Below are 288,358 nucleotides of genomic sequence, written 5' to 3'. Positions count from 1 at the left end.
AGACATGCCACTGCATACTGAAAGGCCTGACAGAAACTCAGCTAATGCTTCCAGCACACCCAGACCCATTCATCTTCCTGCTCCCAACCATCCTCCCGAAACTTCACACATGCTGCTTGTTGACCTGCAAAATGAGGAAAACCTGCAATGCTGCTGCTTGCCTCACTGCTAGTCACACAGGGGCAGATGGTTGGGATGATAAGCATTCGACACTGTCCCGCATGACATCCTTGTCTCTAAATTGGACAGACATCAATTTGCTAGGTGGCCCACTCTGTGGATAAAGAATTGGCTGGATGGCCACATGCAAAGAGTTGTGGTCAACGCCTCAGTGTCCGGCTGGAGACCACTAACAAGTGGTGTACCTCAAGGATTGGTATTGGGACCAGTCTTGTTTAACATCTTCGTTGCTGACATGGACAGTGGGATTGAGTGCGCCCTCAGCAAGTTTGTCGATGACACCAAGCTGTGTGGTTCGGTTGATACGCTGGAGGAAAGGGATGCCATCCAGAGGGACCTTGACACGCTTGTGAGGTGGGCTGATGCCAACCTTATGAAGTTCAACCATGACAAGTGCAAGGTCCTACACCTGGGTCGGAGCAATCCCAGGCACAGCTACAGACTGGGCAGAGAAGAGATTCAGAGCGGCTCTGCGGAGAAGGACTTGGGGTTGTTGGTCGATGAGAAATGAACATCAGCCGGCTTCAGTGTGCGCTCGCAGCCCAGAAAGCCAACCGTATCCTGGGCTGCATCAAAAGGAGCGTGACCAGCAGGTCGAAGGAGGTGATCCTGCCCCTCTGCTCTGCTCTTGTGAGACCGCACTTGGAGTATTGTGTGGTTTGGCCAGCAGCATCCAACAGGATGCCGGGTGCAGGCTGCTCCACGCAGTGACCTGAGCCTGGGCACGCTGTGATTCTGTGATTCCATGACTGATTCCTTGTACATGGCCATGTTTCCCCCAGCTTTAGGAGCAGCCCAAGAAGCTTTGGTCATCGCTGGCACAGGCTGTGCCCGATGGCAGCACCAGACTAGGTGCCCTGCAGCCACCAAGGGGTCAGAGTGAGTGCCCAGACCTCTGGTCCCTCGCCCGTGCCCACCCCGGCCTACAGCTGCAGAGAGCCTGAAAGAGCCACTCTGCCAGGGCAGGGAGCCCACATGAGGACAGTTCAGGTGCTCCAGCACCCAGCGCCAGCCCCCATGGCTCCTCCAGCCCTGGTTGCTCAGAGCAAGTGGAAACCACTTGTCTGCCAAAGCCACGTGTTATCGCAGTGAATACAAAGAGAGACTGGGTCAGAAAAACGTCAAGAAATGTATTTACAAAACAACAAAAAATAACAAAGAACAACTGTTCTTCTCAAACATACAGCTCTTCTACCTAAAACTACACCTATTCTACCTAAAAGTACAACTCCTATGGGAAAATGGACAATCTTCTTAAGAAACAACAATCTTCAATGAAAACAGGAACTCTTCTAATGAAAACTTCTTTAAACACCTTGAAAACTTCCCCCTCCAGCAGCCCTGGAAACAAGCAGCACAAGGTCATTTGTCATTGTGTTTGCCACATGCTGGGGAGAGTGGGACTCTGCAGCGGGGCTCAGCCCTGGCTGGGGCTGGGAGCCAGGCTCTATACAATCAGACTCAGCTCGTGTGTCCCAAAGGCAGCACAGGGCAGCGCGGTGGTGGCGCTTGTGCCACCAGGATGAGGCCACCGGGCACCGTGTCCCTGCAGCGGGGCCATCACACACAGCCCCAGCCCCAGCGAGGCAGCAGCCAACCCACCCTGACTGCCAGCAGTGGATGGGGGGCACGTGCTGCCTTACCCCTCATCAGTCCATATCCATCGCATCATCCTCCTCCACGTCCACATCCACCACCATTGGTTCCTTACGCAGCCCCACTTGGGTCCTGCTGGTGGCCTCTTCCTCCAGCTCCCGCATGTGTTGGAAAAGCCTAAGGCAAAAGCCAAGCAGAAGAGTGCATTGGTGCTGCCCAGAGCAGCGGAGCACAGCTGTGGGACAGGGGTCTGGGCACCCCGATCCCCTCTCACTGCCCAGGGAGAGCTGTGGGGCACTGGGGACCCAGGCACATCCCCAAGCAGGAGCAGGCAGGCAGCCGGGGGCTCGTTGTCCGGCAGCACCCACCAGCTCTGACAGGCTGGCGCCTGCAGCTGGAGGATCCTGTGCCTGCTTCGCTTCAGCACCTTGCAGGGCGGTAACGGCTTCAGGACCTGCCAGAGCAGAGAGGGCAGGGGTGAGCGGCCGTGCTCCCTGCCTGTAGGGCCAGGGCACAGATCCGGCCCCACACCTGCCTCGGCACCCACCGGCTCCTTACTCTGCGAAGGCAGCCCTTTGCATCCTCGCCTCCGCAAGGGCTCAGCTCGGCCACCAGCAGGACAAAGGTGGACTTCTTTGGAGGCTGCATTTGTTGGTACTAAGATTGGGTCCAAGCAGCAGGGAACAAGGCAGTAGAGACGGGAACAAATGTAAAGGACTGGGAGTAGGGCAGAAGCGCAGAGCAGGAACAGGGCAGAAGGGAGGGAGCACACAGGTGGGAGCAGAGGAAAAGTGTGGGTTCAGGGGTGAAGGTCTGCGTTGTTGTCTGGGCACAGGCACTTGCCGCTGTAACATGGGCTGTGACACCACCCCAGAGTTCCAGAACTGCTGCAAGCAGGGGATGGGAACAAGCCCTGAAGGGGCTGCAGCTTCATGGGGTACACTGGGCAATCGTTACGTGACCCCCTGAGATCACAGAGACACACTTTGGTGCTTAAATAATCAATAAAATGGGTGAGTGCTGCGCTGGCTAACTCCACGGGGCCAGGACCATCTCCTTTGCTCCTTCCCTGTCCCACAAGCAGTCAGTGATCGACATGAGCAGTGCTCATGTGCTGTACTTGGGATGTGTCCATGGGGTTGGAATTCAGCCCTGCCCAGCCACGTCCTCCAGCCGTGCCCATCACGGGTGAGCCCGTGCAAGAACCTGCGCCCCACGCGCAGCAAAGGCTGCGAGGGCAGCACAAGATGTGGTGCCAGCAGCATGTGTCGAGGGCTGCCTGCCTCAGGAGGGGTCTGCAACAGCTCCGGACCTTGAACTCGCTCCAGGGCAGCCTTGGTTGCAGCAATCAAGAGATGGTCGAATTCAAGATCCTCAGGAGAGTGAGAAGAGCGTGCAGCAAGCTCACTGCCCTGGACTGCAACAGAGCAGACTTTGGCCTCTTCAGGAGCCTGCTTAGTTAAGGTTCATGGGATATAGGCCTTGAGGGCAGGGGGGCCCAAGACTCTTGGTTGATATTCAAGGATCTCCTACTACAAGCCCAGGAGTACTGCATCCCAACTAGAAGGAAGTGCGGCAGAAGGGCCAGGAGACCTCCGCAGATGGATAAGGAGCTGCTGAGGAAAATTAGAAGGAAAAAAGAGGCTTATAAAAGGTGGAAGCAAGGACAGGTGGCCTGGGAAGAGTACAGGGATGTTGTCCGGGAAGCTAGGGACCAGGTTAGGAAAGCTAAGGCCCAGTTAGAATTAAACTTGGCTAGGGATGTTAAGGATAACAGGAAGGGATTCTATAGGTACATAGCGAATAAAAGACAGACTAGGGACAACGTAGGCCCCCTTGGAAGCTATCAGGAGAAGTGGCTACCCTGGATCGGGAGAAGGCTGAGGATCTGAATGACTTCTTTGCCTCGGTCTTTACTGGCAAATGCTCTGACCACACCACCCAAGTCTTGGAAGGCAAACACAGGGACTGTGAGAATGAAGACCTTGGGCCCACTGTAGGAGAAGATCTGGCTCGAGACCATCTTAAGAACCTGAACGTACACAAGTCTGAGCGGTGTGTGCGCTCGCAGCCCAGAAAGCCAACCATATCCTGGGCTGCACCAAAAGGAGCGTGACCAGCAGGTCGAAGGAGATGATCCTTCCCCTCTACTCTGCTCTCGTGAAACCTCACTTGAGGTATTGTGTGCAGTTCTGGTGTCCTCAACATAAAAAGGACATGGAACTGCTGGAACAAGTCCAGAGGAGGGCCACGAGGATGATCAGGGGACTGGAGCACCTCCCGTATGAAGACAGGCTGAGGAAGTTGGGGCTGTTGAGCCTGGAGAAGGAAACTTAAACAGGGGAAGTTTAGATTGGATATAAGGAAGAAGTTCTTTACCGTAAGGGTGGTGAGGCACAGGAATGAGTTGCCCAGGGAGGTTGTGAATGCTCCATCCCTGGCGGTGTTCAAGGCCAGGTTGGATGAAGCTTTGGGTAACATGGTTTAGTGGGAGGTAGCCCTGCCCATGGCAGGGAGGTTGGAACTAGATGATCTTGAGGTCCTTTCCAACCCTAACTATTCTATGATTCTATGATAGGTTTCTTCTTAGCACCCATAGACATCCACTTTATGCAAGGTTGGGAAGTACAGGAGGCTATGGAAAATGAGTGCAAACTCTCTGATCTTTGAAGAAGACAGGCAGTGTGAGAAAAGTGTCTACACCCCACTCAAGCATTGTGGACCCTCTCACCATCCCCCAAATATACACTGGAGAATGATTTTTTGAGCACAAAACCATCCCTACATGCTCCACAACATTCAGGCAGTGGTATAAGGGGCCACTGCCTCAACCTTCCTTCCTCCCATCCAGTCCTGCAGTACAGGCAGAGTAGCAAGGATACGTCTGGTGCAGCCAAAGGAGCATGGGATTGCACACTAACAGTTAAATCAATTAATCTCTCAGATGGTTGGAAAAAACCCCCTGTGGATATATTTCCTGAGTCATCAGTAAATGATCTGCTGCCAAACTGCCCCAGATAAGAAACCCAAACAGCACTGTCTCCTTAATTATGAAAGATCCTTATCAGCTTACCTGAATGCGTTTTGGACTTCCTCCTTGTGCCCTAATTTAAGTTTTTAATTATGAGGAATTAAGAGCCAGTATTTTCCATAAATGCTGAGAGGCTTTGCTGTTCCCTCGCATATACCCAGTGTTATATTATGGATTTAGCTAAGGTGTGCTGTGATTGCAGCAAAGTTTTGAACTTTTAGCCCGTATTTCCAACAGGCATTCATACTGCAAGACTCTTAACATACCAATGTCTTTTTCATACACAAAACTACAAAATGCCTACAAAGACATAAAGTGTGAAATTAAAAAATAATCGCCGCTTAGTGTCAACTGTGCATGCTTTGCTTACAAATATAAGAATTCAAATGAGAAAAGTCAGCAAAAACAACATTTAATTATAAAAGAGCTTTTTAAATTAAAAAAGATAATGGCACTAAACCAGAAACAAAGTTATTTAAGAGATCATAGCCACAGGGTGGTTGTAATTTCATACTGAAACTGTACAGCTGTTCCTATCATCTGCACTTTGCTCCTGATTAAAATAACATCTAGAGTTCCGGTAACAAGTAATCTTTTACAGAACTATATTATGAAAACACACATAATTTTTGTATTACATGACAAAAAAATTTAGATTACATTAGATTCATAAATATTTTCCTAAACATTGTACTGGTTTTCTACTCCTTACATGTAAAGAACAGGGAGTGTAGTTTGTTCTACCGACAAAAGTGATTTGTACTACAGGGTTCACCCACAGTGGGACATATTGTGCTAACACCACGTTGGGGTACTCAACTAGATGGAGCATCGATGGCAATACAGTTCCATTAGACCAACTTTCTATTTTACTCATCCTGCTTTTGAGAATCCTACCACGCTTCTTTTTCATATGAAGACAGCCTCTCACTTTAAAAAACAATAAATACCTATGCCCCCCAAATTGTTCGTATGCTGTGGATAACTAATAGTAGCTGTTTAATTTTTCTATGACCTTTCAGAGTTCTGTTTTACTGCTTATATATAAAAGGGAGAGTTCCAGCTGTTACTTTGGGAACAACACAGTCAGGGCCTGTGTCCAAAGCTCAGCAGAAAGGCCCTTTATTCCTTTAATCAGCTTTGATCACATTAAAAACAAACAAACAAAAAAAGCAATTCAGTCCTTGATTGTATGTAGAATATTCCCTATGAGGTCAATATAATTCTGTGTGCGCACTGAAAGAAAATATTTCATTCCAAGGATATAATTTCACAGTAGTTATTTCAGGTAGTCTGCACACAGCTGTGAGCACTTAAGCACAGCTGAGTTAGTTTACAAATAAGTTGTAAAACAGTACACAAGTTACTGAACCCAGGGTTGCTGTGGGACTGGGGCTCTGGAGCTACAGTCAACAGGTCTTTGTGCTGCAAAAAGCCACATCAGTCTACACATTCATTATCAGTGAATTCCACAGGGAGCTTTCAGCCCTCCTCTGCAAAGAGAAGGATTTGCAATAGTTCGCCATTGGATTACTCACTTTTTAAGTGGTTTAGAGAGGATCTATCAGCATCAGGCAAATCAGAACTTGATTTCTAGCCTCATCCAGGATAGATGAGACATAAAGCTGATGGTAGATAACCTCCAAAAAGCCTTATGTGAACTCCATAGCAGACCCAGACCTTGATTACACAGTAGACTTTTACCAGATTTTGAGTGAAAGGTTTGGTGGTTTGCTACCTACGAAATTCAAACTACAGTTTCCCTCCACAGTTATTTTATTCTTCTGGAAAGTTTTTGTGCTAGCAATTGGCAGGTTTTGGCAGGTCACAAAACGCAATCAATCAGATGTCCAAAAAACCTGAAACCAGCGTATATAACATAGCTGCATATCATTGCTGGAAAACCTCAACATCCTTCTAGCACATGACAATATTGCAGAAAGGACACTGCCAAGAGTGGCGAGCTTTAAAAATGACTCACCTTGTCACATGGTCCTTTTAAAAATAACCTCAAGAATACAATCAACTGGAATAAGAATTACAAAAAATATTCAAAAGATCTAGCAAAAAAGCTGCATAGAAAGCATTGTCACAGTTGTTTTGAAATAGTTTTCATCAAACTTTACCTAGAGAATGAACAAAATTAGGACTTTCAAAGACAAAATCTATTGCATTGCAGTTTTTTTCCTGTGAATTTCACACTTACTTGGGAAATTCATATGACTGGGTTTAGGTATTTTTAATACTGTACCATTCAGAAGTGCTGAGCAGGATTTGGTTCTTTAGTGCATTAGCACTGTAAAAACCTATATGAACACACAATTCTACACAAAAAGATTGTAGATCTCTAATATAAAGAGGTTAAACATCTGTTTGAAAAATTAATTCTTCTGATACAAGACCTACCAGATGGGAGGTAGACGAGTGCCATTAAAATATTTAAGGTACTTATTTCAAACATGAGTGGGGAAACTGCTATCTCCAAATTTTTCTGCAAGTAAAACTGAAAATTTACTGGTAATCACTGTTGGGTTTCTGTCACTTTTTTTTTCCACAGGATAGTTGAATGTTGAAAGGACACACTATCCCTTTGAAACATTCAGCCTTACAAAGTAAGTCCACAGGTTGTTCTTTTACCATTAGTTGCGAGCTTAGCCCTGCTTAGATTTTATAACCCACTCAGCATTTGGGTTGAGCTGGTATAGGTCCTTCATGTAGGTATCATCATCAAGGCAGCGTTCTCCTAGAAACAGAAGAGTCATGTGGTTACAACAGTAACGAAAAAGAAAGGAAAACACTTTTGAACTTCCTGTCACTGTTCTATTCCACTTAGATTTCCAAGCCCTCTTTATGGTATCAAGCAAACTTCAGTGCAGCTAAAACCCAGAAATGTGCTTACCCTTCCTTATCTGACTTGGAGAGGAAAGGGGGGCAGAGGAGGAAGGAAAGGGCTCTGCCACCTCTGTGGCACATTCTAGGTCAGACTCTTCACATAGACCATGCACATGGGAGCTCCCCTGTGCAAAGGTTTAGGAAAAAAGGAACAATGCTCTGGCCATTTTGTGGTTAAATCCAAACACTAGTTGCACAGTTGCATAGAAGTCAATTAAAATTTCAGGTTATTTTCCCCTTCTTAAATGGAAAGTTTGAGCAAGGTTTGTTCTCCTGCTAAGCAGGTGTTACTCCCTATCTGGCTCCTCTTAGTCAGCAGTTCTGCATAGCACTTGTAATGGTTACTGTCTTAAGAGAGAAAAGTAGTTTAGTGGTTTTGGCACATTACAAGCAATTAATTTATTTCTGGTAGCTATGATAAAAATAGCACACACTGATGCATCAAGATCTGTGTACTCTTCCCATTCTCCTCCAGGCAAAGCATTACCTCATGCATTTGCAGCTGTACATCACAGCTCTTCTCCAACTCCACCATGCAAATGGTTGGGGTAGATGGTTTGCATGCTAGACAGATATTTCCAGCACATGTGCTCCTGAAGCAGGAGACAGGGAGAGGTGTGATGCTGCAGCTGAGTTTGTCTGACAGCTCTTTGGATTCCTTACACAGAGCAGGCAAGAAGGCAAGACTCCATGCTCAACCAGGCTCAGTCTCCATCTTCTCCCTCTCCATCCGCTCTCCTTGCCAGGTGGCAGGCTGTATTACTTCTGGGAATTTTGTCCCAACCTACAAGACCTGTACCCACACTGCTGAATCAGGCCCTCTCCTCCTCACATGCCTGAACTGCATGTTCACAGGGACAGTGGTTTGCCATGTCCCTATCTAGTCCCAGACAGGAAGCAATGACAGAAGTCCCGTTCAGTGCCCTAAAGCACTATAGTGAGTACTCAAAAAATGTCTGGAGACTTCAGCAGCTCCATTTGCTAGGGGACAGGATTGCAGCATTGCACATGTTACAATTATGAACCTAAGTATAAGCATATGAGACTTAAGTATCATGAGACTGTCAGGTCTTCTCACTTTTTGGCTACCTCCATATTAGTTGGTTGCATTGGGCAGAGAGAAAGGGCAAAGATCAGGAATGCTGGTTTACTTAAACCTGAAGAGCAGGTTAAAGTCAGGAAGTTTCTCCTCTCTCAACTGAGACCAATTGTAAGAGCTGAATAAAGTTGAAATTGTCTGGAAGTAAACTATTCAGAGGAAATGTCTAAGCTTTCTATCCCATATAATTTCATAACGAACCAAACCAGCAACATGCAACTAGCCACGTATTTTCTCTAAAAGACACAAGTTCCATCACATGTTTAAAGTGACAGTAGGTTGTTCCATTTTCACTGGAATTCTGTTACAAAAACCTTTTTTTTATGCAATGATTACACCTCTGTACAATAAACAAGATATGCCCCTCCTGCAAAAAAGTTTTACATCTGGGATCACAACCTGGGATCGCAACTACTGCATATTAAACATGGATACACTCTGGATATGAGAACATGGAACACATTAATGTGGCATCCAGTTTAATAACTTCTTTTTTGCCATCAGACTTAGTAAAACCCCTAAAACATATCTTTTGTAGGGAATATAGGAAAGTTTTATTTCTAATTCAATTTTTTTGGTTTAGACACACACACAAGAAGATTTAGAAATGCATTTAATATATTTGGAAGTACTGGGTATTCACAGAATTTTATGACTTCAAATAAAGTTTAATAGGTCACAGTTAATAAAAAAAGTAAATGTAAGCCCAGTCCAACAGTATTTTCTACTTAGGTGTTTTTTCCAAGCATATGAAAAATACTGTGATTAGAAACTGATTCCCAATGCAAAAATATTTTTGCATTTATTTAAGAAAATTTCAGAATTGTGTTCAAAATTATCCTTTGGCATTAACCTTGCTGATCTGCTATTTGCCTTAATCAAGAGGGTCTGAAAGACACAGAGCAGGACAGACTAACTGTTGGAAAATTTTATCACTAGGTCATGTTTCTGGTTGAGCGTTTTTTATCCCAAAGGAACCTGCAAGCAATGCTCAAACTGCAGAGTGTGAAGGACTGTAAGCATTCTTATTATGCTTTAGTACAAACTGATGAATAAGATGAACTTCAAGCACCTTCCTAGCCAACCCTTCTGTGCTTCTTTACTGTACATACATATCAGGAACATCTGTTAGAGTTGCTGTCTTCCTCTGGGAGAAATAATAAGAGACTACTAAATATGATGATCACACCAACATCTTTGCTTCCCTCTTTCCAAGGTTAACTGTCTGATTTATTGTCAGGGAGAACTAGGAACACGAATAAAAATGCAACCACAGTGCCCATAGACCATATGCCAAGGGATCCTATTCTAGCAAAAGAAGTTGTACAGAAGCCATTCTTACCAATATTTCCTCCTATTTCATAAAGAAAGACCTCTTCTTTCTTGAGTGTTTGGACATTTCCACTGTTGGGAACAAACCACAATGAATTACTATATTTTGAAAGAGCTCATACATCAGCCACTTAGACATGTCTGGGAGAAATTTTGCTAATTAAGATCAGAATTGTACCTGTCATAAACCTTTTGTGTTTATACTCATTTACTGATACAGTAAGTGAATAAGAATATCCTTGCTTGCTAGTGCAATTAAGTTCTCCTGCAAGTGAGCAATACACTACTGAAAACGTAAAGTAAGAGATATGAAGAAGCTGTGAGGTTTAGAAAAGAATTATCATAGAATCATAGAATAGTTAGAGTTGGAAAGGACTTTAAGATCATCTAGTTACAACCCCCCTGCCATGGGCAAGAACACCTCACACTAGGCCATGTCACCCAAGGCTCTGTCCAACCTGGCCTTGAACACCACCAGGGATGGAACATTCACAACTTCATTAGGCAACCGATTCCAGTGCCTCACCACCCTTACAGTAAAGAACTTCCTCCTCATATCTAATTTGAACTTCCCCTGTTTAAGTTTGAACTCATTACCCCTCGTCCTATCACTACAGTCCCTAATGAAGAGTCCCTCCCCAGCATCCTTGTAGGCCCCCTTCAGATACTGGAAGGCTGCTAAGAGGTCTCCACGCAGCCTTCTCTACTAATTATTCTATTGTTATTAGCAAGTAGACTGGTATTTTGGTTGACAAGAAACTGAACATGAGCCGGCAGTGTACGCACACTGCCCAGAAAGCCATCCGTGTCCTGGGCTGCATCAAAAGGAGCGTGACCAGCAGGTTGAAGGAGGTGATCCTGCCCCTCTGCTCTGCTCTGGTGAGACCTCACCTGGAGTATTGTGTGCAGTTCTGGTGTCCTCAACATAAAAAGGACATGGAACTGCTGGAACAAGTCCAGAGGAGGGCCACAAGGATGATCAGGGGACTGGAGCACCTCCTGTATGAAGACAGGCTGAGGAAGTTGGGGCTGTTCAGCCTGGAGAAGAGAAGGCTGCGTGGAGACCTCATAGCAGCCTTCCAGTATCTGAAGGAGGCCTATAGGGATGCTGAGGATGGTCTCTTCATTAGGGACTGCAGTGATAAGACAAGGGGTAATGGGTTCAAACTTAAACAGGGGAAGTTCAGATTAGATATGAGGAGGAAGTTCTTTACTGTAAGGGTGGTGAGGCACTGGAATGGGTTGCCCAGGGAAGTTGTGAATGCTCCATCCCTGGTGGTGTTCAAGGCCAGGCTGGATAGAGCCTTGGGTGACATGGTCTAGTGTGAGGTGTCCCTGCCCATGGCAGGGGGGTTGTAACTAGATGATTAGATGATCTTAAGATCCTTTTCAACCCTAACTATTCTGTGACTGTATGATTTACCCTCTGATTTTTCTTTCACTGCTGTTGCAAAAGTAAGTATTCTCCTCAAACACTTCATATTTCTGAAAAAGCCTTATGGTTGGGTTGGAGAAATGGCATTCTTGCTGGTTTCAATTTTCTTGCAACTAGAAGAAATAAAACGCAGACAGTGAAATAATAAAGTCCCCGCATTACAAAGGGGTTCTATTATTGTCACTGCTTAACTGTAATAATATATGCTAAGGCATAGCCTGTAAATAACTTTCTGTCAAAAGTATAAACCTCTGAAACCAAGATTTAGCAAAAAGCAGCTTCTTAATGTCAACTAGCGTACAATTATTGTTTTAGCATCTATGATGCACAAATGTTACCTTTGTTTTTCTTTAATCTGATTTTTTACTTTGCTCATATACATAAAAATAGATGTAAAAAACTGATTAAAATTTCACCCTTTCTAAATTGATTTGTATGACTTATGTGTAGCTTTCCTGCTGCCTTGTCCCCAGAAAATTACAAAACTATTCATGACCCATCAGATTAAACAGCTTTTAAGTTTTACGAAGGGCATTCGTGTATTTGTGAAGGCTTTGTGAGCTTTAATGACATAAGGAGCATTAAGTCAGTTCCTCAAGCATGTATTTTAATAGCTAATTCGGACAAAATGTTCATGAACTCACCTGGACTTAAACTATTTTAAAACTTTTCTCTTGATGCAGTGTATGAAAAAACACTTCTCCTGAAATGGTAACAAAGCAAAAATGTGTTTGTACCTTTTCTGGCTGAGAAACCTGGCTACTATATCACCGGCTTTCAGTTCTTCTGTCAGCTGTATTGCCATGGAAACTCTCGAAAGATGAGGTGCTTGCACCCGTATCACTCCCTGAGGAACATCAGCCTGCAAAGCAGTAACAGTGTTGGAACAGTGCTGCTAGAAGCTGGCTTTGATGAGCTTCTCAAAATACAATACGGAACAAGTAACTCAGCACACTTTTCTGCACTTTACTATCTACTACACCTCACTGCACTGCAGAAATAACTACACAGTAATTCAGTAGATTACATCAGACCTTCAAATCTTTTTTTTAACAACAGGGAGAACTTTAGAAAAAAAGAACGGTAGTGTTTTAATTGTTTTTCAAAGATGTTACGAATAATAATAACAATTGCTGCTGTATTAAGAACACACTTTGGTATGATAAGAAGCATATGAGATTGATATGAAAAGACTTGCTTGCAGGCCTGAAAGCCAGGCAACCCCCTTTGCTCCAACTCCCCCTGCCCTGCTAAAACTTCCAGAAGTAACCTTTCCAGTTTCATCTAATCTGAAAATCATGACAAAAAAAAAAAAAAAAAAAATTAAAAAAATCACAAAGTATTCAGAGGTCAGTCTATCTACTTTGAGTGATTCCTCTTTTCAAATATCATTTCTTTTTAAAACAGATATTCACTACTGCAACTTTCTCTCCCTATTTTTTACTCTCCAGAATATATTCAACTAGTCAACCTGCAGGCCTGACTACATAATGGATTCATATTTTATTTCAACCCAAAAGGCCTTGATGATGAATATCAATCATATTAGTTACAGAGAAGGAGGGCTCCAAAGGATAGTTTTTCTGTTCAGCTTGCAGTATGTGACATTAAAAGTTACAAAAGGCATAATTTATTTGTGAATAAGATCCTAATTTCTGTTCCTGGAAATCCTGAGGTAATTTTTCTGTTCATATTATACTACCATTTACCCAAATGTACTCATTCTGATAGGAAAAGAAGTATGAGAGTCTCAGTAGTCAAGGTTGATTATAACAGTTCATTTTCTTCTCCCCCGTGCCCCTCCTTGGCCTATTTACTGCAATTGTAAGGCTGAACATTTCTTCTTCCATAATCAATGAACAAATGTGGGCACCTGTGAATCTAGAATAGCTTCTCTGAAACCATCAGTTAAACGAATATAGAACAAGCATAAACGTGAGCAGAATCAGAAGCACAGCTTCCTGAAAAGGCTAAAGGCTCATTACTATACAAGTGATGAGCTGTGGTCAGTAATTTTAACTAAACAATTCTTCTATATCCAGTCTTACTATTTACTGACTTAAAAATACTAGGTATAATAACTGTTTATGTCTAAAGCATTAAGAATCATCAAACTGAGAATGTTCTTTGTAGTAATTAAGGAATCAAAATTTGTAAGACTGCAATGGAGAGCAAGCTCAAAAAGCAACTTCCTACAGTTTTCCTTAATTTTCTCAAATCTGTTCTTTAAGACCTCCAGCTATGGAAACAGTGGCTGTAGCCATCTGCTAGGAAGCTAACTCCTGCTTATAAACCTTCTACCTCTTTCCAAGCTGTAGGGAACCTGGCAAAAGGAAAGGGAACTTTTAAGGATGAAATGGTTATTTACAAATATTTCTAACTGGTCTCTCATCAAATTCAGCATGGTAAATTTAAACTGGTTTTCATTTTTGTATACAATTCTGTACCATTTTGTCTCAAATATTTTAATGGAGTTTTTTCAGCCTTCAGCTGGATAACAGGTTTGTTGGGTTTCTTTTTTTCTTATACAAGAGGCATGTGATAAATGATGGAAACACCTGTTTGCTTTGAGTAGATGAGAGAAAAAACAAGAAATGTCCACAGAGCTGTAACATTATGGTCACAGACCAAACAGAATAATTACTTTGTATATTCAGACAGAATCACTATTAGCTCAGCTAATGAATGCATTTTGCCACTTTCACCACCTGCATTTACAGAAGAACTCATGCTCAGCTATACAATATGTTCACAGTGCTGAACTACAGACAGAACAGATACTGAGCATCCCCTAGCCCATTCACTGTGTAAGTTGATAGGAAAGAAAACATGGCTATAAAACATCTAAGGGCAGAGTCCAGAAGGACCTGGTCTCGCACAGCACAATTCAAGATACACAAGTTAGGGCTCCACATCACAACATATAAGCCAAGCACCTATAAGGTAACTGACAATGCTGAAGGATGGGTCACCTATACTATTTAATTTGTGAGTCCTCTCTCCTGCATCACAGGCTCTCTCAGGTTTACAACACTGAAACCTCTGGATGAGTTAGGTACTTGCACGCTTTAAAAACCTGAAGAGAGATAACATCCTTACTTGATAGAAAATACGCTGTTCTACAGCATTTAGTCTGTAGCAGTCACAGCATCACCTGTGGGGCAGTCATCTTCTTTCAAACCCTTTCTTTTCAGAGGGACTTGAATCTAAATTAAGCACAAAAACCCAACGCAGCTGCTTGGCTATAGGATCTGGGGTGGGTTTCTTCCAGATTTCTCCTGTTTCATTTTGCATGACACAAATATTCACCTGGCTAGATTAAAAGAGGAATGAAGTGACTATGCAGTATTTTCACTAACAACTCAGAGGACAGAATATAATATATACTTATTAAATGTAGAATGCTACCAAGCAGGAATGGGGCACAAACAGTATGAAAAACAAAACTGGGATTCAAAAGAATCTTGTTACATGGGAGACAAAGTCTGAAAGAAATGTGATACAGCTGTTCACTTTGAACTACAAGTGTTGCACTGAGTCTGGGACAAAGAACTATATAAAGCGAAATGATTTAGCATACAGCAATGTTTTTGGTAAATAATCTGGCACTGCAGTACATAACAAATTCAGCAAGTCAGTAACATTATATTGTGAAAATTCAAATAGGTTATGCAAACAGAATGACTATAGGATACAATGGTTATTCTAACCTGTGTTAGATAAGCCCAGTAGCATTGTGTTGTGCTGCTAACATGACTGCTCCTTGTATTGCAACACTAGCAATATACAGAGGAATACAATGACAGATGGTATAAATCTGCTGAATGCTAGTAGTTAAATTTCCAGTCCTGAGGGCACCTCTCTTTGCCTGACTAGAGCATTATGCACCCCCAAAGCAACATAATGACTTAATCCCTGACACTGACTTGAGGCCATAGGTATACATAGGTATCCTGAAAAACAATTAACCCTCATAAGCCCTATAACATTAAGCACTCTCTTGTACAGAGATCTTGCCCAAAGCTTGCTGTGAATGCTGTTTAACCTCTATCTTAAATGGGGAAATGTGATTGATAGAGAGGGCTCATCAGAGATAAAATGAAAATTTATCCTAATGAGCTAACTGCATTAACAATAAAGATACTGAGGTATTTCTGGAGAGTATGGAAGTGACTTAAGCTCTGTCCATCTATGTTTAATCTCATGGGGTGCCACAGCATGTGGTAGAACACAGCAACTTTCACTTATTTTTTCATTCCGTTGCAGACAAGATAATAAGTTCTCAGGAGTTTCAAACAGTTTTCATTGGAGTGAGGATTCATCACAAGTTTGGGTACCTCACTTGCCATAAAATAGTGAAATGCAGAAACTCCACAGGAAAACCATCTCAATTTCAAATTAAAATAGTATAAATTGAAAATTCAGAAAAATAACAATAATTTAAAAAAAATCCTTAAGGAATGAAGCAATTTTTGACTTGGAAAAATTTACAAAGCTGTCATTCACAATGAAGCCATTTGTGAATATGATTTTAAGAGTAATATATTCTCGGGCACCCAATTTACTGAATGCTTCAAATAAAAATTGTAGCATTTAATTTTGAAGAACCCCCCCACAGATTAAAGAAAATCACTGAACAGTAACTTTACATTTACATTTGAGTAAGAATGTACTACATGAGACTTCAGCCCCAGCTCCCTTGTGGATCAAACAGGCATATTTTACTCTAAAAGACCAAAGGAATTGACTTATAAAAAAAATGCCAATAACTGAAAATGCAACAGCAGTTGCCCATTTCAGCTTATTTCCTGTTATTTCTACGTTGAACAGCGGATGGCAGCATTAAGCCTCATCTCATCGTAACTCAACTGAATTATATTCAAGTAATTCTTATTAGTGTAAAACAAATGTCAGTGTTTAATTAGCTTTATTTTTAAATCATAAGTCCTCATTCTGTGTACAGATTCCTTCATATAAATAGGTATGAAACTAAGGCAAAGCGATGCCCGAGAAATTAATTAATTTTGGACATTAGGAGATGTGTCAAATATTGCATACAAAATGAGGTAGGAACACTGAAATACAAGTCTACAACAGATCCTGGATGCAGTTGTCCAAAGGAACCAGCTATCTGCACATTTAAAAAATAAAACAGAAGGCATACTTGCAAGATCAAACCAGACAGATTTGAAGGACATTATAGCCTATTGATTTGCCATATTCTATTTTTCACTTAATAGCTCAGAAGAGGTCTTTATTAGAATGTAAGAATCTTTTTTGTAACAGTTTGCCATACACATACTTGGTAAGAAAAACACAGACCATACAGATCAATGCATTTTTACAAGCTACCACAAGATGTCTCTAATTCACCAGAATCTTCACTCTGACTTCAAGCCCACAAGGTATTTTCAATACCAGCTAAATCAGATATGCATTCATTAGGTTACTAGGACACACACATTTGGTGTTACCTGTTCATGTATTGAAACAACTTTGGAATTATGTATTTCAAATGCATTATAATTAAGATTCCATACTGAATAGGGTAATGAGCTCCAAAAAATTGTAATTACTAAGTTCATCAGAATCGTAAATAATAAACAATTTAAAGGTACACAAGATATATTTTTGAAAAGTTTTTTATGTCAGTAGGAACAGTTCCATTAAAATATTTCTAAAGTATGGGAAAAATTAACACTCATGCCACAGGACTTATGGGGTTTTCTCATTGTAAAAAAATGCATGAAGAGTGTTACGCTGAAATTCATGCCTTGACATCACTGATGGGTCTGGCAGAACCCATCAGTAGGTCAGTTACCTAGTGGGGTGTAATATACCTGAGTATATACTCTACTGAACTGTAGCATATATACTCAGGGGTAAGCTGGGAGCTGACACTTGGACAACAGTTGCAAAAGAAACAGTTTATCAAGTTTTTTTATATTTTTTAATTTTTCTGTGGTTTCTTGGGTGGGTAGGTTTGTATGTTCTAGCATGCTTCACTTTACAAAGAATAGTTGAAAGATTCAGTGAGGCAGAAGGTTCAGTGATTTTGGAACTCCTTTAGGAAGACAAAGGATTAAATGCTAGCTTTGTTTCCAAACACTACTAAATATCAAATAGTGAAATCTAGATATTTATTTTTAAGTAAGCACATGGTCTGCTGTGACTTTCACTGGGCTGCAATGCATCTAAACGTGGGTACAGTCATACTGAGTGTTGTCACAGCACTTCCTCCCTCTACGCATACAGACATAATGCACTTTCATCGAATCATAGAATCATAGAATGGTTAGGGTTGGAAAGGACCTCAAGATCATCTAGTTCCAACCCCCCTGCCATGGACAGGGACACTTTAGCTTCATATGCCCAAATCAACACACAACCTGTGGGATATCATTTTTCAGATTAGAAGTGTTTTGAAAAATCTGGGAAATCAAACAAACTAACAGCCCAACCGTCTAAATGTGTCATGCTGGTAACCAATAAACTATGAAACGCATATTAACTTGCCATCTATTGAAATTCACAGTTAAATAAATGTAGATATCCACTCTGCTATGTTCACTTTTTCACTAGAAATTATAGTCTTACTAATAATATTTGAAATGTATGTTTCCTTACATCATTAGGGGTCTTTTCCTGTTTCTCGTGCTTTTCCCGGTCATATGCCATCTTTTTCAGAAGCTTCTTCATAGCTTTGTCCTTTTTCTCCTTCTTCTGGCTTTCAGTGTTTTGTTTTCTCACTTGGTTAACAATAAACTTAGGAATCTAGATGTATATAGATAGTAAGTATGAATATGTATGTAAGTGCCTTAAGTAACTAATGTATCAAAATTTTGTAAGTTGACAGTCAGGTAGAACTTGAAAAAAATAGTATTTCTTTCCAGTCATAATTAAAGATTCAGGTAATATAAAGCTGTGAAACAATTTAAAACCCACTCTATTTGTGATGCTATATTCCATGCAGTACGCTCTCAGGGGAAGAGAGGTGGAATCATGCAGTGTTTTTACTTTCCTCAGCCAAAGAAATTCCCTAAACACTTCTGTACAATGGTGATAATAATTTTTCTTCACATTCAGCAAAGGTCAAAATTGTTTAAAGTTGTTGATGGGCAACAAAGCCTGAACTTCTCCAATCTATCTAAGCTAGAGCTTTGTTTGAGATGACACAACTTCATGTTTTATCAAAACATGTTTTATATAATACGAAGTTTGGCCCAAAAGGGAAATGGACTAAACATTGTTTCTTGTTAATAACTCTAAGCAGAAAAGAATAAATTCCTCATAACAATGTATACTGATAGGCCAAATACAAAGATCCCCCAAGGACTTATTTTTGAGTTCACATACGGTACGTACAATATTAAAACTCAGAACATCAGAGCTTAACTCGACCATAAGATGTAATGATTCTGTTCCACTCCCGTAAAAGTTACCCATAAGCCAGAACTCAGCTGGATGGGACTGATACGTCTCTAAATCATGGAAATAAGTTCACATTACTTCTTTGTTCAGATGCTTTGTTTGTAAAATGTATTATTTCCCTAACCCCCACCCATTACTAATAAACTTACTGTCCAGAGTAGTTTTTGGTATTGAATCATAAAGCGCATGACATTTGCTGTTCCAGCTGCCATAACAAACTCGCTTTGTTCAATAGTCTTTGAGCTAAACCCATGAAACGTGAAAAGGTTTGGGGCCATCACCATCGCAACATTCTTTAACGTCATTTTATTTCTCTCTCGATGATCAATTACCCTTTGGAGGAATTCAAGCAGTACCTGAAAGAACAACAGCACTTACAGCTCAACTCTGCACATGAAAAAGTTACAAGTGAAACATGATGTTACATACTTTTGGAAAAAGCTCTTCATTCCTTGTAAAACCATATTAGAAGCAATCAATAATAGGAAGTGTGGATATGTTTGTTCAGAGGACTGTAATGCAAGTTTTGTTTCCTTTAAGTAACAAAGTACCTCATTCTTGTTATTTTTGCGGATAACATTTTCAGAAACACGCAAGTGACTTCAAAGCCCTGCACAGTAAGGTTTTTTTTCAATATCCTTCTTATGTAGGTGCATAAGTAGCATCCCACAGATGCTCGTGGAAACATTACTGTTGGCTTTTCTTCAATTGAAAGTGAACACAATACTGCCAGTTGTCATGATTATGGAAGCACGGAGTAGCTAGTTCTGTAAGGCAGGCAATTCATGAATAAACCACTGCACTGCAAATGACAGGTAGCCAGTTAGAAACTGACAATCTTCAATTAATTCAGTTCCTGATATTTGTAACTCAACTTAGGAGCTGTCCTGACCGCTTCCACACAGTAAATAAACTCAAAACCAAAGTTGTGTTTGAAAAATAAGTCTTAATAGGATTTTTTGCTTGTAATAGATGTTGTTCTGCATCCTACACAAATCCTGCAAATTCATTTTTGATTGTAGCAATTTCAGTAGTAAGCATGTTCTAAAAAAGATGAATAGCTTTGCTGCAAAAGGACAAGCCCAAATTGGAAGACTCTGTGTAATGTACTGCAAATACCAATAGGAGGTGTAAATTTCTAGCTTATTAAGAAGAGAAACAACCAACACAGAGAAAAGCAGGGAATAAGAATTAAGAGCTAAACCCATTTCATAACAGCAAACTCTCATCCACAGTATTCCAACATTGTTTATTTTTTGCGGTGGAAATAATGACTGCTGCTGAAAAAAAAAAAAAAAGGAACAGAACTTGTAAGAGAAAAAGGTTGCTCATTGGGAGATTATTATTGCAATCTCCTGCAGGAATTTCAAGTCACATTCTGAAAAGTCATTAGGGAGGAATTAGGGTCCTGAGGGGGTCTTTCCTGAAGTTCAGAAAAGAAAAAAAAAAAAGAATCACTAGTTTCAGCATTGACTTTGAACTGGAAAAAAAGAATGTGAAGAGACAACAGCATTCATTAGAGTGGATTCACAGAAACAGACAAAATATTTGTGCAGGAAAATAGTATTAGCAAATCTAACCTTCAGAGTGTCTCTGTTTGCTTCAGGTAGAAGGAGAACCAAAAGATTCAGAGCTTGCAGTTGCTGTTTCTTCGTTGGAAGTTCTGGAAGTGAAGCACATGAACCTCACTATTTTAGTGTCAGCTGTCCTCTTCAAAAAGCACGATTTCTAAGGGGAACCTCTTGCAAAATGCTGAATGCATACAAACAGCTAATTGTCACAGTATGACAACAGACTGGCAGTTCTTTGTTTTCTGATACTCATTTCCAAACGTTCTTTTAGGATTCAGTTGCTGTATGACTCAGCAGTCTTCTGGCAATATTTTCTAGATGCCTTGTGATTCTTTATTTTGCAATGTTACAAGAAGAAAGAGTCAGCTAACAGTTCCTCCCTTTTTGAGCCTGTGCCCTAACATATGAAAGAGTATATTCAAAACTGCTTTCACAGTTTCTCTGATCCGCTTAACAGTTGCATGGTCTCCCAAGTCACCTACACAGAACGAATACCATGTCTTGCTAAGTAAGGCAGGTCTCCAGCAACATAAGCAGCAGCAACTGCAATGGCAAACCAGTGGAGATAAAGCCAAGAACAGACAAGCTTAACACGTATCTAGAGCAGTGAGTGCTGTACCAAATGTAGCGAGCTATAATTAAAGTGATGTTGGTTCTGCCTTTTCCCAATTGCGCAGTGGTATGCCATTCACCCAAGATGCAGGATGGGCACATCGCTACATTCCTCCACTTCCTAGAAAAGCTCCTACGTTCTGTCAGTGCTGATCAGCAAAAAGTCCCAGCTTTCTCACGTTTGTCACTTGTGAAAACTTCCTCCCGTCATGCTTTAGAGGACACGCTCTGGCAAGTCTCAAGCAGATTCCTAATGAATCATGCCACACGTAAAACAAGTGAAGATAGAAGTACTTGCATTTGACATAGTTTTACCACACTATTTCAAAATTCAGCAGGGCTGTTCCTGTGCATCCTGCTGGGATTCTAACTGAACTGCTTTTTCAAATGCATTTCATCCAAATCGGTTTGGGAGATATCACCAAACAAAAGGATCATCGATGAAATAAAAAAACAAAACCCCACCAAACCAACCACCTTGCTGATTACTTTCTGCAATAATAAAAATTAAGGATCTGCTTAAATAACCAACAAATTACATTGCCATTTAAAACATGCAAGTAGTGATAACTGAGTGTCTAGCTGCCCTAGAAGTACCTGAAGGGGGCCTGTAGGGATGCTGGGGAGGGACTCTTCATCAGGGACTGTAGTGACAGGACAAGGGGTAATGGGTTAAAACTTAAACAGGGGAAGTTTAGATTGGATATAAGGAGGAAATTCTTTCCTGTTAGGGTGGTGAGACACTGGAATCGGTTGCCGAGGGAGGTTGTGAGTGCTCCATCCCTGGCGGTGTTCAAGGCCAGGTTGGATGAAGCCATGGGTGGGATGGTTTAGTGTGAGGTGTCCCTGCCCATGGCAGGGGGGTTGGAACTAGATGATCTTAAGGTCCTTTCCAACCCTAACTATTCTATGATTCTATGATTCTATGACATACATTAAAAATAAGGCTTAAATTTAGTCCCAAAACACCAGATCACAATGCTCAAAAAGCAGTGAGAGTCAACCTTTCCCTAGGAAGGTAAGCAAAAATGGAACTGCAAAACAATTAAAAGTTGTTACATACATCAAGGTTTTCTGTCTGTTCACCTAAATAATGGTTGAATTTTAGTTGTTTGAACTACCTAAATAAAATTGTTTAAATTCTGTTGTTTAAATATTAAATTCTAACCACACCACCTGGAATATCATGGAAAACACTGATTACTGTCAGAAAGATGTCCTTTTTTCTCTACCACCTGATCTTATTACATGTAACCACCAAGAAGGGCAGACAATTTATACAATAGGAGGCTATAAAGTGCTGTATCTGGTTTGCATTAAATCCTTTAGCTCAATGTAGAAAGTGTTTTGGATCCTGGCACCTGAGTATTTTCTAAGTAAAACCACATAAGCCTTCAGAAAGCTCAGAAGGGGCAAGAAACCCTCCTGGCTCCAATCAGTGTCATGGAAGTGGAACAACCTTGAGGAGCTGTTTGCTGCCAACATCATTTGAAAGCACTCTGGCCAGCTTTAACTTCCTGCTCAGTACTGCAAAGTCAACGATACTATGGAGCAGGCTTAAGCACCAACTTCCACAAACTCAGTGGCCTGAAAGGCAGCTCACAATTCGGAGACTGACGCAGCTCCCTGTTTTTTAAGAATATTCATCTATCTGCCCACCCATGGGAATACCCTGAAAGTGTCCATTAGAAATGAGCCATTGCTCTGCCTTGCAGACAAGGGGAACAGATTTTTCTGAAACTTGTACCCCTGTGTTGAATGGGGAGTTTATGTTTGTGGGTTCTCACTCCTGATTCATTATCACAAAGCCACCCTCTTTCAGTTACAGCTGGTATGTTTGCTGCCTTGGTGACCAGTTGGCAAGGAGGACATTTTCACAGGTACTTGCTGATCTCAAGGGTCCAGGGATGATCAGCAGTTCTGAATATTCCGATCTAACTTTTCCAGTTATAAGTGGATGAAATACTCTAAACAGTATAAATTACCACTTTTTAGATTTTCTACAGAACTATTGTACCTTTGCTGTTTGCTTTTGAGGCAAATATTGTTTATAAACTGATGCCACAATATACCATTTCTTTATAATCCATGCTTTTTATATGTAAAATGTTAACCTTGATATTATATGAAAAATGTTATTTGTACATTAGCAAAAATAAGCTCAGTCTTTTCTCAGAAGCCATATTGTTGTTATTCAATTTTTGTTTCTATTTCACTTATCATTAGCGAAAATACTGCTATGGCAAAGAAGCAATTCACTGCACTGCAATTCTTCTCAGCTGAGACAGAAAGGACACTACTCACTTTGTACATCTTGGAAAGCTTTGAGATATTCTACAGTGAGGAGTGGCTGAGGCAGTTCACGGATGAAGAGTTTTAAAAGACTTGCTGCATCATGCTGCTTTACATTTTCCCAGTTGAAAGTCCCTTCATAAAATTTTGCTTCCAGTTCTTGGCATAGACTCTGAAAGGCAGTACAGAGAGCACCAATAACACTTGGCTGCTGGAAGTCATGCATTATACACACAGCAATACTTTCCACACTTCGAAAGAGGGGAAAAAGGAACATCTGAAATATCACTTAACTCCAGCTGCCGCTGATCTTTTGCTACAAAAAGATAAATTTGGGATCAGAAGCACTGCAAGCAAACACTTACTAACAGGCGGCAGACTGGCAAATCCTACAGGAAGAAATCCCTTGGGTCTGCCTCAAGGCCAAATGGAATATATTCTAAGAACCAAATATCACACCCATGCACATAAAGGTTATGACTTCCCTTCCCCCAAAATACTGAGATGTGGCCGATACAGATAGCAATGCTGAAACTGCTATCAAATGGTCTTGCTGTAACGCATGCATGGCCATTTTCATATACAAATATGACCATTGGGCATGTTGACACAGTTTCCTGTCAAAATATACAATAAGGTGAGGCTGGTTCTTTTTTTAAAACACAGAGAAAAGATTTGTGTGACTGGATAGCTGGATGTTTGGCCATCTACAGGGAAACACTTCATGCCACCTGGCACATACAGCTTTGCCTAGCAGTGGATGTCAAACGTGCTCTTTGCAGAAGGGGACTGTACTGCATAACATGAGGTTATGCAACAGAATAAACAGCATGCAAAGTCTCAGTGATACCTCATAACTCTAAGATTGGGAAAGGGCGTGATACTGTTTACAGTGGACATTACCCTGTACCTGCCCTGCCCCCACAGCAGGACTATTACAGGGCTTCAGAGCTGTATAACTGGGAACACACTGCAAAGACTAAGTCCTCCTTAGACCCTCATTAAGCATCAGTACCAGCCTTGCATCCACTCCCAGTCTAGCAGAGTAGGAAGTGGCCTGAGTACAGGGGCAGTGGCCCTGAGACACCTCTCACAAGTCCCTCACTTCTTGCCTCAGCTCTTTGAGGCAGAAAAGGAGGACAGAGGCACTGGTCCACATTCAGACCAAATCACTGTGGCAAATGCAGTATTAGACATCTAGATAAAATTAATTGTTATATCTGAGAGGCAAGGGCAGAAATGTCAACTATGCATCCTAATGCACCAACGCTTAGATTTTAAAGTAAAGGTACTTCATTAAGGGGTATATGCAGTGCTTTATTTTAATAATATCTCTAAAATCTATAGAATAAGATGGCAAAATATTTTTCTTGAGATTATCTGTGCCTTTCTATAAAACTACTTAATGAGGAAAATATTTCATTATTCTATAGGAGAAAAAGAAAATAAGAAAATTAAGAAAAAACATCAATCCTTTGCTATGTTAAATTCTTTGCTTTTCTATAAAATTTTCTATTTGAATAAGTTAGGGAACTTAATATCTTTGCTAACAAAACAATTGCTTAATCCAAAGAAGCATCTGCAAATAAAGAGGTAAAAAAATAATGAAAATCAAATAGCAAATGATCCCCTGCCTGGGAAATCATTGATAAAAATCAAAGAATAAGCAAATAAACAAAATCCCTCTGAAATCATTCCAGTTTGCAGAACTGATGAAAAGTGGAAAATAAAGAATGGAGGAAAATCATAAAAAAAAAAAATAAATCTTGTAGTTACGGGTAAAAAGCCAATTTCCATAATATTGCCTTCTGTTCAGTTGTTTCTAATGAACCAGCTGCTGGACCAAGTTCTACATGACAGAGACTGGCAGACATCTCTGGACAGCTGAATCCACTTAAATGGTCTTTTCCGTTTAGAATTTAATGCCAGTTCAGACCATCTTTTTAACACATTGACTCTTGGCGTGAATCATGCCGTGTATTTAGTTTCCTGCATTAAGGCAAATACTGGGGAAGACTGCATGTAATTGGCACTCACTCTGCAAAGTGGTGGTGTGCGCGGATGTGCCTAACAAGATTGCGCTTAGTGAGTTGTGATATTGCTGTTCATAAAAATAAATGTGAGAGGTTCTTCAGTACATGCTGGCTGCCTTGCCCTGTAACATAGGTGAAGTCTACCTATTAAAATAGGCTCACAATGCCAGAAAAAAAGCTCCCTCCTGGGGTAAAAAGACTGTATTAACTGTTCAGATGATTAAGCTTGATCAGGGAAAAAGCAAAAGGCTGGAAAGCTCATGCCGAGAATTAATGAGATTTTGGCACAACTTAATTTGAAACATAGCCTTCACTCTCTTTCAAAGTTGAACTCTAGTCTTGTCCCCAGAGCTACGCTGGATGAAACCATCAGCTTTCTGGCTAATATAACAATTTTCTTTGTAAAGAGATTTTGCTTTCTGTTTTTCATAACAACCCAGTGTTAAAATAGATCTGTATGACAAAACGAAATCAGCAAACACAGGTAAGTTTTGGGAGATGTTAAGAATCTGTGCAATGTCTTACCTTTATTCTTGTTGCAACTCCTGGTATTCTAAGAAGTCCTTCTGTTTCCAGAGTTGCCTCTTCTATCTGGGCAATCAACTGCCAAACACAAACCAAATTGCATGAATGAAGATGCCAATTAAAAATCACTGGTAGATAGTTCTGATATATTGGAGCTTCTATGCATGTATCTGTGGGTGTGTATATGCGTACACATGCATCTGTGCAGACACATGTAACAAGTAGATGAAGACACATATGGATTACAGGTGTTGCAGAACAAAATCTTTAATATGGCTCTTACCTGTTTTATGAACACTGTTAAAGAAGAGTTTGTCTATTTTATTAAAAGAGAAAACTGTATTTTTAGGCCTCCTTAAAGTCTCTTCCAAAGACTGAAGCAGGGTGTTTTGGGTTTTTTCCCAAAATTACTGTGGTATCAAAACTAAATCCTAACTAGTACTCTCGTTGAAATATCTCAGAATCAAAATAATTAAGATAACATTAGTGATACTAAATTCCTCACATATGCTCTTCTTCACAACTTTAACAGAGTAAATACTTTCAGGATTAGAAAAAGCCTCAGTTTTGCAAATACTGGCATTCTCCTAACAAACCCAACAGTCTGCAATCCTACTCACGGCTCAGATAAATTAGTAGAAATTCTGTAGAAGTACTTAAAATATGTATCACCAATTCTGTGTCTCTAAAAGATGCACCTAAAAGTATTCACTGAAGGATGGATCAAAGAGTATTCAAACTACATTTGTAAACACCACAAGCTGATTACATCATTTTAGCACAAATGGTTCTCACAGTGTTTAGCTAGGGCAGTGCCTTTGTTTCATACCTTCCTGTGCCAGCTCCTGAGTAAGAAGAATTATGCAACATAGTTGTGTTTTCTCCAGTAACAGAAATTAAAGGGGGTTTACCAACTACAATATTCCCAGGCATAGCTGCAGATTGGGCAAAGAAGAGATTCAGAGCGGCCCTGTGGAGAAGGACTTCGGGGTGCTGGTCAATGAGAGAATGAACATGAGCCGGCAGCGTGCGCTCGCAGCTCAGAAAGCCAACCGTATCCTGGGCTGCATCAAAAGGAGCGTGACCAGCAGGTCAAAGGAGGTGATCCTGCCCCTCTACTCTGCTCTTGTGAGACCTCACCTGGAGTATTGTGTGCAGTTCTGGTGTCCTCAACATAAAAAGGACATGGAACTGCTGGAACAAGTCCAGAGGAGGGCCACGAGGATGATCAGGGGACTGGAGCACCTCCCGTATGAAGACAGGCTGAGGAAGTTGGGGCTGTTGAGCCTGGAGAAGAGAAGGCTGTGTGGGGACCTCATAGCAGCCTTCCAGTACCTGAAGGGGCCTATAGGGATGCTGGGAAGGGACTCTTCATCAGGGACTGTAGTGACAGGACAAGGGGTAACGGGGTAAAACTTAAACAGGGGAAGTTTAGATTGGATATAAGGAGCAAATTATTTCCTGTTAGGGTGGTGAGGCACTGGAATGGGTTGCCCAGGGGGGTTGTGAGTGCTCCATCCCTGGCAGTGTTCAAGGCCAGGTTGGATGAAGCCTTGTGTGGGATGGTTTAGTGTGAGGTGTCCCTGCCCATGGCAGGGGGGCTGGAACTAGATGATCTTGAGGTCCTTTCCAACCCTAACTATTCTATGATTCTATGATAAATGCTATAAAGATGTTCAGACATAAAAAAAAAATAACAAAACAAAAAACACAAAGTTATAAAACAGCATTAAAGGTGTCAGCGCAGTATATTTTCCTTGGTTAATAAGTAAATAAATAGATAAAAGGCACTAACTGGCTGCATCCAACTCTCAGTGTACCTGGCTTATACCAGAGCAGCAGCTGCCAGTTTCAAGCATCACACACGAAGTCACTGTAGGCATGTTATGTGATTTGCCACCACAGAATCATAGAATAGTTAGGGTTGGAAAGGACCTTAGGTCTGATGGCACCACTGGTGGCCACAACTCCTTCGCACACACTCACAAGTGCTCCCTTGGCAGGCAGTTAAGAGGTGGCCACTGGCCACCACCAGCCTCCTGCCTACAGGAAATCCCCCCTTCATCTCTATCAGGGCTGCTTTGCATGGCTTCATTAGCAGGCCAGAGACCTGAATTATTATCAGCAGAAACTTCTGGTGGAGACACATGGATTGGTATTACCCTCAGATTTTCCAGTCGGCAAACCCCCAGACTAAATTAGGTTGTTATTTTTAACTTCAATTCCTCAATGAAATAAAAACTAGGTGTATTTTTCATGAAAAGATTTTTTACTTTTTTTTAATTAAGCAACCTTCCTATTACCTTGGCTTGTTTCATTTCAGTGATAACCAAAGTACATTTAAAAAGCAGCATGCACAAAAATGTTCCTTCTTGCAATTTATATAAATCACCTATTCTTGGAAAGCACACGCTGTAGAGAACAGGCAGAAGAAATGGAAAATTTTATTTTCATATTCTCATTTAAAGAAAAACTGTATTCCAAGTGACGCCTGCACCTTGCAAAACAAATCGCATCTATAGGCTAGAAATGTTTATGTAGAATTTTCTTCCTGAAGAACTATGCTTACTATGTGAGTAGGATAGCACAGTGATCAATCACTTTTTGTCATTTGAGTTCTTTCTTTCTAGATAGCATCTTTCCCAGAAATACATTTTTAGGATCTTGAGGAAGTAATTTCTGGCATGAATGACGCAGCAATAGTTTTAAGAGAGTGAGGCAAAACTGATTTGAGTTTTCTGTTTCTCAAAAAAATAACTTCAGAAGCAGGTCCCCAAGCCTACTGAAATGGTGATGACACAGCACTGAGTTTCTGTCAGTGTTACGCTGTGTTCTCTCCCTTCTCATCCAGTGAGACTTGCTATGCATGGGCAGTAAATTCAGACTCCATCATCTTTTCCATTCCTTTCCCCATTATCATGGCATCATATAGGCCAAAGCATCCCCCTGTGTACTAAGGCAAAAAAATCTTGAAGAGGGCCACTGCCACCAACACAGGCAGTTATCCAGGCTGATTCTCATCTCCTAGCCACCTGCCCTGTGGCCCAGCTCACTTCCTAGAAAGGTAGGATCAGCCTGTGGGACAGGAATTGAGAACTTCTACAGAATTTCAAGCATTTGTTCTGAAAAAAAATAAAGGGCAGTCCAACTCATGATGGAAGTTACACCACCTTTATGAAATGGAATTTGGCTGCAGTAGGTTCTTACACAGATTGTCAAGTTTCACAGGCTTATTAGTAAACTTGCCTAAATCATGGGGACCAGTTGTAACAAAAACCAAATTTTATTCCTTTAACTCAAAATATGTCTGATACAAAGCAAAGTATCCCATTTACTGAATTAATAAGTAAAGCTGCAAGTAAAAGTTACAATAACTATGATTGATTAGTCATATACTGAAAACTGTGCTACAAGAAGCAAATAAATCCAGGACAAAATGTAATTTGTTTGTCATTTGCAGTATGTAACAAGTTGACTTGTTCATGCCTATTCACCTTTTGAAAAATCAGTGGGATCTTGGTTCCTGGTACCTTCTTCTGATCCTGTTCCAGTAAAACTGACAGTGGGACACCAAACAAGCCACAGTCTGAAGAATAATGCAAAAGAAACAGAGATATTATCCACATCTGTTCCAGTACATGTGGTAATGGCATAAACCCACATTTTTGAAGCAATAAATCTATTCAATACATTCAGAGCTATTGGCCTTCTGTTCAAAGTGTTTGAATGTCTTTGTCAATGAAGTTAATACACAAAGCATTCTGGTTAAAAGGATTCATTCATCTCTTCCTTCAAACATAAATCAGGAGTCTTCTGTTTTGACTTCAAATTGTCATCCACATATTCTGCAGCATAGTGAAGCAAACTGCATAAATTAACCACCTGCATGGTTCTCATATGCAGAATGTATGTGATGATGACCCTGCAGTGCCGATCTTCATCATTCAATGCAAGTTATTATAGTTAAGATGCAAATGGCATGAGTAAAACATCAAAAATTTGGCTACTAAAATGAGACAGATGTAATTATAACAGAGAGCTACTCTGAACACTTCTCTCTATGAGAGTTTTGAAAGAAGAGCTTGACAAACCCTGTGCTTTTGCATTATACAGTACCTGCAGAATAGCAAGATCACCATCACGCCAAAAGGTGTTTTGCTTTTGAATTTTCTTTTTTTAATAAAAGCAAAAGTACAGTTAATTCTTGGTTAAAAAATAGCCTTTACAATAGTGCTAAGACAATGCAAGTTAAAAAAAAAAAAAAAAAAGAAAAATTAATATAGTCTCAGTTAACCTAGCCCTAATGCAAAACTAGCCTTAGTCTTCAAGTAAATGGGACTCCCATGCATTTATGGCCCAGCTGAATAAAAGTGAACGACCATTAAGAGAGAACCATACTGATAACAACTAACCCAAAGTTTGCTGACACAGAGCTTCTCTGTCAGAACTACTGTCAATTGCTGTATGTGCAATTTTTCTGAAACAGCATATAATACTACATACAGCTAAAAACTCCTGCTTGGTATGTTGCCATGTCAATATTGAGCACAGAACAGCTGTAATTGCTAAAAAGGTGTCAGTCCTTCAGGGAATGTGATATATGTCAAAGAAACAGCTTCAATGCCAAACCAGGGAATTCTTGTATCTCTATCAGCATAAAAAGTCTACCTATAAAATAGGTAGAGACTCATACAGTCAATATCTATATCCCATAGTTTTATCATCTTGAAGTTCTTGTCAATAATTAAAGTTTCTACTGAGATGAAGTTGGAAAACCAAACTGAGTCTAGCCCATAATTTTTAACTTCAAAAAAGGCTTTTCATCAATTCAATGTTTTTCATGACTGCCTGTCATTCAGATAATAATGCTATGAGTGAAATTCAATTAACAATAAATTTGGTAAGAAGAATCAATTAAAACTAAAGCCCAAAATACAAGAGAAGAAAGCGTTTTCTCTGTATATTGGTGAAAGCACAAGCACTACTACTGCAAAGCAAACAGCATATTCTGAAGAATCTATTGTTCCTTGCTGTATATCTCTCAACCCTCTCTGTTGCTTTTAATTATTTAAAGTGAGCTATTGCTCTGTCACATTCACTGAACCTCAACAACAGGGTTTTGGCCAAAGCTGCCTTGTGATTAACTGGTAACATATTTCAAGTTCTTGTAAAGCATTTAGCAGAAGCCAGAAATACAGAAAACAAACAAAGCACTGAAAACCTTGAAAAAAAGCACTGTGATTATACATACATATGCTCCAATAGCTTACAGAGCAAAAGGACACATTGCAGCTGTCTTGATATCCTCTGTAACAGTCCAAATCTTCCACTTAATGTGATGCCATTCAGCATAAAAACTGCATTATGGCTTGAGTAAATACTGAATGGCCAAGGCCTATGTGACACAGGAAAGTTTGTACCACACAGAAGAGGAAAGCAGGTGGCAAAGGCTCCCAGCATCTCCAGCCAAGGGCAAGAAAAGCAAAGACAAAGAGCACGGTCCCATAGCTAGAGTGACCATGAACTTGCTTGAAGTATGCCTTGAGTTAAGGCATATAATTGAATGCTCCTCAGGACCTATGTTAGTATTTATAGATTAATATACATTTTCTGCTGGAAAATCATTAAGAAATTGATGCATTTGTTTACTGGATTAAAACAGACCCATTTTGTTCAGAATATGAAACACTGACTCACCTTTGGTTTTGATTTTTACAGCTTTTTGCTGCTTGAATTCTGTCCCAAGTATGTCATAGAGAGCAGTTAATTCAATCAGTGCTAAAGAATAGACTTTCTTCATGTCCTGAGGGGCCAGGTCACCAATTTTTGTGGTACCTGTTTTGTCCTTCGGCACCCTGAAATTCTAAAAGCAAAGATTTGTAGCAAAGTGAATAATCCAAGTCATAGCAAATTACTTAGCTTCCTTCAGGGCACACCCTAGCATCATGAATCCTGCTGGTACTGATTAAATCACAGGAGAATCTCCCAAACAGATTGAAAAGCAGGTGATCTTAAAATCGTACAAGGATTTAGGTTCCTAGTGATTTCTGGAGGTCATCTAATTCAACTACCTGCTAAAAGCAAGGCTAAATTCAAGGTCTGATTAGACTGCCTGTTGCACTGTCCAGCTGAATTTTGAAGTCCCCATAACCTCTCTGGGCACCCATTCCAGTGCTTAATTCTCTGATAGGGACTCCTTTTAATTTGCAAAACAGAATTTCTCTTGTAGTCTTTTGCGTTCACCATCTTTTGTCCTTTCACTGTGAACCTCTAAGAGTCGGGCTTTGTTCTGCTTGTAATCAACCACCTTCACCCCCATACCATCACCTTCAGTGTCCTTTTGCAATCTACAGTGGTGGAAATGGCTATCAGTGACCAATTCTATACAATTGGGGTAGAAATCCCTCTGCAGTTATGCACACAAAATAACATATTTGGCTGCCTTTAATAATAAAGGGGTTCCCTTCTTAGAGAAGGGGGATTCTTCATTTCTACCGCACTAAATGCTCAGACACTGCAGAGACCAGTATAAGGAACTCGGCTGAGAGGGTGAGCAAAAGCAACTTCCTAGCTCATAGAGCTTTTTAACTCTGTCAGCAGGCTTCTAAGCAAGACTCTTGCCTGCGCCTGACATTAGTGGTTTGCATGACTCAAAGCAGGAAGGCTGACAAGACTTTCTTCCATTTGAAAAGATATATTATACTCCAGAATTATCTTCTCATCCTGTAGAAACGCAGCGACAGCAAGGATGAATGGGTGGTTATGGTACCTGACTACAAGAGCGCATACTGAAACATAAACATAATTTAAATATAGTAGATATACAGTCAGTTTCCCACCTCGAGGTTTCACTGACTTGCACAAACACATATTTAAAAATAGCTGCCAATGATGAAGGTGCAACAAATACAAATTGTGGATTTGAACAGGTTACTCCCTTGCTTTCCCTATCATTTTGCAACAACTTCCATCACTGAAGAAATCCCATAGCCATGCCTTTGAGCAATCCTTCATAAGCCTAGCTAAAAGTCTAGCTAATATATGTTTTATACAATTTATTATGCATATATATGCGTATATACAGAAGTTGAAGTATAGCTATCATTTCCTTGTTACAGCCTGCATTAGAGAAACATGACTCAAACACCCTTAGTGTCTGGTTTATAATGTTTAAACTAGGATACACGGGATAATTGCTTTTTGAAGAACTGCACGTGTCCTTATCTAGATGAAGTGGTTGAAGAACTGTGAAACATTACTACTTCAGACACTATGTTTACTCAGACATGTTTGCATACACTGTTAGGGGAAAGAAAATAGAGATGTTTTTCACGCCAGTCATTAGTTTACAGGTCATACATAACTGCGAGTTCATGAACTGTCAGATAGAGAGAGATCCTCAGAGAGATGCCTGAGGATCAACAATAAAATGCCTGGGAGGATTTTCTTTTCTATTTGGATTCATTCAGAATGAGCCTTTTTAAATTAGCTGTTGGAAAGAAAAACTGAGCACAAAGTAATCCTTAATTCCCTGCCATTTGACTCTAGACCTCTACAGACCATTCAGTTCTTCATTCTCATCCCTCACCTAGCTGCACTGGATAACTGTACAAGGTTTATACATGCATCCACCAACCTTTTTAAATGACAACATAGCTTTTTATTACAGAGGTAAAGCATCTCACCTCAGAAAACAGGAAAAATAGCTGTAAACAAATGACATAAGAACAGTTTGTGTACAACTACCAAGCCACTATTCCACCTTAATATTACCAGTGCATTATTGCTTACACATAGAGTGCATTTTGCCATTCAGACAATGACATAAATAGGTATAAAAGTAGTTACTTCCATGTTACTGAAAATACCATTCCCAAAAATTAGTTTTCTTGAGAAGGTCTATCTCCCATGAAGCTGGATCCGACAACATTCTTCTAAATCTAATTTACCCACCATCAGATAAATATCAAGCAAACAGCACCACTAGCAAAAACAAAGAATGAGAGCAATAAACAGGAAACACTTACTGGGAGAAGAGTGTCACCCCCTCCACCCTTGCACATTTTGCCTACTGAGCTGTCTTTGAAATTAGCTGCCTGTTCTGAAAAAGATATCTCCAAATTGATGTCAGTGTCCGAAGACGGCATGTCTTCAAGCGGGCTCTTCTGCTTGTCAGTTCCAAGACTGAACTTTGGACCTGAAAACAGAGTGAAAAAACCTACTAATCAACAGCAGTACAACTGAGGACCACTCAGTGAACGACAGTAAGCTTAAAACCAAGTAGAAGTCAATCCTGTGCAAGGGATGGACCTTCTGGTTGCAAATTCACTGATTTCTTAATTTTTTTATGTCTGTTAAAAAATCAGCTTTGTACAAAGGTCCATCTTTTGTAGTTTTTCTTGACTAATTCTGCTGAGTCATGGGGTTCTCTCCCATGTTATGGAAAGATAAAGCAATCCACCCCAAACTCCCAGAATCTTCCAGAGCCAAACAGCTCTGGCATCAGGAGCTTCTTGCCATCAAATGCTTTCCAGCCTCTAAGACTGTAACATCCTGCAACCAAATCAGCAATTATTTCTGTTGATAAATTTTCAAAAGCAAACCAGAATGCTTCCTCTATTATCCAAAGCACTAATATCTGAGAGTAACATGGAGTACACAGATCATGTCTTTGTCCCAACATTTCTGTCCTCACCTCAGCCTGAAGAGTCTAGACTTCTCAAAACTGTTTGGACATGTTTCCATGATACAGGGAAAGACTAAGTACACAAAAAAGGCCCTACTTCTCTTTCTTTGTTCTTTGTTCCTTAAAGGAATCGAACACTAGACAAATTTAGAACATTTTTTTTTTGTTAAACCAGCCAACCAGAAAAAAACCAACCCAAACCAAACCAAATACAAAAAAAACCCAATCAAAAAACACCATAGGAAAAAAAAAAAGGAGAGGCAGTTCTGCTTTTAGAAAAGTCCAATTTCATAGTACATCAACCATTGCTCTTCAGTCGGAAGTCAGAAAAAATTACAGTGTAAATAACACTATTGAATACAAAGCATCAAAGCCAATTTAGTCACAGAAAGGTTCTGATCTCTCTTCCATCTCTCTTGTGATACGGTACTCCTTAAAGGATACATCCAGGACTAGGTTTCTTGTGCAAGACATTACAAATATCTTGCAAGTATATGTGATGAAACTCAGACTTTCTTAAAAGCAGGGCAAACAAACAATCCTGTTCATTTCAGTGGGACCATGATTCTGCACTGACTCCTACCCACAGGAGGTGAAAGCCTGGTCAAAGCTAGCATACAGAAGTGCAGGAAAACATGGGATAGAAATGGACATGAGCTGAGGAGGAAAACCATGAGCAGTGCATATTCTTTGTCATAGGAGTATTGTGTAGCGTAACAGATTCTTTTCTTTAGACCACTGTGGAAAATGTTTGTATGGCCTGCAATAACTATGCTACCTCAACCCAGAGAAAAATCCCTAGAAAACAGGTACAGGTACAGCAACATTTGACCTTGAAAGGTCAAAGGGGAAAGGCTGCAGGCAGGCTGATGTAAGAGAGAAGGCCTCAGTGAAGTGCTGCTCCACACTGATACTTTCAGCAGCCTGCAAAAGAGCTGACCTGCAAGGACGCAACCCAAACAACATATGAAGCACCGAGTTTAAAAAACAAAATGACACCAACCTCATTTTTTTTCTGAATCATACCTATGTCTAACTGAAAGAGACAAAACCCAGACTAGGCTTTGATACTCTTTAGAGTGAATCCTGAAAATAACCTCAGTCTGCTGGAACCAAACTCAGGGGACCTGGTAGGCAAGTGGCTGCAGCCACCACAGCCACTCTCCAGTAGGACGTAACGCTTTACCCAACCACTCCCACGCCAATGTAATTGATTTAGCACTGAGACACTTCATGACAGGGAAGGTGGATTTGAGTCAATACTTTGACTCTACTTGCAACCAAACAACGCTATGAGAAGTAGAATAAAACATGTCTAGATTTTGCCTACTGTGTGTGTTACTCACCACTTGCTCTTCCAGAGTGGCTTCTGCTCACTTTCCATAGACCCTGAAAGACATCTGAGGCATATGCTAAAGATTAAGCTGATCCTGAAACTAGAGCTGCTCCTTTTGGCAGAGAGACATATGAAACCTCAGTAACCAAACATATCCAAGGTCAAATTCATCCCTGGCTTCGATCTTTGGCTTCCCTGTGTGTATATTTGTATATATCACATAAATTGTTTAATGAATCCAAAATTGAAGGAAAACAGTTCCAGTCTCCCCAAGTCTTTTGTCATGCTAATGTAGCCTATATGCGACCTACATGCTTCCTATCAGCCCGGGACAGATCTGATGTTAACAAACAAAAAAGCAGTATCTCCTGTTTCAGTCCTCTGGTCCTAAGAAGGTGCTGTGTATAGCAGATGTATTGGTAATGCTGTGGTTTTGAAGGTCTGGAAATGCTGCTGTTGTGAGGAGTTTCTGTGTGGTTGTATACAGCCTTGGTCCTATTGTTGTGCATTCATTAACAAGGAAGCAGCTGTAAGAGGAAGCAGCTTTGGTATTCTGCCAACCTGCCAGCTACAATGCAGTATTTCATGAAAGAAACGCAAGTGTGATACAGAAAAACGTAAACATTGTCCATAAGGATGTGGAAACCACATTTTGCATTAGCTAGTCCTGTACCCCTTCTTTGGTTCACAGTGCTTTTTAAAGATCACATAAAATGATGGAAATTCTTCAGGAGTGGGGTAGGGGTTACATTTTGGGTTTCTTTTTAATAAGACGTAGACATATCAGAAGCGTAAACCTTGCTATTTCCTAGTTTTGCTAGAGAATCTACAGTATACCCCAATGGAGCTGTGCTGATAGATCTTAATGTATAATTGGAAAAGTAGAACAGCCGATTTATCTTATCTTTTTTTACTAACAAAGCATTTCTCTAAAATGTTAATTCATGGATAATTTTAAATAGAAAATAAACTTTGCAAACTTTTCACTAACACCTTATCACTCTGGCCACAGATTCCTCATTTATCATGTAAAATGAAAAGCAGAAATAAATTCTTTAACTACATGAACATGAGCACATTTTGGTCTTCTTTTCCTATCAAGAAGCAAATGTTACAGTTCTTTCCCCTTATGTTATACATAGTACACACAATTCTTTCATTCATTTGCCAGATCATTATGTTTGAGGTTGCCTCCATACAGAAGTTTTATTTAACATTCTTCCGTGTGTTCAGGACAACTGTAGTCCCACAGTAAATTGACTTTTGCTGTTTCTCTATTTAAGCTAATGAGTACTTAGCTTTTCATCTGCTTATTCTTTCCTTCTTATTTCTTGGAATACCTCAACCAACACAGTTATTTACTCCTTTTCACAGGCATCAAAAAAGACTTACTATTTCTCTTTGGTAGCTGTTGAACATATTGCTAGCTTTGCAGGAGTTTAGTGAGTGTTATGGATTGTTAAGATGATAATGTCTTTTGACAGCTTAATACATGATTCTGAATTTTCTTTTAATTTCCTGTAGACACGTTCTGTACCTATATGAAACCAATAAGCACTTAAAGCCAGTAAGTGAGGGTCCTTCCACAAAATCTCAAATACGCATCTACCAACAAACAAACGAAAATAAAATCTTAGGAACTCAAACTATTTTGCTTAAGCAGGATCAGGCAGAAAAAGAATAAAAATATAATGGTTTCATATTATTCCTTGCATTTGCTTACATCATTTAGGCAAGAAAAAAGGTGTCTGAGATTGGCAAGAAAGGAGCTGTGAGCACAGGTTCACATAACCCATGTACGCTCTAAGGGCAAACCATTATCATCCCCAGTCTGGAGGGAGCAGTTGGGAATGAAGCATTCAAATACCGAATTAGGAACAGAGCCATCACCTTTGGAGAAGGGCCAGAGTAATTCACTCTGTTTTAAGACATCTCAGTTTAAGCTTTGGATTTTTTTTTATAATGCCTGAGACATTTTTCAGGTAAAACCAGTACTATTTCTCTGTCAAAGAGGGTTTCCATTTCAAAATAATGTATTTGGATTTCATAAATATTTAGTATCTCTGCAATATCAGGCATTGGTTACTTTTTGCCTTAAATTCATTCACTGTTTGTATAACTCTAATATGCCCATCATTCTGGAGGAAAGATCACAGTACAGCACTGAAACAGGTGCGGTGCTTTTAACACAACCAAATTTCCATGGTCTGACTGCAAATTGAAGTGATTTTTTCCTTCTGTGGGAGCAGAGCCCACTTTAGCATGTTGACAAGAGCAGAAGTGTACCAGGACAGGCTGCATTTGCCATCCACATTGCAATCCATGCTGAGCAGAGCTAACATATGGGATTTGCCTTTCACAACTTCCCATTTCTAAAAGGTTCATCAGGGCCACTGGAGAAAAGAAGCAGATGTGATAAAAACTCTGTAATAATTGTTTGGTAATTTTCCAGCTCTGAATCCTACAGCGCAGTTTATTGACACAAGCACCAGGCATCTCTTCCTTCCCTTGTGCTGAACCAGCAGTCTGGCAGGCCTCCCAGTTTTTTTATTCTTCTTACTGGAGTGAGGTTTGCTGAGAGGGAAGGATTAACAGCACTTCTGGAGACACAGATCTGGTAATATTCTGAGCTGGTTTATATTCATCTCTCCACTTTAACTACCATGCACATCTGGTATTGTCTGGTGCTGTTTTCTAAGTCTAATCCTAAAGTAACAATTTTTCCAGAATACTACTGGTCAGTATTCTAGAAGTGGAGCAGAATTTTATTCGATGGCTTAATTACAGGTAAGTAGCTTGCAGAGGGGAACCTGATCTGCCTGTTTGCCTATTTAAGTGACTATAAGCTTCAGTGTAACACCTATGTGCTATCCAGTCCCCTGGAAGAATTAGAAAAAAAACACCCCAAAAACCACAAAAAAAAAAAAAGCCAAACAAAAACCCCAATCAAATAAAAAAATAATTAAAACCAAAAAAAAAAAAAAACAAAACCCCCAACATACAAACAATGCAGAATTTTAAAAAAGAAACTCTTGAATCAGAAGGACTTCTGTGATGCTCTGATCTACCTGACAGTGAGAGGGTCTTACATGGGTACTGCAACCCTTTTGTGTAATCACATGCTGCTGAAGCACAACCCCATCCTACACGTGCGAATGCTATTTCGTTTCAATTTTCCTTAAAAAGACAAATATTTTTCTTCCATCCCTGTTTTCCTTTCATTTTGAGCTAAAGATATATAGCCAGTTCTCAGTTTGGGGTTGGGTTTTTTTTTGGATGTTTACAGTCCATTTGTCTTTGAACAGCTTACGTATGCTGTTCATTTCCTGTACTGTACAGCTGAGATAAACCAGAAGGGATAAATTAAGGATCAGGAAAGACCTAAGCATAAGCTGTGACAGGAGACTTCTCCCAGATGACTCAATTATAAGATGATCACTGCTAACAAACAAGATTTCCCAAATGGCTCAAAGGACACTTTCTACAGCCACACTTAAAACTTCTACACTACAATGCAGGCCAGAACAGGTTTCTCATAAGAATTACATTTTCTTTTGCTGAAAAGCTACTTGAAAATTGGACAGGCCAAAAGGAAGGGGAAAACCACATAAACATAGATAACCAAAAAAAAAAACCCACCAAGAAAAAAAACCCACCAAAAAAAAAATTGTTTGGCATTACCTTTTGTTCCATCTTGCGTTTCATTTTTGGTTTCACTTGTTCTCATGGTTGAGGGTTCATTTCCATCACACACCTAAGAAAGGAACAATAAATAGGCATGCCTACAAAAAACAAATGCATGGTTGTAGAAACTCCTTTGAACTCTGTGCAGGATTCAAACACATACTCCTGCAATTCAGGTGTATACAGAAGCACACCTGTGTGTTTCAGTAGAAAACCCTTTGCCAACCAAATTCTAAGGGGATCAGAAATCTAGGTAATTTAAAAAAGCCCCTCTTCAAAAAGAGTTAAATGGGCATAATATTTAATTTTCCAGAGCTGCAAATAAGAAAATGTAGTCTTTGAGCTGAAGCCACAGCTTGCGCTGGGAAGATATGGAAAAGGAATCTGGAGGAGACATTTTGACTGCCTGTCCAAATCCCTTCCTCTTGCAAAATCTTCCATGGTTGCCTCCCCTACAGGACAACTCCACCCCTTTGGCAGGGTGGCCTGCTGTTAATATCTGTGCTTACAGCTTAGCTTCCCAACAGCAAAACCAGGGCACTTCAAAGAAACAACAGAACAGGAAAGGTTTTGAACCATCTTCTTCTTTCTACATTGTGCTACCTAGTCTCAAGATTTTTGCACATGCTATGAACTGGATGACACCTGCTATAGAAAAAACTATTTCACAACATGCATAAAATCTATACCCATATACAAATGGGTACACATATACCCATATATGTTTTTAACCACATACTGTTTTTATTATATTTTGGCAACTCAAGTCAACAATAATTGTTTAGCATCCTGGATTTTTGATTGTATTTTACTCAAGTACTTTAAAACTCCACACTTACTAAGAAAAAAAAAATAAAATCAAGTTTTAAAGATTTCTCCTACCAACACAAATCTGTATACTTATTATTTGGTTTTTAATCAAGAAAATCAAGAGGTGGAAGAAGACAGCATGACTACCCAAAAAATTATTACTGTTTCACAGAGCAGAAGAATGGAAAGCTGCCAAGGTACCTAAAGTCTAGCTTCTCCCTGGGAATATGGCAGGAAATTTAGGAGAAACATCAACACAATTGCTGCATTGATGGAAAACATCAACACTATTGTTATACCTTTCCTCCTGCTTTCCTCCAGGTGAAGGAGGTTACATGATTTTCAGAGGCTATTATTTAACTGGAATGACTTCATAAAGCTGCAGATGGCTTCAGTCCTCTTTTGTTGCATAAAGAGCTTTCTAATGATGGGACAGTAACAAAGCACTGAGAAAAGTTACCTAGGGAGGTTGTAGAAGCTACTTCACTACAGGATTTCTGTCAGAGATTAGCTGAATAACCACAAGCAATGCTTTCTGAATAATTATCATGCTTTGAAGATAAGAATGCAGTTTGAGGGCCTACACTTGTATTTATTTCAGTCAAGAAGACAGGTTTAGAAGGCTCCCGCCTCGCCCCCCCCCCCCAGTTATTTCTATGCCTAATAAATATTCTGTTTTATACATCTTAAATAGTTACAAACATTTGTCTGTTTGCATTACTTCTCGCTGATGTCATCAATATCAAAACAGTTTAAGAGACATATAAGTCTACTGAACTCTTGTGACATGATTTTCAAATCTTACAATGTGTAAATGCAGGAACATGAGAATTTCTTGTGCTTTACTGAAACAACATACTTGAAAGGGAAATTATACTGCTTTAAACTATGTAATATTTTACTTATATTGCTTTGCTGTTAGTTCTTGTAATTTTTAGGTGTAGTTAATTCAAAATCAGATCCCAGAAAGCTTTTATGCAGTTAATATCCCTTCTGTAACCACATGCAAAGCAGAACAGTAAAAGGAAAGTTGTGCCTCCGGAACATACATTTCAGCTTCCAAACTACCCCCACTACATTTCACCTCTATTGAATTTGAAAGGAGTTGCTTAAGGAGAGGAAGCTTTCAGGGAAAGGAGAAAGTTAAACCTCAAAATTTCCCACTGCTGCCACTGCACTGAACAGCAGCAGCAAGAATGAGGGATGGGGCTGAGGCCAGGTAAGCTAGCTATACACTTCCATCTGGTCAGGGTCTTCCTACAGCTGAAGATATCATCGCTTTGGGAAGAGCAGACAGGACACAACACTTCTCCACAGAAGAGGAATTCTAATCTTAGGCTCAATTTCCCTTCCTTCCCCTTTCCTGTGTATGGGAGAGGAACTCTTCCATTCGATACCGCATGCGAGGAAACCAGGACCCTTCTCAAGACCTGTCAAAGCAACTTCCAACATAAACTTTAATGACACAGACAGGCCCTGGGAGTTAGCATGGGGTCTAAGTCCCCAGATGACTGGCACAATAGACCTACCCAAAATAGAGGAGGTCAGGCTGATGTCCCTTTTTGCTTTTATCTTTGGAGAAAAAAAAAGGGGGGGGGGGGAAGAAAAAAGAACACCAGTAAGAAGTACTGGCCCCTTTCCAGCAGACCCATAAGGAGGGCTGTGCAGCACTACCACCCAAAGACGAAAGTGACCTTTTGGTAGCTTTTTGGGTGATTGTTGTCAGGAGTTTTGCTTCTGCATTAAAATGAACTCATATTAATAACTTTACCACGGAGTGGTTGTTTTATTCATCCGCACCTTTAATTAATTCAAAGCCAATGTATGCAATTCTTTCTACACACTAAGAGCGCTTAATGCAATGTCAAGTTTGAACCAAAGCTGTTCCCATAAATCAGTAAAAAATTCACTTGGAAATCAGGAAGAAGTTAGACAGAAATCTTCTGGAAATACATCTTTTGTGCCTGTGCATCCCCCTCCTCTCTCTGCACCCATACATGTCCCTCCCTTCTTTCCGCCAGCATCAAACAAAATGATGATCAGGAACCTACTTTTCCCTTTGAGTCATTCTGGAGCCTGAAGATATCTCTGACATCAGGAATCTGGTGATGTTTGTTTTTTTTCCTCATGGTTTGTGTGACAGTTTCTACTCGCTTCTCTACCGCTGCCCTCTGGGTTCGGGTCAGCGTGGACAGAAACACCATGCTTTCCAGGGAGTCGCCAGAGCTCTCACCAAACAGATTTGAAAGACCTGCTTCCTTCAGCCATTCTTCTTCCAGTTCTCCCTCTGAGCAAGGCCAAGAGAAAAAGGCATAAACATTGGGGTTTGAGTCCTGTTAGTGCACTGGATGTTAATGACATGATAAAGTCAATGCAGTTCACAGGGCAAGTACTACAGGATTCACAATTAAGAACTATCATGACTCTCATGACTTGGAAAAAGCCTATTGTTTCTAAAGAGCTTCAAAAGGGTTAACATGATATCAAAGCTTTTAAATACTTAATCCAATACAGACTGCTATGGGACAATCTTTATAATAATCTAAATCACTTTTATTAAATCATATACCATTTTATAAATGTATCTAGATATAAATGTGCATTGGGAAGCCTGAAAGCCTTTGATCGTTGCTGCTTTGTTGATTTTCAGTCCAGTGCTCAATCTCTTAGCTCCCTTACTGACAGAGTTCTGCCCACTTTTCTCATTAATCCTACAAGCCTTCACTAGCTCACTTTAATGAAGGACAAACTAGACTACAGGAGTCACCTTAATGCTATTTTTTAATCAGTTCTTATAACATGGTCTCCAGCCTACTGACAGCCCGCAAAACAATTGTTGCTTTAGTCTTATAGCTGATACAGTATCCTTTAGTGACAGATCACTGCACATGAAGAGGAGAAAGCTATTAAATACCATCATTGATGGCAAAACTTCTGCTTCTGAAATCAGTATCTCTAATGATATTTAAAGCAGTAAGGTCTGTCTGTAGCAGCCAAGCTTGAGCTGAATGCCAACAACCCTCTCTGCCAACGTTCAAGCAACATTTCCATTTATCAGCTATCTAAAAGTACTCCAAAACTGACACGTCAACTGTATTATTGACTGCAGTTTCCCACAGTGCCCAGTGCACATGCAAGTGGGTCCCTGAGTATCAACAGCATTCACAAAACAGACACAACGTTTTAAGTATTAATTTTACTATGGCTGTGCAGCCAAATACTGAGCCTCTCACAAAACTCTCTCAGGTTTTGTTATTAGGGCTGGAAAGAAAGGTCACACTCATTCTCCCAAGCAGATGTAAGCAAGATGTTTCTCATCTGTCCCCTGCCTTGTGTCTGCATGGCCGTATCTCAAGCAACCCCCACCTAGGCAGGCCCATCAGCCACATGCAGTGTCACACAACTCCCAGGGAGGAGAGGTGCTGCACATTAGGCAAAATGCAGGGCAGAGCAACATCTGCTCAAGCTGATCAACTTAACTATGCTGACTCACTTAGGCTTCATGCCAGAATCAGCAGCTCAAGCTAGAGCGGTAACTAGGGGGAAGAAGGCTATATATAAATAAAAAAGGAAATGGTGGGGTTTGGAGTGCAGAGCCTGAAAGCATAGCAGCATCAGTGAGCTGGGGGCTCAAGTGCTGCAGAACAATGAACATTGCTTCACGGGAGAAAGCCTCACCGCTCTGTCAGATGTCCTGCTTCCCAGGCACGCGGGCTCAGAGCTTTGAGGCCAGGCTGCTACCCCCTTCAGAGCACTTGTAAATAGCAGTGATGTTTCAAAATGCTTGGGGACTGAGAAGTGCAAATCCCTTTGAAACCTAATGAAGCACGTTCTTCTCGCTTATGTAGAGGCCATGCCAAAATGCCAAACTCACCATTTTAATTTTGCAATCATTTACAAGAGACTGTGGGCCTCCTGTAAGAATAGAAGAGAGGCAGATACTACACTGCTAAAAAATAATCTTTGAGAGAAGGGTGGAATTAAGGATGTTAACTCCTCTTTTTTTCTGATAGGACAAGAAAAACAAAGAAATTGCCCAATTTCTTTGAAGATCATTCCCTCAGGAGTGGCCCATAATTGACGCTTCTGAGAAACAAAAATAATACAACTGAACAGTTACAGTAGTTACAAGCGTAGAAAGTTACTCACTAAACTTAAAACCGGTTAATCATTGGCTTGTCTTCTAAAGCGTGAGGTTTCTGTCCACAATAGCTACAATAACGAACAACGCACACAAAGAATGAAAGGGTTAAGTTAGTATAACAGTAAACTACAAATAAAGCTTCAATTGTTGTGATTTGCAAGTACAGGTGCCTTTCTGATGTTCTGCAAATACCATTTAAAGGAAAAACAGCTTTCTATTTATATCTGATAACATGCTCTTGCAGGCCACTGCCTGTTTCTGGTGATACGCATTAGAGACAACAGAATTTTCAAAGTGGAAGTTCAGCAGAGTAGCAGAATGACCTCCTTTTTGATTAAAGTGTGTTTGGTGGGTGCCATCTCTTGAAATAAGACTTAAAGAAAAATCCCTAAAATCAGCAAACTGATGATCATTCACAAGAACTGATTTAATTACCATCTGGCTCTTTCACTACAAGTGCTACTCGTTCTTCATGATTATTTCCTCTGGTTTCATGGATGTTTTCAAGTTCTTTCCAGTAGTCATCCATAGACAATTCATCCAAGGAGTCCTGGGATCCTGAGCGGTCAAATGATGCTCCATCAGGGGTCTTGGAATGGTCATGGTTCATTGTATACTGGCCAGACCGACGGCTACAAGCATAAACCAAAGAGCAATTCCTGATTAGCATTTTAAGATACAGGATATATTAATATATCTGTGATGGCAGTTAGTGATTGTGTCAAAGCACAATACTGTCAACAAACAAACCAACATACCAGAAATTACTTTTAAAATCTGGAATGTATTTTTAATTTATTATTCCTGTTATACATATCTCCCAACTTGGAACAGCACAGGGGTCTGTATTAAACAGGAAATCATGAACCCAAGTTCTAGTAATCCTAGTTACACCAAACGTCTAATTCAACTCACAACAGTCAGTTCCATAAACTTCATGGTATGTGTCTTCCTAGCATAACCCAGCCTCATACAGAATTTTTCAAAGTGCCCTTTTGCCTGCATAAATACTTATAGCTTGACAGTACCCTTACTTTTTTCCTTTGCTATTCTGCTTTTATTTTTTATGTTTAGTGTCTATGACCTTAACTACAGCTGAGAAAGGACAAAGTAGAATTACTGAAGTTACAGTTTGTGAAGTAAACTGGTGAGTCCAAATGTTTGATAAAGGCCACTATTTGTTTCTATTTTACTTTCTCTTTGACTGAAAGCTTATCATTTTTGTAGTTTGATGTTACCAGGTTTTGGTTCACCCTGCCAAACATTATGTTGCTAAGGCTTTCAAACAGGATCTTTCATTTTAAGTATATCTGCAGCTAGAATAAAAGAACTCAACAAGCTGAAACCTCTAGGTCTCTTCTTGACCTCATTAAATCACTGAAAAAGAAAACAAAAACCAAAAACCACTGACCTAACAAAGAATTCCTCTTTAACAGCAAAGGTTGTAATGATGCCATTGAAGTTGCAGGTCATCCTAACAGTCAAATATATCAAATCAAAAGCCACAAACTGATTCAGAGTATCAGTGGATTACATGAGTAGCAACCTGATCTAGGTTCAGAACTGGCCCTACTTTGGGTGGGGACAGATCAGACAAGATGATCTCCAGTGGTCCTTTCTAAATTAGGTTATTCTATTGTTATGGCAGTATATCAAAAATTTGTATGAAAAAATAGTAAGTTCTTAACATTTCAGAAACTTCTTCAGATGCCTTTTATGTCTGAATTTGTCTCCATATTCTAAAAAAGAAGGCGTGGTTTGGGGTTAAGTAATAAATATCACTTATTCCAAAAGAAAAACATAAAGATCAAGCATTGTGGATTTATCATAATGTAAACGCAGCAAAGTAAGTCCTACCTTCCCATTTGGCTGACTTCGCAAGTTTATCTAGAATTAAAACAAAAGCACCTCGTCCTTACATTTTATCTTGGGAAAACTGACGTTTGTTAGCTGCCCCTAAGTAAAAAAGCCATACCTTTCTCTCTGAAGATAAGCCCCTTGTGGCCAAGTCACAAATCCTTTCACAGCATATGTGCTTGATTCTCTGATAAGAAATACTAACTATATGGACTTTGCCTTTAAAAGTAAAGAGCCTTATGGAAGGACTATGAGTTTCCACCCACCCTGCCTTTTAGCCCCAGGTACAAGTTAATAAATAACAATGAATTACCAAGCTGATATGCACCCCAACACCATTGCTTAACTTGTCCTTACTAGAAAGACCAAGAAAATAAAAACATGTAAAGAAATGCTTAGCTTCTGTATCAATGGCAATAACAACATCTTGTTAGTAGTGCATGTTACCCAATAAACACAATTTCTCCATGGGGCTATCTCAGTTCTTAAACTCTTCCTGACAGGTGTGTCTCACAAGTGACCTGTGCTGCTTGTGAATCACACCAATCACTGCAGAAAGACGCTACTGGAGCCACACCAGAAGCATCCCCAGCAGCCCACATAGGTGCCAAGTGTGACTGAAGCAGGTCAGGCTTCCCAGCCTGTGCCCAGGCTTCCCTACTCTTGCAGCTAAAGGTGCTCGGAGCAGACTGGATCCCTCTCACGGGCTCTGTGCACTTGAACTTCAGCCTGAGTGAGGTCCGATTTCAGCTTATCGTTCCTTGGTTTAACCCTGTAGAGCTGCTCAGCAGCTCTTTGGTGGCCTTTCACCTTTGGAACAACCTGCGGCTGAAATTTAACTGCCACAGCGCACGATGTAAAAGATAAAACTAACAGACTGAATACATTAAAAGCGTGCACTTTGGCAGGCTCTGGCAGGCTGAGGTGGGATACGCTGCCACAGGCCTGCTCTACTTGACCAAACATAAGGCTCTTCCCAGCCTGACCTTTCCATCTCTCATTAATGAACCAATACAGCAACTCCCAACTTTGAGCTGACTGTACTGCCACATCTCGTCATGAAAGCCCTCAGAGAGAGAAAGGCACAAATGACCAGGAGAACATTCCAAGAAATATTCACACAAAAACCTCACTGCTCTGCTCTGAATCTCTCCTTCAAAAAAGTCCATATTGCTTTAGGCCATTCCCAGCTGGCAGCCCCAGCATTAGAAGTGCCTGGGCTCTTCCACACTACTCCCACTCCATTCACTGATTACTTGTCTTCCCTCATCTGACTCAATCAATCCCCCATCCCCCATCCGACTCAATCAATCCCCCATCCTGTTTCTGTTTGGACTGCAAACCCTTTCAAAGCCATATGCATTTGTCCACATCCAAAATTCACATTTATCTGCACTAGGACAGAGAGAGGCTCAGGCTGGGAGAGAACAATTGCTAAAACTTTAGCTAAAAGAGAAGGTCAGATTTTACTTTCAGTTCATTTGGTTCAGTGTTTCTTGCTTTGCATATCCTACCAGAGGAAGACACCAGTGTAGCAGTACTTGGTGCTTAATCTGCACAGCAGTTGCTACAGGCATCCTTATATCGCTATCCCTCCTGTGAACCCCTGTGCACAGAGGCACAGACAAGAAAGACTCTGAAGATAATGAGGACAGTTGGTGTAGATGAGAGAGGAAAAATAATTTTTAAAAAAATCACAGCATAAGGAAAAAGAGATTGCCAAGTAGGATTTTCATTTTCAGGTACCTGTTGACAAGATGAAGGACATGGGATTTCTGCTGTGACCTTCCACTAAATTCAATCCTTCTCCAAACATACGCTTAGTAAGCACTACTGCATATCACACAATGAAAATGCACAGGTGGGAACAAGTTAACGCCAAGAAAAAAAAGAAAGAACAAGGGGAAAAGGAATCAATCTCAGTAATAATATTGCAAGGATTGTGGAAGCAAGGTATATTTTTAAAAATAATTGATTCCACATTCATAGAAGGGCTCATAAAAAAAAAAAATCTTATAAAAGTATTTCAAATGCCCCATGTTGCAAGGTTTAAAATTTTGTAGAAGGCTCCTTTTCAAAAATCTGTTAGTTGGAAATAAGTAGAATTCATTGCAAAAAAAGACATTACTGCAGTTGCAGAAAAGAATCACTTCTCAAGAACATTCTTAGGTTTTTAGATGTTCATTTTTGTATTTAAAATGTGAAAAATGCAGCTGCTTTTCAGAAGTATCTTCAAGGAGATCTCTCTTCTTCTTTCCCCAGAAAATGTAAACTACCGCTAAAACACAATCTCTTAATTTCCAAACACTACTAATTTTTCATTTCCAATTACTAAATAGCAAGTTAACTCCCCAGCAATTCCTCCCTCCACTCCCCCCTAGAAAAACTCGTATTTCCATTAAGGTCTTCACTAACAATACTCTCAAACTCTATTCAAATCTTATTAACATCCATTTCCAATCATTAGTAAATAGGTTATTCTGCAAACAGCTTTACAGGGAGCAGTACAATACTTTAATTTCCAAATTACACAGTCAGTTCTGACCTCTGATACTCAGACACATGCCCTTTCCAGCCAACAAGATATTTACCTGTGTATCTCAGTACAAAACTAAGCCTTCAGGTAAAAAACCTTCAGTATAGTCACTGCAGTCTCTTACCAGAGTCAATTTTCTTGTCCAATCCACTGGAGACACATTTATTTATTAGAAACATCAGGGATGTGAGACAAAGCACTCCCAGCCCTTCCAGAGGGGAGCCATTAAAAACAATTCCGGTAATGAACACCATTCATTACATTTACAAGGAAAGAAATCAGATTTGGGTTATTTCGCTAAGCACTGATGAACATCACATTGTGGCAAGTACTTAAGGGCGAAGAACTGCGTGCAAATATTTTCTTCAGCCTTTTTTATTTTCCCTGAGAAAGGACCAACTGTATCCTTTCTTAGACTGTAGGAAAATATGACTCTTCACATTAATCACTGTTTTACACCATAATAAAAATGTGGGGTTTTTTTCAGGTTCCATCAGCCTGACTTTGATTTCATTACTAGTCACTTTATACTATAGTATACGCTATATATATGCTATTATATACACTTTAACTACTATAATCTATACTACTGCAGTTGTCTTTATTCCTTATTTTGTTTCTGTATCTCCCTGTCGGCTCCAGTGCCATTTTAGCAGTTCACAGCTGATACTTGTCATGTGTAAACTACAGCAGCTAGAGATTAACCACTTAGTAAGGTAGACTTTCACTGGCATTTCAGATAAATTCAGTTCACAGAAAGCTAGTTTTGTCTTTTCACTTTACTTGCTCAAGAGTTAAGGACTATGTTGCATTTTAAACCAGTGAGAGATGAGAAAAATATAATCCCTGCCATTTCTATAGTGCTAGCCTCTAATTTTGGATCTGAACATGACCCTTCTACATTGCTATTTAAACATCGTAATTGTACGGTATCCTTATGTATATATATGGGTAGGCAAACACTAAATGTGTAAATATACTGAAAAGCAGAAATACTAAATGCAACTATGTTGATTATAAAATGAGGGAATATAAATACACTGCTGAACCAAACGATAGTTTAACACTGCTGAAAGAGAACTGGAGTTCCTTTAAAAGGATTATTACAGTAGAGCTCGCTGACTCCAGGAAAGGACAAAGTCGAACTACTCAATACTGTATGAACATAAAGCAAAAAGATACCAGTCTCTATAATATGTTACCTTCTTCCTCAAAATAAAAAAAGTTAAAAAAAATAAAATAAAATGAAACAATGTATGAAGTCCAAGTGAAAGGGAGGAATAGAAACTGTTCTGCCTACAACTTAGGAATTTCTGTACAGGGCCCTTTTTCCACCCAGTTTTGCCAAATTTTGGAATTAAAAATTCAGACCTGAATAAAAATTGTCACAAATCTAATAAGTGGGACAAGGGAAGAGGCCATCTGATTAATGGGTTTAGCCTCAGCTAGGATTCAACTCTTTGGGGTTAAATAGCTGCCTAACAAAAGCCTATGGGAGTCTTAAAACACCGTCTTTAAACAGCTCCCAAACTGAAGGCAAATTCAGTGTTCTACAGGACAAAAAGTTTCACAAGCATCCGAGAGAGGTCACTGAGAACAATGCAAAAAAAAAAAGCACTGCATTATCAAGTGACACCATTACTTGTCAAACTGGAAGATTATACCTCTTTAAGTTGTACACTGAAAATATCAATCTTCACATGCTTGGCCTTAAAAGCTCCTTTAAGTAATCCTGGCTGCTAACCATTGCTATTGGGGTTCTTGTATAGGCAGTGTTTTGAGCACTGCAGCTCAAATACAATGCCTAGCACCCCAGTAAACTAGCAGTTTACTTCCAGAGTGAAGTAAATGACAAAAGCATATTTGACTACAGCTACGTTAAAGCAGCAGCTTCTGAAATGCCTGTACAAGGGGAGTCATCCCTCCCAAAGCCAAGAGCCTTTGAACACAGAGGATTCGAGACGCAGCCTCACCAGTGCCAAATACAGGGAGAACAATCACTTTCCTAGTCTTGCTGGCCACACTATTTCTGACACAGGCCAGGATGCCATTGGCATTCTTGACTGCCTGGGCACAAGCTGCTCATGTTCAACAGCTGTCAGTCAGCACCCCCAGGTCCTTTTCTGCTGAGCAGCTTTCCAGCCACTCATCCCCAAGCCTGGGACTTCGCTTTGCTGAGCCTCATACAACTTGGCCACAGCCCACTGATCCCTCTGCAGAGCCTTCCTACCCTCCAGGACATCCACACTCCCAGCCAGCTTAGTGTTGTCTGCAAGTTTACTGAGGGTGTACTCAATCCCCTCATCCAGATCATCAATGAAGATCACTGGCCCTAATACTGAGCTCTGTGGCATCTGGAGCACTGAGTGTTAAAGATCAAGATCTGACCCATAGCAAACTGCAAGGCAGATAAAAGGAAGCTCTGCTGTTGTGGGTTTGTGATAGACTCCAGCACTGTGGCTATAAATAGAGTGGCACACTCAAAACAGAATTATCTTGTTGACACAGGAGTTACAAAGTTAAGCAGTAATTTGACTAAGTGATTTTAAGTTTAGTGCTAGTACAAAGGCTAACTACATTTAAACAACAACAACAAAAAAATACCTATGGGTACAGTGGCCCATTTTGAAAATTATTTACTGAGTAATTACATCCATGAGATGCTGTGATCTTAAATATAAATACAGAACTTCCCATATCCTTTCAAATCTAAACAACTAAAAAGATAAGGAGAGGGAAACAATGTGATCTCCTGTTGCTTCTCGAAAGGCTTAGCTACAGAAGCGTGGGAATAAATAAAGCTCCTAAACCCAAAGTTCCCCCCATCCCTCCCCTCCTTATAAGAAGCCAAGCAGCACCGCAAGGTGCAAAGACTTCTTAACTGAATTAACCAAGCAAGCTCTAATCTAATGGTTGCAGCAGCCGCCTGGATTGAGCTCCTTTTCTTGGCTGGGACACTGGTCTGGGAAGCGATCAATAGACCTTCCTATAGCCATGGCACCTACCAGAAGGGCATCCTGATCTTTCACAGTTTCTAAGCATTCCAAACTGCATTCAAAAATCAGATGTGAAGGTAACACAAGGCCTTGATTCCAAGGATGTTTTACATCAAGAATTTTTGTTACCAAATCACTTATTTTAGTGGTTTCAACCTAACGTTTAAGAAACTTACCTCTGTCACACCCCCCCCTTTGCACAATCTCCAGTATTTTGCAGTGCAGCTTTAAGCACCTTTCAAAATCTTCTGTTAAAAAGATCCAGTTGTAATCTATGTGCCATCAAAGCAGATTGTCCTAAAATAACTGAATTTTGCATAAAACCACACAGTACTGTCATTACCTAAATGAAGTTAATTTTTTTTTAACAGTAAATGTCTTCATCTTTTTATATGGCTTAACATATTAAAATGATTCAATTTCACTGACAGCTAAAATCTCCTGTCAAACAAAAGCCAGCATCTCTAGGTTTCACAAGCAGCACATAATCCTTGAGCAGTACCGACCAAGACCCAAGTCTGTACATACAGTGTCCAGAACAATACAAAGATATTTCTCACCCCCTTAAAAGGGCTTCATAACTTTTAGAAGGTATTAGAGAAACCTTAGCCTGGGCTTGCACTCCTGCTTTTCATTCTAGCTCCTAAATCTTGTCATCTGTTGCAACAACTGCACCCTTTCCTTTCTACCTTTCCTATTATTTACTTTATCCATGACTGCAAACTTTCCTGCAACTCAGTCTCTCCAACAGAGTCATACAGGACATGCAAAGATAACAGCAATGAATCAACATAATTTCCAGTATTTCTGGTGAACTGACACTTCATGCCTCCTCTCCCAACTTAAAAGAGTTTTATTTTGGCTGCTCTGTGACCTTATGGGACATTCTGAATGTCAACTGCAATCAAACTTGCACAAATCCCCCTTAAGCTCTAAAGAAAGCCAGAGAAGTAGGAACTAAGGCAAAGGTCTGTTCTCCTTCCAAAGACAGAGAACAAAGTGACTGCAAAGAGGGTACGGAACAGTACTCATTTTCTAAATGAGCATAAAAAAGGCTGAGTAAAGAGAATGGGGTCTCAGGATTTTTTTGTAATAACCATCAGCTGCTGTTAATACCTGCTCAAAACTGCTCTGCAGATTCACAACATGAAAAAAAAAGATAATAAATGCAAAAGGTAACAAAACAAACCCCCCAAAAAAGCTGCAAAACAGAACCCCAGAAAACCCCAGAAACCGGCATTTTAAACCCCTCCATAAATAATAAATGCAAAACAGGCCAAAGTTAAGGCTGCCAGACTGCAAGTCTAAAAAGTATATACACACACTGTACTGCTTCCAGCCACATCCTCTATTACCCCAAGCTGTTACTGAAGAAAACAGGAAGGAAACTGGCAATGACACAGACTGTTAGACTTAATATTCTAATCCACTGCACCAGAAAGGGGAGATTCCAGACACGATGCCAAAACTTAATCTGTCTGAAATGTATGCAGCGCTTCTAAGAAGTTTAAGTATTCCTTGACATTTCCTTCAGCCATTTAAACTCTACCTATTTTCTACTTCCAAACAGATAAATTATAATTATGGTAAGCTGATACACATACACACCCTACCTAAAATGATGGCGCAAATCACTGGCCCCTGTGTATGACTGACGATGTGAGAAGTTTTATTATCAAAAAAGGTGTTAGAACCATAACAGACATACTTTTGAACATCTGCAAAAGAACAGATATTTGATATGCCATCCCAGATCGGTTTAGAATAAATGTGATCTTGTTCTACTCCGCACAAAGCAAGAAAGAATTCTGGATTGACAGCTGCAGCCATGGAGTCTGTCTCCAACAAAATGACTGCACCAGTTGTGTTTCCTTGTTTTTTCAGGGACTGCTGCATTCCAGTGTCTCAGCTGTTCAACTCAGTGCATGCTTTCAGTTTTATTCTCCAACCGTAAAATACAGAACCCTGCTTACTTACTTTAGTGAAAGGTAAGAGTCACAGACTCAGATTTGGAGCTTTAAATAGAACATTAGATTTTTCTATTATCAGACTTGCAATAAAATTATCACAATTGGATAAACTGAGAGGCAGTATCAGAATAAATCAGCTTTGGTTTTACTTCTGCATTGACAAAATGAAGTAGACTAAATTGTCTCAAGTCCTGCCATTCTGACATTTTAATTCTCGTACCACTTGAATAAAAACTCTCAAAGGCTTTGAAAATACATTCTTTTTCTTTTTCCCATACCCAGACATTCTGGCTGAAAAGCATACATTTTAGAAAGAGAAACAGCTATTCCTGGGAGCGCAAAATCCACCAGAGGAGAAAAAGAGGGGACAAGGGAACCTGCGTGGCCTGTGTAAGTACAATCCCACAATTGGCACCACATCAGAAGTAGGCTTGCAACTCATGCTGACTCTTGAAAGAGCTGGAAGTGTTTACAGAGCCTCAAGACCCGCTGAATTAAAATAGAAGTCAGTCTCCAAACTCAACACTCAGTATATTTCCCTTACATATGACCCTAATTGTGTTTAAAGCTCTAGTTTAACTGCCCACAGGTAGGAAAATGAGGAAAGGAATGGCCTCACTCAAATCTTCTTTGTCACATTTTTGGCTCTGACCCTTTGTCAGTTCAACTACCTTTCTCATTCTTTCAAAACGTCTTCTACATCACCTGGCTTCATATGGACACATTTTCCTCTGCTGTTTTGGTTCTTTTCATTCTTTATAATTGATATCAATAAAAAAAATAAATAAAAGTATGCAAATTATGTTGTCTGTAACAACTCTCAAGCTGCTTCTTGGGAAAATATCTGAACACATCATGCACATTTCAAAAGTACACTTTTCCTGTAATCTTCTAAGAGAAACACTGGAACTAATCTTCTCACAATGAAGAGAATAAACTCTGTGTGAGATTACTTCAGGCTCCACAAATATCAAAGAGAATAAACCAGGAAGTGAAATAGATACAGTACTTGTAATTCCATTATTGAGAGGCACAGAGAGGAAAGATTTAAATAATTTATTTTTCTTATCACAGTGGGGGGAAAAAAAAAAACAACATAGCAACAAAGCCCAGTTTGAGCAATCCTGGCAAATACCAGGACCATCTAGTAGTAAAGTACAGTTACAGCTATGAAATGATACTGGAGTCACTTGTGTGCCTTTAAAAGCAATTAGCTTTCTAAAAGCATTAGATAGACCGATAACCCTGCTACTTGCAAATGCATGGCCTATAGCACAATCCAGTTATTCTGTTTATGCCTGAATGAAACTGGCAGACATGCACAGTCAATTTATTATAGTATCATCCTTACATTCAGAATAAATCAGAAATGAATTCATATGAGCATTCCCTAACAGCAGGTAAGGAAATCCATTCAGGAGTCTGAAGATATTTTATAAACAAACTTTTCATTGTCCAAAAAAAACCACTAAGACAAAGTAGATGAAGGTGCTCTCACAGAAGCTGGATAAGAGAGAGTGAGGAGGAAGCAGGAAGGGCTGAGGAGAGCAGCACATACAAGGCGGGCCAGCACTCAGGAATACTGAGGGATACAGGTCTGTTCAGAAACAAAACGTCAGAGAAGGTGCTTTTAAGGAGCATCCTCAAAGGCAAGTGGATAGGGGACCAGAAGGCCTCAAGTACACTGCAAGGGATGGACCATCTGGGTTTAGTTCAGGCTCAGTATGAAGAAGGAGGTGTTTGAAACCAGCTTCAAAAGCGGCCACTGGGATTTCACCTGCTCTCAGAGCAGCTAACACAACAATGCCACGTCTCCACACATGAGGCGAACCTGCTATGAGGAGCTCCTCTAGTAGGCGACAGGCAGAGCATGCCATGGCAGAGGCAGAGGACAGTGCCAGTCTGCCCAGGTACAGCTGTTTCCTTCCTATCCCTTCCCCACAGACCCACTGCACAAAGGGCAGCAGAAAAGTCCACTGTCGCCTCAGCAAAAGAAAAGAAATTGAAAAGGGCAGCCAGTCACAGTTCTTACCTTTTGTCTTTAAAGGCAACTATTAAAGCCATGGTCAGTAGACAACCAAGCAAGAAGGAAGCAACCTGGGACTACAGATTCTCACCTTCCCTCTTCCCCTTCACTACCACCTCTGTTTCCTGAACATTGGCAGCTCTCTACAAAGATTTACTGACGCTTGTATGCATAGGTATGTCCCTTTGATTACAAATTAAGTACACAGACGTAGAGCTACCAATCTTGAGTATATATCTTCATACATGTGCAAGTCTGGAAGCGAGTCTACCATAGTGCTCACTATTGTGCTACCTGCTACCTGTCCATAAGTTCTGAGCATCAGGGCTTGAATACAAAACCAAAACTTCAACAGTAAGGATTTAGATGAGGTTTGGGTTTGTTCGAGAGAAGAAAGACAAATACAAACATAACACAAACCAAACAATAGGGGGAACACAAGAAAAGAAACAAACACTGGAAAATAAGGAAAAGTAAACAAAACATGCAAATTAGATACTGTCATTTTATAGGAACAACTGTTCAAAATGGAAAAGAAACCCTAAAAAACCTATGTTTCTTGTTTTCTATGTATCTTGTTTAGCTGATCACAATTTTACACATAATCCTTCTTTCTCATTTCAGCTACCAGCATTACATTTTTTTGTTCTTCACTCTTAGATCTGAATCTTTTTTGATGTAAGCCATCTCCTTGGCATGTGGGTAAATGGACAGGGAGCTCATCAAAACTTAACACAGTCATGGAAGACTAGCATCATATTATAAGGTGGCAAGAGGAAGCATTCAAGACTGGTCAGAAAAGGAAGGCTGAGAGTCACTGCTTGCTCTGCAGCTGAAAAGAAAATGTGCTGCTAGCAAAAGGAGAAAACAAAAATTGTTTCCAGAATTATGGAAACAGAAAACCAAAAGTGCTCTTACCAACTTTAGTTTAAATTACACTCATCAAAAAGAGGATATAGGCAGGGACTGCAGGAACTCTGGGATTTGCATATTAAATACTGGTAGTAAAAGAAAAACAACAAAAAACCCAAAAAAAACCAAAGTGTCATTTTTTAGATTTATAAATCATTTAGATCATAATTCTTAATAGAAATTATTTAGCAAAATTATTTGTTTTCCTTCCTAGCCAACACACCTTTCTTTACCAGCATTGTAAGAACATGAGAGAGACCAGTTTCTAAATGAACATAGAGGTGCCACCTCTGGTTTTTCAGCTGATAGCATTCTCCGTTATTATTGTTCTAAAAAGGTATCATTCTGTTTTGGAAGATGTCAATCAGTTATATAAAGCAACATCAATTTGTCTTTTTAAAATGACTGCATTCCTAATACTAGCTGTAACTCTCACCCAGCATTCCCAAACGAAACACTTCAGTGGAGGGTTAACTGCCAGCAAAAAATGCAGGTAAAAATGACATTATACTCTCTTAACTTTCCCCGTATATCTAGAGGTTAAATCGCTAACTCGACTTTAGATGTGTTCCTTTGTGTAAACAGAGTAAAAATAGCACCTATTTGTAACACTAAGTAGCTATGATTACAGACCCGAATAATAATCAAGGAAAATGAAATACAATGCTTCACATATACCCATTAAAACTGAAATAAGGCACAATCCATATGCAGATGCTTCTATAAATAAACACTCTTTTTTCATTTGCCATATGTACACACACTGTGTACAGAAGAACAAGAGCAATGTTATGCAATCTTGAGTATTACTATCTGTGATTTTTAGTTACAGGCCCAAGCTCCCCATGCTAGACAGCTGTACTTCTCATTATGAGACGCATCTTCTACAAATGAACACCATATGTTTTTATACAGTATCATATGTACACAGGGGAAAAAAAAACCCACATTTACTGCATGCAATATTAAGTCACATATGAAAACTCCATTTTAATTAACTTGAAAACATCCTGACAGTGACCCATGCCTGCAATGTGGGGGAAAGGGAAGAGAGGAAGGAAAGACAGCCTGAATGGGCCTGGCCTGGGTGCACAGAGCAGAGACATTCTAGACAACAGGGAACAAAGTGTGAGGCAAACAGAGCAGAAGCTGCAGGGCCTCTTGCAGCTCCTTCACTCACAGCTCCCAAACTGCACTGTCCAACCACTCCGTCCCATCCCCAGCCCGCATGTCACCTTGAGACTCAGGGCAAAACCCTGCTGGCTTTCCAGGTCTGAATCACCCCCTAATGCACCTAAAAATAAGGGAATCAGCACACACCAACAGTGCTGGGGAGGCAGCGAAGGGACTGAACATCTCTGGGCCTGAGTCAGTTTACAAATACATCCTTTGAGCTCAGGCAAAGTGACACATTTCAGCCCCTTCCTACAAGAGGTGTTAAAGTAAAAGCCTTCTTAATATTTTCTGCATTAAAAATGCACATTTGCAATCTTAAAAGTTTCTTTCGATACAAGAAATATTTAATTCAGTAGCCAGTTCTCTTTCAGATGGTAAAGTATAATTCCCCCGCCAAAATAACATACCTGGACAAAGCCTTACATTTACAAAGACTATACTAGTGCTGGCAGATTGACACAGAAACGGAATCATACGATTGTTAACATCAAAAGGGTTTAAAACCTACAATGTAAGTCAACAGAGCAATAGCAAGGGAAGAAGAAAGTCTGTAATAGAAAATTTCCAACATGTTTTAACATGAAGATGAAATGAGACTTTCAAAGAAAGACAAATGCCTGTACACCTAACCTATACTGTTTTCTCAATTCCAAAACCTCAAACCCAGTGTGTATGCTTACAGCTTCTGCTACCCTTGTTGGGTGTTTTCAGCGGAGGTGCTCAGGTCTCCTTCCTCTTTGAAAGTCAGGAAGGTGCAATCAGGAATTTACAGATATTTTCATTGACTGTGTGTCCCCTAGGCAACTGACCTCATTTTCCCTTTTTCACTGTTACTTTTCCTAATACTTCACTTGGAAGTAAATCAGTTAGAATGATATTCTCTCTCTCTCTCTCTCTCTCTGTATACATATATATATATATATGTGTGTGTGAGAGAGAGACTTTTTATTACCAAGTATATACACTACTGTTTTACACAAAGAGGTCACACACTGAAGCTGCCTCTTCCCCAAGAGTGCCACAGCTCTATAACGCTGTTCAGCTCCAGTTCCTTTTCTGTTCACGCAGGATTCACACCAGTGCAACCTCAACCACCGCAGAGGGACGCCCCCAGGGCGACACCTCAAGGCCACCCCACCCTTTACGGTAACTCAAGAGGCAGGCATTGCCCTTTGAGCACCTTCTTGGAGTAGTCTAAAGCCGCACCCCAACCAACTATGTGCCAGACCCTGGGATCTCCCCATCTTACCGGTAAGCCCATCCAAAGACAGCATAAGCAGTTGGGCCTATTGTACACAAAGTCCGATCCCGAGGAAGGTGGAAGCTCCTCTCTTTACTAGGAGAGACTACATGGGAAAACTCCAGCTACCAGAACTCTCAGAAGACTCTGTAATAACACTGAGCAGAGCCAACGAGAGACATGACTGAAGCGCCCCACTGGCTCAGTGTGCATCACCACTCTCTGCGGCCACAGCAGAGAATAATTCCTTTTTCAGAAACAGTGATGGGTCTACAACAACAGAAAGGACATCAACATCACCTCAGCACTGTGCCTCCAACCAAGAGCTAGGCTTTCTTCCACTGGGTCACGAGCAGACTTCCAAAGTAACACAGTCACCCTCCAATTAGTTAAGCCACCTCCAACAAAAAAAAAAAAAAACACAAACAAAACCAACCAATGCCACTGTTTTTTCCCTTGTATTACTCATTCAACTTGACACAGTAGAAGACTTGGATTTCCAGGAGTGTACAAAGGACTTGGAATGGCCCTTGTTAAGTTTTTTCCTTAATCCCATTTAATCCTAGAGGTCATTAGGAAATGATGCTAGGCATCCTTTAAGGGAACCAGAGTGTACAGAGTCACATCTGTCTAGAAGTTTCCACACATGAGCCTGCCACAGCTGGACATGCCAGCCACCTTGCCTTTCTATCAAACTATCACGCCAGAGAATCTGGGCAGGCAGACCTTGGTGTATCTAGCAGAAGCAACACGCAAGAGATATTGCTCGCATCTCCCTAACTTCAACAATTTCCTCAGCATTGTGGAGAGCTCATTCAGAGAGGTAACGAGCAGGCAAACTCCCACTTGCATAGCAGCAGCAACTTGGTGACAGCCATGCAAAGCAGGTGCTTCTGAGAAGCAAAACCTGTAGCACGAGGGATCCTTGATAACTGAAAAAGACAAAGCAACACCCTCTTTTGCTTGTATGGTCACAAGCTTCGTCCTTAAGAAACTAAATGGAAATGGATGTCCTCTTAGCAGCCTGGCACAGCTGACTGCCCCATGACCTCTCGCTGCAGTAGTACTCCCCCACCCTTCTCAGATGGCAACCAGTTGGGAGCAGACTGGACGGCACATGGACCCAATGAACTTGAAAATCATCAAGGTGACGGCAGATGTCCCAAGGTGAAATTGCCAAGCTACTGTTTGACAGACCATCCTGGTGGAAAACTTTCAGTGAGGGAATACAATGTATTCTGGATCAGGGTCAAGGCTTGGGAAACACATACTCTGCACCTGCAGAGCTAGTGAGGCCAGCCACAAGGCAGCTTACAGAACAATAAATTAATGTCCTTCCCTTGAAGATGACATGGCACTGAAGGAGTTGTTGTAAGTAATTTCCTCGTTTCAAGTACTAGCAATGGCTTCTCGTGACAGCAGCAACTTGAAATGGGACAAAGGATCATCTCTGGCTACCTCAGAACAAGGGACAGAACCAAATTAACAGTTAACAATTAAAATCAAAGCTTTAAATACTGCAATTTCCTCACTGCTTACTATAAACTGCAAAAGTGTTGCTCCTACTTGCAAAAGCATCTTATGCTTTTAGGATAGGTCTCCCTGAACTGCTTTAGTTTTCTACCTTAGGGCAAAAAAATATAACTTCATACTAACATTTTTACTCAGATAAACTTTACCAGTTTGCAGAAGAATTTTGCTATTAAATTAAAACTACAATTGAGTAAAAGTACTTAAAACCAGACAGAAAATAGTTCAGTAATGATGTAAAGAATATACTGGTTCAAAAATGGGGAATTCATCTAAAATAATAAAGCATCTAACATAATAAAATAAAAAAATAAAAAATAAAGTACAAAACATGTTCAGCAATTCCAAAGTCTTACAAAAGTAAGATAATGTCAAGTTAAATAGAAACTGAGATTATTTTCTCATGTCAACAGTGTGGTGGTGTAACGGAATAACTTACTTGAGTAAGTCACCTTCAAAGTTTCACACGAAAGTGACAGGTGAATGGCCTTTATAATTATTGGAACAATGGTGTGTAAAATGAGAAATTGTCCAGCTACTTTTCCTTTCCAGATTTCCAGCTTTCCAAGTATTCTTATGAATGGGAGGGTTTTTGCAAAGATCACATAATACTGTGGGACATCAGACACCAGAAAACTTAATTTCAATAGGTTTTCAGCAGTCCTACACTATTCTGAGTGTAAGAGTCCCTCATCATTTCAGAGATAGTTATTAACAAATGATGTTGCATACTGTAACAGAAAGCTTTTTCTTCCCAATGCTTATTTGCAAGTTGAATAAAACAAAATGAAGGTAAGACCAATCCTAAGGAAGAGGTTAATATGCATACCTAGAAAATTACATGTGTGCTCAGATGGGATGAAAACATCACTCCATAGAAAGCAAAGATCATGTATTACTGCACGGCCACATATACTTACATAATATATGTATTACAGAATGGAAGGAAAGGCATTCATACAAAGAACTTCTAGTCTTAATTAAAGGAAAAAAGAATTGCACAAAGAAATTTATAGTAGGGCAATAAAAGGGATTTTGTATCAAAAATTGTTGCCTAGAGCAACACTGCTAGCTGAAAACTTCGAGTGTTCCTAGTCAGCAAACTGAATTACATTTATAGTTGTACACAAAATTACACAACTCAGTACACATTGTAAAAACAAATAAAGGCATTTATTAATACACCCATGTAAAAAATGTTCGCATGTACAGGCACTAAAATTAGCTACAGCCTTACCTATGAGGAATGCTGAAAATAAAATGAAGAGGAAGGGGAAAAAAAAAAAAACAAATCAAACCAAAACAACCAAGTCAGCATGTGCAGATATGACCTTGGTTCTTCTATTTAATAAGAACAGTATCTCCTACTGGTGACTTATGCAAGACAACCTTCTTGAAGAAATATCCTTTACCCAATTGAAGCTCCCTTGGATCAAAGTTGAATTACATTTTTATACAAAAACACCCATCTGAGAAGACTTGGAAGGTAAGAAAAAAATAGGGGTTCACTGTTCATGTCGCCAACAACGATGTGGAACAGTGCCAGCCCCAGTATTGACACCTGAGGGATGCCGCTCATAACTGGTCTCCACTTGGACATGAAGACACTGATCACAACTCTTTGAGTGTGACCATCCAGTCAATTCCCTATCCACCAACTGGTCCATCCATCAAATCTATGCCTCTCCAGCTTAGAGACAAGAACGCTGTGTGCGACGGTGTCACACGCATTGCACAAGTCTACGTAGATATCAACACCATACCACACACAGGGGAAAAGAAGAAACAGAAGATCAAGCCAGGTTGAAGGAAAGGTTTCTCAGCCTAAGCTCAAACCCCCATGAAGACAGCTACACAGCGATCTGACAGGGTCACACTGGTGCTGGGCTATGGTCTGAGCACACTGCAGTGGACATGTGCCCCAGGGCAGCTACCACTCAGCACAGCCCAGTAATCTGTTTCCCAGGAGAAATCCTGGCATGCACATGGGAGAGAACACCTTGCTAACAGATAGCCAAGACCCTGGCTTCAGCCTCCTACAAAATTTTACACACAAGCTTAGATTAACAATACACAACTTGAAGAGCCTGAAAAGACTGTCATATAAGGTTGTTTACCCTGAGTGCTTTGACATCCCACTCCATCCCATCCCATCCTGTCCCATCCCCTGCCTTGCTTCTCACTAGCATGGCCCTGTGCAGACATACCAACCAAGCATGTGGCTCCGGATGCATTTTTCAACCCAGTTTAACTGCTAGCTGCTAACTCTACTAACTGGATCTGACTTAGCAACACCTTCAAAAGCATACAACAAACCCTGAATTTACACCTAACCTGAATGTCAGAGATTAAATATATACATATATTGAAAATTAAGAGAAATTACAACAACCCATACTGAGGTCCATGTTTAGTGAAATCTGTATTAAGCCATTCAGCAAATGGACAGTGAGCAAAAACACGTAAGCAAATGTCTCCCTTCCACGCCCTTAATACAGATGACAAAACTTGCTTAAACAATCACTTCAAATGCTCAGGCAAGGCCCAAAAACCAAAACACTGTGACACATCACACAGGTTTTAAAACCATGCATCTTTGTAAGCTATTTCCGGATTTGAAGTACAAAGTGCCAAATACCACCTTCCACAGCATGAAGCTCATAAAGTTTCCCATAAACTTTCATAAGCAACTCCTACTTACTACGAGAAAAAAAGATCACATTTTAGTTTGCTCTTGTATGTACCATCCACAGTAAGAAATTCAAACAAATACAGTCTTTTTCTTAGGAGAACTTGAAGGAGAAAAAGTGGCACACTGTGAGTACTCTTCTCTGAAGGAGAAGGCAGGCAGAATTTGGGTCAGCGGTCAGATGCATAGACATTTTAATTAGTACGTAGTATTTTCAATTACTTATATTTGTATAATGTCTTAGATATTTAATGTTTTAGTCTTTTTTTATCCTTAAAACAGGAAACATTACTGTGATTAAAAGTTAGGTTGTGTTTCCTATATGAAATCATAGGAGCTACTCTGATTATACTTATTCCCGATACTGTTTTGATGCACGTATTACCTTGGGCACTACAAAACAAAAGCAATCTCCCTGGTGCAAAGTTCAGAGCAAAGAAAGGTGTGTTTAAGCTAGGCACAAATCAGTAAGCTTTCAAGAGCTTATCAACTGACAACTAACCATGATTTAGAAACTGCACTTTAATTTACCTCATTACAGTGTGTGGGAATTCAAGCTCAGCTTTTGTTTCTTCTGGTGAGGCAGGCTGCAGGATGTCACATGCAGACGATGAGTGGCAGACAGGTTATCCACAGCTCTGCAAAAGCAGCGCAGGTGTTCTCTGCTGCACAATGCACCTCAATTCCAATGATCTGTTCTCACATTGCAACCTGCCTTTTGCAGGTTAGAGGCCATGCACATGACTAAATCACTGAATGGTATGAGCCAGGACTAAATGAGCCAGAGATGAAGCTTACACAAGCTTCAGAGTAGCTACTAAAAGATAAATTGTACCTGAACTGACTGACAACTTGTCAGTGCAAAGCTAAGCCATTAAATATCTAATCTGAACCAATGGAGTTCAATTGTATCAGACGAGCCTCTCACAGGATATGGCCATAGCCAGTCCAAGGACTCATAAAAATGAGTTATCTTGTCAAATAGCAGCCCCATTATGCTAGCACAGATGCAGGCTGCTGCCAGAGAGTTCTGTCAAATCCTTCTTTCCTGTGGGTTTCCATCACTTCCCTTGTGCTAGCACCACCACTGATACAGTCACTTGCTGAGCTAGACTAAGGAACCAATCTGCCTGAAAACAACCCTTGCAAAAAATACTGTTTTGAGCTGAATTATTATTTATTTTTCTTAAATCCAGATCAACCTACTTCAATCAGCTCATAAAAGCCAATGCCAGGGCAAGAAAAATATTTGGAAGGTGTAGGTGAGGGATGGAAGCAAGCTCTTCTTTCAGTTTTCCCCACTCTTTTTAGCCTCCACTTGTCTCAGCCTAGAACAGCCATGACCTGGACCTGATGTACAGTCACTGCTGGCTCAAGACAAGCCTTTGGAGGCACTCTGAAATGAAAGAAAAACTTTAATGAAATACTGTGGCATCTCTTTCCTGAGATAATACTTTCAACAGAACAAGAATATATTCCTCAAGTCCACCTGAAATACAGGCTTCTCAGGAGAAGAGGACAGCCAAGCTACTAGAATGAGTTTAGTAGAACATGAAAGCCTACCCCCTGAATGGGTTATAACAATGGGGTCAACTATTCCCTCGATGATAACACCATTACTAATGTTCCCTTATCTAGCTGTGACAAAGGCAATCAGGCCTTTGTGAGGCTCCAGAAGCTACACTATGGAGTTGTTAGTTCTATCATCCTCTTAGCAATTGTTGAGAGAGAAAGCATCTTCCACTGGCTCTCCTGTGGCTGGCCAGTGAGTCACAGCTCTGTGTATGACAGCACCTACCAGGGCTTCCTTGATATTCAGTAGCTGAGGCTTCTAGTTACCACTCCAAGCATCTTGCTTCATATCTGGGATCACAGACTTGTAGCTACAGCTATAATCACAATTATTATACGACTCCTTGGACCACTGCAAGCCTACAAGAGCTTTTTGCTTTATTTGTACAGCTAAAATCTAACCTTGCACTCTCTTAAACAAGGGGAAAAGCTCCCTGTTACTTCTGGATATAGTATACTCGTGGACCTTACTGTTCTATTTTATTAAAGGCAGAGAATTTCTGCTTGAAACAGTATTTCGTCAGTGGCCTGGAGTCCCACCAACTATTACTCTGGCAGTTACACAGAAATCAGCTAAAACCAGTCAACTGACTAAAAATAATCACAATTGAAAGATGTACTTTACATTGACTGAACAATTCTCACACATCCTCTTAAGTATTTTCCTGGTTTTCAAGTAGGGAAGGGAAATAAAAATATCTGACTTCCTTAAGCTACAGTAAAAGCTGTCTGGGTGATTTACAGACTCCTGGACAGGAAGAAGAGGTAGTTGGAGGAGTGGTAAATCGAAGATTTCTACTGATGCTAAATCAAGCAAAACATGCCAACTGTTGTGCTACAGTTTGGTAACAAGTATGCATGCTAAGGTATTTATTTATTTGCTGAAGATAACAATATTCTTACTTTGCTCCTTTCTCATGTGTGGTGTACCCTCAACCATATTTCTAAGCATGCTAAGAACATGCACAGTTGTTCCTCTTCAAATACTTCACCCCAAACAATTTTAAGTCCTCCAATGATATTGGGGGCCCTGCAAAGGCAACATTCTAACACATTTTTATTGCCACCTTTTGGCCTAAGAAGCCTCCCTAGGAAAGAAAGATATTGTAGAAAGACGAGAGATAAAATATCTGGCTTTCTTATGAAAGTATTTCTAGGCTGACAGGATTGGAATGCTGTAGCAAGAAGGGCAGGGAACAGAGTCACAGAACAAGGGAGAACATCGAGCAGCTTATCCTCACAGGAAGGTAACCAGTAAGCAACTGGTTTTGTGCACACTTTTTATTCTGCTGTAACATAAGAGAGCTGGTACAAGACAATGACCAAATAATAAGTTTGTAGCTTCAGCTTTTTCAGGAGTGCACAGGGGTAAATTGCTTGAGTGCTCATCCCATACACTGTTTGGGGAGACCCCAAAAATATAACTCAGAAAATGATGGCTAGAATTGTACTTCAGAGCTAAATTAAGTTGTTTCTTATACACCCAAATACTAAAAACCAAAACCCCTACTTATTTCTCCCCATTTATTTGGTTATAAATATTTAAATTCCCTGCCTGAACATGCTTATTTAGAGATCACACTACCAAGGCAGAGGCAGGTTCATTGCAAAACCAGTGTTCCTCACAAACAGGCCATTGGCACGTTGGAAGCACTCAAAACTTACAAATGGGGAATTTTTCTTCCCCTGGCCAAACTGATTTCCTGAGGAGGCTGGAGTGGCAATCAGTGACACACACGTAACAAGAATCTGCACCACCGCACACAGCAGGAACCTTGCTATATCACTTACTGTAATTACGGCCTCTGCTCAGCTGTAGTAGTCTGATTGAAGCTGTGAACTCAGTAACTCTAGTAAAAGAGCACTAACAATAGAGAAAGTTGCAAGCGTTGCAAATGTTACCAAAACATGCGTGAGTATCCTTTCACAACCTTACAGCTTTCAACTCCAGCCTCACTAATAACAGTTACAAAACAAGAGTAAAATATTGGCAATAACAACACTTTTTAATCGAGTGCCAGTACCAGCAGACTGAAAATGCCATTAGTCTTATTTGAAAACAAGTTCAAATATTCTGCTCTTCAAAGAAAAAGAACTTAGAGAAACTATTAAAACATATCCAATTGATGCCACTCTTGGAGTGTATGCTGGAGTTCAGATTTAGACAGCTCCTCTAGCGCTTTGCTCATTGGAAGTTCAGTTACATTCCAGTTTTGCATAAAAGTCTAGTTGCTTATAACAGCACATCTAGTAACACATTGTATGTTGCTCTGTATCATCTAGATTTGTACACACTGAAGCAAAAAAGGGAAAGCCTGTAATTAAAATGTTCAAAAGGCCTTTATCCTTCACATTCCTTATAGCTAGACAAGCATGACATCTCATTCCCTGTCTGTCATTAAAATAGAAAAGAAAGCCTACATACAGAGGGCCCTGGTTTTCCTCTTTTTTGCTATGTAGCTCCACTGATTCAGCACAGTTATTCTTGTTTTAAATCTATTTAAGGGCCTGACGCAAAGTAGAACCGAATAGACTGTTTTCACTGACAGTGAAAGGCATTCAATCAAATTTACACCCACAACGTACAATAAGGTAGGTCACCCAGTGAACTGAACTTGTTAAAATGATGTTGTTTTATCATACTGGCAGATGCTAAATGGATGTCTAAGTGCAAGAAACAGTGACCACATCATCACAATGAGGACTGCGCTCAAAAAGAAGAGCTTGAGCAGATCTAGGGCTCAGAAAGTACAAGCAACTCAGGAGTTCCACCAGGATACTTATAATAACAACAAGATGGCATGACTGCAGTATGAACAATTGGCTGAGGTGGTAATTAACAGCAACAAAGTGATTTTACCTGTGTAGGTGACACTCACGAGACTGGCACTGAAATACTGCATCTTATTCAGGCTGGGGGTTGAAAGAGATGCAAAGTAGCAGGGCAAGTGTAAATCAGAATGCTGAAAATGCTGAAGTATCACAAAAAGGATTTTCAGACTCAAGAAACAGAGGGACTCAAAGAGAATTATTTGTTCTGTCTACCAAGATAAAATTGAGCAACAACTTGACAATAGGTAACAGGCACTAGGAGGGCTTTTTAATCGATTGGAAAGACGTAGCTAGAACCATAGAAAGGAGCAAAATAAATTCAAAGAATAAATAAGGTGCAAACTGGGGAAAGAGGGAACCCCATGAAGCAGGAATCTGGAATCAAGGAAGCAGGAAATGTTGGGATACCATGTCTTGCTGTCAGTAGATCAACTTACTGGGACTAAAACACCAGTTACTAAGCAACACATTGTTACTAACTTATTATGTGTTAATGTGCATTAACACATTAATATGCAGTATACCACATATTTGTACATGCATTAAGTACAAAAGATGCAAAAGCAATTCTAAATAAAGCAGCATTGTTGCCTGTCAGCTCAGAAAATGTTGGTAGGTATCAGACAATAAAGACTCTAGTAGACAAATGCAAGGCAGGAAAGATTTTTCTTATGCATTTAGGTAAAGTTTGTGCTCATGCAGGGCCTGTAAACTTAGCAGATAAAAGGATTGCTAAGCTTTCATAAAGTCAGCCATAGCGTGATAGACCTCTGTTTTGCAGAAGCAAAGCAACACATGCAAGGTACTGAGCCATCCACAATGGCATCACAAAAGACAGGTTACAAGGACTAGGAACAACAAATGCTGTAATTATATGGAGAACCTGAAACCTGGGCTGTACTAGCAGAGTGCAAATGAAATTGCAACAGGCTGCATCAACTTGAGTCAGTGGTGAGTAATCAGCTTGTGACTTTGCTGCTTGTACACTGAACCTTACATGTACCCCTCACAGTACTTTAGTCCTTCATACTGGATTTCAGTTCCAAGATTGAGTCACTGGTGGGATAAGAGGGGGAAAGGAATGAGAGCTTTTCTCTCTGAGAGAATGGAGATGGAAACTGCCCTTGAACAAAAGGCATGCATTCATGCTTTACTACTAGATTTCTTCCTGGCTTGAGATGCAAACTATTAAATCTTCAGATTAAACTAAGCAAATACTTGAACAGTGAAGAAGGCAGATTATTCTGGTTAGGAAAGAATAAACTCCTCTTGTATGTGTGATTTGTCTGTTATGGTCAATGTTTGAAAAACTCATATTGTGGGCAATTCATAGCAGAAGTCTTTGTCATTTTTCCAAGCTCGTAAGACATCTATCATGTGTTTTGTTTCCCAGGGAGATCAGAGAGTGAGTGATTTAGACTGCAGCTGCCTGTAGAAAACACCAAGTATTTTATGCCCCTCTCACTTGTCACCCATCCCACAGTAAACACAGATGCTACCACTATGAAGTTAGTAAAGCCCATTTTTACAAAAACATATAAAATTTTTTTTTTCTTTACGCAGATTTAAACAATAACCCACAAAAAAGGGCATTACTCTACGACAAAACCCAACTGAGACCCCCAGTCTCACTGCCACACAGATCCAAGCTGGCACCTCCCAGATCCATGTGGATTCAGTAACAAAGCAGGATGGTGAACCTTGGGGACTGCATGCCTTGGCTAGCGGATGTCACTTGAAAGGGGAGACTTGAGGTGATGGCAATCTTCTCCCTTACAGTAGGTGAGGGTTACAGCACTTTCCAGAACTGGTCTGGGGTTTAGGTCCATCTCAGGGAAACTCAACTCATCATTCTTGTTTTGCGAGTACTAGCAAACCAAACACAAGCTTTAAATAGGGCAAGTAGGGAGGATACATATAACTGCATGACCTCTGAGGAGGAACAGCTGTGTCCTACACTCTATGAAATGCTGAAGTCCTTCTTAACAAGTTATTAGCAATAGGAAGATTCTTAAGCCACTCGGAACCATATAATGTTAAACAAGCACTGGCTTGCAAAGCTTCAAAATTCAAACTGGTCTTCAGATCTAAGTTAAAGAAGTGCACATAATGTGGCAGCAAAAGGGCTGGCTGCTGGTGAGCAATAACAGTGACTCACTGTAAACAAGGAGGCTGTGACACACAACCTGGTGCAGCGGCAGCATCCCAGATAGGACAAAGGGATGGAGAGAAAAGCAAAGTCAAATCTCCAGTGGCCACCACATTTAAAATTATTTGTCTATTACTCAGTTTGCATTTGAGGCTTGACTCCTGAAAACGCTCTGAAGCTTATTTTCCTCATGCACTGGTATATATACATGGAGTTAGATCTGCATACATTCTGTATGCATTCACTTGTAGTTTTGCTATATCCTATTCCACATCCATTGAATAGTAGAGACTTGCTCTCAGCCTCAGAATCACATTTTAAAAGTTTTTTACGCATATATGCACATTCACATACATACAGATATATACGTAGACATACACATTCACTCACTCTACAGAACAGAAATAGTCCTGTAGAGGACTCTCGGGATGGCATTTGATTGCTTGAGGGTCAGCCCACACAGCCACATGAGAAGACTGTTGTTATCTGAAACGCCTACATATAACTGGCAAACGTGACACAGGACCTGGCAGTCCTTTCTGCCACAGCAGATGCTGTAAAATTCCCCAGCAAGGATCCTACATGGCACTGGAAATCTACACTTAAGGGCATGGATTTCAAGTGCAAGAGGGTGAACTGCTTACAAGCAGTCATTCAAACCAGGTCTTGGAATGCAATCTGATTCCCTGTTACTTTCCAGAGTGCATGTAAGAACAAATGGGAAAAACAAGAAAAAAAGAATACTTAAAAGCTTGTACATGGGCGTGCTAAAGAAAAGGAGATGACACCAAAATGCAAGTATCAGGACAGCTAACATGCATTAGTGGATCTAATGGGTTAAAACTGGGATGTGAGAAAACTGAAGCAACATGGAAAAGAGAGCTGTTAAAACTGAATATGACACGGGGTAATCTGTCTTTGATTTCTCTAAGGAAGTTCTTAGATAAATACTTAGGTATACCATAGAAGTCACCCACAGTCATTATAAACACTATATGAAGATACTCTTTTAAACATTACTTTAAAGTAAAATATGGCCAAGATAAATATGTAAAATATGTAAAATGTAAAATATGGCCAAGATAACAGCTCTGATGCTATTCTGTGCATTGCCACTGTCAAGGAAATATTCTTATATTGTCAAACTTGGAAGTAATCACACCAAAGCCATTCTAGATTGTACCCTAGTGAACCAATGGTAAGGTAAGCCTTTCCTAAAGGAAGTATTTCACAGGCTCATTGTGCCTTTAAAGGACCAAAAAAGAATAGAAAAGTCACTCAACAATCAGAAAAACTCCAAGTCTTATGAAGTAAGACTTCTCATATGCCTGAAGGAAAAAATGAATGGTTAGGAAGTACAGCCCCTCCATAGGATGCCACTTGGTTTGGAGAACAGCCAATGTATCGCTTTTTCCAGGATGTACAGTGCCCTGCTTCCCTAACCCTCCAAAGACAAAGCATCTCTAACATGCACTATTCTGAATGCCTATGAAAAAAAAAATTGACATAGTTTCTTTACTAATCTTTCACAAAAGGGCTGCTTTATTACAGCTGGCAGTGGATTACACTGGCTTCCTAATATTCTGATCCCCATTAAAATTACACAGTTCTCAATTTAACAGAGGGATGCTAACCTAGATACTGAGAGTTGCTCTTAGTTTGCTATTTTCTAAAAGGAAAAAAAAAAAGCTCAGTTTCAAACCAGTAATAAAATGCAGCATCTGGAGCACAGAACCGATACACTTACACAATGTGCAGAGCATAACAGAGGAACTTATTTCTCCCTATTGATATAATTATCACACAGCTCTGCACATGTTGGGAATGTTGATAAAGAAGGAAAGAAGTTAGAAAAATGGAAAAAATAATCCCACAGAAATGTTACAGTTTCAGAAAAAAAAATTGTTTGTTTTAAACAGGCAAAACTATAACAAGTGGTCATTTCCCTCCCTCCCTGCTCCCACAAAAATGACATTCCTAATTTCTCTCACTTCTGAAGTGGGAGAACACTAGGGATCCAGGGCAGGAAGGAGCACATGAATCAGGACCATGTAGTTGAAGATCCTCATTAATGAAAATGGGAGAGATAGGGCTTAGGTCGAAATTTAGAGTGACACAGCAGAAAGGCAGAGAGGTGTCCTTTCGGGTCTTAGTTTCATGAGCTAAATGGCAGATGTGCGTGGTCTGGAAAGCTTAACGCTGCCAGGGGTGGAACTCAGGCAAAGTAACCGTGGGAATCCCCTGTTCTGCACAATTTGCTACAATTCAGGAAACGAGGCTTCTTTGCACATTCATTTCTCCTCACACTCCCTTAATCCCTCATCTGAACAATTCTTGAAGGATCCCCATTACTTGCATGGCAATGTCTCAAATTTGCCCAGGAGTCTTCCCCAGAAGCAGCTGCGGAGGAGCAGGAACCCGATGAGGTCACCACTCCTACCAGTGCCTGAGGCAAGTTTCTAGGACACGGAGGCGCCCCCAGGACTGTGCTCATGCATCCAGGGCCTCTGGGGGCTAAGAGCAACTGCAGCTTAGAGCCATGTATCCAGGCAGCCTTGCATTCAAAGGGCGGAACTGATCAGAACAGTCTACAGATACACAGACCCTTATTCAGAATTCATCCCAAGGAGCAGGGATAAAAAAGGCAATGATTTTATTTCCTTCCATAGAAAGTTTGAGGAGAGGTATGAGAGGTAAATACTCAATACCACAAACAACAATAGAAAAGGTGATGGATTTTTTTTTCTTGCAAAAATGCACACATTTTGCATTCAATAGTAAACAACTAGATCCCTTACACATGTAGCTAAGATAACATCAGGACTTAATAGAGCAGAGTTGATAAGCAACATTAGTTACGGAGAAGGAAGTACCTCAATAAAAAGACAGGCACAGCTTTGCGGTTCAAGCACGGGGCAGGCTGTATTTCTCAGTTCATTTCTCGCCTTTGCCCTGAACTGGTGTGACATACCATGGTGCACCAGCTACCTTTGTCCAGTGTGACACACTGTACTTCCCTTTATCTTCTAATCATACTATAATCTCTTTGATCACACACACCCTTCCTACAGACACATGGAAACAGTGTGCCAGTTTCAATACCTTCCCAGTTTCAGCTGGCTTCTGAGCATTAATAATTATCAATGGGACCTTTGTTGACAGTTTCAGCAAGGATGAGGCAAGACCAAATGTGCCATAAAGACAAAACTCTCCTTCCAGCACAGTAGGCTGGTGATTGTAGGGTAAAGCCAGTGGTGCTTCTGCCTGTATTAAACACGCTGCAAGGCACTAGGAGGTTCCCAGCCTTCATACGTCCCCAGCGAAGTTGGCTTCTTTGCCCATTATTAATTTCACCTTTTAAGCGCAATGACAAATGCTTTGTGTCCTTACCTCCACCTTCCTTCCACTTATCACACTGTGAGAGGTACTCACAACATTAAAAACATGATTAATAACGCAAGAGGTTATAGGAAACTGCACTGCCTCCTGACCAGAGGCAAACTGCAACCAACCTGACCCCAGAGCCGCTGGGGTCCAGCTCCTCCCGGAGCCGCGGGGCAGCACCCATCGCTGCACCCTGCTAACCCTGCACGCTCCACCGACCACAAACAGCTCGGGTTTCACACCTACAACGCACCCAGGCAGCCATGGGCCTGTTTCCAGCTACAAACACCGTGACAACCGCCGGCGTCTGCTGTTTAGAGACACTCCGCAGCCCAGCAAAACGCCCGCGGTTTCCACGGCGTGCGAAGGTTATTGGAGAAAGGGGTGGAAAAAAAACAAAGGGAAAACAGTGTGGGCGGACGCGGCACACCGTGCAGAAACGCAGAAACGCTACCAGCCCCGGGGCTGGGGAAAGCACCTTCTCCCTGCCGCTGAGCCGGACCCGCTCCTCCTCCGCGGCACGGTCCGCGGCACGGAGCGCACCTGCCGCCCGCACTCACCCGCCGGGGCGGTCGCCGCCGCCGCCGCCGTCGCCGCCGCTGGGGTGGTAGGCGGTGAGGACCACACCGCGGGACCCGGACCGCCAGCTCATGGCGAGCGCCGCCGCATCCCTTGTGGGGACGCCGAAGCGGAGCGGGACAGCCCGGCCCCGGCCCGGCCCAGCCTCCCGCCAGCAGCGCTTCCTGCGGCCCGCTGCCGCCCTCCGCCGGGCCGGGCCCGGCCCCTCCTCCCGGGAAGGACACCCAAGCGACTGGCGGACGGCTCCGGCAGGACCCAGCGGCTTCCGGGAGTGGGCGCCCTGCCCGGTCTTGCCCGGCGCTGCGCAGCAGCGGCCCAACCAGCAACGGACCCCGGGCACCGTTGGCATTCTATAGGCTCCCATACACCCTGCGGTGTTAAAACCCGGGGCTCTTCGGCCAGGCTGGAGTCCAGTTTAAACGTCCTGTAAGGGAGTCGTTGAATTAAAGAAAAGCTGCCGCCGTTTCAGACATAAGCTGCCGGCAGTGCAGGAGCTGCGTGCCACACGGGTACTGCTGCTCCCTTAGAGGTGCTTTGTGAGACTGCGGTGTTGCAAATACGTTTCCAAGAGAATCTTCTAAGAAAGATAAGGGATCCGTTGAGTGACTGTCCATTTCACTGAATCACAACATTATTCAGTGCTTGGCTTAACCGAACATACACCATCATTTATTTGGTTGGTTTTATAATTACAAGCTATTGTTATAAAAGTTACAGCAGGTGATAGCATCAGGCCAGGACACCAGGGGACTGGGCTGCTTCAGAGCTGCTGGGCCTTAAACCAGCTACCATTAGCTCCAAGGTCAGGCTTCATCAACCAGTGCCAGCTGGAGCCGAGCAGCATTGGGTTGGCTTTTTTGGCAGGGTCAGCCTGCTCTGCTTCCACACAAACTCTGGTGAGATGGGAGTTACTGCCTTGGCATTAGTTTTGAATTGGTCGGCATGGGTCTGTAACACAGAATTCAAACCTGTGGGGTTTTTTTTCCACAACTGTAACATAACCTGTAAATGTATATACATTATTCAGGTTCATAATTTTTGTCTGCATTCACAGAAATGTATGATTTGTCTGAATTATAATCACTTTGTGCCAGAAGTGAATGGATCTACTTCAATATGATCACAGCTTCCATTGCATTTCATTTTTCCTTTTAAAATTATTTGTAAAGAAATCATGCCACTGCTTTGCTTGCATGTGAAAAGTTCAGTACTGTGCTGTGGAGCACGCAAGTTCTGAGCCTTCACATATTTAAACCTGTACACCTGAATTGGAAAGCTGTGTGCAGGTGAGAATGGACCACACGTTTTTCAGAGTCCTTGATGCCTACAGCTGGTGACTTTGCAGAGTTCACAGGTTATACCCTGTAGAATACGAACTCACTCCTCTAAACAAGATAACAAGGTTTTATTGAGGGACAAAGTCAATAAAGCAAAAGCAACAGCGCTGGGCGCGTGACTGTAGGCAGAGGCGCAAGCGATTAGTATTTGTTACAGGTTTATATACTTTCACTATTACATTAGTTACATACATATTCATAATTTCTGCATTTAGGCGGGGAATATTATAACTAGCTCCAAGAACTTGTTATCTTAAGTCTCCTCCTCTTGGCGTCTGCGCACTGCTCTGCGGTGATTGTGGGCAGGGGTCTTGAGGATGAAGTAAGCAGTCTTCCTCATGTGAGTAGGGGTCTTCAAGATGAAGTAAGCAGTCTTCCTCACAGGGTACTTTTCACCTTTGGCACAGTTGGACGCCCCAGTAATCACACAAGTAGCTGAAACCAGCTATATCTATAATTCCTTTGATGCCTAGCAAAGATTTAAAACAGTGTGACCTTCCTGCAAAATTTATTGCAGGGAGGGCAGACAAGGAGTATCCCAAGGTAGCAGATGTTTGGGAGGCTCTGTCTCTAAACTAACTGATAAGTAGAAGGATGGTGTGAAATAACTCATTCATGTTTAGTGGGGCCAGTAAATCCTGTTATCTCACCACAGACTTACAACACAAACATTGTTCTTTAAAACTAAAGATACTTTAGAAGACTAGTGTGAAATAATTAACTCATGTTTAGTGGGACCACTACATTCCACAGACTTACAACATAAACGTTATTCTCTTTCTACAACCTAAGTTAAGCTAAAAAGTACTTTAACTCTAGGTTTTCTAGGCACTAGCTTTTCTTATATCAAGCCCCTCCCTTCTTTCTTTTACCTTTACAAATTCTTTTGCTATGTAACTCCATTTTGCTCAAGAGTTCTGACCCTTTTTAACTCGTTATCTAATCTTGTGTCTTTCGCAAGCTTTGTTTCTGTTATTGTAAACTTGTACAGTTATATCCACATAACCACACCTATGACTTGCGAAAGCCAATGCATTTATGTGTTTATCACATACCCAGACATAACTGGCTGTCATTGACTTAATCAGATAAATTAATCCAGTGGTTTTCTTCTTAAAAGGGTGGCTTCCTAAAGAGTGCCAAACAGGACATCCTCGATTTCTTTAAAAAAGGTAATGTCACCATGGAATTTTGAGAAGAGTCCCAACATTACAAGCACAGGAAAACTTGGCTGACATTCAATAGACTAACCGTTACAGAGGAACCTTTTCACTTCTTATACCACTGAAGCTCAACTGGTGCCTTAGTTTGAAGTTCATATAAAGAACTGGGGGTAGTTAATAAACCCTGTTTCTTCCATGGCTTCTGAAAGATAGTTTATCTGTAGGCAGCTAGCCATGGTATTTTGGCTAAAATATTTTTTTGTATTCTTTTTAATCAAAACTTTCACATTAATTGTTGTTGTTTGTTTTTTTTTTTTTTAAGAAAATTTATTTAAAAATCGACTTTTAAATATAAAAAAAAGCTTTGCATATAAAGAAAAAAGAACAGGTCTATCTTGGACTATGTGGATTTTTTTAATTTTTTAATATTTACAGTACATAGAAAAGAGGCTGGTGCTGCCCCACCTCCCCAGATGTTCTCTGTCTCCAAAGAGAGTGGGTAAAAGAGAAGGCACAGCTACAGTCCTGCTTAGTAACATGGCTACAGCAACTTAACTAGCAGTATGCACCAAGAGCAATACAAAGGGGTAAATTAGCTGCATGTACCCACTCACAGGCACACATACACAACCAAGGACACAAAACCACTGCAAAATTTAGAACCATGGAAAGATTTCCCTGGAGTACTCCCACTGCAAAAGTACAGCACTCTCTCTACAAATCAGGCTGTGTTCAAAGGCAAAAGCTGGCCTAACTTCTCACATAAATACATGAACAAGGCTTGTCTGGTTTCAGTGCTCACTTTAGAAGTGCATAGCAGCCTTCTAGTACCCATAACGGGGGTCTACAATAAAACCAGAGAGAATAATGGCTTTAAACGGAAAGAGAATAAATGTAGATTAGCTATTAGGAAGAAATCCTTCACTATGAGGGTGGTGAGGCACTGGCGCAAGTTGCCTAGAGAAGTTGTGGCTGCCCCATGCCTGGCAGCATTCAAGGCCAGGTTGGACGGGGTTTGGAGCAACCTGGTCTAGTGGAAGGTGTCCCTGCCTGTGCAAGTGAGGTTGAAACTAGATGAGCTTTAAGGTCCCTTCCAACCCTATGATTCTGTGATTCTATGTTAAGCATGAGATGAGAAAACATCCCATTAACATATGTAATTATATCTATTAGCTGGTGCCAATTTGCCACTTGTCGTTAATTGTCAAATGGCCTATGCAAAATGCAAAATTCTTTTCTGAAGGACCCAACCTTTTCCTTTTAAACTAAACCAAGAAAACTATAGAGGTAAAGCCATTTCTGAAACTTCAGCTAATTGGCTGCATGCCAAATACCCCACTTTCTTATAAAACTGCCTTTAAAGAACAGCTAAAAATAACACAAAGAAAAGTAAAAACGTATAAAGCATTCCATGTTTTAATGAGAGCTTTCCAAAGCCCTTTGCCCAAACTAAATATATATTAAGTGCTCTAAGAATAAAAATATGAACTGCTTTTTCTTTGATAAGCGTCTTAAAACACATCATAATTAAGGCACACAATAACATGCTGCACTGCCGCTGTAAAAAGAAGAATGCAGAAACAAGATGTAGCCAGTGCAGTGTCACCAGGGACTACTCAAAGAAAATCTTACTGCAAATGGAGAAGGGGAAGAACCTGCCTTGATCACGAAGGGGAAGTTTAGGAATAGGGAAACACAGAAAGTTTGTAGCAGGCAACTGGGGAGTGAGAAAGCTTTTGTAAGTACAACATCACAAGGAGGCTGGAAAAATTAGCTAGAAGGAAGTAAATTATATTAATAAATGAGAGTAGTGATTAAATTGCTGATAAAACCACCAGACATAGTGATTCCTGACTTAAATCTGTCCTTAGTATAATGTGCTTCAAATGTGGATGTGGATTTAGGAGCTTAACACTAGGCACACTTTTTTCTTTACTATGTTTGACAACTTAATAGGATCAAACTCTGTTCTGTTACAACAGCATAACACCAGCATAGTTTTCTATGATAAAATTATTCCAAATTTAGAGTGAGGCCAGATAAACAATTCTGATTAAACAATAATACAGATGTATTATTGCTGGGAACTGACATGAATATCACTGCTGTCTTTCACTGATGTATCTTCTGCCTAAACCAATTCATAGTCAGTAATTGCTGAGTTTGCGGTTAACGCTCATGTTCTTAACAAGGTATGGACTTGCTTATTTGGAAAGTAAGGTTGTTCATAATCAACTAAATAAGAATGCACCATTCAAAGCATATAGGTTTATGTGACAAAGGAGATATCATTGAGAAAAGAGATTAAAAGTCAGATGTGGCAATGGAGGCATGGACTCCAGGTGTGGTGCAACCAAAATCCTTTATTGAGAGAGCTTACAGGCTTTTATAGTCCTTTGCCTAGCTGTTAGTAATTGTTAGTATCGGTTAGTTTCTTTTCAGTACTTTTCGCAACATCATCCGCTTTTCCCAGCCAATGACATTACTGATCATGCGCCTTTTCAACCAATCACATTATTGTCCACGCGCCTTTGCTTGAACAACTTACGTGTACCCAGACCTACAAGCACATTTTTCTGTTACCACTTTCTGCTACATTATTACTTTCCATTTTCCTTGAACACACATTCTTTTGTCCCTTCAGTCCACATTGGAGACTTTCATTAGCTCCTGGGAAAGTCCCAGGTACAACATTGCATCTTTGTCTTTAGTAACTTCTTTGTTTCAATATCTACAGTTCTTGGAGATTACCTTCGTGTTTTAACTTCGATTCCTCTTGACTCCCATGGTTTGTAGCTGATGATGAGGGTCAGGTTGTTCATGGTCTTGTTCAGGCTTGCCGGTGCAGCTTCTTGTGCAGCATTCCCCACAGTCAGAAAATCAGGCTATCTTGCCACGGAATCCAACTTTTTCAAAGAGTTTAAATATTTAAATGAAGATGTCATGCAGTTCCTTTACACTCAATATAATCAGTTGCTGGAGCCAAGCAGATCACACACAGTTCTCATGCTTAGAGCTGTCTTTACAAAGAAATTGTTAAAAAGAGAACTTCTTAGCAGTACCGTCCTTCATTGCAGCTTTACAGGGTTTGAATATGCATGTGTTCAACATATGCTTTTGACTCTTCACTGCAGAGCGATTTTTTATTTTTTTTTTAAGTTTTCCCAAATAAAAAAAAATATGTCACACTGACTTTCATACTTCGTATAAATACATGACTGGATATTTTATATAGGTGATGGATGATTTCTCACATTCCATGCTCCTGATGATGTGGCAATTATCAGCAGGTAAAAATGCAATCCACAGAGAAGCACTGGCTTGAGGAAGTAGGAACAGGTCGGCTTACAAATTCAAATTCACAGCCTGACTTCAATGGCAGTAGATGGATTTATTCCTGCTGAGGTCCAGAGATCCCCCTGGAACCAATGCCAGTGCTGCAGTAAAAGTACAACTGTACTTCAGGACTTCTGAAGTATCTTTTTTAACATAGGAGAATTTTGTCCTTTCCCTAGCGTTACGTACTGTAAAATTTGTTCAGACTGGCTTCATATGGAGCAGAAAATGTCTCATCAGTTCACTCACCTAATTCACATTCAAATAAAATGGTACCACTTCCAGGATTCCACCTTGCAACCAGAAAAGACATGAAATGGGAAGTTGTTTGTATATCGCAAGATGAAATCTAACCCTTATTAAGTGTCACACTCCATTACATAAAAAACCACATACATGAATAGTGTCCTGCAGCTGCTAGTAACCAATGCTAGGAATAATATAAAATAGAATATTATAAGTTACTTATAATGTTACTTATATATGTTACTTATTTCTTGATATCTACACCCATGCAAATGATTTTATCCAACACTGAAAGTCTGTGAAAAAAATTCACTTTTAGGGAGTAAAATCCTCTGCCGTATGTTAGACTTACACTTTAGGGTATAAAAATGGATCACAATCTAGAACTGCCCATTTATTTCCACTGACTAGAACAGTTGACTATGTTCTACTCATGTGACCTACATTCAACATACATGACAGTTGAATAGATCACATGCAGATGTCCACATCTGTCAGATAAGCTCCACCTTTGATGCTTTTATGTTGCCCTTCAAAATATAAAGATTCAACATTCTGTCTGAGGGGAGACCTTATCGCTCTCTACAACTACCTGAAAGGAGGTTGTAGCAAGGTGGGTGTCCATGTCTTCTCCCAAGTAACAAGCAATAGGACAAGAGGAAATGGCCTCAAATTGTGCCAGGGGAGGTTAAGACTTGGTATTAGGAAAAATTTCTTTACCAAAATGGTTGTCAAGTACTGGAAGAGGCTGCCCAGGGAAGTGGTTGAGTCACCATCCCTGAAGGTATTTAAAAGATGTGTAGATGCGGCACTTACGGACTTGGTTTAGGGGTGGACTTAGTAGTGCTGGGTTAACATTTGGACTCAATGATCTTTAGGATCTTTTCCAACCTAAATGATTCTATGATTCTGTGTGCCCTGTATGGAGTAGTCAGTATCCTGACATGTACAGTACTGGTGTATGTAGGAAGTGTTTCAGATCAGCTTGCATATCCCTGAACATCAAAGATGGGGATGAAGCTACACACATGTAAACAGAAAGCCAGTAACATATTTGCTATCCAGCATATTGTGAATGTTTCTTATGGTCTGATCCTGCAAGGTAATGTGTATCCTATATTCAAATTTTCATAGGATTTTTTAATGGAAAAATATGTCCAATACTATCAGGAGGCAGTTTGATATGTGAGGAAATTTAGCAAGCCTGACAGGACTGGCACAGAAGCAACTGCAAGGACATCGCTACAGGTAAAAGAACTGACACTCTCCCAGCTTTCTGAAAGTTTTCACCTTTTTCCTCACTGCCCTCCACATACATATTTAAACATCTGATTTTTTTTCCCATAACAAGAAGAAAATAAGAGGGAGGGAGGGACACTTCTTACTTTCCTCTCTTTCCTTGCAAGTTGCTCTAAAATGTGTCTGGTGCACTCTGGTGGCTGCTTTGGTAATTCTTAATTCGATGGCTGCGAAAGGAGAAACAGTAATTACGGATGGTGATTTTGAGATTATCCGTACAAAGTCTAATGAGCACATGAATTTATTCTAGTTTATCCAATTTGATTTTTCTTGAATGCAGTCCCTGGAGAAATTCAGTGCTTGTCCATCACAGCCCATCTGCTTACCTTATATTAATCACAGGGGAGGTTGAGGGCTTAAGTTCTCATCTCATCTGCTTTATGTTTTCACTTGTGGTCAGACAGCTGTTGAATTTTACCCAGAGGTATATCAGTTCCAGTAGTGGCAATTTATCCACATTTATTTGTAGTGTGACCTTGCACAAACCCTTGTATCAATTCTAGCTTCCCTTTCCCTGTCCATATAACAGGGCTAGTAAATACCTAGCTGTTTATGAGGATTATTCACCAGATGGTCAATTACATTGAAAGGTACCCAAAAAACAGAGCACATTTCTTGCCACTACACCACTATGTTTACTTTCTTTTGGTGCATGATTTAATAGGGGAAAAGTGACATGGATTTCTGTATCCACAAGCACAGAGAACATATGAGAAGTCTAGTACACTTTGCAGTACCTCCACATGAGGTATGGGACTTTGGGGGAAAACTTAAGACAACAACTGATGTTTTATGCTACTTTTGGAAAGCCAGCATCAATGGTAGGGACCAAGGGATTTTCACTGGTGACTGAATGCCCCTTTTCCCTTGAGCTAGTTTTGATACTTTTGGTTTTATAAACCATGACTTCAAAGATGCTGCTAATTAGGAAAAGTCAATGTATTTTCTGAATATAATGGCCTCAATCTTTCTTCCTTCTCCCAGGGTGTCACCTAGATGTGATGCACACCAAATGCATTCATTGAATAGGTAGATATACTCTACCAACATATGAAAATGAAATAAAGATAAAAGAAAAACTCTGAAGCATAATATCTCATGTTCCTGTTCAATCCATTTTACAAGACAGCTGTATAACTCTTCGAGAAGAGGTTTTCTGGGTTAAACGTGCTATGTATTTTTGGTTTTCTTTCAGGGAGATATCTTCCATCCTTATGACCATCCTTGTCAACTCTGCATCTGTTGCAGTTTGAATTGATCTTCCTTAATTATGAGGGCCCTGAAGTTTAAAGCAACCAGGACCTTGTACAACATCACACTCTCCTGGCACAAACATGGTATTGTGGAAAACACTAGTTTTTTTCACAGCTTATAGATCTTCTGTGACTGACTGAACGTATGTGTGTATGACACACTTTGAGCAGATTTGCTGAACGGTTTGCACATCAAGGCACATTTAGGAAGGTCATTTTGAAATTTCTTACAAGAGGTATAATACAGAGTGCTAGGGGCATTCAATTTGTTGTTGTGAGGGTGCTGTTATGTAAGCGCCAGAAATCCTGGTTTGCCTTTTGGACATCTCAACCAACACCAAACCCACTGGAAAAGCAGGAGCAGAGAATACTCCTGTAGCTCACAACTTCACCTCTTCCCCTTTAAATCAGGAAGTAGACTGTTATATTCAACATTTGGGGTATAACTGAGCGGATGAACTGAGCAGCTGAAGTTTCATTGAGATGGAGATGGTGATTGCAAATGAGAACACACCTGAAAATAAATGTATGATTTGTTGCTTTAAAAGGCAGAGTGTATTCATCACTCAGGATCACAATTTGTGTCAGCTACTCCACCCCTGCTTTAGATCAGGTTTGAGTAGGGGCTGGGATAGTTTTTTCAGTCTACATGTGGCTAGGAAGTTGAAACCTTGCTCTGTCTCACACGTGTTCACCGAGTCAGTCTGCACATGGAGTGGGAGCTCTTCTCTTCATTACCCTTCTAATTTTGCAGTTGCCTGCAGACTTGATCACAGCTGAATTTGTGCCACTGAAACATCTGGTGAAGTAAAATGTAGAGCAGCCATGAAGGAGAAGAGTTTCTTCTGAGTTCAGTGAGTCAGAAAAGCTCATGAAAACTGTGACACAATCCTAACTGAGCAAGCCAGAGCTATCCAGAAATGCCACTTTGAACTGAGAAGAAATGCTTCAGAACAAAGGAAAGAACAATTGCATGAGTCATGGGCTACACAAAAGAAACCACTTCTCTGCAAGGGCTTTGAAACTGAAGATCATCCAGTAAAACTTCAAGTTAAACAAAGCAAAATATTCTTAGCTCTTTCTTACTAACAGAAATATTCATTTTGTATCATTCTCTTTCATCCCGAACAAATCTTAGAAATATGTTTCCTTCTCTCACATTTTACACAAAGCAATCAAATTCAGCCACCCTTAATATGGAGTATTTCAAGCTGTCAGTATTATTTTTTTCTGTTTAGAATTGAAACAATCTTCTGAATTCAACATTAATTTAAAAAAATGTTTCATATCAACTCAGAAATGCATTTTCCAGAAATTCAACTAAAATCCAAAAGAAGGGCACCATACTTCAACCACATGTGAAATCTTGACTATAGTTTCAGAAATATCATTAACAGCTATAAGGAAAATTAATATGAATGCTTGTGTAAAAACTTGTACAAGAAATACTTGTGGTTTAATTTGTTTCTTTATGATTGAAAGCAGCCAATGAGAAAGCCAAAAAGATGCCAGTCATACAATGAGCATAATAAAAACTCAGAGCACTATTATAGCTGTACTATATTGCTAGGTACTTAGTTCATGAGTAATTCTAGACTGATGCATAGCCACACACATTAGTTACAAATAATTTTAAAGCAGTCATCAGATTTGTAGCCTCTAAGACCTCAGTCCTCAAAGGGTACATTTGTGACAGTCACAGATGACTAAATTTAATAAATCACTTGTTGCAGATAATTTGCTCATCTCTGACTGCAGAGAAATTGTGATAGACAGTTTTGCACAGCAAAGTTCAGACAAAGCTGCCGAAATACAAGGCAAGAATATACTAGCACTGCTGTGCATTTTGGAAGCAATAGCTGGTGTTACAGAAGGCTAAACTTGAAAGTTTGCTTACATCAGGATATCATCTGTGCAGCTTCTGCAGGAAAAACATAATGTTTGCAGTTCACTTGGAAGATATTCACCCCCAAAAAAGGGTATTTATGTTATAGGGGTTAGATTTACTTTGATTTAATATAGTATCTTATTATTTTGTAACTCACGCTATGTACAATGCTGTTCACCATATGTCCAGGAAGAAAATGAAAAAAGAGAGAGAAGCTGAAGTATTTTTAAAATTAGCATGCCTATGGGGAAAAGCAATGTAAATGTACATAAATAAATGTAAACAAACATATACATAACATAAATATTATGAGGGCATCTATGATCAAGTCTCCTGGAATTTCCATCTATCAAATGCAATGGAAGCTCCAATGGGAGAAATTAATATGGCTATGAAGAAAGTCAGAACTAGAGTGCATAGCACAAAACAGGCCAGGAACTGGGGTGGCTTTGCAGAGGAGGATGCACACATATGCCCACCAGGAGGGAAGAGCACCCAGGGAATGGCTGGAGCCATAAGGCTGCCACGCAGAAGCAGGGCTCCGAGTGAGCAGTTACAACATGGTGCTGCATCGGAGGGTTGTGGTCTTTGATGAGAAGCCATCTGCAGCCCTTGGCTAGTGCTCTCAAATCAGGGGAGGGTTATATTTTGCCACCTGAAAATGAATGGAAATGTTGCTACTAACTTCCATCAGTGGAAGCATGCATTTTCCTCAGGGACAGAAAGCAATTCGTAGGATCCGGGACCACCACCCCTTATACATTTTAATGTACTTTTACTAACTTCAAAACCAAATTGCCAGAAGGCAGTATAAACTGGTCACTAGTATTTCCATCTCGGAATCTACATGAGTCCATCCATCTCTTGTAATGGGACAAATTATCTAAAATATGAAGGAATCGTCAGCTTCTTTTTTCTATCCTTCCTTGACCATAAAAGAAAGCATTCTATTACTTCACATACTATGAACTTGTATATATGAGAGACTACAGAGGCAAAGAGCTACAGACCACATTTTGCATTAATGAATTATAACATTTCTGAAGGGGCACGTTGTTTCCAGACAGAGTATAATCTCTGTCAGTAACCATGAATTTTAACAATACCAGTATAGGAAGTAGCCTGCATAAAATTTTGGTTTTACCTGATTTTTCCAAACTAACTTTCTACCATCTTTAAAACTAAAATATAAGAAGGACTTTGAGTAGTTTAAGGTATTTCACAAATTTTCATGGAGAAGAGACTCATCTTGCATGTGAGTGTGCATGACGATGAAAGTTGGTAGAAAATATTACAAAAACCAGACTTCGGAAACCATGAGCTCTGCTGCTCTTGAGGGCATTTAGCACCTATTTAATTTAGCTTTGTTTTAGAACATCTTACAGAAGTACATGTGGGGATTATCATCTATAGAAATTTCCATCACCTGCCGGAGGGTGTACAAAAGCTTCAGATACACACATGTACCTCTGCTCCAGGGGAGTCTACAATTTTCCCAGAACTATAACACTGATATTGACAAATATCATAAAATCACATTTCTGTTAGCTTAGCTGGTTAGAGGTAATCAAGTAATAGAGGAGCCGACACGGAGAGGTGCCATGCTTGACCTTGTGCTCCCCAACAGGGAAGGGCTTGTTGAGAATGTGGTACTCCAGGGCAGCCTTGGATGCAGCGATCATGAGATGGTCGAATTTGAGATCCCCCGGACAGTGATAAGAGCGTGCAGCAAGCTCACTGCCCTGGACTTCAAAAGAGCAGACTTTGGCCTCTTCAGGAACCTGCTTAGTAAGGTTCTATGGGATAGAGCCCTGGAGGGCAGGGGGGCCCAAGACTGTTGGTTGATATTCAAGGATCACCTGCTGCAAGCTCAGGAGTGCTGCATCCCAACTAGAAGGAAGTGCGGCAGAAGGGCCAGGAGACCTCCTTGGATGGATAAGGAGCTGCTGAGGAAAATTCAAAGGAAAAAAGAGGCTTATAAAAAATGGAAGCAAGGACAGGTGGCCTGGGTAGAGTACAGGGATGTTGTCTGGGAAGCTAGGGACCAGGTTAGGAAGGCTAAGGCCCAGTTACAATTAAACCTAGCCAGGGACATTAAGGATAACAGGAAGGGATTCTACAGGTACATAGCAAACAAAAAACAGACTAGGGACAAAATAGGCCCCCTGAGGAAGCTCTCGGGAGAACTGGCTACACAGGATTTGGAGAAGGCTGAGGTTCTGAATGACTTCTTCGCCTCGGTCTTCACTGGCAAAGGCTCTGACTGCACCACCCAGTTCTTAGAAGGCAGACGCAGGGACTGTGAGAATGAAGACCATGGGCCCACTGTAGGATAGGATCTGGTTCGAGACCATCTTCAAAATCTGAATGCGCACAAGTCCATGGGACCTGATGGAATTCATCTGTGGGTCCTGAAGGAGCTGGCAAATGAAGTTGCTAAGCCACTGGCCATCATGTTTGAAAAATCATGGCAGTCAGGTGAAGTTCCCAACAACTGGAAAAAGGGAAATATAACCCCCATTTTCAAGAAGGGGAAAATGGAAGACCCGGGGAATTACAGACCAGTCAGTCTCACCTCTGTGCCTGGCAAAATCTTGAAGCACATTCTCCTGGAAGGCATGCTAAGGCACATGAAAAACAACAAGGTGCTTGGTGACAGCCAGCATGGCTTCACTAAGGGGAAATCCTGCCTGACCAATTTGGTGGCCTTCTACGATGGGGCTACAGAATTGTTGGATAAGGGTAAAGCAGTTGATGTCATCTACCTGGACTTGTGCAAAGCGTTTGACACTGTCCCACACGACATCCTTCTCTCTAAATTGGAGAAATATCAATTTGATAGATGGACCACTCGGTGGATAAAGAACTGGCTGGATGGCAGCACACAAAGAGTTGTGGTCAATGGCTCGATGTCTGGCTATAGACCAGTAACGAGTGGTGTCCCTCAGGGATCGGTGTTGGGACCGGTCTTATTTAACATCTTTGTCGCTGACATGGACAGTGGGATTGAGTGCGCCCTCAGCAAGTTTGCTGATGACACCAAGCTGTGTGGTCTGGTTGATACGCTGGAGGGAAGGGGTGACATCCAGAGGGACCTTGACACACTTGTGAGGTGGGCTGATGCCAAACTTATGAAGTTCAACCACGAGAAGTGCAAGGTCCTACACCTGGGTCAGAGCAATCCCAGGCACAGCTACAGACTGGGCAAAGAAGAGATTCAGAGCGGCCCTGCAGAGAAAGTCTTGGGGGTGCTGGTCGATGAGAAAATGAACATGAGCCGGCTTCAGTGTGCACTCGCAGCCCAGAAAGCCAACCGTATCCTGGGCTGCATCAAAAGCAGCGTGACCAACAGGTCGAAGGAGGTGATCCCGCCCCTCTGCTCTGCTCTCGTGAGACCTCACCTGGAGTATTGTGTGCAGTTCTGGTGTCCTCAACATAAAAAGGACATGGAACTGCTGGAACAAGTCCAGAGGAGGGCCACGAGGATGATCAGGGGACTGGAGCAGCTCCCGTATGAAGACAGGCTGAGGAAGTTGGGGCTTTTCAGCCTGGAGAAGAGAAGGCTGCGTGGAGACCTCATAGCAGCCTTCCAGTACCTGAAGGGGGCCTATAGGGATGCTGGGGAGGGACTCTTCGTCAGGGACTGTAGTGACAGGACAAGGGGTAACGGGTTAAAACGTAAACAGGGGAAGTTTAGATTGGCTATAAGGAGGAAATTCTTTCCTGTTAGGGTGGTGAGACACTGGAATGGGTTGCCCAGGGAGGTTGTGAGTGCTCCATCCCTGGCAGTGTTCAAGGCCAGGTTGGATGAAGCCTTGTGTGGGATGGTTTAGTGTGAGGTGTCCCTGCCCATGGCAGGGGGGTTGGAACTAGATGATCTTGAGGTCCTTTCCAACCCTAACTATTCTATGATTCTATGATTCTAAGTAGTAGTCATAAGAAAATTACGTTGTGGTTTGCATCTCTGTGCTGTCACATATAATCTGGATTTAGGAGGACAAGCTACACACTGACAGTCAAGTCAGAAGCATGGCAAAAACAGCACAACAGGCCACAAACAAGCAAGCTTCAAATGTTGCCCAGACGTTTTTCTCTCTCGTTTCCTGTGCATGCAGACATGCAATGACGAGCTCTTGTCTCTGGGCAATCAAAAAAAATAATTTTAATTGCCTAATTGACATTACCATAAATTGTGTTACGTTCTATTCTTATGGAGACAGAGATGATAAATATTGATAAATAGATAAAAGACAAGTTGATAAATTATATGGTAAATGGCCGCTTTTTAGGACAAGAAATTATCAGATTTCCACAGCTGGGGCCATCAGTGCTTGTGAAAACGGTAGCTTTATTTCATCAAAGGCTGAAAAAGCTTTAGAAACTGGTACTATAAATGACAGGACTAGAATACAGCAGCTTTTCTATAGCTAGAGCACACAAAGCAAAATGTTGACTCCACTGGAGTCAGAAACTAAGCCTGTACTGATTTTCCTGGGACTAGCCCTGAGTTCTTGTCCTGTGAACTCAACATCAGCTACAACACTCGGGCTCCTTTACTCTTGCCCCTGCAGGAGAGACAGGCACCAGGGTGACTCCAACCAGGACTTCAGCAACCTTGCTTTTCTGCTAGCCTAGTGCAGCTGGGGCTGGAAGGTCCACCAGTCTGTTTGGGCTTCTAAATTGTCTGCTGAGGAATAAACAAATAAATTTATGAGGGAATTGTTTGCTTTCTGGGATTTTGATTCATAAAACATTTGTAATATTTAAATTGCTTTTTCCTTGTGTTTTGGTTTTGTTTGTTTGTTTGTTTATTGTGGATAGCTATAGGACAACCAAATATTTTCTTATTCTGCATCCTGTTCGCATTTTTTGCTTAGATCACCATTTGATTTATTTCAACATCATTCTTTGTACTACACAAGTCTTTTATGAAACAGCAATATGGTAAAAAATTTACACCACCCTTTTTTGGAGGTAAAAAAAAAAAAAGGCTGGAGAAGGGAACAGCAATGTGAAACTCTGCCAGAATTTCCATACTATTCGTGTCCCCTCATCCCATGCTTCCACTGAAATGAGAGGATTATGAGGTGTCAGCTCCCTCTCCCCTTCAAGTTCAGAAAGACACAGTTCAATCTGGGCACTTGTCAACAATACCTGATTTTGGAGCGCTTCCCCAAAAAATCAGAAGAATTATGGAAAAGAAGCTTTCTCACTAGGGCCTTTGCAAGTTAATTTTGCCAGCTGGACTCTTCTAGGATGGGTAAAGAAAAAGACCCCAGTGTAGGTAAATATTATCAGTATAAGAGTACATGTAACATTTAGTACCTGTTCTGGAATGTAGGTGGCTGTAGCAGCATAAAGTGCAGCTGCATTAGGGCTTTTACAAGCATAGATATTGTTTATTTAAAAAAGCCCACATTTCTCATAGGCATAGGCTGCTTTTCAAGAGTGCAAAAGCCCACAGAACACTCACAAACCCCACAAAATTAATCTTCAACCGCTGAGCCTTCATCTATCTATCAGTTTTAGTTTTACCAAAGCAGCAGCAGAGACCACATGTCTGCATAATGACTCTGGGGCTCCTGGCCATTAATAAATGGTTAAGGGGGAAAAGCTGCATGCCTGCCAAAATCAATCTTTTTTCTTCTCTTAGCTTGTTAATTTCTTCCCTTCAGTTTCTTTGGGGCACCACTAAAAATTAAGACAAAACTGCTATAAAAGATTACAGTAAGAACAGAGGCTCATAGGAGCAGATTTCAAGCTGAAGATATTTCTTTTTTTTTTCTAGCTCCAGTTTGAGAGTTATCTATTTGTGGAAGCATCAGGTTCTACAACATTATCTATGCAAAATGCATTTTCTTTCAGTAATCACAGGAAGGCATTTTTACCACAAATCAGCACAGAGTATAATGTGTGCTGTAATGTTATGAAGAAATTTATATTACAATATACAACCATAAGAGTTTTAAATATCTTAAGTGGTACCTGAAGTACATGGACAAACCTGGAATATTTTTTTTCCCCATAAGCAAGTACATAATTTTTTAGCTGCCAACAAGCAGTGAAAGTGTAGAGACTTAGGACATTGCCATATCCCACCACCACAAATGCCAGCCTCCAAGGTCTCCAAGTACCCTGCTTTAGTCAGTAGAATTCCCTAGTTTTAACTATTCAATTCAGGGTACTGTAACTATTTTAGACAAACTAATTTCTCATTCTTTTGACTGCAGGGAAATCCTTTAAAGACAAGCAAGTTCAACATTTTAAAATAAAGCTTCATCACTTCATCCTTTACAAGGACCCAGGATGTATATTGTAGTTTGTATTATTCACATTTAGGAACTGAAAGTACTGAAGTGTTGGAATAGATGATTGTGTACATTCTAAAATTATAAGCATATAGCAAAATACAGAATTCTGGGAATATACTTACAAAGGTACCAATGGCATTTATACTTGGTGTATGTAACCCAAGTTACATGGCAAACCCTTTGGCCTAACATACTCTTACTGGCATAAATAATGCATGTTAACAATAAAATAAGTATTGATGTAAACTGTACAGTCAGATCAGGTTTTCTGTTAAGAGGCTGATTGCCCCCAGCATCCAAACAAAATACAGTGGCAGCTGTGTTTGTGTTTAAACAATATTCTGATTTAATCCATTTAAATACTGTTTCTAGTTCAAGGCTTAGTTGTGTATACCTTGCTCATACTAGTAATTTAGAGATTTTACTGCCAGCTACTGTAATCATAGGACCAATGAAAAATAATAAAAAAACCACCAAAAAAAAAAACACGAAAAAAACACCCAAGCCCCAAAGGGGGCAGAGAAGGTGGTCTGCAGGTGAAGACTGGGGACTAAATTAGTAAGATGCAAACTTTGAAGGGGAAAAAAAAGTGTTTTATCAACAGATTGTTCACTGTTGCTTCCAGTACCAGAACTAAGGGGAAATAACTATAATTAAAAGGAAAAAACTGGTTTGAAACAGAGAGTGGTAGCATTTCACAAAATGTATCATTACACAGTGGAATTGCTTGCCACAGGATGCTGGAGAAGCTAAAAGCTTATAAAGGTTTTTGGCAAGACCAGACATGTTTGTGGAAAAGAAATCCATGAACTAAACACATTAGAAGAACATCTGGCCCAGGAATTGCCTAGCAGCATATGGCTGTAAGCTGGCAAAAGCACTGGGGATGTCGGCCCTGCTTTAAACCACTTACATGGGTTTCTTTTAAAAACAGGTAGGATATCAGATAGATAGACATTTGGTCCAGTCCCATACAGCTACTTTTATGTTCAAATAGGCAATAATTTAAAATATTTCTTGTTCCTTGCAACCATGAGTGTAAAAATGCGTATGAATGACAAAAAACCCAAATTACTATTCAGTGTAGGGCAATAGTAAAAAACTATTACATTATTTTAAAAAAATATTTTTTAAAAAAGTTACACAGCCTTTTAATTCTATGATTGAATTTCTTGGACTTTCTGAGGATAAAATTTTTTGTTACATTTAAAAGCATCACCATTTGAGGAAATCTTGATCACATTTAACATGCCACGGACACAAATAACACAGTCCTAAACCTGGATCTTGTGATACAGAGTTTGGCCTGCTCCTGCTTTGTAGAATTGAAGCAATTTTCAATTCTAACCCCTGTAGCTGAAACACTTGAAACACAGAATAACGGTGGCAGTGTACTTATCTGCAGGATACAGGCCCCTTTCTAAATTACAAGCCAAGATTTTAACTCATAGTAGATGTTCAGTGTTATTTCAATTCAGCGAATTATGCATTGGCAAAATAAACATGTATTTAAATTTTAATGGTGCATTTTAGTCAGGTGAAAGTGTTGTGTTTATGCCCTGATTGGAAATGTAAATATCAAAAATGTCAATGGACAAACAGAAGGACATCTCTGTATCACTCCAAATTTCTGAGTGATATTTTGAGTTGAAGAATTACAGCTGTCAAAGACATTTTGTGATAGCAAAAAGTAAAATAAAAATAAAAATAAAATGTCAGCATATTATCAGCTCCTATGTCCTTTGAAAAATTATATTCACATGCATCCGCAGAGCTCACAGTCCAGTTCATACTGCTGATGCCTGCAGACTGTCCCATTGATCATTTGGTTTTGGTGTCATGTTTGAGGCTGTAGGGCTGAAATCTAAGAATGCCTTTTAAATAAACCATATTTAGTTCAGACTAAGCCAAGGTAGACTGTGCAAATAAAAGAAACCCCCTTGAGAATACTCAAAAGAATGTATCTGTATAAAGATAGTAATAAATACAGTTCACACAACAAGCCTTTAATATAAGCAGAGTATTCCATATTTTGTTTCATTCCATTTCATCCTGTCGTGGTTTAAACACAAACCACAAAGCTTGTTCACTCACTCCCCTTCTTCTTGCCCTCCCCCTGCTCCTGGGGGGACGGAGAGGAGAATCGAAAAGAATGCAACTCCCACGGGTTGAGATAAGAACAGTTTAGTAACTAAGGTGTAACACAAACCACTACTGCTACCACCAATAATAATAATGATAAAGGAAATAACAAGAGGCAAGAATACAACACCTCAACACCAGCCGACCGATAACTCGCCCCACTCCCCCCAGCAGAGACTGATACCTCCTCCAACCCTGCAGTCCCAGCCCTTCCAGGCGACTCTCCATTACATCCTGGGCATGACGTGCTGTGGTATGGAATACCTCTTTGGTTAGTTTGGGTCAGGTGTCCTGTCTCTGCTTCCTCCCAGCCTCCCCTCCTCCCTGGCAGAGCATGAGGCTCACAAAGTCCTTGGCCAGACCAAACATTTGAGCAGCAACTAAAAACATCAGTGTTATCAGCACTGTTCCCAGGCCAAAAAAGCAAAATATAGCACTGCACTAGCTACTAAGAAGGAGAAAAATAACTGCTACTGCTGAACCCAGGACACATCCCTAAGCATTTGATCACTATTCATGCATTCTTCAGTGACATAAAAATGCCCACAATATTTAATTCTATCAGGGCTTGCAATATTTTTATTTTGTCACAAATATTCATATTTGCATGCAAAGTCTCATTATTGGAAGCAGCAAATATGAAAGGGGACTACAGAATCCAGCGATTTACTAAGCTAACAATCTTAGCTAATACAAGAGTATGTATGTCCAAAGATACTCTGAATTAGAAATTAGTGGTTGCACAAACTCCACAGCATGATTCTAACAGTGAATAAGAAGTTCAGTCTCTGTGCAGCCAGTCTATGGTGTGTTCCAGCCTGTGGAACCATCATCCTCAAACATGAAGTAAGGAAATCTGTTTCTCATAGTGCATAACTGCTAGGGAGAGAAGACAGCCAGGTAGCAACATTTGTCCTCTCTGTCCTGCTATTAGGAATATCTTACGCTTTGCAAAACAGTGAGCAGTTTTGGTTTTGCTTCCCTCAACAGTTACTGGGCTTCTGTAAGAAAATGAACATGAGCCAGCAGTGTGCGCTCGCAGCCCAGAAAGCCAACTGTATCCTGGGCTGCATCAAAAGGAGTGTGACCAGCAGGTCGAAGGAGGTGATCCTGCCCCTCTGCTCTGCTCTTGTGAGACCTCACCTGGAGTATTGTGTGCAGTTCTGGTGTCCTCAACATAAAAAGGACATGGAAATGCTAAAACAAGTCCAGAGGAGGGCCACGAGGATGATCAGGGGACTGGAGCACCTCCCGTATGAAGACAGGCTGAGGAAGTTGGGGCTGTTCAGCCTGGAGAAGAGAAGGCTGCGTGGAGACCTCATAGCAGCCTTCCAGTACCTGAAGGGGGCCTATAGGGATGCTGGGGAGGGACTCTTCGTCAGGGACTGTAGTGAGAGGACAAGGGGTAATGGGTTAAAACTTAAACAGGGGAAGTTTAGATTGGCTATAAGGAGGAAATTCTTTCCTGTTAGGGTGGTGAGACACTGGAATGGGTTGCCCAGGGAGGTTGTGAGTGCTCCATCCCTGGCGGTGTTCAAGGCCAGGTTGGATGAAGCCTTGTGTGGGATGGTTTAGTGTGAGGTGTCCCTGTCCATGGCAGGGGGGTTGGAACTAAATGATCTTGAGGTCCTTTCCAACCCTAACTATTCTATGATTCTATGATTCTGTAGAGGGATTTTGGAGACCTTGACCGTGAGCCCATTCACCCCCCAGCAGAAGCTGGGAGTTCTGCTGCTAGACGTTAGAGCTGTCTTTGAGTATTTTTGCTGTCAATAATTAAGAATGTATAACAACTGCATAACAATTCCCAAACTGACATTCACATAATCGTTTCGTCCTTTCCTGTGTATTGGAGAGGCTGTTATCCTTAGCATGACCTGTAGCACACACACCCAGGGCTGGGTAACAGTGGGTGCAAACCAGGTGCCTTCCATGGCTTTCGTTTTTCTTGTAGACGTCCCTATTTTCAGTTCAAAGGGCTTCACCTGAAATTATACTCAAGTACTACAGTACTTTCAGTTCTGAGTTTCTTCTCTTGAAAGGTACAGAATTACTTGCCTGACTTTCAGTGTGACCCTTGTTTTTGCTCCACTCCATCTATGTCTGTATTTCATGGTGTTCCCAAGCTGAACTCAGAAAACATCCATAAAGGACAGGATCTTTAGGCCAAATTCTCCCACTTCACAGCTAACAGTGCATCACCAACTCAAAAGGATATTTTAAAAAACAATAAAAATACAAATGTTCAATCTTCTGCTTTCAAGGAATACTTTCTCACTTAGCAAGCCTTTATTTGATCTCCAATAACAAATGTATTCAATATATGTGAACATACTGGTAGCTGTCAGTTAAACCAGCACCTATGATGAGACTATGATTCAACAGTGTGTAAATCAGATTCTCATGGATTAGTTTTGGAACTCCAAGCTTCACCTAAGTACCTCTGCAATTTGAAGCTCTGGGAATACCTGAGGCAAATGCAATTTTGTGTCCTGAAAGAAGCAGCTGGCAGGATATACAGAGATGTCAGCCTGATGTTAAGTTCCAAGGCACGATCCTTCAGCTCCAGTAGCTTCAAAAGACAGTCCAAACTTCATGCTTGGCCTTCTTCTAAGAATGGCAAATACAAAGTATCAAGACATGCAATGTGAATTTACATTTTGATGTGCCCCAAATACCTGTTTTTAACCTTTGTACAAGTTCTGGATCCTGCTGACCCACGCAGCACATTCCCAATGACAGAACTAAAAATAAAACGTTGATGCAGAACAATGTTCATTGGTTGTCTGGGTACTTACTAAAGCAGCTGCCAAAAGTAAGCAGGACTATACTATATGTAATATGTGTATATATTTAAGAGGTTTTTATTGTGATAAGTATGTGCATTCACTAAGACATAAATTGGAATGATTGAGCTTGTAATGGTACAAGCAACAATCTACCACAATTTTTCTCATTAGCTTAAGGAGGAAACAGCTGTTGTCAGATGGCAGCATGATGCCAACAGTCAAACAGGAAGGTTTACAGCATTTGAGTCACATTAATCCTAGTGCATGAACATTAATAGATGCTTTTCTTTTCACCTGAATGACTAATTTAGCTAATCTCTGACACTAGCCTGAATTTCTGACTTGCCTAAGAAAACTATACACTGTTGTTAGCAGTGTAATTGATGAATTAATGTTTCCTTTAGCAAAGAATGTCATGAAGAACTTATAAATCTGATGTAAGCCATTAAATGGATAGCAACATGAAGCCCAAAACATTAAGATGGTATTTCTGTCTTAGCTCTAAAGACATCCTGAAAGAAAACATAACACCCTGTCCTGCAATTAAATTCTATCATATGGTCATTGTGATTTCTTCTTCATCAAATTGAGCTAGACCTTACACTCTGCTGAGAGAGAGAGTTCAAAGGAAATTGCCAAGGACACAGAGTGCAGGGGCAGCCAGCATATACCAGGGATTTCATTGCATGCAAACTGCTGTTGCTTAGAAGCAGCGATGCAGTCCTGAAAGACTGAGAAGACACTTTAAACTGACATTTGTGTTCCACCCTCATTTCATATCAGTCTTATTTCATAACACTGAAGGTCTTTGTCGATCCCATTTGTAGCAGGTGTATGTACACACACATTCATTCATAATTCTTATTTTGAAATTAATCTTTAAAAGTCTACTTACTGCATATGACTGTTACATTTAAAATATATATTTCATGTACTTTTATTATGATCACCTATATTTTGATGGGGTTTACAGTTATTATGATAGCGGTAATTTTTTTAATTATTTCAATTTTGGTTCAATCAGTTTTTATTGACTATCTGGGTATATCACTTATCAGAAAGCTGAGTGTGACTGTGGCTTTCTGGGGAAAAAATGCTAACTACAGATCTGCTGCTGCAAACAGTTCAAAGGGTTATCACACAGCCCAATCCTTAAATTTTATTAGATATTGATCCCTTAATTGTATTAACTATCCACAGCAGGTTTTTATCCAAATTAAGTTTCCTTCTTAAGTTTGTGTAGAGGCAGATATTAATCTTTAAAGATTATTGGATATATAAACCATTCGGTCTCATACATATAATTACAAGTCAATACAAGGTCTCTAATTCGCAGAGAACATGTGCTTTTCTCTGGCTAAGGAATCTTTTGTCTCATTATATCCAAGCCTAATTGCATTTGCTGTCATAATAGCAAAATGTAGCATTTATCCAAGATGTTAATCTGTCGCTAGTGCTGGCCACCAAATGTGGGACCATATGCTTCTCAACTGTGAAGAGCAGAGAGGACCAAAATTGTTTTCACAGAATTAAAACTTCTGAGAGGAAAAATACAAGGGAGACCAGTTCTCCTACTCCACCTACCCTTCGCTGTAGTGATCCCATGCCAGAACAGGGTAGGAGCTCACCTACAGCTCACCTCTGTTTCAGACTCCATTTAATCATCTGAAACAAACAAAACTTGTTCTAAAGGACATTTCTCTCCTAGTTGTCAGATGTTATCACAACTGCAATTGTCTTTCTGCATGTTCATCTACACATCTGAGCAACACAGACTGCAATGGATGCCATCACCCAGGGGAGTCAATGGCCCTTCTATGAGTGAGAGGCTCAGAGTCCTTTCCTCACAGGGGAAATGGTGAGGCTCACATGGTACAAAATAAAGCACATTACTTTCTCTTTAGACAGTTAATTTCTTATTCAAAGCAATCAGAAACATTGAAGACTACTGAAATTCTATTATCCCTTAGCTGCTGTTAAATGTGTATCACATAACAGCATTCAGCATAAAAATTGATCCACCAGATCCAAGACAAAGAAGACATAGATACACTACTGTAGCAGCATTCATTTGGTTTATAATTCTTATTTAGAAGTGGTCTAGCCTTCTTTCCTCTGAATAATACTTGTACTTACACTCTTTGCTCATTTTTGTGTCCAAGCAAAAGTAATACAGAAGTATTATGAAAGTATTGAAGTACTACACTAATGATGGCTGAGCATTATCTTTCCTTGCTTATTTGAATAAGCATAATATTCAAAGGATCCCAGTTCTCAACAAATGCCATTCCCTTTCAGGTGAGTGATCATTCCAGCCATTTAACTAGCTCAATGTGACACTTGCAAAGCATGAACTGAACCACTACTTCACTTTCCTACATGCTAAGACTGTCTCTTATTTTAACTGGACATAATGAGCCCACTTAGCACAACTTTCCATAGATGCTTGAGGTTTTTTTCATGTTAGGACCATCATAATAAATTTTACACAGGAATTTCATAGTTTTATTTCAAACAATGCCGATGATTTCTATAAATACAGTAAGTGGTAGTTTTCTGATAATCCAGGTCTGTAAAAGCACTCCTAAAAAAGTTATATGGCAAAATAGATGGCAGGAATCAGAGTTCTGGTTTTGCAGTTCCTCTGTCAGTTGTACCATTTAATGAAAATATTGTTTTCTGCTTGATTTAATAGTGAACACAGATTTTTTTTTTTTTTTTTTTATTTTAACTTCATATTTGAGCCTCTCACACACACAGTTGTGGGTTGATTTCTGGCTGTCCTTCATAATTCCTGTGCCAAAACCCCCCACAGTTCTAGGAATCAGTTCCTACAGAATGGACTATAGGGGTTGGCTTATACGTGTGAAGAAGGGGAGGGACTGTCCTCTCACTTCTGCTAGAGAAACTGACTTCTTTAAATACTATGATGCCATTACTAACAGCATTTTACAGACTGCATGCCTTTTTTTCATCCTATGTCACTTTTAAACAAAAATGAGAGTTCAGGCTTACACGTAGATGACCCCCAAGTCTAAGACTTTGAGTTCTCTGTTATACTGCCTTACTATGGTCTTCTTGGATGTTCAGTATCTACTGTAGAAGAGCTGGCAGCTCCACAGAGATAACTGACAAGTGTGCAGCCTATTTAGTTGAAAAAGTAAATGGATTTATCTAAACACTTTATAAGGTACGAGCAAAAAACCTACAAGAAAGGATGGGGCAGAAGGGGGGCAGCAGAGTATGACAAGAAAGCTCTGTTTTAGAGGTCAAAAAGAGTAGGGATAAAATGAGAATTGCCAAAAGTTAAGCTGAGTCCTGACAGTTGACAGGTCCTAAGACCTAGCAATATAAATTAAAATAAACATATGCTTTCTTTGGCAGTATTGAGTAAAAGAGAAATGAAATTGCAGTGAAGTTGCTACACAGTGAGAATGCAGTTGAGATAATGTTGGCATGGCCACCCCAAAACTTTCAGACTCAATCTTCTGTAAGGAGAACGACAGCAAAATCCAGACATCTGAAAACGTGTGTACAACGCTAAATCACATCCAAGATAGAAGCAAAGTTTTTAAAGTCTGGTAAAATCAAGCCAAGCAGAATAGATCATTTCCTGCACCAAATATTGAAACTATTCACCTATGAATTCAATTGCAATTAAAAAACATGTATCAGCTCAAGGGGTTACCAGAGAATGTCAACATAACAAACATAATTCTGAAAACCAGAAAAACTGGCAACTTTACATCTGTTACTCTGAGATTGATAGTCTTTTTCAGAAGTCTTTTTAAGAACTTCAAAGAAAAGAATATTTTGAGACATACAGGTAGATGGAAACCCGAGATAAAATACAAATTGGCTTTACCAAGGTGAATACAGATTTTGGTAATAAAATAACTTCTTGTATAAAAGATAGGGGTTGCAGCAGATCTAACCTAGTATTACATTTGATACAGTGTCACATAAGGAACATAACTACATACATGGTTACACAAACAGAAGGTTGGTAACAGTGTCAGTTTGTAAACTGAGGAAAAGTTCAGCTAAAAAGAAACTGCAATGCATTACACCAAAAAACATTGATTAATTGGGGGAGAGTCTTCCTATAAAATCTCTCAAGGTTCCCTCTTACTGATGATCTTATTAATACTTCCATTCACACCTGTCCTGGTTTCAGCTGGGATAGAGTTCATTTTCTTCCCACTGCCTGGTGAAATTACCTGACACAGCATAAGCAGTGGTGTGTTTTGGCTTTAGTCTGAAAACAATGCTGACAACACACCGATGTTCTAGTTGCTGCTCAGTAGTATTTACCCTCATCAAGGACTTTTCAGTCTCTCATGCTCTGCTGGTGAGGAGGGACACAAGAAGCTGGAAGGGAGCAAGGACAGGACACCTGACCCAAACTAGCCAAAGGGCTATTCCATACCACAGCATGTCATGCCCAATATATAAATAATTGGGGGGAGTTATCCAGAAGGGACCAATCGCTGCTCAGGTCGTGCTGGGTATCAGTCGGCAGGTGGTGAGCAATTGTACTGTGCATCACTTGGGTTTATTGGTTTGGGTTTTTTCCTTCCCTCTTTTAGTTTTATATTCTCTCCCCTTGTTATTTCCCTTATCATTATCATTAGTAGTAGTACATTATACTTTAGTTATTAAACTGTTCTTATCTCGACCTGTGGGGTTTACATTCTTCTGATTCTCTTCCCCAGTCCCCTGGTGAAGGGACATGGGCGGGGAGTATAAGCCAGTGGCTGCATGGTGCTGAGTTACCAGCTGGGTTTAAACCATGAGAATAACTTCAGCACAGAAAGAAAAAAAAAAAAAGTTAAATGTACTGACAGGATGAAATTAAGGATATCAATTTAGAGAAAGTCCAGGATATTATACAGGAAAAATTAATAAATAAAAGAACTGGGAAAATAAAAATGACATACAAGTGCATGTATTTAATAGACTTAATAACGAAATTTCATACTATAAGCCAGGGACTTACAAGTTTGAAATGACAGATAGCAACTGGTCACAAGGCAACCATCAGAGACAGTGTAATACAGCAATAAAAAAAGGCATATAAAGTTCTATGTGTATATAGATCTATTAGGCTAGATAGCAGAGTTTTAATATCATCACAAACATTGATCAGACATTACTTAAAATTATAGTGCCACTTCTGATCATTCATAATCAAGAAAGATGTATTCAAACATGGACAAACGTGGGAAAGAGCAGAATCCACTCAGCGTGTACAACTAAGAATCAACAATAAATTTGCTGTTTGCAAGTACTTTTAAACATGGATACCTTGGGTGAGAAAATACATTTCAGTTAATGGACAACGCTGATACAGAAGAAATGTGTAGAATCTTTTCATTGGCAACTGTAGGTTCAAAATTAGAAATCCATTTCTACATATCAAAATGAGCAAGGTTCCAGTACCGCCTGCAAGGACAAGCTGCCTAGTATTTAAAAAAAGCATAGTATGTTTATGAAATGAATTAGAGATGGTAGCTTTCTTATAAGCCACAATATAGCATGCAATGAACTAGGAAGTCCTTCCAACCTGGTATTCTCCTGTGCTAGGTTTGCATACTAGGGTAGAAGACCTAACAGAGAGTAAATACATAAGATGTTAAGCTTTTAAGAGAAAATGAACTCAGGAACTGCAGAAGTGCAGAACATCACATCAGGTCTATATGTACCGTAGTATTAATTGTTTTAATCTATAATTTTGCAAGTGAAAGAAAATTATGTACAAGTACACCTTTGGCTTTGAGGGAAGAGGAGGAGCTGGTAAAAATCAAAGACCATGTAGACCGTATGTATGCTAGTGCAAGAGTATAAGAAACCATGAAATAATACAACAAATACTGAACTTCCAAGAAAGCACTTGAAACCAGGGACAGCTCTTTTCTACCTGCATAACAATCATTTTCATTTCCGAAAATGAAGAATTACCACAGCCATGCTTCAGATCGAATTTCTACAATACAATTTACTGTGAAAATCTCCTTCATAGCACTGAACGTTCACTCTCCCCATGAATGCCTTACATGCATAAGTCTACATCTTTGTCTTTAGTTTTCTTGTGTTGCCTGGTATTGTCCTTGGGGGCTGTTCTATCTGCTGCCATCTCCTTTGTCTGTTGTTCTTAAAAATCACTGCTCATCTCATCATTTTTTTTTTTTTTTTGTATGCTGCTCTGCTTTAACTTGGTGAGCAATCTTTGTTTATGTAGAGGTAATTACATAACATACATTTATAGGGAAACATCTCATCTTGCTGAGAATGTAATTTTGTATTTTTACAATTATTTTCCTGCCTGATCCATTCCCATTCAGTGAGCTTGCTTTGTCTGACTGAAACTAATCACAAGTTTATGACCAAGCTGAATGGGACTTAAATGGGTACAGAACAGTCCTCATAAGGGCTAATTAGTCAAGGTAAATGTAATAGACCATGTACGGCTACATTATTTCTTCTGGCAATTATTAGTCCTATATTTTAATGTATTTACTTCTCATTTTCAGAAAAGGCATTTTTAGAATAGCTGTATAGTGTCCAAGGTTGTAATACTATTCTTGTAGCTTTGAAATCCTGTGTTTTCCAAGGTGTCTGATTCAAAGGTGAGACAGATTCCTATGACATCCACATTTCTGCTAACTGTGCAAGTCCTACAGTGATTCGAATTACTTATCTGTTTCTAAGGAAGTACTGAATTAAGGGCATAATTATGACTCTCTAAGGATCTGATTATAGTAATTGTTTGGGCTGCCCAGTGTATTATTTTACTGGCATGGTCTAATCTGGTCACAAACTGTACTCTTGTGAACTTATTAAGTACAGTTTTTCAAGTTCAAATATTTTTTTCTTATGACATATTAGCGTAATATTTATTCACTTAACTGTGACAGAACCTTAAAATCCAATTCATGGACCAGAATTTACACAGAATACAAAAATGACAGCTGACCCTTAGCATTTCTGCGTATGCTGCACCTGAGGGAGAAAAAGCGACAATACTGATAATAAGCATTTTTCCCAGCATACCAGCCACCTATTTCTAACTCAGTAGAACAGCTTGTTTTTCAGTTTCCTTGTTGTTATTTGGTCTTTAACTACTTTCATTCTCACTCATAATAAAAATTATTATTGCATGGCTAATCAGAAGCCTACTAAAATGATTTAATCAGAAATAAATATATTTCAAGAATATGTCCGACAATTTCACATTTATGTACTCTCTATTGTTTTCCTTGTTATATATATATTGCTGGTTACTTGCTACTGGAGGCACAAAATAAGCATACAGTAATGCCTAATAGTAGCTGTTCATGCCTGACTGGCACAGATTGAAACATCCATCACCTATCTATCATGATTTCATGTCATGGATGGACGAAAGTATTTTGTGATTTTGCCAAAATCAAGCTGCACTTTAAGCTTGCAGATTCACTAAAGATGACGGAGTACCCTTCCACGATGTGCTCTACATGCTCCATCTGACTGATGTGTACCAGTTCCAGGGAACACTTCTTGCTAATTTATGTCCTGTCAGATACTGCCACTATGTACCATTTCACCAATACACAGTGAAGTATCTATTCTCTTATTTAGCTTTGACAAATAGAAACTCAGCCTAAATCATGTTCACTCAGGACTTATTCAGTTCTTCATCTGTTGCATTTACTGAGTCCCTTTGCTGCCACATATCCAATAGCTTTACTTCTCCAACAAGAACATATTGCTGGACTTTTTAACATCTTCCCTAATTTTATCGACTTCCTTCACTCAGTACTAAAATAATCGAATTCTGCTTTCAGCCAGGCCACTGACCACACATTTGTTAAATTTTCAGATACACTCGTCACACTTACTCAATACCTTGATGCTCATCCAGCCTAAGAGCTTCCTTTAAGTTTGGTAAACTTGTTAGCCTCTTTGCATCTTGTCTCATGATACTTACAAAACAGTGATCGGGCTGCTGATGGTTTAAGAACATAACTTTACTGCTTAGCTGCAGTCTGCCATCTGTCTGTATTATTCACCATTTCCTAATTCCTTTATTATAAAACCTTTGAGGAAGAGTTCTTTTTCCTTTTTTTTTTTTTTTTTTTTCCCTTTCCCCTACATTTATAAAAGAAATAGAGCCATGCAGCTCTGGTTCAAAACCAGCAGTAAGATGCTGCTGAACAAATAACCACTGTTCAGAGGAGGACAAGAGGAGAGACACAGGCGTGAGGCACTGGTGGGCACTGTTCCTTCTTGACTTCCCTCTGTATTTGCTCAGCAAAAAAAAAAAAAAAAAAAGAAAAAAAAGGCAGCATAAACCCACACAAATTTATACAATTGGAGCTGTGATTTTGGTTAGGCTTGTAGAATAGGTTAAACCATTTTAGCAGTTAAAACATCCAATTGGGAAATAACAGGTTAAAACCCAGTGACATTACGTGCTCCTCTCATGTAATGCATGCCAATTCATACTATTTTTTAATAATCATTAAAAGATATCTACAGACTGCAGATATCAAGTTCTAAGTCATACCAATAAAAAGTTACAGTACATATGAGTGCCCTTTTTCCACTTATTCCTAAGGCTAACTTGGAAAAGTTTAGCTGATAAAATCAGTTTCTAGAGCTGGCATACCTTATGTGAAAGTGCTGCATAAAAACATCACTGCTTTCACAAATTTAATCTCTGGCTCAGGGTATGCTCTCTCTTGATAAATTTTCTTTACATTTTCAATCAAGTCTTTTGATGAACAATAAGTGAGAAAAACTGATTCAACAAAATACATAGCGGAACATCACCGGGACTGCACATTTTTTTGCTTTCTCTCCACTCAAAGCAAACACATTTGTATTTATCTGCTAAATTCTGATTAGAACAGATGATACAAGGGGAAAATGGCTTAGTACTGAATCTTGACAGAAGTCGCATAATGACGAAAAAATACACCATTTGTCTCGACCATGCCACTATAATCACTCCGCACAAGTACTGCAGGGACCCTGAACTCACAGCTGGTATTTATTTCCCACGAAGCGCCTTGCCGTCCCGCTGCGCCCGCAGGAGCCCTGCGCAGAGCGGCTGAAGCGCCGGGAGCGGGCGCACATGGAATGGCCCGGCCGGGTCACGTTCCGGCTGCGGGAGCGAACCCGCTCCAGCCCCCTCGTTCCCAACAGTCGCTCATTCCCGCACCGCAGCCGCGCACCTTTCCCTCCCGGCCCCTTCCAGCTCACGGCTCCTGGGATGGGCCCAGCGGCAGCTCCCGGCGGGAGGGGAGGGGAGCGGGGCGGCGGCTGCGGGAGGAGCAGGGCGGTGCCCGCGCCCGCCCGCCCTTACCTCAGGTGCAGGTAGTGCACCAGCTTCGTCACTACAGTCACCATCTTCCCGGGTCGCCTTCCCCGCCGCTGACCTCCGGGGCGCCGTTGACCCGAGCAGAAGGGTCTGGAAGACACGCCAAGCGCCTCCTCCCTCAGCGGCTCTTCCTGGCTGCTTCGCCGCCCTCAGTCCCCTCGGGGCGGCAGCGGCTTCTCCTCTCGGCCGCTCACCTACCGACCCCGGCCACCGCAGCCGCGCAGAGGCCCGCCTGTGCAGAAGGCGGGACCGTTGCCCTCCCGCGGGGCCGCCCGACCTCGGCCCCGCCCTGTGCCCGCCCCATGGGGACAACGCTCGGCTGCGAGTCGGGCAGCGGGGCCGGGTCACCGCATCACCACGGGGTCTAGGGCGGCGTGGCCGTGTTCCAGCCGCCTTTCCGCAACGGGAAGAGCATGGGGTCTCCCGCCCGGCGGAGCCCCGCTCCGCCTGGAGCCGTCGGGGCAGCCCCCGCGCGCCCGTTTCTCCCCGCTCCACTCAGCCCCTGCCTGCGGAGCCGCTACCTCGGCACGCCGGGCAGCGGCACGACGGGGCTGCGCCCTGCGGCATCCCGGAGGGGCAGGCTCTGACGGCGGTGCCCGAGGGCGCCCACAGCAACACCGCGTCTCGGGACTCGGTAGAGGCCCGGCAGGCCGGCGGGGCCTGCGCTTGCTTCTGAGGTGGAAGCCCGGCTGCCCTGAGAGCTGGACACGGACGCCAGGCTCCCGGGCGGGGTGTCGGGGAGGCGCTCCGGCGAGCAGAGCCGTGTTGGCGCCCGGAGAAGGGGGACTGTGCGGCCGGCTGCCCGGTCAGCTTGCGCCGTGAGGGACAGCGAGGGCTGGGAGTGCAGGGGGTAAGCGCCAACAGGAGTAGGAATACGGGCCCATCCATGTGCGTGTCACGGCTAAGAGCCGCGCTGTGCCGGTGTGCTCGTTCAAAGGCTACTCAGTGAGGGAGAGCTCAACGAGGAGCAAGGGAATGGCTGCAGGTATGCGCAATCTGCCTCACCGTATGGAGCGGGCATCTTCACGTTTGGCTCAGTAGAAGACGGGGGAAAAAGAGGAGATTTCGTTATGGCGTGTAGGCCCTTACACAGGAGGATTTGTCACAGCAGAAAGCTCTTTAATCTGCCAAATGCATAAGAAGAGCCAAAGGACGGAAGCAGAAGCTAGACAAATTCTGGCTTGAAACAACGGAACACCTTTTGTGTTATTATAAAGATACTGAAACGATAAATACAAGGCACTACTGAATCGTGGTTCTTTTGAAATTTTAGCTCTACAATGGATGACTTCCTCATATAAGCCACATAAATAATCTCTATACCTGTTTGGAGTTCTGGAGACAATTCTGTGGTCTTTGTTACTGTGCAAGATCAGCAGATGATCACAGAGCAGATGCTCAGAACAATAACTCCAGGTTTCAAATATATGATTATTAATTAGTTTCTGGTACACTCCAAATTGAGGATGTCCCTTCAGCCTTTTTCTCCCTTTGGGTATCCAACCTGGGCATGGAACCAGGCAAGGCTCTTGAAAAAGTAGTATGTACTCTGTGTAATTCAGAGATGATCATAATGCACACACTAACTTGAATGAAGAAAGGTCGCAAACAAAAATGTATCCTGTATTTTCTGACTCAGAATGTTTGATTTGATTACTTACTCTAATGAAGCATTTCATTGTGTTGATAACATTCAAATTCCTGAAACTTAGAAACAAAGGGAATTCACAGACCATAAAATGTTTCCAGTTCACCAGGAAGTATTTGGGGACTGTGGATAGCTTAGAAATAAGTAGTGCCACAAAGATATAACTTAAACATTTGATATAAATTGGAAGTACCTGCAGGTTACTGTTCAGTCACTGTACCCTCTTGAAGTGAGCTGGCTACTGTAAATTGTATTTCAGTTTTTGTAAGAAGAACTGATTGGAAAACCCCATAGACAGGAAGAATTTCAATTCAGTGTGTGATTTGCTGTAGTCTCCAATCCCTGCTGTCTGCATGTTCTTGACAGTATCAGACTTGTGAGAAAAGTGTGTTCAGTATTTGTTGATAAATAAGAATACAGAGGTTCTGTAAAAGTACAGAGATAATGCAGATACTTAATAGATTTTTTTTTTCTAGTGGATTTGGTGAGCCACAATTTGATTGGTTTTGTCCCATTTTACATATGGTTTTATGTCCCATATCCTCAAACTTCTTTTCATTAACATCATTATTTTATGCTCCCTAAGTTATTTCTATACTTCGTGTATTTCTGTTAGAGCTCCAAAGTAGATGCCTTTCACTTGCTACCTTGTTCTTAACATTGTGCTGCTCTCCACCATTTATATCTCAGCTCCATCAGTGGAGCAGAGGCAGACTGTTTCATCTCTACCAGTTTTAACACAGCTGGCTTCTTTTCGGTGTTTAATGATAGCCCTTTCCATAGTTCTTCTTAAAAGTTGTTATTTCTTACTAGCATTCCTCAACTAATCTTTACTTGCTAATTCTATGCTTGTATTTATTCCTATAACAAATTTGTTTGCAAAAAGATTTAAGAACTGATGTAGTTGTGATCTAACACCACTTATAATTCAAATGCTTGTTCCCCAAACCATATGAATCATGTTATTAGACTAAAAATTGATCTGACATATTCAGAGTTTTTTTCTTTTTTCCCTTGCAAGAATTTAAACTTTCCATGAAGGAAAGACGTTTCTGAAAGTCTGTTTTACAATTTCTAAAAGAACCTATCAAAATGTTTGAAGTTCGGCTCAGTTTCAGTATTGCTTTGCTTTATTCTGTTGTTTTACTAATTTTTTTACATCATCTTCTGGTGTATTTCAGTAGTCAACAGGCTAACGTTTGTATTTTGATTTTATTCTGTTAACAAATGTGTACAAAAAGAGTATTTTTCCTTGAAACTTTTAGATTTTGTATAATCAGCATTTTCTAGCAGAAAGAGACTCATCAAAGAGGACTGAAAATTTAGCCCACTATTTTCACCATGCTAAGGATGAAAGCAAAGCTTTTCAGGTTAATGTATTTGACTGCACAGAGTAGACAAGTGAAGCATAAACTGTTGGAAGGGGGAAATTAATATCTAATCTTATTAGTTAATAAATGGCTTATTCTCAGCTGTATGTTCTTTTTACAGCATGTAGCTGGCTTAATACAATGTTTTTTCACATCCTTACGTTTTTGGCTTGCAGTCCTCATTGAGATGTATATAAATTGGCAAACCTCAGCATGTCAGAAGAGTGTGTTGGGGTAGTTAGGTTGAAATAGAAGAAGACCAGTATAATAGGTGTAATTATGGGTAAAGAATTTGAGAAAGAGCTACCACCTTTTGAAGTCAGAGCTTTGCCTGCAGAGGAAAGGATTCAAATAAGCTCCATGGAGTGAAGAGGTACGGTCCGTATAAATATAGTCTCCATCAAAATGCACTTTGAGTATTGCCAGAAGAGTTCACTGGCTCTAAAGTAGATCAGGTGATTACGATGAAGTGTCAGGAGAATATAGGAGCTCTCAGATGTCTTGAACATATCATGTTCTAACACATAAAAGCAACCAGTTCCACCTAGAGAATGAAGCGTTCATAATTTAACACAATCTGCAGGCAGAACTCCAGAAAAGAGACAAAAGATTCTGGGGGTAAAGTTGAGTTGCCTTTGGTTGCCTGAGACAGCTTGTGTTTGTGAGGCTGGTGCGCTATAGCAGCAATTGTCATTGTGAACTCTCGAATTTGTGTGAGACTTGGTTTTGATAATTTTGAAATGTGCAGATTTTTTTCTCTTTTTTATGGAGAAAGCAGGTTTGAGAACAGAAACACGCCACGTGACTTCTAACATCAACAAGGTTCTTACTGCAGCCTCAGAACAAGAATTTATGATTGCAATGAAGTTATAAATGCACAGCATTTGTTCTGCTACAGGAACCTAGTAATCTAGTAGATATATAATGTAATAAAAGAGGCAGAAGTTTAATCTCTTCATCAGTTGGTCTGTATCATGAACAGTACTTGTGCATACTTAATCATAAGCAACAATTACATGTGCTTTATAATTTGCTTTCCTTACCTAAGCGGTAATATGTTTCAAAGTTAAAAAATAACGAAATTACATAAAACATGTGCCTTCCTTAAAATCTCACCAACTTTCCATTTGTATTAATCAGTTAAGAATATATGGAACAGTTTTTCCTATGCTATTTCTGTGTAAACTATGGTGAAATTCGAAATTTGTTCATCTGCTATTAGTTGGTTGTCAGGTGTCATTTTTGCCTTATTTACCTTCAAAGACAACCTGAAATCAGTGTGAAAAGGATACTCAAGCACTTAGCCATACTGTTAACTTCCATGGGAAAAGGCACTTTTGGGGGGGGGGGGGGGGGGCGGGAAGAAAAAAATGCTCAGCTTCAAGGTAACAGCAAGACATCAATTTTCTGCTTTTGAAATTAACATAATGTTTTACATAATGATCCTCTCTGCTGATCATTAAAATAACGTAGTTACCTCGGCAACTGGAGAAGTCTGCAAATGTTACCTAGTGATGCATAACACATTCTAAAAATATATACAACAAATAAGGTATGAAACATTATCATTTGGGTAAAAGGAAAAAAAATTCAGTAAAAACACCTTCTTGTCTAAGCAGATTTTTGAGAGAAAATTTCTGTTTAATGCGACTTTGTTTTTCATCAGAACCAATTTTATTTGCTCAAAACCTGAAGAGATGATGTTGTTTCATTTCTTGACAATGGAAAACAGTAGCTGCTTTTCAATTACAACTTACATTTTTCCTCAAATGTTTCAATGGCAAATGTTCAGAAAATAAAATTTGTTTCTAAAAGGTTGCATGCTTGAAAAGCTGCTGGAAACCATGGCTCACCAAAAAAAACTGACTGATGAATTTGATCTGGAGAGTTTACTGCACTGCAGCCCTCTTGCTCTCTTGTTGGTACCCTGATGAGTCTAACCTGAACAGTGGAGATCTCATGGGACTGAAATGAACAATATTGAAGCAGCTACATTCTTGAAACACTCTCTTCCCTCCTTTCACACTCACTGCCTGCCCTTCTCTCTCTTGGACATGTACTAAGGAATACTGCCTACTTTCACAGGATTCACTGTCATTTTCCAGAGAAGTAATGTTGAAACATTTCCTTAGAATTCAGATTAATTTTAAATACTAAATCCAAACTAATGTAAATATGAATTGCCATTGAATTTGCTCATGTAATTTGGCTAATATCTACAAATGTTTTTTCAGTTAATACCATACAAAATATCAAATACATAGGTGTTGGGTTTTTTAAGTTTTAATGGTACATCTCTGTGTCATAAACCTTCATCAAGGTTTATGAAGTTAATCAAAGCAGGTTTTCAGTATATTCTGACTGCTGCTGTTGTAGATGTAACTTCAGTGCAATGGTTCTGAAGACTGTTAAGGAATTGGTAATACTTAATGTGTTCAAGCATTTTGTCATTATCTGTGTTTTATTTAAACACTCATCTTTTTGATGCTGAAAATCTAGTGATATGTTTGCTCTGAGAGAGGGTCTGGGTACAAACAAGTGGTCTTTCGATAGAGTATTGTTCCAATAGAGATAACAGGATCTTTGCTGTTGGAAGCAAATTGGACCCTTTGTTTACAACTCACTTTGCAAATCCAGAACGAACAATCTTATACAAGGATTTATTTTCATTGGAAGATATGGAACATTAATGGCCAGGCTGTGACTATCTTTGATTTAGTACAATGACAGCAAGGTACTGAAAGTACCTTGCATATTTCTTACAGGATCTAGTTTGAGCCATCGTGCTTACATTTGATTGCAGCTGTTTTCTAGGGGTAGGCAACCTTAAAAGATTGGGGCCAAGGCCTTTCCTTAAATGTTGGTTGTCCATACTTGGTATCCTATTGTTGCTTTCCAAATCCCCAGTCCAAGACAATGCCATGCTACAACTACATGTCAGGGTGACATTCAAGCACATCTTTCCCTTCTTTCACCCCTGTTGGCAGAGGAAATCTGACTCTATGAACTGGGAGAGACTGCAAGGTATTTGTTTGGTCCTCTGTGCTGGAGAATGGATGGAGTAGGATATAAGTCCATCACAAACTGCACCTGCCCTACAACATAAGCATAATTATCCTAGTGCCTCTAAAGAGGGACTCTGAAGGGAATGGGTATCATTCTCCCTGAGCAGAGGACAGGTTGGGACACTAGTCTGCGTCTTCAAACCATAGCCTCACGCTAAGAGGTTTAAAGCCAATAGTAAAGGTATTAATTACACCATCACATTTTATAACCATTCCTAAGACCTTTATCCTCTCCGTCATCTGATGAGGGAGTGCATACTGTCTGGGACTGTGATTAGCTCATAAAAAGGACAGATTAGAGTATTAGCCATTACCGAGCAGATGGATCATTACACAGGATCTTCACTGAAGAAATAAATATTCTAAGTCACATTTGGAAGACGCAAAATATTTAAATAAAGATTTAAATACCTGTGGAGATTAACAATGATACAGCTTTACGGTATGACAACATACACACCGGATGATGGAGTGACGAATGTGTACGGCTTGCACATCTTTTTTCAGTTTAAGAAAGCTTACTTGGTCATGATGGGTGTTTCTAGTCAAGAGACTGTGGGCCACAGGAATCTTGTGCATGAATATCTGCAGTAGGAGACTGCAGTCAGGTGACTCATCTACCCATTGCTGGTGATCTAGTATTCATACTGTGTTTTCTCTAATTATTGGTACTTTTAGGAATACAGAAATAATGAGTACTCTAGGGCTTTGGTTTGCTTGCTTTTTGAAATTTAAGCACAAAAAAAGATGGAAATGTTGATCAAGTAATTTACAGACATGGAAAAAATTACAGTCTTAGCTGAGTAGCCAGGTATTGACTTCGCTAGGAACTTAGAAGTATTTAAACAGTATTTTTACAAAAAAATGCCAACTAAAAATCATTACATTGTCTGTACTCCACAGTTTGGTTGGTTTTACACATTTAAGAGAATCTTCTGGTTCCAGAACACCTATTTTAATTGGCTTACTCTTTGACATTACACTGAAAGCAGTGCTATTAGCCTAGAATATGCTTAGAGTCTCCAACAAACTGCATTTCACTTGCATTTTGTTACAAGCAAGACACTTCATTTGGAGCAAGAATGAATGCAGAGTATTTTTGAGAGGGCTGAATTGAGAACTGTAATCTGTCCCAGTAGGTGGCTGGATAGAATGAAAAGGAGTTTCTTGCCTCTGAAAAAAATCTTCGAATTACTTTAAGTATGGTATTATTGAAGTGTGCCGTTTGCGTATTGGTCCATTGATTTTTATATCTAATGTTTGCAACTTCTAGCCTTCTTCCTTAAAAACTGCCTGGAAGTGGATAAAGCTTCCATCTGCTTGTAATGTGTTCTAGACTCTTTAAGCGCCCACTGAAACCTGTGCAAACTCATGGCTACTAGACTGTATCACAAGGGGTTAAATATCTTAACACCAAGCCCACACTAACTAAAGTAAATAATATTCCTTTGTCTAGCTGAGTCAGAAAGCAGACAATTCTGTAACTTCTGGGGCAGAAGCTGCAGGCATAGCATCTCAGTACTGTTGGAACTACAGATGTGGAGACACCTTTCCTAGAGTCATGTATACATCACCAGAAAAACAAATAGTGGTATACAAGTGGCATAGAAGTTGCATGTTATGAGACTCCAGAGCTGCAAGATCAGTCTGCAGATTTTTATTACTTTCACTGATCCTGTCCATTTCTTGCTTTCACTGTGCTTTTTTTCAGAAACACATGTCCTTGATGCTGTTTTCTCTGTTCCCCTTCTGATTTCTGTAGCGGTCTTTTCTTCATGCCTGTGGCAGGTCTGTTGTGAAACATACAGAGTGACCTTTGTTTTCTTCAGCAGCTCTTCTTTCCCACCTGTGTGTTGACTGTTATCAATCAGTCACATTCAAATTGCTCAAGTGGTTCACTTTATTATTGTTCCAGAAACGTCCAGGTTTGTCGTATTCAAAAATACTGATTTGGTGTATCAGATAGAAATTACACACTATTAGGTATTATCTCTGAAGTCTTCTAACCAGGTAATGCCTACACAGATATAGCTTATGTTGCTTACATGAATATTTATTTGTATATCATGAGCTCCTTCTACACTAAATATTTTGTGTAATATTTATTATTGATGGTCAACATAACAGTGATGGAAAAGATGAAATAAATAATGCTGAAATTGTCTCACAATTCTATATCTGAAAGTAATGCACAGAGATGATGACTCTTTGATAGCTGGAGTGAGGCTTTTAGTCCTTGATAGAGTTCTTGCTGTGATAGTTTTTCTAGCACTGGCCTGGTTGTACGTGCTTTGGAGGAATCCTGGGACTAAGGCACTCTTCATATTAGCCTGAAGGTATCTCTTGCGGCTGATTTAAGTCTTAAATAGAAAACAAAAGTCAAAAAAGTCCAGACTGGGCAACAGACCTCCAACAAGCTCCAGCTGGGCTGACATGCATTGAAGAAAATCCCATCAGGTTAAAAATAGAAACTTATTCCACCCGTGGATTAAGTTTATACCTAATCCACTCATGTTCTGCCACATGGCACACTACCTACACACGTAAACAGTGTGAGAACCAGTACTTCCTTTCCATCCATTTTTATAGTTCTGAACTGAAACAAATCTAGAAGAAATGTGCAAATATTTTTCAAACACATAACACCAGCCGGTTATCTGCACACTAATGTTTCTAGAGATACAAATCAATCAAACTAAAACCAGTCCATGGTTGATACCACTGATAAGTGCGGGTCAGTTAATTTACTCTCCAGAATTATCTCAGCTGACTTCAGTAAGTAAAGTCTACCTCTACTTAATGCTATGTATTTACATATCTGGGTTGTCTCTAAAATTACTTCGATATCTACCATTCATGAGATACAAACTCATTCTTTTGGGAGTCTTCTGAAACATGCTTCTTACTGAATATGTGCTTTCAGTATTGAATCTTCACTGAAAATTTTAAAGCTTGCAATAGATTTTAAGATGTTTGATTAGATCAGCAGGGGACAGATTCTTCAGAAGCATCATCTGCTGAGTAAGATTAAGGCAAATGCACATTTAGCATTCCTGTGCAAACAGAAATCCACTCTTGCTCTTCTGAACAAACTGCAGTTGAAATCCAATCACTGGTATCGTATTTAAGATGAAGTTGCCTTCAAGCAATTTTCCTGTTACAACTTTATTATGGTTAAAGAGATAAAGAATTATTTGAAGCCACTGCTGTGGCTTGTTTGTTGGTTTTAATTCCAGTACCCATAAATACACTTCGGCATTGACCACTTGCAGCTGGGTGAGAGAGAAAGGAGCATGTAAAAAAGTGGCTGTCAGTAGCCTTTGCCTTTCCTCATTCCAGCACAGCCAGGCCATAAATAGATCATTAGCAAGAGAACAGCCTGAAGCTATTGTAGCAAACATTTGTCTGTAGCAGCCCTGGAAGCAAGGGGGTCAACCAAGCATTGGAGATTGTACATCTTGTGTGCCTGCTGTTGTCTTGGCCAGCTTCTAAGTGAAAGCTTTAAGATGGGAAGAGATGCAGAGCTCTGTGCTGTGCACGGATTCTTCTTGCCAGGGGTTTGTAAGTAAAGACTGCTTTAAAACTCCAGCAATTTATGCTAGATAAGCAGACTTTAAAGTTTTGCAGCGCTTGTACGAGGTCAGACTCCAGCTTAGAGTCAACATTGCATAGAATACAGTAGATACCAAGCACCCTGAAAACATTCAATTCAAGTCTGGTTTTCCCTTTTTCTTGTGAAATTTTGCAAGAGAGTTGTCTCATTGCTCCTATCCTCCTTATGGTTTATTGTATTTTAAAAAAGAGACAGCATATCTAATTATTTGTTTAATGGAAATTGCACATACAAAAGCTAAAAGTGATTACATGCAACAGCTAAGACTGATGACATTGACATTGAAAACAAATTAAGGTACAAGAGATCTGGTAAGCTAAATATTCGCCTTACGATTAGACAGTTGCTAACTTAATTTTAATTACGTTGTTAATGAGACCATAGAATTCATGTAAATAAAAAGACAAGTTCTAATTTTCCTTTTCAAAAATCATCTAGAATCGGGTAAATGAAGTTGTCTTTGAATAAGCAGTATGCCAAAATCTGTCCTCCACAAATCATTGAAATTACTCCAGATCCTGAAAGAAAATATATGACTGGTTTACATTAAATTTTATAGTGGAATACAAATGTTGAAACCTTAAAAAGTCATTCTCTTTATCTTCATTTTTTTAAAAATGGCCTGTCTAGTTAAACATTTTGCCCAAGGCTTTAAGTACGTACAAAGATATCAGCCCCAGCAGCTGCTGCTGAAAAACCAGTTTTGGGACAGAGAGTTTATTCGCCTGTCCCTATCATTTAGGAGTTACTGCAGCTGTTGATTCTTATTACCCATCATATAAAGCAAGGCCAGAAGATAGCCCTTTTCCCATAACTATTTTTCAAGATAATATATTCTAGTTCAAAGCTATGTTTTTAATTTTGCAGAAAATTAAATGTTCAGAAATATAGGTTTGTTATTCACAGTAAGAAAATGTGATGACTGGGATTTATCTCAGCTGTCGTAAGTACCTGTGCATACTATTTATACAAATTGCCTCTGAAGGTGCCTGTTTTTTTCCATTGATTACAAGGGGTACGAAAGAAGACTTGTTTGGACAGCTGCCTTTCTAACACCCGAATTAAGTGAGATAGTTTGATTAGTCAGGACTTAATCATGACTTATTTCAAGAATGTGAGTGTATCTGCTGTTCATTAGCTAGATTAACATAAGCTAAGTACATTCTGGTCTTAAAACAGAATATTTTTTTAGGCAAGGCAAATGTTAGCCCATCGTTACTTGCCTGTGTCATTAAAAGAAGTGTAAATGAAAGTATATATCTATTCTTTAAATTAGAGATAGGCCATATTATATATTAATTCTCAAATTAGTGAGACAACAGACATTTAATAGAAACAATTCATAATGCAAATACTAGTTTTCTAGACGGAGTCTACCAATTTAAACATTAAATAACATAATTATACCTAATGCCAACCACCAGTGTAACATGAGTGGGAATTCACACATAACTGCAAGGAGAAGAAAAGGAGAAATGTAAATTGTTAAACAATAAAGATGGGGACATGCAAGTATTACATTATGTTATCAAAGGTCCTCTTAGCTATGTTTCATAAATTGTATACTTCACATTTACTGAAATTGAAAATCCATATTTAGGTCCTGATCATTCAGATAGTCGGGCATACCATTAAGCTTAGCCTGGTGAACGACCCCACTGGAAGTCAAATCTTAAACCTAGTGTGTGCTAAACAGAATTTTTCGACTCTGTGCAAGAAATGCTTTTTTTATTACTGGTGTGTACACAATTTAGCACAACAGAGATATTGATCCCCTGGTAGAGTGCCTACATACTGCTGCAATCCAAATAAATTAAGCTGCCTGAAAATGTCATTTTCAGTTAAATGGGTGATGCAGTGCATGACAGGCAGGTTAGGGCTGCACACCACAAGTTAGCACTATTGCACGGTACGCTCTCTCCTGTGCCAGGCACTGCCCTTGCCTCATGCAAGCTGACCCACATTTCCACTGTATGATCAGCTGCATGACCCGGCATTGCCTGACCCATCCTCCCCCCCCAAAGAAGCTGACAGGACTGTAGAGATAGTAAAGTATGCTGGGGGGTAAACTGCGTATGCTGGCAGCTCAGTTGGCCAGCAGAGATTTGGTTGCTCATCTGAAATAAACAATAACAAATCTGGGGTTGTTCGGACATCAAGATGCATTATCTAATATAGAAGATACCTTCCTGCATAAATTACATATAAAGTGGCTTTTGTTGTAGTTTTTGTAGCTCTTTGATTTAAATACTGAAGTTATTCATAAGGAGCAACAGTAGTTTAAATTCCAGGAAAAAAAAAAATCAGTAGATGAGAAATTATGCTTAATTTCTTAAGATGATGTTTCTGTTGGTCTCCAGCTTAACCAGTTGTGGGAACTGGGGAATCTCTGCGCAAAATGCTCAAAGGCAAACGGATAAAGCATTGCAAAATGTAAGATGAATTCTTAAATAGTAGGGAGGGAATCCTAATTTGTGAGTAATATTTTTTCCTATGTCTAAATTCTAGAATAAATACACTGAACTCATTGTTACAGGAGAAAAGGATCCCCAAATGGGCTCTGGCAAGGATGGTGTTAAAGTATATTTCCTAATCAGCTATAGCAGCACTCTGCTAAACAGCATGAGAAGAGGGAGCAGGTTACCAGGTGCTGGCAAAAAGTGATGATGAGTCTCATTTACAGCAGCCAATTCTTTTCCTTTCCTTTCAGGGAAAGAGTTTCATGGCAAAAAAAAAAAAAAAAGATGCTTCAATGGCAAAATGCTTAATTTTCCTCAATCAGATTAATTTCAAATGATCTAATTTATAACTTTGAATTGGCTTTGCTGCAGCAAGCCTCATTTTTACTCTCAACTAGAGGTGAAGTGTTAATGAGTATTTCTTAAAGTGTCAGGACATGGGCAGCTATTAGTTTCTTGAGTTAGAGAAAAACACACCTCCCAGAAGCTGAAATTCTATCTAGGCTGGATGTATTTGATATGAACTGCTAGATTATGAACTAAAACTCTTAACTTCTTATAAGAAACTAGTATTTTAAAATTCTGCAGCAAAACCATAACTGAGTTTTAAATGGCAGGATTTAAACACATGCATGAGTCAAAGGGATGGAAATTACAGGTATATATTTATTTAGCATTAAGGAAAAATTAAGTTAGTCCAGTAATCCAGTAAATGAAACATAGTTGATTGGTTCTTCAATTTGTGATACTAGGCATATATTTAGCAGTAAACCTACTTACCAGCTGAAGTTATGATGATATGAATAATAGTAACTGTTACGGCATAATCCCAAACCCATTCTTCCACAACCAGGGCAAACAGCAGACCACAAATGAAGAAAGTTATTTCCAATGATATTACAAGAACTGTAAATGAAAATAGGATATTTACAGCAAACACAGTTTGGGGATGCCTTTTCTCATATTCAAAACGATAGCAATAGGAAGTTAAAATGTCTGAGATGGTTATCAATTTTTTTACAAGATCAAATATTACTCTAATGTCTCCATTATAAAGTTCATTACTAATTTTGCCACAGACATCTTCATGAGTTGTATCCTGATTTGCCTATAGATTTTCAGATGTTACATACTTCATGTAAAAACAAAAGGATTAACAGGATTATGACTAGTATCTATAGTCTAGAGAAGAAATAGCATGGAAATTTCACTTATGAACCCTCCACACTCTTTGAATTATGGTGCAAAATAGATTTAGCTGATAATGACTTGGATAATTTTTTTCTCATCCAAACCAGAATTGTGTGATTAATAGATTGTTTGGTATGAAACTTCATAGCTTTCTTCCTGCTGACTTAATAGCATCATTTCAAACATATACCAGAATACAGAGATATATATCAGAACAATTATAACTATTACGATATGCAAGAAGAGGAGATAGAGCAGAGAGCCTACAAGGTGAGCAGAGGCCATCCATCTGTATTAATTTCATGGTACATACAACCTGGAGCCTGGCTTTTCTTGGTGCTGTCATAGGTACCATGCCATCACTGTGCCTGATGTTCAGCAGCTAGCTCTGTGCTGTGTTAAACCATAAATGAGGATTACCAGAAAAGTGATAACAACTACATTATGTTGTCAAAAGAGACCATTATCTGATCAAGAAAATTCCTTCTCTCAGTGACAAATCAGTGCATTTCTGCCCCTGTTTTTTCCTCTGGAGTGTGCCAAGCCATGTGGTGCCACCAGCCTGCATCAGCCACCTCCCCTGATGTGGGCACAGCTCTGCAAAAGCAGTGGCAGGACAAGCTGTGCCTCCCCCGTAGGCAGGAGAAGAGTCTGGAAGGCAAGGGGCAGTGACACTGGCAATGGTGAGGAACCTCACACGGCTTTTGAAGAACTGCATTCTTCAACACAGTGATGAAGCGATGCTTAGCTTGTTTTACTTGCTATTACACGTAACAGGATGAAAAATAATAATTTTCAGGGGAAGGTTTGACTGTATGCTGGGTGGGTACCTGGGTAGCAGCGGGTTAAATGGAAAAACGTGTCTTCTGACTGAATGAGTTCCCATACAACAGGCCACAGTAGTGCATTTGTAATTTATATGATTTTCCATGTAAATGCATTTTATTCTTTTTCAGTATACATGCATATGAAAGTTGTATTTTTAATAGATTTTTTTTCACTGTTGCAGTAATGTAATACCTAAGATTACTGTAGTTGAGTAAAGAGGCCGTCGTTATCTTTCAACCCTGTATTTAATTTATACATTTGGCAGCGTTTTGCACTTCCAATTTTATTCTTTTCTTTATAGATTTTTTTTAGAATTTTATAGAACTCTTTATAGAATTTCTCTACAGAATTTTATTCTTTTCAATTAGTTCCTAATGTATTAGAGATCTATCACCCAACAGTTTAAAAACATGAAAAAAATAAGAAAAAGGTAACTGGAAAAAACAAGTAGTTAGGAAAGTGGGAAGTAATGCTGCAAAAAAACTAATGTTTAATTTAGTATTTTAGTATTTTTATTTCATTTCATATCATGGTGACGGTATCACTTTATGCCAATAATTTCATAATTTAGAAAGTATGCATAGTGTAGACAGATGCTGTTTAAACTTTTTACAAAACTGGGCCAGTAACGACACCCCAGTTCTCAGCTGACTTCATTTTTATTTTGAGGTTATCTTTTAAGGACATAATTTTGTTTTTAACAGGCACAAGTGAGAATCTTGAGTAAACTTATTTTCATTTGCAACACCATTCAGAGACCTTTGCTCTGTCTCTGTGCCCACAGACTTTAAACAGGTCTTCTTATGTTTTGCTACTCCATGCTATTTCATTGGGTGGACAGAAGGGAGGGTGGAATACTAACCAGTCGCATGAAATATTTGCTGTCTTTGGCATAAAAACATGCTGCATCAAACTAGCTGATAAAATTCTTGTGAGGAAAAAAATATTGAGATACAGTAATTACATTAGGTCCCTTAAAAGTCATTCTAACTGAATATGATTTAATTTTCTTTTCCACTGCTGCAACCGAAATGGTCTTTTTTCCTCTGAAATCAGTATTGAAACTGTACAAATATCCATGCATTTCTATTACTCCTTTTAACCTGATGAACTAACCAATTTGCATTTGAGCTTTACTTACTTTACTGGCAGATGATGTGATTTGCCTTTGTAAAAGAGATTGCAAATCTGGTAAAATTTAAGGTTGAGAACTTCAGACAAAAATGCATAAATTTTTATTAGGGGATGTAAATTTATGTTTAGGGTTTGAGCTATAATAAAACCCTGACATTTTAATGCCCACTGTATTAGGCATTACGAAAGCAAAATTTCCATTATATGAGTGTATGCTAGATCTGAATCTAGTAATTTGTAAGAAATTTGCTGCAGTATGAAAAGTAAATTTACAACTCTGTGAAGGAACTTTACAGAGAATAGGTAACTGTTCCGCAATGAAAACGAAACATCCTGGCAAAGCAGCAAGTTTTGTTCAGATGATGCAAGATCAGAAGAGCCACTCAAGGAAAAGTCTTAACAACCACTTGAATAACAACCAGCAATACAGAAATGAGAACTGCAGGCAAGATAAATAAGTGTTTAAATGCAGTGTAGCTGAAATACAGAAATCATTAGTATTACTAAACCAATAATTTAAAATACTGTCCATAACAAAGACAAGTTTACATCCACATGCAATCTATTTTCTTGACTGAGGTAAAAAGAAAAAAAAAGGGAAACAAACTTCAATTACCTAAATAATAGGGGTTAATCCATGAGGGATTTGTCTTAAAATCAAAAGGTGCCAAACCATCCAACATTTTAATCCTGTGGAAACAGAATGAATAAATTCAGCCAGAGATTTTCAGTAATGCCTTAGTGATTACATGACATACGAGTGCTTTTAAATATGATTTCAAATGGAAAACTCTGGGTTTTTGCAAGCTCTCTAGGTCCCATTCTGTGTTGTGGTCTTGCCTTTGCCCACTTTTATTTACAATGCTTGGCACTTTACATGCTAATCAATAATTTCCCAAGAGAATATAATTTGTCTTTTTATCGACTACAAAATCTTACTTTTCTTTTTTTCATGTCATCTTTTCTCTTACATTCAGTTATTTACATGGTGCAAGTGTATTAGAAGTATATAGTATAAGAATAGTAAGAATATAGTATATTAGAACCAACATTTTGTATTAGTTTTGAGTCTCTGTTCACCAATTGGCGAATTTGAAAGAAGGTCCAGGTACAATTTAATTAAATTTGAAAAATGTGTTCACAGAGTAGCTGGGATGGGATATCTCCAGTCCAGAAGCTTCGTTTGAACAGTCATAGCTCTGCCCATCATATCGAGATGCAGTATGCCAGCATATTAGATTAAAGACACAGAAAACTTACTTGAATACTGCGAAGCACACAGATAGGACCACATAGTACACAGTGTAGAAAACTACCATGCATATCAACAGGTTAACCAGAACAACCTGCAAAAGAGAAAGTAAAACCCAGTGTCATGTTCACATCAAATATGTGATTGTCAGAAAATAATTCCAGATTTCTGTCAATCATAATGTAGGAGAAAGAAAATAAAAAAGACACATTTTTTTTGCTATTGCTGATTATATACAAGTTGCTAAAGCTCTTTGGTGCATTTTCGTGCCTAATGTGTGGCTATAATGCACAGCCCTTTGTTTTTATCATGTATTATAGGACAAAAGACATCCTTTTCCTGTTTCTTGTCATCTTTATTTTTTCTGCTCTTTGAGTGAGAAAGTAAGCCCTTTCTCATTAAATGTCTAGGGCCTTTTCTGGAATGGGGGAGTCCAAAGCCCAGGGAAGTGTGAGACACTGGAATCGGTTGCCCAGGGAGGTTGTGAGTGCTCCATCCCTGGCAGTGTTCAAGGCCAGGTTGGATGAAGCCTTGTGTTGGATGGTTTCGTGAGAGGTGTCCCTGTCCATGGCAGGGGGGTTGGAACTAGATGATGTTGAGGTCCTTTCCAACCCTAACTATTCTATGATTCTATAATTCTAAGTGGAGGAATCACCATCCCTGGAGGCATATAACAGACGTATAGATGTGGAGCTTAGGGCCATGGTTTAGTGGTGGACTTGGCAGTGCTATGTCAGCGGTTGGACTTGATGAACTTTAAGATCTTTTACAACCGAAATGATTCTATAATTCTATGATTATTGTATACCAACTACTTACTGAATTTGTAAATGGTCAGAAAATGAGGACATTTCTTGACAGTTATTACAGAGGAGATCTTGAGAGTTTAACTTCATCCAGATGTTTAAATACACCTAGTTTTGACTTAAAAGAAATGCCATCCTTGCAAATATGATGAAACTGTATGCACATTAATGCAGAAAATTGTAAAGCAGTAACTGTTAAGTTTCCCATAATCTAGAAAATGTCACCCTAGTGCTTACTTCCAAAAGTAAGGGTGTACACAACTTATACCAGTAATGAAGGATTTCTGTTAAATATTTTTCAAAGTTTAATTATTTGTGAATTTAAAGAAATTCCAACTCCAAATTGAAAAAATAGGCATAAAAATGTAAGTTTCATAAAGAAATCACTATCTTATGATCCAATACTGTGTCTTTAATGAAAGAGAAACACTGTATAGATAATTATATAAAGGATATATATTTGCTATGATATCTTGCTAGGATTATTTTTTTCATTCAATTTAATTCTAAACCAAAGTGCCAGAAGGAATGCAGCCAGAGAGAAACCTGTAAGCTTTCATCTGAGAAAGTTCATAAAATGCCTTGAGGTCCTTTCAAGTGAAGCGTGGTTCACACATCTCCAATCATCTAAGCTGGCTTCCTGAATTATGCAGACCCTAGGACTTGTATTAATCCCTACAGGGATAATGTAAAACTATGTTTTTTCCAGGTTGGATGAAGCCTTGGGTGGGATGGTTTAGTGTGAGGTGTCCCTGCCCATGGCAGGGGAGTTGGAATTAGATGATCTTGAGGTCCTTTCCAACCCTAACTATTCTATGATTCTATTCTATGATTCTATGTTTTGAAATATAATATGCTTTGGTAATAATAACAGCCTTGCTAATGTGTAACACTTTAATTTCTGTTTTTCTGCAATGTATCAGTGACACTCCAGATGTTTATATGGGAGGATGTGTAGCTACATTTTGCTTTTTGATATTAAAGCATTCAAGATTCTGTTTTAAGAGTAGAGTATTGTATAAATTATTAGCCGAGGTATGGCACATATAATGAGTTAAGACTTTTGTTGCCTTTCTCTGGTTTGGCTACCAAATATTTGAAACTAGCAATGTGTGTTTACCTGACTCATCTGGTAAGACCTCCATAGACCTCCAAACTATGATCCATTATGCAATAATGATCTAAGGGCAACATAATCACAATATACAGCATATAGTGATTCCATTATTAAGTAAATATACTTTGACCTCTAAATGTGTGCCCTAAGACTGCACACATTTTTGTTCCCTGCAAGATCTCATGCTGAATTTCCCCTGAGATTAATGGAATTGAACAGCATAGGAGTTCAGAAGTTTTGCTGTTTTACAGGACTTCTTGTCTATGTTGATCAAAAATAAATTTAAAATGGAAAAATGAAGACTAAGATGATGACATTTTCTAAATACAGATATTCATTTAGAAGTAAAGCCATGAAAAGTGACCCTGCATAACTGAAGCAGTAAAATATCAGGGACCCGATGCAATTTCTCAATGTATCAGAATGGCAAGCAGAGACTATGGACTATGGACTATACATGTAGTGAAGCATTGTATTAATGCAAAAGATGCCAGTCTTTACCTCTTTGAATGTGACACCATATTTGCAATGGGAATGAATGTTAGAAATAATAGGTAACAACTAATAAAGGAATAGGACTCAATTCTGAAAAAAGGTAGAAGACATAACGTGTATAGGTTGGTTTCAGGGACCAAGGTATGGGAAACAATAATTGCATATTCATAACTAAAAAGGAAGAGGAATTATTTGGAGGACAACTAATAATAAAGGAATGAAACCAAACCCCCAAAATATAAGACACTATTGAAGTTTAAACAATCATTTAGAAAAGTTCAAAAGAGACTTGCTCTTTTTATATATTTGTTTTATTACTCGAGAATTTTTATCTGAATTGGTTATTGGGTGTCCTTATTATTGCTGTAGATTTTGAGGGTAAATTTGGATAATGTTCTTGACAACTGACTGAATATTAATAAAGGAAAAAAAGTTATAAAATATTTTCAAGTCCCCGTTTTTAAATAAAACACAGTTGGCAGGTGAGATGCAGTGAAAAATGTAACACAAGCCAGCTCTAAAGTGCAATTTCCATTTTAACACAGTTTGTTATATGTTGGCAAAAGGAGCCCTTATTCGCTGAGTCAGTGACCCTGAAAAAGCCTGTAGATGAGCATTAGCTCATACTAACTCGTTTTTATGGGCTTCCCTTGCAATATTGTGACACAAAAGCCCTTAAGGCTTTGGGTTTTAAGGTGGGAGAAGACAAACAGAAACAAGGAAGAAGTATTACCTCTAAACACAGCACTGCAAAGACAAAGTGGCATCCAATTCAGTGCCAGCAATTTTTAAAGTAAGTTAAAAAATTAGGAAGGTGCAGAGAAGAGCCACAAAAGGGAGCTGATGGCCGAAAATGGCATTGAGGTTTGCTTTTTTTTTCATTAGGACTACAGCCCTAAAGAGGTCAATCTGTTTAGCTCCAAGGGCTGATTTGATTATGATGGATAAGTACCCTCACAGGCAGAAAATACCAGGTACTTAAGGGCTCTTTAATCTATCAGAAAAGCCACAAGAAGTAAACAGCTACAAGTTATAGCTAGACAAATTCGAAAGATGTGTGAAGGACATTTTTAATTGTAAAGGCAATTAGGCAATGGAACAAGCTGTCTTTGGAAAAAAATTATGCTTCAAAGCAAAACCAGATGAGTCTCTGGATGAAGCTTCACCCAAACATCTCTAATGTTCACTTCTGGCCTTAGTTATTTGAATGGCTGTGTTTTGGATAACATGTTTACAGAACCACCCAACATTGACAGAAGTGTGGGTTCTGTGAATTTAGCAAAAGATTTCTTTTTATATTGCTGAATATTGAAAAGCGCTAAATATTGAATAGTACATCTACCTCCTACAAGGAGAGAGTGAGAAGCTTTAGTTTCTAATGCAATAGGAGAGAAATCCACCATGTCTGTACAAACTGATACCTGTCAATAAGTAAGTCTAGCACAGTTTTGCTTCTTTTCCTATGTCAAAATAAAGCCAAACAAAACCTGAGAACAATTAAGCTCTTCAGCCAGGTTAGTCTGAGGGCTAAATACAGCTTTCCCATTTTCACTGTCGTCTTATTCTAAACTAAAATTGCCCAAATAACCCATTTGATCACTTCTTTTCCACAGTGTAATCCATTGTTGCTGTAATGTTAATTGACTACAATGTGACATGCAAGTTTGGCAGCCATGCTGCCTCTTACCCACTTGAAAGTATCTCTAAGCTTTTGAAGTTGGCACATCTTTGGTGGGGATAATTTTAATTCCCTTACTCTGAGCAGAGGCACATTTCCTGTAATTCTCCTTTATCCACTGCCCCTCCTCTAGCAACTGCCTCCTTGAAGCCTTATCTGTTCTAGATGTAGATTCGTACTGTAATGAAAGCAGTTAGACAGGACTTAAGTAAAAATCACAGAGCTGAAGGATGACTGTGAGCCAATGGCCAGTTGACCTCTAATTATAGTAGGTGAATTCCTACCGTCCCTTGAAGCCAGCAACAAACTTTCATTTGTGTCAAAGGCCCAGTATTTTTCTCTATGTAGCCAGAATATTCTTCGTCCCTGTCCTAAGGATGTAGCCATGTATTAGGTATAACATGCCTTGCTTAGTTGAGTAAACTAAGGAAATGCATGTAACATGAAAATGAAAACCTGTTGAAAATTTTCCAGTTGAATAACATTCTACTTATTTTTTTCTTTTTATTTCACTTTTTCACTGACATTTAAACATACATTTTTTAAATCTCAGGATGCTTTTTACTTTCAAACTCTTTCTTTCTAAATATTCAGGTATTTCAAAGCAAAAAATCCCAAAAGTTAAAAACTGCAGGGTCATTTATTCAATGTTCAAGAAAAAATCTTAGGAAATCACTGGTGTCATCAAATGTAGGATTTTATTAGACACTTCCAAAACCAGTATCTCATAAATGGAACTACATCACATATTTTGAAATCCTTTTTATAAGTTATATTTTGCAGTACTTACTACCAGCACTATAGTATAAAGTGTTCTTTATTTTGCCGTTTGTTGGTTGGGTTTTTTTTAGGAAGAAAACATTGAAGAACACTCTGTAAGAATGAAAGTTACAGCTTTTTCAAGCCCCATAGTAGCTGTCTAATTCTTTAAATACTATCTGGTGACATACAACACTAAACAAACTTAATTCCCTTTACCTTGGTTTCAGCAGTTTTGACCTTGAGAGCCATGGACACATGATGAGTGAAAGGAAGTGCTGTTGCTATATTCCGTATGCCAACATCAGCAGGAAGAAGCAGCTGTTTTCCACCAAAAAAAACATTCGTATAGGTGAGTATAGGACAGAGTGAGGTAAGTAGATTGGATTAAACTGAATTGAGACAGAAGCCATCTGTGAGCTAACTTTAAGCTGCTGAAGAGTAAAGAGGAAATCCTACTAGCTCATTTAATGTTCATACTTTTGTAGCTACAGTCAGCCAAAGCACATCTATAATATACCTTGCCTTATTTAGAAACAACATTATTAACATTATTTTCTACCTTCTATTTGCTTTTTTCAGCACTCATTTGATTACAGTTCCTTGGTGTTATTATACCTTCCTACTTTTAATTAGTTTTACAAGTCCTAATTCTTTTGACTATGTAATATGTAAGTGGTACATTCTTCACAATGTTCTTTGATAACATTCCTCTTCTGACCATCACTTTCTTACATCAAGTATAATTCACATTAAATTAGGTATAAGTAGGTTAAGAAATTATGGATTTATGTTATGACTCTTCCTGAACATTATTTTATTCCTTCAGTAGAATGAATTTTAGTGTGCTTTAGAGCAGATTCAACTTCTACTGAGCAGTTCTCTAATGGATTCAAATTTGACTTTCTACATGCATGTTATTTTTCAGTATGCTGTGTTATTTGGTAAAAGGAGGTCATATAAGGGAACACTTCTGAAAACAAACCAAGAATTAACTTTTTTTTTTGGCTGTCACTAATGTAGTATGTGCAAGTTTCTTTAGTTTGGGGTTTTATTTAGGGGGTGTTTATGCCTTTTTAATTATACAAAAAAATTATACAAAATTATATAAAAAATTATACAAAATGAAAGTATCTGCTTTTAAGTGTGGTCTGCACTCAGCAAACAAGAGTTTTCACTCATGGATTCCATAGCTCCAGACTGCAAATGCTGTCAGAGAAATTACTTCTTGTGCAAAATGCTAGCACAAAGATCTGTACATCGGTTAAATCTTACGTTGAAGGCTGAAGTGATGTCAAAGGAATAGACTGAAACAAAATTAAAAAACTAAATTAATTTGCTTAAACAGTTGCGATAGTCATAAGTAGCAAATTAATGAAGAAAATTTTGCTTTAATAATTAAAAAAAAATTTGAAAGGAAGAAAAGGTTTCATTCAAAGAGCATCCTATCTACACAAAATATCAGCTGAAAACAGCCATGACCCAAAATTAATTCACATAAACTTTTTGCAGTAGCTCTAAGTAGCAAGATAATTGTAAAAGTAATGGATTGCATTAATCTGAGACCATTACTAAACAGAACAGGCGTTTACATTCACTGACTTACTTCTTCACAAAGAGTCAACTCAACTAGGCAAAGATTGCTGATAAAACCAGTCACCAAGTTCGACTAAAATGTATTGGAAATTATAGGCATGGATTTGTTAGGGAGACAAAGAGGTTCTGCTCTTATTACACAGTTGAAAACTCTAAATACTGTAAGAGAAAGGATAATATTTCTATTGCATCCTTGCTTCAAGATTGGAAACACCTGCATTGTGGGAATCCATTGAACAGAAGCAAATAAAAATTCAATTAGAAGAAACTGTTTGTGACCCAAAATACTGAATACATCACTCAATAATGAATGTTAACTGAAGAGATGTGTTGCTGCTAGCAAAATGGCAAGATAATGGAATAATCACTTTTTGTATTTCTTCTTTTCTTCAAATTCAGCAGAGAGAAACAGAAGACAAGGTTTAATAGAGGTCAAAATAAATTATCTATTTTGGTTTCAAACTGATGTACTTTTAAACACAGACTATTTTATGGAAGCATTATGCTGCAGATTTTTATTAAAGCTGTGAGGAAAAATAGTACTCCATTACTTTTCAACCCCTCGAGTTTATGCTGATTTGCCTTACGGAAACATTTAGGAAACAGTTACTTTGGTAGGGTATCAATATATTACCCTCATATATTTGAGAATAGTTAATAAATACTGGTATTTGGCATTTGGCTGTACTCATGTACTTTCTTTGCAGTGATATGTAATGGACAAGACTTAAGAGACTGACAAAATTGTTGCAGAATGGAGAATTTGGAAGTGAAATTAAGGATACTTCTATAGGGCTGTATTTCATTTTAAGAAACGGATAATGGCCTTTAATACTACCCAGGCAAAACCTAGCTCCTATGTGCTACCTGGGCCAAAACAAAAAGTCAATTTTTAATAATGAACTGTTAGAAAGTTTTTATAAAACCCTCCTGCTAAGTTTGCTGTCTGAGCTTATTACATAGGGGTTATTTTTAGAATGCTCCCATTTAAGCCAACAATTTATGATACTGTCAAATAGCATTGCAAAAAAAATTGAGAACGGTTTCAAAAACTGTATCATACAGTAATATTGCATTGACGTTAACAAGTGGTTTGTGTTGCTGTGTTGTGTTGCTACAGCACTGTGCCTTAAGAAGTAGAGCTAGACCCAGAATCACATTTCTTAGGTGATTCAAAATGTGAAAAAAAAGATTTTATATCAGGGAAATGACTAAAACCCAAGGTATGTCGATTCATTATCCTGGAGTCTTTTAGAAAATACAAAGATCAACCAAAGGGATGCTGTCTGGGTTGCGTGGTGGGACATTTTTAATTAACTGCAGGATGATGACATCAAAAATTGTGTACTCTGTCTCCATCTGCTGATGGGGAGGAACTCTACTGACATCGTGTACAAGGATAGAAGAGCCTGGAAAAATAAACAGTGGCCACTATTTTTGTTCTTTCACTGCAGTGACTGGAAGACTGTCAATGCCGTGAAAAGAACTTGATGAAAACATCTTTAAAAGTAAAAAGCACTACATTTCTTGTCTGTTGCTTGACTGTTCTTGAATGCGTTACAACTCTAGCAAATATAGCTTAATTGTATCCTAAGAAAGACAGCCCCTACACTTTGGTGTTGATCATGTATGCATTATACAACCTCAATATGACAGCTTGGCTCCCATATGGAAGGAGCTAGAATTGTGTGAGGTCTATGCTCTACCTCCATGAGGATTAAAGCAATTGGGTTCTCTCATTCTCTAACCTCGGCTGCAGATGGATAAATTTTGAGGGATAGGAAATCTGAGAACTAAGTGGAAGCAGGAATATGCTTTGAATGTATCAATCTTCTATTATTACTATTATTAATAGTAATGTGAGTTCCAAATTTTGTTGGATTGTTTTAACAACGTCCTCATTCCTAATAATATAATGTAAAAGAACTTTCACTGTAATTGATTAAATAAGAGGTGAATTTTAGGGACTTAAAGCTCCTGAAAAGTTGTCTCCTTGAATTTCCATTAACTCAAAAATGTTTATAATATTGAAAGAATTCAACTAAAAAAAAGTATAATTCTTTTTGATTTTCCAACTGCAAATGAATTGGATTGTTTTAGAGATAATTAACCCCTGTAAGCTACTTGTATCTAAGGAGCTAGCTTAGCTAGTGGCAAAAATAGTAAACAACATCTTTTGTTTTGTTAACTGACACTGTTGGCTTTGTGAAGAAGTTCAACATAAAACTCAAAAGTACTGGCAAAGGAACCAATTTTTATTTATTCAAACTGGAAATTAATTGTATTGTTTGGAACTGGTGTGGGATTGATAGAACTGAAAACAAAGTCTTCTGCTTATCCAGAGAGAAGCTATAACACAATTGCAGCAATGTAAACTTTCCACCCTGGCCCGACTCTATGTCTAAGAACGAATTTTAATTGTTTGTAATTAAAAAACCCCAATATTTAGCCTTCTGCTGAGAAACTTAATGTGCTGATTACTACCGCCTACATTTTGAAGATATTCTGGCATCTCCACTAGTGTTGGTGGGAATATTTGATGAGTACTGTGAAGCACTGAAAAATCACTTTAGGCCCACAAAACCTGACCCGCAGCTGCAAAACTGGTGCTACTGTTAGAAGAAAATAGCATGCTGGATTGAACAGCCTGAGAGAGGCCAGGCTGCTGCAGCTCCATATCCCCAGGTCCAGACAGTAGCGTGACTGAAATGCATTCCCAGTAAGCACACACACACAGAGCATACACATACATCCCATATGTGCATATATATATATACACACACACATATATATGTATGTTACACAGATCACAGACAAGCACACAGAATACTCGCATGAGCACAGATACTATCAGTGATGTCATCCTGCTCCCCTCCCTGGCTGAGAAGTTTGGAAGCACTTTACTGAAAAGATAATCTATACATATATACAAGGTAGATCTCCCCAGTATATGGGTCAGACACTGTCTGCCAGTAGCTGGTCCTTGGATCCCAGTCAGCCCTGTTGTTGAGACCTGGATATATGAGCTCCTTAGGCTGCAGCCCTATTCCATGTACTGGTCCAGACTCACACACACAAAAGCACTTTTCCACATTTGCATCTCTCCAAATCACCTAAATCCCCCATTTTCCAGCCTTTGTTTCCTCCCCTGACATCCTGTAACAAATTATCGGCAATCACCAAAACGCTCTTCTCCTGTGTCCCATGTGTTCAACCCCCTTGGCCTGAAAAGTAATCCAGGGACTCATCTTGGGTTTCGCACCTGGGCAACAGTGCTGAGGCTCTCCTGGTAAAAAACTGGAAGAAGACAGACAAGGTGTTTGCTCCTCAGGAGGCTCTGATTTGGATTCCCTCCTGCCACTGTGAGTCCATGCCCCTCTGGGCTTGAAGAGATGAACCAATGGCTCTCCTCGATGGGTCTGGGAGCAGTCCATCATGGTATTATTTGGCATCCTCCTCCAACATTGTCTCTCTGCACTATTTCATGGGACTACAGATGGGCTGTTATCACGTAATCTAACAGCTACCAAGCCTGGTTTTCCACTATTTGAAAAAGCCAGAATCTAGCTGACACAATATAGTGGGTGACTTTGGAATGGTTGAACATCTTATTATCTATTTCATAATTGATTCAACTATAGTTTTTATACATTACACTAAAGCTTAACACTATGTGTACCCTAAGACCATAAAAGTGCCATGAATACTCCTGTGCCACATGGCATGACGTGACTGGTGTGTACTCTACCAGACAGGGTGGCTGATCACAAGCTGCCGAGGAGGCATGACCCAGGTCTGTGCCAGCCTCTGCAGTTGTGCTAGCTGGCATGGGCTAGAACACTTTCCGTCAGCACTTAATTTAATGTGCAATCCCATTTCTGTGCCCAAGAATGTTCCTAGTCACTGTTTTAATTTACTGGGGTAGCTGTAACTGTAGTTCTCTAAGAAATGACCTAACAGCCTCATTTTTGTTCACTGCAGGCAGGTGTCCCCACCTCAGTAATACATGGCGCTAATCAACCATCTCTTTCTGGCGTTCTGAGGAGAGATACCAGGATTGGGCATGGAAACTGAGCTCCTTTTTCATTTGCAGAAGTGTACCTTCTGATTGAAAGGCTGATTCGAGCTCTGGACAGGTAGCCAAAAGAAATTTGCCAATAGCTACCATAAATGTGTTAATGCAAAGCTGGGAATTGCTGGGGAAGGACTATCGGGGCACATACATGTTTGCATGTTTACCTTTGCTCTCTGAAGATGGAGTTTAAATAAACCTGCCTCAGTGCTTTTACACTGGGTTCTTAGGATTATGCAGTAAAATTATTCTGCATGCATTTTGTCCTGCTCATGGGGTAACGCTTTTGCTGCATTTATTGGTATTTAAGGAAAATGACTGTTTTAAAAATGCCAAGTTTGCGAGCAAGAGATGCCTGTACAGAGAAGTCAGGATAAAGTATGTATTTTCTTATTAGACTGAAAAATGCCACAAATTTGTGGCTTTTGTTATGTGCCTTCTTGATGCTGAACTCATTGTTTTAATGTGAGAAAAAGCAGAAATTCTAAAATTGATCTGACGTAGAATAAACCATATCCAGGGTGAATTTCCATCTACAAAATTTTCTCATTTATGTTTATTTTTCTGCAGTCATAGATACACTGCATTTGCCTAGAAAATAAAAATGTGTGCTGTTTGAACAATCGCATTATGCACATGCTTGAGTTTAGCGGGTTTGAAAATGAGGGTAAAGACAGCACTGGGACATTGTCTGTTTTCAGACCTGTCGTTTCTAGAGAAAAAAAACCCTTCCATTGACAAGTAAAAAGGTATTTTCCCCAACTTTTCGCTCCAGAATCAATTTTGGATCTTCAAGTCAAGCACTTGAATACAACAGACATCTTCTGCTCTCAGTTACACCTGTTGAACTTCATTATCTTCTGTTCTGTCCTAATTGCATATAGACAAACTCTTTCACTTGACCTTGGTGACCCTGCCATTAGAACTTTAATTAACTCCTGTGACCATGATTCATGGCCCAGAACAGAATGCAAGTCACTTTATCACAACCAGGTTGGCAACTGGGGCTATAGTATATTTTCAATGAATTGAGCATTTGTCTGTGATCACTGAGTAGGAGGTTGAATACAGATGCATTCAGTAACTCCGTGAAACATCTATGTATGTTTGTATTTTTGACTACTACAGTGTAAGCAGACTCATTAAGCTCAGAAACCTGATAAATTCTCTCCTCTAAAAAAAATTTCTCAATTTTACTGCTTCTCTGACATTAGATCCTGCTAATATTTGTCAGAAAACAGACAAAAAATTGTATTTAAGACATCTCCAAAATATATTTCAATAGCTTTTTAATACAGCTCCAGTTTAATAGGATTCATTATTAAACGGTTTTCTGAAGGATGATAGCTAATATGACATCCTAATATGAATTTCAGCAGCCTAAATCTTTCCTAAATCAAATTTTTCACATCACATTGCTCAAGTTTTCAGAGTTTGGGGGATTTCCCCGTCAAGTCAGGATACTCTAAAATTGGGGAACCTGTGTTCATTTCTGTTTCATTTTTATTACCCTTTGGTTCCCATCATTCACCCAGGTTATCTACTGCTACCTATTTGGCATGTTTTGTAGACTGACTGACATCAGTTGGCTGTCAAGTATTTCATCTCCATCATTATGGAATTGGGTCCCAGTAGATTTTAAACATGCAGGACTCATATCTTTTTGCTATTTTAAAATCAGGTCTAGGGACACTGTACTCTGACACTGGGTTTGTTTTTTTAAGCTTCTTACAAAATGTATGGAACTCCTTGTGCAGAAGGAAAGGCAGAAGTCTTTGCCACTTCAAGTTTGAAGCAATGAGACATTCATCTGTGTAATAAGGTAACGGCATTTCCCTGTGTCAAATACATTCCCACGTCACGACACATATGGTAATAATAAGAAGGCAATGAATAGTGTAGTAACAAAGATCATTTAAGTACTACAAGCAGATAAACATCCGGCTACTCTTAAGAATAGTGAAATTATCATTAAAAGTAAGGAAAATATACCCAGATACATAAATGCTTAAGTACTACCAGGCCATCCACCACCAGAAAGTACATCTTTTTTGCATTTCCTGAGTGGATTCTGGTAGCTGCTTTGGGTTAGAAGGTATGGCATGTGGTCGTTAGCTGTGACTAGTCTTTCTGTTAGTAACTCATAACCCTAATAAAAACAATCTGACTTGGCTATGTCTTTGCTTTTCCCACATGAGCAGCTGCTGTTCCAGTCATTGAGACTACTCAGGTAGGGCCACAATTTGGCTATGTGAAAATTTTCAGTGACAGCATTTCTTTTAATCCCAGAGAGACTGGCAGGAAGGTGAGATGGGTGAATGAGAAGATGTCTAATTATCAGCATTTTGTTCCACCTTTCATATAATATGCTACAGGTGACATAGATCCAGCCACACTGTACAGAAAGTGCAGTTGGAAATGGGTATACATTCTGTCACCCTTTGAGGCTTTAAAATATTTTTTAAGTGATAATGGACGTCTTCATGAAACTCTGATAATTTAATACACCTTGGTGTTTAAAATAACAGCTACCGTTTTAAATTACTGTGTTCAAAATAGTTGCCACTAGATGGCAAACTGAGTGTACGCAGACTTCCACACAAAGGGAACGTTTCTGCTGTGTGCTAGGTGACCAGGTGAACGTATTGCATCAAATTTGACCTGCCCTGATTCCGTTGAAACCAGTGGAATTATGCCAGAGAAACAGATGGCTCTTTAACCTTAGGTACTGAAAGCGCCTACAGTAAGTAAATATCATATTTGTTTCTGTCTGCTTGTCTAAATGAAGTCTGTTATACTAAAGCTTTTAACTTCACACAGGCAAAATACAAGAGTTGAGGCCCATCATTCAGTTTTAGGTACCAGGTACGTTCCATGGTGCTTAAAAGGTAGTGAGTGGCACATACCGACAGAGACAAAAGAAACTTGAAAATCAGAATCCCTTTTTATGTGTGCCCGGTTGTACAGGACCCATGTAAATGGCCACATTTTACAGCACCTGATCCTTCATGTGCCACAAATCTCTGATTTAGAGATGTCTGTATCCCTCAGTTCACACAGAGCCTCAGCTAGTGCCAGGACCTCTTACGATGTTATCCTTTCCTTTTCCTTCATAATACTACAATAATGGATGGCTTTTTGAAGTAGGTGCTGCACATTTCCATTCACAAGTGCTATTTGCGGTCACTTACGAAAACACATTAACCTACTCAAGATCTTGATTTTACCAATTTCACACCAGTGCCACTTTACTGTTACTATCATTATGCAAGAATATATTTTATGATCCTACGTTAAAAAACAATTGTCAGAGGCCTTATATCTGTTAGTATACGTTTCTATTGTGCACTGGTCTGACACCACCAGTCAGAAACAGAGATCTCTTTTAAAAGCATGAGTTAGCCAGAAACTTGCTTGCTGTATTCTACTTTCTTACATTAGCAGATGTATATATATAAAAAATGCATGCCTAAACATTATGTCCTTGCTGTGCCATTAACTGATGTTGGTAGCTATCTTTGATTAGTTTCCATTTGAAACCAGATTTTTCATCTACATTATTTTGTTACTTAATTTGTTAGAGATTTTACAGTTCTTAAACGCAAAGGATCAGCAGTTGTACTGCCATTTTCTTATGGAAATAGGCTTGAAATTCTGATTTGGGATTTATTTTTAACACTAGTTTAGCTTACTGGTTCTATGCTATCAAAAATAAAATTGGGGATCTGATTTAAATTCTATTGGTGTGGCAAACTGAAAGTATTTGAAAAATTTGCAGAGTTTAGGACACATGTCGCAAGATTCATTCTAAAAAGATTTGCTTTAATCCCGTTCCTGAGAAAAAGTGTAGTAGGTCCACTGGACTGACTGGATAGGTGTGCAGTTCCCTCTGGTTTTACCAAGTCTGCATTTAGTGAAGTGATGTTTATCTTCGTCCTTCATAGGCCTTGGGGATATTGTAGGCAGTGCTCTCAGCATATTGTGAAATTACAATTGTGCAGTAAAGCAACCATTACAACTGGATCTCTCACATAGGGCCATTAGTTACTCACCAGCAAGAATCAGTACGGTATTTTTCTGCCTCATGTACAATTAGCAACATGTGAGTGAGTTATCCTCCGAACTACCAGAGATCTACCACACCTGGATATGGGACCTCATGCAGAATGAATTCGTGCTTTAAGGCTGTGCTGAGGATCTTTGTTTTTGCAGTCCTGCAGTCTCCTCATATATTCAGATTTTCACTCATTACCAGATTTGGAGGTGGAAAGGAATAACCTTCACATCAGATCTGACAAGTACTTGAGAGGACTTTTTCTTCCTCTGTAGTGTGAAGTGTGGTTCATCTTCTGAGATCACATCACCTACTGGGTCATCAGCTCCTGCCATGACCTTGGGCAAAAGTGTCACCTTATGCGTTCTGTTTTCTGACGTGGCTAACAAATCTCTTACTCTTCTGGGCATCGAAACCTTATTCATCTAGCTTAATTGCTTGTATTGAATGCAATACAGTAACAGATCTGGATGAAACCTATTAGTTTATAGGAGTTAAGACTACCAGGTCTGATGACCCCTTCCGGCTGTAGGCTATGAAAACAAAAGATCATACCTGCTGCAACTTGCAAGGTTACCTTATTGCAATGCAGAAAGCTAAGTTTTCAAGCTTTTCGGCCAAAATGCTGGACCACTAACCTGCATATACTGTTATGACTTTTTCCTTGCAAAATAAATTACTCCTGAAAATTTAGCTCCTTCACAGTCTTTCCTTTCACACAAAAGGCAAGGGAATCCAGTTCTCACACTAAATCATCTCTTTCCTGGTTTCAAGGGGCTGTTTTAAAGAAAGTTGAAGTACATAGTGTTTTAGATTATAGTCTCATGAATTTGTTTTCAAGACAAGACAGTGCCTTGCTCGAAGGAAAATTAGAGAAAACCCCTGCAATGTTTTAGATCTGTAATTCAAATGCAGTAACATTCATTCTCACAGCCTAGAAGACTGAAGTCATTTTTCTGTAACGGATTGTTAACTTTTCCTATGAGAAAGGAATTTTTTTTTTCAAGAAAGTGTGCATGCATCCTCATACACATTTAAAACAGTAAAAAAACATATTCCTTATTTTTGAATCACCTTTTTAGAAGGGAGAGGATTGTCTCTGTTGTGTTAAAAGTTGTGTTGAGAAACAGAACAGTGTCTGAGGAATTTGGTTGTTTCTCCCCTGGACCTTCTCTGTGCGGTTCGGGAGGCCTGAACCTTCCTGTGCCTCTGCCAGAAGTCAACAGTTATGTGGGAGAATAACGATTTTCTCTACTATAAAGTCGTTCAGATGTTTGGTTCAGGGGGAGGTGATATTAGAGCTGTTAATGCAAGGTGCCACAGTGCATATATCCAAAACAGGAATCAAAAAAAAAAAAGGGGGGAGGAGGGAGGGAGGAAAATGGGCGGGTGGAAAGGAAAAAAAGAATAGCAAAATTAGCACATACATAGCAAATGACAGGTTCTAGTTTAGGTTTTCGCCATTTAATGCCCAGGGGAAAAAAAAACGAAAACAAAAACAAAACAAAACCAAAGCACATTGGAATTCTTCAGTGTTATCTCCAGTTCTGATTTTTTTTTATAATTTGATCATGAGTTGTAAACACCACTCCAGGATTACGACTGTCCTGAGTTTGATTTCAGCTGAACCAAGCATTCTTATGTATTCCCTCGTGTAACCCTTTGCTTTCAGTCGTCTAGCCTGAGAAGTCACATAGCAAGCTGTTCTGCTGTTAGGCACTTATCTGAGTATGTAATACCTGAGTCACTAAAAGATATAAAACACTCTTGAGCTTCACCCTCCCACATTACTACAAAAAACGTTCCTTTTCTATCCCAGGTTTTTGGCTCTGTATCTTCCTACATTAGCTGTCATTTAATGAACTCTACTTGGGTATAAAAGAATCACAGTCTGGCTTTCCAAAGTTTGAAAATGAAATGAATGCAACACTTCAGACTATTGTTCCACTGAAATTAATTTGTCTACATGATATTTTACTGTAACTCCAAGCTGTACTCTGGTTTGTATCCAAAAGTTGAGGTTCTATTTTAGTTACAAAGCTTAACCATACAGGTTTTATTTCAGTAAATGCAAAGTACAACGGTTTTCTTATTCCAGAGCTATTGTTTTTTTCTCCTTATGTATTTAATTCAAGAACCTCGTTGACCCCTTGCATGAGATGAATCATAAGCTAACCAAAAAAGTGCCAAAATCCCTGTAGGACTGAACTAAATGTTCAAGATGAAATAAACAAATCCATGTAGTTTTGAATAAATAAAAGTTTTTTATTGAGGTATTAAATTTCAAATCAATTGTGGAATAACCAAATTAAATTACATTTCTAAATGCAATGTGTCCCCAATATAAGGACATGGAACTGCTGGAGCAAGTCCAGAGGAGGGCCACAAGGATGATAAGGGGGCTTCAGCACCTCTCATACGAAGACAGGCTGAGAAAGCTGGGGCTGTTCAGCCTGGAGAAGAGAAGGCTGCGTGGAGACTTCATAGCAGCCTTCCAGTATCTGAAGGAGGAATACAATGATCCAGAGGGGGACTCTTCATCAGGGACTGTAGCGACAGAATAAGGACCAATGGGTTCAAACAGGAAGTTCAGGTTAGATATAAGGAAGAAGTTCTTTAATGTGAGGGTGGTGAGGCACTGACACAGGTTGCCCAAAGAAGTGGTAAATCCTCCATCCCTGGAAGTGTTTTAGGCCAAGTTGGACAGAGCCTTGGGAGGTCTGGTCTAGTGTGAGGTGTCCCTGCGTATGGCAGGGGGGTTTGAACTAGATGATCTTAAGGTCCTTTCCAAGACAAACCATTCTATGATACTATGATTCTCTCTTATTTTCGAGTGACATCTGGACCTGAGGAACAATTTGAGGTAAGAAAAATTAACTGCCATAGACTGGGAAAGCAAGAACTTACACTGTTTTGTAATATTCAGTGTCCAAGGTGTAAGGACCTGACTTTTCAAGTCCTCATGTCTGAAGCGTTATTCCAGGAAAATTCAGCTATGACTAGCCAACACCACTTCAAACTGTATCTCAGATCTCTGGGTAGCTGGCTGAAAATGCACAATTAGTGACCATCTGGGAAAATTAGGTTAAATTTACTTGTTTAGTATCACAAGAACTGTCAGTGGCAAAGAAGGAACCTAATTTACAGCATCTCCATGCAGGTGGCTTTCCTTCTAGCAATTCACTGCCTAATGCATTTCACACCTTCTAACTGCCGGAGTCAATGAAGCAGAAGTTTTATAATCTTCAATTTATAACCTTGTGGAAACCCAGAGGAGATTTCTTATGATGGGGTTCCATGAATAAGGCTGGCTTTCTGTAGAAGAAATAGTCTATCATCATGCCATAATAGTGTATCATCATGCTGGTGCCCAAGGGTTCAAATTAAAGTTTCAAAAGCAGTATCAATGTTGGCATTTCCTATGTGTTAGAAGCTTGCATTTAACTTTCCCTTGCACCTTTAGAACATTGTTTTAATGTTTTGTTTGTCTCTTACTCACAGTCCTCTTTATGCCTTTTACATTCATGTCTTCTTACCTTCCCAAATAATTCAGCTTAACCACTAACCATCTCCCAAACTACCATTTAGCCCTCTTGCACTACTCAATCCCTGATGTAGCTGGTGTTCATTTTCAATCCCATTCTCTGAAATCCTCCTCAAATTCACTTCACATAGTTGTCCTGGTCCCTTTGCTCAACTAACCTCAGTTCTCTTCCTTTTTCCACCTTGGGTGTTTGCCATTGTCTAAACCTTAACTTCCACACAAGCTTCCAGTCCCCATCTCCTGCATCTACACATGGCAATTCATGGTCCCACCCTAGATCATCATGCTGCTTCCACTTCTCTCTCTGTGTATACAACCTCTATCTCCTAAATTCCACTTTTGCCTACACTGCATTCAAACTAGGTTTTTTCCTCCCCTGCACTCTGTCAACTGAAAGGTCCCTGAGAGGCACATATTTTGCGGTGCGTGGCTGTAATCACAGGAAAAATTGTCTGTGCAGCCCTGAGTAAGTCCACAGCGGACGGGCTCTTCAGAGTTTTTATCTCCAGTTTAAATCTGTAGCAAGCCTTTGCTGAACACTTTTGATATGGAATTTTTAAAATGTAGATAGATTTTTCAGATTTTTTAGCTGGAATATTTCCCTAGCATAAAGCCCCTACACTCCTGTCCAATATAGTATTTTTACTTCAGCAAGTTAAGTAAAACTTCAGAGGTAAAAATGTACATGGGCAATGTAATGCACTTTTTGTGTAGCCCCATTCTCATAAAGGCTTACATTATTTTATCTGTAAATTGAGAAACAAACAATAAAATGATCAGGAAAAGGAAAAGCATCTGGTAAGATTTTTTTTAGTCTAAAGACCATTTGACAAAGTTGAAAGTAACTGAAAGAGGTGTCTTAAAGGCTGAAATGTTGGGACATCTTCACTACAGATTGTGCTATCAGATACGATCAAAATATATACAATTACAAGCACTGTGTATTAATTGTCTCCAGCGGAATAATTTCCAAGGTGCCAAACCTCAAAGCAACTTCAAGCTTTACATTTACAAACATGAAGAATATTCTAACAAAAATGTATGCATACAAAATGTTCTTCCAAATACATATTACCATCCACACAGAACTACTCAAGCCTAAGGCCCACCTTTCCAACAGTCTGCAAAATTACAGTATATATGGTATATAGGAAAACTATGTTATGTATTCTTATATACATAATACTTACATGCACAACAATGATAAGTTTGTACTCCTATCTGTTTTAATTTAGGGTGCATAATTCACCTAGCTCCAGGTTCCACAGTAGATGCCCAGTTCCAGAGAGGTCAAACTTTAGGCTGGGTTTGTTCGGGGTTTTTTCAGCTTTTATACATAGGAATGAAAAATTATCATATTGAAAAAGTGAAATATTTTTTCACCTTGAAGATCAGAACTGCTAATTTTTAAGCTACTTGGCAAGACTCAGTACAACTTTTACTTTTTTAAGTCAAGATACCTGGACAATATAATCCAAATTTTCAAAGAGGCTAATGACTCCCACATCCAGTGGATATTATTCCATGTCCTGCATAACTCTGACACACACCTTTTCCTGTGGTAGCAGTGGAGAGCTGTCGGGAGGCTCACCAAGAAGAGCTCACTGCTCAGGCTCTGCTGAGTCCAAGAGCACCAAGACTTCCTGTTCCTTGGATCTGGGGACATTAACACTTTACTCCTTTTTTTCTTGTTGGTAAAAGACCAAGGGATTCGTATCCTCCAAGGCAACTCAGCATGAATTTGGATTGCCAGAGGGGCATGGGAGATGTTCCATTTTGTCAAGAAGCAGTGATTCTTGTCAACTGATTTATCAAAAACTGCTTTCTTTGTGACTCTGCTTGCTGGGAATCATTACATAGCAGATGAACTGCAGTCAACAGCTAGGTTAAGAAGTCAGAAAGTACTTCAAATCTTTGAATGAGTTATTTATTTCCCCTAATGTTTGTGGCTCACAGAGGCTTTTAGACGTGGATGACAGAGACGTGTTAAACTTGCCATTTAGGTGTACATGAACACTTCAGTTATGGGATTGGAGTGACTGGGGATGGGAGCTGTTGCTGGAGCTGGGGAAATCTTCCAGCTGTGCATTCCAGATTAGGGTGAACCTCAGCTGTTCTCACATGCTGCACAGTTGTGCAAAGTCACTGGAAGTCCAGTTCCCTGGGCTGCCATAGCACCTTTTAGAAAGTTGTAAGTTAAAATTTCACAAAGCCGTTGAGTCCAATAGAAAAGACGTATGTAAGATCAGATGAATCTGTAATGCTCACTGCAGTTTGTAGAGAGGGCTGCACTCAGCGGTTTGATATAATTACCACTGTCACTTTGTTTAGTTGCTTTAATTTACATGGCTTACTTCTGGTCACATAGATCAGTCTTCCTTAATGCCAAGCATATGTAAAACACAGCAATTTTATTTTTTCTTTTTCTTAGCATTCATAATGTTAGTGGTATTTTCACATTCTGAAGTTCCAATGTATAAACACAAGATCCACTAAACCCATGAGGTTTTGGCTCCAGATATATTAGATTTTTTTTAGATACAGGCAAAAATTTCAAAACAGTCTAAAGGTTTTTGAGCCCACTTCCCACTAGGAATTAATGTCCTATGGATTTCTGTGGGCTTTTGGTTGACCAGTGGCTGAGTGGGTTTTAGAAGTACATTTTATCTTCTAATTTTTTTATTTTGCCTCATTTCAAAAACATACATAATGATCATGCTATTGCAATCTCACACACATATATACAGAATAAGGCAGTTACATTGTTTGAAGGATTGCTGCCCTCGTGTCTATATTGTTGCCCTTATTTCAAAATATCAGCATTGCTACCTGACCCACTAAGCCCCTGAGAAATTTGTATGATTTCCTGGGATATAGAAACTACCTGGTCGTATGTGCTATCTGGAGAATTCATCAGTTATGATGCACATTTGATCTACTGTATATTCTACTGATCTTGATCCACTGCAAATTTCTCCTGTAGATTTCATCTTTAATTTGGTCTATGTTGGAACAGAGGCTAAAAAAAAAAAAATAAATTATTTTGATGGCTCTTCAACAACCAGAGCAAGCTGACCTTGTAGTCTTGATTAGTTTTCAGAGAACTGGGCTCTATGTCATGGAGAACAACTAGTTTTTGCTCTTATTGACAGAGTCAGCTGAAATACGTTCAAGTCAATGTGCGCCAAAATTGAGCTATCTTTCAGCTAAGCTCAGGTGGCAACTGGAGCCTAAATTTGCCTCAGGTGGCTACTTTTACATCTGTGTTAAGGCAGAGAGACTAACCAGTGGAAAAAAACCCCAAACAAGCCACGAGTTTTTTTCCCTTTCTATGCTGTACTTGAATGATTAGATTTGTGTCTCACTGGTTAAGCAACCAGATCTATGCTGCAGAAACACTCCCCCTTATACTATAAACTCTGTATTAGAGCTACGACCAGGCAAGTGCAACAAGGTTAGAAATGGGTTTCATTCTAATGCCCTATTTTCAGTCATTCATTACTTACATATTTTAGGCTGAAATTTTCCATGCTTATCTTCTACCAACATTTACTTTTCACCTATTACAACACTAATGAGAAAAAGTATCTGTTATGAATGAATTCCTGCCATATTTTTTTAAAAAGTACTGTTATAGACAATAAATTTTAGAATTTTAAATAGAAATTGATATGGATATATTCATTACTTTGGAGTACATGATCCTCTTACTGTGAGGAAAACTAATTCTGAGTTAACTAACCTTTAAGGATTCGCAAGTTGGCTTGGAGCACCAGTAATGGTAGCTACAGTTAAAGAAAAGTGTTCATATTGTACACAGTCTGTTGGCTTATGAACAGATATTGCTTGGTAAAAACAGATACTGCTGTGAGTATTGTGAAGTATTAAATATTCACAATTACCATGTTATACTTCCAGCTCTTAGCTTTGAAGAGAAACTACAACTTAAATATTTGGAATTTATGCCTGTGAATTTGCAAACTGTGCAAGAGAGGAGTGGTGACAGTAGTTTTAAATACACATTGGTTTGAATTCCAGCTGAGCACCTACCTTGTCTGTGAACATATGCATGTGTCTGTTTCTATAAGCATGTCTTGACATACTAGCTATTACAGCAGGAGAAGCAGCATGTGCAGTAAGTTTATATAATCTATCCTATTCAAATCTGCAGCTGCAGATTCCCTGATGTGTGCAGAACTGTGTTCACCAGAGCCCTATTCTGACTGGTTGGAGTAACGTAAACAAAACTGTACAGTAGTGTGGCCTATTCCAGAAATGAAATAATCTTAATTTTACTTAATATTTTTTGTATGCAGCTTATTCTTCTCAGACTATGTCATCTTACATCAACCTTCTGGTACAAATGCAGATCGTGATACTCAGAACCAAATACCCATCTTCCCTGCAAACAGCATTGTACCAGGAAGACAAACTGTTCATGTGTTGGTTCACATGCATGTAAACTATGCTATTGCAGAGCTCCATGGGTGCATAATATAGACCAAATATTGCATGGCTTTCTTTATTTAAGGCCATTTATATAGGTGCTTTCTGTCTTCAGGAAATTATACAACAAATACCATTTTATTATAATGTGATTTTGTTATTATTGATGTGGGTCAATCTATTTTTATGTGTGCTTATATAACTCAATTATTTGTTTCCATCTGAAACTTGGCTTACATTCCATACAGAAGAGCAACCCTGTTACTTGTTAAAGATTAAGTATTTTTACATAAATAAATGTATATATAGTATATACTCTTGCTCATTCAGATATATTTAGGCAATTCTCTTTTTCATTGGATTGATACTCAGAGCTATGTCATTCAAGAGAGGTGAAGTCAGAAATAGTATGAATGCAAAGAGATCATCCATCACCATCATGCAGAAGACAGTTTTTACAAAAGTTTCTGGACTGATGACTGCAGTTCAGATATTCACATAGTCTATGTTAAGCATACAGGGGGGTTGGAACAAGATGATCTTAAGGTCCTTTCCAACCCTACCTATTCTGTGATTCTATGTTTCTATGTATATGAATTCACTGTATAGGTAATTAAAAGCAATAAACTCTTAAAGTATACATTTAAATCCTGCTCTAAGGAATGTTCTTCACACAACTGACTTTACAGAAAGCCTTAGCTCCAAGCTCAGCATGTAAGAGAGATGCCAGAAGTTGGTCGTTAAGAATAGCCCCTAGATGAGGTTTGTAACAGTACCCTTGCACATCATCATCACTCTGATTATCTTTGTGATTAAAGAATATACATAGTGCTTTCAGAATTATTAAATATTTGTGAAATTATTAGTTACATCCATGTTTGCCCAGGTGAGTAGTAAGAGAGGAAGACACTTTCTCTTTGGAGCAAAACCAGTAGTCCATCATTGATTTTTAGCTAGTGATCTCAAAGTTCTTCTGTGCTTTCTTGGATACTAACAAGATTTAAATGTTCCTTGGGAACTAGCCAACACACTCAAACGCAGTATTTGTGCACTGCAAATCTAAAAGTCCTTCAGTTTTAACTGAATTTTTCCAGTTTAAGTATTTGCAAGCTAGGTAAAATAGAGTAGATATGCTTCCCAGCACAGTACTATAATGATTATATGGCTCATGTTCCCATGCCACATCATCTTTCTTAAGCCACAGAGGGTTTTCGGTTTGCAAAAAATTCCCTGGGTGGGTAAGAATCTAGGAGGACTAGGTGTAAAGTGTTGAAGTTTGCCTTGGAACATGTGAAAATAAACTAGTTTCAGCAAAAGTATCTTTTCTGAAGTTCAGTTCCTCTTGGATGCTTAAGAGTATGCATCAGCTCTGTTATCACTGGATACTGAAATCAAATTATGTTGTGAGAAACTGTAAATGTAAACCAACATGAGTAGATTCTTCCATGAACAGGCATCAGCCTGCACAGACTACTAATGTATACAGTTCTGTACTCAAAGCAAAAAGAATATCCTGCCTGTTTTGTTGTGGTAGCCAGAAGACCGAGTTCTCCACTAAAACGTGTTTGTCAAGCCTTGCAATCTGTAGCAAGCAGGTACTCCCACCTCTTATTATTGTGCGGAATTATTTTTCTGAGAATATTAGTTCACACTCATCACTATTTTCTCAATAATAGATGAGATTTTGGTTAGACTGATTTCCTAGCATGAGGCCTTAGCACATAGCATAGAAGTCCAGAATGAGAACTCCCTTTTACTTACCGAAGCCACTATTTACATTTAGATGTATCAATCCATGATAGCAGGTATATAGCCACAATGCTCACTATTCAAACCCAGGAACTGTAAGAGTTAGATCCACAAAGTCTCATGACTCAGGATTGGCAACAACAGAATATAATTTTCTCTGATTCTGAATAATCCATTTGTTGTCAGTCTCAGAACCAGGGCCCATTAATATTCTCTGTTGCTTGTCAAAGAAGGGAATGCTATTGCTGCATGTCCATGTGACATGACGTCATTGGAAAAATGTTATGAAGGATGCACTTCTTCTGGTTCTACTAGGGATGTTGGGTCTAACAGCAAAGAGGAAAAGCTTTCTCTATTGCTTTAATTGCAATCACATTTGGTAGGCCTAGCAGATACCTGTTCTGCTGCAACCCTAATTCTGAATTCTCAGGTAAGGAAAAACTCTTATCAATGTCCAAAAAAACTTCATTCAGTGTTTGCTACAGCCTTGAGTATTTCTGTTTTCTTTCTACTGCCTTTAACCATTGTCATCAGAATTTTGCATTAGCCAATTCACGGAGAAATCTGACTGATCAGAGTAAACGTGTGTGTTATCCCACATACACCAAGTGTGTATTGCCTGTTATTTGCAATCTGTCTTTTATCATCAATGTCTTTTTAAAACAAAGGGGTTTATTCACATGTTGAAGGACACTATTAGATAAAAAGGACTGAAAATAAAGAAAGAAGAGTCCACATGCATACTTTGAGTTATGTGATCTTATGTCAAGTACAAGCAATATTTGGGATTCTTTCCTCTTCATCTACTGCTTCATCAATTCATATTTTATGAGGAATGTCCACATGTGGCTGTGAGTCACTAAGTCTGACACATGTTGCTCTAAGAACTGTTCTATTGCTCTCCAGGGAGAGCAAGTTAGAGCAAGTTCTCACTCTGCCATTGTGTCTTAAGGACCTTGGATGGGACTTCCTCCTCTTTCCCCTTTGCTGCCAGGCTTTGCTGTCCAATCAAACCCACAGGGTGAGCTATTTATTCCCTTCCAGATATTTTCAGCAACAGTTATGGATCTAGAAATTCTACCAACAATTATTAAAATAACCCCTTCATTTGTTGCATTTCAACAGAATTGTTTTCCACAAAAGGAGTGCAAGCTGCAACCCTTTCTCATTCAGCTTCTGTTCCCAAGAGTGATGTTTGTTCCTGTGCTGCCTCACATCAATCTGCCTTCTTTGTGCTTATTTAAAAATACAGCCTTAGCTCTCAGAGTGACTACTAGCTCTTTTGGATGACAGGTCTGGAGTATCCAGCTTGAACAGGCTTTCCAATGTAATGCTCTGCTGCATGGTTGGAGCTGAAGCCTTTTACTAAGAGAAATCATAACGGCTCTTACATGCAGAATGTGCCCACACACCTTAGAAGAGCATGCAGGAATAGAGGTCTATGTCAAAAAGAGCTCTGGGGTGGTTGGCCTCTCCCCCACCCATAATTAAGATATTTCTTATTACTACACCTTCAAACTTCATCTATTACACTCCATTTTTAAAGACTGCAAATCTCCTGCTGTTCCAGCTTTCCCTGATGCAGGTTCCCTCCCTTCTTCCCCCTTTCCTTCCTTGCCCCCTCACACTCTCTTTGCCTCTTTCCACACCATTTGTCCTTCTCTGTGGTAAGTCTCTCTTAGCACTTCTCACTCTCCCACGGGACCTTTATTCTTGCCAATTTCTTTTGGCACCATCCATTCCAGATTGCACAGTCTCTGCTGTACCTTTGTATTCCTCCTTCCTACCACATGAAACAGTGCCGTCTTCTGCTTCCTTCAACTAATTCAAGAGTTTGCCAGTACTGCCAAAATGCCTGACCCGCATGTCCAAGCTTCCAGTTTCAATCCTCTCCTGGCACAAGAGTCCTCATCAATATTCCCAATAGAAGTCTTAATTTTCATTTGACCCACTCTCACAAATGACTTCTGCTTTTATACCTCATTATTCTAGTCCAATTCTCCCCAAACTTTTCATAGGCAATACGGCTCTGGATTCACTTCACACTGAATGACAACCCCGTAACTTCGGCTATTTATTTGAATTTCTTCAGGATGAACACCACCTCTGGAAATCTTTGTAGTCTTGCAACTTTGATGATATCTTTGAAACACCTACTTCACAATGTCTCAAAACTCACAGTCTCTAGAAACAAACTCTTCAAGGCTGCACCTAGAGAGCATCCAGGTGCACATTGGGCTGAAACCTTCCTGGAAAACACTGCAGTTTCTTTCAAGTACTCAGGCTCAAGCTTCCCGTCCAGGAAAAAAGACTGTTACATACACAAGACTCACTCTGGTATGGAGCTGGGATGTGGCCAGGGCACACATTCAAATTTCAGAGCTAGAAAATAATACTGGCTCTCCAGTTTAGCATGGCATCTGAATCAACTTTGATAATTATTGTGGGCTTAGTGGCAAAACCCAGTCAGTTCTATTGAAAATGATTTGGTCGCTATTTCTTCACATCTACAGGAACATCAAATTCCCTGGAGAGGAAAGAGCACTGTTGAGAGGAACTGGAATCACCATAGACTGCAATTTGCCTGTCTTTCTCACTGGACAGGCACATACACCATCTCTTCTCATCCCTAGTTTCTTAATGCTTTTACACTTCCTTTTTCCTGGCTTAGAGTTTTATATATAACATAACATACACAACATGTTTTTGCCAGTGTGGTTTTTTTTTGCCTCAAGCCCTCTTTCCTGTCCCCCTGGCTTGGCTTCGGGAAGAATCAAGTGGCAGACTGGTGCCTGTCACTGGTGAGAAAGGTCACACAATTTGCTGCACAGGCTGCTAGAAGGGTGATAAAATGTTATGTGCAGGCTATGTTTGAGAAATAAGGCCACCTTTAAGGCATCTTAATCTGTACTGCAGAAAGCAAGAAGTGCTAAGTAATTGGGATTCGGAAGCCATGTATATGGATGTTCATGTACATGTTCTTAGAAAAATAACCAGTATCTGGCTACAGCACAAATACCTATTCAATGACTTACAAGAATACTTAGAGATCAAATTTAGCTATGCCAAAATCTGTCATTAAACGTGCTGCCAAAATCATATTAAACACCGTACTTATAGAAAACAAGTGTTCAAAATTCTCCATCTTTGGAATACAGATGGAAGTCTAGCATTAAATAAAATGGCAACAGAACTAATGCTTAAAGAGCATATTTTAATAACTTTCAATCTATTTTTACATGATAAATTTTATTGACAAAATAATGGGCTTATTATACATCACGAGCTGCCACAATATAATTAAGACAAGGATTGGAGAACAGAAGGTACCTTTATTAATTACGTAGGTTACTTTAATCAAAGAACTATCCATTTGAAACTACTGATCCAATAAGGCTGCTATACCCAAGTTCAAATACTTGGTTTCAGTTCTGACTTCCAACATGTATCCTTCAAGGAGATTTTTCACCTGTGTCTTAATCTTCTGTAAGGGGCTACACTCCTATGACTTCTGCAAGTAGGTTAGATGGATTATATTACAACAGGGTTTTGCAAGTTCTACATTTCCCTTGAAGATTTTCAAAGGAAAAGGGACAAAGTCTTTCAAGCATAAATAACTGCAGATAACTCATTATTTGTATTCTCAGAAATGTCTCTTCATAACAGGGTATGGTACAGCCTCCCCCCAAAACCTCAATGTCATCTGGAGAAATAATTTGTACAGGTCAGGCATCCTAAAGATTTTTAAATAGCAACAAATTGTATCATTCCTTAACAGTCTTCTGCAGAGTCCAGCTAATTTAAGGCTACAATAATATAATCTAGTTATTTGGCAACTATCTGCATAAAACCATTTTAATAACATTGGGAAATAATTTTCAGACAAGCACTGAATGACTTCAGCTACAGTTTATTCTTTGTTTCTAACCCATGAATTTCCTCAGCTGAGAGTTCACTGGTGGAAAGTAGGAATTTTTTCATCCTTTACTATATTTTGCATCTGTGTTTTAGAAGAGTTTAAATTTATGTTATCACTAATCATTACAATTAGGTTAATACTGTTTTCTGTAATTAGTTTCTAATGAACATATGTTCATTGACAAAAACTGCAGCCTATACGATATGCCATTTGAGCTGAAGCTCTGTGAAAATGCTCATCATAAAATAACTACCATTTATTGTGCCTAGGCACCAATCCTGCAAACACGTAGGGGTGAGCCCCATTTTACTATTGTGAGGAAAAATTAAGTAAATAGAAACTCTCAAGATAGTATGGTAAAAGTCTAAGTGAAGTCATGTCTGAACTGTTTTAGCATGGAGGGAGGAGAACTGCCAAGTGCGATTCTTAAATATTTTAATACACATTCTGAAGTAAATGCTCTACTGAACGGAAGCTGAGACCCAGAATTCCCTTCAGAGAAGAAGCACCTCTAGCCTGTGTCCAGTGCAATGCTGTCCCCATCATGGGATACTACTATAATACAATACATATCAGTAGCAAAAAGATCACATTTGGTCTTGTATAAACCGTTTTATTAGTGGGTCTGGCTTTGTAGGTGAGCATTTTGGCTATGTATTTATTCCTACGGATATTTAATGCTGATACTCATTCCCGGATATTTATTAGTATTTATTAATATTTCTGTTGTACTAATCAAGAAAAAGCTTGGACACTGATCACGACTGGGATTAATAAAACATATATTGAGATTTGAGAGTTATTTTAAGAGATATATAATAATAAGCCAAACTATTACAAATTCAAAATTCACCATTTTTTGCCTTAAGGGTGCAGTCACCTTAGTGAGCTATTCTGTGGTCTAAAACCCATCAGGATTAGTACAATTAAGGTTATGCTCTGTGTTGTTTTACACTTTGCCTGAAACTATATATATTTTTATGGACATACATTTTTCAAAGTATATATATCAGCACCTGGTTTTGATCCTTCTTTCTCTCTCCCTTCCCCCCCCCCAGTCTAGTTAGGCCTCATGTAGGTCTATTTTGCTTAGCGTTCTTTTGCACAACTGACCTCCTTGTAGGTGAAAGAAGCCCATCCAGGCCAATCCCATGAAATAAGGAGGGCTTTCAGTTTTTACTGTTTTCTGAGCAACAAGTGACAGAAAATAAATGCGCTAGGTGGTATTTTTATTTGAGAATGCAGGGCAACGATGAAGAGAGTCCACGCAGGTGGCACACCAGAAAGTACTTTTAGTGTGGAAGCAGGCTAGGTTTTAAACGAGAAGAGGCCCATCCTATGGACCATGCTGAGGAACCCCGTGCTTCTGGGGCGCCCTAGGAGCCCGGCTGCGGACCACTGGGCCTCGGACCTGCCCCAGTGACCCCTCACTGGAAGCGGGGAGAGCAGCGCCCTTCCCTCAGCGCCCCGCTCCCGCCGCCGGGGAGGAACTGTCCCACCACTGCCTCGGGTCCGTCTCACGGAGACCGCGGGGCCCAGCGCCCGGCCGCAGCAGCACCTGGCGGGGCGGCCGATGCCCAGCCTCACAGTCCCTCTCCCCCAGAAGTGCGAGGCATTATTTTTGAAGGCGCCCAAAATAGCGCGCGGCTGCTGCACAAGTCTCCTTATTATTCCTCCGGCGTCGGCAGTAAATGAGGGAAGATGATGCACCTCCGCCGGAGCCGCTGGCGGCGGCCGGGGTTTTGGAGAGGGTGACGGTTGCCGACGGTGGCCGGTGGCCAGTGGCGGCTGCCGGAGCTGGGGCGCAGCGGCAGCGCGGGCGAGGGAGGAAGAGCCGCCGCGGCGACGGCCGTTTCCCCTTTCCCCAGCCCCGGCTCGGCGGGCGCATGCTCACTGGTGCCCGCAGCCCTGGACCATATTTGTCAGAACTACTCGAGAGACGGAGAAAAGAGAGAGAATTTGGGGGGGTAAGGAGCGGCGGGTTCCGAGCTAATCCGCCAGCCGGGCAGGGAGCGGCAGCGGCGAAGGCTGGCGATGGGGTTTGATTTTCCCCCTCGGTGAGGATGAAAGTTGGGAGAGAGCGCGAGAGATAAAGGGAGAGGCGCACCTCCTCTCCCTCCCTTACGAAACGTATCTGGGGAAGGGGAGGGGGCTTCTCCCCCACCACCTCGGGCAGGGAGGATGGAAGTTAATGCTGGGGAAAGTGGGCAAGTGACTCGCAAGTGGCTGGGGAGCGGCTGGGGCACCGGGGACCGCACTAAATCATAAGTGTGCGAGTGTGAAAGAGGAACAAAAGAAAGAGAGAGGTGCCTGGTATTTCTTTTTCTCTTCCCAAACACACGAAGGGAGTACATGGGTAGATGTATGCGCTGTGTATTTATATACGCACACGGGCACGCACGCACGTATGTGTATGTACATATATATCTATCTACGGGGGAGGGAGCTGTGGAAATGTGTTGGGGGGGCCTTTTTGGGGAGTGGGGGGGGTGTGGGTTCCGAAGTGAGGGGGAAGGGAAGGGGAGAGACATTTTGCAGACTTGCCCCACCAATGAGCTTGTCAGTTGGCTCCATTTAATGACACTTACGGGGCACCGCCGCGCTGTTGGGAACAATGTGATGCGGGTGCAGCGGCGGGGTGACGGTGGGGGGGGGGGGGGGGGACGCGGCCGCGGACACGGGTGTGCGTGTGAGCGCCGGGCGGAGAGCGAAGGAGGGGGGGATGGAAAGAAGGAAGGAGGGAGGGGGCTCGCTGCCAGCCGAGCCCCCCTCTCCAGCCCCGGCTCTTTGTTCACGCAGACTGAAGGACGTGGAGAAGTGCGGGCTGCGAGGGGGCAATGCGCGGCGGAGAGGGGTGTGAAGGAGCCCCGGGTTGTTTTTCGGTCGGAAGCGGCGGGAGGTGGCGGCTGCCGGGATATACCGGTTGAATGTGCCGTGGATTCCCGTGTGCGAAGGCCTCTTCAGCGCGCAGCAGAGTTTGTGTTTTCCGTCGCTCCTGCACTTTGTGTGATTGTGTGCGAGAGATATTTAAAATATAATCATCTCCCAATTTCCGCCATTTTGGGGAAAGTTTGCACACACATACACATACCAAAAAAAAAAAAAAAGCTTCTAGCATTTTTTTTTTATTTTTTTTTTTAAGAGGCGAAAAAAAAAAGTCTTTAGCTCGAGTGCTCAGTTCCTGCCTCTGTGCGGTGCGTGCGCGGCGCTCGCTGCGCTGCGGCAGACACGCGAGGCGGCGGCGAACGGCCCCTGCCCGCTCCGGCTGCGGGCGACGGCGGGGCCGGCGTCTGTCACCGCCGGCGGCTCCGCGGGCCGGCCTGGGGGGCTCCCGGGGGCTGCCCCGGGGTGCCGGCGGTGTATGTGAGCGCACATACACGTGAGTGCGCATTTTGCTGGGGGGGGGGTGAGGAGGGCTGGGGGCAGGGAATAGGACGCGGCTTCCCTATGAAGTTGCGCGCTCTCGGCTGGAGTGCGGCCGGGCTGGGGGAGCGGCCCCCGCGCACAAGCCTGTCTTTTCCTCCCCGTCCTCGCAGCCGGTGCACATAACAGGATATGGGCACACTTGTTCTCGCTAACGTGTGCGAGGTGGTGTTTTGTTGGCGGGGGGAAGGCGGAAAGCGATTTTTGGAGGGATGGGGGGTGGAGGCGGACGACGGGAAGGCGCTCCGGCGGAGCCGGGGCCGGGGTTCGGGAGAGGCCGCCGGGGCGGCACTGCCCGAGGCGGGGGGCTCCGCGCCGGGGCCGCAGCGGAGCCCGCTCCCCACCGCCATGGCTTTTCCCCCCCTCCCCGTCGGAGCGGGCGCACACGAGAGCGTGAGAGAAAAAGTTGTAGCGCGGGGCCGGGCGCTGGCGGCTGCGGGGCCGGCGGGGGGCGAGCCCTCCGGGGGCGGTGTGCGCCCGCCCCGCCCGCGGCAAGGGGCGACCTCGCCGCCGAGGGATGCGCGGGGATGGGCTCCGAGCGGCCGGGGAACAAACCCCAGCAGTTTCCTAGGAAAAAAGAGAGAGCTCGCCCCCCTCCTCCTCCTCCTCCTCCTCCGCGCTGGGGGAGGGGAGGAGGGAGGAGAAGGTAACATTTTTTCAATTTTCAAATATATTTTTTTCCTTTCCAGTAGGAAAGAGCCTCCTTTTCCCGGATCCCGTTCTCGGGGGGGGGGGGGGAAGGAGGCGGGGGGGGTGTGTGTGTGTGTGCGCGTTAGAAAAGCCGAGGACCCGGTAAACAAGCAGAGTCCCTCTCTCGTTGTGCAACTTCCTCAGGAACATTTAACACCCAGTTCCTCTCCAGCCCCCTCGCACGGCGCTCGCCCCCTCTCCGGGCAGGGGCACTCCCCCTCCGCTGCCTTTAATTGCCCCCGGAGGGGGTGTGTGGGGGAAGGCAAATTCAGGAGAGAAACGGAACAACTTGAGAACCGCTTTCCCCGAGCGCTCCGCGCAGGAGGCGGCCGGGCGGGCGCTTTTGTCTCGGAGGTTCTGTCCGAGCCTGGGGAAGACGCGGACCTGAGCCCGGGTTTTCTCCAGAAAGTTTCAAGTGCAGCAAAAACACGCCGCAAAACTGGCCAAGGAGGGACCTCTGCTGGTAGGCCGCGGGCTGCCGGCGCCGGGGAGCGGCGGCCGCGCCCGCCGGGCCTCGCCGCCGCGTTCCGGCTGCCGCGCTGCTCCGCTGCGCCGCGCCGGGAGGGAGGGAAGGAGGGAGGGAAGGAAGGCGGGAGGGAGGGAGGCAGGGCCGGCTCCGAGTCGGCCGCGACCCGGGCCCGCCGGCTCCCAGCCGCCTCGCCGCGGGTGGGCCCGGCCCACGGCCTGCGTGGGGAGCGGCGCGGGGCGCGCCCCGTGGCCGTGTCGCTTGTCCCAGTGGAGAGCGCGGTGCGAGCTGCCGCGGGTAGCGCGGCTGGGGAAGGAGGCCCCTGGAGATGCGGCAGCCTCCCCGGGTGGTGAGGGTCACAGCCCCTTCCGTGGTGGTTAATTACCTGTGCTTAATTAATAGCGGGTGTGTGTGTGTAAGCTTTACAGTGAAGGGTACCACGAGTTCCATTTTCACTTTTGTTCTATTTTCCTTCTTAATTTCCCTCGTATAGTTGAGTGGCTTTGAACTGACCATTTTTGCTGTTTGTTTCTACTCATGAATGGATGCTTAGTCGTGGGTGCTAAAAATCAGGTGGTGAGCATAAATAAAACTCGGGATACAAAAACTTCAGCGTGTGCTGTTTTCGGAAATAGTCTGTGTTCAGGATCGTGACACAGTTTTCTCAATGCAAATTTAAAAGCTGTTCCGGAAACTGGTGCGTTTTACCAAGGAAGTTATCAGGTTCACAGAAGTTTGTGTGATGAATATCTGTCAGGGAGAAACTCCCTGAAACTGGCAGCTGAACGCAGTAAAGCACTCTGCTTAAATCGGGTGGTGCGGATATTTGTTTTTTCCTGGTGTGACTTCAGCAGTTTTGACTGTGATCCAGTTGGTCTTCTCCTAAACTGGTCCTCTAATGAAGGTGCCCAAACCAATCATCTTGGATGGTTTTCGTTGACAGTTGGGCAATTGCAGTGACCTCTGGTTTTGTGTGTTGTTGTGGTGTATGTTTCACCTTCAGCTTAATGAGATTTTCTACTGTTGCTTTTAAAAGTTCTAGCAACTTAAGAAAATGATTTTGTGATGAGTCCTTTTCCTCTGACTTGTTCAGTTTTATTGGGCATCGCCTGTTCTGTGAGGACAGGCTGTTGACTTTTTGTGGGCTATTTCATTTACTGTCCGGGTTTTTAAATACTGCTGGTAAGTAGGATGATGGAGTTGTGGGTGTGAGGACCCAGTGATTATCCGGCATGGGGCTTCCTGAGAAGTTTGATAGTGTGTGTGCATAGTTGTAGCTTATTAGTGCTCTAGTAGTAGGACCGCTCATCGCAATGGGAGAATCGAGCTCTTTATGAGGGAGAAGGGAAGGTCTATAAATGCAGTAACCTGTTGAGTGTATTTAGGAGCTAGAAAAAGGTGAATTAATTTTAAAAGACAGCAGGGCTCATGGAAGCTGCTGAGAACTGTCAGAAGAGGAATAGCAGGGCACAAGTCAGACAAAATGAGCCTTCAGACGTATATTGAATTAACTTTGTGTAAAAAATAACAATATGAAATAGGTCAGGTGATAGATATTCAGTGAGAAGATTTGGTGCGTCATAGTTCTTCTCAAGGAGGTGTCTGCACAGGAAAGGGGGCACAGATACACAAAGGCAGAAATTTTCTGTAACTTTCTTGCCTGGTTCAAGGAGTTAAGAGAAACCAAGACTTCTCAGAGCTGTTGTGCTCAAGTGTTGCTATCTGAGTAGGTTAAACCTCCACCCAGGCCTGCACAGACAGTGGCAGAAATAAAGGAATCATGGAAGCATTGCAGAGGAAATAATTTTCGGTGTGAAGTGCAGGTTCTTTATGAACAAGATGAAAGTTGTTAGTGGTTTGTTTCATTAGATGATGGGATAGCTGTGATGTTGCGTAACTGTTGTTACTGTAGGGTTCTGTGGATATTTGAAAATGAGGTGGTAGATGAAGCTGCATGTAACTGTGTTACCCAGTTTCTTTCTAGTGATGCTACAGCAATACCTGTGTTAGCTTGTTGACAAAGGTAAGGCTCAGGTGAGAACAGCATGAACCTCCTTTAGCACTAGTGCAGACTCAGGCTTTGCAGCATTTTGAATGTATCCGTGTCCAGATTCGTCCTCTGAGGAAAAAAGTTTTAAGCTAAAGTATTGGTAAGCAGGAAGAGACACAGTACCCCTGGAGGATGTAGCAGGCAGAAGAGTAGCAACAGATAAAGAAGAGGAAATAATGCTGAAGGGACATCATCAACTGGAAATCTATCCATTTTCTGTAACAAGTGTTAAGAATGAAAGATTTTTAAGCTGTTGTCCCTTTGTGAGTATGTATAGAAGCTATGTACCTTTAAATTAACTTACTGGTAATAAACATCATAAGCAACTGGCAAAATAGTAAAATTTACTCAAACAGCTCTTCAACGTACAGAACAGAAACATGGCAGAACTGGTAAAGTAGTTCCTAAACAACAAAAAAATGAGACTTGGAAGGAGATGTGTCATCTGCAGATATTTTTTTTAATGAAACATAGAAATAGTTGAATCATTGAACAGGTATAAAGCAAAGTGTATATTAAAATGTGGTGGATAGCCTCAAAGTGTTTTAGTGTTTCCTGCACTGTTCCGTTGTGGTTTTTCTTTCAGTGAAGAATAATGTGCAAAAAGATGAAGGGTGATAAAAAAATAAGTGTTGGGTGCACTTAGGCCAAAGAGGATTGTGAGAAGAAAAGCAGAGCTCTCACCTCTGGGTTTACAGTGAGTTGGTTTTGGTTTTGCTGTCATGAAGCTAGCTTAATACGAAGTCTCTCTGAAGTAGAGGCAGCTTAAGATGTGAGGGGTATTTCTGCTTTGTGTGGCTCCGGCGGTGTAACAAGTAAGCCCTGGTAAGTATTCACATTCTTACGTGGCAAGTAAAGCTGAAGCTGAGCATGCACTTGCCCCTTGGTGTCTAGAAGTGAGTAAATGTATTTGCAGATCTGGTACACCAGGTTGTACCCTTGTGATCTGCTTTGTTTTCCTGATTGATTGTTTAGGGAAAATGTGGCTTTTCAGCCCATGGGTGCTAAGCCAAGCAGCCTCCTCCTTGGAGGTGCCCAAAATCCTACCATCTATGAAGTTAGGATAAAAAACTCACCTGTTGGCTTTGCTTCTGAACATCCGCCAGTGGTGGTGTCACCCAGCCTTGTGGGGAAGAGGGACCATGTCTCAGCTCCATAAGGACCTCTGTTTTTTCCTTGGACCTCACCCTTGGTGCCACTAACCAAGACCTCTTCTGGCTCCACATACAGTTTTGCCTCTTCTGGCTCCACATACAGTTTTGCCTCTTCTGGCTCCACATACAGTTTTGCCTCTTCTCACAAGAGCTGTTGGCTGGAGAAGGGACCAGCATGGGGGGAAATCTGCTAGGCTGTCCTGTCATGGTGGCTGCAGAAATCCTCTAAAGTAAAAATAAAAGTACATAAGGATACATTAAAAGAAAAGACATGCCATTGCAGACTGGCTGTGCCAGTCTGGCAGTGCTGACTGTTGGCTTTGCTGCTGAAATCTCCTCTCTCTGCTGCCCGGTGACCTGGTATCGTGTTGGCCCTGCTGGTTAGGAATCATACAGACATTTCACAGGTAGCATCTTAGATTTTCAAAATTTGGCTAGGTGTCAGGTAGTTTTTAAAGCACTGACTGAAAAAAAGTATCCTGTTACATTTTTATGTATTCAGTACGTAACCCTATAATTATTTATAAAACTACTTGTAAGCTTAATTGGCATATTCTCTCCTATTTCTTCGCTATACATCTTTGGAGAGTCTTTCACTGGATGAAAGTATCTAATTTTTAGTGCTGTTATTATGTCCTCTGTGAGGAACTCATTTACTGTTGAACCAGTTGGCAAAAATAAAGTTATTTCTAAGAGATGTGTCTATTTTACATGCTTGCTTATTTTAATTCATTTATTACATATATCTAAACCAAAGTTGATGTTGGAATATTAACATGTAGCAAACTCCTCTAAAAATGTTATAGCTTATGGCTGTGAAGACTGAGATACAGCTACATCCCTAACAGATTTTGGAGATACTTTTGGAAGATGACTGTTAAAAGTTCTTACTTTTATGTTCTTTCCTTCACGTTAGATGGCATTCAGTGATAGGCATAGGAACAGTACTGTAGTTACTTTGCCTTGTTAGCCTAGTATTATTATTTACCTAGTTACTTGAGTATTTTTACTACTTTTCTGGAAGTGTAGCAGCAGAAATGATAGCAAATGAAATCATTGTGGAAAGAGTTACACTTGTTCAAAGAACTACATCAGAGCTTTAAAAAAAAAAGAGTAGATAAGACATTCTGTAGTTTTCTTTGTCCTGTGATTTAGATGTATACATTGTGATGATTTCATCCTTTTTTAGTACCTTATTGCTGTAACAATTTAATTGGTCTCTATCTCACTCCACATTATCATTAGCAGAGGGAAATAGTCCTGCCTTTTATCTGTTCAAACTCAACAAAGCTGGAAACAGATATTTTGTTAAATGTTACTCCTTTTGGTAAATTAATTTCTGTCTGTGTTGCCCCGTGACCTTTTCGTCTCCACCAAGAACACTTCTGAAGGCTGCAGTGTGTGAAGGTACAGACTGTGTCTTTGATGTTGAGTTAATTTTAAAAGGAAAACAGTAATGAGTACCTTATCAAACACTGGAATAGATTATTACTGATTGTTACCTGAGGAGCCTTTGTTAAGTGTAAATAAGTTAAAATCTGTATATTTTCTTGAGAGAAGTATGCCCTGAACTTTTTCTTTAAATTTTTTTTTTTTTTTTTTTTAGTTTCACAGCTTGCATCCTGCCTGAGTACGCTGGGCTCTAAATTTTCTTTTTTCCCATGTCACTTTTTTGCAAGCGTTTCTGTTGCAAAGTGTGTCTATAACAAGATTGGCACTATTGAGAGATGCCAGCATTTGATGGAGTGCCTGTCTGCTGCTCCTTGCTGCATGGGACAGCAGCCACTGCTGGGAAGTGTTTTCCCACAGCCTCCCAGGTCTCTTCCCATCTTCTGTCCTGCCTTCTGCAGAAACCATTGGAACATGTTTTCTCTAATGTATAAACCACAGGAGGATTGAGTGAAGTATCTTCTAAATAGGGTGGTGATTTAAGATTACCTAGAAACTTCAGTTAATACAGGATGCAGCTTTGTGTTTGCTTAGCCAGGGTAATCATGGGGAGCTTGTTACCCATGAGCAGCGTGACCAGCAGGTCGAAGGAGGTGATCCTGCCCCTCTACTCTGCTCTTGTGAGACCTTACTCGGAGTATTGTGTACAGTTCTGGTGTCCTCAACATAAAAAGGACATGGAACTGTTGGAACAAGTCCAGAGGAGGGCCACGAGGATGATCAGGGGGCTGGAGCACCTCCTGTGTGAGGAAGATAGGCTGAGAAAGTTGGGGCTGTTCAGCCTGGAGAAGAGAAGGCTGCATGGGGACCTCATAGCAGCCTTCCAGTATCTGAAGGGGGCCTATAGGGATGCTGGGGAGGGACTCTTCATTAGGTACTGTAGTGGTAGGACAAGGGGTAACGGGTTAAAACTTACACAGGGGAAGTTTAGATTGGAAACAAGGAAGAAATTCTTTCCTATTAGGGTGGTGACACACTGGAATGGGTTTCCCAGGGAGGTTGTGAATGCTCCATCCCTGGCGGTGTTCAAAGCCAGGTTGGATGAAGCCTTGGGTGGCATGGTTTAATTGAGGTGTCCCTGCCCATGGCAGGGGGGTTGTAACTAGATGATCTTGAGGTCCTTTCCAACCCTAACTATTCTATGATTCTATGATAAGCACTAGTTTACTGATGTGCTTAAACCAGCATGTCCTCAAAATTTCACAGGTTTCTGGATAGATGCAAATTTTCAGATACTCCTTAGCAGCTTGGGTCTTGCATTCTTGAGAGAAGGCCTGTGCCTCTGCCATTGTGCTGCAGTTCAGTTTGGTGGAAGCCTGCTTGAGCTGGTCTGCTGCTGTGTGGAAGACTGGATGCTTGGTGGTCTTGAGCTCTGCAATGTCTCATGCTCTTGGATTGGAGATTGCCCAAGTTGTATTGCAGGAGCTGCCCGGAGGTAGGGTGGCATATCTTGCCTGGAAGTGCTTTTAAAAAATAAGGTCTGTTGGTTTTGGGAATTTCTCAGTTTGCACTGAATTTGTTTAGATTTGTTGACATATTTTAACGTAAATTTTTGTGCATCTATGGTATGGTTTTCAATACTTTCTCACAGAGGATTACTGAAATTGGAGATGGAGAAGACACAATCATGTGGTTCTAACTTCACTCTTGTCATGTAAAATACACAAAGTTTCCTCAAAGAGCCTTCTATGAACTCACTACTGTTGTATGAAAAGGGGAATGTAGAAGCTTTCACCCTAAGCAGTGGTTACTGACTGGGGTCCAGCTCCTGTTACCTGGTTGATATTGTGTAGCAGCTCTAGTGTAACCAAAGTATTCCTGGAGTGGGGTGTTCAGGGTTTTAAAGAATTCTGCTGGGAATACGGAGGAAACCAAGGAGAAAGACAAGGGAGTCCACGTTGTAGACCCAAAACTAGAGTAGTATCTGTTTGTTGTGGTGGTGTTACAGTGATTGGTACAATTTTTCTGATTAAAATAATGTAAATTGGATTATTTTTTCATGCAACAGAGTTAACTGGCTAAGCATTTTTCCCCTCAGACTTTCAGTAGAAGGCTTCTAGATGACCCGAGTTTACTTCTGCTTAGTTTGCATCTTTTTCTGTTATCTGTGAGTGAACAAATACCAGTATTTTTTTTTTTTTTTTTGTGGAAATTCAGATTTCCAGAGCGTATTAATAGATATTTACAGATTTTGGGACTGGGACCTAAGTCAGAAATTAAATTTTAGAAAACAAGGTCAAGCACTGAGGAAGCTCTCTACCTATTTGAATTTCAAATACGAATACTTGCAGCAAAAGTTTGCAGTCTGCAGACGGAATATGAGGCTTAGAAAGCATTTGTGAAAAGGTTCAGAAAGTGTAAATTTACAGAGGGGTGAGTTTTTGCTAATAGTTCACAAACCAAAGATGGAGCTAATTTTCTGCAAATTATTTCAGCTGCTAGGTGTAGCACAGAAATTCTTCAGGAGGAAAATGAATGAGTCAGATTTCATATTGAACAGACAGTAAATTAGGTGCTAGGCCACAGATTCAAAGATTGCTGGGTTTGTAGGAAGCGGAAAGGAAGAAGTTGATGGTAGTCAAAACTGGCTGCTAGAAACATTTACAATTCAGTGCAGCTGATACTGTCAAGTGGTGGGCCAATGCCAGGGGTCAGTGGCAAGTGTTATATACTTCTGTTTGTGCGAATCATTTGGTTTAAACTCTGCCCACAGAAAAGGATGTTCAGATACGGTATTTCTGAAGATAAATACTCTCTCCTTTCACTGGTCTGAAACAGAGGGATCTAGTAAAATAAAGTCTTGCAAAGCAGTAGTTTTCTCTGGTGTATATGTGGTTCTCTCCGTGTAAATAAATCTTACAAATGCAAATCAAGATTTAGTGAAACTGTATGTACAAGGAATGTTTGAGTCTCCTGAGTCAGATGGTGAAAATGAAAGACAGTTTCAAATTAATTTTGAAATTTCAGATTGAACTTTGTTGAAGCATTCACAGCAGCATGTTATCAAATAATAAGGGAATGCAGGTCTATTAATATGTGCTTAATGTATTTATTTTAGGCATGCACTCAGTCTTGCTTTCCCCAGAACAAATGGGATTTTTAGGTTTATTTGAGGTATGTTTTGCCATTGTCAATTTATCTGCAGTTTGAAAGTTCTCATTTCTTTTCAATATAACCTCATTAATAGCCTCCCAGTGTGTTAAACAGGTATTATTTTTTAAGGTTTTCAAAGATTTCTCCCTTTATTACGTCAGTGTGTATTATCAGCACTGTCATCAGTTGTTCACATTGCCAGTATGCTAACAGAAACATTTCATGCTACATTATGAAGTGCTTTTGAAGAATGTCCAGTGATACAAGCATTAAGGCACTTAAAACATTTTCAGATAAAAATCTTTATTTTCTTTTTGTTTTCTTGTTTGTTTTTATATTCTTTTTTTTAGTACATGCATCATGAACGAATCTGCCTCTAGTGGAAATGGTCAAGAGTTTGATGTATTTAGTGCTATGGACTGGAAGGATGGCATAGGTACTTTGCCAGGAAGTGACCTAAAGGTAAGATATGTAATTTTTTTAGTAAGTGAAATAAAAATGTTAAATTCTGAAAGAATGCATTTCACAAGCTGGTGTGTAGGTACCTGGTGTTATGAATAAAACATGAATCTGCAGCTCGAGTTAAGAGCCTGTAGCCTGTTAGCTTTTAGCTCTGGAGTTTCTTGATTCAGTTTCTGGTGCTGGCACAGACAGCCGTCATCCCCGTAGGAAGGCATAAATTAGCGCTGCCTCACTATATAGACAGAAGTAATCAAGTGCACAAAATCCAAAAGAAATCTCAAAAGTGTGAAAATTCAGTCCACTTAGAGCATTGTATTACCATATCACTAAGAATTTTTATACTGTTATTGACTTTCAACATCTCAGATTCTTAGTTCTTTTTATTTCTAAAAATAGATTTTTTTCCCTGTGCTTTTGTCATGTGGGTGCCTAGAAAAATGAATAAAGTGAATGCTTCTGAGTTTGATATAGTTCAGAAATTTGAATTACATTGGAATAATACTTTCAATTACATTTTTCACTCTGGTTTTATTTTTTGAAGAAATAACAGCTTTGTTTTCAAAATATTTTTTATTTATCTGATACTTTTTACTGTGTCGTCAGATGTCCTCTGATGCATTAGCTAAAAATACAGTTTCAATATTAGAGACTCTCTTGTGCCCATTTCCTGTTGATTATAGTCAGTATTTTCATATAATTTCATTTGGACTAACACTGATGAGGTTTTATCGTAGTTTTTTTTTTTTTTTTTTTTTTAAGGGATCTCACAAGAAACTCTTGTGTTTTTTAGAACAACTTTTTATCTCTTGGTGCCTGATACAAGTTCTGTTGAAGAGCCAGAGAAGTTTGAAAATCAGTACATATATCTTGCGAGTGTGTGTTTGTGTTGGGGGTTTGTTGTTGTTGCTGTTTTTTCTCTTATTCACAGAACCATAGAATAGATTCACAGATTAATTTTCTTTGGAAAGGACCTCAGGACACCATAAGAACCTCAGGGCCTTGTCCAGTACAGATTTGGTTAATCTGCAGGGTTGGAGATACCATAGTCTGTCTGGGCAACCTGTTCCAGCATTTGACCACCCTCATAGTGATTTTTTTTTTTTCTTTTTTTGATACTTTATTTGAATTCTCCTTTTGCAGCTTGGGACTATTGCCTCTTGTCCTTTTCCTGTGCCCATCTGAGAAGAACCTGGCTCCATCCTTTCTATATCCTCCCATTAACTGCTGGAAGACAGCAGTAAAATCTCTCCTGTTCTTAGGACCAAGCAAACAAGTTCATTTAGCTTCTCCTTGCATGTTATCTGTTGTAGCCCCCACTTGTTTTGGTGGACATCTGCTGCGCTTGCTCCGGTATGTCAGTGTCTCTCATGTACTGGACACAGTGGCATGGTCCCATCAATGTTAGAGGGGAATAATGAGTTCCTTTGGTCTGCTGGCTACCCTCTTGCCAAAGTAGCCTTGGATGCTTGTGGCCACCTTTGCTGCCAGGACATGTCGCTGACTCATGTTCAACTCTTACGTTGTCTTCTGCAAAGCTGTTTTCAGATAGTTGCCCTGCAGGCTATGCTAGTGCACTGTACTAGAGCTGTCCTATCCCAGGTGCAGGGCCTTGCCTGTGCATTTTCAGACCTTCATGAGATCTTGCAGCGCATTTCTTCAGTGTGTTGAGGGCTTTCTGAATGACAAACCTGCCCTTCAGCCACTCCCTCCAGTTTGGTGATTTGTTTTGCTGGCTGTACACATACAGAGGCCTTTACTGTTGCCCTTGCCGGTTTCTTCTCCAGCTGAGCTTTGGGTTTCCTAATTTCGTCATTATACACTGCAGCAATATCATTATATACCTTCTCTGCATAACATTTCCTGTTTCACCAGCTGCTTGCTTCCTTTTCCATTTGAACTAAGTCAGGAGTCCCTAGTTAATTCTTGTTGGCCTTCATCTACATTAGCTTAACTTTTCTTCACTTCACTTAACTTTTTGCACGTTGGCATGCATCATTCTGCTGGTTTGAACTCCCTGGAGAGATATCCAGATTTCCTGGGCCTCTTTACCCTTTAAAGCAGTCTTCAGTATGATCCTGCCAAGCAGATCTCTGAACAAGCCAAAATCTGCCTCTCCTGAAGTCCAGTGCTGTTTCAGTATTCATTTTGTTCACTTCTGTCAGGATTTCAGACTTCACCATCTCCTGGTCGCTGCTGCCAAGGCTATCATCAGCCTCCACATCCCTGACCAGTTCTGGGCTTTTTTGCTCTTCTTTTTATTATTTTTTTTTTTTTTCCGTAAAGTCCAGCCTTTTAAAATTCCGTTCTGTTTTAATAAGCAGCATTGTGTGAAGGGCAAACATAATATTGAAATGTTCAAGGAATACAAAGGAGAACAATATGGGAAGATACAACAATCTCATATAGATCACTGGTGCCTGCTTTATTCAGCTCTGGTTACTCTGTGTCAAAAGAAACAAAACCAAAGCAAAGCTTAGGTCATTAGTTAGGTGAGGAATGGGAAAGCTTCCATACAAAGTGAGGGAAGAGACCAGGAGGTGTAGCTGAAGGTAACATCAAGAAATTGTGTAAGAAGGTTCTTACTACTGTCCTGTTCAAGGAAAAGCATGAGCTTCATGTTAAGATTGCTCTTCTCTCATTGGTTTGTTTGGATTTTTTTTTGTTTGTTTTGTTGGGATTTTTTGGTGGGTGGGGAGGTGTTTGTGGTGTTTTGCAGTTTTTCATTTTTATTTGGAAATAAAACATATTTGTGGACAGAGATTGTTTGATCCAGCCATTCGGGAAGACACAGTCAGAGGTGCAGTGGTAATGTACCCAGAATGATGAAAGATCCAGAGAATTGGCCAGGCAGCTCATTCTGGTCTTCTAAAGCAAGGGGTTATTGGATGAAATTGAAATTTAGTCATTCCAACACTGACTGAAGGGAAAATATTTTCTAACAATGCAGAATTAGCCTGAAGAGACCACTGGACCAGGGAGCACCAAGACTCAGTGAAACACTAGGCATTTATATAGATAGCAAAATAATTTGAGCTGTTAGAATAGTAAGGATTTTTAAGCTTTTGAGATAATTGTAACAATTCATTTTTCAGGGCTGCTTTGAAATACTGGTGGTTGAAAGGGTGACTAATCTCTTGAAACTGTAAATGTGATCGTGGAAGATATGTTCTGCTCTTTGTGGAATTCTCAGAATAGTGTGGATGGTTTACCTGAACTGTCCTGATAACAAGAGTATTTTAATACTGTGTCCTGAGCCTAAAGAAAATGGCCTTGCATAACAGTTAGTTCTTGTAAGCTTGCATGTGCCTTTCAAAAATTATAATAGACTTATTCCAGTAAAGATATTAAACCATTGCCATGTGTTTGCATTGAAATGCAATTGAAAAATCTGGTGAAAACACTACCAGCAAGATGCACAAATCCAAACATTACAGCTTGGTAATAGATTAGCGTGCTTGTGTTTTTTTATAATAATAAGCAATAGCTGAACTATTCATTGCAGACAATGTATTGCTTACATTCTCACATTTAGTCCCTTTTCTTCATAGAATGTTGGGAAAAACTGTCTTTTAAGCTACATTTTGTGAGCATGCTGTAAGTTAAACATACACCAAAATGTTGAAATGCTACTTTTTAATATTGACATTTTGGGATTTATCTACTTGACCTTTTTATCTTTAGTCATGTAAGTCATGTGGCGTTTGGTTGTCTTTACTGCTTCCATGATGAAGCTTCATGCTTCTTTTTACATACGCACTTTTCTTGTGTGCTGTATCAATATCCGGCCTTGTCAGGTTACCATGTAGGTCTATCTGAGCAATCGTTCTTTTTAAGAACCACTTCATTTTTTTGAATATAATTTCATCTATGAATGAAAAACTATTTAAAATAGTGTAAAGTGCTTGAAACATAAATAACTTTTCTCAGTATATTCTTATTGCTTAAATTTAGCTCTTCTTATGATAGAGAAGAACAACTAAATCAGAAGCGGGAAAATGCGTTACTTCCTTTTTGTTACAAAGTCCGATGGGTGGTTTCATGCCTACCAGACGTTTCGGCACCAGGGGGCACTCACTTCCCAGTCTCATCAAAGCAAGGGAATCAAGTCAGATACCAAACCTCCATTCTCAGCCATGCTATGTTCTCTGGGGCTTACATCTGTTTCCACATTGGTAAAATGCTGGAAATGTTATTTTCCTATTAATTTAGGCAGTGTTAATGGTTAGATTTTTGTCATCTGTTGTTGGAGAAGGCTGTAGAAATACATTCTCGCACAGATTTTGTTGAAACTCTTTAGCGTGAATAGTCATAAAGTAGTTAATACTTTTTTAATGCTGCTTTGAGCATGCTGTGTGACAGGTTGTGGAAAACAGTAGCATTTCCAATTACAGGGGGGATAAGAAGAATTAAAAATTGTACAGTATGATGCAGCAATGACTGAGAACAAAAATTTTGGTATTGTATGTTAGTTCTTTGAAGATGTTTAAATAAACCAGAAAACTTGAATTCCAGTAGAGTTTAAAATAGTTTACAAATTACAGAATGCCTTCATGTGGCAGGCTAAGTAATGTATGCCCATCTGAAAAACATCAGTGCTTACCAGTTACTCTGCATGGTGTGAATGTAAATGTGAAATACACTTTTCTCTTTCTTTTTTTTTTTTTTTTTTTATCTCTGTGCTGAGTGCACACAGTAACACCATCACTTCAAGATTTAAATGTACTCATTAAATTGGAAAAGCTGTAATAATTTACAGTCACTTCCTACTGCAGTGACAGAGGTTTATGAAATACGTCGTAATGAGTTTTCTAGTGCTTGTGTTTGGAAAGTGAGCTATTATATACTGCATGGACAGAATTTTGGTCATTATTTCCAGACTGCAAATTGTGCCTGAAGGGAAAAAAAAAAAAAAGATGATGAAGAAATTAAATAAATAAATAAGGTTGGGCAGCTGATACCATAGGAAAATAACTGTGATAGTGGACCATGAATGGTGGAATAATGATCCCTGGTGTTTGGTATTTCCAGCTGCATTGTAAAGAAGGTAATCGTGATTCAGAGTATTTCTGGATGCATACGTGCAACGACTCAAGGCCATAAGATACATTCTTCCACCTGCCCATTCTGAAATTACTTTCAAGCTTGCTTGAGATAATTAACATTTTGAAAACACTTTTTTTTTCTCACAGGATTATACGACAGAAATATCTGTAGTGTCTCAGGCAATAACTAAGCACAGTGCTTTTTTTAGTGCAGAGGTATTTCATTTCCATACGTTTCTGGTTAAAATTTGTATTGTCATAAAATGATTTTGCCTCATTTATAAAAGAAAAGAAAGGAAGTTTCACTATTAAAATTGCTAAAACTCCAAAGCCAAGAAATGCCAGAATTAGATTTACCTTTGGATCTTTAGTTGGGCTTCCTCTTGTGTAGTCATAGTAGAGTCTTCAGTTAAGGGATCACTTGCTATTTTACTTCAAAACGTACTGTGTCATTTGCTGTGGATGCTTTTAGACGTGTAAGTAACTGGGCAGAGGATTTCAGGAAGGAAGAGGAATAATTTTATGATTAATGCAGGTAAATCCCATACAGGAAAGCTTAGTGCTGCACTTGCTTCTACCACAGCTTTCCTGTGTGGGCTGAACAACTTTCTGGAACCAAAACTTTGGCACGTAGCCATTGATTTTTTAGTTGTAACTTGCTTGGGTTCCCCATGAGGTATTAGTATTTGGTATTTAGAAATATTCTGGCCAAATTAACTCAGAGAGGGTTGCTTTGTAGGTCAGCTTCTGGATCAGTAAGTGTCATCTTGGCAGGCCTTGACTTCTGGCTCTGTCACTGATGTATATGTCACCTTAAGAAAGTCTGTTCCGCTGCAATTTCCCACTCAAGTGGAGATAATAAGGCAGACTGAGTTTGCAATGGAGAGAAATCATTGAGAAGCCCTCTGGTACTAAGATAATTCGTGAGCATTCAGGGTGGAGGGCGGGGATTGAAGGAGCCTGAAGAGTGTCTAAGAATAAAGTAGACAAGTATTAACTGCAAAGACAACTGAGGTATCAGCGATTTGCTAGGGAAACATCAGTCTCTCTTGCTAACGGTGTATATTTTCTAATGGTACCTATGCTTTCAGTTCAAAAGTGATAAGACAATGTTTGTTTGGTTTTTTTTTTTAAGGTTGTAATATGATTATAGTCCTTTCCTGCTTATGCCTGCCCAGATAGGAAAAAAAATTTTCTTTTGGATACATATTTTTCTCTCTACTCTGTTACTTCAGGATTAGCCTATTGCAGTGTAACTGAAGCATCTTAAAACTAATCAAAGATTGTTGCTTTCAGCATCAACCCAGTGAGAGGAGGTCTGGCCCTGTCCCTTGGTCATGGCGTGGATTTTAATCTCTGCGAGTTGTGATTTAGGGAGCTCTAACCAGCCTGGGATCCTACTTAAAGTTGTTTGTCTTTAGCCATACTTACAGAGCAGGAGCGTGCTGCAGGATCCCTTCTCATCATTAGTGAATAGGAATAGTCAGGTGCAGGGACACATCCCCCTAACCTTCTTTATACCTGAAAAAAACAAAATTTTGTGACCAGGCAGGCGTGAGGGGTCGCATGCTTACTGCGTGCTTTGAAATAAGCTGGGAGCAGAGTACTGAGAAGGATGAAGAACTAGGAAGAGATACTTTTATTTTATTTTGTAAGTGGCTGAACAGATTCTGTTTCAGGAATTACTTTGCACTGCATTGTAACAGTAATTGATAGAGTGCCTAAAGCTTTTTTAGATACATGCTCTTTGTTATTTCAGTGGTGGGTTTGTTGGGTTTTTTTTGAAAGAAAATAAATCATCATTCTACTTTCAAACCATGTAGAGTAAATAAGACTAGCCTTACTGCTTGAAGAAAGAGCATAGAAATACCCAACAGCTGCCTCATTTTCTCTGAACCTGGGGCAGGGGTTCTCTGGAAAAAATAGTATGTGATCATGCAAATAAAGAATTGATCACACATACACAGAAGACGAGAATGGTTGAATGGACAAGTTCTGGCATTTACTGAGTTATTCAACTTAAGCAATATGTAAAAAAATAGTTTGGCTTGTAGCTGGGTGTGATTGGACAATACAATGTCTTATAGGCAATTCCTTTGCTTTAAAGAGAGGAGGAGCTGTAAGGTGACAGAAAGGCTCTGATTTATCAGACTGTATGGTGATTAAAATCAAGAATGATGGTAACTGCTTGCTAACCAGAGATCTTCGGCTTGTATCACTGCGGAGTCCCAGTTGTCAGTTCTCTTGGCAGACTGCTATATAACTCTGCTGCTTTAAGCGTAGTTACTTCATGGGCATAAAAGTGTTTACTCAATTTACTTTCGTTTTGGGTAATACAAATTTTGCAGGGCCCTGCTGAGCTAGTCCACATTCACACTGTTGTGGGGGTCAAGATGAGTTTTGTTCTTAAGGTTACTGTCAGAATGCAGCAACAATTGTCTTCATTGCAATGCACGCTCTGTCCTTAACTTGCCCAGTAGATGGTACTGTTGGCTGTTTTATCTAAGTTGTTTTAAAGCAATGCATTAGGATGTGTTGGTTTTTCTCTTCCTTTTTGTCCTTTGCACTTTGATTGTTCTTCTTTTTAATTCCTTTTCCTTACTGCCTGTTCTCCCAAAATGCATTTTATCTTGTATGAAACAATAGCGCCTTTATTCTGATTTGATCTCTGTGGGTACTGATGAGGCCTTACATACTGTTAAAAGGGCACAAGTAGCAGCAAACAGATATGCAACAGCGGGGACTCAATTTGAAACTAGATTGTATGTATTTCTTCCCAACAGGTTTGAGTTTCTAAGAATTAATCTGCAATTTGATAGACATTTCACATTATTTGCAAATTTATTTTTATCCCATGTAGTGACAAATGCAGAGAGTATTTTTGTGAAATGTGGAGAAAGAGAACTGAAAGCCCTTTTAACATATAATTCTCCCTACATAAAACTATGGAGTGCCTTCCAGCCTGCATGGTAAGGCAAAGAATTTCCATTAGAAATTGAAAGGTTCTAAAGCCACAGGAGGAGGGGCAGCAGAAGTCCACAAGAAGAGCAGAAGGAGCTTGTGCTTAGCCTAATAAAATTAAGTTTCTGGGTAATAATTCCTTGCTTCAAATATATACCCATCGTAAGTGCTGGGGTACTAGAGCTATATAAAAAGTTAGAAGAAGGTTTTTTGAGAAAGAAATTCAGAAATGGACACTCAGTAGAGGCACTGGTAACAGAAAACTGTCTGTTCCTCCATTGCAGCTGAAACATTTGTGAAATACTTTATGTGGTACTGTTGCCTGCAGTAAACAAAGGCTTCATCTCAGTGACTTATGATACTTGTTCCTGTCCTGTGTAAATTTTAACGCAATTTTAATTGTTTTTTTGAGTGTGTATTCATAGTAATTTTGATCCTTGTAGAAGAACTTAGCATGTGGATAGACAGAAATTGTTCAGAAAGTATTTATAATGTTTGATTAATATTTATTTAAGCCTTCATTTCCCTCAGTGTGTTCTATATTTGTTCTATGAATATTAAAATGTTCCTGGGGATGAAATTAACTGTCATATAAGCTGAAATCTTGGTATATCAGGGCATCATTTCTTTAGAATGTGAAAATGTATCTCAGCTCTTGAGTGGAAAAACTCTCTATTGATGTTTAGGTGGAAGCTACTGTTTAATTCCCTTTTGGTCCTCGTGGAAACTTTTAAACAAGGCAGCTAAGTTTGTGTTGTATACTTAACTCATTAACAGTTGGATTTGTCCTGCCAGCTCAGTTTGTGATATATTTGTGTTAAAAGACCATTGGCTTATTTGGGTGGCATAGAAAATTATCTTCTTAAGAGGTTACTTAAAATTTGCAAACAAGTATTTGACAAAAGTCAAGTGGATTAAATTCATACCCAACAAGCTTTATAATTTGTTGTCTTTTAAACACTGAAGTGACAAAAATCAGGGTTGTTTTTTTTTTGTGAGATTATTTTAAAAGTATTTGATAATGGCCTGAATTTGTTTCCATCAAAGGGAATTTTACTGATTGCCTTAATGAAGACAGGTTTAAAGAAAATCCCTTTATCCAGTGCAAATTTATACATTTACTTAAGGAGTTCTGTGATTTAAACCCAAATTTTTACTTCTCAGAAAGCTATGCATCCATCCTCAGAAGTTAGCTCAATGTCACTATTTTCTTTCCTCTGTATCTCCTGCTGCAAACTTCCAGACTGTCAAGACACCTAGGGAAATATATGGGAGGACTGCTGTTAACATATTTTGGCTTGGGTCACCAAAAATAGAAGAAACATTATGACAGAACCTTACCTTTCTTATGTTATGACAGAACCTTTTTTGTTTGGTTGGTTGGTTTTTGTTTGTTTGTTTGTTTTTGTTGCTTACTTTCTAAATAGAAGAGGCTTACAAAAGTGCAATTTTTTTATAGAAACATAAACTACCATTACTGTAGCTCCCTTTTGTCACCTTTCCAACAGTAGACACTAGCTGGCACATTGCTCTGGAAGCTCTTACCATGTGATACGTTTGTGCAGCATGCTGCTTTGTACATCTGTTTATCCTGGTTTTAAGCAACTAACCTCTGTTACAAGTTTTTCATTGCCTTTCCTCCCCAGCTAAAACCAGAGTCCCACTCCCCAGGTCTGAGGCATTTTTCTGGTCAGCTACGGAGAGCTCAGCATGCACAGTAGTGCTAAAGCTTTAATTAGGGAAGCAATGAACGAAAGCAGACATATCTCCTTCAAGTCTGTGTCCAAACAGGAGCTGGAGGTCTCTGACACAGATAAAGTGGAGGCTGTGGGCAAAAGCAGGAGATACAGGTCAGACGAGGCAGCATGCTGCTGTGTGGTTATGTTCTCCTGCCTGCTAAGGCAGTACTGACTGGTTATTCTCCATTGCTGCACCCATCTTGGTGTGGTAGCCCAGCTGTTGAAGAGCTGCTTCCTTAATGGTTTGGCTCTTGCTGCCATGAACACCCTCCAGTGAAAGGGTAGCTGGGAGCAGGCTTCCTTGCAATCATCAGTCTTTCACCACGTTTGATGCCTGTCAGTCATCTGAAGCAAGAAGGGCCGGTAGGTCACTGCAGTAGCCAGGGTGACACCCTTGCATATCACAGGAGGCCACAGTGGGGGAGGAACATATGTATAGTGTAAGGGCTGAACATTGATCAGATCATACAGAAATACCATAGGTGTTAATTGGACTGTTTAGAAATACCTTTGATGTACACATTCTGGCTGATTATGTAGGAAGGTGCAGGCAGGTGTTTCCAGAAGCCAGTTAGTAATCTCCCTGGGGCCTGTCAGTTGGTAGGCTGCAGCCCCATGTTTTAGTCTGTGCTCACAGCCCGTTTGCTTATCCAGCTCTTGCAGAGTTAGAGCCTTTGGAAACAATGAAGGTTTTCCTTCTGACATCCACTTACTCCAGAGTCAGCAAAGCACCACTAAGAAAAATGAACGTAAACAAATAGCAAATATGAGCATAACCAAAATAGGAACCATGCCGGGTACGTAAGTCAACTATAAGACACAGAGATCCTCTTCTGAATGGTAACTGCTATTCTTTGGGTGGAACAGCATGATTGTCTGTCCACAAACTGGAGTATGAGCATATGGTGTTCCTGCCTTCAGTTCAAGGCTGAACTCCTGGACTTTCAGTCCAGATGGATGTATCAACAGTTTACCCACACTTGTATACCTGTTCTGAGCATTGTCACCACAAGTAAAAATCTTGGCTGCAGAAGTCTTATGACTGTGTGAGGTCCTCCTTTTCTTCCTCTCCCCCTGCTCAGCTTAGTTCACATTCCTTGGGACCCAGCGGTTCTTCGCAAATGCTGAAGTTGGAAGGACAGTATTAGTGAAAGCACACTGTTGTGGTATATATGCATGGGGCTTAGCTTTGCTTTCAGTCTGAATGGCTTATTTTCTGTACCATACCTTAGCAGGGTCCAATTCATCTTGCAGCCTCTGGAGGCACACAGAAGGTCAGCATAGTGCCAGGCAATTGTTCCCCTTCTCATTTTCCCCAGGTGAAGTTGCCTGACTAGAGATATGGAAATGGGCTTCATGCTATTGCCCCTAAGGAATATCCTCACAGGTGAGTGCTGTGGAGCTTTGAGAAGACTCTGGGGTGTAATTATTCTTGCTGATCTCCATTAGTGACAGCATCACACTTCTAGAGACCTGTCCTGTGTGGCAGAGCTCAGAGGGATACCCCTTCAGCGTTCAGAGCAGGCAATCAGGGGCAGAATGCTGCCTTGAGTTCAACATGTGTAACCAGCTGGGCCTGCAAACAACATAGTGACTGGAAAGCTGACGTTTATTTTCATCTGGTAGTGCTGTAATCATTATAGCATTTGGAATATGGTTTTCTGCTGGCAGCAGAATGGCTATAACACCCGGTGCTCCTGTGTAAGCAGCACAGCATGTGGGGTATTGTTGAGCCTTGCTTCTGGCTGACAGTAATACCACGTTCAGCATGTAATTAAACAGCTCATAAACTGCCTTGAGATGTTTATTTATGTGCACTTTACAGCAGAGAAGTACTGTCTTTTCCGAGGATGCTGAAATTTCTGTACCCTGTGAAGCATTTGTATTTGACATTCCGTTCCCTTTTCCTCGACAAAAGTACTCAGTGAGTGGAGTGTGTTGTTTTGCTGGCAATGAAAAGCGTACAGTTAGGAGATTTTCCCATGAAATTCTGTTACTGATTTTTGGATTATTGTGTGTGTATGTGGGGTCAATTTGTAGCATTGTCTATTGCAGATTAATATTTTTAGATAACAAAATGATTTTGCATTTTGCTTGATAGAAACAAGAAAGGCTTGTTTCTAGTTCCTTGAGGATAAGCAGATACACATAGAAATTAGGTAATATGGTGAGGACCCTGTGTAAAAATTATCTGGGTGAATAGAAGAAGATGCCAAAAGAGCGTATTAGTAAATTTTTGCTATTTTCTATGGCATTTGTTTTTTTCTTACAGTTTAGAGTGAATGAATTTGGGGCCCTGGAAGTGATTACAGATGAAACTGAGATGGAAAGTGTTAAAAAGGCAACTGCTACCACTACCTGGATGGTTCCAACGGCTCAAGAAGGTCAGTTAAGAGGTGATAGACATTTTCTGTGACAGACTATATTTTAATATATCAGTTTTTCTTGAAAGGTTGCCCTGCAAAAAAAAAAAAAACCAAACAGACAAACTCAGCCTTATTTGCTTTAATGCACAGGGTATCTCTCATTTCACTTGTTTCTTGGGGTGTTAATAAATATGAAAAGAAATGCATTTTAAGTTTAAAGGAAATAATTCCACTGTTAAACATCTGAAGTTCAATTGCTGTCACGTTTTTTTCTAAGGTTAGAGTTGTTTTTTCCCCTCTGTCAGATTTGAAAAATAGTCAATTTCTTACTTTTAAATTACTGAGAATTTTTCAGAAGTTATTTTTGTTGAACCAGTTCACCAGTCTGCCCACAGACTTTACTAACTGCTTACAGTTCATTTGTGACTGAAATACTGTGCACTATAAAGTTCCTTCACATGATGCTGGCTGCTCCTCAGCTGCTACCACTGATGTCAATGTATGTTTGCACTCTAGCCTTGCTCCTGCTGACTATGCTTTTTTACAGTATTAAAATTAGTGTGTAGTAACCATTTATGTTTATCTTGAATAATAAAATTTTAATAGTTGTAGTATCTGTCTACCAAATAAGGTATTTCCTGGATTTAAAATACTGATCTAAGGAAACACCTTTTTTATTCAAAGAAAGCTGGTTTTGCATGGTCATAAGTTCTGAAAATCTCGATACTCTGATTCCATCAATGAAGGAGTGGTGTGAAAGAGAATACTACAACTGGTTTTGTGATTACTTACAACTACCTAGTTTATTTCATTGTTGATACTGTATTTTACCAATTTGCTTTTAAAATACACGTTCTGTAAGGTCTTTGAAAAGCAGACTTTAAAATTTTGATTTAATAATTATCAGTATAAACACGATAAACAAAGTCAGTGATAGTTTTCCTTTGCTACTTTCCCACCATTAAGTCTTGTCTTTTGTGAATAGGCAAAACGTTTACACCAGTGGGAGAGCAGTTTGGACCTCAGCTGTAAGGTCTTCAGCTTCAGACCACAGCTACTCTGTTCTGTGACAAGCAGTGACAGTTATTCAAGACTCAAATCTGTGATGAGAGTAGCAACAGTGTGATAACATAGCGGCAAAACAGGTTCTCTCTGTAGATTGAGAGGTCACAGTTAACTGCAGTAACTATTATCACCTCTGGTCCTGGGAAACCTAAAAAACCCCAAGCAAATAATGCTAATACTGAATTAAAGTATGTTTATGGACACATAAATACGCCAAGCATGCATCCTACTCCTACCTTACACTGTTCTTGATTAATTTAATGCTCTCCAAAAGTAAAACTATTGCAGAAATTTTCCATTGTGAGAGGAAATAGTTGTTTTGAACAGCTAATGATGCTGGAGTGAAAATAAAACAGTAAATGATACTTTCTTCTAGTGGAGATAGTCTACACAGATGAGTTCATTTGACTCTGCCTTCAAAGACAAGAGGGTTCTCAAGCAAAAGAAAGAGTTTATGACTTCAAATTTGCCTTTTGGGGCGATGCAAAGTCAATGACCTGATACAGAAGCTGGAGAATTTTACAGTGCTTCATACTTGCCTTTGAGTGAAAGAAACTGCATTCTCTCAGTCTACACACCTCTTGTGGAGAAATTGTAGCTTAGGATGAGTAACTTTGTAGTTGAAAAAAATATTGTTACAAATCAGTGATTTTTTTTTTTTTTTTTTTTTTTTTTTTTTTTTTTTACTTCTTGTGGGTGTCAGGCAGGTTGAGCAATAGCTACCGCACTGAGGGACTGTAGATTTAGTCAGTGATTTACTTCCAGAAATAAGTTCACATATTGAAATATAATTCCCCCCCAGATCTTTTTCCCAAATGACCTTTTATACAGGTCAAAAATGAGGCATGTCAGCAGGAGGTGAGATGATGGGTTCCATGCAGTGATGGCCGGGCAGTCAGTGCGGTGCCTGTCACAAAATTCACTCCTTCCACAAGCAGTCACATCAAGCAGTGTCAATGTTTTACTGATTGCAGAAGCATGAAATCAGTGGATTCCTCTCTCTTGTGTTGCAATATGAAAACCGAGTTTGCTTGTCAGGAATATGGATCCCATACAGACACTAACACCCAGTTCTTAATTCTAACAAGAGTAGTGTGACTTCTGTTTTCCTGTTTGCTTGACAAGGCCTGCTGAGGATGGTTGGAAATGTGTCACCTCTACCTAAGTGAAGTTTTTTTTATTGTACAGCCTTTTCAGAAAAGACAGGGATCCCCACAAGGTTGAAGGAAACTGCAAAAATGGATGGACTTGTTTTCTGTGAAAACTGTTACCACTATGGTACCATAGAAGAATTTGTTCCTGAAGGAAAGTTTTGCAGCCAGAAATGTGCCCAGCAAGTAAAAAACAAGTAGGTGCTTTTATAATGCATAGAAACAAAGAATTTGGCCTAAATGCAACATGAAATCAAAGGGAGATATTAAGCAGACACATTTTGGTGAATTTTCTTTGGTTTCTAATGTTCTTCCACTGTTTTTTAAAATGCATTGACAGTATTTGGTTTTGTCTAACACTGATGTTTGGCAGTCTTTTTTGCTCAGTGTGCTGTGTTCTACTGTCAGATGCAAGCAGTAAAACAGTCTATGGGATGCGTGAATCAGTGTCAGACTCCTACCCTGTTTCATAATCATGAGAATTAAGATAATCAGTAATGAGATGGTTGGTGTGGTAACTTAATTATAATTAAGTGCAAGAGCTATGTTATAGGTGACAGTGAGTGAAAACATGGACATATTGTAGTTTCTGAGTTCCTTTTAGCTACTGCAGTTCATCTCATCATAACAGAAGGCTTGTGTTAGTGTGTCCATTTTGTATTATATATTACTGCATTATGGCAGTTTTTAACATCTGTGATTTTTTTCGTGCATTTTCCTTCATTTTTAGCTAATTGCTAAATTGCTTCGAAGTTTTCTGTTCTGATTGCATGTTTAGCAATTTGTACATCACATACCAACTTTCTCCGATTGGATTTGTCAGTCTTAACAATTACCTTTGCTTTTCTGTCTGTAAGCTGCCCTGCAGTCCTAAGCATTTCACAGTTTGCTTCTCCATGAAACTTTATGGTACATGGGAAAAGACACACTGTTTAAAACACGCAGAACTTGTTCGGTGTAAGCTGACAGCTTTCTTTTCGCAGTTGCTATTGTGTGTCTTTCAGATTGGTTCATCTGACAGACATAATTTCCAGTAGCATTTCTAAGAATATATTTGGTATAATACTCTGGGACCAACTTAACCTTCAGATTTACTCGCTGTTTACTTGTTTTATGAATATGAGAAGTGAAATAATATTTGCTTTGTGTCATTGTGTTACTCTTGTAATAGAGAACCAAAGGAGGAAAAGCCCAGTGTGGAATGCAATGGGGAAGATGATTCCAAAGGCATTCGGAAAAGAAAAGCAAAGTTACCTCTCAGAGAAGAGTCCAGGGATAATGGGGAGAAGAAAGAGAATCCTGATGAAACTGTTAGTATGCATCATAAACCCATTCCTGCAAGTGCTTCAGTGGGAGTTTTGCCTTATATTGCAGTGTCAGTAACGTCATCAGTCTACAAAGAGAAGTGATGGCATCACTCTGTCAGCACCACAATAACTAGTTGATTCACTTACCAATTTAGTTATGTCTCATCTGTAAATTGTAATTATTGACAATGAACTGATAAGAGCTGGTTTTGAACTCTTTTCCTTCCTTTCTTAAGAAAACAACAAAAAGAATTTAAAGGAAAAATGATACTAACCTAGACTTATTATATGTTCAGCATAGAAAAATTGGAGTACATATTTTCAACACCTGTCACTTTGTCACTCTGCACATAAATAAATGACTACAGACCAATAATTTATTTACAAAGAAAGCTACATTGCAGTTAAGAAGAGAATAGTTTTGATTTTCTTAGTGTAATTTGCCTTAGAAAATTGTGGATAAAGATTTGATTCTGGTTTATGTTAGTATAATGTCTTCTGGGGTACCTTTTGGTTTTTTCCTTTTGAATTTATTCTTAATTTTAAAATTAACTTATCACAGTATCTTCCCATAATGTTTGTTTTCCTGCAATATCGGTTTTCTTCCCAGTAGCTCTGATACTGCTGGGAGGAGCACAGTTTTGAGGGAGAAGGGAAGAGCTCTAGAAGTACCAAACTGTCAAAAGGCTGAAGACAGTAGGGCTGTTGGAAGGGAATTTGTAGCTGTCTGTATAGCAGTATCTTAGGCAAAAGTCAGGGGATACTTCTGTTGCCTCCATGTGTCTGCCTTCCTAAATGGGTACTTACTCTCTTCATCTGTTCAGCAGTTAACAAAACTGTTAATACACAAATAGTGAAATAAAAAGGATCAGTGCCATTTTATAGTTAGTAAAACAATTGTACATTTGAAAAGAACAGGCTAAAGCTGTAAGAGGTTTTCCTTTAAATTATTTCGGCAGCATGAGAATACCAAAGATACTGCTATTTATCTCTGGTGCAGTAAGGCCTGCTGCAGGCTTTGTGATATGTCCCTGGTCTAGACAAGGCTGGCTGGCTGTGTGCTGGGACTTGAGAGTTCTCTATCATTTTCATTGTGTTTGCTGTGATTTGTCACCGATGGCTTGCTTTGTTTCTATTAGACACCTGCAGGTTTGTTCAAAAAGCAGAGAGCTATGTCAGTAGCCATTTAAATGAAGTCATAGTTAAACCTTGGATGTCTTCACTTTTACTGTACTAGACTTCTGAGCTAATGATGTTCCTCTATTCTTTTTTTAATTTAGGAAGACAAACCTGAAGGAAGGATCTTGAGAGTCTCACAGAGAGCCAGGAGGAAAAGAAAAGGGGAAATAACAGTTTTGAAGCAAAGTAAGTTAGATTACAAAATAAAAATCTCAGCTATCAATTCTTTGGGTAATATCCGTCTCTTATTGTGAATTGCCAGCGTTGTTTGACTGAATTTGTATTCCCTATTGAATAAATTTTTTTTTTTTCCAGTTCAGTTCTGTAAAAAGAGAGCATTAGTGTTACTTATAGCAATTAAGTTTTAAGGACTGAAAAATTGCAAGAGCCAAGAGATTTCTGGGGAAAAGCCCCATCACTTGGAGATTGATTACCTTTTACAAAGAACCAGTTTATATACCTCTAGCAGCGTGGAGGAGGATATAGTGAGTGTAAGTGTAATTGATACACATTTTAGGGTTTTTTTTCATCCTTCTAAAGAGTGTCAATATTAAAGGGAATCAGGCCCATTGAGTTCCCAGATGTTGAAAGACATGTATTAAAGTAGAAGTGAAAGTTTACTTTTGTTTCCTCAGGGATCAATTTTGAATCTACTGTATGTGCTGGAAGGAGGCACATTAGTGGAACTGTTTAGGAATAATTGCTGTAATCAGTCCAAAGGGACATACACTGCATCAAGTGGCATAATAAAACATATTTTAAACGAGTGCAGTTTTTTCAAGCTGATAGATACTTTTAGGAAGAATGAGAGAATCAGTAGCTATTATACCTCAGTGGTACACCAAGCACAAACCTGCATCTTGCCCTGCGAAGTGTTTCTTGTGGTAGCCTGGGAACCATTAGCAGAAGTTGCGGGGCCACTAATCATCACAGAGCTCCAAACAACTCTGCTGCGCACTAGGCAGATGAAATACTGATTGAAGATGCAACATATAAAAGTTATGGAAGATCCCCCCCTGAGATAGAATTACTTCTGAAATAAGAATGTTATTTCTACAGTTGCTTCCAGAGCTGAGGTGTGATAAGAAGCTTGTGAGATGCAAGCACAAAGCTGATGCTCTATGGAAATCTCTGCTGTCCACTGACAATGATCTGTACAGATTTCTTCTGTTTGTTTTTATTTGGGAAAATGTCAGTTCAGCACAAGAGATTTGGAATAAAAGACCAATTTGTATTCAGAACCAAGCACATAACTCTATTGTGCTGAGCAATGTGTCTTTTAAATGCCATAGATAAAAAGTGGGTAAATCACAGATAAAAATAAGATGAATATGCTTTAATAGTGTTGAGTGATCACTGTCATTCTGAATTTTGTTATCTTTTGGTTACATTATCAGCTTTCTTCAGGAGAGTTTGGCATTGTTATTGTTAATGGTTCATGTTTTAATTATAGAAGTACTTAGCCAGACTGTTACTTAAGGGACTTATTTCTCTTTTGAGTAATACACCATCAGGATCGATCCAAAATCATAATGCGGACTGTGAGGAATCCTCCTGGCAGCATAAGCTTATGGTCAGAAATGCTAAGCTGCATGTGCAGAGGCAGCATCTTAGGTAAAGATCAGTAGAGCAGGGTGGAGGTGTATGAAAGTAAATACATACATGGCTAGCCTCACAAACCATCTGGTTTTGAAGTTCCTGGCTTTTGCTAGTGTACTTAGTGCCTTATTTTCAAGGCCTAAATGCTGTTATTCACTGATGTGACTGTAGCCAATATTAAGATGGACTGTGACCAATATTACAATTTCTGTGCAAGTGTATGCAAGTATTCATACTATACAAGCAAATCTGAAACTGGAGATTGTTGTCATGTGGTAATAACATGATGGGAGGAAGAAAGCACTGATGACAGTTTTGATGGCTTGGAGAAATTACTGTTAAATCACTGCCTCTGCACCCAAAACTACAAAGATGGAGTAGGTTAGAAGCATTCTGAAAAGGGTTAAAGAATCAAGTATTTCAGCTGTGATCTGAAAAAAAAAAAAAAAAAAGTCACAATTTTTTTCTCAGGAAAAAAATAAAAGTAAAATATTGAGCTACTTTGTGAGTTTAACCGTTCTTTTGACACATTGGCAAATTGCATATCTTAATGCTTCTTATGAGCAATAAGGGGAAAAGGACAGGGGGCAAGACTTCGTAAGCAGTTCTTGTCACCTGAAAGACCTTTTTCTTACTACTAATCAAATTTCTGTTGCCAGAAATCTTTCTATGCAAACCAGGAATCTTTATGTTCCGGGTGCTGTTAAACCTACAGAGCTACTTATTTCCTAGAAATAAGTACTGAGAAACTCCATGAGTGCATTTAATAAAATGTAAATTTGAGATAGGTGTATTATAAACTTTGAAGTGTTGTTTAGGGTTTTTTCTTCTGTTTTTCTTCAGAAGTAACAGTTACAGAATTCCTTTGCTATTGTGTGCTTCTTTACAGCTATACCCTCTAAAGGAAGGCAAGCATGGTGCTGGGCATCCTATCTGGAGGAAGAAAAAGCTATTGCAGTACCTACTAAGCTTTTTAAAGAGGTATGATGTTCTGAAGTTTAAGTCAGTCAGCTACCTAAGATCATGAAATTTCTAGGAAATAATTAAAAAAAATTATTTGGAGATTTTAAAAATCCTTGGGGAAAACTCTACATGATTAAAATAATGCTGTCCGTCAGCAATCGTCAAGATAGTTGGAACATGTGAAATTAGTTATCTTTCTTTGCTTTTTCAGAGAATTCTGTAGTTGCAGATGAATGCTGTCAGCTGAGACTACAGAAAGCAGATGCTTTTCCAAAATCTGCAAGTTCTAGCCTTTCCTTCTAATCTCTGAAGCTAAGCATCTAATAACATTCTGTCATTTTTTTATTTCATATCATTCTCTTCAAACATATTTAGAAAGGTGGTACAAAGGTAATCTTTTGGCTTGTTGCTTTGATCATATTACCTGTCTTTTTGCAGCTCCTGCTGACATACGTTATTACATTAGATACTGGTTTGGCTTGTTCCCATTTGTCTGTCATCTGATTAGATGTCACATCATCATCTCTTGCTTGTCCTTTGCTGGCTATGGTAGTCTTTGCCATTTGTCATTTCAGTGCTTTCTCTAGTGCTGCCTCTCTTGCTTGGAAGAAAATTCTGTATGAAAACTCTCAAAGCTTCCATTCTGTTCTCCTTTCTTGCAAAACCTGGCAAAACGTGTGAACGTGTTTCAGCTGCTGTACTTCTGCTATGTATATCCTGTATTATTTTTTGATAATTCTGTTCAAACTTGTAGTCTGTTTCTTGTATCCATTTCTTAGTTTGCTTTATGCTTCAACTGTTAAATCTTTTGTGCAGAGATTAGCTTTTCAGTTTACATGTGCATGTGATGCTGACCTTTAATTGGTGCTTTTAGACATTACTGACATACAGAAATAAAGAGCCGGGATTGCAATGTACAGAGTCCATAGATTTGTAGGTGCAAGAAGGACAGTTACCCAACCATCCTTAGTTATATACCACTGTGCTATTTACTGGTTGAAAATTTAACAATAAAAAGAATCTGGATCTGTAGTGTCTCTATCTGGAAGGTAGATTTACAAAGCATTGCTCTGCCTCTCTGAAGTTCCACGAAATGCTCTTGGTGGCACACAGGCATATACCAGTCTTTCTGGGCACTGTAGTGGTAAAGTCTGGAGTTACATGATGATGTACTGTTTCCTTTATTTTTCTACACAATGTACCTTTCTCATTCAGTGCATATTATTTCATATTTAAATTTGTTTAGCCCCTGGGTAACTCTAGGGTTTTATGTAGTGTGCAGTATTTGAAGTGTGTAGTGGAGAGAGAATTGTTAAGAACACTCAGAAGTGTCCAGGTAATTTTTTACAGATGCACAAACAAGCCACAGGAAAAGGAAAGTTAAAAAAACAAAGCAAAATAAAACCAACCCCAAAACCCCGAAACAAAAAACCTCAAAAAACCCACCAAAAAAAAAAAAAACCCCACAACAAAAAACCCCCAAACAACCCCCAAACATCACCACTGATTTTGAATCATCGTTTTCCATTTGGATTGTGAGAATTACTCTTTTATTTTCTCTATTTTTCCAGTTCAAAAGCAGTACTTTTCATGGTGTTTTTTCATATCCTTAATTAGGAATGGTCAAGGTAACAGAGTCCTTGCCATTTCTTGGTACTTAAATCTTAGAGTTATTTCTAGGCTGTGACTGACAAGCTGTTTCTGCTTCAGTAAAAAAAGATCGACCCCTGAATTTTGATTTTTTCAATCCCCAGCTCCCCTCGTGTAATCTTTTGGGGTTCGTGTATGTTCTTGCACCATACATAAGCATTTGTGATCCTTAGTTTGCCATCTCCTCATTTGCTGACTGCCATTAATTACCTTTACTTTTATTTTGTTCTTGTATCTCTCCTTAACAAAGTATCTTTAAATGTTTCTTGTGAGGGTAATGTGTGATTACTAAGTTTGCCATAGCTTTCTCTTGGGTGATGTACTGAGAATAATGCACAAGATTGAAATCTCTTGAAGAGTGTTAAAGTTACTAGTCTTCTAAAAGTTGCCTGTTATTTTGCTCTAACAGAAAAACAGATTGTGTTGCCTTAGAAGTTTGAGGTTTGATAATGAGAAAAATAGTGATTAATTCATATCTTAAATTTTGGGAAATACCTGTGTGATTATGGCTTAATTTTTAGTGTTTTGTTTGTAGAATTTTGTAGTGTTTGTACAGTAATGTTTATTATAATAATGAAAGGATGAACAAATTTTTGACTTTTTAACTGTTTCCTTTCTTTGTAATTTTATTTGTGCTTGCTTTTGCAAAATGTTGGTTACATTTTTTGCTATTGTTCCGCAGTGTGTCAGTATTTCTAGGATTCTAGTTTTCCAGAGTTTTTTTACCTGTGAAGTATTTACAATATAGATGGCATTAACTGCAAGTCTGTGTACCAAGGTGAACTTAAAAAAAATGAGTTTATTAATATAAAAAAAAAATGCTCTGCTTCCACATTTCACATTTCCTCTTGAGGAAGTGTCTGGAATTATGCGTAGTGTAACTTCTTTAAACATTCACTGATAGTAAAGGAGTATGGTGATGTTAGGATGAAATAACTTTTCAAATGCATGTTCTGCAGTCAGATACTCTGATGCTTTAACTGAGGTCTACAATACTATCTAAGCTATTTTTAGATAGGGGCTTAGAGCTGTGGTTAAGCATCTATTAGGTGGCCACTTTAGGCTGATTTAAACTAGTCTGGTTCTCCATTTCCCTTCCCATTGACTGTATTCCTGCTCTTGTGCCATGCACTGCTTTTTTTCTCCTGGGGTTATTATTCAGTTATAGCAGTTGCAGCCAAAGCCACCAAAGAGAGGATTTGCTTCTTTCCGAGTAGGTGAGACCTCTCTGAGTACCTCCCTTGGTACTATCCTCTTTCCATTTACTGCAGAGGTACTGCAGATGGCTAGGGAGCATGCATAGCTTTTAGGCAGAAACAGAAGGAAGGAGTGGCATATAAGGTGCTTTTCCCATATTTTGCTGTAACTATTTGGGACATAAAACTGGCTGTGAACTTGTTAACCTGTGGAAAGAAACTCTTCAGTTTTAGTTATTTTTCTGATAATCCCTCCAATTTAACATTAATATCCTTCTTTAACAGAGGGCAGGGAGCATGATACATGGGGTGCTGATGCCTTCCAATTGAAAAAACTGTTCTGCTTAGCCTTGTTTTCACTTTATCTTCTTTGAAAGATATTCCTCTGGGTTTGTTGTAATGGGTTCCAAGGGTAGTCATGTTCCTGTGATGCAAACGTATTCCTGAAAAACTAGCTAATCTGGACTCAACATATAAAGGGAAGAATGGCATCAAGAGGCCATCCCTATATGCAAACAATGTTTCATCTTTCTGCCATAACAGCTCATTTTTCATATCAGGAGATGTGGAAATTAAAAGGCAAACTAGAGCATCATCGTTATTAGAATACAAAAGATGACAGAAAGGTGTCAAAATGTTACTGAGCAGGCTGAAAAATCAATAATTACATTGTTAAAATGTTTTATTGACAACTAGTGAAAAAAGTTGAGGGTAAATCATGTCATCTTCTTTCCCTTAATTAACCTTTTTGCTATTTTTTTATAATTTTCTTACATACTCTCAAGTTTTAAGTCATTCTGGTATCAAGGTGGTTTTTAAACAATCATTCTCTCTTTTCCACTGTGTGTTTTTAAAAATACAAAACACTTTACAGTGATTTATGAATAAGAATCATTGTTCTTTTCCTTGTAAAGATATTCTTTCTCTTTTATAGTTTCAGAGGTATTGAAACTGTTCTTTTCCATTGTAGTATCAGTCTTTCCCATACAACAAAAATGGATTCAAAGTAGGGATGAAGCTGGAGGGTGTGGATCCTGAGCACCAGTCGATATACTGTGTTCTCACAGTGGCTGAGGTGAGTAGAGGCTGCGAGCAACCATGGTGTGCAATTACAGGAGAAAGTGAACCAAACAAGCAATAGATGAAAGAGCTCATTCAACCCTAACAAGCACACAGAAATTGTATGTGGCAAAATGGTTTTTAACTTAATAACGCTGTATTAAATTTACCTGACAGGCATATAAAGACTGTCTAATGCCATACAGCAGTGACTGTTTACATGTATTTAACGTAAGGAGCTAGAAGAAACAGCATTACACTAGCTGGATGATGTGTGATTTTTCCGTAATCTTGTAGTTTAGATCTATACTTGAAATACAAAGTTAGCAGAAAAAGCGTAAGTTGACAACTGATATATAATAGTTTTATAGACGTTTGATAGTATTTGCAGTTGCTTCATTCACTGATACAAATACCAGGCAGTTTCTTATATTGCAGTTGCGCTGATTTTTCCAGGCTGATGGCCTCCAAAATTGTCCGTATTGGCAACTTCTACAAGTTAGTATACAATATAAACAGTGTACAATATATACAATATAAATGCAGCTTGTGGTTTTGCTACACTTTATGAAATATTTTTTCTCAGGGCTAGCTTCTTTGCTTTTAGTAGTATAAACGAGAACCTGTTTTTCAGCTACATTTTATGTGTCTGTCAAACATACCTTACATTAGTTTTTACATAGTTTAACTGAGGATCCTTTTTTGGTTTTGTTTTGTGAATTAAAACAGGGAAACATTAAAATTAAAATTAGAACTAGAACAGGAGTAGGTAGGTACTGTGTCACTGTATTCTAGGCAACAGCAGTTTTGCAGTTTTTATTTTAATAGCCTAAGCTTTTGTGTTCCCATTTCTGGATCTCTTCGTGGCCCATAGTCATATCCCATTTCTGTAGATGTCTGTTACATTTTCTTGTGGATGTTATGTCAGTAGATGAGTGATCTGGATTCCACAGAATTCTGAGGTGGCAAACTGAAAGTTATGTCAGAGTATAAATGAAATACAAAACAGGGTGACCTTGATGTCAAGAGATTTTCACTGGTGACTCTGGTAACTCAGGAAGATGTGGGGAATTTTTGTCCTGTTTTTCTCTTCCTCTCAGTGATTAACTTATTACTTCTTGAAATAATGAAGGTTCTGGGTGATACCTCCACTCACTTCTCATCTTCAATGTTCTCAGTATCTCTCTGGAGAGCCTGTTGAACATAGTTATTGCTGAGTGCTCCCTTGGATATTAATTAATTGGGATAGCTTGAGAGCATTGTTATCTGTGCTCTGTCCATGATTGTGTTGGATGTATTCATGTTTTTCTGTCAGGTTTCTGCTTTGTTCTGATGTTGGGTTGAACAGTTTTCAAGTTTTTAGACAGTAATGGCAACATCCAGCTTTTAGTTAATTTTTTTTTACTGGAAGAGGAGGCACTCAGACTGAGAATACCTTTGCTTTTTTATTCTTTTCTTTTTATCAAATGAATTGATTCATCCAGTATAGGCTTTAGCAGAAGTAAAACGCTGACTGAAAACTCACTATTGTTATACATAATACTTGAACAGAAGCTGTTGTGTGGAGGGCAAACATTTTAAAACACAGTGTTGTATGTTGTACATTCTTGCTTTTAGGTTTGTGGCTACAGAATACGGCTCCATTTTGATGGATACCCAGATTGTTATGATTTCTGGGTGAACGCTGATTCTTCAGACATTCATCCGGTTGGATGGTGTGAGAAAACAGGTCACAAGCTTCATCCACCGAAAGGTATTGTTTAATTGAAATGTGTGTTTTTCTCATAGTTCTGAGATTAAGTCTGTCTGTACAGTACTGTAGTTTTTGGTTTTGGCAGAAATGTTTCAGTTTAGTCAGAGTATTTGAATGTGGCAAATTAAACTCTCTAAGTCTTGTTCAAAATCTGAAGGTTGAAATCCTGCCTTTTTTATTTGGTGGAAATTCATAGAAAAGAAAATGAATTGTAAGAGTCACTCATAAGGCATTAGGAAGGAAAGTTAAGCAGTAAACCTAGACCCCAAATGAATGTCTATTGCAAGTAAAATGGCAGCTTTCTGGTGACATGTATGCTTAAATTGACATCTCACAGGCAGCTGAGAATCCTCTAGTGGAAAGTCTTAGGACATTTGCATTACTAGATACTGATTGTCATTACTGTGTATGTGTTGGCACACACTAATAAAGATTGTGCTCTTTCCAAAAAGAGTAAGCTTGAAATAGAGGTGAAAAGAGGAATGAACAGATAAGGATGGAGAAAAAAGGGTAAGACTACAAGGCTGAAAGTGTAATTTGTACATAGCTTATGTAAACGGTGTGCAGGTGTTGAAATACGTCATTTGCTAATGTAACTCTTTAATTTTGGCAGATGGAGGGCATTTGCACTGAACTGTACCATGAAAAAGGGATGAATGGGCTCCCTTTTGAAACAGGGAAGGAAATATGTGGGGATGAAGGGAGTAAATCCTCAAGAAAGGAGAGTGAGAAATAGATGAATGTGGTGTTTTGACATACACAGTGAAGGTAGAATAATGTGGTTTAGAAGGGCTGCAAAACAATGAGTGTACAGGGTCAAGAGGATGTGTTATGGAGGATTATAAAACTGAATGTAAGCACTCAAGTGTGGAAAGCAAGGGTAAAGCCGCTGGAAGTGTAGAGTCATGGGGCCTGCCATTGTGGCAGAGCATGGCATTTTCCAGCTGATCCTTGGAGGAATATGACTCTGTGCTGCTCATGGGTGCTCTGTGAGCTCAACTCTGGCTACAGGGCAGGGAGTGCTCAGTGCTGCCACCCCCGTGCAGGAGTTTTCCTTGAGGCACGGTTCTGCATAGCTGCGTAGGAATAGCAGTTTCTTGAACATAAATTGGAAATTCTCAGAAGGTTAGCCTCTACTGAAGTAGTAAGTTATATGTAGCAAATGGGTAGTCCCCAGTTGTAGAGTACTGACGTTATTAATAGCATGCTTAGGATGTTCTATATAATCTTTTCCATCTTATACCTGTTTTAGAAAGCTTCATCTTTTATTAACTGTGAATTACTGCTGCTGTGGGAAAGTTGCTGACTTTCTCTGAGTCACTTTTATGAAAAGTTTCTTTAATTTCTCTTCTAGTTTTAAGCTGATGGGAAGATTGTTCTTTTCTGTTTATTTTTTTCAGCATACTGCAGCAGTGAATGGGGTCTTTCACTTAGAAAAGTCATGGAGCCTGTCAGAGGTGTTGAGGGACACAAGTTAGGGGCGTATGTGAAGGTGATTGTGAGGAATCTGGTTGTTATCCTGCACAGCCATGTACTATCTCCAAGTCATATTCTTGACTCTGAATAGCAAGATTGTTCTCTGATATTTTTATCTAAGACCTGCAAAATACTGTCCCGTCTGCATGGTTTGGCTGTTGCTTCACCTCTGTGGTAAACAATTTTATCACTGATGAGATATGGTTTGAATGCAAAACCTGCTTTTGTACTCAGGGGATTTCTTCAATTGGCCCAGTGCAAGCTTACCTTGCATGTGGGATGAAAGAACAAGCAGTATCGAAGAGTCATGTGTTGGAAGGAGGCTAAGGGCAAACAGCTGTTCACTAGTTATACATACTTTTTCTAGTTTTACTGATATTTGTGGAGCTCTGTTATTCCAAGGAGATGGAGAACATGCTGATCTTAGGTCGTTGGGGCTTCTTGTATATTTTTATTGGGTTGGACAGATTGCTTAGATTTGTCTGTGGCATAACATTTTAATGATTTCTCTTTAGTGCTCAGTGCAAATCATATGTGGGCTAAAACTATACTAGTTATGACATAGGGCACCATATCTTATATAAAATACCACTTCAGAGAAGAACTCAAAGATTTGCATTAGAAGCCATTCATTTTCCAGATACAATTCAAATTTATGACCTTCATGGTATAAACCACAAACAGTCTGGAACCTGGTGGCATGGGAAAGGAGCAGAGAATCCTGGCTGCTTTTCTGTGCAGTGTGGCCCTGGTTAATCATTCCTGCAAGCTTGGACAGAAGTGTCCTGCTTCACAGGAGTGGGTTGGAAGGTGGATGTATGCTCAGGGGCATTTGGGGGCTCAGTAAGTGACTCCTTGGTTTCTGAGTGGGTTGAAAGTGGGTAACTTTCCAAATAGGCATAAATTGATCTTTCCTGGTGAGTGTTCTGCGGCTATTTTATTGTCATGGGAAAGGCCTGTGGGGGGTGAGAGGGATATGAGAATGGAAGAATATTATTCTAGATGTTTTCTGATAAATATTTCTATTGTTGTTTATTAAAATGGAAAGGATGGATAAGTCTTGGTACCTTGCAGCAGAATGTCTCCCATCCCTGTGGCAGCAGAGGCAACAGGCAGCTGCTGCTGGGCTGCCAGCAGGCACAGGGGAGTGGAGCAGCAAAACTGAACTGGGCTTCATGGGAAAGAAAAAAAGGTGGTGTTTCAGGATGCTGTTTGTTCTGTGTGCACAAGAGGTCACATTTCTGTCTCATGTGGGTGAGACCTGCAGAGAGGGAATGGCTGTGTGTGTGTTCCTAGAATTATCACAGGCTCTGCTGTGATAATACTGGTTTTGCCTGAATCGGCCAAGAATCATATGGATGCGAAAGGGAGAATTTGGTGCAGCAGAGGCTTCATGGTCTTCTGAAACCACTTTAGAGGAGCTGCTCTGCAGTCAGCAGAGAGCGGAAGAGCCTTGAAAACTAACTGTCACCAAAGGTCCCAAAGTAAAAAGTTACATTGACTGTTCTGTTTATACAGTGACTAAATCAAACTCACCTTCGGCCCCTTTTGAGAGATGAGGTAGGAGCCAGAGATCTCCCTATCTCACTTAGCGACAGAAAGAGCCCCTTGTCCAGAAACTGTTTCATGGTCTACTGAAGCCAATTTTTTTTCCCATGGACATTGTCCCGGAATGAGTGCCTGATCTCATCACACACTCAGTAGGTGAAAGTTTTGTGGTGACTCCTGTGAACTTTGAGTCAGATTTTAGTATCCTCTAAAATTACAAAGGGAAAATTAAAAGCCTTGATACCACATTCCCTTAAAAATGGTTATAGTTGATCTACAGCTATAGTATATCAAGACAAGGCAATTGAAGTATAAAGAAAAGTACTGTTGTATGGACTTAGAGGTTGATGTATATTGTCTAGTATTTAAAATGGTAAGTGGGAAAGCCAGATGCAGAGAAGGTGAAGGATTCTTTACTTGCAGTTCCTTGGAAAGTATGAGATTTTCTGAAGGTTAAACAGAGCAAATATGCCACAAATACGTCTGTGGCATATTTAAGTAACACTTCAAATAGTCAAGAGGTTGACACATTTCAGGAAAAGCAGTCAGTCACTGAAGTTCCTTGTGGTTTTGGTCTTGTTTTACTGCACTGTAACTTAGGAACTAAAGTAGATGTTTCTATAACTATTATTTAACAGGAGACCACAGGAGGAAGACTGTTTGCTTCCAGCTCTTAGGATTGTTTTATAGATTAGAAGTACAAACTGTTCCTTGTGAATTATCTTATGCAGTTCAGTATAACTTGAATGAACTTTATGCAGTTCAGTATATTACAAATGTCTTATTTTTTCCTTATGAAACTAGAAGGGGCTTGTTTTGAAGGTGATATCAAAACCAAGCTGAAATCTCCTGAGTTCTTTCCTAGAGTTTTGTTTATATGACTAGTCTTCCTCCCAGATGAAAATTAGGCAGTTCAAATGAAAGTCCTAGACAACTATAAATTAGTAATGTTCAGCTCAAGAAGACAGATTTTAGTTTAGTTTCAGTTAGTTTAAAGAAAGCTTGACATTTTGGTAAGGAAGCTCAGCCAACCCTAAAGAATATGATTCCTCTGTGTAATACAAGATATTTGGTAAATAAAATATTTGGTGAATATTTGGTAAATAAAATATTTACCAAATAAAAATAGAGAAGCTTCATCAACTTTCTTCTGAACTCTAGAAGTTCCTATAAAGTGTGTCCGGCTAAAATTTCAAATGATCCAAATTGGCGCTCCCTCAGAGACTCATTGAGTTTATATTGGGGCAGAATTAACAGGTAGTTTTAAAGTAACTTTCCCCAACATAGTCATATAAAATTAGAATAAATAGTTAGTTGTACATAGTCTTTTCTGTTTTGAAATTTTAAGAAGCAGTTCAGAACTGGATGGGGAAAATAATTTCATCAATTATGATCAGATCACCTTCATGCACCTTGTGTTTCATGCCCGTCATTTTTTGTCCTTGTTTTATGATCCTCATTTAGGATATAAGGAAGAAGAATTCAGCTGGCCCTCATACCTGAAGGCATGCAAAGCTCAAGCTGCTCCTAAATCACTGTTTGAAAACCAGAATACAGTAAGTACTCACTTGTTACTAATGGCATGGAAAATTGCTAGTATGCTCATGTGTGTGGTACAGACTTGCAGCACATTTTAGTAGTGGCAGACTTGAAACTTGAATTTAAGATAAAAATGTTTACAACACATACAATGACAACCTCCACTTCAGTTCACCTCTGCAATTCTGATCCATTAAGTTTTTACTAATCTGTTTAAATAGCTGATCTGGCACATGCAGAAATAGTATATTAAATGAAATATAAGACTTGTTGTTAGTACTGTGTCTTGCACCATAATGTTGTGGAACAAGCACAGTCTTCCAGAGAGAGTATCTAAGAGTTAAACCCAGCACACTTAATTTTAACAGCATTGTTTAAGGCTTTTTTATTTCAGAAACCATGAGCCTCTGTGTTTAAGCATCTGTCGCGTCAGCTAATTAGGCGGCTGCAACTCTGTTGGGGCAGCTAATTGTGAACCTTAGAAGTGACATGAATACATTGATTGTGGACACGGGGGTGATTTATGGATTTATAGTATCTATTTTCAATTAAATCTCTTTCTCTATGTAGACAGTGATTCCGTCGGGATTTCGCGTGGGGATGAAGCTGGAAGCTGTAGACAAGAAGAACCCGACTTTCATTTGTGTTGCTACGGTAACAGACATGGTGGACAATCGTTTTCTGGTTCATTTTGACAACTGGGATGAGAGTTATGACTACTGGTATGATGTTTTTGGTTTGTATCTTACTGAGACATATCAGAAATGTGATAGCTTTAAGCACTGTTTTCTGTGATACTTTCCAGACAGTCAATACAGTTACCATACCAACTTTGCTAGATTTGGGATCATGACCATCAATGTATGTGGCCAACTGGAGGAATCAAATTTCCCATGTCAGGTTGCACAGTAAAAAATTCAAGATTGTGCTAAATGAGTATTTGCATGTACTGTTACATCTGGAGCTGTGGATTAATTTTTATGAATTGCATAGTATCTTTTTTAATTAGCTAGTATCTCTGAAATTGATAGCTTTTGTGAAGAATACACACCATGATAATGTGACTAACGGTACTTGGATTTAGGTTTACATATTGTAAACTGAAAGAAAGGCTGCATTTTTTTCCTAAGATTCTTGATCCACTGACATTATTCAGACTGAAAGGTAACGATCTTCTGTAAGGCATCTGTAGTAGGAAGGCATACTGTAGGCATCTGTAGTTGCAAAATCTGGTTTGTCTTTTGTGTTGTACATTCCTGTGAAAACTGGGATCCTGTTATCCTGATTTGTGTTAGAGATGATGTTTCTGCATATTGTAAGGTGGAAAGGCTTTATGTATCTATAAAGAAAAGTCAGTGGAAGGAACAGGACATGCTGCAAGCATAAAGATACTGAAGGAAGTTCAGGCTTTCGCTGTCACAGTGCAAGTTTGTATTTGCACTTGATTCTTCTTTTGCCAGATCATTTAGAGCAAAGTAATATATCTTACGTTCTTTAAAGACTAAGATACTGCAGAACAGGTAGGGTATTGTAAGTCTGCGTCTTGGGTTTGACAGTGGCAACTTGATTGTATAGCCAAGCCTGTAAAAATAAATTAAGAAAGTTTTCTTCACCTGTATTTGATAACTGCGTTAGGCACTACATCAATGAGAATGACGTGAAACTGTTATGTAACTTCAAAACTTTGTGAGTCTATCTCTTGGAATAGTAACTGTATGAGCTACATGACAAATAAGCTGTAGGAGAGCTAAATTATTGAAGCAGTGATGAAAAGGCATTTCTCTGAAGTCAAGAACTGAATATCAAGATAATTGGCCATTTGAGTCAGAGACCAGAAAGATAAGTGATTATTTCCATGAAGAAGTAACACAGAACATACATCTCTACAAAGCAGCAGGAAACTGGGGACTGGGAAATGATATTCTGAATTTCCTGGTATTTGCATGTTCACTAATAACAGTTTATGCCAGTAATTAATAGTGAAAACAAAAGTTAGGCAAGGCTTTTGGGGGAAACAATAATGCAATGTAACCTGTAGTTTGTTCCATGGTAGCACAGGTATCTCTAAAACATTGCACTGTTGTATAGCAGACATACACTATATTTCAGGCTTGTTAATATTCCCATTTCAACAGGAATTTTGTCCTTCAGTCCTCTCAGAAGAGGGGAAAGCACTTTTTAAGTACTTAACCAGGCTTTACATTTTTGTAGTCATAGTATTCTGAAGTGGGTTTTCTGAATTTCATCTGTAGAACAGATGAAATAATACCTTTTTGAAGGATGAGGGAAGATTGAAGTGGAAAATTTATAGGTGTTTGAGAAATCACTGGAGTTGTATTTATACTGAAGCCAAGCTGAAGATTTGTTCTTTTGATGAAATCGTAAAATACCTTTCTGAAAGGAGCAAGAAAATGCTGCTGGAAATACTGTGCATTGAAATTAAATTCTGAGTGGCATGACCTGCATCTGCACTACTGTGATTGAAAACAAGAGTGAATAGAGGAGGGAAAGAAAATGGGGTTATTTTGAATGGCAAATGAAAATAATGGTTGAATGTCCAACAAAAAGAAAGCCTGGAAATACATACTAAATGCATCACACATTTTTAATTTTAGGTGCCAGGTTTTTAGGGGCCTTAAAATACCTTAGGTGCATAAGTTTCCCATATACCAACTGGTGTCTGTAACTAAAAATGAAAAGTTCTTCTGGGATTACTCAGAGCAAAGCCTCACAGTTTCCCTGTTCCTGCATAGGAGTTTCCATTTCAGAATTATAATGGAGAAATGATGTACTCTATGTACTCAGTTATTTTCAAACAAGTACCTTTTGTTTTTCCATATATATTTTGTGATTTAGTTAGTTGGAGTAGATTTAACTTTTTCACTGAGGTTAAATATTTTTTCCTCTTTCTGGATAACTAAAAGATACTTGACTGATTTTCCTGGACTTCAAGCAACAGAAATTATTGTTATCATCTAAGCTTTCTTAGGTGTCAGGCTTTCAGCCTGAAGATAGATAACTCTTCTTGACTTTCCCCAGGGTATTGGAAAATACATTAATGGTTGAAAATAAGTACCCTGGCTAGAATTAGTCATTACTACACTTTAATGCATGATGGTGATACTTTCTGGGCATTATAAATCCCATTAAATTGTCCTTCGGCAGTGGCTTTTAGAGGGAGAAAAGTGAACAAAATTGTGAAATTTAAGACTCCTTCAGGAAGGAAATTTTTTACCTACATGATACAAGCTATCAGGTCTTTTCCATCTGTCCCATCTTTTTCAATGAAACAGTACTCTTTTTTGAGAGCCAAAGACATTCCCTTTTAGTGGAATTTCCAATTTTTCTTACTGTTCTCTGGGTCCGGAAATAGCATTTGGGAATCTTTGGGCTTGTTGCTGCTTGCCCACAGGAGAGGTGGAGAAATGGCTGTGCTGGACATGCTGCAGCCCAAACTTGCTGGGTCAGAGAGCTCTGGCTGCCCTAATCCTTGGCTTGGTCTGATCTTACCCTGCAGGGAAGGTGCTAGTCAGCTTTTGGGATCAGCTTATCAGGAGTGTGAGAAAATGTGATGTCTCATGCTTCACTCACCATTCTGTTCCCGTCTGTCTTGCATAGAAAAAAAACGCGTTGTGAAGACAAATCAGCTTTTGATTTTCTGAACCATTTTCTAATCTTTATGAGTATTGGAACAAGACTGGATTTTGGTATGGGACTAAGAGGCCATTTATACTCTCCGCCAGCATTTGCTACTTTGCTAGCAGCCAAGTCCTAAAAAGTTGTGCTCTGCTTGTTTCTTTTTTGAGGTAATGAACTTTGTTCCACTTTCTCATCTAAGAGGAGCAATGGTTTGTGGGTGGTTATATTACGTTAAAAAGAAAGTAAAACTGTCTTAAAGATCCACGAGACATAGTGCATGCTTTTAACTGTTTAAACGGATAATGGACTATTATCTGACACTAAAGCTCTAAAATTTCATGCAAATCACCATGCTCCTGTCTTACTAGACTTTAAATGGAAAATATGTTAATGTGGCTTACTATGTCACCTCTAGACGAATAATCTCATGGGCCATGTTTTGGGAAGTTGACCATGTTTTTGGAAGACATAAAATAATACCACTTTTATACTTGTCAATGATGAAGTATTCTCAGTTATGCACTAGATGGGGCTGCAGAATGGTTTCTATGGTTTAGTCTTTTTATAGTTAGATGACTGACATGTCACAATCAAGAAATTGTATCTTTTTATACAGTTAGATGACTGACATGTCACAATCAAGAAGTTGTATAAGTAGCATTCTTGAGGGCATACTATTATTTATGGGTAAAATGCATGTGTGTATGAACTGGTTTTAATAGATAACATTTTCATTGCAGGTTATATCTCCATTTAATAAAGCAAAAAACAAAATACCAAAAGTTTTGTTTCCCAAAAAGGGAAAATCAGATGTTATTTCAAAACAGAAAATGAGTATAATACATGCAGCTTATTTTAAAGAAAATGATGATTGCTAAATAAAACTTCTGTCCAGATCTTCAGGTGGAGACCTGTTTGGGGAAAACTTTTTCTAGAATTGAATATCCATTTTTTAACAATGAGCATTATCATTCATCTCTCTTGATCTGAATGTAATGAGCTGTATATATGAAACAGATTTTGGGGATAAATTAACAGGACAGGTGAAAGCAATCAATAGAAAAATGCTGTTGTCTTCCATACCTGAATCTTCCACTGGGACGTGCTCTTGTGCCGTAACTTAAGGGTTGTGGGACAGCATACGTGTTCCTTTCCTACAGAGTGATGCGCATACCAGGGGGTCATGCTGTCAGCTGCCCTCAGCTTTCTTTATTGCAGCACTTCTTCCTGGTCTTTTATGTCATGTAGTCTTTCCCTGCATTGATGTCTTCTCTAAGATGTAGTTAAACTGCCCATAACTCAGTGGAACTGCAGCTTGTTCTGTCCCTCTGCGTGGCTCTTTTAGGGGTTCAGCTGGCACTCTCTGCTGCTTTTGGCTCCACTTCAGCTTCCTGAGTTAGCTTCAGTTTCCAGTATAGGTAATAGATGTGTTTTTCTGTCTGAATGTTCTGACATTACAAAAACAGTGGCTATCAAGAGGCATGAATTGTGTGAACGTTACAATCTTGCTTTATTAGTTGAGCATGTGTGTTTCTCCACTGTGTGCTAGAAGGTGGTGGCACTCTGTTGAAGCCCAGGGGTAGATAGGTTTGGAGGTGCAAAATTCTTCAGCTCCAGCTGATGGTGGTAATCTTTTTTGGTCTAGCATGCATCCTTATAGTTCATGGATCATTGTGTTTTATGAAGCATGTGAGTCAGGTGATCTGCCTTCTGTTTTGGAAGAAAGGAGATAAAAAGCTGTGGGACGTGGCAAATTGATTGTGAAAAGTCAGAGTAGTCTTTAGCATTCCAGCTGACATGTCTTGCGGTAGACCATTGTTGATCTTCCAAACTAGATAATATATCCATGAAATAACACACATTAAAACATAATAGTTTTGTTTTAAACTGTGCATGACTTCTACTGATCTCTACCTTTTATTGTTAAATGGACTGTTAGAAGCTAAAAGGCTGTGTGAAATCAGTAGGTAAAGATGGACTGTATGACCTGGTTTTGCTGGAACAGGGGTGTTGTTTTTTTTTTCCTGAAGCCACCATGGTTACAGCAGTTTCTTACAGGCTTATCTGTAATGGCTGGGGTTTTCTTTTAAACCAAATCAGAATGCTATGGATGTTTTATAGTGCTATTTTGCAGTGCCATGGTGTGTGGCACTTGTTACTGCATGTTCCATGTTCACTCCCATTGCTGTAATGTCAGAGCATCTTCCAGGAGTGCATCTTTCATTGCAACATACAGTGGTCACTTGCTTCTTGAATCTTCAAGGCAAGAAGTGTGTGCAGTGGCATTTACTTTTCTGAATTTTATTAAAGTGTATGTTCAAACTATGCTTGAAAAAGCAAAACGGAACAAATGCATTTAGAAAGCTTGTCCTGGTAAGTGTTTTTACACGTCTACCTTATTATTTTAATACAGTATAATCTCATGATAACATAGTGACTCATGAGCATGCATCTTGTTTGCAAATTTAACTTACGAGACTTTTGAAAATAATTTGTGGACTTTACTCCAAAATATTTCAGGAAGTAAGAGGATACCTTATCCATGTAAAATTATTCCATGTAAAACTCCAACTTGAGAGGGATAGAACAGAGAAGTGCTGCCCTTCTTGCTTGTTAACTTCTCTTCAGAGTTACTGTAAAGTGAAAGGAGGAGGACAATGGGAGCATGAAGCACCTTTTCTTTAATTCATTTGGGGCAAAGCATTTCTAGGAGCCAGATGCTGAGTTTTAACAGTGCAAAATTATCACAGATGTCCTCTTGCTTGCTTTTATTAGTGGCAACTTCAGTGATTTTGAGAATAATTGCTGTGATACTATAAATACTAGTTACATCCTGTATAGCTTTATATACTGTAGTAGGACAAAAGGCTCATCTTCTTGAAGTGAGTTGAATCCTTGGTACTGTCTGAGCCATTACAGAGTCTGTCAAAGGTAGGTTTTATCTGCTAGAAGTTGATCTGTGCAACATCATTAAAAAGAAATACTAGCAGAACTCTTCCATACATAAAGCTGCAAGATAACTGTAGTAGGTTGGCTAATATTTTTCATCATTAGTGCTCAGGTAAAAGGCTAGAGGAGTGCTTGTTGTGTGTGAGTCAATGCTTCTGAGACACCCATCCTGCATTTCTGTTATTGAGGTATACCTGTACTCATGGTGAATGTTAGACATTTGTAAATGTTAGACATTATGTAAAATTGCTTTTCAGATTTTTTAGAAATGATTGGTGTTACTGTGTGTATTCCAGATATGATGTTTTCCTTTGGTTTTCTTTTATGCAGCAGAGGTTCAAAACTGCAATGTGGGAGTAGCCCAGGGTTCAGTCTAGTCTTGCTTGTGTTGTGTTTCCCTTTGCATTCCTTAAAACATGTTTCTGTTCAAGATCTGCAGACATACCATTTTGATCTGAGCCTTAAGATGTTAGTGCTCCTGCTGTTTTGCTTTTGACTTCCTTTTCTGTCATGCACAATTCATTGCACCTTCTTAGGTATTACAGATTATCAACATGGTATTTTTTAAAATATATACGTTACCGCTGCTAATTAAAAGAACTTAATTAATGTGAACTTCCATCATGCTAATACTTTCTAGGTAGATACTGATAACGATTATGTTACAACAATCAGAGAGAGCAGACCCACTGTTCAGGTATTTTGCCTTGTTGAGGAGAAAGGAAGGGAATACGTGTTATTCTCCAGCATAATGGTTGACACATTGACTTCAGAGAGGGATTAAATAGAAACTGGATCAGAATGAGGGTTTCAGTATTTTATGCAATGATTATTGTATATGAAGTAACCGTCTTTATGCATGGATGCGCTCTGCTTTTTCTTCTTATTAAATATTTGAGAAGTGTTTGGAAAGCAGCATTCAGCAGGAGGGAGAGGCTGTTTCTATTTAAACTGCTGCTTGGCTATTTAAGCTTGGTTTCTTGATCAGTCCCTGGGGAATGAAGATCTTAGCTACATCAGCTTACTGCAGTTTGTTGACTTTGGTGGGTCCTTGGAGTGAGTGAGGCACTGAGCTCGTGGCCACTGGAGAGATGGAAATGCCAATGGGATTCTCCAGAAGAGAGAGGGCACATAACTAGGAATCCTTAGGTTTAGGAAGTAGTGTAAGAGAGAGCTAGTGCACTGTAGTATTGAATTTAACTAACTAAAGAAGAAATAAGGTGGGACAGACTTCAAGAGAAGTGAAGTCTATAAGGACAGTTCTACATGGGTATTTCATGGTTAGGAACGAGTTTCTAGCTAAGTAGAGGTAAATTATGTGTTTGCAGTGTAGTGCAAAGCTGTGCAGACTAATGCTAGCTTTTTGTGTCAGTATGATGTTCCTTAGTCACTCTGACTACATGAGTACTATCTGCTTCTTTAGAAACACTGTTAATTGTTCAGACAACTCGGAAACAATCATAGGTATCGATGCAGGCACAGAGATGGTGCATGTTTCATAGCAGATTCTGGTGGCTTTTTACTTTTCCAGTAGGTCAGTCTTACTTTTTGCCTTCCCTAATAATCTTGAATAATAATATAATATTTATAGTAGATACATTACATATTCTATACAGTATATGTTGTATTGTACCTAATTCATTATGCTATGAAATAATATACTAATATAATAAAATTATATAGTTATATATATAATAATTTCATAATACTGAATGATTAAACAGTTTTTCTCTCATCTGCTTTTATATCAATTATGATTTTGCAGTGTGTGTCTTTTTGTTTTGTATTGCTAACAGAACTTGATAGCCACTGCCTGCTGCTGCTTTCATTTAAGCACAATGTAACAGAACCAGTGAGAGAAGTGAGAGCGAGCTCTCCTTGCTTCAGACAGATGCCAGCACGCGTCAAGTATAGCTCACCCTGCCTCTGTTAGTCTTCTGTGGTTCTTGTGGCATGCCACAATCAACAGCAGTCATGCAAAATTTGATGCCAGAAATTATGGGAAATTGTTAGTCCCTTGCGTAAGAGAATTTGATCAGTTCTTTTAAAGCAGTTTGCTGTCTTGGATCACTGATCAGTTCCGGATTTTTTCAGGCAGTCTGGGGCCTAAAATGCCTTTTTTTTTTTCTTGTTTGTTTTTTTTGGGGGGTGACAGTGTATCTCGGATCTACTTTGCTTATGTGCTGCTGGTTTATAATATATTTACAGCTCCATTCAAGGCACTCAAAATAAGCTTTTGCATTTTTACTCATTTACTGGCAGTGCATTGCAGTTATGCATGATTTTCTAATCTGCCTCCAGGTGCAACTTGGAGCATGAATCAAGGTCTCTAAGCTTTTGGTTTAAAGTTTCAGTCCTGCCATTGCAAAGCCCTATTTTTTTTTTTTTTTTGATGGAATTACTCTTCTTGCAACAAGCCAACAGGCTTCTACCATTAATCTCTACATGTGATTTTTTCATGTCCAGCGTTATAGCTTCTCAGTGAAGATCTACCACTGAATTAAAGGAGTTGATCTTTTTATCTTCCAGTAAGGAGTTGACTTTTTGATCTTCCAGTAAAAAAAACCCTTATGCTTTCTTAAGTATTAACAAGTCTGTATTAAATGTGTTCTTATCTTCAGGTTATTTTTCCAGTTTAAGTGTAAGTTGAAGGTGTCATAGGTTAATTGGGTTTTGTTAAGTCTTTTTTGGTATGTCTTGATTTCTAAGCATAATGGGATATCTGAAGAACTGCATTATCAATCCCCTTTTTTCTCCCTTCCTCCAGGTGTGAGGCAGCTAGCCCACATATTCATCCTGTTGGGTGGTGTAAAGAGCATAAAAGAACTCTCATCACCCCGCCAGGTTTGTATCTTACTACACATCTGAAAGATTTAAGGAGGTTATAGTCACCTAGCAGCATTAAAATTTGCAATAAGCTCATTGTACCTCTCCTGAATTTTTCTTTCTATAATTAAATATTGGTATTTGGGGAGTTTAAATTTTTTTTACAGGATGCTACGTATTGAAATTAGAATTACAATAGATATTAGGTTATAAGTATGCACATGTGTCCTGCTTTAGCAGAGACATCTATCCATGAAAGATAACCTTCGGAATCTGAACAAGGTTGTATTTTTAGCTGAATGTATTCATGTATTTAAGACTCACATTGTGAAAATGCTGATAAAACGAATTTCATGTGTATGAGATTGTTATATAAGAAAAACCTCTTCATGTGAACTAAATATGCAAGATAACACGCATATGATGAGAAGACTGTCTTAGGTGATCTAGGAATCAAACTTGTAGGGGCTTTTTGGAAGGAAGACACAATGAGAAAGATGATACAGAAGAATGACAGTATATTAATTAGTATGAACTATAAGACTGGCACTGCTTTTCAGGGCTGTTGTGTGTAGCTGGATGATCTAAATGCCCTGTTGCAGAAACTACCACTTGTGGTCTGAGAACGTGGAAAACTTTAATTGATTAAAACCAACTTTGACAGAATTTCTCATAGCCAGCGATCTTGCAAAGTCGTAAGCAATCTTTCTGTCAGGAGATTAATTACAGCCTATTATTCAGTGAAATCCCTTCTATACTAAGTCAGAATTGGTTTAGTTGTCCCCTGGATTATAAGTCATGATGTTTAAACTTGGAAGATAAACTTCCAGTGCAGAGTAAAAGCGAAGGACACTCACTGCCTTGTCTTTACGAGCAAAGCTGTCTTTGTGTTTCTTGCATAAAGTGTTTGTAAACATGACGGTTTCCGAACATGGCAACATCTTATTTGATGATGTCAGTAAATTATTATAGTAAATGACCAGGCTATTTTAATTTTTTTTTTTCAATTTAGTTAAAACAAATTCACTAAAATAATAACAAATAGTCAGGTGTGTTCCACTGTGGTAAAAAGTTGTCACTGATTAGATTGTGTTACCAATAAGTCATTGTTAACAAAAGGCAGCATTAGGCTTATAATACTTGAATAAATTTCTTGAATTAAGTGGACAGATTTTTCCAGTCCACATTATTTATATTCTCATATCCAAAGCAATTGTGACTTTTTCCGCTAGCTACTCAGTGTTGTGGGTGAGAAGACTGTTGGGTTTTTTAACCTACATGGTGAATGTGTCAGAGACAATTTAGAATAGCCTTTCTTGTAATTATTTTGTAAATGCGTGAAACATAAATCAGAACAGTATTATGAAAGTGTTTGCATTCTGTAAATTAGCCATCAGTTTTGCTTTTGGCACTGCTGCATTTAATTCTGCTCATATTTCTTCTGTGCCAGATTATCCACATGCTAAGCATTTTTCTTGGGAGAAGTATTTGGAAGAAACCAGTTCATTACCTGCACCTGCAAGGGCTTTTAAAGTGGTGAGAAAATGCTTACGTTTTTTCATGTTCTTAAGTGCCTATAATTAACTATTTTAAAATAAAAAAAATAAAAGAATACATATATGGTGTTCCATGTTTCCAAATGTATCCAGTTAATTAGTTGCATAATAGCTGGTTTATTTTAATGCAAGTTTGCAGTTCACTGTTGGAAATCAAATAATTGTTATAAATCACTATCACTTTATTTTAATCATTATAAATGGGATTAAATGCTACAAAATACTACTAATGAATGTAATTTGCTATGGGGAAATTACTGCCTAGTTATTAGAAATAAAGAGATAGCTATGGATTCATCATAACATACTTTGAACATATGTGTTTCTATCCATACATCTTAAATGGTGCCATGAATGCAGAGAGAATGCAAAACTGATTGTTGGAGATCAGTCCAGTTGTCTAGTCCAGATCTAGCCCACTGTCTCTGGCTGTATAGCCAAGAGAGCTTCTGAATTTAATACCCTTCAGTGGACTTTTTCGTCTGTGAGCTTGTGACTAGGGCACATGGGCAGCATCCATAGGTACCTCCCCATTTTAACTATGATGTCTGTGGGCAACATTCTTTTCTTTTAGCTTTGTACTTCCTAGTTTCTTCCAGTGACACTCATCTTTCTTGAGCTCCTAGGATTTCAGGGAGCAAAGTGCACTGGTCAGGAATGCAGAAAGAATTGCTGTTAAGAGCCCCTTGTCTCGTAGCGCACTCAAGCTGGTTTGCCTTCTCATCTGTTCAGATTAATGTCACTAATTCTGAATAATGCATTGCTAAGAGCTGTATTAACAAAAGCAGAATAAATGTAGTCCTTAGAGCAGTTCCTGGGATCAGCAGATCACTAGAGTTTATTACTGACCTGCAGTTTATCACCTCAAAATGCATCTGGCTAATAACGTCTCGATCTTGCATTCTCAGCAAGAATACTCAGAGCAAGGATTAGGAAGGTATTTGGTTGTATCTGAGAGGCAAAGCAGTGAAGGGCTGTGACCTTGACTACATCAAGCTAAAAGCAAATGTTTCCTTTTCCTCTTTGAGCACCCATGTTTCAATTTCTCCCCTCTGGGTTCAGGGAGAGACCAGCCACCCTGCAGCATTCAGCAGTGGAAATGCCCCACTACTGACCTTTCAGGTAGCAAGATCCATCTGACTGTGTCTGCTCTGGGAAGCTGTACAGGACATGCCACAGGCATGTAGCCATTGACAGCATTAAATCAGGAGAGCGATAGTTGGCCTGGCTCAGCACTGTTCCAGAAAGCATATGAGCAGAGAGCCATCTGCGGATGGTATAGGTCCCAAAAGGTAGCTTAGACAAAGCTGTCTGGCTTTGAGGATGGAGGGGAAGAAGAGCATGACTGAAGGGGAGTTGGCTATGCTGTCTTTTGGTTTCACAGCCGGAGAAAATAACTTCCCTGATTTATATACTAATATTATGGTAAGCATATTAATGAGTTGTTTTAAACAGCAAGAAAGCAGGTTTCATGGGAACAAATTGCTGATTGTATTGGAGTTTTATTGAAGTCATCCTGAGACAGTCACAGTGTTTTACATTGTATTATGGAAGTAAAGAAAGTTAAGCTGCTGCTGAGGAAAAAGCACCAATGTTCTAGGAAATCTTAGAGGGACAGATACACTACTTTCCTAGAAATCTAGAATAAAAAATATAACTGTCTTGTTCATATGTTCCTTTAAAATGGCAGTAATTTTTTATTAGATTTCCTAGCTAAGTAGCAAAGACAAAATTTAGTACTCTTAACAAAGATAATTTTTTTTGCCAAAATAGTATTATGAAACAGGTATTTGGTCCTGTTTGTTCTGAGTAAGTATTTACTCTCATACTGTGTATTAGTTACATTTTCAGTAGGAGACTGAAAAGGAAAGTCTGATTCACAAAGTGAAAATGCATATTAAAAAACATGAATATGTTTCCTGTAGACAGTTTCATAGACATTTCAGGCTGCTGGTATGTAATAACTAATTCAGTACTGCTTTGAAACTGTTGGCCAAGATCTCTGAGAAAAATATTTTAGAGAATTTAGGAAAAAAACCCAACTGATTCAGAATAAAAATCCCCACTTACTTCTTTTCAAGGCTTGAATCCAGTCCATTCCAGGAGAACCTTGAATCCCAAAGTAGTTACTTTATTTTTCTACTTTTATAATACTGGTTTGAATGATGCTTCTATGCTTGGATTTGTTCAAGGAGAAGGGCAGATTTGAGAAAATGAGGGCAGAAAGTTTTCTATGGATTTTATATACATTACAGTTGTGCGAGATTTTTGAGGTTTTTTTCTGTTTCACATAATACTGTTCTTCTTGCCTAGAAACCTTCTCATGGCTTTCAGAAAAACATGAAACTTGAAGTGGTTGACAAGAGAAATCCAGTATTTATCAGAGTAGCAACCATTGTAGATACTGATGATTATAGAATAAAAGTAAGTTTCTTTGTCTTACTGTAATATCCTGCTTGAGTGACTGATGGGTACTCTGTAAAACCAAAATACTGTAGTTGTAAAACTAAACACAGGAAGAAATGAGTCACATTGCTGTGTCCCGGTAAGCTTTTACTTATCCTTTTCACTGATTTATATGTGCATAATTCCTTTGGAAGGGGTTGTTTTATTGTCCGTTTAGTTACATTTGCTGACATAGGTAGAGAGCATAGTTGAATATATTGGGAAATTGTTTTGGGAATAGTTGATATAAGACACTTGTCTATTCTATCAAGAAATTATATGATTTAACATGAAGTGTCAAAGGCTTGCTGTGATATTTCTGTTAGGGCCCATAAAATATTTGGCCTAGGTTAATTGAATCTGTCTCTATAAACTTCCAGGTAGGAGAGAGATGTAAGTGAAATATGAAAAAATAGCCCTGATCTCTTGTGCCTTGTCAGTGACTTTTGCAATTCTGAAGTTTGTATTGATTATGGACTTTAGATTGGATTAATCTTAGATAATGTATTTTTAAGAAATGGCAGTTTTACAGAAGTTGTATATTTGAATTCTTTTGTTGTACAAAACCAGTTTACACTCGGAAACCCTTAACTGTTAAAAGGCCTAGAATATTCTGGGTATCCAGTTAGCTGGATTTGAAGGATATTTTTGTTTGTGGTTTGTAAAGATTTATTAGGCATACCTGGTATTTCAAGCAGGAAATGCACCTGACATTTCGTTTTGAATCTGAATTAACTGGTGGTAGGGAGCCATCAGAACTAGTATCTTCATACCTGCACATTTTCTATCTAAACTTCAGTTGTTAATGAAAAAAAAAAGCGTCCCAAACAAACAAAACCCACAAACACCAAAACTTCTTCAGTCTTATTTATTAAAATTACAGGATTTGTAGCTTCTAGAGGGGTAATTTGACTGTAGCATATGTTGATAAAGCTCTATTTTTATGTATCTGTGTGTACGTGCATCCATACATGTGCACATGAGAGATCTGAGCTAGTTACCAGTGCAAAGGTCAGGTAAAATTTGATGTTATTTAGTTTCCACTTGAAAAAAGCCTGCATGTATAGCCCATATTGGTGGTTTTGTGAGAAGGTACATACTTCATTTTCTCTTCAGTTTCAAGTCTTTACCCTTTATAGTCTGATTGTAGTAAATCATTAGGGTGTGTTAGGGTTTACTGTTCTGCTGTTCTTAAGTCCTGTTCAGGAGTTGAAAAAATGTTTGGATTTTGCAGGCTTTTTGAGAGAGAAAAAAGGCAGAAACTCACATTTCACTGAAATATTAATGGGATAGCTAAACTTGTCCTGCTTTATTCCTGGGCTCTGAAACTGATGATCCAAGACATAGTAAATAGTCAATGACACCTCTTGCCTTTTCCTAGTGAGAGTATGCATGGGTCCATAATTCAATGTACATGTATTTTGTGTGTAACTTTGATACTTCTCTTAAAGTGACTTCTCTAATGGACATGTAATTTTTAGAGATTACTTAGGGAAACTGATTTTATGGATAATTTTTCTAATCTTGTTCTCCTTTTGATTTTAGGTCCATTTTGATGGCTGGGATAGCATATATGATTATTGGACTGATGTAGATAGCCCTGATATCCATCCTGCAGGCTGGTGTACAAAAACTGGACACCCTCTTCAGCCCCCACTTAGTAAGAGAAATCACATTATAATGTAATGATGTTAAAAGGCACGTGTACTGTGCTATCTTTTTCGCTGCCAGTGCCATCCAAGGAAGAGGAGCAGCTAGGATATGCAAAATAATGTAAATGTGACATTTAGTGCAAAAATCAACCATCGGTAATTTATCACTTTTTAGTAGATTGCTTTATTGACCCTTACTGTAATGGAAATACAGTGTTTCTCTGTATGCATAAGAACCACAGTCAAAACCTGAAGTAATGATACAGATCTCTTGAAGCCACTGATAAGACTGCTCTGGCACTCAGTAGTGATGATTAACTCTTAAAATCTTCTGTCCACAGCATCTTGGAGGTTAGTGTACTTTTATCTCAGAATAGTTCAGACTTCACTGAGAAGGCATTCCTTTCAAATGCTGTTGCAGATCCTTAAAACCAGCTAAATCCCTTTTTTTTTCTGCAGCTGAGCAAAGAGGGGTTAATGGTGCCCACAATGAAAATAAGTTAAACAGGACCATGGTATCAATAAGAACACTGTACTTACCAGTACAGTGCTTTCTGGGAATTTTGCTTTACTAGTTGAAGTGGGCGGTCTGTTATAAGTGAGACTGAAGGTTGCAGGGAGAAGGGACTTCTGTGGTATGCACCTGTCTATGCCACTGTGTTTCTGGATAATGGTGGTGAAATCACTTTAGCCAAACTTGAAGCAGATGATTTTTAACTGAGTGCTCTTCTCTGGGATCATTTTATATTGTGACTCTGAGGTATGCAAGACTACTGAGTGTTCACAGCTGTAACTGAGATTAGAAAAAGCTGCACTTGGAAAATAAGAAATGCTGAGCAATGCCAAGTACTCTGAAAAAAACGAAATGTAAAATAATTAGGATAAGGCACACACAGATTGTGTGAACATGATACCTGAAAGTCTCAGTACCTCAATTCAGCACCTGTAAAATGTCAAGCAGAAATGTTTCCTATCAAGAGCGTGATCAGAGTATATTCATTAGTTTTCTGAGCACTCCAGTGGTACAGTGATGACTGCATGTTAGGAAGTTAATCATTCTGCCTTCAAAGCAGACTTTGAATAGGGTGACGTGACTGCCAAAGCACAAAGTGAATAATGAGGAGAAGATAGAATGCTGCGTATCTGCTTTTTAATCTGAGACGTGCATCTTACGTACTGAATGAAGGAAAAGTCCAGTGGGAGAGGTGTCTGTGGCCACATAAATAAAAATCTTATCATATGGCAAAAGAGCTGAATAAGGTTGTGACATTTTTGTTACCTAAGATTGCAAAGAAAAAAGATTCTTAGCCTAGGTGTCTTCATTTTCTTGGAGACATTAAAAGAAACAAAATACAGATGCCCATCACATAAAACATGTCATCTCCTCCAGGTGGTAGCATAGGAGGCACTGTTCTGTCATGCACTACACCATTTTAAAGCCTATAGAATTCTTTGGACTTCAGTGTAGTCACAGTGTTGTAACATCAGCATAGTTGGAAGATTTGTTAAAAAATGCTTTTGAACTGTCCTAGTTTTGTCCTAACATATTAATTCTCTGTCTTTGATTATCCACCTGTGAGCAAGAATCTTATCTTTCATTAGGAAAATCTATTAAATGGACCTTTTTATTTAGTATTGTAACTGTAAGGGGAGATACAAGTTTTTTTTAAGATACAAGTTTTTTTAATTTGCAAGTAAAACCAGTCCTAGAGAGACAGTGCATGTTTGCAGATCTGGAGCAGGTGTTCTCAGTTTCCTGTACTGATGTCTGAGTCTCACTTGCTATGAAACTATGGGTTATATGTTAGCTGGAATGTCAAAGCCTGTTTTGACAGCTGTTTGCTTTAATGTTTCTGCAGGCATCGTTTCAGGTTGATGAAAATCACATAAACACATAAATTCAGATAAATAATGAGATTAATAAATCTCCTGATGGCTTGTTCTTTTTAGTAGTATCTTCAGCCTTTGTTTTCGTATCTTGTTCCCTGGAAAATTAGAGCTAAAAATGGAGGTCAGTACCCACTGCAGACAGATCCCTGTCTTTGGGAACAGCAGGGTAACTTTGTCAGTGCTCTTGCAAAACATCCAGGTTCCAGCTACATGTAGTTAATAGGAGAGAAACTTGAAGTCATATAGTTCCTCCTCTCCTGCAGAGATGTGCTCACACAGAATGATTTTTTTTCTCCAGTGAGTTAAGTTGTTTAACTGTCCATCGTGCTTTTGCAGAATGCTTTTTGAAAGTACTTTAGAATTAAGTATTGTTTACTTGCTTATTCTTCATGTTTACTATGATAGTCTGGTATTCCTGCATATTTGTATTACTTTTAAAGATTAGATACTTTTTTTTTTTCTCTCACATGATTTCCCCTGACATGCAGCTCCCTTGGAATTGGTGGAATCTTTAGAGCATGGAGGGTGTCCCACAGCAGGATGTAAAGGAGTTGGACACATTAAAAGAGCAAGACATATTGGCCATCATAGGTATGTGCTGTGAAACTGTAATTTTATTCTTTAAACTGAGTGATGTCTGCATGTGTATTTTTTTTAATTTGTTCACAAGAAAACAGATACAAGCTGGAAGAAAATAGGAACTATTGTAAACCTAAAGATACAGTGATTTCAGTTGCCATGGTGAGCATGCTGAAATAAACATTAGCAATCTGTAACTTCATTTCACCAGTGTGTGCCAAGATCAGATTTATTGAACATCATCACAATTTGTAGTTAGTCTCTATTTTGTTCTGATGAGGATTCCTCGGCTTGCTTTTCAGATTGCAGAATGTTATTAACAGATACGTATAAAGCAATAACTCTTGAATCTTTCGAAATATGAGGCCACTAACTTTAGTATAGCTTGGATGTCTTTTTTCTGCTTGGTTGGTAGATGTAAGGATTTGTTTGTTTGCTTGGAAAGATGCTAGAAAGGAAGTTCAGGTTGACATATTCCCAAGTGACAGCCTGAACAATTTACTGTTTGCACGTAGTGTTTCTAAAGATGCTTTTTTTTATAAAGCTTTGAAAATACAATACAGAAATGTGGATATCCCAGGTTGTCCTAGAGGAGAGTTGACACAGAGTGAGCAGTAGCACGGGAGAATGGAGTGGGGGACAGAGAGACAATGTCAGAGTAAATGGGAAACATTTGCTGAGTCAGAATTTTATTATCTTTAAAACATTTGCAGTACGAGGTGAATCCTGAATTTCAGTAAGGGATATACAGTTAAAGTCACATGTTAAGTTGAGAATCAGTTATCATAAATGTCATCCTATTGCCTTTTTGCAAATTAAGGCTTCCAGAAGTTTTCGCAGCTTTTTTGCATTACACAGTCATACAATTCTTGAATGTCTCATCGCTTAGTGCTTTCTGCTTTTATATATGGTTAGGGAATTGCTCTTCGGCTGTTTGTCTATTCATGGTTTTTAAGTATATTATTAAACTGCCGTGATCCAAGAGTTAGCTCTGCAATCTCTTCATATTCTTGATGAGAGAATTATGTCCTTTGGGCTTGAATTATGTTATGATGGTGTATCAGCACTGGTTGAAGTCCTGACTCATCCTTAACAAAGATACCTGCCAGCAAAACTCACTGTGTTGTTACATGTTTAGTGTAAAAAAGGCACCTTTTGCAGAAAGGTTTTTCCTGTCTACAGCAGAGGCATTGTCCTTGTGCTGTTAGGAGGCAGAACTCCTGATGCTAGTACAAGCTTTATCTCCAGGAAGGTATGTGTGTAGGTTAGCACCAGTGACAAAACTTGTTGCAGCATGAGCTGTGGTTGATTGTCATGACACAGTATGCTGCATTGCTGTCTTTTAGATTATGCTCATGCTTTTCCTTTTGTCTTTTTCTGACTATGTTCTTTTTACTTTGGTTTATTTTTTGCAGTTTTTCCACCTTCCCTTTTGAGAAGGTTTGTTTTACTTAATCAGTAGGGTAACTCCTTAAACAGTCAAGTTAGTACTTAAGACATTAGCATTGAACCAGAATCATCGACTGGTTAGGGTAGAAAGGGACCTTAAAGATCATCTAGTTTCAACCCCCTGGCATGTGCAGGGACACTTTCTGTTAGATCAGGATGCTCAAGGCATTGTCCACTTGGCCTTGAACACTTCCATCCTTCAATTAGCATATGGTAACCTACTGCATTCATTTTCTTAGTCCACTGAAAATATGAAGAAAACTAGACTTGCCTAAAATGCTTCCTGGCTGATTAGCTGAAATCCATTTTGTTTCATATTCCGGTAGACTAGGTCTTACCTAGTATATTAACATACCTGATCTGTAAGGCAATAAATTCCAATTCCTTACGATGTACTATCTCAGTTACTTAGAATCAGATGAACATACCAATTCTTAGTCTAAGGCTGAAACTTAAAAAAAAAAAAAAACCCCAAAAAAAAGCCAGTGTGTCAGAAAAGATGATAATTTAAAATGTTAAGTAGTTCTGAAATAATTTTGAGAGCATGTTCCTTAGGAAACAGATGAAAGCCTTGGTGATTATGTAGGGGTTAAAGCATTTACTTTTTCAGAAAATTGATATTAATAAGGGCTTGGTATCTGTCTCCAGTTGATCTAGAGTTTTGTGCTGCACAGTTGAAACTGAGACTGATAATGCAAGTTGGTAGCATTATGCATATTATCCATGTTTATCATTGTGAATTTTATGTTCTCTGATGTTGAATGCATGCGATAATTTTCAAGTTCAAGCAGTAATGCAAAGTGGTCAGTTGTAAGCAGGCCATTAGTGTTTTGGGTAAGCTGTCTATGAATAAAGATTTTTACCAGAAACGTGACTTGTGTTATGTGTAAGTTGAGATGAACTGAATGTGTCATGGTGGCAAATATGTTGTAAAAGAACAGTGCAAAAGTGTGGGAAACCTCAGCTGAGCAGGATGTCGCATCTGTTCATTCAGTGACTGTTGAAATCACTCTTATCTGATTTTGATGCCAGTCTCAAATTTCATTTTATCTTTTATGTAAGGTCGTTTGGCCACAGCAAAATCTCTTACAAGCTACTCGAGTCAACTTTAGACTGTTGAATGAAACAGCTTTCATCTGAAAAAGAATGCTTTGACGAAGTTGTAAATTGTGAAAGAGAGCATTTGTATTGCTTATTTCCAGACTAGTTAAAAATATTTTCATAAACTCAACTGGAGTGATCACTTGACAAAAATCCAACAGGAAAAAAAAATACATCCCCCAGATGTTGTCAGGACCTTTTTTTGCCAGAGGTTTCTTGCTAATCGCCTATCACTACCAGTGGGCGCAGTCATTTCAACATATGCTGCTCTAGATAAAGTCTAATTAATTAGTTAAACCAATGTATGAGTTTCACCCATCAAGGAAGACAGTTTGAGCAAATCTGTGTGAATTGTCCTGCAACTGCCATACAACCTAATCCCTTGGCAGTGCTTGGCAAAAACCTGCACCTCAATGGTAATGTGGACCTGGGGTTGATAACATTTCCAGCCAGTACAGCTAAACCAGGAGGCCTGTCCATGGCTTCACACAGGCTGCAAAATATTCCAAGCAGTCATAAAGACTACAAATCTATATTAAAAAAATACTTTCAAATTAACATTCTTTTATCAAAGAAGTTGCCAGCTCACTGTTCTTCTTCAGGTTATGAGAGAATCCTGGCTAATACTACCTTTTGATGTTAGGTGTACCTGAGGCTGAGTAATCCAGTTGGACTCTGTGCTTCAGAAACTTTGCATACTACTAGAAAATAAGAGCATTTCCAGATGTCTGTAGAAGACTAAGGTCCATGCCTATCCATCAGCAGCCCAATTTTATCCTACTGCCCTTGAAATTTAGTGAAAAAAGATCTGTATGTAACCCTACCTAGAGATAGATTTTGAGAGTAATGGAAGAGCAGTTGCAAAATAACCACAAACATGGTATGCTACCTCAATGCTTAGATTCTGGAAAGGGATGATTACATAAAATCTTTGTTGACTGGAAAAACCCAGACCTGGGATCTTGAGAATTCTTCGAATGGTATCATGATTTGATAGAAACAAAAGCTTATTTTAATGCTCAGTTTGTACCCAGCCTATGTGGGACTCTGGAAACAGTGTCTCCCTTTCATCAGAAAACTGTTACGGACATGTGTGTTGCCAGACACTCTAATGCCATTTCAGTAGGATGCAAAGTGTATTGCAGACAGCTAATTGCTGTGCAGTCTTGATCCTTCACCATTTTGAAGTGGCTGATTACTCTCCTGTGCAGGGGGGACGGCGGTATTAATGTGGATGTTTTGTTTACTGAAGCCTACTGAAGCAGCTCAGATGATAATTGATACAATCGTATTGGACTGGTTTCAAAGCTGTGGGGCAGTGCTGGGGGTGTACAGACTTGTCAGATGTATAGCAGAGGTTTCAAATTGAGTACCTGCTGCTGCTTCTGCTGCTTGCTATTCTCCCTGTGCCTCTGGCAGACCTTGGTACTGCCAAGTCAAGGACATATGATCATTTTGGAAACTGCCTTCTGAACTTCTGCTGTTTTGCAGATAGTTTGCTAAGGCAAAATATAAGCAGAAATGCAGGTTTAAGTTGACAGAAGAGCTAAAAATCCTAATTCACTGTTAATTAACCTGAGCCTTGAGATAAGTCCTTCAAACTTACAGTCCTGTATAAATCAAATACTTATGTTATGTAGGAATAAGAAGATTAATCTTATATTCTTTGTAGTAGACAAGTTAAACTGAACTGAAGGCTGGAGGCATTGAGATCCAAAGCCATGTAACTCATACACAGGCTAATTCATGCTGTGCTTTGTTGAAACAAAGCCAACAGTAGAAACCATAAGGGTTCTTTCTTTTTTTAAAAAAATAAATCATACAACAACTCAAACGATTAATTAGAAGGAAAACCTCATCAGAATATAGTGTTCCAAAGCAATATTGCAACTATTGTTGACTGAATTTGTCATTCAGTTTCTGTTTTTCCGGAAAATGCTGAAGGAAACGACAGTGTATAAGCAGGCAAGTTCTACTAATGAAGGCTGAATTTTGAGTCCTTTTGTTTTTTGTTGTTTTGTTTTGGTTTTTTTTTTAATTTAAAACATGTTAGTGGTGTTCATGAACAGAAGACCTGCTGGAGACAGAATTGTATTGTCATATTTCATTGTGGTGTATGGCTTGTTTAATCCTATGCAACTGAAGTTAAATAGCACAGTGGTAGTGTTTAGTGTTTCTTTGAGACAGCCCTCTAACTGCTTAAAAACACTAAGCCTCAAAATACCCCTGTAAGCATAGGAAGCCAAAAGAAGATTACATGTTTTGCCTCATAGCAGTGGCAGCACTGAGATTAACCAATATATTCCTGAGTTTCTGATTACTGTGTTTCATCAGTGGTTTGAGTTTGACACAGCAAGAATTTGCCACTAGCTTTGGCTCCTTAAAACCTTTTTCTGAATAGAAGCCTGTATCTTTCATCTTGTAGTTCATTTGAAAGGCAAAAACACATCATTTTGGTAGATTCAGCAGTATAAAGAATTGAAAATATGAAACAATTCCCCTTCTTTCCTGCTGTTCCTGTTTTCTTCCCCATGTGTCTGTTAATGGGCTTTTTTTGTTCTTGTAAGACATCTGGCAGAGTCTAGCCTTATGACAGACAAAACCAGTAGGTTGAAAAATAAATGCAAGTAGAGGCATGTAAATAAAATAAAATGTCAAATGCTGCTTAAGAGAAATAAGAAGTAAAAGGTAGTGCTCAGGGTTTGGTTATTTTTATTTTATTATTTGTATATTCTGTTCCAAAAGAGTACCCAATGTAAAGTGCAGTGCTTTGGTGTCCAGCTACCCATTTAGCTCTATCTTATTTGGCTATGTAACTCCCGGTATGAAGGTTCTTATGGCAAAAAACTTCAGTGCCTGTATCTCAGAGTAGGTGCTGGGGACTAACACCTGTAGTAGCCTTAAGGAATTTTTTCCTTTTATGCTAGTGGTGAGAGAAGTGTAAATTTTCACCAACATTTTTGTGGTGATTAGACCAAAATTAGACCCACCAGTATTGGTTCAACCTTGTGATAGGAGTTGATTCATACTCACTCTGAATCCAAAGCTTCCTCAGTAAAGGAAACTGAGAATGTGCAGCATATTTTATAGGCCATTTTTTTTTTTTTTTAGATGCTGTGCTTTATAAAACATGATTATAAAAGCTGATGGTTTTGTATTTGTTTTTTGTAAACTGGAGATGGCAGGGCATGTGGCTGGCTAGGTAGACTTGTTTGTATTAGTTCTGTTTGGAAATCATGCATGTAACAATCAGTGAAACAAATAAAACATGGCTGTTTGTGGAAAGGCAGGTAGTTACATTCTTAAGTAGAAAATAAGCAATATCTTAGGACATGCTTTTGTTGTTTGTTTTCTTTGGTTGTTTTTTTATTTTACCATTGTGATAGTACATGTAAGTAGGAAAGCATGATGTTAGATTGTAGTTCGTGTCATGCCTCATGAGCCATGTACTAAACAGAGCATCATGTCTAGCACAGCCTCTCCTGTATCTTAAACAGAAATCTGATAACTTGAGCCTGCTGTTATTCGCTGTTGTGGCACATATCCCCCTTTCAGAGTTTAGGCTATTATCTTTGAAGTGAGAGTAGATAGCCTGACTGATCATTTTAACACTACATTCTTCTAAAGAGAAAATCCTAGTTTATCCCATGTGTTTTGCTTTTCTGTTCTTCCCTTTCCTACCTTTTGTGCAAATGCGCAGGTTTTCTGACTTTAGGAGGTACAACACACAAGTCATTACATCAATGCACAGTGTCAAATTTTCTCTTTCCCTAACTGGAGTACAGTGAAATAGGGAGTGCTAAATGATAGGAAAGACTGTGAAAATAACAGTGTCTTTAATGGAATATCTCAAAATGGCATTTGCAAAGATGGGGCATTCACTGCAGTAAGAGGATGTGCACTATTCCTCATGCTGTGCCCTTGCAGTACAGCTGCTTTGTGGACGTACAGAATAGAAATACCCTCCTTCACAGCAAAAGTAACCATAGGAATATGACTTTATTTGGAGAGAGGTGGGTATAGTCAAAGGCAACCTGTATTTTATGTATATAATGCTATTAAAGGTATGAAAAAGCAGGCTAAACATTCACTTTTCCAGATCGTATGCTGTAATACAAGTTAATACAATTTGACTAACAAGTTGCTGTTGAAAGGTGAAAAACTTTCAGGTTGAGGTTTATTAACATTTTAAAGTATGACTAATTACTGCTTCCCCCCCCCCATCTTCTTTATATTAATTGATTGCAACTTCTTCTAGAAAACTGGTCTCTGTTGTTATTTCATTTGAACTGAGTGAACCGACAATAAGGAGGCATTTCTCTTCTTAAACTTCTAGTGCAGTCAGCTGCCCATATTCAGAGATGAACTTGAACAAAGAAAGCCTCTTACCTGATCGGCTGAGCGGGGAGATGCCTGCAGCCAGTCCTGTCCCCAGAAACAGAAAAGTGGAAGCAAGTGAAAGATCCACTTCTCCTGTAATCAAGTAATTACCACTGAAGCGATGTCTGTGACTAACACAGTACTTTATTTCAGTGTTCTGTAATGTAATTTGTGGTTCTGTAATGGCTGAATGGTTTCAGAAAGGCCTGCTTATTTATCTACATACGGTTTCATCAGTGCTTATCAAAAAGGTCACCAAGCTGTCAAAGACTGGCACTGATTTTACTGTGTATGATTTAACAAGTATTTGGTTTCATCCTCAGTGTAACTATCTAGACTACTAAGTGGTTGATTGGAATTTAAAATGGAGTGTTGGCCAGTTGGTTTCACTTAAGAAAATTATTTATTTGAATTTCTTTTGCTTGCTGTTGTGGACTTATTGACATGACTGCAAATTAATATTGCACTTTGAAGAATAGCCACTATAAATTCTGTCATTATTGTGGGAGTGGGGAATCAAATTACTGGGAGTGAGTTTTGCAAGAACAATGTTAAATTTTGTAGCTGAAGCTTTTAGGAAGAGCACTGGGGAAAAAAACCAAAGGCATGTGATATCAAGATAATGATTTTCAGATTATCATTTTCTATCATAAATTATGGACACTGTCTCCTGTGCTTATTTTGGGCTGGGGAGATGCATAGTGAATTTAAGAAGGAAAGGAAAAGAAGAGAGTCTCTCTATTCTTTTCAAGTGCTACATTAATGCAAATGTGAAAATGTGAATGTTTGTAGTGAAGATTTCCAGTTCCCATTGTAATGAGCACATATTTTCAATAGATGGTAATTTAAATTACATTCTTGGACACAGGTTCAGCTTTGTGCTTTAAAAACCAAAATATTCATCTGTCACAGTGCTGCCTGGTTTGACTGTTCTTACAAAGGGAGGGTTGTAGAAGTCTGAAGTGACTTAATTGCCCTCTGACAGGTAGCCCAGGTACCATCCCAGGGAAGCCAGTAACTGTGAGAAGTGTTCTGTGTGGCAGGGACTGTGTCAAGTGCTATTTTTTTCATTGCCGCAAGTAAGAGACCAAATAAAATTTTTTCAGTGTTGTGGCTGCACATTTGTATATCATGGAAGGGAGAGAATGGATAGATGAAAATGATACTTTGGAGTCATCTTGTGTTACAAATATTTGAAGTGGACAGCTTGTTATCAAAAATAACATTAGGCAAATTCTGTTCCTGTTGAATTGCCTACATGCATTACCTTTGATTTCATGGAGAAGACTTCTGTATTGTGATTTCGTTGGTGGCAGATGAAAAACTTCTGTGTATTTCTTAAAACAAATGAACATGATTACATGAATCAATTACGTGAATGATTCTTTACCCATAGAGAAAATAAGGTGAACAACAACTCAACTGCTGGAGTTTTAAACATTTTGTTAATTTGTTTTAAACAGTGACAGAAAATGCCCCAGCCCTGGTCACATAGGTATGAAATCTTCAGCTCACAATCGATCATCTGGAAAAACTGTACCAGAAACAGCTAAGCAGGAAGAAGCAGAAAGTAAATCTCCTTTCAAGAAGTCCCTGCTATGTGATGTGAAAGAAAAGAAGGCACCTGGGTAACTGTCAGTTCCTTTCAAAGTATGGGTTGTTTTGAGTCAGTTTAAAACGCAACTTACTGGGCAATGCAATACAATGATTTGTCCGTAGGACTCTTGGAAGCAGTGGGGAAGGAGATGTAAGTTCTTCAGCTGTCTTTATATTAGAAATAGGGGGGAAGGGAGTGTCACAATGTATTTAAGAAATAACAAATACGTATAAGAGAGGAGAGAAAAAATACTGCAAGACAGAGAAAGTGTTGGAAGTTGAGATCATTCTTCCTTACCTTTCTAGAAATGTTATTGTATATGTACAAATATGTATGTATATTTAAAAATGAAAAGCAGTTCCTTAACTCTCAGGATTTGGAGTATCTTTTTGACAGAAAATGACATGAGATATTTTCCAAGCTTGCACTGGAAAATAATATTTATGATATAAGAAGGCTATCTTTGAAACTAGAAAGATGCAATTCAGTGTTTTCATGGGGATATGTGAGGCATTAGGATTCTCTATGTCTTTAGTTACAGTATCAGTGTATTATTTTATTGGCTTTTTTTATACAGAATTAGAAGACACTGGATCAAGAATTGTCATTTGTTACATATTTACGTCAGCTACATTATCATGCATTCATAATATATGAACTGTGATTTTTAGCAGCAGTAGTGGTGTCTTGAGAAATTTTAGAGAGTTCATATTGTACAGTAAATACCTCACAGTAAAGCTGATGATTGGAACTTAACCATTTTTTTAAGAATCAATTAAATCCTCTGAAACACGTCTGCAAGGTTTTTTTTCAAACTGTTTTTTTCAAATGGGGTTAACCAGATCTGGCAGTGAGGTTTGATTTTCCTTCCCTTTTCCATTAGATTTTTTGTTCTTTTCTGAATTATTATTGTTTCCCTTATTCCAAAAAACTATGCTAATAAAAAAAAATAATGTGTAGCTTTTTGCATCTTTTAATGTCAGTCAGTTTTTCTTTAGAACAGTCTTGCACATTATTTCAGTCAGATGATATTGTTCACATTCTACTGAAAAAGATCTAGTAGGAACATCTAGCAGTGTTGATAAAATTTCCATAAGTCAAATAAACAGCATTCACTAGTCATCCTCAAGTGAATTTAAACAGCGGAAAGACAGTTTCATGTGCAGTTTTGAAAACCTGTTATTAAATAGCAGTTGTTGTTCATCACTTTAACCGGTTGTAGTAAATTAGCAGTTGTAGTAAATTCACCTTTTTTTTAGAAATAAATGTTGACTTCACAGACTGACTCTTAAAATTCATTGAAAACAATTCCTTTTTTATTTCATTTTTTTGGAGAGTGGTAACTTTATGAAGACCTAAAATAAGCAGTATCTGTGCTGTCTGTTCACTGTATTGAGTCATTTACTGTATTGAGTCATTTACATTCAGAGAATAATAACCTTGTGCCAACTTTGAACTCCCCAGAGGCTTTGCAGTCGCTGTTTTGAACTGTTTGAATACACTGATGACCACGCATTTTATTATCTGGCTTTCCACATTCCTTATGTATCCAGCATAGTCAGAAAGGACTTCCAATTGAATAAACTTCCTTTGAAAAAGGCATGAAAAATAGTGTTCACAAAATTAGGTATATGTGAACTGCTGTATATGTATATATGTATATATATATCTATGAAGTATATATGTATATATGAAGTTCACATACAGAAATATTTAACATCTAGTTATTGCAATACTCTGGATCTTTTTAGATGTATATTCAAAGTACACATGCATAATAGAAGACATAGGAACTTGTGTGCTCTTTAGCTGCTGAGCTTGTAGTGTGGATTTAATTATGTTTGACTTCATTACAGTTGTGTATACCTTCGTATTCCAGGTAGTCTTTTATTTCTTGCAAGTCCTTGTTTGAGGAACAAACTACTTAGGAACCCCACCATGAGATTCACTTTTTTGAGTTAAATCTACGTGGTACTCAGCTAATCTCCCATTCCAGTTTACTCCTTGTCTCTCATGTCTTTTTTTTTAACAAGTCAGAGGTATCTGTACATACAAGCAGTTATACTAGAAAATTTTGGTTTACAAAAATATATGTGTAAAAACTGCAGTCTGTCCCTCTGCCATGTTCCTGAGATTAAAATTCAAGATAAAAATCACGTGCCTGCAGCATATGCAATTTTAATTCGAAAGTATCTTTATGCTATCTTCAGAGTAGCAAAAGAATTTCGCTGTTACAATATTTCCACTCTGGAAATGCTTACAATGAAGGAAGGTGAACACTCAGGCTTGATAATCAAATGGTACTACTTCTTAAAAGAAAATTCCATTTATCTTCCAACCCCTTCCCCAGAACCTTCAGCTCATGACACTGTCTTGTATTTAGTGAGATAAAATTTCTGGTTGTATGTTGCTGTGAAAATTGCCCTAAAGAAAATTGGAAGATACATGTTTCCTCGCAGGTTTTGGTGATATCTCTTCTCTATGTTGAATTACAGTAATCATTTAGTTTGGCTTTGGAATTAAATAACTACTTTGTATCATCTTACTTTAAAAGTTTTCTGTGTCTGGAGTTTAGGGAAATAATTCTAAAGTAAATAAATCAGGTGATACATCTGAGGAAGTGACGGTGGAGAAGTCCTTTGTGGCACAAGAAGGCATGCCCGCTGTATGCATTCCACTGGCATTGCTTGTCACACCTTTACTGTTTGTATCCTACTGTACTACAAAGGCTGTATTTTTCCATTTGTTGTGTTCATTTTGCACCATTAATAGTGTGTTAAATAGATTTTTGTTGATGTTGGTGAACTTGCTGATTTATTCCCAAATGCTTACTTATGTTTAATAGTATAAATAATATTTAATAGTATAGATGTAAACAATTGAATTAAAAAGGCCTGTTTCTTCTGTGGATTTGTGTTTTGAGGGTTGCTAATCTTGATGTCTAACAAGGTGTTAGCTCTTGTTTGGCTTTTTATCTGTGTTTGGGACATGTGTGAAAGGGTTTTTGTTGAGTGCTTCTCTGGTAGATAGTAAAGCATGGGTTCATGTAGTGGTCTTTCTTGCATTCTAGACTTTAAGGTCGTTCTGTCTCGTGCCTGTTTTTAGAGAATGTTCAGTATGCCGTTAGTATCTCTGAGCTTTGAATCTGTGATGGTTTAGTAAGAATTGGCCAAAGTGTTAACAGGTTCTTCAAAGCAGAAGGAAATACACACATAATGTCAGCAAGTTCATGTAAGCTTAATTTTTGTAAGAAACAAGGCTGGAAATAACTTCTGAAGGCAGAGTTTGAAAAGGAACTTCCCAGGAACCGACTTTAAGATGCAAATACACCCACCCCCCTTTGAGAAGTTCTCTTATTTTCAGCTCTCTTGCCTTATTTTTCTCAGTAGGGGGAAAGCATTCCCTCTTTGCAAATGCTTAGGCTGGCAAAGCTGGGGGAGCAGCCACAGGCACCAGGAGTAAGAGCAACTGTTTTAGTTGGGTAAGAAGTAACGCCAAACCAGTAACGAATACAGATAATTTCAGCGGTATCATTAGCAGTTACACAACAGTGTCAGTATAGTACAGGAGTTGGGGTAGGGTGGAGATGAAGGTTGGGCAGAGAAAAAGAGTAAATGTTTCAGACATCTCCTGAAAATGGCCTGGATAGCCAGTAAGGCTTTGTAGGAGATGGATCCATATATGTGTTCTTCACTCTTCCCATCTTCTGCTATGGACACATCCACTGCCTTCATTTATATATTTTCCAGTTTCAGTTCTGAAGTTGTGTGTTGCTATGATTTACATAATCTTAATCTATACTGTTCTCAAGCCTTCACTGCAAAATTTATGTCAGTAGTCATGCCTTTTGCCAGAAATTAGATCCTCTCTTTTTTTTTTTCCTTTATGATGATAAAACATTCTTTGTGTGGGAATCCTATTGTGTAAATGGCATTATTATCAAGAGATGTCATTGTGCTTAGTGATTATTATGATGTATTAATAAAAAATGAACATTATGTTTTTGTCAGTGGAGTACTACAAATGAAGGACTCCATAAAGAACAAAGAATGTGAAGAGGAGGAGACAGAAAATAAGCTGCTCATTTCAAATGAAATTAAAGGTAATTTGGCAGTATTTCATTTGTTTCATATTAATATTTTCAGAACTAAAGAAGTGTGATATTTCTTGAAATTCCTTATAAGACTGCATTGCAACTTATTTTCCACATTCACTCTTTGTGTCCAAAATTTCTTGACAGCAACACTTTTAATGCTATGTTTCTTTATCTTGTAATTATTAAATGCTTTGCCAAGAATGTTATCACATTTGTAAAGATGAGTGCAAAATAAGTACTGGTATAGAAAGTTTAATTTCAAGAATAACTTTCCACTGACTTAAAAATAGGTAATTAAACTAGTATGAGTTGTAAAGGTGTAATGTTCACTTACTGCTTCAAACATGGATTGAAAGTTAAAGCATTTATACATTACAAGCATAATGCAAAATTAAGGTGATTTACTCAACCCAGCATCGGCCTGTTGTGCAGTCTGATACTTTCTAGCAGCCCATATGCAGAATGGGCCCTTTCTTTTTAATGTGTTACAGAGGGATGGCTAAAATTTTTATTTCACTGAAAAACTGGACAAAGTCCAGTGGAAGGCTGCCAGGATGATTAGGTTGTTGAAGGACTTGACATGAAAAAACGCTAAAGGAGTTTGGGAAGGGAAGGCTTGGATGAATCTAGTCACAGTCCTCCAGTAACTAAAAAGTACTCATAGAGAAGATGGAGGTACTCTCTCCTCTAGGAATCACAGTGATGGGAAAAAAGGAAATGGACAGAAGTTTCCACAGGGAAAGTTCTGTCTGAATCTAAGGAAGAAACTTATCAACATGCGAACAATTGGAATAGGCTGCCTGGAAAAGAAAGTCACTCTTGCTGGAAATATTTAGGACTTGACTCGGCAGGGTCCTGGGTAACTTAGTCTAATGCCCCGCTCTTAACAGAAGGTTGCATTGTATGGTCTCCAAAGGTCCCTTCCAACATGGAATTTTCTTTGAACACAGCAGTCCACACAACCAGGCAGAATCACTGAACCAAAGTCTTGGCTGTTCAGAGATCCAGTTGGACAGATCGAGGTAGTTGTTCATATTCCTTTCTATCCTTATTGTTTAGGCACAATACAGCACAAATCCAGAACATCTCAGTCTTACGTTTCTTAATAGTTACCAGTCTTAAGAGTTACTTTGCATGTATGAAACTTAGTATGTCAGACTAGTTATTGGACTGAGTCAATGCATTTTTTCAGTGCAGCTTTTGCTGCAGTAATTTTATTAACTCATGCAAGTTCAGTTAGAAGCTAAATTTGTTAATGTCATAATTAATTCCTTAAATGTTTAGATTGTTTTCATCAGCAATTTGTGCAACATAAAATTTGTAAGGCTTTTGTGAAAAATCTGCAGATTTGAGTAACTGTGAGTCTTTAAGGGCTACATTTCTTACCTTTTAAGTGAGCTCAGTCTTGTAAAGCCTAGGAAATTCTTTAAGGCTAATAGAGCTTTGCATAAAGATGAAATTAAGCTAGTGTTTTCTTTTTAATTATTTAACTCTGATACATTTTTTTTTTTATCTTAAATCATCATTTGTCTGTGAGTACTTTTCAGATAGATCTAAGAGGCACTTTGAAGAGCATGTGAAGTATGAAAGAGTCTGTCTATTACAAGAGCTGTGCAAAAGGTGTAAAAAAATCCAAATTTTTACAGTATTCTGAACACGATGTTGTTCAGAATTCTGGAGAAAATGAAACATCGATAGAGGAATTTCTCAAAAGTAGATGAAGGAAAGAGAGTTTGGGAGTGTTTGAAGTGTTCTGTTTCAGCAGAATGGAAACATACTGGTTTGATCTTGGCTTTGCGTTATATAACACAATAAAGAAAAATTAAATGTTTTGGAGCATTTCAAATTGTCTGCCTTTTTTTTTTTTTTTATTCTAAGAAAACTGGCCTGGTTTCGTGAAACATTTTGAGTTTGACGAAATTGACTATTTGGCTAAAGTTTCACCAATCAGGTCTGGGTACATTTCTGTGTAGAGTCTTGCATAATTAGATTTGTAAAACTTGAATACTGTCATACGTTATTGTTTAACAAAGTTATCCTTTTAGCCTCTTCTCATACATATAATTTTGTGCCATTATTTGTTTAAATGTGCCACAATACTTAATCTTTAGGATGAAAGGGGATCATTGGGCTCTTGCTACCATAGTCATGGAAGGGTCAAGCTAAAATAATTGCAGTTGTGCAGACATTCTTGAACTGTGACTGCTGGTACCTGTGCTTTTTGCCCTATTTTTTTTCTGCATGTCACATTGTTATTCTTCAACCTAGTTTTGCTGTACTTACTTGACCAGTTTTCTTCTGATACTTTGTAAAACGTGTACTGTTTCTCCCCTTTTTGGAGAAAAATTATTTGGAGCTAAAGAACTCCACTGAAATCATAGCTTCATACTAGCTTTTTTTACAGACACACATCCTGTGCTTAACCTGATGCATGGAAGGAGCTGAAACACGCAGACGGGAATGAGCGGTGTTAATGGTCTCTCATTAATGCCAGAAAGTGTTTGCCATTTAGCTTCTTTGAAACGTTAGGTTATATTTTGTTGGAAGGTAACTCACTAAGAAAAATAGAGATGAATTAAGGAACCTATGGTTCAGGGAGAAGGATAACAAGGTGGCATTAAGTATGAAGAAGAATGTAAAAGCAGGTGGGCTGATGCTGAAGCAAAATGTTAACAGAGAACAGTGGTCAGGGTTAAAAGTGTGAATTTAATGCATCTGGCTCTGCTATCTCACATGGAGCTGGCAGGCGGACTTTGTTTCTTCACACGTGGTTCAAGGAACTCTTTGTGGTTCTATGGTGAAACTAGCTAACCCATGTTGCACCTCAGATTGCTCTTATCCTAAATGTCCAAATTGAGACATAAATTGAAGTACATCACGCATTTCCTCTGGCCCAAAACGGCAGATTGCCTCTCTATGGGAAGCTGGGCTTGCAGAGCAAGGAAAACCAGAGCATGAGGATAGGGAGAACTTTTAGATGTCTGGTGTAGCAGACATAGATTGTAGCCAAAATACTGTGCTTTGCACTGTTTTTTGTGGTAAGTTACCTACACTAAACTAAAACTTGCTTTTGTCGGGGAGGTGGTTATACCTGCTGCAGGGTTGGGGACTTTTTTCTTTTCCTACACCTGATTGGGTAAATTTGCACTTTGTATGCTCCTTTTGGGCTGTTGATCTTACCCGTGAGGCAGATACCACAGGCTGAGAAGCAGAGGCATTTTTTTCCCACATCCTCAAAGGCATTAGGCACTGCATTCTGTTCCATGACACTAAATAGAGCTCTTGAATGTGAATAGATGGAGTACAAGGTTTAGCATTATGCAGTGTCTTGTTAGTGAACTTGCTAACCTTATTCGTTACCAGCTGACCTGTGTTTGCTTGTAGTTTTGCAAAAAAGCATGGCATGGACAGATGTCCAGTGTAGACTTTTTTATGTGGAACTGTTAGGATTTGACACAGCTGTAAACTGTTCAAAAGAGAGACAGATGGAATCACTAGGTATCCTTAACTGTCATTGCTGCTACTCACTATGCAAGTAGTTACTTGCTCTTACATATACGTATGTTTAAATGTGTGAAAATGGAGGGTAATTTGTTTGGAATTTTCTTCACACAGTATTGTCATCTGCTAATTATGTTACAGTATCAAAGTATTACATGTTTTGCGAATGGAAAACAACAACAACAAAATATATTTTCAACTCTTAAGAGACCTTTTTTAGAAATTAAAAATCAGGGGATGAGGAGGGGGAAGGGATTCAAGGGAACGATAAGAAAGATACTATTTGGTAAAACAGGCTTTACGTTCAGCATGCTTGCTGCCTTATAAGACTTTTTCCTTTCTCACTGAGATTTTTAGTAGTAGTAGAAGCCCTAAGGAACATTTGAAGAATAACAGTGAAGTGTAAACAGGCATTTAGAGAACTCACTTCCAAGAGTAAGAGTATGATGCTAGGAAAAAAATAAGGGGTCTTCTAAAATTAAATCAGTTGGCTGACAATACTGATTAAATGGCTTAAAAGTCAACTTCTGAATAATCGACATTCATACGTAAGGAGGATAAATGCTGGAAGTAACAAAAATTTAATCTAGAGGAGCAGAATAACACAAATGAATGTAATCACATCCTGTATTGGCCACATGATACCTATTCTAGACCAGTCCCACTGTGCTGGGAAAAATCTGTAATAGGAATTTGTGCCCTACTTGTTGGACAGAAATGTAAGAAAACTTGATCAGAAAGGACAGGGAGAACTATGAATTATAGCAACTTCCTGAAAATGGAAATAGAATGAAGCTGTAATAGAAGTGAGCAATCCAAACAAAAATAGTGCAGGGATTTGGGAGTGATTGCATGAAGCCATGTTAGTAAAGATTATTAGGCATAGGTTCTTTGTTGGCTGTTTCATTCAGAAATAAATTTCAGAGGTTTTCCACAATTTTACTTGGCAATTGGGAAACATTCAGGCATGTTGATTTTGTATTTGCCATGGATCTAAATGACTGTAGATGTCTTACGCAGTTTGACATCATTGGAGACACGCCTTTTCACTCTTTCCTCCTACACACATCTGCAACTGCTGCTGCTCTCCAGACAGCAACAGCAGCATGTGTTTGAAGCCACCCTCCCACCAGTACATTACCTTTGAGGCTGGTGGGATGGGAGCTTATTCCTTCCATTATGGATAAGTGAGATAAAAAGGGAAATGACCTTGTAAAAAAAATCCAGCACAGAGCAGCATGGAGGAGTTGCATGTTATTTTCCAGATAAAACAGTTAAAGTGGAAGCAGGGAATTTACAGACATTTGTGTTGGGTTTTTTTCTCTCAGGAGCAGTGAAAAGCATGTTGTTGTGGATGAGGCATAGATGTTGTGTGGGCTAGAACTGATTCACTTGGAATTTTGTAACAGTGCAGTGCTGCTTTTGGTGAATTTATAGAAGCTCGACCCTGGAATAACTTAGTTCTTGTACTGCTGTACAGCTATTAAATGCAGGTGTTATTTAATGTATCAAAATATTTAAAATTATTTGACCTATAGTGTGGTATACCAACAGTTGTGTTGGCATAGAATTGTGTTGTGTTGGAAGAGACATTTTCCATGTAAGAGTAGTTACGTTTATATAGAGCCAATGTAATCACAGTCGTATTAGTGGAAGAACAGTCATGGTGCTACTCTAATTCTGCTGTAAGCAAAACTGCACAACCTGTATAAGGAGACCCATATGTACCAACAGAATGAACATGCTTTTACTGTGACTGATCGCATCACTGACTGAGGGATATAATGCTTGTTGTTGCTTTCTCTTGTTGAAGATGTTGAAGAGCCCAGCACACAGAGGCTTCTTTCTCAACCAGTTATTGTGTCTTCCAAGTTGCAAATCCCCGGGCTACCTTTGCGCTGGGAACAGCAGAGCAAGCTCCTTCCAAGTGTAGCTGGAATCCCAGCCAGTAAAGTTTCTAAGTGGAGTACAGATGAGGTAGGTTTCCCCTCTATCCTCTATCTCACTACCACTGCCTTGTGGAAGTCTTGGTTGATTCAGAGGTTTAGATTAACCCATAGATTAACAATAATGAATTAGTACTTCAGAGGATTGGAGTCAGCCAGACCTGATATAACAGATCCCCAGTAGCTGCCATTCAGCCCTGGAATCAGTAAGTATTAATTCATCTGTGTATAGACAAATATGTGTGTATATATACATATTCACTGGGGTTAAAAAGGAAAAGAAAGGAAAAAGAGAAAAGCTAAATGTATGGCCCAGCAGATCAGGTGCCCAAGGTCTACACTAAAAACATCTAGTACCCACACAGGTATTCTGGAGAAATAGTTTAAGTGTCAGCATGGACCGAGGAGCTATTCCTCCTGCATAGTTTTGATGTGGCACACTGTTTTGGAGGGTGAGAATATAGGGCAGAGGGGAACTGCATGGATATGGTCAGGCCATGACTCTCGTTAAGATCTTAAAATAATGGTTTCAAGATTTTAGAGTCCTGTTGCTGTTCAAGTATGTAATAATGCTTGGACAGAGAGGGACCAGTCCCTGCTTTAGTTTCAGAAGTACCTGTAACTAAGGCAGTTCTCTCTGCTGGGACAGTCAGACCTTCTATAATCAGAGAAAAAAAATAAGTGTGAAGTTTGAAAAAGGATTTACTAATCTCTGTGCAGTGAAAAATAAAGAAGAGGAAGGCAGCAAACGTTTTGTCAGAAGTGGTTCACTGAGGGAAGATCCATTGTTCTGGATCTGCATGGATAGAACATGAGTAATTTTGAGGGAGTACCCACTCTTAGATGTCTTGTGGAAAAAAGTGGCATGTGCTCTTCTAGTTTGTGGATTTTGTGAATCCTGTCCTTGAACAACCAGCTGCATGACTCCATGTACTTACAGAAGAAGGTGGAGCACCTAATACGAGGCTGTGAAACAGGAGCTGAAGACCTCTAATGATTGTCAGCCTTGGAGACTATTTTGAGAAAACACCAGTCTCACTATATCTTTCGTTGTATACTTTGGTGGCAGGTCTCTGAATTTATACGGAGTTTACCAGGATGTGAAGAACATGGGAAGGTGTTCAAAGATGAGGTGGGTAAATTTTATTTCAAAAAGACACAGAGTACAAATCTTGGTGAAAAGATTAATTTTATGTCATCATTAAAAACAGATATAAAGTAGTAGGATGAGTTGCATGTTGAAAGTCAAATGCAAATAGATGAAAGATAGGTTGGTTTGCATGAAGTGGGAAGGAAGTAAGATAAACTTTCTCAAAAAGGAAAGAGACCTATCTGATACTTATCTAGTTTTATGTTACTTTAGTTCCGAAGGATGTTAATAAGTAAAATAAAGCAGTGGTTCAAGATAACCACCTCTTAAAACTCTTTGCATCTTGTCTGATCACACTCGATGCTTTTCCTCCTGATATAGACAGCTTATGAATGTGATTTGAGTGAGCAGGAAGTGAGAAGATCTAAAGGCTTATGATGAGATTCAGAGGAGAGAGTACACACTTTGTGAGCATGACATACATGTATTTCTGGTATCTGAGATTACTGTGCCAAAGTTGTCATTAGGAAGTAATAGGGATTTTAGGTACAATAGGCCTGTATTAGCTAGGTTGGCTTTTTCTTTGTCGTTCAGAAGTTTTGTTACTCCTGATAATGCTTAATTTTAAGAAGGCTGTTTGATCACAAATTGCGTGATCAAAGCAGCAGGTCAAAGGAGGTGATCCTGCCCCTCTACTTTGCTCTTGTGAAACCTCGCTTGGAGTATTGTGTGCAGTTCTGGTGTCCTCAACATAAAAAGGACATGGAACTGTTGGAACAAGTCCGGAGGAGGGCCACGAGGATGATCAGGGGACTGGAGCACCTCCTGTATGAAGATAGGCTGAGAATGTTGGGGCTGTTCAGTCTGGAGAAGAGAAGGCTGCGTGGAGACCTCATAGCAGCCTTCCAGTATCTGAAGGGGGCCTATAGGAATGCTGGGGATGGACTATTCATTAGGGACTGTAGTGACAGGGCAAGGGGTAACAGGTTAAAACTTAAATAGGGGAAGTTTAGATTGGATATAAGGAAGAAAGTCTTTCCTGTTAGGGTGGTGAGGCACTGGAATGGGTTGTCCAAGGAAGCTGTGAATGCTCCATCCCTGTCGGTGTTCAAGGCCAGGTTGGGTGGAGCCTTGGTTGACATGGTTTAGTGTGAGGTGTCCCTGTCCTTGGCAAGGGGGTTGAAACTAGATGATCTTAAGGTCCTTTGCAACCCTAACTATTCTATGATTCTATGTTGTGAATAGTTCAGGTGTTTATTCCAGCCAGACCACCTGAATGGGCAGAGTCTGATACTGTAGTATCCCAAGTCAGCCAGCCTTTCAACTGAAGAATAATTGGTACTTAGACTTGAGAAGGCACCTCCTGAGGAAAATGCATACAGATGGCCCTGCTAATCTCCTGCGACAAGTTTTCAGGCTGTGCTGTAAATCAGAATGACTATTACAGTTGCCTATCAAAGGACTGACAGGCCATCTCTGGGCATTTTGTTTGCACTTGCTTTGATGTTAGGCATTCTACAGCTGCAGCAGGTATGCAGGCCTAGATCATCCCCTGTATCATTTAGGGTGTCTCACCACTTAATTTAAGATCAATAAGAGCTGGCATATAGCTAATCAAGTCATCTGGTGGGAAGTGCCAGAGAGACGGATAAATCCTAAACACTTTCATTCTCAGAAGTGTAAGAAAATACTTCCTGTCTTCAGGATTCAGCCTCTCATGCTTTTTCTGTGAGTAGTGGATTAAACCTCTACCAGTGAGGCTAGCTGGCATGGACTAGCTGGCATCAGTAGGTCTTTCAGGAGGTAGAAGGTGCTGGTTCAAACTTTGCTGTGGAAATCAAGCCTTATCTTCCTTATATTAATTGCTTTAAAAAGCTGGGCACTCCCACATTCACACAGTTCTGGTTCAGAGCCCACCCAGTCTGGCTTTGTGCACAAAATGAGTAGTAACTAATTGTGGTAACTGTGTGATGCTGTTCTCACTTCAGTGCTCCTTGACTTACAGTGCTGGGATGTACCTAGCAGGCTTCCCTTTGCAGTGTGTCTGATTCAGGAAGCTTGTCTTCCAGTCCTACAGAAACTTAGTTACACTGGTTTTATCTCAAATTAGTATCTAAGACTAAGCAGTGCTCCTGATATAACCACTGTTGATATCCTGCTTAGGTTACCCTGAAAACTTACTATAGATACCTAAAGTGACCTAAAGTTGACACAAGTGTTGGCCCCATTGAAGCCCTTGGATGTGAGGGCCTTGTGGCTCTTCATGTTCAGATATATCACTCCTGCTGACTGAGAGATTTGCTTACACTTTGCTTATTCACTTGCAACATTTACTGAAATAGTAACACTACAAAGCTGGAAATAAAACCGGTGTTTTGACAAGCTGTGTTTGTGTCAAAGAAGCAGTTATATGTAATGTAGCCTGGTCTTTGTTTTAATTTGCTATTTAATTAGCAGAAAGGGGTGGCCTGAAGGGGGTTCCAGTTCTGTAGCTGGGAGTGAAATCCAGAAGCTGTCTTACAAAGGCTTGCATAAAAGGAGTAGCTAAGATGTTAAAAAGCATTATTGTTCTGCAGTACAGTTGAATTTATCATTTCATTTATCCATTTTAGTTGTCAGTAGCTTTTACTTTATACTGTCAGTATGAAAGTAAGAACTGGTTAGCTAAAATTTAGCCAAACAATTGTTTTCAGGCAGAAAGATGATCATCATCCTGTTCTTTTAGACTAGCTGATCTGTCTAAAAGGTTGAAATCAAAGCTATCCTGAAAGCATTTTGAAGTGTTTGTATTTAGCCATTCCTTTACACTGTCTGAAATGAAAGAATTTTCTTTTCATGTTTTCTGAAACATCTATACTGCTGCACTGTCAGACCTATTGATAGCATTGTGTGTTCTTTCTTTTCCAGCAAATTGATGGAGAAGCATTTCTGCTAATGACCCAATCAGACATAGTCAAAATAATGAGCATTAAACTGGGACCAGCCCTAAAAATCTTTAATTCCATTCTGATGTTCAAAGCTGCAGAGAAAAACTCACACAATGAACTTTGAAGAGAATGGAAATGTGTACGAGTCAGCTTTCTCCAGTGGAGCTCATGTTTTATTCAAAGCACAAAAACTTGCTAGAACTATTGAGTAAGGGCTCTCAGAAAGGAAGAAACGTATGTTCCGAACTGGTGAACTGTTTATATTCTCCTGAAGCCAGTACCCATTTGAATCCTTCTGGGAACTGTTCAAGCTTTTGAGAAGGTACTGTGTAACAACCGAGTCAGCTAGTCTTATTTACCAAACTAATGGCGCTAGTTCTCCAATGATGGTTAGGATCCCTAACTTTCTCTGGACATCAAGAAGACCTTCATGAATTATTTATGCTGTATTATATAAGGGAATGTTAATATTTTATAAGAATTCTTGAATTTACTTCATGTACCCATTTTACTTTTCAGAAGCTTTTACTTCATACTATAAAATAAAAACTGAATAGCCAAAAGTTAGGCTACAGGTAGCCAGATGAGACTGTTATGGCTAATACCTATGTGTGCCATAGTTTAAAAATGAAACACGATGTTACATACGTGACACTTTATGCTACAGCATATAACTTTACAGATTATAAAAATGTCCGTTTGCTTGTAAGAAGACAAACCTTGTTGGGGTTGAAATTATAATGCTTTTTTGATAACTGAATGTTTTTACTTTTGCACGATTACAAAAATGTTATGTGAGTTTTTCCACCAGCATCTTTAATGTATTTTACCAAAATATCAGTATAGAGAAGGCTGCAACTGAAAAATAAACTTTGACTTCATAGAAGACTTTTCGTTAATGCTGCACAATAGAGTCGAAGCCTTTCACATGGGAACCTAATACAGTCCTTCAGCACATCAAGGAAAATACATATATTTTGAGGTAAGGACATTAGCAAAAAAGAAAATGGATTCATTCATGTCTGCACGTGCCAGTGTCCAGTGTAGTTACCACAACAGTGGAGAGAAAACCAGGGTGCCAAAGGTAGGACTGCTACTCTGGCTTCATATTTAACATAAGTTTGTTTTCCCAATGGTGAAGAATTATTTCACCCACTACTTCCTAGTTGGAAAGTCTGATTATAAACAAATAAGGCATAGGGGGAAAGATAAAGCATGGAGGAAAAGGATACTTGAACACATATGGTGCATCAGCACATTCTAGGTGTAAAATGCATGCATTTCACTGGGTCATAAGCAGGCTGCAAATGCCTTCAGCAAGTACTTAGGTGAGGCAACCTTCCTTCTTGGAGGATTATTATAACGATTTGTCAGGGAAAGTTGTTGCACTTGGTATATATAAGTAAGCTGTAAACCAGATGCACTTTAAATGGGAGAAAGCCTAGGTATGTGTGTACTGAGGACTGGTCCAGAATACTACTTTTGCAAGAAAGAGAAGAGTTAGATCAGGAATTTGGCAGCCCTCTTAGTGCTGTGGTGGGCAGTTGCTCAGCCTTTAGAGCTGAGAACAAACAGCATTTCTGTTGCACAGAGCTGGGAGAATTTTGCATCTTCCCACAGATTTTGCCTGGCTGTTCGTTGGCTGGAGTTCCTTAAGATTTCAAGAACACTCTGTGCCCTTTCCAGATCATGTAAGTGACTGGTACCTGCCATAATAGGAGGTAAAACAGGGTCAGTATGAAGTAAGTTGCATTGCTCTGTTCATTTCCTTCCATAGCATTGCATAATTAATATTTTTTACATTTTGTTCAATATTTGTACATTCAAATTGCACTCTTATTGTACTACAATACAAATAAAACCTGAACTGGAGCTGTCTGTTACGTGTGTGTGCCCAGGATTTTCAGATGAACCCAGCTGTACCCAAGTAATTACTCACTGTAGCTCAATGTGGCTATGAGTTAAAAAAGGAACTTAGCTACTGCTATCTGCCCTCCCCCTAAACACTTAACTCCTAAGGCTCACAGGCCATTTGTGGACCTGGACCCAGTCACTGGCAGCACCTGAAGTTGCCCGTGCAGATCAGTCAGATGCCACATTCTTCTCTTTCCTTCTGTCCTTCCATATAGTTTGTTTTCCTTCACCCTCTGTGTCTCTCTTGTGAGCCAGCTCTGTAGCCTGCAGTGAGAACCAGTGAAGTGGTTTGCTGCTCAACAGATCATTTGGAGGTGTTAGCAGCTCACTGAATTTTTATATACTTACTTACAAAGTACCGTGGTTTAAGAAATGGGTTTGAGTTAGTACTGTTCACGAAAATTAGAATAAACCTCACTTACGTGGTACAGAGACCAACCTTCTATTCATACAGCTATCACAATAGTGAGGACATGCATAATCCTTACTTTTGTATCCAATGCAATGAAGGAGCAGAGTGTAACCACCTCTGTTACAAAAACTATACCGGACAAATTTACTTAGAAACTAAAACCACTCAGGACACCTACTGAATCTTTGAAACGGCTGTTGGTATTGATTTGTATGTTGTGTTGGAGGTAGCCCAGCTGTCACACAGGTAAAAGTTGTCCCCTGATTTCCATGGAGCCACATGAAAAATACTAAGACTTCAGTAAGAGAGCCTGGCCATCAGATGCAGTGAGCTCCCCTTACCCTGGAGGATCTCCCAGTATAGTATCTGCATTGGAGTCACCCCTGCACAGCTGAGCTTTAACGAGACAGCTGTGGTCTTCCAGGCTGTGCGTTTGAGTGTTTAAAGAATGATGGTGACCACAAACACTGCTTTGCCTGCACAGACATTTTTAGAACGCGTAGGAGATTGGTAGAATGCAGTGTTTTAATAAAAATCCATTTTGACTTCTAATTTCATGCAATGAGTTGTGTTTGAGGGCTGTTGCTACTTGTCCATCACTAGGTGTTTGTCCAAAGCCATGCACTGTCAGGCAGTAGCCCCTGGGATTTCCAGACATGCAGGAGTTAGGAGGAGTGTATTAGGGAGAAAAGGAGGCTGTGGAAGAAGAGAGGAGAGGACTTCCGCTCTGTGTGGGCAGACATAGTCACCATGTGGAGAAGGCCAATTTGTTCTGGGGAACAAATTCAGGAAAATGAAGCATTCTCTCCCTGGCGCCAAGGCTGTGGTTACAAACACACGTGGCAGCATCCCAGATAAGTCATTCTTGCTACTTTGAGAACTCATCTTAGAATCCTTATTTAGCAAATTCAGGATTAATGTAAGAATAAAAAGGTTATATGCATGGAGAGGATACTAGAAACATATCTTCCTGCAAACTAAAAATCAGGCCCACCATTTTAAAATACAAAAATTATTATAGTAGGCTTTTAGTGATGACAGTATAATGAAATGATGGTAAAAAGGAAATCTTTAATTTGTGCCACTTCAAAACATTAACTGTATTAGCATCTGAAGCAGTGAAATGCTCACATTCGCTCACAGTGTGGTTTTTAACATTCTGAGGGTCAAAATATTATCTGAATTTGTCAAATGCTCCATATGGAAAAATAATACATGACACATGCAGTAGTCTAGAAAATTTTATTATCTCTAATGCTCTAGACTGCTCTCGAATTTCCATTTAAAATAATGAAAATGCTTAGGTTTAAATTGTTGTAAAAAGCAGCTAGTACAGTTAAAAGAAAAAGGTGTTATTAAACGTAACTGTTATAAATATACACACACTTTCACCAGAAAGAATGGCACTGATTTATCTTCGCGACAGAGGGATTTATTTTGACAAAATAAATTTGTCGAATGTTTCTGAGGGGAGTGTTGTGTACACCATCAGATACTGGGATAGTTGGGTGCCTCCAGCTCTCTCTTTACCTGGGTGAACTGGGATGCTGGGCTTCTCACCTCAAAGACCAGGGACTCCAGGAAGTTCAGTGTCCTGTGGATTCTCTTTGGGCATGGGATATCGAACACACGAAATGCGGCCACCAGCGCTGCCAGGGCCATGGTGCAGTCATCGAGCTGGGCTAGCTCTTCTCTTTCTATATACAGCACAAACTCACATGAATTCACGTGGAAAGGATTTTTTACTTCCAATACTGGTGTCACTGCCTTTACCTAAATTTAAAAAAAGGAGATTTCAAATGATGCCACAGCATCGCTTTGATGGATAGGTCAGAGAATTAACTAACACTAACAACACTTTTAAATTTAGCTAGTATTTCTATGGATATTTCCCATCTACCCAAAAGACAGACTAACGTCAACCTTTTCCAGGAACTAAGCTGAGCAACCAGAAGGCCAAGTGATGCACCCAGGCAGCTGATACAAGGAAGAGAGACCAAGCCTGCTGTGCTCTGTCTCCTACCTCCTCATTCACAGCAGCAAACAGACTGGAATCATCTCCAAAGACATCTGGCAGGAGTAGACATGCAGCAGTCATTTTCATATCTGTCAAAGGCAAGGATTTCTACTAAATTACAAATGCAAACATTCTAGCACCACAGTATGGCCTGGAAAAGCAGATTGCTGCCTGTATAACAGCAGCTCAGCAGTGGAACTGTTCAGTCCATTTTGAGGAGTAGCTTGTACCACAGTGAAGATTTGGGCACCTCAGCTGGCAAAGGGTATTCAAATAATTCATGGCACTGCTACTCGGCATTACAATTAAATTTTGCTCACAATAAGTAAGTAGGCCTTTGGGTTGCTTCTGTTGGAGTTTGCAAGCTAAGTAGACCTGCACACCCCATCCGTGCCCAGACTCTTCTCTCCCTAATAAAGCAGGCATTTCTGGGGAGTCCTGGTGCCAGAGGACTCCACTTTGAAGGTTGTGGTACGAGCTGGTGCTGCAGGACCTCCTGGGACATCGTATGTGCTACCCTCTGGTTCAGCTGTTACTGACTGTAACATCTTTCTTGCAGGTCAGGCTTCTGGTGCCATGCGTTTTCACTGAACCTGCCTTGTCAGGCATTTATTACCTAGGTGCTAGGTCAAGTTGTTTGTGGTAGAAAAACAGGAAAGTAACGGCCTTGAGACTTTACTAAGATGTTGAGTTAAAACTTTGTATAAGAAAAGGGGAAATTACTTACATCCATAACTTTCTGAGGCCAAAGCTATGAGTAGAAAGTCTATAAACGCTTTCTGGATTAGGCTGCCTGCTGACACTTTTTTATCTATCATGAGCTGCTGAGTACTCATGGTTTTAAGCTTAAAGAAAACCCCAGTATTTTAACCTAATCTGCTGGCTTAAAAAATGGCCTGGTAATAAAAGGAGTGAAACTGCTATAGGAAACACATGTATTCATACTGTGTCACTTTTGATTTGACATCCTGGCATTATGCCTGTGCGATAGAAAATTACAGTCTAAGGAGCACTTCTCACAGAGCTAAGCTCAAGCATAAGCACTGACACCTGCAGTTTGGGAAGAACAGTGATTTCGAGTAACTGCTTCAGAGGTTTTGCCCTTGCAGAACTGTGCTGCCTGGGCTTCTCAGACTGAAAGATGTTGTGTGGCAGCGGATGCTTACTCCCTCACAGCCAGGAAGTTGAACACTTTGAGGTTCCTGGACCTCTTTGCATGACTGTGGTACCTGCTCACCAGAGGTACCAGTTTGTGCACTTACTCCTGCAATGTGTCTGCAGAGATGAGGCACTTGAGACACAGTGGTAATTATTAGTTTTATTTCACTGGGATGAAGAGTTCACCCATAGAAACAGTAACTCTCTTTTTAAAAGAAATGATCTCTTTTTATGAGACTATTTCTAAACCAGAAAATTTGTTTTCTGTGTGTATTTTTAGAAAATAATAAGCACTCCTTTACATATCCAGAAATACATAACTGCTCATCTAGCTATACTTATCCTGCAGTCTTTCATTCAATTAAAAGTTTCAATACCTGACTTAATTTTCTTAGTAATTCATTAGCTTTTATTCTTAATGCTTTCGCATCACTGTGTATTTTTTTCAGGCAACTGTGACATTTTTAATATGTTTTTGCAGTAAAATTGGAGCTAGTTTAGTTACATAAGTAAGAACAATTAGCTACAACAGAACTCTAATATTCAGAGCATAGAAGATTTGTACTGACATTTCAGAATGTCTTGCTCTGTGTGACGCTTCAGATTTTCTTGCAGCATAACGTTAATTGGATTGTTCCTCACCGCATACAAAGATAATATGTTTTCTGAATAAATCTCCAAAATCTCAACTGTTTTCTTATAAATGTCCATGTGTGTGAGAAGCTGGAACTCCCTAAAGAGCTAAAAGAGAAACAAGTATTTGGTATTATTGCAGTCCTGGGAACTGAAAACAGCATAACATGCGCACTTTGAAGGCAGGATAAAACTAGCTCAGTAAAAAAAAATTATAAATCAGGGGGATGGTTTAATTTCTTTTCAAAGCAAGGAAGAAATACATCAAGTAACACCAACATACTGCATTTAACACAGGACTGGTGAATCTTTCAAAGTGGTGTTAACAGCAAAATGTGAGTTAGGTTAAAGAGAACAATGTTGGATACTTCACTGGAAACATGCAGTAAAACACATGCCTATGGTTATATCACACCTATAACATGCAATGCAGTGTCATTATTAAAAATAGCTATTACCTGATAAGGGCATCTTAAGAAAGGAAATAGTCTAAGAATGTCTTTTAAAGGTGCCTTATCACTGATCATCTTTCTCCGCATTTCAATTGTCACATTCATTCTGTTATCCACTTCTTTCCAGTTCCTCTGAGTTTTCAGATATTCTTGCTTAAGCCATTTAATGTGTACATCCATTGCACTGCCTTCAAGATGAACTGGTTCTTCCTATCAACAAATGAAGGACAGAATTCTGACAAATCACAGTTTTTATCTGATGTAGCTTGTGTGATTTGAGTGTAGTCATAGTGTAGAAACTCCCAGCAGAAAGTACCTGTAGTATTGTTTCAGTACCAGCTCTGTGGACTTGCCTTCATGTTCTAATAGTTAAATGAAGATCTGTTTTCATATCATACTATAGATATCAGCCAACTCTCCCAAGCTTAAATTACGTATTTGAGGATATTAGTGAAATTCCTAAGCCTGTGTCTGGTTTGTCTAATTGAAGAAATAGTATTTTCTTCTTACTCACACAGGTCCTAAAAGCAGGACAACAAACTTCCACATTTACGCCACTGAAGTATTTACCTCCAAGGAGATCAACTGAACTCAGGTAACTCTTAATGGAAAACATGACTGAGTAGTTTGACTGTTATTTTGTACTTGAAGATTGTTAACAATCTTCTTCAAAATTACTATTATTGCCCATGCTTTAATTCCAAACCCAGTAATTTATAAGAACAGGAGTGGCTATCCAAAGGAGTGTATCAGTGGCAGTAGCCTGGAGCTGTTAAGTTTCTATCAAAGGATGCAGTGAATTTGCTCACTGAAACAAGCTTGAGATGATGTACAGATACACTGTTGGTACAGCTACTGCTCCCAGGCTGCATTTACCCTGGCTTTTCCCATATGAATTAACACTGATGCGGCTGTTGTATCTGTCAGTGGTGGCCTGTGGGTCAATGACAGCAGGAGTTGAAACACTTCATCCTGTTCCCCAGAACATTTAAGACACAGAGCTAAGAAACATACAACATCCAAAACTACTTCACAGTGCTTTGTACATGCGATTAGACTTTCCAGTTTAATTAACATCTTTTCTTAAATTGTGCATATGTCATTCCAAGAATGGTTGCACAACGTACACAATTAGAATACCTGTCTCCCTCCCAGTATATATCTGTGGATTTCAATAACCATAGGGATCACTGAAGAAAATAAACCCTACATGCAAGACAGGTATCTACTGTGACCCCACAGGCACTCCCCTGGTGCACGCTAGGCTGCTGTATTAGCACAGTCTGCACTCTTTCTAATAGAGGACTTTAATCTGGATTGGATTACAAGAGTAATATTTGTTCATGACTAATTTGAGTAGGCATTCCTACCCTCCTCCTCATTGCACAGGAACAGAGGTGGTGGGTCAGATGATTTAAGTCCCATACCCTCCTCTACCTGGCTGAGTACTGGGAAAAAGAGTTGTAGAATCATAGAACAGTTAGGGTTGGAAGGGACCATAAGATCATCTAGTTCTAAGCAACCCTACCATGGGCAGGGATGCCTCGCACCAAACCAGGTTGCCCATCTCTGTCCAACCTGGCCTTGAACACTGCTAGGGATGGAGCATTTACCACTTCTTTGGGCAGCCTGTTCCAGTGCCTCACCACCCTCACAGTAAAGAACTTCTGCCTTATATCTAACCTGAACTTTCCCTGTTTAAGTTTGAACCCGTTACCCCTTGCCCTGTCACTACAGTCCCCAATGGGGAGTCGCTCTCCAGCATCCTTGTAGCCGCTCTTCAGATACTAGAAGGCTGCTATGAGGTCTCCACGCAGCCTTCTCTTCTCCAGGCTGAACAGCCCCAACTTTCTCAGCCTGTCTTCATATGGGAGGTGCTCCAGTCCCCTGATCATCCTCGTGGCCCTCCTCTGGACTTGTTCCAGCAGTTCCATGTCCTTTTTACGTTGAGGACACCAGAACTGCACACAATACTCCAAGTGAGGTCTCGCAAGAGCAGAGTAGAGGGGCAGGATCACCTCTTTCGACCTGCTGGTCACGCTCCTTTTGATGCAGCCCAGGATACGGTTGGCTTTCTGGGCTGCGAGCGCACACTGAAGCTGGCTCATGTTCATTTTCTCATCAACCAACACCCCCAAGTCCTTCTACACAGGGCTGCTCTGAATCTCTTCTCTGCCCAACCTGTAGCTGTGCCTGGGATTGCACCGACCCAGGTGTAGGATCTTGCACTTGGCATAGTTAAACTTCATAAGGTTGGCATCAGCCCACCTCACAAGCAGGTCCCTCTGGATGGCATCCCTTCCCTCCAGCATATCAGCTGAACCACACAGCTTGGTGTACTCGGCAAACTTGCTGAGGGCGCACTCAATCCCACTGTCCCTGTCGGTGACAAAGATGTTAAACAAGACCAGTCCCAACACTGATCCCTGGGGACACCACCCATTACTGGTCTCCAATTGGACATTGAGCCATTAGTCACAACTCTTTGTGTGCGGCCATCCAGCCAGTTCTTTATCCACCGAGTGGTCCATCCATCAAATTGATATCTCTCCAATTTAGAGAGAAGGATGTCGTGTGGGACAGTGTCGAACACTTTACACAAGTCCAGGTAGATGACGTCAGCTGCTCTACCCCTGTCCATCAGTTCTGTAGCCCCATCATAGAAGGCCACCAAATTGGTCAGGCAGGATTTCCCCTTAGTGAAGCCACGCCGGTTGTCACCAACCACCTCGTTGTTTTTCATATGCCTTAGCATGGTTTCCAAAAGCATCTGCTCCACCATGTATAAGGTAAGGTTGTGTATCTAGTGGCACCTCCCCTGAGTTCTGTGAAGACTACTGAAAGGGAGTTTGTGGACTCCCAAGGGTTATGGCTTTAGATATAGTAGCCTTCAGTACGTTTTTTCGTTCCATTATTTTTCCCAGTCACTTTTCCAACTCTCATAAAATCATACATCCTGCATTATATTCAGTGGTTTAACTATGCACTGTCGGAAAATATTTTATTTTTTTCTTGCTGCTTCTGCCTTCTAATTGTCATTCTGGATTCAAAACCTATCCACCATCTTCTTGCCACTGTAGTATAGATATGTTATATCCTGTCTTCAGCCACCTCTTTTCCAGCCAAGACTGTCCTAAGCTATTAAATCATTCCATATAGAAAACCCTGTCCAAACTTCCAGTTATCCTTGTTACTGTCTTTGCATATCCTGTAATTTCACTACAGCCCTTAGCTAGTTGAGATGTTGCAACACCACAGGTGCATCCAGTTTAAGAACATGCTCCCTTTTGTTTCTTTCTTACATAGTTCTGAGCATTCAATATACATTTCTGTACTGCTACTTAGCATTGTGCCAAGTTTTCTTTGGCATAATATAAAAATATCATTTGTGAATAGGAAGAATAAGCTCAGAGCCCATCACTGTAAATGTTGTTAGGACTGCGTTTTCTCTTTGTGCCTTAGTTTTCATCTAACACTCTCAAATTTTATGTTGTTTCTTTGCCTTGTCACTCAGTAGCATGGGGTCCTTCTGCAGTTCTTCAGACAGTCTTCTGTTGTTACTACCCTTGTTAGCATCATCCAGTGTGGTCAGCCAACTATCCTCCTTTATCCACACCATTTAGAAATATATGGAACTGCATTAATAATTTTTCTGCTGTAAAAAAAAAAAAAAAGCTACTTCTGCCTAGCCTTCTTTGTTCTAATTTATTCATGCAAGGACCTTCTTGCTTACCTTTTTGCTTATCCTTCAGATTATATCCTCTAAGAGTCTTTGAAATGCAGGTGGTGAAATCTCCTCTGAAGTTAAAGTAAATTCTATCAGTTGGATTTCCTGTGTTCTCAGGGTTGTTGAATACTTCAAAGAATGAATGAATTTACGAAGAATTACTTCTTTTCACTGAAACTTTGTTGATTCCTTCCCAATGTGTTCATCTCTTGGGTCCGCATTACAGTTCTTGCCAATTTGGCCAGTAAAGACAGTAGCTTTCTTGGTCGATATGGTCCTTACCAACTGTGAATATCATTCTAGTATTCATACATCTCCAAGTCAGCTGTTCAGCTGTTCCTTAACCTGCTAACTTGCTCTAAGTTGGATGGACTGGCTCTAGCTTCAGTATGACCACTGCACAACACCAAGGGCTGGTTCACTCCTGTCAGTCTCAAGATGCTCATGCTTTCTCACACATATGCACAGATGGTTGGGTTTTTTAATTACCCTTGTGTTTTTCACTCCAGGCAAAAGCTAGTTTGAAGTCTCTGACTCCAAAGAGCTGTTATTACTGCTCTGGGTCTGCTTCCAAGCCTCCTGCCCATAGAGCAGAAGCTTCTTCAGCCACCTGCTTTGGCTCATTTCCAGAGGGGCCATCACCTTCAGTGCCTCGCTTGCGGAGGCAGGAAAGCAAAACAAACTCAATCTGGTGTGCTGTAACCACAGACAAACCAACTGGGTTGCTTAGAAACAAACACCAAGAACAAGTTATGACCTTTACTCCAGCTAATTTCTATCCCCCTTGTCAAGGCAAACACAGCTCAAGCTCGCAATGTAGTCAGCTCTGTCTTTGAGAGCTAGTTTAGCTAGTGATATTATTAATTATCTAAATGAGACTATTTGACATTTTTGTAAGCATCAGTGGCAAGCTACCCATAGAAATACAGCAGTAGTATAAGGAAGAATTGCTGTCAAACTTATCTACTAGGAAAAAAATAATGATGTAATGGAAGGCCAGACTTCATTGTGTAAATCATCCATTACATATAAGTAACACAAGCAGAAATCAGTGTTAGAATTGGTTTTCTTGCAGTGTTCAGCCTGCTTAGAGCCATGAACATTTCTGAACTGTAAGCGCTTTAACATAGCTTGTTTAAGCTAGTAGTCTGTGTAATAGGTGTATATTTCCAGCCATAAAACACATCTTAAAAATTCAGGCAAGTAACAGAGCTCCAGAAATGTCCCAAATCCCTTGTAGCATTGTTTGGATATCAATTAATGACAGCTTTCTACTGGCCTTAGTAGGTATTGCTGTTTCAGAGATTACTTCCTGTTTATTAAAGTGTAGTGGAAACATAACAAGTGAAGTTAATGTACTTTGAGGATGGGCAATGATGTGTATGATGTAAAATACTTGGGGTGTTGTAAAACAACGCTGCATGCAGTGAAAGAGCAGTTGAAAACCCAATTCTAGGGTTGGCATTAGCAACCAAAGTTGCTATGATTTGATCTTGACTATACATGATGGCTTTAATACAGTGACAGAGTGTGCTTTATATATCTAATCACTTCATTTTGTCCCTGGACAGTTTCATTCCTACTGGGGAATACAAAAAACATACTGTAGTATATGGTGCTATGCAAATACAGATCAGCTGATAATTGGGAGGATAGATTTACTGCATCATTGCATATTTCTAATTCCAGCTGATTTAATGCAAGTGATCCATGTTTATCAGTAAAGAACAGAACACAGCAATAAGACCTCACTGGTACATCAGGTCAAATGGCAGTGGCTCTCTTTAGCAGAACCACTGTGGAATTAGAGAACAGTGACTTTAGATGTTTATGGACGAGTAGCTGTTTTCAGTCAACCTAGCTGAAAAGGGCAAAAGCATTCTGATTTATGTTCATTATTTCTAAGCATAGTTTTATTGAAATACAATCTGAAGGTTTTTGATGGAGCAGGAAAGTTTGGCATCACTTGAATTCTACACAAACTATTTCTGACCTCAGGATTTATTAGATTCTAACATCAAAAAAGGTTATGCTTTTGTTGAAAAATTACAAAAGACTATGCTTGCAGCAGAATGCGTTTGGTAACTTGCTTCAAAACTCAATTCCCATTATATTCAGACCTTCTTCCTATTTTGCAAATTTGCCTTTTTTCTAGTAAAGTGCAGTGAACTGATATGAACTCAGCCACACCTAAATGCAGGAATCACTTAAAATGTTTTAACTTCTTCCTTTCAGCTTTTCATTTGTGAGCAAGTTAATTTTTAAGGTAAATGGAAAGGTAACCAAGAGTTGGCTTTCTTTTGCAGGAAAGAAGTTATCTCAGTGGGCCACCATTTTGCAAAGAATCGGGGTTTGGAAAGTTGGTTACTGAACCATTATATCAGCCTATCACACGCTAATTTAGAGAGGACTCTAGATCCTCTCCACTTTAACCATCAAAGTGAGAAAGCTAATTAAAGCACAGCAATATATCAGTAGAATTCTGACAGTAAGGTTAAAGCTCAATTATTAGCTCAATTATTTCAGTACTCAGAAAAGCAAGCCTATCTAGACCAAAGCCAGAAGCTCCTGTCTCCATGTCTGAAGAAAAGAAGCCAAAGCTAACAATTCAGCATATATGCAGGACACAACTTAAAAAAAAAAAGCCGCTTTAAATGAGAATCCTTCGTTCTTCAGGTCACCAACCTCCAGTGTTAATTGGTGATCTTTAATTATTTCTGTATATAGATTTTCATCTTACTTAGCAACATACTAACCTCGTTTTCAATGTAAAGAATTTCCTTTCTTTTTAAATCATAAAAGTTCCATTTATTTTAAAAATATCTTTCCGGAACAAATGAGTATTTACCTCAATGCTTTTAAAAAACAAGCTGCCTTTATGTCACAAGCTTATGAGAAATAAAGAATAGAGAAAAAGGTCAAAGGGATGCAGAAAGAGAGTGAATGAGGTAAGCAAGCAGAGGATATCCAGTACTTGCATGGCAGTGTAACCTAGACCTTGCCTGCGGGATGGTCCTAGAAGGACTCTTAGCCCTTCTGTTGGATTCACACACAAGAAGTGACAGCAACAGGGAGCCCATCCCAGAGTGCCCATGCCCACAAGCTCCCTGAACCTGTTGGCGTCTCGGATATCTGTGACTAAAGCCACTGGATCTAGAAGCCACATGAGCTGTAGGGCTCTTTGCCCACACTCCAGCTGCCTTTCCCTAGTGACCCCCAATTGATATGCACAGTTCTACTTGGCCATATAAGAAATAGGTTGTGTTAAGATGCTCACATTAAAGCAGGAAAGCATACATACAAAAAACAATTTCTTTTCACCAAAAACTCAAAAAACCCCCTCCAAATCCCTCATGCCTCTCATCTCCTGAAGCAAGAGGCTCATTAGTCATTGGGTCAGAGACAGGTTTTTAAATAAATGCCAAATTCCTTAATGTCTTTTTGATGGATCTTGATTTTTCCCGTATGATACGAGATTACATTACCATATCTTGTAAAAAGACCAACGTAGAGGGACATTTTTATGAGTCAGTGCCACAACCAAGGAAGTGAAACTGCTATGTGTCTTTGTGGGGAGGAAGGGAGCAATTCTTATGAATGATATGTATCTCCAAGGTCTAAGCTTTCAGTTACTGTTTAAAGCCAGCATCATAAATCCTTAAAGTCATTAGTGTCAGTAACAAAGTAACGTGACTGCCTAAACACAGTGATGGAAGCTGCTCTCGTGAGGACAGCAGGAACCTCTTCTCTTTACAAGGGTTTACAGCAGTTTCTGAATGGTAAATGTAGCCTACCCACTGCTATTAACAAAGATCAAGATCTCTTTTTTTGAAGAATGCCAACAGCACCTACTGGTTCCTCAGTTTGAGAGACTGAATTCGGATAGGACCAGCAGAGTTAAAGGGATGGATATAAGGACACTGCACTGCATGCTGTTGGTCTCTTCACTGCCAACCATGGATTCAGGTTCCTCACCTGGGATGCTTTGGGACTGTTTCTTTGATGAAATTCCTTTGGATGGAGACTAATCTGCTTGCTGGAACGGTCAGAAACCATGTGATGGTAGTGAGAACCATCTCCTGCAACAGCAGTGTCACATAGACAGGTTCAGTGGTGCTGGCACTGAATGGGAGCTCCTTTTACACCATCCTTCGGGACTGCGTTGCTGATGGGTAGCAGTGTTGGTACAGATGTTGTATTGCCTTTCATTATTACTGCTCTTGTCAGCTCCCAGCAGCAGCTAATTATATTTCATTTGAAAAAACATTTTAGGTTTTTCTTGCTAGATGCTGATGTATATGCCAAGTTCTGTTATTGCTTACAACACTGCTGCTGCTAACACTTCTTGATTGCTGAGTCTACACCTGCATCAGAGTTAGCATCAATGTTCAAGGTACTTATGCAAGAAAACCTGAAGTAGCAGTTTCAGTGTCCTCTATCTGCCTAAACAAGGAACATGATGCTTGAATACTCGCACTGAGAGTATAGTGGGACCCTTGTTTCCTTGTTTGGAATAATCTTTTCCATTAATTGGGTTTTGTAACTTCTTCAGGATGAGAAACAGCCTTCACAGGTAGTTAAGTAAGCATAATGTGAATCTTGTATCTTGATTTTTGAATTCTGAAAATTGTGTCTTACTGTTTTGTCTGGAATACATAAAGGCACAAGGCATCTTAAAAACACAGTGTACAGAACAGTTTTTATTACCACTATTGTGAGGGACAGCCCTTTTTGCCTGGTGACTTTCAGGTTCATCATAATGACATTTAGTTTTCTGAACACTGAAGCATTTTAGATCAGGATAAATGCTCAAACCAGGTATGATTTGCTAAAAAAAAAAAAAAAAACCCAGACCCTGAAACCAAACAAAATGCTGCAGACTGATCTGGAGCAAGTGAATCTGAATCTGAAAAGCAGGCAGTAAGCTGGTCACTGCTCAGGACCCAGCTTCTTGTCCCATAGGGTAGAAGAGAACTGAGAAGGCATCGCAACTGTGCCACCTCTCATATCCAAACACTGGACACAGACAGGTGAAGCAACATGGGCAGACTGCTTTCATGCAAAATTGACCATGTAACCTTCTGCAGGATCCACACTGTCTTGTACTCAAATTAGATGTTTAATTAAAGCAGGCTCTGCTTTAGTTACATATACTTACCTTTTTGTGCCAGGCAGACTCTCAGAGCTAGATTACATGCTAATGCTAACTGCAAACTTTCAAGACCACGTAAGTCAGTTTATATCTGATCACATTTACCTTCTGATTTGTAAGCTACCGAATACACAATGTAAGCAAAATGGGTGAAATCTTGTTTCCTCTAGTAAGGGACAACCTGTATCTCACTTTTCAAGACTAAAAAAATTCCAAAACTTGAAGTTCTGAAAGGGACGATTTGCTCTTTGATCACCACCACTGTGATGACCAAGCTAGCATTTGAGCCACAGGCTTTCATCAGATGGAAGCCAATCACCAGCTCTAACCACTCTTCCATCTCCATCACCTTTTGCCTTTTGATAATCCTCTGGCCAAAGATGTACACCAAGAGTCTCTTATCTTCCTGTTGCTTTCTTGGCTACCTCAAGTCTAGGGCCCCTCCTGTTACAACTGGCAAGAGATGGTTTCTCTCATAGCCTAAAGGACCAGGAGCCCAGTAATTCCATAAAGATGCCATTTTGATGTTAAAAAAAAAAAGAATAAAGTCAGTCAGAACAAGCCACTGGATGACCGACTTTGAAGTAACCCCACTGCGGCTGTGGAGGGGAGACTGGCTTGCCTTATTCATTTTTGTGGTTTGATCATCCCTCTCATGGAAAGTACCTTCCATTTGCAGATGAATGTCATTAAGATTACAAAGCACCCTGCCCTGGATTACTGCAGTTCCAGGATATTTGTCTGATTGGAAAATGACCGAGAAGGATTGCCACCTCATAGCCAGAAAATTTGTTAATTAAGAAGGCTTTCCTTATTTTCAAGTTGGAAATATCCCTCAGACATGGAGGCTCATATTAATGTCCAAACTTTTTCCAGTGGTGGCTCAACTAGGGAGCATCATTTTAAACGAAACATCCTTCAGTGACAGACACCTCCAGCATGGGTTTATGTGCTTACTTACCATTATTTTGCAGCCCTGCACTTGCTCAAGACCTTTGTTGTGATGCTAGCACTCTAAAATGAGTATACTCTTCAGCCTTGCTCGAGTATAATGCTCTGTAACAAGGAACACATCAGCAGACGTTTTAAAGAAACTGGGGAAAATGCCAGATGCTACATCTGGAAGCAATGCCCAACAAGGGAAACGAAGTAACACTCATGCTGTGTTTAGAGCAGGAATGCCTGCTGGCTGGTAATGGGGTTGGTTAGGCCAAGGGGCAGACATCATCTGTGGCTCTGAGCATATCCCAGAACACCATAGGAAGCATGTCTTGGCAAGCAACTGGGTTTTTTTGCATGATGAAATAGAAAGTGCAGTTAAGGATTTCATCAGTAGTAAGAACTTTACTACTCTTGTTAAATGAAACCAAATACCAGGTATATCAGTGAGGCATTTCTTGCTAGTAAATAATCTTTTTATCAGTTTGATAACATTAACAATCCAAGATTATACTGACACAAAACACATTTGACGGAGTTATGTCTTATGACTGTTCAGAAACTAAAGCTCAGTATAGAAGTCAGCTGTGTGGCTGGTAAGTAGGTCATCTGTTGGGAACAGATGTGCTCTTTCATCTGCACTGCTTGCCAGTTGGCTTTAGCTTATAATGCCCTAAATGTTCTACTCTGCCAGCTAAGAGGGAATGTGATGGCACAAAGGGGTTAAGAATCCTTCACTGATGATTCTCCAAAGGTTTCCTTAACCTGGAATTCATTTCCCACGCTTTCACCTTAAATAATCATGATGCATTGACTTCTAGTCCACAGAAGACTGATCTGTTCTTCCAGACTTGGAAAAGGAATGAAGGCAAGGGAATCTGTCTAATGATAATTTGAGAATCATTTAGCTCGGAGAAGAGAAGACTGAGGGGTGACCTCATCAATGTTTACAAATATGTAAAGGGTAGGTGTCAGGATGATGGAGCTAGGCTTTTTTCAGTGATATCCAGTGACAGGACAAGAGGCAATGGGTGTAAACTGGAGCATAGGAGGTTCCATGTGAATATCAGGAAAAACTTTTTTACTGTGAGTGTGACAGAGCACTGGAACAGGTTGCCCAGGGGGGTTGTGGAGTCTCCTACATTGGAGATATTCAAGGCCCGCCTGGACAAGTTCCTGTGTGATGTACTGTAGGTTACCCTGCTCTTGCAGGGGGGTTGGACTGGATGATCTTTTGAGGTCCCTTCCAACCCTTGGGATTCTGGGATTCTGTGATTTGGTTCTGTCTGTGGTATCCGCTATACAGGAAAAATCATGATACAGGAGAGAAAGGAAGAGTTGACACCTCCCGTATGAAGACAGGCTGAGAAAGTTGGGGCTGTTCAGCCTGGAGAAGAGAAGGCTGCGTGGAGACCCCATAGCAGCCTTCCAGTATCTGAAGGGGCCCTACAGGGATGCTGGGGAGGTACTCTTCATTAGGGATTGTAGTGACAGAACAAGGGGTAACGGGTTAAAACTTAAACAGGGGAAGTTTAGATTGGATATAAGGAGGAAATTCTTTCCTGTTAGGGTGGTGAGACACTGTAATGGGTTGCCCAGCAAGGCTGTGAATGTTCCATCCCTGGCGGTGTTCAAGGCCAGGTTGGATGAAGCCTTGGGTGGGATGGTTTAGTGTGAGGTGTCCCTGCCCATGGCAGGGGGGTTGGAACTAGATGATCTTAAGGTCCTTTCCAACCCTAACTATTCTATGATCCTATGATTGGGGTACTCAGCATCCTCTTGCTCCCTTCCAGTTTAACCGTTGATTACAACATTAACAGTAGCAGAAAATGATCTTTCTTTAGAAGAAATTGATCATACTTTCTTCTTCAATTTCTAAAGCAAACAAGGAATGACCAGTGATGGCCTTGAACAATGCAGTTAAAATAGTGATGATTCCAGACACAGTGTAATGCAGTTACACCTTCTCCATAGAAAAATTAAGTTGAGCATATAGTCCCTACAAGGTCACTGCAAAGCTCTTCTCAACTACCTGATGTGACAAAAGAGACCCACCCCTTTTCAAGCATTAGCGAATAAAGGATGGCCAACTCTTGATGCATACAGAAACCCAGGAAATTATCATTTCTCCTTTACTGCATGCAAGGCTGTTTATTGTTTTGTACCCAAATTAAAGGTTTCTTACTTCACACATTCTGCAAACCTTTCAATTAAAGCAGGCAAAAAGAGGGAAGTGTTTATTCCTGCACACATTAACCAAAAGAGGATAAATAGAAAATACTGTAGCTCAAAAACAACAAAACAAAGATACAAAACAAAACACACACACAAGAAAAAAAACAAAACACAACACAGCAAAACCCAACAAAACCTCAAAAAAAACACCCCAAACAACCCACCACCCCAAAGAAAACCCAATGAAAAACCAAACCCAAACATGTATGTGCATTTTGGATAGAAAATTGCAAATGCCTTTGAACACAAGGGCAATATATGGAGAAATGCATCCAGTAAACCACTCTTGCTCCCCTAAATATCATGTGTCTGACTAAAGAGCAGAGTGGACATGTGTCAAGTAAAGTCAAATATCTGCTTACCTATCATCTTTATTACATTCTTACAACTGTTTAAGTTTTACCACATTTTAACTGCAGCACAGGGAAGTGTGGGGAGTGCTGGTAAAGCATAACTAGAACCTTAATGTATTTATGAAAGTGTACAGATTAATTAGAATGCTTCAAACACTTACTGGACAGTGATAAGTCTTCAAATTCTCTAACTAAAGGGAGATACAGCAACTGCACATATAAGCATCCCTATTTATATCACACATCAACACAAACAGTTTTTATATAACAGTGCAATGTGAAAGTAGTATATAGCCATTTGCTGCCAGTTCAAAAATCACTTTGCATTCTTTTTTGTACAGTGGTTTCAGCTCTTAGACATGGGCCTCTATTGTTTTTCACTAATTGGAGGTGTGTAACCTAAAGCAAACTGCATTTAAAAACCCCAGAATTTTCTGTCCAATTGGAAAGAACTCTAAATGACAACGACTCTGCAAGGCATTCCATACTAGGTTTAGCTCCACTGTTCATACTTGGTTCTCCAGAAATGGAAAAAAATGTCAAGGGCCTGGCTATAGGACGAACTCAATGCAAAATGTGTTTAAATATGATGAGATCACTTTGCTCTCCCCTTTAATGGCACATGGCCTTGCTGTAAGCAGACGAGCTGGAAGACACAGCACTCAGTTAAGCACCAAAACCAAAAACCTTACCTCTACCTGCACCTGGACATTGTCAGGTTTGTTTTCAGCAAATGAACATTTCCTGGTCTGTCCTCTCCTGTGGCCAAATTTGCATTTATTCCTCAGGACTTGCTCATCATCTTCAATGGGTCTCCGCACATACTTGAAACGATCCTTAAGGGCCCGTTTCCACAGCAACTGCATGGGGAAAAAATATTATGTCATTACCAGTATCTTTCCAAAATTTGCCCCTTTCCTAAAACAGGTCACTTTGTTTTATCTAATTCTACTTTGTAAAAAAGCATTTTCCACTAAGCAGAAAAAGACTCTATAAGGTGGCATCAGCATATTGTGGCTTCAGGACTGAAGGAAACACAAGCACCTGCAGTATATGGCTATGGCAACTAAACAGCCAGGCTACTGGTACCACCCTAGTTTTTCAAGGATCATGGCAATTGAACCTAAGGGCTAGAATTATCCAATATAATCAGGTCTGTCTGTAAAACTGCAGTTTGCTTTCTTTTTGTCAGCTCTTTCTTTGGGATGCTCCATTCATGGTAACAGGTCATGAAACTACACAGTGAATCGGATCGGCTTTTTTTGAGTGGATTATTTTTTCTCTCCTCTGACAGCATCTGCCTGGTTGTGCAGTTGTACGATTATTATATACAACACAAGGGAGTGGGAAAGACACAGGGGGATGCTCCTGTTTGCAGAGAGCCTACAGTTGCACTGGATCAAGTGTATTATTAAACAGAACTCAAAATTTCTGAATTAAAAGGATTGTTTAAGTAGGTCTTAGTGTTTGTGAGACTCCTCAAGACATATAAATTGCAATTTAAAGGCAGTTTTGCACTGCAAGTAGATGCAGACCCTGTTTAATGAAGCCATTCATTACTCCCTGGCAGCCAAAGATGGAGTTTATGTGGTCCCACTGCTTCTATCACACTTGTTTCCTTTTTTACTTGGGTACTGAAAATCTACTTCTGAAAACTGAATGGACAGCAACTTCCTTATGCATCCTTATGGAGAGACACCTATTTCCCTGCAGGTCCTGGCTGGGCATCCTGTGGTGGGACCCAGCTTTGCTAACTACCAACACATGGAGAAGAAATTACAAAGCAATGACTGTTAAACATGTCTGCATGCAAAACAGGCAATTGTGAATATTGGAAATGTTTTATCAGTTCCTCAAAAGCAACTGCTTATTCCAGTCATTGAGGGGTTTTCAAAAGTCAGAGCGAACAAAAATTAGTCAGGGAAGTGACTTCAAACAACAGGACATGGCAAGAGATATTCAAACAGCTGTTACCTCATTTTCTAAAATCAACTCCCATACTATGCTCACTTAGCACTACACTCAAGCCTGTACAGACATAACTGAAACAAATATAAACAGACGAAGGATTACCGCAGATTTCTTGCCAATATTGTGACCTTACTAATAAAGGTCACACTATTTTCAGGGTTAATTTAGGTGCAAACCAGAATTCAGTAAAAGAAGACTAAGAAGTAGTGTCTTTCTTTGCAGTGAGTCTGACATGCCTGCCTTTCTCACCCACAGGATATGGTTAGGAGGGTTTCTTAACAGACAGTGGTGAAGGCAGCATGAACATGTCTTTCTCAAGCTGAACATACTGCGCACACCTCCCTGCGGCACTAGCTGACTTACAGGCCTTCAATCCTAAAAAGAAGACCTCTATTAATGGTAAAAAATGACAGTGGAAAAGCTCCAAGGACAAAACTCCTGTAGCATCTAATTTGGCTCTTCTTGAGCAGACCTGGGCCAGCCAGGGCCCTTCCGGGGGGGATGCTTTCTACCACCCACCAATGAGCCCTTATAGAAGTATCCTCTCACGGCCAGTCACACCTGAACATCCAAGCACTGGAAAGAAAACAAATCTGCCTGCATTTCTAGTATGTAAATTCCAGACTTTGGATTCTGCCAGAACAGGAGTCATGACATCACCATCCTGAACACAAGGAAAAAGAGCCACTGTTTCCAAAAGCAGTAAGGTGACAACACGCCTTGAAAATCCAGCTTGCTGTCTGCCTGAACCATTAAGGTTCCAAAATATGTTTACAGTTCTGTCCTATGCATTTACATTTTGATGTAAATACCCCAAAATGACAATGCCTAGCAACATTTATTTGGATCATTGTTATTTTAAAGTTGTTAAGAAGCAGGCAGGCAAAAACCTTAGCTTAATGCTTCTCTGAAGTGGTCAACAGATGTTAAAATATTTTAAAACATGATCATCCCAGAATATACCAGCAGCTGACAATTTAAATATCCCCTTAGTTGGGTTTTACGTAGTTTCTTTCTTTTGAAAAACTTTTGTTTGGCTAGAAGACATTTTTGCTTATTCTTCCATATGACAGAATATGCTGACACCTATACAGAGCTTTAAATATCCCTCAAAGTTCAAAACATTCATCTGTTTCATCCTCTCGCCCTCAGATAAAGAGTTCTAACTAAATCTATTTCTGTACTAGGATTCTCATAAGATTAGACAAGTCCCTTCTCACATACCTATGTCATGAATGAGACTGTGAGCACATACATTTATGAGGTCATCCTAGTGGGTAATGTGTCTTCTAAAAAAGATGCCTTTGTAACCGTTTTTTAGCTGATAACTTTATTTTCTGTTAATTACACACACACACTCAAAAAGCCCCCAAACAAACCACCCCAGGAAGGTTTACAATGCTTGTAAGGGAGCAGAAGGATTAGTCTGTGTCTATCTGACATAGGAGGGAAAGGATTACACGCAGATTAAAAGCAGTAATTTACTAGTGAATAATCATTTTGCGTGCAGCAGTTACATAAATAAGGCATGTCAGTCAGCACAGGCATCCCGGGCTTCACCAGTGTCACGGCACCCCTTGGCAGCCCCAGCCTCAAGGGAGCTGCTTACGCAATGCCCGCTGGCAAGCCGTGCGGGTGGGAGAGCCCTCCCTTTTCCTTCCTAATGTAACATAAACTCTTTAAACCGCACAATTTTCAACATGTTGTCTGAAATGAAACGAAATAAGGGCAGTGACTCTTTCCAAATGGTTGGTTGTAACCCTTGTAAAAAGGATAAATACAAATAGAATAGTATCTTGAGAGTGGTCAATTATTATATTTTATTAGTATTTTATTTTTCTCATATACTTTCAATGTACTATTAAAAATTGTTGTAATGTCTAATTATTATAAATAAACAAGTTTAAGGCACTCAAAACCTCTCAATAAGCAATATTTCACATCTTACAAGACCTGTGAATCAATCCTGTTATCAGGACAGGAGAGCCACAGGTCTCAAAGTCCCGTGCAAGCCTGGGGCAATTTTAAAAGAAAAGCCTACAAAACCTTCTCTTTTTTCAGCTGACTCTTTTCTGAGAAAAGATGAAGGAATGGTGGTTAGCCAATTTGGCTGCTGTTGTTCATTTGTTTCTTAAAAGCATATGAATTCAGTTTGACTGCAAGCCTCATGATAAGTAGCTCTGGAAAAGTTGTAGGGTTTGTTTTAAGCCATTTTTCTTGTAACACACAACTATCTCTGATCAAGAAAAAATAAGTATTTATAGCCTTTATGATCATGAAGGAAGAACAAAATGTCTAACAGTATGGCAAATAAAAATAGCAATTCATTCTCACCCCCTCCTCTAAACTTAAGTATACAGACATACACCTTTTTTCATACCTCAACCAAGGCAACAGAGAAGGGCCAACTTAGAAGCATTAGACTAGCAATATTGAGAAGTGCTAATTCCAGCTTCCTTGCTTACTTACGGTGGTTTCTTCCAGATACGCTTTCTAGTAAGCATGAGAGAAATATCAAAATATAAAGAACAACAACTCTGAAGTCTCTGCCCCATCACATAACTTCTGCCAGCACCAGTTCTGGGATCGATCTGGAAAATGATGAGCCCTTACAACAGGGGAGTTATAAGCAGTTTCACCCCCTCTATGGTCCTGCTGCAATTAAAGCCCTCTGAAAGCCTGGCTTAAAAATATATTTTAAAAGTTAAAGGCTGTTAAAAGGTCTTTGGACCTGACCTGAATGTCATTCCAGCTCCCCTTCCCAAAGGGAGACAGATGAAGCCTTAGCATGACCTAGGACTGTGGCCAAGGACCCTCACTGGTATATTCAGACAGGCATCCTGATTGAAAATAAGGGTGGACTGTTGCTCTCCCATTCTTCTGTTCCCTTTCTCCTCTCTTAGATGTGCTTGTTTTCTTTAGTCCCTTCCCTCCTACAATGCCTGGACTCAGGGGAAAACTAGAATAGCCACCCCTTAATCCTCCCATTTTTTTGTTTTATTTTCAAAATTATTTATTTGGCTTTCTGCAGTAACTGCACACAAGAGATATATCTATATACATTTAAAGCTAACAATCTCCACTGAGTCTCGCAAGCTTTTACAGGATGCTATAAAAGAATCACATGGCAAAGCAATGATGTGAAGTCAAAAGGTGAATACTGTCCTCTGAGACCACAGATATGTACCAGAGTTCACAAGAGTGAAAATATGTAGTTCAGATTTAAGTCATCTCCTTCCACTGCTTTCTCTTCTGTCCCCACTGAGATCACAACCAGTGTTTTTAAATAATTATTTTTCTTTTAAATTAGGCCTAGATTCCAGACATACTTACAAGTGGTATTACTACACACTGTAGCTAGATATCTAACACACAAGCAATCATAGCAAACTGCGAGAGCCTCAGTCATGTTAGTCCTCGTGCAATTTCCTAAAGACTCAGCTTCTTTGTTGACAAACAAAAATAAGTCACATTTACTTGAATTTATCCTTTGGGAAAAATCAATCCAGGAAAAAAAAGGTACCCAACAAGCAAACAGGGGCTTCATGTGCAGGTCTGCATGATCTCACAGTGGCCTTGAGGAATGGCTATAACTGGCTTAATTTTTAATAAAAATCATGACAGAAGAATGTAATATTCCAAACATATTAAAGTGAAGCTTACACCTCGGAATAGAGCCAGTATGTAAGAAATCAATATTGATTTCCACTGATGTAGGTAATTTTTTTTTTGATTGATTATGTGGAAAAAAACCCAAACAAATAAATAGAAAAACCCAAACAAACGAAACCTGTATTTCCCAAGACGAAGTACTCTTTACAATACTTACAAAGCCATTCCCATTTTCATCAAGGAAGGGGTATGCCTGCAGCAGAGCATTGACAACAATGTTATATTGCTGACTGTTCGGATACCTGGGCAAACAAGACAGAGATGTAAAAGGAACAGTTGGTATTCTAGACAGTACCAAACACTGTCTAGAGTCTATACTGAGCTACATTAAATTGACTATTTCTCAGAATATTGATTCTCCTCCAAATAACAAGGGGAACAGCCTTAAGTTCTGCATGAAATCTTCCTGTTGGCTTCAACAAGTTTCGGGCCCTTAGCCTCCTCTATTTAAGCAAGCTTATTGAAAAGAATAGTTGTACATCCATTTGAACACTTGTTTCTGCAGCCAATAGGTAATACCCCCAAACAAATCTAGCAATGTTTACTCACAGTGATCCGTCTAGGTATTTTGTCATGTCTGCTTGTAAAAATTCAATGATTCTTATTCTCATACTGTGATCAGGGCATTTTTTTTCTGCTAATATGCACTTGACATCATAAGGGAAGTCTGGCAAAGCATAAGAACTTGTCCACTGCAATGTCTTGTATCTTGTAAAAAATGATTTCAGATTTTTTCTGTAAAGGAAAAGATTATTTTATCATGATCACATCTTCTTCTATGGGAATGCAGACAGGCAAATAAAATACAAGCAAAAACTCGACACAAAAGAAAGTTGCTGCTATAGAAATTCAGATCTTCCTCTCTTGGTTTCTACATAAAGAATATCTACAAGAGCTGCAATCAATATGGGATTAAAACTAGATGTCAAATGTGACATGTTACGATCAGCAGATACTAGAAGATACTGCCACTATCTGAAAGCAAAAGGCGGAGCAGAGGAAGCCACTTGGGTTTTGCTACTATTACAAATAACTTTATCTGTCATCATTTATGTGTTTCCCACCAGTTCTGCTAACTTACTAGTGAGAATAAGAGGAACAGCTTAATTGAATTACTATCCATGTCATTTAGCTAAGACTGTCCTCCCAGAGGGGAAAGCAAGGAAGGAATGAAAGCAATTACCATCAGCACGTGGCTGGAAATAAAGCAGGCAAGGCCCTTAAGTACCTGCAGCTCCTCTCCCAAGACCATCATCAACACTGTCTACAGATGTCTCACCCCATCAGGGGTGAGCCTTAGGCAGGATATCACCACTGGTTACCCAAACGCTTCTTACCTCCAGAAAGCCTGCCAAACCCAAATTCTGAAGGAACAGAGGGAAAAGCAAAGATAAATTGAGTTGGAAGTCAATCAAGAACCACCTTGAATCAAGATAGAGTGGTCCTAGCAGCCTTAGACAGCTTTCCAGTCATAATCGTCCAGGCAACAAAGAAATCTCAAATGAGAAGTACCAAAGACAACTAAAAAGTCCCGTTACATAGGTGGTATCACTGCATTTTATGTTTAATTTAAACTGCAGAAAGAAATTTGGAGAAAAAATAGTAGACTTTTAAAAGAATTTTCAAAATAAAATAGTATCATAGATGAAAAATGTAGATGCATACATGGTCTATCTAAATTAATCATCTGTAGTCCCTTTCTATTCACTAAGGAAACAAACACCGCTGAAGGATGACAGAACAACCAAAGACATTTAAATCAGACCAGATGTTCTCTCTTATCTATTTCCCTCTGCTAACGATGAAGGAAATTAAGATAGGTACTAAAGTTGCTGAAATATGTGTTGTATATGCCTCAAGTTAAGAATTACCCACTTGGGCGATATAAGGGAAACCTCCCACACAAACACTTGTGGCTGGACTAGGCATGCTCTGGTGTCCCTTCTAAGCCGTACTAGATTCTGAGTCTGTGAAAGTTATGGAGTGAAATACTGCTAGATTTCATCCAGTCAAGATACACAAGTTTTCATTCCTTAAATAAATAAATGAAGGTCTCTAGTGTAGCCTATAAGTGAGAGTTAGGTACATAAATAAGAGCTGTGAACAGTTTTTTTAGCAAGGCCTTCACTGAAAGGTTTTGCTATCCAGACTCTTTCAGATAAGGATGTTAAAAACAAACAACAACCAACAACCAAAAAGGAAAACAACAAAAACCATGTTAGCCAATATCTTTAAGCTGGCAAAATGAACTGCAATACCAATGAATGAGCATTTGCAATAGCTTTGTTTACACCAGTTTAGGAGACTACTATATACCTGGGAGGCAGCTCATTTTGGGCCAGTTACAACCTTAGTATCTTCTTGAGTGGATTAGCCTGTGACTTTCAACTTTGTTGACCTGACCTGGTTATGCTGCCACAACAACTTGGCATCTTTTAATGTAACTTGCAGGTTAGCAAAAGCTCTACAGCCATGACACAACTGCACCAAACTCAGCACTATGACAAATTGCTATGCGGTGCGGACATGAAAAAAGAACCCAAAAAAACAACCCAAAAATCCCCTCATCTAACCCTCACAGTTATATTCACAGCAGTAGCAGTACTCACAACACTACCACTTCCCCATGTAAAACAGGTACAAAACAGTAAGGGCTGCTGTCTCTCCAAGCTCACCAGATTGTATGGGACACAGATGATTAACAGTAGATGCAAACTGCAGTGAACTTCTATTAGTACTTTGCAGCTTCAAAAGAAGGAAAAGCTGTGCAAGAGAGACAACATATCCACATAGATACATTCATGTCCTTATTTGGTGATAAACTAATACACAAATGGGAAATTAAAACCCAGCCCAGATTCTGAAATCACTTGGAAATCTCTCCTATGCAAATAAAGTGCAGATGTTCAGTGTAGCATCGAGGAGCAAATGTTTGAATCCTGTACTTCCACCAACTTTACTGATGAAAGTGATGTAGCAGACAGGCTGCTACATCCTACATACTCTTCAACATGGTATATCATTTAAACTAGCTCAAAAATGGACAGAAGTTTAAGTATTTGGTAATTTGTATCTGAGCAGCACTGAAATTCCTTTTGTTGCTAACATCAGTGAAGCTGCCCCTTTTTGAGAAGGCAGTTCAAAGTTTAGCAGGTTCAGTTCAGGCAAACTGAACTATACCCAGTTACTTGAAGAAATAAAGGTTTCTTGCAGCTGGGATAGCTAACAGCCAGGGAAGCATGGGATCTCTCCCCTTTGCCAGTCCCTTCTCATCTACCAGTACAACAAATATGCTCCAAATTCCATTTCACTTCAGCTTTACCCAATACAAAATGCTTCATTTCTGTCCAAACAAAACCCAAAAATTCCTTTAGTCTCCACAGTGCAAGAGATTAAATATTTTTCTAGGTTTGCTGGAATCATTACTGTTTGGGAGGCATGTTAAATACGTGCAGTAATATTTTACAGTGAAAGAGAAGTTTATTTGAAAAGAGATCCACACTGCATCCCTAGAAAAGCTCGCATGCAAATTTGTTTAACTAGAAGAACAGTTCAGTTAAACTGTCGTGCCCTGGGATTTACGAACATAGCCAAGACCTTCTGCGATTGTAGGGAACAGATTACAACAGTTGGAGATTTAGGTACTAGCATACATAGCCTGTTTCTAACCAACCCTCCCTGGTCTTCCAGCTAACCTGGGACAGACATCAAATCCAAATCCCAAAACGCAAATTGCCACATCTTTATTTTTTTTTCCCTCTCAGTTCTGGAGACTTTTGATGCTGTAACTAAATCTGATGGCTAGCTCCTGCCAAATGTCAGCCCCCTCTCCTTCACTTTCACATGTCTCTACCCCTTTCTTACTGGTACTGGGAAGCCTCTAACCTTGTGGCAAGTTACTTCAAGAAGCTACAAGTGAAAATGTTCTTAATTTTTCCTCACAGTTTAGTTTTCTCACAGTTTAGGTTCCCAAAATGTCTCCCCATGAGGCAAGAGAAAGCAAATGAAACAAGATTTATGTTTAACTGCAATATGGAACTGCATGCTAAGAATCATCTCCTCAGCAAGGCCACAACTAGTCACAGTGCTGTTGACCCCCCAGCTTTTGTAGATGACCATTTCACTTACTGTGCTAAGTCACATCACTGTTTCACACAGCTATTTCTTCCTCTGGCTCCATTACATTGCTCATGCACAACATATTTACCAAGACAAAAAACTGTAAAATAGCATCATTTTGAGAGGAGCCTTTTGTCTCCTTCAGCTGGGAAAAAAAAAAAACCCAAAACAACCAAAAAACCCCAACAAAACGAACAAACACACACACACACAAAAACCCACACAAAAAAAAAAAAAAAAAAGAAAAAACCAAAACAACCACCCCCCAAAACCCCTACCTATTTGAACTGTATAATCCCTGGCATCCGTAATCCCAGGGAAATCTTATTTTATTGCCAAAAAGGCAGAGGATTACACGCTTGCAGTGTCACTCAGACCACCAGTGAAGGTTTCAGACTTCACTGGAAAGAAGAGCAGTGAGTGAACACATCACCATGGTCTCCAAGCTCACTGTCCTGTGCAACTTCACACAACGACACAGAGCTGCCTGAATTAGTTGTAGCAAGGCAGTAACAATAATCTTGGTGTCAGTATAGACAGCGATAGCAGTGCAAAGTACAGTAGGGTCCTAGAAACAAGATCATAATTAGACTTTGTCAATTTTAACCTACTTGAGCATACTGGTAAGAAGGATCAGTTTCCCGTATCTTTTTAGTTCATTTAGGAATAAAAGTGACTTAAAAGCTAACTGAGCACATGCATACACATGCTGTGCGCAACTAGCTTTTATTATCTGCTTTATGAAGTTCATGAGTCTAGAGCACACGTTGCTACACCTCGCATCAGCTCGGGCCCCAGTTAATCAGAGAACATCACAGCTGAGCAGAACTTTGCTGACATCAGTGGATTCCCACGTTCAGTTCATCCATATGAAACTCAGCTCATGAGTGGAGCCCCAATGGATTCCTATTTTCACAGGTTAAGGCCTAACTTTTCATGTATCTACACCACACATCAGCAAGAGACTCCTGTCTGAATACTTGTTGGATAGAAAAAAGCCTATGTCTACAAAGTCAAGAAAAAACAGAACAGAAGGGAAAACATAGAACTTGCAGATGTGAAGGAAAGGAAAAGCCTGAAGCTGTAGAAAATGTTCAATTTCCCCAACTCACATATAATACACTTTCAACTTTATTACAATGTTTAAGGTTGTAAAGGTTATTTCATCAAAAGGAAAAGATTATGACAATGAAATATCAAAAAGACCCCTCTTAATAGCGGGAAAAAATAGTGTTCTCTTTTTCTATTCACACTTCTGAGATCAGTGTCTGAAAGCTTCTCATGCCTTTTTCTTCATGTGCTTCATTGTCATTCCTACTTTCCAGGACAAATGCACAGTTTCCCAGCTACTCCCTAGAGTCTGGGACTAGTAATCTACCTACTGCTTGATGAGGTCTTTTAATTTTACAGTTCCCACTAAACATATGGCCAGGTATCCTTTAGACTGAACAAGGAGTTACCCGCAGCAGTGTTAGCTCCAGGTAGGCTAGGACGCAGGAGCGGAGAGACACACCATAGCTGCCGAGCAGCTCCCGTTTCAGTTTATCCTGCAGTATCCTTGCAATAGAAACCATCATATTCAGGACAAGCACAAAGTTCCAGACAAAATTAATCAGCTTAAAAAACACTGTTTGAGAGATGCAGACACAACATTCTTCTAGAGGGAGTCAAGATTTTTTGACAGTTTCCATTCTGAGGAGCTGTGTCATATAAACGAAGGCTCTGCACTTCCATCTCATGCAAGGGCAGCAGCTGTAGGTTACAGACAGGGGGAGAGAAAACGTTCCTTGGGGAATGTGACTGACAGAACTGCCAGCTGAATCAGGCTATTTTAAAGAAACAGGGTTTATTTGCATTCACCCATGTAAGATGCATTATACTGCATTCAAATAACTTTTTTGTTGTTGTTTGTTTATTTTAATGATTTTGCTAAACCTAAGCAACACAATGCAATTGGTATTTCCTGAAAGTCATTTGTAAGACTGGTGTGGAAAAAAAACCCAAAGCGAAACACCCCACAAAAAACCAAACATTGTCAAAGACTAAACATAGGGGGGTTTTCTGGCTTCTTTTCATGTCCATGTGAACTAATTGAATAAAAATCATCACATCTACTAGAAATAATTCTGTTACATCAGCAGTAACGTTTCTTCATAGAAGCTAGGAAACTCTTCAGTTATATATACGTACAAAGACACAGTGAAGCTGAGATTTTTTTTGTAGGACTTTTGCTGCATATGTGTGTGCATATATACATATAAAAGTAATAATTGTTCTTTTCTGTAAGGGAGACAAAATCATCAGAAACAGTGGACCAAGTGACAATTTCTCAAGCTAGCTGCTCTTTTTTATTTATTTTTTTTCTTTCTTCTTTTTAAAGCACAAGCATGTTTCCGATAAAATACATTAAACACAGACCAACAGTACTGATGTATGGGTAGTGGGGAAGCAAAGGAAGGAGCTCTGTGAAGATCACTAGCAGAATGATGTGCAGAATGAAGCCATGCTTCAGATGCACCTACCCAGTAGTCTCTGCAGTGGCCTTTAGTCAGACCAAACTAGATGCAAGACTGCCCTAGCTGAGGAGGCGTACAGCATCAGTACTGTGGCTCCATGCTGTGCTCACCACCGGTCCCTATCAGTGGGTTTTTCATTGCAGCAGGCAAGCCAGCTGCATGGAGGAAATGGATGAACAACAGTTTCTAAGCATACATGCATGGCCATCTTGGAGATAAGTCTATTTTCAAATACATCTTCCAATTCATCATCCTTGCTATCAGCTCAAATTTAGGCAGATACCAGCACCAATATACTGTCAATGCTGCTAATGGCTTTATTGGTATATGAACACTTAGTAGGCCCAGGTTTAGCTGGGCACTGACTATATCTTCCAAACTCGCAGCAAACAGAAAAGCTCAAGGCTGTCAGGGCTGGCTAGAACACCTGTTATCCTGCTTGTGCACATTAGCCTGCTCTGAGCAAATTACTGCAAGGCATTCAAACAGTAAATCTGTTACGCAACACTCAAGAGTTACAGAACACGTTTTTACAGACAGAATATATGTACAAATAAAGCTGTATCACTCTTGAAGGAAAACAGTCAGACTGTTATGTTGGAAACAGTGAAAAGAGGATACATTAGGGACGTCATTTGATAAACATCTTGAGGAAAGGCAGACAGAATGTATAAACCAACCAATAAAAGGTTAGCTTTTCACAGGACTATCAGGTATTTACAAGTAATGACAGCCTCTGCCTTGGCAACAAGATAAACACCAGGCTGCCAGGAGACATCAAACTGCTGATACTCTGATACAGAAAAACAGGTATAGGGGAAGTGTATTTATCGAATCATCCTCTGTAGCTATTTTATTATCTTCACAGAAAAGCACTGCTGTAAGATTAATCTTCCTGGGAGACTGACAAAAAGACAGACTATTTTTACTTCTGTAATTGCTAGCAGTTATCTCACAGAAGTAACCTGCAAGTCTCATCTGCTTACACACATGCACAATTTCAATGCAAAATAAATGAAATTATACAATTGCTGCATCGAGTGACACTCTATTTTTGTGTTTAATCAATCTTCCTTGATTTTTGTAATATTTAGTAATAAAGAGTGTATTTAACACAGCTGTTAGGACTACCTCCACAGGAAACACAGAGACACTTTTAGCCAGTTCACAGTGTTAATAATCTAGAAAAGCACCCATTAATTCATTTCAAGCAAAACAGTTACTGACACTTATTGAAGCTGTAGTTGCATGGGTGTTTTTGGGGGAAAAAACCCAACCCAACTTTTAAGCTCTTTTATAGAATAGACGAAATGAATGAGAAAACAGAGGCTACAAATGTAACACTGGCCGGATATCGGTCATTTGAACTGTACATTTAAACCATCCCTACTGAATGAAACTAACCCCTGACAGAACTCACTCTAGAAGAGCTTATATGAGCTACTCTGCTGCCATATAGCCAGGGGGGTACAAACACCCACTAAGGAAGAGTGGGAGCCATCATTGTTCTTAGCTGCTCTTCCAAACCTGTTTCTCAACAGTCAGGCCAAGTACTTACCCTCCTTCTTACTTGAAATAAGACAGTCCAGAGTGTTCTCTTTGTACAGCCACCTCCCTATATTACTACATTTTCCCTTTCCCCATAAGTTAAGATGAGAGACTAGGGGAAAGAAACAAATGCACACACATTTAAACTTTACAAATTTAAAGTAATGGAAGAAATCCATTACCTGATTTAACAAAAATATCAATTAGCATTATACCAAAATACAATAAATAGCCACCCTTAACGTGATGTGAAAAATCACTTTTCACCACCACACATAAATCCATAAACTGGAACCTTAGTGAAAAAACAAATCAACCAACCTAGCTTTCAAAGTATATTAGCAGAGCAGACAGCAAGGTTACTTTTATACTCCAGACTAAGAATCTATCATTATATTCTAGTCAAAGCAACTTCTTTTGCTCCCATGACCAAATTTCTAGAACATCTTCTTCAGCCCTTCACAACCTGCTTATACCTGGCATAAGCCCCTCAAGCATATAAAACATTAAATTTTCCATTAGTTGTTGAAAATGCAGTGAGTGGGTGCTTTAGGGAAAGGCAGGCAGGAAGGAGGGGGCGTGTGTGTGAAAATCAAACCTAAACTCTATAATATTGTGTTTATCAGTGTGGGTCAAGTCACAGACATAGCTAAAACAGCAGCATTCACATCCCAAAATAGTACTTAGCTTGGGATGAACCTAGTTTAGCAGTTAATGATGCAAGGGCTCTTCAATTCCATTCTCAGTCTTAGCCAGTTAAACAGCTGCTTCTGAGAAAAACATTTGCCAGCTTCCCATCTGACCTTTAAAGATAAGCCCTCATAAAATTTACTCAGGTCTCCAAGACTACAAATCATCACAGCTCCACTGACTTTCGGGGCATCTACTACTTCACTGTGAAGAGGCACTTCATTTACAGCAGCAGGCTTCCCTCCTCCTCTGCTTCCATACCCCAAAGTGAAATGGCACTGCTCTTCTGCATTATAGGCCTTTGAAAGTTCTGTACTGACATTTGCTGAGAACATTTCCTAAAGCCGGTCTATTCTGGGTTTCACTGATTCATATAACTCATTTAAAACTCTTTATACAGCACAAGGCCAATTACTCACCATTAATTAAAAATAAGTATCCTTTAGAAGCACAGGCTAAAATCCATCATGACAAGATCATATTAATGGTTTATTCCAGGGGTTTAAGTGATTGGGTTTGATTCTTTTATAACAATGTAGACAGGATCTTTGGGTTTTGAGGTTTTTGTTTTGTTCTTTTGAAGCTCATAGCAGGACTTTATTTTAAAACCATTAACTATGATTCACTAAGCTCTCTACTCTGTTCCCAAACAGCCTTATCCCCAACTCTTTGTTACTTTTTTAAAGTGATAAAAATAGACTTCTTTTTGCAAGAAGACCTTCCCTTATCTCAGAATAGTGAACATATCAGTCAAATCTAGGGGGGAGAATGATAGCAGGGGTAGAAGTTATAGCAGGTGGGAACACAGGGGGATAACTAAGCTTCGCAAACAAGAAAACGATTGCCTTGAAAGAGGAACAGGACTCTTCCAATACTAAGTGCCCATCTCAAAGGAGAAAAGAGTATGTAGGAAAAAAAAAAAGGGGAAAGAAAAAGAAACCGCCCCCAGCATGTCATCTCACCTCCAGTTTTTAGGGAGCCTCATTTTGATACCCAAGGAAAATGAGCGTACAAATGCAATGGCCATGCTTACCTTCCCGAGTCCTATATTTGAGATGACTCAAATGTGAATATTTTTATAGCCATATTCCACTCTGTAGTGATTAATTTACCAGATTGCTGTTGAAAACACATCTGTAATAAAGGCTTTTTAAAAACTAGACAAAAACAAACTTATAAATTGCTCTCTGCGTAAGATAACATATGAGACAGTGAGCAAGGGCTGAGGAGGGGGTGGCAGAAAAAACACTCTTAGACTATTTAATTCAGTAAAATCTTAATAAATTCCTGCTCCTGCTGTTCTCTAAATATACCTGGATATACCTGAACCTGTCCTCCAATAATTAGGATAATTTTTCAGAAATTATCTCTTTAGTCTTAACAAAGCAAAAGGAAGTGTTTATGTGGGTTTTGAAAGGTAACAAAGATTTAGTAAATGCACTATGAATTACTCACTTTTGCTTTAGCACTCTGTGATCAACTAGTCCTTCTTCCTTTTCAGTTAAGCACAGATATTTTTTCTGCTCTACAGGACCAGAAGAATTTAACATTCGTATGTCAGTACCCCTGGAAGAATAAATAAATTATTTGATTAATAAATAAATATTTATTTAGTATTAATTAGTATTAATTCATTTAATAAATAAATATTTTCATTGCCACATTTTGAGCAACTTATGGAAAAAGTTATTTTATGTTTCTAAAATACTAGTGGCAGAAATAGAAAAGGAGAGAAATTAACATACAATAGAAAAGGAGAGAAATTAACATACTTATTGAACAGTTATGATTTTATGTGTTGCTGATATCTCTTAGTCAGCCTTTCAGTTCAGTTATCAGACTCTGTGAAGTTAAAAGGAAAATTGTTACAGAATATTATTATAATACAGAATATTATTATAATATTCTGTAGTGATATTCTAATCACTACACTGATACAAAACCCAAGAAAATAAACCTTCTCAGAGGTGCAGGATAACTGCCATCTTCATAACCTGGCATCTCTGGGAATAACTAAACATTACAATATGCAAGGAGTGGGGTGAAAGAGTGATTTACATGGTATTATAAGGCAGTTTCTATTCAACTAGAACTTTGAAGTGTTGTTTCTTCCGGAGGTTAAGGAAGTCCATATTGAGCCTTCAAGTCAGCCTCATTTTTCCATTTATTTCTTCTCCCTTTGTTGGTAGAAGCAAACATCAGCATTTTTACCCTGCACTGGGGGAAAGGGAGAGCTAAAATAGGGGCTATTGTTATGCTGCCAAGAATTCATAGCTGTCATCAGCCATCTGGGGAGGGAGGGATGATATAGCTTTCTGAACATCATCTCCTCAGAACCTCCCAACTTCAAAGTTGCTTTATAAACTGCTCCAGCCTCAGCTGCACTCACACACGAAAGGCTACTGTTGGAAGCCACAGGCTTTTCACAAATCAATATTTTTGAGCTTTCTAGTTAAAACAAAAAAACCCAAAAAAAACCCAAAAAAACCCCAAGAAAATCCAGTATGTTCTCTATGCTGGTTTTAGAACCAATTAATCTTGAATTGGAAAAGATCTTGCTATTTACCTGTTAACATCTATGGGCAAGTTCCTCATATGCACATAAACACAGTTTCTATTGCATGACCCAGAACACTTCCACTTACTAGAGACAGACACAAGATAGATGTTTTTTCTATGTCTTAATCCAAACTGCTGGAGATGCAAGTCACATTTGGCGTCCTTTCAGAAGTCTCCTCCTTCCACACAGAAGGTGTTCACCTACCATACTCAAAACTCCGTGCCAGTTAATGACTTGACTTCTGTTTCTACCAGAAAGGTGAGCTGAGCACAATTCGCATGGAGTTAGAAGACATGCTAAGGACAGCAGGATAAAGAGGTGGCTAGCCAAGAATGCATCAACAAGCACTGCGGATAGCATACATGTAAGAAATATGACAGGGACCAAGACTGCAATTCAGCCTAACATAACTGGGCAACAAAGGAAAAGGGAGTTCACTTCTCATATATTGTGGATCTGTTAATTTCTGGGTTTGTCGCATATATTGTTCCTCTGTGTCAAAGCAGCATTCCAAGAAAAACAAACAAACAACTACTTTAAAACAGTGCCTCTTACACTTTCTTCTAGTCATGAGTCCTTGAATTAGGTCAGAAGGAATTTATTCTTACAGCAGTTTGTTCAAGATGCACCAGACAACATAATTTCTACTATATCACAAACACAAGCGCTCCAGAGTTAAGAAATGAGAGTTAGAGCCATCTGCATATGAGGATACAGCCTATAAAAAAGTACTGGTTTTACCACAGGAGCTTTTCCATCACTCTATACTGCAAGCTGCATAGAATACAATGATTTTCACTCATCCAAAAATACATGACTCAATGCATTTCTTAAACTTGCTTGAGTTTTATTCTGCGGCTCTTGACTCTGACACAGAAAATATTTCAGAAACAGCAGCTTATTTACTTCCTGATAAGCAGAGGAATACCAGCAACTTATTTTCCAGGCAAGACATCTAGATAGGACAGATTTTAAGGTATATTCTATTATATTTACTAATAGTTGAGAATTTCAGCATTTTATTTTTTTGAGTCTGCAGAACTTCACAGAAAAGGTGTGTCCTCACACTATCGCAGCTCTATGCCCTTTGTGAGACAGTAAGGCCTGATTTGCAGGAACTGAGAAGTACGCAGGGAACAGTCACATCTGAGATGCAGTCTAGCCAAATTTTTCTGACAGTCAAGGATAAAATCTAAATATTCAGAGCAGCATTCACACTGCCTTGAGCAGAAGCACAGGTTTTCTTCTGAATCTCCCTGCTGAAATCACTATGTATCTGTCACCCTTTGCATGAAGTGCAGGGCCCACATACAGCAGTCTTCACAACAGACACTTGCTCTACCTCCAAAGAGGAAGCTTCCTATAAATCAAGTGAGGCAGGATGCTGGAGCAGGGAAACAAGACTGGCTGTGATTGCATACTTCGAGTCTGATAAATCAAACATGTGGTAACATCATATTCTTCCTGCACCCTCTTTCCCTCCAATGATGCAGGACAATTTACCCAAGGGGTTTCATAAATACAAGGACAAGAGGATGCATCATGTGAGCAGGTTTAGTTATGCACATGAGTGCAATTTGCTCAGAAACAACCCACTCATCACCATTTACCATGCTTTGGTTTGCACCATGGAGTCATCTCAGAATGTACAAACTAGACTCCTTTAGGATCAAGGCAAATGCAACAAAGAACGCACTACAGATCTATTCCTACTGGGCTACAACTGTGTACTAATACAGGCTTAGTGCTAGAGTCCTTCCCATCAAAAAAGTGCGTTTTGCATCCATGACAAGCTGTTCTCTTGCTGTCAGAATTCTTTGGCTTAGAAGAGAGCACTCAGAGCTCAGGATGTCTCTCTTCAGCCAATACATCATGAAAAAAAATAATCCTGCAAGCTTTACAGTAGATCAGAATGAAGGGGTGGGGTAGGGGAGAAACCAGTCAACCCACCCACCCCAAAACCCCCAAACAACCCACACCAAAACACAGAGCCAAAAAACCCCTCAAAACCCAACCACAAAACCATCAACCTCTGCCCCCACCAAAGAAACCACAGACAAGGAAAAAAAAAGAAAAAAGCCAGAACATGCCCAGGTAAGACAATTTCTGTGGAATCTGTCTAGTTCCACACAGTGGGATCATTAAATGCTTACACCTAGATCAAATTCGGAGCTTTTCTGGAGAGACTGTATTTAAATACCTGTGACACAAATACCATCTCTGGCTAAATCACGATTTTACTCCCAGACCCGCAAACTTTTGGAAGTGCTCCACAACCTTAATATCACAAATACAGACAGTTTTAGCTATAGTTGAAGCTTGATGATGCTTCAGCCAAATGAAAACTTGGTCCTAGAACTGGAAATGAAGAGCAGCTTTAATTAATGGTGTTGTTCAGAAATGCTGCTGCTGCCCTGTTTAAAACCACAAGGTAACAACCTTTTTTGCATTTCACATGTTGTTAGAGATATTCAAGGTACAAAAATCAGCTACAAATTAGAGCTGAAAAGCTAGTAAATGTGAGTTTTAAAGTGTTATGAAAAGAATATAACTATACCCAAACTGGTATTTTCTGTGCCATATACAAACTCACCCACTAATTACTTCTGGAAATTTTTGAGAAGCTGTTTCAGAATCATAGGTAAGGGATTTTAGACCACTTTTTTGTTGCTGATATTTACTGATCAGGTCCATCAGCACTGCCTGGTGCCCAATCTTCTTCACCAGCTGCTGCACCATACGATCATTAAGAGCCAGAAGAGCTGCTCCACTTACTTCTTCTTCTGCAGATCAAAAGGAAGTAAAGAATTTCTGAAAAATAACTTTACAGTTACAGTAACTTCTGTATGCCTAAAAACATCATGACAGGTCAGAGGCAAGGATGATTTCTACTCCTGATGGTCTTCAATTGTTAAAAAGCTGGTTTAGATACTGTCCTTTTCCTAACAGTGGCAGGAGTCCCAGTCACTGGCCAGACACTTTCCCCTGACAAAAAGCAAAAAAGCAGTGCGCTGGCTATTTTAATGCTTTAAATCAGGCCTTGCTCAGGCCACAGCAGACTGTTACTTGATTAAGGGAGAAAAGCAAGGTTTTTTTAAGAAAACACCTAACAAATAGCCCACTGACATAACAGATTGTCATGCACTCTTTTGTAGAGTGTTTATATACTCAGACATAAAACATTTACACAGTACAGTTGCATTATTTTGAAAGATTTATACAATATAAAATAGGCCTTTTTAAACTGGCAGCTTGCTTTGAGGTGTATCTATTTACATTCAGGCTTAATCTCATCCCCCAGAATTTCTCAGAGACTCCATAATCAGTCTGAACACTTACTTGGATATGTCTATGTTTGTCATAGCTAACTTCTGTAAGTCTGAAGCTAATACATATATACACATCCCCCCCCCCCCCCAAAAAAAATAAAAGGGTAGGCAGTACCAATTTAAAGGCACAGAAAGAAATACTAAACAAACCCCACACAAACAACAAAAATGCTTACCACGAAACTTAGGAACTAGTTCACCTAAATTTCTCTGTCTCAACCAGTTGCAGACTTGATCAACCGACCAATTTTCCATCTTCAGGTCTTGCAATGCAAAATTTCACTATGAAATGAAAAGAGAGGATTATTTTTATGCCAAGCTCCAACATTTCATAGGGCAAAAAATGTACTTAGCAAATAATGTTACACTTACATGCTCTGAATAAAACCAGCACAAAATAATCCAACTAATGCCTGCTACAAGTGGCGGTCTCCCTGAATCCTTTTCTTCACCTCCTCTCCCTTCCCTGCTTTCCCTCTGTTTTAAAAGACAGTCTGATTTCTTATAAAATACGCCCTGCTCCAGTACCATTAACACCCAGGTTTCCACACAGAGGAGAGTAAAGGTGTGAAATTCACCACCACCGCGCTCCTCAGGAAACGGCTGACATTTTACAGAAAGGAGAAAAAACCCAAACCACCCCACCATCAGATAAGATTCTATCACACATATGTTTAGAGTCAATCAAGCACCTTAACCCTTTCAACACCACCAAGCAGGTACTCAGGCAAATACTTAACCCTCAATCACCAGCAATTAGGAGCAATAAAGCTCCCTGAAAATGTAGGGGAGGCGGTAGCTCCTCCTGTTAGTCCTGTCGTTGAGGCTCCAGCGCTTCTTGAGAAAATGCTCCGGACGCCCAGCGAAGGAAGAGGGAGCAGAGACGGGACCTAGACCACGATCCCTATACCCTGTAAGTCTATTTAGCACGTCTCGTGTGACCCTCTCCAAAGGGCTGGCTTCAATAGAGCTGAGGGGGGTTCATCCCCTACCAAAGCGAGCTGCAGCCTCAGGAAATTATTTACAAAGCCAAAGCTTGTCCTACTCTGCCAGCTCCTTGACAGTAGAAAACTCTCGCTGAGGGTGATCTAGCTCTAGTACATAAAGGAGCATTCAGTGCTCTATGACTATACTTGCAATTCACAACAAACAATATGAGAGGAACTTCTTCAGGCAAGGGCTTGTTTGTTTTTTGGGTTTGGTTTTGTGGTTTGTTGGTGTTGTGGGGATTTTTTCAGATGAAAACACGAGTATCTGGCATCATTGGCCAACCCTTTCTTTTCCTGAAATGTACCCGTGCCCAACCTCTGGGCCTGCAGGGAGCTCATAGCCTTTAACATGAGGCTTCATCCACACAAACCTCACCAAGACGTGGCCCACTGCACTATGAAAACCCAAAACCAATCACCGAAAAAGCCCCGTGTGCCATCCTTGAATAAAAACATCCTCATTTTCAACCTTCACCAACAGAGACCCCCAAAACAGATTCACTTCAGCTTATGCTCTTGTGCCACTAGACTTCACCAACTTTAGAAGGGTTAAGCTTAAGAGGAATGTATTTCTGAATTCCATGAGTGGATTTAATTTGATGTGACAACAGTAGCCATACAAGTCCTCCCCCAGGCTAAACAGCAATAACAGGGTGTGAAAAGTCATTATTTGTTGAGAAGTCTGGTGTAAATTAAAAGTCACACCTTCCTGTCACACTTCTTACTTCCTTGCAAAGAGTGAGTGGGGAAAAAAAAAAAAAAAGGAAAAGGCTCCCAAAACTTTAAAGATAAAACCAAATGCAGAGCCGAAAGATACTTCCCTCATCAACCAAGCAGTGTGAAAGTAGCAAGATACATTGAAATGGTGGAAAAGGTCCTGCTTCATCCTACAAGAAGAAACTCTCTAAGACTCGATTTGGAGTTTTAGACAGCAGGCATTCTTTATTGTAGCACTGGGCACACGTGCGAATCATTTCACAAAGGTGAGCATCCCTGGAGTCTACAAGCAGCATCCATATCCAACAAACGTATGCATATTTACAACCTTTCTGGGAAATGTCTTACATATTCATTAGATTTCCTGGAACTAATTGTAATATTTGCATTTTAATTATTCATGCGTTTTTCTTGCCGAGTGGTGGTCTCCAGGGTTCTCTGATGGTCGTCAATGCTCTTCTGCTGACTGATCTCTGTGCTTGCGCATGTGAAAAGACTTGTGTAGTACTTAACAATTGTGTCTGTGATTTAGGTTAGCTTGCTCTGATTTGTTCCTCATCTTGAAGAACACAGTCTGCCTTGGTCATTCCTTTCTTACCTTCACAGGATACTCTTGTTTTATACATACTCCAAGGTCACGCCAGCCCATACTACTCTCAAAAATCTGTCTCAGTTTACAACCTAACATCTTGCTCTCAACAGTGGTCCCAATTTACAGCTCAGCATTTTAGCTTACAATATGTGTTAAGGGTCACTACCCATAAATATTTTGAAATGCTTTTCAAAAGTTATTTCAATTACTTGCATATACTATGGATAAAGGAGATGATAAAAGAGCACACCAGACTACTAGCAACATTATGGAGGCAACGAGAAACACTGAGCATGGATGCTGAGATTTGTCTTCATTAATGATTCTATTTATGACAGTAGCATCAAAAGACTAACCAGTGAAGTGTTCCCTGAGCTCGGTGTGTTAAAACATATGATTATTTATGTTCTTCTATTAACTCTCAAAAGTCTGAATATGTTAAAAATCAATGGCAGCCTTTTAAAGACAGACAGTATTTACAGCGTAACTTCAAGTAAAATTCAGAATAGTTCTACATATTAATGACCCCTGTCTGTTAATAAATGCAGCCCATTATTACAGTCCATAATAAACGCTGGGAACCATTTCTTCAAGCACCTAAGGTAAATGCTTATCATTAGGATTTAACCAGCTGTGGTTGATGAAATTAAGTAGTGAAATTAATAAAGATTAATTTTCCCTAGGATGAGCCAGGATAACGTTTGTTTTTACTGTAAAATCCAGTAGTTGATTTTCCACCCTAGTTGATCCTATGATTCTGTGAAAATCTTGGTGGTTTTAATCAGATCAAGCTAAAGACCATCTATGCTACAGATTTCTACACAATAACAAGAGATGAGGTTCCTGACCAGCACACCTGCGCTGGCAAAGGCATACTGTGCATGCGCTAATTTACTGTGCAGCTGTTTTATGAGAAGATACAATGAGCTACCATCAACTTGAAGTGACACTTCTAAATGAATAAGCCTAGACATCAAAACATTTTAGACAAGAAAAGTGAGTTATTATATCTAGTATACGTGTTGATTTGTGAGAGACTCTATGCCATCACAAGTTACAAATACCACAGCCTTTAACAAGCCTCCATGTTGATGTCACTGAGGCTGGAATTAAGGTTAATTTTAGTACATTTTAATACAAGACTGAGGAATGTGATATGTGCATATCTATACATCACAGCTGTGTGGTGCATATTGTAAAGGGCTGGGTCCCAAAGTTGGTTTAGCAAAGGACTCCAGCTCCTGTCGCTGACAGGTGCTGAGATATTTGATAGTTAAGCCCTGTAGTGTGATTCCACAGCAGCCTAAATCACAACAGTCACAATCCAGCTCTCTTCTTTGCAGCCATCTGTGCAATCATGCAGTCAGCAGTGCAGGCTAAGCTGAAAACATAACTATTTTGGTATGGTGGGTTTTGAATGGATCAGTGCCTTTAAACAACTCCCCAGCCAACTGAGTGAAAATAGGTGGCGGAACCATATCCCTAGATTCATCAAGGTGCAGACTGATCATTTTTACAGTGCATTATAACAACAAAGATTTCTGTCTTAATGGAGCACTGACTTGTAAAGTTAGGCCAGAAACCCAAACTGTAAGTTGCAACTATTCCAACTCCAAAACCAATTGGGAAATGTCCTCATCTCCTTTCCCTTAAATCATTTTTCTTGGATTATACTGGCCCTGCTTCTTGCAAGATTACTCTCATTCCCATTTGAAGCCCATTCAAGGTTTCCTGGTGAATAACATGTGGGATACTCATAGTGGTGAAGCTAATCCATTAATTACAGAGAAGGATGGGTGCAAGTTTCTATTGTTTGTTTTCTCCATTTTTGATTTAGAATCATAAATCAGTTCTGAGAGCTGAACTAGCAGTCAGTCTTCATGACCTTACAAAAAATGGTTAAGTTTAACTGAAAATAACAGTTTACCCAATCTATTCTGATAAAAAAGGGTTGGTGGCAATTTGTAAGTACTTCAGTTGGCACCTCAAAGGTGCTAATGTTTGACAAAGCCACTCTGTTGCTCTTAAAGGATGAATACAGAAACCTTTTTAGCCTGGGTGACATCTAGAAAAAGATACATATCCCTAAGTGAGTCTGCATAACTGAGCTATGACATAAATTTGGTCTTCTATGTGGAATCACATGGATACATGACATTTACGTGGTTTTCCCAGATCTATAGAGCACTTCCACCTTTGCTACCCAAGAGGTGTTACAAAACTTATCACCTAAATTTTGTACATATGCTTTAATTGGTTTTAGTCTGTAATACAACCTGCGCTCAAAGTAAGAATTTTTTGGCCATGTTTGAACAGTGAAACAACCTACCAGTGCAGCTGGAATAAATTTTAAAGAGGGAAAGTGTTTTTGAGGGTTTGTCCCTCAGAACTCTGTACTTGCACTGTCTTTCCAGATTCACAGGGACTGCAACAAACAATTGCACATCTTTAAAACAAGTCTTGTATCAACACAAGATTTTGTCAAGCAATGACTCAATTGTGCCCAAAGTCAGGATCTGATCTCTCACCGAGAAGGGTCTTTGCTAGTCTCTGTGAAATATATCATCACCACCCTCTGCCACATGTCTGAGATAGCCCAACCTCAAAAAGAGCTACAAGCTAGATCAAGAACTGTTTACAAGACAGCAAAGAAACAAGAACCTTAGCAAAGGCTTTTGAATTCTGCTGCCATTTGATCAGCTGGATGAATCTGCCAGGTAGAAGAGTGACAGTTACTGGGAAGACATACAAGGAAACCCTGAAATGGAGCAAACTATGCTCATGGGTAAAGACAGGTGACTGCACACAATCAGTTTTGTCCAGCTGATGAGAATCTGTGCAGAGGTCCCTTTTCAGGTGTTCAATGTATTACTGGGAAAACTAGAGCTTGCTACACCTTATGAATAGTTAGTAGGATGCTCACACCTCATCAGCACTTTGAAAGAATAAAGCAAGTGAATGTGTTTGAAGCAAAGGACCCAAGTCTGCCTAGCACTGGCAAAGACACCTCTGGGGTTTGTTTGGCTCATGATGAAGTTAGACAGACATGGGGAGGCTGGGGGCACATTAAGTCTCTCCTGCACGAGCCTTTTCTTCCTTCCCCAGGCAGCTGGGCAGGACACCCTTGGGCAGGACCTCCTTGGTAAGAAATACTGATAACCTTTAGGAATCACTGAGTCAAAGAGTGGAGCACTGCTGCTAAGCAGTGCAAGCCGCCATCTACCACTTTCGGATTTCTATTTCAGCATGATTGAGGAATCCTAAATTATATGGTTACTAACCACTGAGAATACTCCTCCTCCAGTTTATCCATCACATGACTATGGAGGCAATGATGAATAATTAAGTTCTAACACATGATTATGTTTTTGGTTTTGTAGTATTAATTCATAATGATAGATCCATTTTTGTGTTAAGGAATAGAGTTGACATATGCAGCCAGGTGAGCCGGGTATTGTTGAGTTAGATGGTGAAAACAAACCAGGTTGTCTCATAAGCCTATTTTATACACTAAAACCGGTAGCTTAACTCATTTGGCATCCATTGGTACAAGCTCTTTTTATGTACAAGGTGTTCTAAAGGATGACCTAAGTAACACGGTATTAATCCAAAATAGATCTATTTTGGATTGGGGACAGAGCGATTGCATTTATTTGATTCATTGATGTTTAGGATACACACAGTCCATTTATTACTGTGTTACAATACCAAACTGGTATTTCCGCCCAGTGCTTTTGTGTTACTGTCTCCTTGTCATATCCAGATGACTTCTTCATCTGTTACAAGAATGCTAGTTCAAGCCACCAGTGGAAAGAAAATCAGTAATCTCTACCTGTGTGATGGAGATAGGGAACTGGAAAGTTTGAACATCTATGCACTCCTATTATGTTGTGATACTGTAATAATGATGTAAGTAAAAGAATTCACAAGCCTAGTTAATAGACATTTTCTTCTCCAGGAGAAAGGCCTGGAGTGAGGATCTCAGGGGAAAGAAAACACTTTGCTCCAGGCTTAAGATAGGTAGATATTGTGCATTCGAAACACCCATATAATATTTGTGTTATGCTTGTATGCTGAATTAATGAAGTTAAACTTGTTTCCCAAACTAACTAAAAGAAATCAGCTTTGTGATTCAGTCTCAGACAGTTACAATGTAAGTGGGAAAATGTATGGGTTCACTGATTTAGCTTTGTTTCACTCATTCTGTAGCTCCTAAACCTACATGCCGTATAAATAAACCTTTTCTGACTGTAGGTCTTGTTTGCACTGCAGTCAGACTGAAGCAGTACAACACCAAAAGAGGTGTGAAATTCTTCTGCATGCGTGTCATTAGAGTGCTAATGTCAAAACATCATTTCACTGTTAAAACGCTAATAATTTTAAACAAATGTGTATCCCAAACAGCTAAACACATTGCTAGTTATTTGTATTTAGTTATGTACACTGGTCAAGTACAATAAAACGTATTTTGGTATACATAGTTCAGCAGTCAAGGATAAGAAGTATGCCAAGATCTTCCTGACACACACACCACAAAGTCACATCGGCTGGCTTTAATAAAACCAGGAATGAAGGCACTTTTCTACCCAGCAAATGGTACAGGGGTGCTTCTGTGACAGACAGTCAATGTTGCCATGCTCTGTATTTCATCTTTCTTTGACAAATAGCAGGAAAATTATATTTTGAAATACTTTATTCTTTCCATAAATACATAACAACATTGTCATATTGATATTTCCATTTTTCTCTCATTTGCATCTTTGAGATCATACCAAAAGATAGTACAGCTTACTGTCACACAGCCAGTATATATACAATCACACACAGATATATTAGTAAGATTTTATGGATGCAGTAATATAAAGATAGTGTTTATGGACACAATAGAATCATAGCATTTGTGATGAGAATGCAAAAAGATCTACTAAAATTAATTTTTGAATGAAAGAGCAGAATAATAATTTCCCCAAACACCCAAGATCTAATTAAAAATACTATATTAACTTTATGTAAGTAAGTAAACTGCTTGGGATTTTTGCTACTACTGTGTTTCACTGTATATGATATGTATATGTTACTAGGTGTATTACTATTCAGGGACTAATTGTAAGATGTTACTAATTCAGCTGCCACATGCAGCCTAGCTGAATACTTGAAACTGGGCAATTATGAGAGACACTGTGATGTGAAAACTGTGCTTAGTATAGAATCAGAAAATTTTTGGAGATTAACATGTTCGTTTTTTTTTTTTTCTCTAAAACTTCATACTAATTCAAGTTATTAAAAAACCCCCACAACATTACCTTCTTCCCTTTTCTCATTGTTTGATTAAATAAAAAGCAGTCCTTTTGCCTGGCAACTCCCTTCTGGATGTCCTGTTGCTCAGCTCATATAAACACTGTGGGTGCACTGAAAGAAGCTGCCCTTGTCCACTCTTCCATCTCTTCACTTTCCTGCCCACACTGCCACCACACTCCCTGCCAGCACAAGTGCTGTCTGGCATATAAAACACATCAGAGGACCAACACCACTGAAAACTAGGAAGATCGTGAGTTTTCTGTCACATCTGGTCCCTCGTCCAGTTCATTGTACAGTTGTATGAATACTTGAGCTGATGAAAATGAGCTGGTGGCACAAAGGTGGTAATGAGCTACCATGGTTTATGGATTAAGACTTCTTTGTTTTGGCAACTGTGTTGGCTTAAAATATCTGTTGAACTGGTGCCTGATTTAAATAAGGTTGTTGACAAACAGTCATTTTGGAAAGAGCTGCCCTAATGTGAAGTGTTGCATCCAGCTGCTTATTGTTTCTTGACTGGAAAGCTGTTAAAACTGAGCTGTTTGGGTATTCCTGTATGCCAGGTTAGCTATGTAGTAGGTAAGCACTGATACAGTAGGCGTGAGACCTTACATCACTACAGCTGTTTTTCATAATGAGTCTGACTGAAACGTCAGATGACAAGTGGGTGAGACTTTATCATCTTTAGAGACCTCCATATTTTCAGCAGTTCTTACAAATCATATTGGTAGGAATGTTTGGTAAAGGGTGAATGAGGATTTCCTGCAGATTAGGGGTTGGCTTGTCTCTGGGGTTCTCTAGAGTTCATCCATGCCCCACTGCTCCTGGAGCCTTGGGCAGTGGCTGGTACAGTGGTTTCTCTGTTTTTCTGAAGGTGATGTTGCTCCTGGTGTTAGCTCAGGCTCAGTCTTCTGAAACTGAGTGTTCATCAGACCCAAATTCAGTGCAGAACAGATTCAGTCTTTAGGTTTGATGTCGGTCCTTGGGGGTCCATTTACATGTTTGAGGCAGAAATGGATGGGACAGTCACTTAGGAAGTCAGTGATTTGACTGCACCTTACTGCTGCTTGGCAGCTCATTACTGGTTTCAAAGAGTCAGTAGAAAAGGATGTATTCACGGCCACTTTAATATAAAGTCAAATCCTCTTTGTTAGTTTAACTTGTTTGACTCTGATGGGCAGACGGGTTTCATTACCATTTTGATGTAGATGAGGTAATGTTTAGCAATAGATGAAGGGCTAACAGGGAAATCATCATTACTAGGCAACTTAAATTATTTAAGACTGCTGGTATTTGGAATTTCTCACATACACTTGCAAATCTTGTGTTCCTTACAAGTGCAGACAGATGTTTTTTTCCTTCATATCTTCTTGTCTAAGTACAGTTGGGAGTTTAGGATTTCTAATAAAATCCACAAAAACATTGAGTCTTCCGGCCACAGCATGAGGTCTTTGTTGCTGTAGTGCTGGAGCTCAGATGTCCTGTTGTAGCTCAGGCCAGTCCAGTACTGTGCAAGGCTGTGTCTAGACTGTAGCACAGGACAGGTTCTGTGTGCCTGTAAAAAAGGGTGTACTTATCTCTGCATAATATGGAGGAGGGTCATTTTCATCCAGTAGGACCTACAGACACTGTGTTTATCTCTCCAGTCCATGCTGTAGGGTCCTGGGTGACTTTGGGGAGAGAGCTTAGCAGCACTTTTGTCTGGCTGCCTGGTGCAGAGAAGGGGATATAGTGGGGAAAGCACAGCCGCACAAGCAGCATCAAAACTGGTCCTGGCAATTATTTGTGTTCTCTTTTTTTTTTTTTTCGCTGAAAACTCGAACAGCCTAAGGATTGCTTTGCCCTTCATATTGCCTTGTCCTGTATCAACTAAGGTTTGTCCATGTTCTTAATTGCCAGTCATATGAATATGTTAAGATTAGATGGTTGTATGTATCTTTGCATCTTTAAAGTTTATGAAGTATCTGAAACTCAGCTATACCTTAAAGGGCTAAAAATAACCAATGATGGCTGTTATTACTTATGTAATTAAGGCAATCAAAGGGTAGCACAGTGACTCCTAATGAAGTTTCAAATGGTACCATACAGTAATGCATTTCATAGAATCGTCATATAATCATAGAATCATAGAATAGTTAGGGTTGGGAAGGACCTTAAGATCATCTAGCTCCAAATCCCTGCCATGGGCAGGGACACCTCACATTAAACGATGTCATCCAAGGCTCTGTCCAACCTGGCCTTGAGCACTGCCAGGGATGGAGCATTCACAACTTCCTTGGACAACCCATTCCAGTGCCTCACCACCCTTACAGTAAAGAACTTCTGCCTTATCCCCAATCTAAACTTCCCCTGTTTAAGTTTTAACCCATTGCCCCTTGCCCTGTCACTACAGTCCCTAATGAAGAGTCCCTCCCCAGCATCCCTATAGGCCCCCTTCACAGAATCACAGAATCCCAAGGGTTGGAAGGGACCTAAAAAGATCATCTAGTCCAACCCCCCTGCAAGAGCAGGGTAACCTACAGTACATCACACAGGAACTTGTCCAGGCGGGCCTTGAATATCTCCAGTGTAGGAGACTCCACAACCCCCCTGGGCAGCCTGTTCCAGTGCTCTGTCACTCTTACAGTAAAGAAGTTCTTCCTGATGTTAACGTGGAACTTCCTATGTTCCAGTTTACACCCATTGCCCCTTGTCCTATCACTGGATATCACTGAAAAAAGCCTAGCTCCATCATCCTGACACCTACCCTTCACATATTTGTAAACATTGATGAGGTCACCCCTCAGTCTCCTCTTTTGCAAGCTAAAGAGACCCAGCTCCCTCAGCCTCTCCTCATAAGGGAGATGTTCCACTCCTTTAATCATCTTTGTGGCTCTGCGCTGGACTCCTTCAAGCAATTCCCTGCCCTTCTTGAACAGAGGGGCCCAGAACTGGACGCAATATTCCAGATGCGGCCTCACCAAGGCTGAGTAGAGGGGGAGGAGAACCTCTCTCGACCTACTAACCACTCCCTTTCTAATGCACCCTAAGATGCCATTTGCCTTCTTGGCCACAAGAGCACATTGCTGGCTCATGGTCATCCTCCTATCCACCAGGACCCCCAGGTCCCTTTCCCCTTCACTACTTTCCAGCAGATCAACCCCCAACCTGTACTGGTACATGGGGTTGTTCTTCCCCAGATGCAAGACTCTACACTTGCCCTTGTTAAATTTCATCAAGTTTCTCCCCGCCCAACTCTCCAGCCTGTCCAGGTCTCGCTGAATGGCAGCACAGTCCTCTGGTGTGTCAGCCACTCCTCCCAGTTTTGTGTCATCAGCAAACTTGCTGAGGGTGCACTCAGTTCCCTCATCCAGGTCATTGATGAAAATATTAAACAGCACCGGTCCCAGCACCGACCCCTGAGGAACTCCACTAGTCACAGACCTCCAGCTAGATTCTGCGCCATTGACCACAACTCTCTGCCTTCTTCCTTTCAACCAGTTCTCGATCCACCTCACTACTTGATCGTCAAGCCCACACTTCCTCAGCTTATCTATGAGGATGCTGTGGGAGGCAGTATCAAATGCCTTACTGAAATCAAGAAAAACCACATCTACCACTCTACCATCATCCCTCCACCTAGTCACTTCCTCATAGAAGGCTATAAGGTTGGTCATACATGACTTCCCCCTCATAAAACCATGTTGGCTGTTCTTAATGACCCCCTCATCCTTGATATGCCTAGTGATGGAGTCAAGAATAAGTTGTTCCATCATCTTTCCAGGGATGGAGGTAAGCTATGAGGTCTCCAAGCAGCCTTCTTTTCCCCAGGCTGAACAGGCCCAACTTCCTCAGCCTGTCTTCATACGGGAGGTGCTCCAGTCCCCAATCATCCTCGTGGCCCTCCTCTGGACTTGTTCCAGCAGTTCCATGTCCTTTTTATGTTGAGGACACCAGAACTGCACACAATACTCCAGGTGAGGTCTCACAAGAGCAGAGTAGAGGGGCAGGATCACCTCCTTCGACCTGCTGGTCACGCTCCTTTTGATGCAGCCCAGGATACGGTTGGCTTTCTGGGCTGCGAGCACACACTGCTGGCTCATGTTCATTTTCTCATTAACCAACATCCCCGAGTCCTTCTCTGCAGGGCCGCTCTGAATCTCTTCTCTGCCCAACCTGTAGCTGTGCCTGGGATTGCTCCGACCCAGGTGTAGGACCTTGCACTTGTCGTGGTTGAACTTCATAAGGTTGGCATCAGCCCACCTCACAAGCGTGTCAAGGTCCCTCTGGATGGCATCCCTTCCCTCCAGCGTATCAACCGAACCACACAGCTTGGTGTCATCGGCAAACTTGCTGAGGGCACACTCAATCCCACTGTCCCTGTTGGTGACGAAGATGTTGAACAAGACCGGTCCCAACACCAGTCGCTGAGGTTACCACTTATTACCAAGTTAACACCACTTGTTAACTGGTCTCCAGCCAGCCATTGAACCATTGACCACAACTCTTAGTGTGCCGCCATCCAGCCAGTTCTTTATCCACTGAGTGGTCCATCCATCAAATTGATGTCTCTCCAATTTAGAGAGAAGGATGTCGTGTGGGACAGTGTTGAACACTTTACACAAGTCCAGGTAGATGACATCAACTGCTCTACCCCTGTCCATCAGTTGCGTAGCCCCATCATAGAAAGCCACCAGATTGCTCAGGCAGGATTTCCCCTCAGTGAAGCCATGCTGGCTGTCACCAAGCACCTTGTTGTTTTTCATGTGCCTTAGCATGCTGTCCAGGAGAATGTGCTCCAAGATTTTGCCAGGCACAGAGGTGAGACTGACTGGTCTGTAATTCTGTCATGGTTTAAACAAAGTCACACAGCTCATTCACTCACTCCCCTCCTTTTTCTCCCTCTTTCTCTCTTTCTTTCCTCATACTTATTCTATACTTTTTATAAATGCTTGTAAAGGTACAAGGTATATTATAAATTTTGTTTTACAAAGCTGTCTGCAAAACCAATTTTACTGAGAGGAAATAATTAGCTGCATTCCCAATTTTGACTGTTAGGATCTTTTGATGTGAAATAATTACACCAAACTGCTCCAAAGAGATAAACAGCTTTTTGTCAGTATTTCTATAATGCATGTCACTGCTAGGGTAGTGAATTATAAAAGCAAACTACAGCTAATTCTGCATTACTTTAAAACACCAAGCTATTAAATTGGTTAGTTTAAGAACTGTTTCACAACCACCTCAACCTTCTTTCCTATACAGACAGCAAATTTCAGAAAAGAAACCCTGGAATGTCTTCCCTGCTGCCTGTGTTTGTGGGTGTATGCAATATTGTTACAGTAGGCATTTTTGGAAGGATAAAGTAAAAGAAATGAAGGCAAAGGAAATTTTGGGTGGCCGAGAGTGTGAATTTTGACCCTAGTACAGGAGCTGAAATAGTACAAACAAAATGCTTGTGGCTGGGAACAACAGGAACAAGCGGAGCAACTCCAACTATTCAAAAACTACAAGAACAATGTAGAACAAAACTGGGTTTAAAAGCTTATAGCCAAAAATATTAATGTGCTCCTTTGTGCCAAGCACGTATCACATGTATCGTTGGTTTTGACCAAAGAGTGGCCAAATTTTATAGCATTTCAGCATAGTAAAAAGCATCGTAGAACGCTTTTGGAGCTACCAGCCTTATTCAACATAAGCAGGAAATAAAAACCAGGGGTTTTATTTCTGTTTTTATTGACAGTGAATTATTGCTAGCTATTTTTCTCCAGTTCTGATACTGTATGACTGAAAGACACCTTTATGTGTTTTGCAAGTGACAGCAATAATAAACTGCTGGGTTCGACTGACTTCCCAGCAAAAAAATCCTGTGAGCCAGGAACACATAAACTGCTTGAGGGAACATTCTGGTCAGGCTAACCCAGTTTGGCCAGGAGCACTACGAAACTGCTGCTTCTAATTTGTTGACAGCATTCTATGCAGACCCCCTCATTTGATACCCAGCGTGGTTTGTTCACTGTATAGGCAACCTGCATGTCTCAGAACTAGGGATTTTATACCACAATAGTTTGCCGAGGAATTAAGTATGTGACACCTTGAAATGATAGTGATTCGTTCACCTCAGTGTGAAATCATGGCAGTTGATAATCACATTTGGTTGGAAATAGATTTTCTCCCTTATTTTTGTTTGAAAAGTTTGAGCCACACTAAAATAATCTAATCTTCCAGTGGCATATACTGTATCTGGTAACCTGATGATTGCATTACTGGGTAAGGAGAGAGGTATCTAACTTTAAAAAATACAGATGCTTTAAATAGTCTCAGAACAGAGCTTTACTGTAAGTTATGCTCCTCCAATAAAAGGAATATGAGCAGCTGCTTGAAAGAATGGAGATCAATTCAATAGCTGTATCAGTATCTATAGTTCAAGCTATATGCGAAGCAATAGATTTAGTTACACTTATTCCTAACATACGTGGAGACATGGAAACTGGTCCAGTAGACTGGTAAAAGAAAATGTTAACTAAGCCATATGTCAACTTGTTAAAGCTTTGATGCAGGACACTTGCCAGTTATCCTTCCTATGACTGATATTCTCCTAATTCCATGCAAAGTTATGCATTAACTGTTTTTGCTATAATCTCAGTGGGTTGCTATTATTCATTTATTCATTTTTATGCATACTAAGAGACCAACTGTAGTCAAAACAACTTGTTACTAGCTAGCTCAGACTTCCTAGTGCTCCTGGGTGTTTACAGCTTTGACTGACTAGTTTATCAGAAACTGTGATTCACCTTCAGCCCAAGGACCGCATATTTAATGAACATTTCACAAACCTTTTCCAGTAATTTTATATGTGAATAAAAATGTATACATATGTCTACTCTCAAATATTACTTACGTTAAAAGCAGATGAGTGATTACATTCATTTCAAGTAAAAGCACAAATCAAAACAAAACAAAAACCCCACAAAAAACCCTTTGTAAAACCACCATGGATACTTCAGAAAATAAACTTGAATCATAGAATAACAGAGTATCCTGAATTGGAAGGAACCCACAAGGATCATAAAGTCCAAATCCTGACTCCTCACTGGGTAACCTAAAAGTTCTTGCCTGTGCGTTTAAAGATTTTCTGTACCTAACCAGGTCTCCAGACAGAAATCATTTCTTTCTTGTGCTGCACTTATTCTTGCTTATGAAGAGCTGGATGCTTCATGCATGCATGCATGCATGCATGCATTCATGCATGCAGCATGCAAGCTGGATCCTGCTTGCCCTCTGTACAGTGCAGACTTTGAATAATGGTAATAATTGTATTCATCTCAAAACTCAGTGCTCTTTTAAGACTGCATAGAAAGTTATAGAGTAATTTGTAAGGCTCAGTGGAATAGTACAGTGAGTCTTTTCACATTTCTTAGCACAAAAGCGCAGCATCTCAGCAGGACAACTGCATGGCTTTGTGTGCATGTGGGAAGTGGTGGTGTCTCACTCAAAACTTGGCTGTTCTGGTGTTCTGCTTATAGAATGCCTAAGCACGCACAAATAATAAGGCACTGGTAAAGTGACAGGCACAGGTCACTGCACCTTCTAATAGTCTCAAAAATTGTAACTCCTTTCATGTCACTACAAACTTTCTGCATGTTTGCAGGGGGTAAAAAAATGCAACTTTCGTGCATAAAAGTACTCTGTTGTAGCTCCTGCATCAGAAGGAGAGTCTGTTTTTCACTTCAGAATAGGTAGCTCTGGCCTTTCAAACCCAAAGGATGTCAGGTGAGACAATGCTGATGGATGATGTCAGTGTGTTCCTCACTGTGCTCCCTTTAGGCCTTTGAAAATAGGCATTTGTCCTGATTCTTCATTAATGACTCCTGCAGCGGTATATAAAGCCTGGCTGCTAAACGTTCCTACCTCCCACCTCACTGCCCTTCCTTTGTGGTGATAACATGACCCTTACCAGGCATCCAGCACCTGGCAAATGATAACAGCAGAGTGCAAAAAGAGGAATATTTGATAAGCTACTAAAAGACTGGCTAGTACAGAAAAGGCTGAGGATTCTTAAGCTGAGAACAAGAAGAGAGGCGCTGTGACCATGATGCTGGCAGCATGCAATGTCCAAGGAGACTAGGCAGAAAGGTTCATGGTTCAGCAATGAAGAAATATGATTTGTGGAAAGTGTGAATAGTCTAAGAGCCGTCTGGAACACATGCAATACTACCCCATTTTTAACTCTGAAAGAAGCTCCCCTGCCTTACATGGCTCCATCTGATACGGCGCTGAATACCTCTTACTCATGGAAGTTTTGCTAACCACAGATCCTCCTACCCAGAAATTTCATTTAGATAATGTCACATCTGAGCTGCTATTTCAATACCAGTTTCTGCCATGCCTTTCCCTCTCTTGAGTATAACCAGGAGAAAACTTGGAATAGTATTTCCCTGAGCTGTATGGCCCAAAGACCCTTTCCTTCTCTCTCTCAGAATAGTAGCACAGAACCTACATTACCAGGCATGCTAGACAAAGGTTGCTTTTAGGGACCCTGGCAGGACTATTCAGAAATGGTAATATGGCTTGGATTCAGATTACATGTTTTTGCCAGTGAGGGAGTAGCTTTCCTTCTGCCTCAGTTTACCTGCCTTTCAGCCTCTTCTGTGTGCTTTCAGTGTAGAAAGGTTTCTGTGAGGTCTGACTGACTTTATGTTCTCACATGATTGACCTTTCTCCTTTTTCATTCCTTTAGAGGAATCTGCAAAGTATCACTGAAGTTATATCATTAGGTAATGATATGACTGACACTTCCAGGTGACAGGCATATCGCTGTAGTATACTGTACACCAAATCTTCACTGAAACTTTGCCATGGCCAGGACATTACACTTGCAGTACCTCCAGTAGTCACCAGCTTCTGCTGCCAGATATGATTCTGGATGTGCTGTTAATGATATTTTTTGAAGATTAAATAAAGCACTAGCTTTGTGCAGTAATGTGGCTTAACTGTTAAAGCAAGATCATTATATACATCACTCTATATCTCTGAAAGAAACAGTGATAATGTGGCTGAGTGCACACTATCCTTAGGAGTTATGCACCTGCAGAACTGCATCTCAAGAGAAATACCTGTGTAAGACATTACTGTTACTAAATAACATTACCACGGATGCATTCTGAAATAAGTTATAGTCAATTGAGACATCATTTAACATGGCATAGTTAAGGTTTTCTGCTTGGCTATTGCTGCTGATTTGTGCAGCTAATAGTTTTTTTTTTAAGTACAGAAATAGTTCTGAAGTCTCTCTAAAGCAGGAAATGAATGTCATACTGTAT

General features: G+C 39.6%; 4 protein-coding genes and 1 long non-coding RNA gene across 16 annotated transcripts in view; 1 reads left to right on the top strand and 4 right to left on the bottom strand.

The window, feature by feature from the left end:
• The window catches only part of LOC136014330 (uncharacterized), a 2,758-nt gene extending 2,552 nt beyond the window's left edge, over positions 1-206 (bottom strand). The window contains exon 1 of the long non-coding RNA XR_010612640.1: positions 1-206. This exon is cut by the window's left edge and continues 16 nt beyond it. This is a non-coding gene — a long non-coding RNA (uncharacterized LOC136014330).
• A 4,997-nt stretch (positions 207-5,203) lies between these two features.
• ARHGAP18 (Rho GTPase activating protein 18) lies at positions 5,204-105,459 on the bottom strand. 4 transcript variants are annotated; one of them, XM_065680908.1, is made up of 16 exons: positions 105,251-105,459; positions 45,125-45,321; positions 42,597-42,832; positions 39,733-39,805; positions 36,062-36,115; positions 34,057-34,226; positions 31,727-31,892; positions 29,524-29,615; positions 26,030-26,107; positions 23,484-23,643; positions 20,577-20,659; positions 19,146-19,352; positions 18,193-18,339; positions 12,303-12,427; positions 10,141-10,202; positions 5,204-7,550 (listed from the first exon to the last, which is right to left on the bottom strand). In XM_065680908.1, the coding sequence occupies exons 1-16, from the start codon at positions 105,292-105,294 to the stop codon at positions 7,459-7,461; spliced, it is 1,986 nt and encodes a 661-aa protein (XP_065536980.1). In that variant the 5' UTR covers positions 105,295-105,459; the 3' UTR covers positions 5,204-7,458. The 4 variants fall into 4 exon arrangements, with proteins under 4 accessions (XP_065536980.1, XP_065536979.1, XP_065536982.1 ...); XM_065680907.1 differs by lacking the exon at positions 105,251-105,459 and adding an exon at positions 74,119-74,395; XM_065680910.1 differs by lacking the exon at positions 105,251-105,459 and adding an exon at positions 44,695-44,757 and having other exon boundaries at positions 45,125-45,215.
• A 9,925-nt stretch (positions 105,460-115,384) lies between these two features.
• On the bottom strand, positions 115,385-126,932 carry TMEM244 (transmembrane protein 244). The gene is made up of 6 exons (XM_065679111.1): positions 126,900-126,932; positions 121,834-121,919; positions 121,190-121,263; positions 118,201-118,326; positions 116,369-116,413; positions 115,385-115,479 (listed from the first exon to the last, which is right to left on the bottom strand). Exons 1-6 carry the CDS (start codon positions 126,930-126,932, stop codon positions 115,385-115,387), a joined length of 459 nt encoding a protein of 152 aa, XP_065535183.1.
• Positions 126,933-151,954: 25,022 nt separating this feature from the next.
• On the top strand, positions 151,955-233,941 carry L3MBTL3 (L3MBTL histone methyl-lysine binding protein 3). 9 transcript variants are annotated; one of them, XM_065680903.1, is made up of 22 exons: positions 151,955-152,027; positions 162,736-162,847; positions 174,862-174,973; positions 177,209-177,368; positions 178,343-178,481; positions 179,759-179,843; positions 182,146-182,237; positions 186,036-186,140; positions 187,742-187,877; positions 192,366-192,457; positions 193,011-193,162; positions 201,796-201,872; positions 203,305-203,390; positions 205,724-205,834; positions 207,401-207,515; positions 209,886-209,988; positions 216,863-217,009; positions 218,370-218,534; positions 222,514-222,605; positions 227,914-228,077; positions 229,116-229,178; positions 232,044-233,941. In XM_065680903.1, exons 2-22 carry the CDS (start codon positions 162,746-162,748, stop codon positions 232,185-232,187), a joined length of 2,442 nt encoding a protein of 813 aa, XP_065536975.1. In that variant the 5' UTR covers positions 151,955-152,027; positions 162,736-162,745; the 3' UTR covers positions 232,188-233,941. The 9 variants fall into 9 exon arrangements, with proteins under 9 accessions (XP_065536975.1, XP_065536974.1, XP_065536972.1 ...); XM_065680902.1 differs by having other exon boundaries at positions 151,967-152,117; XM_065680900.1 differs by lacking the exon at positions 151,955-152,027 and adding an exon at positions 152,453-152,471.
• A 1,857-nt stretch (positions 233,942-235,798) lies between these two features.
• Positions 235,799-271,742, bottom strand: SAMD3 (sterile alpha motif domain containing 3). The gene is made up of 10 exons (XM_065680896.1): positions 271,637-271,742; positions 270,725-270,914; positions 267,027-267,137; positions 257,248-257,433; positions 256,856-256,940; positions 251,748-251,915; positions 238,656-238,859; positions 238,134-238,305; positions 236,413-236,495; positions 235,799-236,162 (listed from the first exon to the last, which is right to left on the bottom strand). The coding sequence occupies exons 1-10, from the start codon at positions 271,713-271,715 to the stop codon at positions 235,878-235,880; spliced, it is 1,563 nt and encodes a 520-aa protein (XP_065536968.1). The 5' UTR covers positions 271,716-271,742; the 3' UTR covers positions 235,799-235,877.
• Positions 271,743-288,358: the final 16,616 nt, after the last annotated feature.

The sequence above is a fragment of the Lathamus discolor genome, chromosome 5 (genome assembly GCF_037157495.1).
Source record: "Lathamus discolor isolate bLatDis1 chromosome 5, bLatDis1.hap1, whole genome shotgun sequence".
NCBI classification, from domain to species: domain Eukaryota; kingdom Metazoa; phylum Chordata; class Aves; order Psittaciformes; family Psittacidae; genus Lathamus; species Lathamus discolor.
This window is presented reverse-complemented; position numbering and strand designations above follow the sequence as displayed.

Bases quoted from the DNA above. Each gene is read 5' to 3' on its own strand.
- SAMD3 (XM_065680896.1), bottom strand. From the start codon at position 271,715: ATGGAAAATTGGTCGGTTGATCAAGTCTGCAACTGGTTGAGACAGAGA. The intron at 257,434-267,026 runs GTGAGTAATTCA...TTTCCTTTACAG, and splicing joins CACAGAGTGCTAAAGCAAAA to AAAAAATCTGAAATCATTTT. The intron at 236,163-236,412 runs GTAGGAGACAGA...TTTTAAATTTAG, and splicing joins TTGCTGCTGTGAATGAGGAG to GTAAAGGCAGTGACACCAGT.
- L3MBTL3 (XM_065680897.1), top strand. From the start codon at position 154,011: ATGGGCTCCGAGCGGCCGGGGAACAAACCCCAGCAGTTTCCTAGGAAA. The intron at 201,873-203,304 runs GTTTGTATCTTA...CTTCTGTGCCAG, and splicing joins AACTCTCATCACCCCGCCAG to ATTATCCACATGCTAAGCAT. The intron at 207,516-209,885 runs GTAAGAGAAATC...CCTGACATGCAG, and splicing joins CCCTCTTCAGCCCCCACTTA to CTCCCTTGGAATTGGTGGAA.
- TMEM244 (XM_065679111.1), bottom strand. From the start codon at position 126,932: ATGGCTCTCAAGGTCAAAACTGCTGAAACCAAG. The intron at 121,264-121,833 runs GTAAGTTTTCTG...CTGTTTCCACAG, and splicing joins GTGTGCTTCGCAGTATTCAA to GATTAAAATGTTGGATGGTT. The intron at 116,414-118,200 runs GTAAGTAGGTTT...TTCTCCTTGCAG, and splicing joins TATCATCATAACTTCAGCTG to TTATGTGTGAATTCCCACTC.
- ARHGAP18 (XM_065680907.1), bottom strand. From the start codon at position 74,210: ATGAGCTGGCGGTCCGGGTCCCGCGGTGTGGTCCTCACCGCCTACCAC. The intron at 19,353-20,576 runs GTTAGATTTGCT...TTGTTCTTTCAG, and splicing joins CAAACAGAGACACTCTGAAG to GTACTGCTTGAATTCCTCCA. The intron at 10,203-12,302 runs GTACAAACACAT...TGTTCCCAACAG, and splicing joins AGGTTTCTCAGCCAGAAAAG to TGGAAATGTCCAAACACTCA.